This window comes from Pleurodeles waltl, chromosome 10, assembly GCF_031143425.1.
Source record: "Pleurodeles waltl isolate 20211129_DDA chromosome 10, aPleWal1.hap1.20221129, whole genome shotgun sequence".
NCBI classification, from domain to species: Eukaryota; Metazoa; Chordata; class Amphibia; order Caudata; family Salamandridae; genus Pleurodeles; species Pleurodeles waltl.
Genome location: NC_090449.1, coordinates 924306180 through 924594537, shown reverse-complemented (window position 1 = coordinate 924594537; position 288358 = coordinate 924306180). Strand labels below are relative to the sequence as shown.

Genomic DNA, 288358 nt, shown 5'->3' with positions numbered 1-288358 from the left:
TATATTCAGATGTGTGAGGTGGGGCGCACGGCCCACAAGCCCTGGGGACCACCACCTCCCAGGGCATTGCAGAAATTGGGTGTGGGGTGGGTGGGGGCCCCTGCAGCCCTTGAGATCACCACATCCCTGGGACAGTTAACAAATAAAGTGCCGGGGGCCATGCAGCCTCTCGCAGCCCCAGGCACCACCACCTCCCAGGGACAATAGTAGAATATGTAAAGTGGGTCTGTTTCATACCCCCTAGACCCTGGGGACCACCACCTCCCCGGGACTATTCATGTTGGAGGGGGCACTTGGCCTCCCTTCAGGAGCCACTGATGGCCCTGGGGACCACCACTGCCTAAGGCCGGCCCCTGCTATGTCCCGGGGTGCCCACCCCTGGGACATTGCTGTTTGCTGTGGCTTGGCTGCAGCTTCGACAGCTACAGCCAAGTTACAGCAAACACTCCACTTTGTGACAGCAGGACTTGTCAAACAGGTTCCACTGTCACAAAGCAGAGTTTTCATCTCTGTTCCCTGCATGCAGAGAGGAAATCTTTGCTCCAGCAAGCAGGGAGTGGCAAAGTAAAGCAGCTCCCTAGTTGCTGAAGCAAATGCCGGTTCACGAAGGAGCCAGGAGCTGACTGGGACCACACGGGAAGCTTTGAGGACCACAAATTGTTTTTTCAATTAAAGAGGTACCACGGGGAGACCATAATGCTCCCCCCATAATCCATAAAGGGCTACAAATAGACAAAAAATAAAATCAAGATGGACGAGGTGGAGGCCTTGAGGCTCCCTCCCCTGTCCCGGATAACCCGTAAAGGGCCACTAAAAATGTTAATTAATAAATAAATGGGGTGGGACCATGGGGGAGGCCTTGAGGCTACCCGCATGGTCCCAGATAGCCTGTACAGGGCAATGAAAATAAGTATTAAAAAAAATACAAACATAGCCTAACAGTGAAGGTAACAGACCTTCATACTGACAATTCAGGGTTCGACTACAGGTGTATTTTTTTCATCTGCAAATGTTTAAGGGTCATAATGAATCGTGATCTTACTATTGTTAAATGACATACATTCTTCTTTTCAAATTGTGCGGAAATACCTCATTCTAAGTATATTAGATATCAAAGCCTGAAAAACTCTCCATCTCTCCCCCTCACTCTCTTTCAATCTCTTTCTCTCACTCACACACCCACTTAGACCCTTACGCAGCTACTCACAGACCCACACAGACCCTGACACACCCACTCACAGACCCACTCAAACACCCACTCACACACCCAATCAGCCTCTCACACACCCACTCAAAGACCCACTGACACCCTCATCCAACCATTCACAGACCTGTGCAGACACTGACACACCCACTAAGACACAGATGCACACACTCTCAGACCCAGAGACTCTCACAGCTACTCTCATCCTGAGATACCCCATCTCACACCTATTGTCACACAGGCTGCTGTCAACTCCAGCCACTCACAGCCAAAGGGCAACCCCTGCCATGCATTGGCAAAGGCCATGCATGTTGCAACGTTGGGTGCTTTTAGGGGATTGGCCTCAGGGCCTGGCCGAAGGTCAAGCCCTGTTGCGAAATGTTGCAGTGCACTTTAAAAAAATTGAAATTCACTGAAAAAATCAAAGATTAAAGGGACATTATAGTTAGGCTCACATTTTAAATGAACAAAACCACAGAAATTCACCAGTTATGGTTAGAGTTATCTGAAATAACTATAACTCATGCCTTAAGGTAACTATAACTTGCACCCTCTGCATGCACTGCTAATTACCCCACAAATTACAACACTCATGACATATTTGATAACATCATTGTTCAAATCAATGTAATATTTGCAGTAACATTTTTGATGAAAAAACTGTGCATGGCAGGAGTGCAGGTTATAACTACCTTAGGGCACGAGTTACAGTTATAGAGGTGGAAACCCCCGCTGCTCATGGCCGAAGCAACCCAACCTTTCATGGCCACGCTCCCCATGCCAATATCAGCCCTGGAGACCCAATATTACAGGTCCCAGCATAGATATTAAGTTTTTGGGGAAGGGGGCTGCATGCCCCCCCAAGGCCTATCTCAGGACCCGGGATCCGATCCCATCCCATCCCTGGACTAAACATTTCATTTTTGGGGGGGAGAGGGGCCATGTGGCCCTTCTCCCCAGGCTAATGTCACTCTGGGGACTTCATCGCACAGATCCCAGCCGAAACATTTACATTTTTGGGGAAAGAGGGGCTGTGTAGATCCCTTCCCTAGGCCAATCTTGGCCCCGGAGAACCCATCCCCCGGGACCCAGGCCTAAACATTACATTTTTTTTAGAGGAGGGGGGCTGTGTGGCCACCCTCCCCAGGGCTGGTCTCAACTCTGGGGAGCACATCCCCCAGGGCCTGGCCAGGTTCCTTGGGTGCCCCCAGGGGCCGGGGACCATGGAGGGAGCCTGAAGGCTCCCACGGTCCCATCCGGCTCCCCACCTCCTGAGGGAGCCAGCATTGTTGAGAGCAATGTTTCCTTTGTCTTCCTGCCTGCATCTCCGTGGACAGGCAGTTAGAAGAAATCTATGCTCTGATGAAGGGGGAGCTGTTTGACAGTGCTCCCTTCATCAGAGCAGAGTGTTTGGTGCGGCTTGGTGGCAGCTCTCAAAGCTGCCACCATGCCACAGGAAACATCTATGTCCCCGGGGTGGGCCCCTCAGGACATAGCAGGAGCTGGTCCTTGGGGTGGCTGTTCCCATGGTCATCAGTGGCTCTGTGAGGGGAGCCGCATGACCTCCCTCCCATGAAAATAGCCCCATTGATATGGTGGTCCCTGCGGATGCGGTGAGGCTATGTGGATTGCACCTTATTTATGTGAAACCCTGGGCAGATGGTGGTGGCCGGGGCTGGGGGCGGCCGCGCGTCCCCCCCACATTGAATTACAATATAGCCTCGGTTGGTGGCAGTCCCCAGGGCTGTGGGGGCCACGCCCCCACATTGAATTTGACAATAGCCCCAGGGAAGTGGGGGTCCCCAGGGCTGCAGGGGGCCGAGTGACTACCCACATAGAATTTGATGGAAGCCCCAGGAGGTGGTGGTTCTGGGGGCTGCATGGGGCTGCACGCCCCCCCCACATAGAGTTACATTAAAGCTTCCAGGAGGTGGCGGGCACTGGGGCTGCGGGGGGGACAGGTGTCCCCCTTATAATTCATGAAAGTCTTGGAGAAGTGGTGGTCCCAGCACTGTTGGGGGGCCTACCTCATTAAAATGATCAATGCCCCCGGACTTGGCCCTCCTGAGGCTTCAGAATTACAAAGCGCCGGAGCCCGTGCTTCATTTTTTAATTTTTTTTAACACAGATTCAAATTTGTGGTATACATAGAAAAAAAAAATGCTTTTTAGCTCCAGGGGGGGGGGGGTAGGGGTGTCCTCCTGGGACAACCAGCAGAGCTAAGGGGTCAGGGTTTCCTATCCTGGCTGCTTTTATTTTTACCCTTTTTTCTGGGAGTCCGCTTCAGCCGAGTCCCAACATGGCTGCCAACACTTCCTTGTTGAAGTGTTGGCAGCCAATCAGATCTTAGCACAAGGCTCTGCAGACGTGAGACCGCTCTTCTATGCAAAGTATGACTACTGAGCCCCAGCCACCAATTAATCTGTCTGTGGTCGGCACCTGCACTCATTGTAGGATTTTGAGGATAATTTTTCACCAACAGGCCATGACACAAAGTAAGATAGAAAGACAAAATGGAAAAATGAGGAATAGATATAGGAAAACAATGCCAAAGGCAGAAAATAGGCTGTGGCCCTCAGCACAGCCTTTCCACCAGCTTTTCCATGGCAGTTGAACCGCTGTGGAAAGGCTGGTGGAAAGGGGACTTGTGCTCAGCATGGCGACCGTGGCTGACCACAAGTCAGACCACCATCAGCCTGTCAGGAACCATGTTCCTGGTGGGGATGGCGGTCCCCCGGTGGTCTGACTGCTAGGGTCATAATGTGGCAGTCAGACCATCTGGAGTGCAGCAGTCCAACTACCACTGCAAGTCTGGTGGTCCTTGAACTGCCAGACTCGTAATGAGGCTTTAGGTGTAATTGATTATTAGCCAGAATGATAATTTGCTCTCCACTGCAGTCCTTCAACAATGTTTGAGCTTAATGTCCAAATGAAGTTACACATTAGAAATGTTAAGAATAGTAACAAATCAGTTTGTATGTGAGAGGTAGTCTTGATGTTGTGATTGCTCGCATTTGTTTATATTAATATACAGATGTGAAAGGGTAGATCACGTGCAGGTGGTAAATGAACATCCAGCCTGCCCTGTGTTCTTGTAGGACAGACCTTTTTTTATAATTATCAGACATGGATCATTTATATGATGTGCCCTGTCACATTTAATTGATATTTTTACAAAAGCAAGGAACTATATATTTTTGCAATAGAAATAAAAATTAATAATAACTCTACAAAGCAGTTATTGTGAAACAATAATGTCTATTTGATATTAGTGATATAAAAACAGTGTCAATAATGATTTAATTAGGAAAGTCAACTTCAATGAATATAGAATACATAGAAAAATAAAACATATTCCATTATATTTCATATATCATTGATTATAGTTGAACAAATGTAAACAATAATGTACAATTTTCCAAAGAGGATGCTTATAGCTTATATTATATGAACACAATCAATGCAATTGCCACATGAATGGACTTCAGAACAATGAAAATTAGAGATGGCATTTTGATAATTCAAGTGGACACAAGTTTAACTGGGCAGGAAAATCTCACTAGTGTTCATGTCCATGACTTATGTTGCCAGTTTCAAAATTTCAAATCATCTACCTCAGCTGATTCAGTGTGCTCCTCATCTTGTTAAGAGGTTGAAGATTGTAGAGAAGGTATGGTTCTTAATGTTGGCAATACTGAATCGATGAAGGCGAACATGGTGGACACAAGTGTAAGATGCCATTAGTAAGGGTAGGGAAGGCTGTGTGAAAATCCCTGACAAAGGTGTTCTGATTTTGTAAGATGGTGCTCATTGTTGTACTGAAGTAGTCCATCTTGTAAAACAAAGGTCTGCCCTATAGGAACCTCCTTCCCCACTGGCAGGACCCAGAGAGTCCGCCTCCCTTTATCCAATCTCAAGCCACCAAGATCATCTGGAGTGTACCCCAAGGGGCATCCCTCAGCCCAACCCTCTTTAACGTTTACATGACACCGCTCACAAACATCGTCCGATCACACAGCCTCAACATCGCCTCATACACCGATGACACTCAGCTGATCCTCTGCCTCACCAAGCCCCTTCCACCGCCAAAACCAACCTCCATGAAGGAATGAAGAAAATTGCTGAATGGATGAAGAACAGCTGCCTGAAACTGAACTCCATCCCCTCTGCCTCGGACGACTCCTGGTGGCCTGCCACACTGGGAATCGTACCGACACTCACCAACCAAGCACGCAACCTGCGGTTCATCCTGGACTCATCGCTATCAATGACCCAGCAAGTCAACACCGTCTCTTGCTCCTGCTTCAACACCGTCCACATGCTTTGGAAGATCTACAGATGGATCCCCACCGGAATCAGAAGGACGGTCACCCAAGCCCTCGTAAGCAGCAGACCGGACTACGGCAATGCCCTCTACGCAGGAACCACGGCCAAGCTCTAGAAAAGACTGCAATGCATACAGAACGCCTCCGCACGCCTCATCCTGGACATCCACAGCCACATTACAGCCCACCTGAGAGACCTGCACTGGCTCCCCGTCAACAGAAGAATCACGTTCAAGTTCCTCACCCAAGCTCACAAAGCAGTGTGCAACGCTGGATCAGAATACCTCAACAAATGACTCAACTTCTACACCCAGACCCGCCAGCTTTGCTCCGATGACCTTGCCCTCGTTACCGTTCCACACATCCATAGAACGACCACCGGTGTCAGATCGTTTTCCCACCTCGCCACCAAGATGTGGAACACTCTTCCTATCTAATTGCGACAGACACAGGACCTGCTAACCTTCAGGAGACACCTCAAGACCTGGCTGCTCAAGCAGTAGCAGCACCCCCCCACCCCAGCGTCTTGAGACCCTCACGAGTGAGTAGTGCACTTTACAAATGCTATGATTGATTGATTGATCTTGGTCTCCAGATCATGATGGAAGGCCTCGATGAAGGAATTGATGTTCCCTAGCTGAGTGATGAGATCTTGTTGGATTTTGTCTGTGGGTGGTCTTGTTGACTCTTGACCTTCATCACCTCAGATACATCTGCTAGGTAATCATCAATTCTCTGGATCCAAGGATAGATGTCTCAAATGGCACTTATCATGCCCTTGTTAGGGTGGAAATACCTCTGGACTCCTTCAAGAGTGCCTGCCGATTTCTCCATTCCTGACTGCACAGCATCCATCATCATCTGCTCTTGAAGCCCAGAAACCTTACAGCCCAAGTTAACTATTGCTCTACATAAGGTGGAATTTGTGCAGTATGGGTTGAACTCTAGGAGTATTCATCTTGAGACATTGACCTGTCTTCTGCCCTTGCCAAGTCAGGAGGAGAACAATTACGTAGGTAGAGTACTTGATGAAAAGTGTCCTCATCCAAGGAGGATAGGTTGGAATCCATGTCAAGAGGCACATCAATGGCAAGCTGTAGCTCAGGAGAAAATTGTGGTTCATCTGCAAAAATGTATGAATAATCAATTATTAATATGTTAAACTATGGCAAGGGTGTGCTGATTCTGTAGGTTGGTTCTCATTGCTGTACTGAAACGGTCCATCTTGGACTCCACATCATGATGAAAGGCCTGGATTGAGGAACTGATGTTCCATATCTGGCTGATGAGATCTTGTTGGAATGGTGTCTATGGATGTTCTTGTTGACACCTGACCTTCATCAGCACAGATATATCTGCTAGGGAATCATCAATTCCCTGGAGCCAAGAGTATCTGTCTCAAAAGGCACTTGTCATGCCCTTGTTAGGGTCAAGACACATCTGGACTCCTTCAAGAGTGCCCTCCAATTTCTCCATTCCTGGCTTCACAGCATCCATCATCTGCTGTTGAAGCCCAGGCACCTTACAGCCCAAGATGACTTCAGGGTCATCCTGTTGCTCTACATAAGATTGAATGTTTGCAGTATGGGTTGAAGTCTGGGAGAGTTCATCTTGAGACATTGGCCTGTCTTCTGCCCTTGCCAAGTCGGGGGGGATTATTAAGTGTGTAGAGGACTTGATCAAAAGTGTCTTCATCCAAGGAGCACAGGTAGGAGTCCATGTCAAGAGTCACATCAGTGGCGGGCTGCAGCTCAGGAGAAAACTGTGGTTCATATGCCAAATTGTATGAATAAACAACTATTAAGATGTTAAACTATTTCACATATAAGTGATTTGGATGTTGATAATGCAAATAGACATGCAGATGACAGCATTACAAATTTTATTAATGTGGCATTTGAGCATTTAACAATAATATTCCATATAACATATCATCTGTAATATTAACAATGTGCAGTAAAGTATATATTTTCCATACTAATTTTCATCATATGACAACAGAGTATCTTTTATGCAACCTGGTACACAAATGATGATTATTAGTTCTAAAAATTATTTTCAGGGAATGATATCTTAGTTATTGTTAAATGGATGATACAGAAATAATACACCTGCATGTAGATTTTCAAAACATTTGCATCACCTTAGCATCACATAAGGCACCATGGGCCTTCAAACTTTCATTATAAGATTTAAAAATGCATCACAAGGCAAGTTTTTCATATCTTTACATGGCTTCTTATTTATCTCTAACACAACTCTTCTGCTTTTGCTATGCAAGGTAACATTTGCTCTTCTGAAGGTTTCCATGGGTGGACCATTAGCATTCCCATACATTCATCCATGGACTTTATAACATTCACAAAATGTTTTAAAATTTTGTGTGTGCTTTGTGTGGGGGGGTTGGCCCCTTGGGCAAGGGTCACCCCGAAAGGGGGCAATATATTCTATGGCATTTCTGCCCCCTTTGGGGGTAGATTGGCCTATTTTGTTTTTAGGCCCATCTTACCCCAAGCAGAGAACACTAGACACAAGGGAAAATTTAAAATTGGTTGGTGGCGGGGTGTTTGTCAACTGGCGAAGTATTTGCTTTTATGATAATAACAGTTTTTCTCCTTTTTGTTCTAGTTCAAAGCTTTTGCTGACTTTGCTGTGGCTTCTTACAGTTTTGGCAGTAGTTGTCCTGCGGTTTGCGTAGTTGCATGTTTTAGGTAAGTAAATAAATTTACTCCAAGTGAGTATTGTTGCCATGCATGAATTACATGTTTGTAGGTGGTGTACTGAATGCAGGATTGTTTGTGGAATTGTCCTTAGATTTATGCACAATGATTATTGTGTTGTCTTATGTCGAATTTGATTTTTTTGTTTTCTCTTTTTAGTGGGATATCATTGGTGATTGCTGTGGCTGTGCAGAGTAGTTGCTGGTGAGTCAAGCTTTTTCAGGCAAGTGAGCAGTATAGTTTTTGAGTTTATAACTCTTAGTGATAAAGCTACACTTTGTTACTTATCTTACACAGTGCTGGTTGTTGGTGGTGTATTTGTCCAGTTAATTTTTGTAGGAAGGATCATGGCTAGCCGTAGGATGACCGCTCAGCAGGTTGTTAGTGTGCTTTTTGAGTCATCTTCTGACCATGAATATGAGACTGACTCTGCATCTGAGGCAGAGGAGGAAGTGCAGGATTCTGGAAGTGAATTTTCTGTCAGAGATGAATCATCTGATGATGAAGCCACTCTCAGTGCTGATGAAGGGCCTGTTTTATAGGAGGACACTGATGTGCCGATGGTGCAGGAGCCAGCGGCTGAAAGGCTTCCCATTGGAAAACCTGACACGTGGGTTGCACCAAACATGGAGCAGCCACATTTGCCTGTGTTTACTGGTTTTCCAGAGTGTCGAGTTAATACGGAAAACTTTTTGCCCGTCAACTTTTTTGAGTTGTTTATGGACAATATATTTTTGGAAGAGATTGTTGAGCAGACTAATTTGTATGCAGAGCAGTTTTTGAGGGACAACGCTGCCAGACTTAGGCCACACTCTAGAGCTAGCCGGTGGATTCCCACAAATCTGGAAGAGTTGAAAAAGTTCTTGGGTTTAACTTTTTTGATGGGGCTGATAAGGAAGCCATCGCTGTCTTCTTATTTGTCTACTAGTCCCTTGATGGCAACTGCTATATTTCCTGCCATCATGAGTCGTAACCGGTATGAGCTTCTTCTTCGGATGTTGCATTTTGTAGATAATGCTTTAGCCTTGCCACAAGATCATCCTTATTCTGACAGTCTTTTTAAGATTAGACCTGTCTTTGATCATTTGGTAGATCGGTTTTCAGAGGTCTATGTTCCAGGCAAAGAAATATCTGTAGATGAGTCTTTGGTCCTGTTCAAGGGTTGTTTGGTTTTTAGGCAGTACATTCCTAGCAAGAGGGCACGGTATGGAATTAAATTGTATATGCTGTCTGAAAGTAGTACAGGATATGTTTATAATTTCCGGGTCTACACTGGTAGGGATTCCAATATTGACCCCCCTGGTTGTCCACCCACTTTTGGAGTTAGTGAGAAAATTGTGTGGGAACTTGGTAGACAACTGTTTAACAAAGGTCACCATTTATATGTAGATAACTTCTACACTGGAGTTCAGTTGTTCAAGGAGTTGTTCAGAGTGGACACTGTTGCTTGTGGCACAATCCACTCTAATCAGAAAGGCTATCCAAGAGAGCTTGTCTGTAAAAAACTTGAGAAGGGACAGTGCAGTGCTTTGCGGAATGATGAGCTGCTAGCTCTGAAATTTGTAGACAAAAGGAATGTATACATGCTAAGTACTATCCATGATGAGAGTACTTCACCTGTGGCTGTTTGGGGTCAGGTTGCCGAAGTGCACAAACCTGTGTGCATCTTAGACTATAATAAGCACATGGGTGGTATTGATAGAGTAGATCAAAGGTTGGAACCTTACACTGCTGCTCGTAAGTCTTATGTTTGGTGTAAGAAATTAGTGGTTCACTTGTTCTACTTGGCAACTTTTAATGCTTTTGTTGTGTTCAAGGATAGTTCTCCAGAGTCAAGGATGGCATTTGTGAAATTTCAGGAGTCTATCATAGCTAGCCTTGTTGTGCTGGAACAGGCAAGAGTTCCTAGAGAAGCAGTGGTGGTGGATGTGGCTAGATTGAAAGATCGTCACTTTGCTGAGCACATTCCTCAGCGGCCAAAAAACACTTTCCTGCTAAGAGATGTAGAGTCTGTGCTCGAAGAGGTATCAGGAAGGAGACTAGGATGTACTGCCCTGATTGTCCTTCAAAGCCTGGGCTGTGTGTGGGTGGCTGTTTCAGGAGCTACCACACACAGAAGGATTATTGGGAAAATCCGTGAGCGTAAACTGCTGTTTTATATTTTTATATGTTCAGTTTCACGGTTGGCATTAGTCATGTATTCAGTTTCAGCTTTTGTGTTTGTAGTTTTGTACTTATTTATGATTAGTGGTTTCTTTGTTGTTTAAAAACAAAAAAAAAGGGATGGGGTGGCGCTTGGCTGGCGGTGTGTGTGGGGTGGCGCTTGGCTGGCTTTGTGCGTGGGGTGGCGCTTGGTTGGCAGTGTGCGTGGGTGGCACTTGGCTGGCGGTGTGTGTGGGGTGGCGCTTGGCTGGCGGTGTGTGGCTGACGGTGTGTGTGGGGTGGCGCTTGGCTGGCGGTGTGTGGGGAGTAGCGCTTGGCTGGCTGTGCCAGCCAAAAGCCAGTCCACAAACATCAGTTGGTGTGATTGCTGTATCAGGCATGTGGGCGTATGAAAGTGATGGGCCCTTGAGGGGCGCTGTCTGTCGATGCAAGTGTTGTAATGTGCTGGGCCCGTGGCTGGCGGCATGAATGGTCTTGTGCATTTCATGTATGAAAGGTGTGTGAATGGACTGTAAAGCGGTTGGTGCCTTGCCGTGGCTTTACAGCTCATGAGCTGTGAGTCATTGGTTCAGTTTTTTGGCCTTTCAGTTATTAACAGTGCATTTCACTTATGTGAAATCTCTTGTTAATAAAATTTGATCTGCTGAACCATCACTCACCCTCATGCCAAATCCAACCAGTATGTGTTGTTAAAAATGATAAAACCTGCTCCGCTGTAATCAGGAGTCGCAGCACACTTGTGACACGCTAGGTGTCTCAGGTGTGACCCCAATGATGAAGCATGCCACCAACTTAATTGGTGGGTGAGGGGTCTTTTTCACATAACCTAAGTGCGTTTCTTTTCACAATTTTAGTGTTTGGCACATCACAGACTTATGTGGACACATCAAAATGATATATTACAAAACTACCTGTGTTTGGGGGGGAGGGGGCACCTATGTTTTTGGTCCTGGGTACGGCCTTCATCTACGGAAACCTACCAAACTCAGACATTTTTTTAAACTAGACACCCCAAGGAGTCCAGGGAGGTGTGGCTTGTGTGGATCCCCCAACATTTCTTATCCAGACTCCTCTGCAAACCTCAAAATGTGCTTAAAAAAGCATATTTTCCTGACTTTTCTGTGTACGATCACCGCTCCAGCACATAATTCCTACTCCCCAGCGTTCCCCTCAGTCTCCCAAGTAAAATGACACCTCACTTGTGTGGGTCCCCATCGCAGAGTCAGCCTAAAGATGTATAAAAGAAGAATATGTGCTTATCAACTCGCTGTGCTATCCCCTCAATCTCTACAAGGTTTTGGCCTTTTTCTGTTGCAGGCACCTGGTCCACCCACACAAGTGAGGTACTATTTTTATCGGGAGACTTGGAGAAATGCTGGGTGGAAGGAAATTTGTGGCTCCTCTCAGATTCCAGAACTTTCTGTCACCGAAATGACAGGAAAAAGTGTTATTTTGGCCAAATTCTGAGGTTTGCAAAGGATTCTGGGTAACAGAACCTGGTCCGAGCCCCACAAGTCACCCCATCATGGATTCCCCTAGGTGTCTAGTTTTCCCCAGGTGCCGGCTGAGCTAGAGGCCAAAATCCACAGCTAGGCACTTTGTAAAAAAACAGCTCTGTTTTCTTTCTGAAAATGTGGTGTGTCCACGTTGTGTTTTGGGGCATATTCTGTCGCGGGCGCTAGGCCTACCCACGCAAGTGAGGTACCATTTTTATCGGGAAACTTGGGGGAACACAGAACAGCAAAACAAGTGTTATTGTCCCTTGTCTTTCTCTACATTTTTTCCTTCAAAATGTAAGACAGTGTGTAAAAAAGACGTCTATTTGAGAAATGCCCTGTAATTCACATGCTAGTATGGAGACCCCAGAATTCAGAGATGTGCAAATAACCACGGCTTCTCAACACCTTATCTTGTGGCCTTTTTGGAAATACAAAGGTTTTCTTGATACCTATTTTTCACTTTTTATATTTCAGCAAATGAATTGCTGTATACCCGGTATAGAATGAAAACCCATTGCAAGGTGCAGCTCATTTATTGGCTCTGGGTACCTAGGGTTCTTGATTAACCTACAAGCCCTATATATCCCCGCAACCAGAAGAGTCCAGCTGATGTAACGGTATATTGCTTTCAGAGTAATACATGGAGAAAAATGGCTGTTTTTTTCACCTCAATTTCAATATTTTTTTATTTCAGCTGTTGTTTTCTGTAGTAAACCCTTATAGGATCTACACAAATGACCGCTTGTTGAATTCAGAAATGTGTCTACTTTTCAGAAATGTTTAGCTTTCTGGGATCCAGCATTGGTTTCACAACCATTTCTGTCACTAACCGGAAGGAGGATGAAAGCGCATAAAATAGTAAAAATGGGGTATGTCCCAGTAAAATGCCAACATTGTGTTAAAAAATGTGGTTTTCTGATTCAAGTCTGCTTGTTCCTGAAAGTTGGGAAGATAGTGATTTTAGCACCGCAAACCCTTTGTTGATGCCATTTTCAGAGGAAAAACCACAAGCCTTCTTCTGCAGGTCTTTTTTCCCATTTTTTTTTAAAAAACGAATTTTCACTGTATTTTGTCTAATTTCTTGGTCTCCTTCAGGGGAACCCACAAAGTCTGGGTACCTCTAGAATCCCTAGGATGTTGGAAAAATAGGATGCAAATTTGGCGTGGGTAGCTTATGTGGACAAAACGTTATGAGGGCCTAATTGCAAACTGCCCCAAATAGCCAAAAAAAGGCTTGGCACCTGCGGGGGAAAAGGCCTGGCAGCAAAGGGGTTAAACATACATGTAAAATCCCCACTTTCCTTGATGCTGTGTTGGAATTTTATAATATATGCTTCACAAAATAGACTCAAATGTAATGTCATGGATTATAAAAGGTATGATTCATATTTATTCTCCACTCTTCACTAGAAAAGACAGTGTAAGCCCAATCAACACATTTAGGCTCATATTTATACCTTTTTAGCACCGCACTTGCGTCATTTTTTTTTACTAAAAAGCGGTGCAAACTTGCAAAATACAATTGCGCCGCTTTTGCGTCAACAAAATGACACAAATGTGGCGCTAAAAAAGTATAAATATGGACCATAGTCTCCACATGGGACTTCATCATGGCTGCAAAGGAATATGTAACAAGATTTACAATTAAATACATCAAAATCACCTAATAGTCACAAGTCTAATTACGCTGAACAATACATGCCCACCCATGATCAGCAGACCTAGAAATCAGACACATGAGTTGTACTATCCTCAGCACCATGATTGATCATCATTGAAATAATCTTAATGTTTCAAATATTACTTGTATATATCTTGTAAATATATATATATATATATATATATATATATATATATATATATATCAAACTGATAAACATAAGGTTCACAGAGGACCCACAGTAAAATTGTGCTGCATTTACATTTATAATTTCTAAGTTAGTAATAGTACAGTACTCACATCTACTAGAGCATCAAGTCAAGTTTAAAACGTGTAAAAACTCTCTCTCTATATATATATATATATGTATTTATATATATATATATATATACACACACACATATATGTAAATATATATTTCACTATCAATTCATATTCTACTTCTTTCGATCATATCAAATAAATCACAATAATTTCAGTATTTAAATTATTTACATTGTGCCATGTACATTCAGTAGAGATGGCATCTAAAAATCCATTAACAATTTCTGAAATGGTTTCTTGCCAACAAACGAATTTATAGTAAGTGCTGCCCAGTGATATGTTTTTAATACAAAACAATGTTCCGTTGCCAAAATAAAATAATTTCTCACGCACATGCGTATTTATACATTTCTGCAGGCCAACAATACACTTGTACTTGTTTGCAGTCCTATGGGTCACTGCTCTAACATCCTCCTCCCACCACCCACATATGTTTCAAAATACAGATTAGCTCCCATCCATCATTCCACTGACTGAACTATGGGCAACACATAACCATTTCCGCCATCTAAAAATGTGCAAGTGCTCAATGACTGTATTTGGGCATGGCACCATTACTTACATGTATCTATTGCATTCATGAGCTAAATGGTACCACCATTAATTTTATCTTACTAATGAGTTTTCAAACTCCCTGTGGATCACCTTGAATAGAATAACAAACCAGCATCCAACCACGCATCAATACACATCATTTGTAAAGTTCAACGGTTCAGCAACAAAAAAATCCCACAGAGAAGAAATACTTCTCTAACCATTAACCACACTTATATCAACCATTCTTGGTTTCCTATCCACATGAAATCAAGCCATTAGTATACAACAATGCCCAAATATATAAACTGTTTAACTGTTAGAAACAAGAGGTAGACGGGCTGTTCAATAGTGATTTATGCTATCCACTAGTAAACCATGTTATAGGTAGCCACCCTTGAGATGTGTGATTTTGTGTTTCAGGGCAGTCAAAGAATAGTTTGTGGTCCGCAAAGTGGAGACCAAGAACTATGTTTACGGTAGCCAGAAGCCAAATAGATTAGTAGGCTAAGGGTTATAGAGAAGGGACTTTCTATAATGAGTTATGGGAAATCTATAATCTTTTAGACCTCGATGTTAATGTTACATTTCTATTTGGATTACATTTTTATTTTGACCTTACTCATTGTCCATGTGGATGCTCATGTTGATCATTGTGCTGTCTGAAAAAATGTCCTTGTGGAGATCCACCTACAGTAATTGAGGTAAGTTTGAAATAGGACCATAGTTGACTGCTGATATACAATGTACTATAGTTGGTTTAAGTAGCAATTTTTGGTTTGAGAGGTAGTTGTTTTTACAATAAGTTTGTGACATGTTATATGTTGAATAAATTCCTAAAGGATAAAATACTACTTAGGATAAGAATGCCTGGATTGATACTTGCATATAGGCCCTCATTAAGACATTGGTGGTAAATCCCACTTACCGCCACGCTGATGGCTGCCAAATTACTGCCGCTGTGGCGGATATCCGTTTACCATATTATGACACACATACACCAATCCGTCAGTATTCAGCCACAGACACAAATCCGCCAGACCAAAAGTCAGTGATGCCAACAGAACTAAGCTCACCCCATTTTGACCCACAAATCACCACGGTGGACATTCAATGGCGACAAACCATTGGCAGTACACACTGCCTTGCTCACAATGGACACCCACATATAAAACAACACCACATTGGACAATTCAAACAACACACACCTGACACCCATACACACACCACACCCACACACCCACACCACTATAAAACACACATCCACATTTCCCACAACCCTTTACGAATACAAACCATTGCCAGCAGAGAGACAACAAGACCACTCACACACCTACAGCCACACACTACTCACACTTATACACCACTCATGCACTCCACATCACACACCCCAACACATTACCCAACACACCATCACCAACACACATCACTCAACACCCATGGCACCACAAAGACACCCCCATTTCACAGAGGAGGAGCTAAGGGTCATGGTGGAGGAAATTGTCAGGATAGAGCCACAGCTATTTGGAGTACAGGTGCAGCAGATATCTATAGCTAGGAAGATGGAGCTTTTGCGGAGAATCGTAGACAGGTTCAACACCGTGGAACAGCACCCAAGAACTAGGGATGACATCAGGAAGAGGTGGAACGACCTACGAGGAAAGGTATGTTCTATTGCAGCAAGACACCAGATCGCTATACAGAGGACAGGCGGTGGACCCCACCTCCTCCCCCACAAATCACAGCATGGGAGGAGCTAGTCTTGGCTATACTGCATCCTGAGGCCTGGCCGGATTCGGAGGAGGACTGGACTCTGGTAAGTCAACTCTCTACTACTACCACCCCCCTACCTGCATGCCATCAGACACCCTCACAGTCACTCCCATAACTCCACTACTTCCCAAACACCCCATCATCACATCTCACTCATCCCAATGCCAAGCCCTGCATGCTCTACCAATACAAGGACACCAATCACAGCCCTGCATAGGCACTCATCACTAAAGTGTGGACACCATAGAGAAGTAACTATCCCACCATACACTAACATATACAAGTGCAAATCCAACCAAAGAGGGGAAGCCATGGATGTACAATATGTCAGACACAGAAACAATAACACATCATTCACATCCCTACAGGTACCCCAGCCAATGTCAGTGGAGAGGGGGTGCCAGCACTATCCAGTCCCCCAACTGAAGAGGCCCACAGTGATGACAGAAACTCTGGTCTTCAGGATCTGGATGCCCTACCTGGCCTATCAGGGACCACTGGACAGCCAGTTACCCAGGCCCAGTCACACACCACCACAAAGCCTCCCCCATCAGGAAACTCTATCACAGCACCCACCCAGCATACCCATACCTCTGTCTCCAGGTCATGTCAATCAGCGGTGTGTCAACCTCTACAGGAACCCCATGGCACACCTCCCCCCAAGACAATCAGGGACCTGGGGTCAGTGGGCACAGGGTTCATGGGACAGAGGCACAGGCCACCAGGGACACTGGGAGGACTGCTGTGTTCCAGGGGCAGGACAGGCCCAGGGAACCGACTCTCCAGGAGGCACTCTCCTAGATCCTGGGAGCCTATCAACATTCCCAGGACACAATGGGCCAGATCCTGGACAATGTGCAGGAGAACAGGCGGCTGCAAGAGGGACAGTACCAGACGATCAGGGAGGACTTGCAGGCCATTAACAACACCCTGATCTCCATTGCAGGGGTGCTGGCAGACATGGCCAACATTATGAGAGAGGCATTCTCACACCACCGGGCCCCTGCCACTAGCCAGACATCTGAACATCCTCCCACCTCTGCTGCCACTAGTGGCCAGGAGGCCCCGCCACAGGACTCACAGGCCACCAGCACACCTCCCCCTGCAGAAGGTGAACCTCCCTGCAAACGTTCCCTCCAATCCAGACAGAAGCCAGAGACACTTGCCAAGACCCCCATCAGGAAATGAGACTCTCCTGATTGTCACCCTTGTATCCCACTCAGTCACCCTGTCCAACTTGAACTGCCATTGCTTCCCTTCCTATGTCCCCTTGGACAATGCACCTGTGCTACAAACAGACTGGAACAATACCCTGGACTTTCCTCCATCATCACCCCATCCCATTGTACTTGCCCCTCTATATATTAGCACTTCAATAAACCCCTTTGAAAAAAAAACATTTTGGCATATGTAATGTATATCAAATATGTATTCATTGTAACAGGTTCGAACGTTGCAAATCAACTGTACAGAGAATGAGCATAGATGAATGACCTATAGCTGGCTTTAGTGCTCACACCAGGAGTATATGTCAGGTCACCAACATATTCAAAATAAATTGCAAGAGGGAGAAGTAAGTGGGCCTAGAAGTTGAAAATAATAGCATGTTATTGCAACACATTTTAAAACAAAAGTAATTCAAATGAGAAGTAACACTGTCCTACCTGTGTGTCATTGGAAGTATTGTCGGATCACATATGTTCTGTTGTCCGCATCCTTATCCTCTGCCTCCTCATCCTCACTGTCCACAGGGTCTTCTGCTGCCACACAGGCATCTCCAGCCTCCTCCTCCTGCAGGAATGTGACATGGCGTCTTAGGGCCTGGTTATGCAACATGCAGCATGCCACCACTATCTGGCAGACCTTCTTTGGTGAGTAGCACATTGATTCACCTCTTAGATGGAGGCGCCGTAACCTGGCCTGCAGTAGGCCAAAGGTCTTTTCAATGATCCTTCTGGTTCGCCCATTTGCCTCATTAAAATGTTCTTCTTCCCTTGTCCTGGCATTCCTCAAAGGGGTCAGCAGCCATGATAGGTTTGGGTAACCAGAGTCACCTGCAAATATTGAGGGACAACATTTAGCCACACACTATCCTATGTGGCCCACACCATACCCATACACCAATATCTACTGGGTAGGAACCAGGGCTCACCTATTAGCCCCACTCTGTTCCTCTGTAGTTGGCCCATCACATTTGGGATGCTGCTATTCCTTAGAACAAAGGCATTATGCACGTCCCTGGATACTTAGCATTGATGTGGGAGATGTACTGGTCCGTCAAGCACACCATCTGCACATTCATGGAGTGTCAACTCTTACGATTCCTGAACACCTGGTAATTCTGCCGGGTGGGGGAGGGAACAAATGCAATATGCGTCCCATCAATCGCCCAAATTATGTTGGGGATATGTCCCATTGCATAAAACATGGCCTTCACTGTGGCCAAATGTTCAACCTGTGGGATAACAATGTAGCTTCACATGTGTTTTATCAGGGCATACAACACTCTTGTCAGCACTATTGAGAACATTGGCTGTGACATTCCTGCTGCCAAGCCCACTGTCACTTGGAAAGAACCAGTTGCCAGGAAATGGAGTACAGATAGCACTTGCACAAGAGGTGGGATCCTAGTGGGGTGACGGATAGAATATATCAGGTCAGGCTCCAACTGGACACACAGTTCTGTGAATGTGGCCCTGTCAAGTCTATAGGTGAGGATAATGTGCCTGTCCTCCAGTGTTGCCAAGTCCACCAGGGGTCCGTACACAAGGGTATGTCTCCATCTCCTATTCATTCACAGCGGTAGGAATCTAAGGGACATAGAGTGAGGAGACGGTCACAAACTGCACAATGGATCTACAACAGTACTTTGCATCCTGTAAACATGTAATGGGTCATTGTGATTTGTCCAGTATGTGCTAATATCTCCTGTAACACAGCATTATTCCAGGGCCTGACCCCCCCCTGAAATGGCGTCCGCCTGTCCTGTGTGGAAGGACAGGTGGAAGCAAGGTAATTCCGCTGACGGTGTACACCGTTGCGAGAGGTGGTCGGGAACCGCTGTGCAACTCCTCATTGGCTAACATTGGGCCCTATGGGGTACAGTTGCCAATGGTCATCTACGCCGGTGGTGACGGTATGCACCACTGCGGACATGACCGCCATTTTCTATCTGATTCCTCACTTGCTACCTGACCTTCCATAGGAGAAGACCTACACTGCATGTGCTGCTGTGACCTGTGTCTGGAACCGTGTGACCAGGGAAAGGGCCCCAGACTTCACTTCGGAGGAGTTGGAAAGACTGGTGGATGGGGTCCTACCCCAGTAAAGGCTGCTGTATGGGCCTCCAGACCAACAGGTGAGTACACTGTGAGCACGATGCATGTGGCATTAATGCATGGAATTGTGTGCGTGAAGGCATCGTATAAGGGGGGTGGGTGGATGTCCTCTTGGTGGCATGCAGGTTTTGTGCTGAGCCATGTGTGTGTAAATGGTGATGGGAAGGGGTATGGTGGGCCACAAGTGTAACAGGCAGGACTGTTTTCTAATTCTATTTTCCGGTGTGCATTGCCTCTGCAGGTCAGCACCTGTCAAAAGAAGGGTATTTGGTGTGCCATCGCCAAGGATGTGCGGACCCTGGGGGTCTAAGGCAGGCAGGGCACCCACTGTCGCAAACGGTGGGAGGACCTGAGATGATGGGAACGGAAGATGGCAGAGGACCAGCTGGGATGGCCTCTCATCGAGGAAGTGGTGCCCGTCGAAACCTGGCCCCACCGATGGCTCGCATACTGGTGGTGGCCTATCCAGAGCTGGATGGGCGCTTGAGGGCATCACAGCAGCCACAACGGGGTGAGCACAGTGCCCATCATTACAACTTACTCAAGGTAAGGTGGTATCTGTGTGGGGGATGTGTGTCACTGGGTGCCCATAGGCCAGGCCTGACATTGCAGCCGAGGTACCCTGGTGGCTAGGGTTCTGAACGGATAATCGTGCTATCTAGCTCGTAGGAATCCACTACTCATCAGGGCTGTGTTTTTCCCGGGTGTGCTGCATTTGGCAGTGTGTGCCCCTCCCCATGCCTTGGAAGGCAAGCTATTTCTCTGGTAGTGCAATGCATATTGTGTAGGCCTGTTCCCTGTTTGTGAAGGTGCTGTGTACACCAATGGTGGTGTTGTTGCAGCCATTGACCCAGTGTATCCTTTGTCTCTTCCCACCCCTTTTTTTGTCATCATGTCCTTATGTGCATTAGCATCATCTGGCGGAGGAGCAGATGCACCAATGACCAAGGAAGCTGCATCCCACAGGACCCAGGAGGCAGAGTCCCCCGATGGTGAGGGCATCAGTGGGACAGAGGGTGAGGGGAGCACCATGGCGGAGTTCATACACAGATATCTCCTCCGATGGAAGCTCCCTGGTGGTGGTGGACACTTCTGTGACCACCCCAGTTACTGGTACAGCCGCCACCCCCATACCAGCACTGCCCTCCCAGCAGCCCCTCATTGAGTTGCACGTGCCCGCTCACCTAGGAGGGTGGGCATCTCCTTCACCCCAGGCACCTCAGGCCCTGCCCCAGTTAGCCCTGCTGCCCTGAGTGTAGAGGCTATTGACCTCCTGAGATCCATCTCTGTAGGGCAGTCAGCCATTGTGAACGCCATCAAGGGGCTGGCAGCCCAGATGCAACAATCTATTGCATTCCTGGAGGGCATTCATACTGATTGGCGCCCCAACAAAGAAAGATTCAGGGTCTGGCCTCCTCTCTGATGGCAGCCATTGTCCCTGTTTTTACCTTCCCCCCTCCAACTTCCGCTGCCCAGTCCCATTCCCCCAACCCCAACCTATCCCAGGCACACATACAGACGAGCATGCACACAAGACAACACCCAAGAGTGTCACAGGCAAACACAAGCACCACACATCATCCCACAGGCACTCACACAAACACCATCCAGCTGCAGACACTACAACATCCACTATTTCTACTGTCCCCCCTCCACCACCTCCCTCCCAGCCACGTCTACACTCACACCTGCATGCACTATATCATCATCCACTACCAGCATCATCACCACACCGAGCACAACACACACTTCACTGGCAGACACCTCCACAACATCCATGCACATGTCCCCTGTGTCCTCTCCCACTGTGTCTGTCCCCCTTCCTAAAGTACACAAATGCAAGCCCTCAGGCACCCAACAGCCATCCACCTCACAACAGCATACAGCCCATGCACCTGCGCCCAAAAGCAGCAGAAAGATATCTCCCACAACCACTCCCTCATCCTCCACTCCCATTCCTTCTCCCTTTCCCGCCCCTATGTCCCTAAAACACTTGCTATCCACCATTGACCTCTTCCCTACACCTTTCTCCATCCTGCACATATGGCCAGGGTATCACAAACCCAGCCAAGCACCTCAACCATACAGTCCATGGGTCCAGTCCTAACCGCACCCACTCGTGGTAGAAAGGGATCCGGGCCACATGTTGTACTGAAGGAGAAGGGGCCTTCCCCAGCCAACCTAAAGGGGAAGGAGCCTGCCCCAGCATGTAAGTAGGGCAAGGAGCCTGCACTTGCCCCCCAAATGCAAAGGATCCTGCACTTGCCAGCCAAAAGGCCAAGGAGCCTGCACCAGCAGGTAGGAAGAGCAAGGAGCCTGCACCAGCCGGCAGGAAGAGCAAGGAGCCTGCACCAGCAGGCAGAAAGAGGAAGTGGTCTGCACCAGCAGGCAGGAAGAGCAAGGAGCCTGCACCAGCAGGCAGGAAGGGCAAGGACCCAGGACTAGGAACTGTGACGGAGCCCCCACAACCAACCATGGTTGTGCATCCGTCTGAGGGTGCAGGGGATGTGCAGGAGCCTCACCCCTCCAGCAGCATGATCACTGTGCAGCTGTCCAAGGGTGCAGGGGATGTGCAGGAGCCTCCCCCCACCAGCAACACCACCACTGTGCAGCCATCTCTGCCGGTGGACGCTATGTAATCCTGCCTCCATGGGCTTCTGTACTGCCTACCCCCTCCAGAACCAGTGGGTAAGACACCCACATGAGAGACTGTGGCCTTGCATTCCCCAGGATCAAGTACAGGGCATGTTGCCCCATCCAGAACCAGTGGACAAGACACCCCCATGAGAGACTGTGGCCTTGCACTTCACAGGATCAAGCACAGGACATGTTATCCCATCCAGAACCAGTGGGCAAGACATCCACATGAGAGACTGTGGCCCATCACTTCCCAGGATCAGGCACAGGGCATGTTGCTCCCTCTAGAACCAGTGTGTCAGAGTCACTAGATCCTCGGGGTCTGTGCACGTTCCCAACACGTCCACCACTAAACAGCTCCAAGACTCTGATAGATAAATCACAGAGACTGAGAGAGTTCAAGAGGGGAAGAGGGGATTAGGAAGGGAACAGCTGGGAAGGAGACCTGTAGTAAGAAAAAGGTTAGAACACACAATATGAAAATTATATCTCCTGAAATCAATACTAGACTATGATTCTAAGCCTAGTCACTCTGAAAACATGAACAATCTAAGAGTTAAGTTTAAAATGACTAAGTTTCAAGATGGCCGGATACCTGGAAGGGAATCAAGATGAATTAAATGAAAACTTTCTTATTCAAGTACTTTCCTTTACATGAGAATCAGAAAAAACATTCTGACTAAATTTTAAACCAGTCATATAAATCCTGTTTTGAGAATGTATACTAGGACCATACAATATTGCATCTAGAAACTCTAGCCTTCTGTGTACTCCTAAAATGTTTCAACACAAATTGCGCATATTGCAGATATATATATATATATATTTTTTTTTTTATATATATATAGTAAGCACCATAAAAGGATTGTGCACCATGAATAACACAATATGGATTCAGGAAACAAATCACATAACTTGTCAACTCGAATATTACATAATAAATATCTTAGAATAGTGGCATACAATAAACGACATGAAATAAACTCGAGGAGAGAATCATGCATCTTGCCGATTCGAGTGTCACCATGTAAAATACCAAGAAATGGTAGCACGCAATGAATATCAAAGTCAAAACATCATTAATCGATTTGTAAAACACGATGTAAATGTCAAGAAATAACACACAATAAATAACAAGATCAAAGTACAATGAAACGAATCGCGCTTCTTTTGCCGATTCTTAAGCCACCATGTAAATGTCAAGAAATGGTAGCGCGCAATGAACAACAAAGTTAAATCCTCATGAAACGAGTTGCGCGTCTTGCCAATTCATAAAACATCATGTAAATGTCAAGAAATATTAGCGCGCAATGGACAACAATGTTTAAACACCATAAAACGAATCGTGCGTCTTGCTGATTCTTAAGCCACCATGCCAATGTCAAGAAATGGTAGCACGCAATGAATAACAAAGTCAAACCTTTATGAAACAAATCGCACATCTTGCCTATTTGTAAACTACCATATAAATGTCAAGAAATGGTAGAGCGCAAGTAATCTGTTACTCATTTAAGAATTAAACCAAGAATATGAAAATTCTCAATAACGGTGTCGGAACAGTCCAACCACTGTCTTACCGCCTGGAACAATGATCACCAATGAAGGATGAAGGGCAGAAGACTGAAAGATCCAAATAGGCCGCCGGGACAGGAGCTCAGTAAGAAGCTGCTGCTCTGCACCAGGACCTCTTAATAGTGAGCACTGGGAGTTGGGCTGGCTCTCTTTTATAGAGTCTTGGCCCAGCCCAGAACCACGCCCAGGCATGTTGCAGGGAAAGTCTCTGGAAGGCCCTGGAAAGGGGCCACACCCTAACACACTCTGAAAACCTGCAGCAATACATTGCAAAGGAACAGTATTTGTAAGCATATTAAAAATAAGTTTTCAGGATTGAACACTGCAATGCAAAAGGTTAAACCACAACATATCAGCACAATGCATAAATTACGTTGTTTTGAGAGTGCTGGTTTTTTTTGCATTTTTGTCGCCAATAGAGCGCGTACTGCTCTGGTGTTGACACAGTGGTCTTGTTTCAACTCCCGGCTGAGGGCCCCCCCGTCCCCGTCCCCCTGAGGTGCCTGCCTATTTACCAACTGATGCCCCTGCAGTGTACTCTCTGTTTTGCAGCAGGTGACAAGTGTGGCCTTGGACTTTGGCCTATGGTTATGTGGCCCACGCAAATTGAGGACTGGGCTGTATCCCTTTTTCTGTAAATATGTATATAACTATTATCTTGCCTAACTTATTATTTCATCCTGCACCCATTCATCCCACACGCACCTCTCATATAGTCACTCATTCAATCATACATGTAGTCATTGACTCATTCACCAATACATGCACTCATGCACTCACATACCTTATTAATACATTCACTCATTAAATCTCCCATGCACACAGTTATACACTCAGTAACTCACTTGTGCATACACTCAATCAATTACTGATACATGTACTCATGCAGTTGCTGACGCACTCACATGTGCACTTATACACTCGCACTTCCAGCAATCAGATGCTCACTCATTCAATTATACACACACTCATGAACTCACTCATTCAGCAATATTTTCACTCATGTGCTCAGCCTATCACTTATACAAATACTCATACACTCAGTCACTCACTCATACATCAACTCATACACTCACTCACTCAATCATTCTTACACTCATACATTCACTCACCTACACACACAGCACTAAGAGACTCACCTATTCAATCATTCATACACTCATGAAGTCACTCATTCAGCAATACATGCACTCATGCACTTACTAAGTCATAGATGCTCTCACTCAATCAGCCATACAGAACCCATACATTCAATCATCAACTCATGCATGCATAGATATTCTCACTCATTCACAAATGTACCAGTTACACACATGACGCAATCATGCACTCAGTGACTTACCTTTACATACAGTGATATACTTACTGAATCACTTATACTCACACTGATACAATCAGTCACCCACACATGTATGTACTCATGTACTCACTCAGTCACACAAACATCCACTCAAACACTCTCTCATTCTCCCATACATGCACTTAGACAATCATTCATACACATACTCATACACTCACTCACTCAGTCATGTGTGCAGTCAATCATTTGGTAATACATGCGGTCATGCCATTACTAACACAGTCATGTACACACTTATACAGTCACTGAGTCACACAAGCATCATTCACACATCTAGGAATTAAGTCATACATGCAATTATGCAATCACTCACTCACCCATACTCAATGTTACACTGCACACATACCATTTTTTGTCTGTTTTCAACTGTGAATGACAGTTCTTAAAAGTACCATTTTTTAAATGTGTTTTTAACTTTTTTTAGTTTTCTAAAATGTTGTGATTTTTTTGGTATTTATTAAAAAGAAATGGCAACAAGGAAAAAATCATTGCAACCAGCAATGTAAAAATACACCTTCAAAAAACTTTAAAAATGAAAACAAAAATAACACTTATGGTGAACTACAGCTTGAATAATATTTTCCAAATCTTGTTCATCTGCTGTGAGACAGGTATAGCAATCTAGGCAGTAAGTGCCAATGTATATGAATTGGGGAATTAAATCAGGACAATGCTTCTCCAAGTCTGATGTTTTTTTTCACCAGGGACAGATGATGTTACTAACAATGTTGAATGCATGTCACTTTCTCTCCTTGCTCTTTGCAAGATTGTTCCCATGGTAGATTTTATGATAATAAAGCTTAGAAGTGGTACCACAATTGTACTTTTTGTTGGTACCTCTTGACAAGTTCTTCTCACCCAAGTTGCATTTAATAAAAAGAGCAACAGTTATGTATTCTCCAGACAGAATAGATAAAAAAGGCATGCAATATTTTTTTCTGCACTGGCTGCTCATGAACTTCAAGGCCTTCATCCACTTCATCATCATCTTCTGCATTATGAGCTTCTCTCTCCTCTTCATGCTCACGGCCACGTCACAGGCCAGGCTCTGAGGCCAATCACTGCCACACATGGGAGATGAACATGTGCGGTAGTGGTTGGATTAATGTGTAATAATGTAATTTACTAGACATTTAAAAAAAACATACAAAATCAGTGAAAAAAACAAAGGTTACAGGGATGTTATAGTTAGGTCAACACTTCAAACCTACAAAATCATTCAGCAGTTATAGTTACCTGATCAAACTATAACTTGCTCCCCCGTAATGCACTGCTTATGATCTCACATATTACATCACTCATGACATGGTCACTAACATCACTGATTGCATCACTGATGACATCTAAAGTTTCAAGAGTGATGGCATCACTGATGACATCATCCACACAAACACTCACACACATACAAACTCTTGTAAATCTGCACACACTTACTCACTTACTTATTTACAGATAAATAAAACTGGTGACATACATACAATCATTATCTGAAACAGCCACTAATACAAACACTCGCTCACCCATACAGAACTAACTGACATATTCACAGGCTCATACATCTAGTTACACACCCACTCATACAACCATATATCCACTGACACACCCACTCATATACTGTTTAGTGTACAAGAAGATGTATGAGTGAGTGACTGCATGCACGGGACATTCATAGGTCAGCTAATAGTAATGTGATTTCTCATTTAATATAATGTTAGCATTAGTAAGTAAACTGACCTTACCTGAAAATCTGTTCAATTACTCTTAAAGCTTTAATTGGAAATATTTTAAAATAATAACAAAATGAAATAACTGAGATAACTCTAAACTACACCATACCGCTTTCATGCATATAGTCATTCAGCCATGCATAAACGGTTATGCCACTGTTTTTGTAAGATAGTAATTACATTATTCAGTAAAACAAACTTACCTGATACTGTGCTATATTGATTAAATTTAGAAAATTATAACATAGTAATGTTAGGTTATAGTAATATTATGTATACATGCAAAAACTTTCTCAACAATATGTATTAGCTACATAAATGTGCTTTGAAAACTATTTTCAAACATCAACTTTGTTGAAGTGCAGCAACTAGTGGGAAAAAATAGAAATTAAAACTATGTTAGAATTTAATATTGACGGATACAAAAACATAATAATACTCATTTTATTACTATACCACATTATTACAATTTAGTAACTATAAAAATATGTTTTCACTGTTTTCAGCTTCCATACTTTATCACTGTATAACAATGGTTTGTATAATGCTTCATCTTTAAACAGTCAGATTAAAAAAACAATCAATGCATTAAAAAAAAAGAAATTGTACAGTGCATCACTGCAAATAAGTGATACTATACATTGCACTCACTGCATTTCTTAGATTAGTGGATTTGTCTACAGTTAGTTGAACAATCAAAATAAACACTTTTTATATTTGCTGTGAAATTATTATATCTCGCGCAATACCACAAATAAATGTAGAATGCCTTTAAACTTTAAAGATCTTTGTAGAAAATATCATCCTTGGGAGGTAAAATGACGTCTAATGTGAACATAATCGAGGTTGACAAAATTTAAATATATAGGGGGTCATTACAACCCTGGCGGTCGGTGTTAAAGCAGCGGTAAAACCGCCAACAGGCCGGCGGTAAACAATTTGGAATTATGACCGTGGCAGAAACCGCCAACAAAGACAGCCACTTTAACACTCCGACTGCAACGGCGGTACAGACAAACAGCGCGGCGGTCACCGCCAACAGACAGGCGGAGGACAATGTACCGCCCACAGTATCACAACAGGCCAATCTGCCACCTTTTCCGGGGCGGATTCACCGCGGATAAAAACACGGCAGAAACAGCCATTTCAAAGGGAAAACGCTCACCTCTACACACCCCATGAGGAATGACGACACCATGGAGCCGGAACTCCATATTCTCCCTGCGATAGTCTTCCTGCTCCTATACAAGGATCAACAACGCCGGCGGTGAAGCCCACGGTGAGTACTGCACCTACGACATAGGGGAGGGGGAGGAAAAACACAGGGACACACACAACCAACATCACAACCCCCACCCTGACCCTCACCCACTACAACACACACACCAATGCATATCCAAACATTACAGTAACAACCCCCACACCCCCCGCCCCCCGGAAGAATGCAAAGACAAAAGGAAATGAGTTGAACCATTCTAATATATCAAAATACAGTAACCAAATACATACATATATATATCCACATTAAACAAAATATACACCACAATTAGTAGTGCAGGTAATGCACCATTCATTGTCCGTGGACCACTGGGCCCAAAATGCGTGGGCGAGGCCCACACTAGATACCTGATCAAAACGGAGAGAACACTGCAGGGGCATCAGATAGAAATACAACAGGCACCTCAGGGGGAAGGGAAGGGGGGGCACCTCAGCACCACGCCAGATCCACAAGGGGGCTCCAGGCCCATTGATGTATCATGGGGAGTGCAAAGCCACAGTTTCTCAAGTCTCTACAGTGGGTGGTTTGCCCACTGTACCATCCTGGGGAGTGCAAAGCCACAGTCTCTCAAGTCTCTACAGTGGGTGGGTTGCCCACTGTACCATCCTGGCGAGTGCAAAGCCACAGTCTCTCAAGTCTCTACAGTGGGTGCGTTGCCCACTGTACCATCCAGGGGAGTGCAAAGCCACAGTCTCTCAAGTGTCTACAGTGGGTGGTTTGCTCTCTGTACCATCCTGGGGAGTGCAAAGCCACAGTCTCTCAAGTCCATACAGTGGGTGGGTTGCCCACTGTACCATCCTGGGGAGTGCAAAGCCACAGTCTCTTAAGTCTCTACAGTGGGTGGGTTGCCCACTGTTCAATCCTGGGGAGTGCAAAGAAGCCACAGTCTCACAAGTCTCTACAGTGAGTGGGTTGCCCACTGTTCAATCCTGGGGAGTGCAAAGCCACAGTCTCTCAAGTCTCTACAGTGGGTGGGTTGCCCACTGTACCATCCTGGGAGTGCAAAGCCACAGTCTCTCAAGTGGATAACAGTCTCCACTGGTTCTGGAGGGGGACTGGTGCCCAGAGTGCTTCATCCTGTGCAGGACAGACGGAGTGGATGCATGTCTCCACTGGTTCTGGAGGGGGACTGGTGCCCAGAGTGCTTCATCCTGTGCAGGACAGACGGAGTGGATGCATGTCTCCACTGGTTCTGGAGGGGGACTGGTGCCCAGAGTGCAGCACTCACCCTGTGACGGTCCCAGTTGCGTCACTGCCCCTGCTGCTAATGGGCTAGCGGTGCTCGCCTTGGCGGTCTTTGCCCTGTTCGGCGGTGCTTGAGTTGTCAGTTTCTGACCTGTTCAGCGGTGCTTGCCCTGTTCAGCGGTGCATTCCATGGCAGTCTTTGCCCTGTTCAGCGGTGCTTGAGTTGGCAGTTTCCAACCTGTTCAGCGGTGCTTGCCCTGTTCAGCGGTGCATTCCATGGCAGTCTTTGCCCTGTTCAGCGGTGCTTGCCCTGTTCAGCGGTGCTTGCCATGGCGGTCTTTGCCTTGTTCAGCAGTTCTTGCCCTGTTCAGCGGTGCTTGCCATGGTGGACTTTGCCTTGTTCACCGGTCCCTGGCCTGTTCAGCGGTGCTTGCCAAGGCGGTCCTTCATTGCCCAGCAGGCCTGTGGCTGGCGGTCCTTCATGCGTCATCTGGGCTGTGGCTTGCGGGGCCCTCCTGGCCAGTGACGATTGGGCTGGCCTCCTGGGCAGTGACACTGGCGGTGGCCTCCTGGCCAGTGACGATTGGGCTGGCCTCCTGGGCAGTGACTCTGGTTGTGGCCTCCTGGCCAGTGACGATTGGGCTGGCCTCCTGTGCAGTGACTCCAGCGGCGGCCTCCTGGCCAGTGACGATTGGGCTGGCGGTGGCATCCTGGGCAGCGGGGATGATGCCGTGCTGCTCCTCCCAGACTTTGGAGATTTCTTCTGCCTTTCCACACCTTGGGAGGAGTCACAGCTGAGTCAACACTACCCACAGGACCCTTGTGAGCGGCTTTGCTGGCTGGAGTCTTCCCCCTCTCCCGCCGGGCACTGTCCAACTTCTGGTGCTTCACAGGGGGGGACTGGCTGTGCTGTGGCTCCGTGCCACACTGGCTGGCCTGGTGGCCGGTGCACTCCACATACCTGTAACAGGCACCACTGGTCCCGGCGATTTTTTGGCTGAGGTGCTAGTACGGGACCTATGAGTTGGAGGGGGGGTGGGAAAGAGGTCATGGTTGGCCAGGAAAAGTTTCTTAGGAACACTGGGACGGGTAGCTGGAGGGGGTTTGGGAGTGGAGGAAGAGGTAGTGGTTGTAGGAGGTGTACGTTTAGTGACTTTGGGTGAAGGTGCATGCGCTGGAGGCTGTCGTGAGGTGGATGGCTGTTGGGTGGGTGTGTGCCTGCGTTTGTGTATCTTCGGAGGGGATGTCACAGACACACTGGGAGAGGACACAGGGGACGTGGAAATGGGAGTGGGGGTGGTGACTGCACGTGAGCGGGGTGTGGTGGTGGGTGCGCTGGTGCGGGACGTAGTGCCTGTAGTGGTAGTGCATGCAGGTGAGAGTGTAGACGAGACTGGGAGGGAGGAGGGAGACGACAAGGAGGGGGACACAGTGGAGGCAGTGGATGTTGGTGTGTCTGTATGTGTGTGATGCTTGCGTGAGTGCCTGTGGGATGTGTGGTGCTTATGTTTGCCTGAGCTTCCCTTGTGTGGTGAGGTGTGTGCAGGCTGGTCTGAAGGTGTGCTTGGGATAGGCTGGGGTACAGGGGATTGGGTCTGGGTGGAGGAAGTTGGAGGGGTTAGGCTAGACACAGGGACAATGGCTGCTATCAGTGCTGTGGCCAGAGTTTGCAGGGTTCGATGAAGGGCAGCCTGACCAGAATGAATGCCCTCCAGGAATGCATTTGTGTGTTGCAATTCCCTTTCTACACCATGGATGGCATTCAAAATGGTAGACTGCCCAACAGTGAGGGACCTGAGGAGGTCAATGGCCTCCTCACTGAGGGCAGCAGAGGTGACAGGGGCAGGGACTGAGGTGCCTGGGGCGAAGGTGATGCCCACCCTCCTGGATGAGCGGGCACGGGGCAAAGGCTGAGGGGCTGCTGGGAGGGCGGTGCTGGTAGGGGGGTGGCGGCTGTACCTTTAGAAGTGGGGGGCACAGATTTTGCTGCCACCACAAGGTGGCTCCCATCGGAGGACGAGTCCGTGTCGCTGGTTGCTGATCCGGTCCCCGCTGTGAAGCTCCCCTCGCCCTCCGTCCCACTGGTGTATTCCGAGTCCGTGGTGTGGCCCACCATGGCCATGTGGGATGCAGCTCCCTCATGCTCCGGTGCCACTGTACCTCCGCCTGATGATGCTGATGCACACAAGAACAGGGAGACCACAAAAAGGGGGGGGACGACAGAAGAGAGAGAGGTTGAGTGCATGGCATACCGCTACCGTTGGCGGACAATACAGACACAGCAGCCCCCTGCACTACGTCGCTCTGTTGGGCTCTACAGATGCAATTCCTGGGATATGTCCTACATGGCTATGGTTGACATCTGCACACATAGATGACACAGGGGCATGTATACCTGTACTTGGCACTCTACAGAAGTAGGGTGGGGTGCCACATGGCCTGCATTACGGAGGGGCCTAGCCTACGGAACTCGCCCTGGCCTAGGGAAACCCACAGCCCTCCTCCCCACCCAGACACCTTCACTGCACACAAAGTCCTCTGAATGATGTTGTACTCACCCCCTTGTGTCTGCTGTGATGCCCTCAAGCGCCCATCCAACTCAGGGTAGGCCACTGTCAGGATCCGGACCATCAGGGGGGTCATGGTTCAACGGGCACCCCTCCCACGTTGGGAGGCCATCCCCAGCTGAGCCTCCGCCGTCTTCTTGCTCCAGTGGCGAATGACCTCCCATCTTGTCCGGCAGTGGGTGCTCCATCTGTGGTGGACCCCCAGGGTCCGGACGTCCTTGGTGATGGCACGCCAAATATCCTTCTTCTGGTGGTCGCTGACCTACATGACATGTACAGGGGAAGAAGAGAAGTCATTACCAACTGCACCGTCGAAGTGAGTGGCCCACATCCCTACCCTTGCCATGTGGCACATGCATTCACAGTCCTTCATGCACGCAGAACTGTGCCCCCTTCATTCTTACAACCGGCCCTCTTCACACAGTCATAGCCCATACAACGTGCTCCCTGTGTACTTACCTGTTGGTCTGGAGGACCGTAGAGTAGCGTGTACTGGGGGAGGACCCCGTCCACGAGCTTCTCCAACTCCTCTGCAGTGAAGGCAGGGGCCCTTTCCCCAGACACACGAGCCATTGTCTCTTCCAGACCGAGCTCACAGCAGCACTTGCAGTGTAGGTCCTCTCCTGTCGAAGATCAGGTATCGAGTGATTGAACAGATAGAAAATGGCGGTCACGTCCGCGGCGGTGTGTACCATCACCGCCGGCGTACATCGTCATTGAATCCTGGGACCCATAAGGTCCAATGTTAACCAATGCAGCATTGCGCTGCGGTCTTCCACCGCCTACCGCGACGGTGTACAACGCCAGCGTAGTTACCTCACATCCCATTGTCCCGCTTTAGAGGTCAGGCAGCCGCCATTTCAGGGGCCCACATGGCCTCATTACCAACTGCGTCACACAGACCTAGGCCTTGTCACGCAACACAAATACAGGCCAGATTTTGTGTATGAATGGTGTTCTGTGTAGACTGTGGATACATACTTCTGAGTTGTTTGACTCTGTAGTCGCTGTTGTCATTCCTAGGCACCGTCCGCTGGGACATGTGAGGAGATGGCGGAATCCTCCGGTGTACCGACCGCTGGTGGACCTGTCGACAATGGGGGAAAGACATTTGATCATCACCTACAGGTTTGACCGTGCCACAATCCAGGAACTGTGTGCCCAGTTGGAGCCAGACCTGATGTCAGCAATCCGCCATCCCACAGGGATCCCCCCTCAAGTGCAGGTGCTATCAGTGCTCCATTTCCTTGCAAGTGGGTCATTTCAAACAACAGTGGCCATGGCATCAGGGATGTCCCAGCCTATGTTTTCCAACGTGTTGTCCAGAGTGTTGTCTGTCCTGCTGAAACACATGCGGAGCTACATCGTTTTCCCTCAGGTGGAGGATTTGCCTACAGTTAAAGGTGACTTCTATGCCCTTGGACATATCCTCAACATCATAGGTGCCATTGATGGGACCCATGTAGCTCTGGTCCCCCCCCACCGGAGTGAACAGGTGTACAGGAACCGGACGAGTTATCATTCGATGAATGTACAGATGGTATGTTTGGCAGACCAGTACATCTCCCAGGTAAATGCTATGTTCCCAGGCTCTGTGCATGACGCCTACATCCTGCGGAATAGCAGCATCCCTTATGTGATGGGTCAACTCCAGAGGCACCGGGTGTGGCTATTAGGGGACTCTGGTTACCCCAACCTGTCATGGATACTGACCCCAGTGAGGAATCCCAGGACCAGGGCAGAGGAACGCTACAATGAGGCCCATGGGCGGACTAGGAGGGTGATCGAACGCACCTTCGGCCTCCTGAAGGCCAGGTTCAGGTGCCTCCATATGACAGTTGTTCCCTATTCTACTCACCAAGGAAGGTGTGCCAGATCATCGTGGCGTGCTGTATGCTTCACAACTTGGCTTTGCGACGACAGGTGCCTTTTCTGCAGGAGGATGGGCCAGATGACGGTGTTGTGGCAGCTGTGGAGCCTCTGGACAGTGATGAGGAGGAAGCAGAGGAAGAAGACATTGACAACAGGGACTCAGTTATCCAGCAATATTTCCAGTGACACACAGGTGTGAACACATTCCTGCCTACTACAAGTACTTTCACACTTCTACCTCTATCCTGTCTGTCGATTTCACCCTGTATATGGTAACTGAGTTGTACATTTCCCTTACAGTTTCATAGGTGTGGTTTACAACGTGTGTCATCTGCTTAGATTCCTCATGGACTTGAGATGTGTGACATAGGTATGTTGACATTACATTTGAAAACGCATTTTGTCACTGTCATTGCTAATACACATTTTCAAAATCACAGACTGACTCCAGATTGTTTTGTGGTTCAAGCGTGTTTATTGAAGTGCTCAATATTGGAGGGGGGTTGTAAAGTGGTGAGGGGGGATGGTGGAGGAATGTCCATGGCAGAGTCCAGTCTATTAGTCTCACAGGTGAATTGCCCATATGGGCATAGGAATTGGAGCTGGGGCTGTTCCAATATGGACAGGGTTACAAAGTGGGACAGTAGGATGACAATCAGGGTGGTCTTATTTCTTGGCGGGGGTCTTGGCATCGTGCTCTGTCTTGCTCCTGGATCTCAGGGACTGTTTTCGGGGTGGTTCTCCATCTGCAGGGGTGGGGTGCTGGTGTGGTGGTCCTGTGGCGGGGCGTCCTGTCCAGTAGCGCCAGCGGAGGTGGTGGGCAGTTCATCGTCCATGCTAGTGTCAGGGGCCCCTTGCAGTGCAACAGTGTCCCTCCTGGTGTTAAGTGTCTCCTTCAGCACCCCCACGATGGTGCCCAGGGCGGAGCTGATGGTTCTGAGTTCCTTCCTGAACCCCAAATACTGTTCCTCCTGCAGCTGCTGGGTCTCCTGAAACTATGCCAGTACCGTTGCCATCATCTCCCATGATGGAGGAGAGGGCCTCGTGGAGAGTGGGTTCCCTAGGCCTGTCCGACCCCGGTCGCACAGCAGCCCTCCCAGTTCCCCTGTGTTCCTGTGCCTCCGTCCCCTGGACCGTGTGCCCACTACCACTGCCCCCAGGTCCCTGTTGTTGTTGGGGTGCTGGGTTATCCTGGGTTCCCTGTAGTGGTGGACACATGGCTGATTGACGTGTCCTGGGTACGGAGGTATGGGCCCGCTGGGAGGGTGCTGTGCTGGTGTTACCAGAGGGTGGAAGGTCTGTGGTGGCCTGTGACTGGGTGTGGGGAACCGACTGTCCCGAGGCCCACGATGGTCCGGGCTGGTCATCTGGATCCAGTTGGACAGAGCTGCTGTCATTACTGTGGGCCTCTTCTGTGGGTGAGGTGGAGATGTCTGGACCCTCCTGTCTGGTGACGTTGGGTAGTGGTCCTGCAGGGGTATAAAAGCATGATTATTGCATCTGTGTGTGTCATGGTGGGCAATGGGTGGGTGAGCGTGTACCCCAGTGCTAGCATTCCTGTGTGGGGGCTTGTGTGATGATGGTTGAGGGGGGTGTTATGGGTATGTGCAGTGGGCATGCTTTAGTGATGGGTGTCCATGCTTTGTTGTGTCATGCAGGGCTTGGTGTTGGGATGGGTGGTTTGTGTTATTAGTACATTTGTGAGGAGTTGGAGTGATAAGGGAGGGGGCGAGGGTGGGGGTCTGTGATAGCATGCAGGTAGGGTGGGGATATGATAGTTAATATTTGACTTACCAGAGTCCATTCCTCCACCGACTCCTGCGAGGCCCTCAGGATGCAGAATAGTCAAGACCTGCTCCTCCCATGTTGTTAGTTGTGGGGGAGGAGGTGGGGCTGTGCCACCAGTCCGCTGTACCGCGAAGTTGTGTCTTGAGACCACGGAACGCACCTTCCCCCGTAGGTCGTTCCACCTCTTCCTGATGTCATCCCGATTTCTTGGGTGCTGTCCCACTGCGTTGACCCTGTCGACAATTCTTCGCCATAGCTCCATCTTCCTAGCTATGGAGGTATGCTGCACCAGTGGTCTAAATAGCTGTGGCTCTACCCGTACGGTTTCCTCCACCATGACCCTGAGCTCCTCCTCAGAGAACCTGGGGTGTCTTTGCCGTGCCATGGGGTGGTGTAGGTGATGTGTGGGGTGGTGTATGTGGTGATAAGTGTGGTGACATGTAGTGGTGTGTGGTGTTTTGTGCGTGGAAGTAGTGTGGGTGATGGTGTTGTGTGCCTGGGCTGCTAGTTTGTGGATGGTGGTGTCTCTCTTTGGCCTTCTTTCTGAATTTTTGGTTGTAGGGGTTTGTGGGTGATGTGGGTGTGTGTTTTACATTGTATTGGGTGTGTGGGAGTGGTGTGTGAATGTGTATCAGGTGTGTGTATTTTGAATTGTCCAATGTGGCTGTGTTTTGTAAGAGTGTGTGTATTTTGAGCGCGGCGGTGTGTACCGCCAATGGAATACCGCGGTTGAAAGACCGCCGCGTGGATTCGTGGGTTATGATAGCGTGGGTGTATTTCTGTTGGTGTGATGGTGGAGGATTTGTTTTCGCCAGTTTATCACTGACCTTTGGTGTGGCGGATTTGTGTGGGTGTCTGAAATTTGTCGGATTTCGGGATGTGGGTCGTAATAGCTGTGGCAGAATTCTGCAGCCGCGGCGGTGTGTTGGCGGTCTTCTGCACGGCGGTAAGTGGCTTTTACCGCCAATGTTGTAATGACCCCCATTGTGTTTTTCAAGACATTACCATTAAAAGGCCGAATAATATTTCAAATACATGTGAAGCATTTAAACAATACATAGTACATTATATTTTAGACCATTTTTTTCAATTAGAACTTTGGTTGCAGAAATAGAAGATATGAGTTTGGTAGTTTAAATGGAAGCTTTTTCTTGAATTTGAAACGAATTTCATTGCATTCTGTCCATCCTCTTTTACTTTTGAGGTATACAGTGTACTGTTCAAAGGTTGTACTAACTCCTTCATGGAATATGATAGATAAAGTATTGAAAACTCTTCCAGAAAGTGATATTTGTCCAGGTTTAAAATTTGTAATTTGAGTTTACTAATTTGTTCAATCTGCCCTGCAGTGTTGTAACATGACTATAAGATACTTACCTATTCTTTGTAGAAATAGTGTACAGAGAGGTTCAGATCTGCAGTTTGGGTAAGTCATATGTTGATTAGCTCTTCTGTAAAGTTTCTCAAAATGTACAGTTCTGCAATCCGGTTAATATAGGTACAGAAATATCTGAGACTGGCTATTAGTATAGGATGTAAAAGACCAGTTTTAAAAGTCATGATTCCATTTGTAACTGAGTCCATAAATGTCATCAATATTTGCTTGTTCTCCTTCTAAAACTCCAAGTAATACCATAATTAATTCTTGTGCATCTTGTTGAACGTTGAGAATGGATATAACTGATCCGTTGCATACATATAAAATATCTCAGATTCCTGAAGCAGAATAAACTACACTTCTGTCAGTTTTTATACGTTGCAATAAATTATAGAGTGCAGAACACATACTCTTATCTGACTTCTGCTCAATTTCATTTACTACATAGGGTAGATGATAAAATACATTCAGAATGACATTGGCATAGCAGTTGACACCTGAACTATTTTCCAATTGATAACCTGCAATTTCATTATAATTACAATTTTTTCTCTTCTTTGGACTTTCCATTTTATCTTTGCATCCTTTCTTTAGTTCAACATTTGTCAATTCTTTAGTGATCTTCCGCTTTGGGCAAAGTACTCTTGTCTCATATATTGGATATTGGCCTAAATGGGGAGCATATAGAAATCTTAACCAATTGTATTCTGCTAAACAGCTCACATCAGCACTAACTTTACTTTCATTAAAATCAATCAAAAACAATCCAGACAAATTTCTAATTCATGATAGAGCTACATCTGACATTCCCTCTTTGAATACAGAGCTTCCAGCATTAACTAAACCTAGACTTAACCCTACTGCATATGCTAGCAATAGTGGAAATTGTTGCCTCCTAATGTATAAATCTCTTACAAGTAAAAACCATGCAACACACTGACCAATTTTCTTTACTTCTGATAGTTGATCAAATTTTATACCTAAGAAATCTATTTCATTACTGTTTGGAAAATTAATGTATTCAACAACTTTACCCACTGCACCATTCACTAAGCCTTGTTCAACATTCAAATTGTGTCATAAAAGAACTCAACTGTTTTGACAGAAACACTTTTCTAATCCTGCTGTTTTTGACACTGATGTCTCTACAGATCCAATTTTGTTTGAGGCTTATCTGTAGGTAGTATTGCAGTTCCTTGCTGTTCCATTTTATCTATAGCTTTAAATTCCAAAATATCTTCTCTCTCTAGTTGTAGTAATTTCTCATTGAATTTAGCACACTGTTGGTAATAAGCGAACAATAGATTTGCTTTGTTTGATAAAATTCAACATTATGGTGGTCATTATGAACATTGGCAGTCTGGACCGCCATGCCGGCGGCGGCGGAAATTACCTCCACCGGCATGGTGGTCAGGATCGCCATATAATGTTCATGCCGTGGCCGCCAGAGGCAGAAGTCGGCCATTGCCAGGCTACCGCCGCCAGGCAGCCTGACGATGGTGGAGTTCCTTATCTGACAGGGCAGCGCCAGATAAAGAACCTGTGTCCCCCAGCCTTTCCCTGAGGTTGTCCCCTGTCAGGAAAAGGCTGGCGTAAAGGGGTCCTAGGGCCCCCCCGGGGGACTCTGCACTGCCCATGCACTTGGCATGGCTAGTGGAGGGGCCCAGGGGCCCCCGTGCAAAGCCCTGTCGCGCATGTCACTGCCCGATTTACGCGCGCCGGGTGCTGCTGCACCCGCTGCACTGCAACATTGACGGCGGCTCCATGTGGAGCTGTTGCCAATGTCCAGGCCCAGCATTCTGCCGAGCCAGCTGGCGGAAACACTGTTTCCACCCGGCGGAATGTTCTTTATTGGACCGGCTGGGTCCTCAACAGGCTGGCAGTCTGTGTTTAGACCACCAGCATGAACACAGTGGGAAATTCCGCCATGTTCAAATTGAGGGCCAATGTCTTCTGCAGTTGTGCCACATGGAAATAGAGTTTTGATTAGACCATTTTCTGAAGAACGTTTACCCGCTTTTGTTAGAGCCCTTATTCTAATTACTTTTAGTGTGTCTCCAAATTACATATCAGAGGCTTGTTGCATGTTTTTACTTAATTCTTTAAATTGAAAGTTTAGCCACATGTTTACGTTGCCAATATTTCCTAGGCTGTTCCTTGTTTCATTATGTAAAAGTATTTTTAAAATTGGTTTACCTTTGACAGGTGTACGTTGTACTAAGTCGCCAAACACAACTACATGTTTCCCTCCAAAAAGAACATCATAGTTTTTCCTGCATATTTGCTGTATCCTTAAATGGTTAAAAGCAAACATTATGGGGGTCATTCCGACCCTGGCGGTAAAATCCGCCAGGGCCGTGAATGACGGAAAGCACCGCCAACAGGCTGGCCATGCTTTCCTGCCCATTCTGACCGCAGCGGTCACTGGCATGGGCAGTGCAGGGGCCCCCTAACAGGGCCCCAGCATGAAATCGCGACGGGTGCAACTGCACCCGTCGCACCCCTGCAACACCGCCGGCTCCATTCGGAGCCGGCTTCTATGTTGCAGGGCCTTTCCCGCTGGGCCGGCGGGCACTCCTTTGGTGGGCGCCCGCCGGCCCAGCGGGAAAGCCAGAATGGCCTCCGCGGTCTTTTGACCGCGGAGCGGCCAAATGGCGGTTTCTGCTTGGCGGGCAGCGCCCGCCAATATCGGAATGACCCCCTATGTTTGATACCGTGCTCATTTCATCAATAATGCAAAGACACATCTTTTTTAACCCTCTTGATACTTAGTGGCAGGAGTCTCCAGACAATTTCTGATATTCAAGTTTATTATCGTGTTCAACAGGTAGCATAAGTAGTTGATGTAATGTAACTCCATTAATGTTATCAGCAGCTAAACCTGTTGGTGCTGTTACCACACACAACAATTTTGAATCAGTACTTTTTTGTAGAAAAATTTTCAGAACTTTAATTAGGGAACTTTTCCCAGTTCCGGCTTGTCCACTGATGTACAATCATATTGGTTTGCATGTAGGACAGGTGCATAATGTTTGGAATACCGTGTTCTACTTTACTTTTAATTTCATTGTAAATGTCTCTCTGTATATTGTTGAGTTGGTCTACTAAGTTCTCTAAGTCCTCAGTTTCATCTATACCTGCTGCATGGCAATCTTCACTTCATGCATTGCTATAGCTGCTTCATTTTCAATTACTGGTTCTTGACTTTCTGGTGCAGAGCTTTGGCTAGTTTGGGAGCTTTCCTTGGCTATTTCAGCAGCAATAGCTTCTTCTTGTGCAACCTCATTGTTCAACATCTGCAATTATGTAGGGAATACAGAACACTAAATGGTATCTTTTACAGCATTGAAGGAATCTTTGGAACAGTCATACTCTCTGAGTAATTCTGTTTCATTTCACCACAGTTAAAGAAGGGACAGTAGAAAAAAAAAAAATTATCTGAATTTTGGCCATTACATTTTCTGTGATTGACTAGATTCCCTTTGTTGAGTTTTACCTAACGCCCATTACATCTGGTAACTTCAAATCCTTCTTCTTCAATATTTTCAATAACATTACTTCTATATGTGTAAAGTTGTGGTATTTCATACAGAAACATGTTTTCACGATGAACACTTCTTCTAGGGTAATATGTGTCTAACATGTTAGTCTTTACAATGTCTGTACTCTCAGGAACAACTCCTGCAAGATATTGGGGGCATATTTATACTTTTTGATGCAAAACTGCTGGGCGCCATATTTATGGAATATATAAATTCCATATGGAAAGGCGCAAGCCGGTGCATAGGGTGGGCTAGCATTAAAAAGAATGACGTTAGCCGGGTGAGGGTGACGGTTTGGGAGAAAAGGGGTTTTGCACAAAAAAATGATGTTCGGCTGGTTAGAGGCAAAGAAAAATGACTCTAACCAGCCTAGTGTCCTTTTCTGATGCAAAACCATCCATACCACATGACTCCTGTCCCAGAATAGACAGGAGTCATATCCCCCACCCCAATGGCCAGCACAGGGGACCAGTGTCCTCTGGGCATGGCCATTGCACCCTGTGCCATATAGGGGGCCCCAAGTTGAGCCCCCAATGGCACTTTAATAAAAAAAAAAAATACTTACCTCTACTGACCCTACTTACCTGGGATGGGGTCCCCCATCCTCTGATGTCCCTCTGGTGTGGGAGGGAGTATTCCTGGGGCTTGAGGAGGGCTCCTGTGGACCCATTTCATGGTGTTTAACCATGGAAATGGGTCCACAGGTCTCCTAATGCCTGGTATGACCCAGGCATTAAATAATGGGGCAAAGCAAGCTTTGCACCATTATTTATGCCCTCCTCCCACCCATGCGTCATTTTAGCATAGTGGGATAAATATGGGGCTATGGGGTTAGCACCATTTTTTAGATGGGAACGCCTACCTTTCAGCTAATTGACGCAAGGTAGGTTCACGCACCTAATAAATGGTGCAAACTATAATATTTTTATGTTAGACATGTCTAATGTCAAAATATAAATATGGAGTTAGTTTTGCTCTGAATTTGCGTAAAATAATGATGCGAATTTTGCGCAAATGGATCAAAATATGCCTCTGTATATCTGAAAAAGTCCTTAAAACAGTATTATGACTATTTGCAAGGCCTAAATATACCCACACGATTCCTCTGGACTTGGAAAACAAACTTGAAGCGCTTAACCTGTCTGCACATTCACATGATCCAATTTCTTGATGTGAAAACTTCTTTAAGCTAAAAATGTACAGTTTTTTGTGAGGGTCTTCTCTGCTGATATCTCTTACCACACTTCTTTCATTTCACTTTTTTCTGCCTTAGTGATGTAAGAAATAACTTAAGTACCAGAATAGAATTATCTGCAACAAATTGGATATCCATATTTGTATTCCACGTCTTTAGGATAACAGGGTTGTAGTCATTGATATACTTTGATGTTTCTGTTCTTTTGTGTGTATTTTTTGATGATTTCCGTGCAAGGTGTGTCTCTCTTCAGACAAGCTGTTTACTCTTCCTTCTGAAATCGCAGGACATGACAATCCAAAACGACATTGTATATAAAACTTGGATTTTGATTTGTATTTCCTATGACAGTATTTTCCACACCTTTGAGTTTGAAATCTGAGAACTTGCTCTCTCAATCCTTTGTCAGCACTTTCCTTTGGTATAGTATATGTCACATACTGTTCTATAAAAGATAAAAACAGACTCATCACTGTCTGTTCCAAACTTTGGAGCAGCTTTTACCCACAACAGCATTTGGAGATGTGGAGCACCTCTTACTTGGTATTCTTTCCGCCAAAAGAAATCTGTAACTTCACCCAGAGGTGGATTCATTTTGTTGGAGATTAAACTTATCATTGCTTAAATTGCTTGAAATCTGTGATTAAAATATCTGTAAACATTCACAGGGTACAGTGAACACAGTTCCCCTGGTGTTTTTAGGTTGATCTCTTTCATTTTACAGTTTACTTCTCGTAAGAATTCAAGTAGATCATCCCATGCTTGCTCTGCACAACTGAGTATTACAAACCCAGTAGGTGCCCCAAGATTTCTCAACATGCATTTCAGGTCTCCATGGCAACAATACCAATATGTGTTTGTTCCACTTTGTCATGCCATTAAATTAATTAAGTTGTATTCAAGCTGTTCGTCTTTTCCATAAACTTTATCAACAAATTCCCTTTCAGTAAGATTCTGGAAGTAACCTCACATTTTTTTAATGATTTACTGAGTAAAATAATCCAGTCAAATCACTCTTAAAGAGTAGACAAAATATATAAGGAATACACCATTGACGTCTTGGGTCCTCAGAATATAGCCTAGTTAACCTGTACTCAGATGCCGGTATTTGTACAGGGCGGTCATCATATCTTCTTCCTCCTGTAGGAAAGAGGTGTGGGAAACAACGAGCTTCTGAACTCTTCTCCCTGACACTTAATGGGGCTCCTTGTGCTTTTTTCATTTGAAATAGTTCAATAGCTTCTCCTGTAATCTCTTTAGAGTGTAGAAGATGAATACTGACGTGCTTGTAAATTTCTTCTATGTTTCTGTTATCAACCTTTTCAATTTGACCTGTTTAGTTTTGTGTATCATCGTCTATGTATGAAATGTCTTGAAGAGTATCTATATTTTGATAGTAAATGTTATTTTGTACCAGATATAATATTGCTTTCTTTACTTTGGATACATCTACTAACTCTCGCCATATCATTTTGCTTGGTAGGTGCACCATTTACTAGAATTACTAGTCCTTCAGGGAAATCTCCTTCTGCACCAACAGTTTTTATATTCTGTTTAAAATCTAAAGTCAAGTAAACAACTTTACCTTTTAAACCCTTGTAGAGCTCAGTTGGCAGTATTTTTCCATGCTCCATATGAAACATTGCTTGAAATGGATGTATGCATTGTATGAGTACAGATCCATAAACATTCAAATTCTGTGGTTCATGAGGAATACAAGCTAATTCTAATTTGTTATACACTGCTCTAACTGGCATTTTGTTGTCTTTTAATTTGATATAACAATACTTACATATTACTTGCCCTGTAAAACAATCAAACCGTTCCTCTAGAAACAAATAAGCTAAAATTCTAGCCATTTACCTGTATTGTCTTCCTCAGTTTTTGAAGACACATTAACATAACGTGTCTGGCTCTTTTGTGAGTGTGTCTACAGCATATAAAAATACAGTCTGGTTTCTTAGAACAGACTGTTTTCAATTTTCTAATTTTGTCCTGAAAAATATCTACATTAATACCTAATTCCTCTTCTATTACAGTTACAGATTCATACTCTTCATTTTCTCTGCTGTCTTCCTCAGGTCCAAGAAAATGGAACTTCACATCATCAGAAACTATTTGTAAATCTTCAACTTTCCCATGCAAAATAGCTCTATTCATTTCCCTTAAACAAAGTGCAGAACTCTTTACATGGTAAAGTCTTCTAACTAAAGTAGGATGCATGAATAATGAACAGCCGACCTTCTAAAGTGATGAAAGGTGCTTTGGCGCACTTTCCTAGATAAACATGCTAATGAATGCCCCTCTACGTTTGGATACTTTCTTACTTTGCACAGGTCTAGTCTTTGCAAAAGTACAATTGTTTTGTTGAATACTTTTGCTTGAAAACATACGTAGAAACATTTTTAGTTTTTCAATTGATTCTTGATGAACACTACAAATACTGCTACAATTCCACTTATAATCAAGGGCCTGACTGCATCTTCCTTCAACCTCTTCAGCTATGATTTCTTCAGACCTTTACCTCCTTCTAAATAGGTCAACCATTTTTCATTTCATAACTACTCCCACATTCATCAACTGCATGTACTAGACTGTTCTCTTTCAAGTAGCTTTCTTCATTAAAGAAAGGCTCAGTACTAGAAGTATGTTTCCATTCTCCACTAAAAACTTTCCAAAAGTTACTTCTGTTGATTAGTCTTTTGTTTTGTACTTTCTCCTCATACATAACACTATTTTACCTAGAGTTTTCATTCTGTTTAAAATCAATCTAAACCGCTTCCTCTTCAGAGCAAAGGACTTTTCAACTATACGATCAACACATTCCTTTTGTCGTACAACTTCCCTCCTTCTCTTATATTCCCTTATGTCCTTTAAAAAAAACACACACAACGCTACTACAAAAAATTCCAAGTCTTATTTCTTTAAACTGATGTTGTCTTCTAGATACATTTAGTTTTTCTCTACATGATTTTTTAGTAGTGATATCATCTGATTTTACTCATTTATTAGTTGATGTCACATTATGTTTCTTATTCAGTTCATTTTGCTGTTTGTCAAGTTGCTCAAAAACATTCTTAAGAAATGCCTTTATTCTCTTACCAGCAGCTCCTTGTTCTTTCACACTTTTTCCACCATCCTGGCCCTTTTGTTTCTCAGTTGTATTTAGCTAATAGTTTTGAAGTTCATTCTTTCTCTGTCGTCTTCTTTATCGGCATTGTAAGTCTATGTATTTACGTAAGAATTATCCACCTGAATGCTAATAAAACATTCTTTATATATTATCAAAACAATTACTTATCTCTTACAAATTTTCCATACTCAACTACAATGCCAAAAATGACATGTGTACATTTTTTAAGATAAATATACATCATACAATTCTGCTCACCAATGAAATAGTGTTATAGGCCAAATTCAATCACTACTAAGATAGCATACAAACACATTCTGCAGTAGTAGGCCTAAAGCTTCTAAAATAGAGTTTAGTTTCTATCAGTCCTCTCCTATATTTCTATTTCAGAAAGGCTGTCTTGCTGTAATACTGCCACAAGATACTTTAGTATAGGTATTGCTATGTTAATGCTTCTTTCAGTAATTCTGTAACTCTGACAATGTCTAAGTGGGTGAACATATATACATATCAGTTTCTTTTTTAGAGAATAGTGGGGTATGCCACTATAACTCCAATTACCTTCATTGGTACTGCATATATAGCTGTTTTCTGCATATCTGAAGGATTGAACTAAGTTTCCTTGTTTTGTCAATGAGTGACATGCACTATTCATACTCTGGGTACATAATTGTTTGTTGCATATTGAGTGTTCTACTGTAAGTATCAGCACCTTGCACAATCTCATAAGTTATGAGTACATTTCTGTAACTGAAGAGTATGGTTCCTAGTCACTTAGGCACATTGCAGCATACTTCTTGGTATCCGTATAATAGAGAAAATAAGTGAACATTTTGCACTAAATTGTAAGTTTATGATTTCACAGATCAGTTTTATAGACCAATTTAAGTGGCCACTGATGGAGCACAGAGAGAGTGTGCACTAGTAGGCTTACACATCTAAAAAGCAGTACTTGTATTAATACATAAAAAGATGGTGTACGTTTTTGCCTATATGTTTAAGTGAATATAGGTCTCTAGCTTTATTTCCTCCAGGACATACCTTAATACAGTTACTCGTATATGATTTGTATTTTTAGAATCTATGACCCTCATTATGAGCATGGCGGTAATGACTGACACGCTGGTGGTAGCGGTCATTACCGCAAAAGGCATGGCGGTTCACACTGCCATATTCTGAACACAGTAGTGAACTGCCTGCAAAACAGCCAGTTCACTACTACCCACCACAAGGCCAGGCGTTGGGATAATGATCCCATTTCCACCAGGGATTTTCTGGCGGGATACCAGACAGATAATCCCTGGCAGAAAGCATACGGGAGAAAGGAAATCTCATTCCTGTCACCTATATGGGACAAGCCAGCCCCCCCCCTTGCCACCACCCACCCCTTAACCCAAAGAACTGCCCCCACCCCACAAACTCTGAAAACCGATCCCCATCCCTACTCCATGCAATCTCCCTGTAGGCCTCCAAAAGCCCCCCACCAACCCACACCCACCCCCCTCTATACAGGTCACCCCACATCAACATGCACCCATATTCCTACATGCACACACACATTCATACACTCAGACACACATCCCTCCTTCACAATCACACACCCCCATGCACTCACACACTCACACAACCCTCCCCCCTTCCCTCTCAAACATCACTTACCTGTTCCATGGTGCTGTTCCGGGAGGAAACGGGCTCCTTGGATGCTGCTCCACCAGCATCGCTGTGCCTCCATACACCGCCACCCCTATGACTGCTTCATTATAGGTATGGCGGTGTCTGGAATGACATGGCGGTGAGGGTGGGGCAGCATCCACCCCTGCCACTGACTGCCACCATGACGCATAGCGGGCCTCACCACCATTAATGGTGGTGAGGCTCCATGTGTCAGAATATGGCCGGATGCCTGCCTCCGTCACTGGCGGTCTTCCATCAGCCATCAGCACGGTCGGCGGTGGGCTATCCGGCCATGTTTATAATGAGGGCCTATGTGACTCTAAATCTGAATAAAAGTGTCTGAGCTTTGCACATTACAGCATGGTTCATGGTGTACCTATAGCATATTACAGAGGTTAAATGGTTGCAGTTAAAAGGTGAAGTTAGCACTTGACATATCTCTATTACACGTAAATAGGTGGTCACTGGTAGAGCACACAGAAGGTGTGTACTAGTAGCCTAACCCATTTAAACAGCAGTGTTTGTGTACAATGTTTTAGGCTATTTCAGTCACAGATATGTGAGTGACAGTTTTAAAATGTACATAAATGTAAATCTCTGTATAACTAGCTGAGCATTGGACATTGGAGCACGGTTCATATTGTAGCTCCAGAACATGACAGACATGACCCATTGGCACTAAAAGGTGAGATTAACACTTTACAAATTAGTTTTTAATTAAATTTTAGTGGCAAGTGATGGAATACACCTAGAGTTTGCTCTATTAGACCTCACTTCTCAATAAAGAACCATTTGTCTACCTTGATGAACAGTTTTTTTTTTTTCACTTCTTGCCTATATACCTTATTCCCTCTTTTAGGTTTGCTGGGGTATATGATTATAATTTCAACTGCCTTTCTTACTGCTTCATATATAACTGTTTCCTGCTCAGGACAGTGAATGTAGAGGTGTCTCTCTCTGGCATAAGCTTGAATACAACATCTATACTCTGGAAACATGAATGTCTCTTCCATGTTCCATGCTGCACTTCAAATACTGTTTCCCTTGGAGGGTACAATAAGTTATTAGAAATGTTCTCAAACTGAGAACTACGGGCCAGATGTAGCAAAAATAAAAATTGCGACTCGCATTTTGCGAGTTGATGCGACTCGCAAAATGCGAGTCGCAAATTGGAATGTCAGAAAAAAAAGCGATCCGATTTTGCGACTCGCAGCCGGACTCGCAACGCTGTGTGCGAGTCCGCAGTTTGCGAGGTCGCTGTTTGCGAGTGTGCAAAAAACGAACTCGCAATTAGCGAGTGGGTGTCGCAAATTGCGATTACCTTCAAAATTGCTTGCAGGTGCAGCAGAACACTCCAGAAAGCATACCAGAACACTCTGGAAACACTTCCTGGCACATGATGATGACATCACAGCCAGGAAGTTAACAAATACACCTGGGAGGAGGCAGGAGATCATAGATAACAGCCAGGACAGATTAATGTGGCACATGGCGTTAATGTGCCACATGACTGGTTGGCATTTTCCTGCCCATGGACAATTTCAAGTTGTATATAGTTTCTTCATGACATTAATAAAACAGTTATTTTTGTTCCACTTAACAAATGGTTAATAGGTGAGTATGGTGGGAGTTGACACGTGCCGTCCAAAATATTGCGTTGCAATGTGGTCCCGTCTCAGTCTGCCTTGATTAGCTAGACTCCTATCCCCATGATGGCGATGTGGTTGTTCTTGCTCTTCATCATCAGGATCTGGGTCTGCAGGGGTGAGAGGTAGCCCACGTCGGGTGGCTATGTTGTGGAGGATGGCGCATGCGACCACAATTTTGAAAGCGGGAATGGGGGTGTATTGGAGGGCGCCTCCACTGCGGTGGAGGCATCTGAATCTTGCCTCAGCAGTCCGAAGGTGCGCTCGATCAGGTTCCTGGTCCTCTTATGCGCACTGTTGTATTGCCTCTCTGATTCAGTTCTGGGTGTTAAAAACGGAGTCATGATGTCAAAGCCCAGCTCACCTGAGTTCTTGTTCAGTTCTGATGGAGGTTGAAGACAATCCGACCCCAACCTGAAACTGCTTGTTCCAGCACACTAGTTTTTAAAACAGTGCACTAAGAACAGAAGCTCAAGGGAAGGGGGGAAGTGGATAAAATAAAAAAAAGAGACAACACCGTTCTTGCGTTTCCACTGTTGAAGTGCTGCACAAATCTGCAGCCCTTTCTGACTTCTGTAGAAACTGGTGCCTAATGAAACATAAACAAAGAACAGATAAGTGCAACCTATTCCTAAATGGGTTCCTGACTATCCCTTTATTTATTAGAAATTCTCTTCTAAAAGTACCTCTTGTATCCTGGTCTCTAGTTTCCAGGTTTGGAATGTGTTACTGCTCTGGGATGTGTTTTCTATTACTGTAAAGCTTCTAAAACATTAAACAAATACCGTTATCAGAATTACCAATATCAAACATTCATCATAATATAACTAAAGCCTAAATTCCCAATAGCAGACTCACTTTTCCCATATTTCCAGAATCTTTTATAAAACAAATACTGTACTTTTACATCAAAATACAGCATGTAATTTGTGCAAGTCCTTGATTTACTGTTTGCCTTGCTGTTAATGGTTTCCACTGTTCGATTCTTAAAAGTTCCATGAGAAAAAACAATGTTTGCTTCACAAAGTTCTGCAAAATAGTCTTGTAACAAAGAGTTTGAATCACAATGTTCGTGGAAGGTATTTCGTTTCAAATTGTCTATACAGGAATCCAGAAATTGCTGTCAAAGTTCTTTCAGGTAATAAAAGGTTTTGCACTTACTTGTTGCTGGCAAGAGATACTGATCAGTCTAACCTTGTCTTCTTTCTCTTTTGCAGGTTACTCATAGGAGAGAGGCTGAAGCAAGGAGGAACCGGAAACCGGAAGAAGGAAGAGCCAGAAGCTGTGCCCATTGAAGTCAATGAAAGAGCAGGAGTGCCAGCGCCGAGGGATCTGTTCTCAGGTAAGCGGGAGGTAGACGAGCACAAGCACTGGGTGAGGCTCGGGGGATGCCTTTTATAGACAGGGCTGGGTGTGGTTTGAAGGGCTGGGTGTGGTCCTCACATGCTGCACATGTTCTTGGAAGGTGTGCAGAGCTGGGTGTGGTTTGAAGAGCTGGGTGTGGTCCTCACATGCTGCACATGTTCTTGAAAGGTGTGCAGAGTTTCAGTTATTATGCAAATGAGTTGGATTAACACATGGCCTAGGGAGGAGTATTTTAAAGAAGCCTTGGTAAAAGCAAGGCCCAATGTGTAAACAAAACAGCACATTAAACAACATACACAGAAGCCTAGGGGGGGGAAGGTGAGATAACAAGAAAGGCTTTCAATAGTAAGTTTAAAAGGGAGCTATTACAGAACCCACTAGTGCAGTGAGAGGGGACATGCTCTTTGCTGTGTACAAACCCTAACAGTTGCCCCCCTCAAAGGCCCTCCTACAGGACGGGGTTTTCCTGGATTTTTTAAATAAAACCGTCTAATCAGCTGTGGGGCATGTACATATGATGCTGGTTCCCATGAATTCTCAGATTCATCATATCCTTTCCATTCTACTAAATAAAACAGACGTCCACTAATTCTTTTTGAGTCTTTTATGCTTTTCACTTCATATTCCAGATTTCCCTTAATTGGTATGGGTGGAGGTGGTGGTTCAGGTCGGGTTTTTGAGTTGTACGGCTTAAGCAAGGACACATGGAATGTAGTATGTACTGGATATTCTTTTGGTAAATCTAATTTTACTGTTACCGGGTTTACTATGGCAGTTATACTAAAGGGTCCAATGAAACGTGGTTGCAGCTTTCGGGATCCCTCTATGTTTAGGTTCTTTGTGGAGAGCCATACCTTGTCACCAATTTTATACATTGGGGCCTCAGACCTGTGTTTGTCTACTTGTCTTTTCATGCTTTCCTTGTACTTTAATAAATGTTTCCTGGCTTTGTCTTGTATGTCACCTAACCTCGTTAGTCTATCCGTTACTGTAGGTAACAGGGAATCTTCTAACAAAATGGGTATAGCTCTTGGATGATACCCCTGCAAGAAATAGAATGGTGAGCAAAGTAGAGCTGAATGCTCAGTATTATTATAAACAAACTCTGCTACAGGGAGAGCTTCCAACCATTCACTAGAATAATCAGCCAATAAACAACGTAGCGTTTGAAGTAAGGTTTGGTTCAGTCGTTCAGTCTGTCCATCTGTCTCTGGGTGGAAAGCAGTGGATAAGGCCACATCTATTTTCAGTTTTTCACATAATTTTTTCCAAAATCTGGAGTTGAACTGGCTCCCTCGGTCTGACACCACTTTGCTTGGTAAACCATGTAAACGCACAATTTCCCTTATAAAAATATCGGCAAATTTTGCCGCCGTGGGTAATTTCCGTAATGGTACAAAATGTGCCATTTTAGATAAAAAATCCACTATAACCAACACTGTTGTGAAGGATTTTACAGGTGGTAAACCTACAATAAAGTCTACGCTCACAGTGTGCCAAGGTTGTTTGGGTGTTGGCATTGGTATTAACAAGCCGTCAGGAGCCTTATGAGAAGATTTATGTCTTGCACAAATTGGACAGGTAGTGACAAATTGCTTAATGTCCTTTCTTATGGTGTCCCACCAAAAGTGTTTTTGCACATTTTCCAGGGTTTTTACCCAACCAGGATGACCTGCCAACGGTGAGGCGTGATGCCAAATTATCACCTGTGTTTGTAATTCAGAGGTGGGCACTAACAGCATGTTGTCGTGATACAATAAACCTCGTTGTATTGTGTTATGGGAATCCTTTAACCAATCCTGAGGTGCTATTTGCATGTGTGCATTATATAGATCTGTGATGAAATCCTTCTGTTGTACTGGTGCCAACAACTTTTGGGGAGGAATAATGGGTTCTCCTATTTTATCTTGTTTCATGTCTGAGGTATGTCCGTATCTAGATAACACATCAGATTGAATTTGTTGTGCACCTGGTCTATAGGTTATAACAAAGTCAAATGTGCTAAAAAAAATTAACCAGCGCATCTGACGTGGTGTTAGTGCTTTAAGTGATCCAAAAAACTGTAGGTTCTTATGGTCAGAAAAGATTGTAACTGGGTACTTGGCTCCCATTAAATGGTGCCTCCATTCTGAAAAGGCTACTTTGATAGCTAGTAGTTCCCCTTCAGCCACAGTGTAATTTTGTTCAGCTGGCAATAACTTTTTGGAATAGAAGGCTATAGGATGTAACTGGCCATCTACTGCATCTCGTTGAGAGAGAACTCCTCCTAAAGCTACTTGTGAAGCATCCGCTTCAACAAAAAAGGGCAAGTCAGGATCAGGATGTTTCAGAATTGGGGCTGAAGTGAACTTTTGTTTTAGGAGTTGAAAGGCGTGTGCCGCCTCATCAGTCCAAAGAAATCGTTGCCATTTCCGCAACAAGGTAGTTATTGGGGCCGCAATGTCTGCAAAATGTGCAATAAACCTCCTATAAAAATTGGCGAAACCCAGAAATTTCTGAATATCTTTTACAGAGGATGGTTCTGGCCAATCAGCAATAGCACTGATTTTCTTTACATCCATAGTTATTCCTTGAGGTGACAGGCAGTATCCTAAAAAGTCCACCTTGTTGACATTAAAAGTACACTTTTCTAACTTAGCAAAAAGATGATTTTCTTTTAACTTTGATAATACTGCACGAACATGTTGGGTATGTTCTTCTGAGTTCTTAGAGTAAATGAGGATGTCGTCTATGTATACTATGACACAAACGTCCAGGAATTCGTGTAGGACCTCATTTATAAAGAACTGAAAGGCCGCAGGGGCATTACATAACCCAAAGGGCATTACTGTGTACTCAAATAAACCAAACTTTGTCTTGAAAGCTGTCTTCCACTCATCCCCCTCTTTTACTCGGACCAGGTGGTAAGCTCCCCGCAGATCTAGTTTAGTGTATACAGTAGAATGTCTTAATTGATCCAACAACACAGGTATTAGAGGAAGAGGATATTTATTCTTTATTGTAGCCTTATTTAGTCCTCTATAATCGATACACGCGCGCAGGGATTTATCCGGCTTCGGGATAAAAAAGAGTGGAGATGACACCGGAGATGTGGAATGACGGATGAACCCTGACTGTAGTAGGTCATCTACGTAGGTTCTTAAGTATTTTGTTTCTTCGTCAGTCAAAGCATATACTCTGTTATTAGGTAAAGGGGCCCCTGGGATAAGATCTATACGGCAATCATAAGACCGATGTGGGGGCAGCACACTAGCCTTTACTGGATCAAAGACGTCTTTAAAGTCAGAATATTCAGGAGGGAGACTTGATTCATCTTGTGTAACACTAGCCCAGTGTAATACTGTGCTCTGTTCTGTACCTGCTTCTTGATAGCAATTGGTTCTACAGAAAGAGGAATCCAAAGTAACAGTTCTATTCACCCAATCAATTTTTGGGTTATGAGTTGTTAACCAGGGTACCCCGAGAATCAAACCAAAATTAGGAGTATCTATCAGCTCAAAGCTAATCACCTCTGTGTGCCCGTTCTGACACACCATAACAAGTGGACTTGTTTGTTTTGTGATTAATCCAGAGGTCAATTCTGACCCATCCACTGCACATACTGCTTCTGGACAAGGCTTTAGGCACATAGGAAGTCCTAAGATTTCAGCTAACTTATTATCTACAAAATTTCCTGTCGCGCCTGAGTCCAGTAGGACATGGAGAGAATGCCTTACTTGGGTAGTAACAATTAAAACGACCTGAATTATGAAATGTCTAGGTATGTGCGGTACCCTGAAGGCTGCAGCATTAGAGGTTTGATTAAGATGTTTTCTCGAACAAGTAACCTCTCCCCTTGTCGAGCTTAATCGTTTCCCGATTCAGTTGAGGAGGTGGAGGAAACAGCACCCTTTCGAGTTTTAGGCTTTACTGGACATCCTCTGGCAAAGTGACCTGCCCTGCCACAATATAAACATAATTGAAATTTTCTCCTTCTTTCTTTTTCCTCTGATGTGAGTGGATCTCTGAGTGTCCCTATTTGCATAGGCTCTGGTTCAGGGAGTTTATTATCTGTGTCTTTCTTCTTGTGTCTAATAAAAGTTAACCGTGATTCCAGTTTGTATTTATCTCCCCTTCTTTCTCCTAGTCTATGTTCTAATTTCACAACCAAATCTACAAAGTCCGAATAGTCTTTTGGCAAATCAACGATATGAGCCAGCGCGTCTTTTAACTCGTCTCTCAAACCTTTATAAAAAAGGGAGACACGCTTTTCTTCTGGCCACTGTGTCTCGGTGAGTAAACGATTAAAACTAGTGAGATAGGTCAATAAATCCTTGTTACCTTGTTTAAGATTTAAAAGCTCATTATCACTTGCCTGCATGAAAGTGTGTTTTGCAAAAAGGCTGGTCATGGTACGTTTAAATTGATTCCAATTATGGAGGATGGGATCATCTCTATCCACGAAAGGAATTGACCAATTGGCTGCTGTGCCACCCAAATAAGACAAGACGAATGCCACTTTCGTATCATCAGTAGGGAACTGTTGTGGCTTACAAATGAAGTGTAATTGACATTGATTGATAAAAACATGGAATTTGTTACTATCTCCATGAAAACGTTCGGGTGCTGCTAAGGGCACAACATTAGGAACATTAACAGTAACCTCAACTGGGGAAGGCAAAGTTGTATGTTTTGATGGCGCCCCTGTCTCTGAGGGGGTTTTAAACAAAGGCGTAGAAGCTGTGTTCCACTGAGATCCCCTAAATTTATACCTGCTTAAATCCTGTTTTAAAGAGGTATTCTCCATCTCTAATCTCTCTATTTCCTCTTGCATATGTTGCAAGATGCCAGACACTGATTCATTATGAGCCAAGTCCTCATTTAGGGCCTGCGCCATATCCGTGACGTCAATGCCCTCTATTTCTTCCCCGGTATTCATCGTCCACCAGAACAGAAATTTTTTAAGGCTTGTGCTTCTGTCAAAGCCCAGCTCACCTGAGTTCTTGTTCAGTTCTGATGGAGGTTGAAGACAATCCGACCCCAACCTGAAACTGCTTGTTCCAGCACACTAGTTTTTAAAACAGTGCACTAAGAACAGAAGCTCAAGGGAAGGGGGGAAGTGGATAAAATAAAAAAAAGAGACAACACCGTTCTTGCGTTTCCACTGTTGAAGTGCTGCACAAATCTGCGGCCCTTTCTGACTTCTGTAGAAACTGGTGCCTAATGAAACATAAACAAAGAACAGATAAGTGCTACCTATTCCTAAATGGGTTCCTGACTATCCCTTTATTTATTAGAAATTCTCTTCTAAAAGTACCTCTTGTATCCTGGTCTCTAGTTTCCAGGTTTGGAATGTGTTACTGCTCTGGGATGTGTTTTCTATTACTGTAAAGCTTCTAAAACATTAAACAAATACCGTTATCAGAATTACCAATATCAAACATTCATCATAATATAACTAAAGCCTAAATTCCCAATAGCAGACTCACTTTTCCCATATTTCCAGAATCTTTTATAAAACAAATACTGTACTTTTACATCAAAATACAGCATGTAATTTGTGCAAGTCCTTGATTTACTGTTTGCCTTGCTGTTAATGGTTTCCACTGTTCGATTCTTAAAAGTTCCATGAGAAAAAACAATGTTTGCTTCACAAAGTTCTGCAAAATAGTCTTGTAACAAAGAGTTTGAATCACAATGTTCGTGGAAGGTATTTCGTTTCAAATTGTCTATACAGGAATCCAGAAATTGTTGTCAAAGTTCTTTCAGGTAATAAAAGGTTTTGCACTTACTTGTTGCTGGCAAGAGATACTGATCAGTCTAACCTTGTCTTCTTTCTCTTTTGCAGGTTACTCATAGGAGAGAGGCTGAAGCAAGGAGGAACCGGAAACCGGAAGAAGGAAGAGCCAGAAGCTGTGCCCATTGAAGTCAATGAAAGAGCAGGAGTGCCAGCGCCGAGGGATCTGTTCTCAGGTAAGCGGGAGGTAGACGAGCACAAGCACTGGGTGAGGCTCGGGGGATGCCTTTTATAGACAGGGCTGGGTGTGGTTTGAAGGGCTGGGTGTGGTCCTCACATGCTGCACATGTTCTTGGAAGGTGTGCAGAGCTGGGTGTGGTTTGAAGAGCTGGGTGTGGTCCTCACATGCTGCACATGTTCTTGAAAGGTGTGCAGAGTTTCAGTTATTATGCAAATGAGTTGGATTAACACATGGCCTAGGGAGGAGTATTTTAAAGAAGCCTTGGTAAAAGCAAGGCCCAATGTGTAAACAAAACAGCACATTAAACAACATACACAGAAGCCTAGGGGGGGGAAGGTGAGATAACAAGAAAGGCTTTCAACAGTAAGTTTAAAAGGGAGCTATTACAGAACCCACTAGTGCAGTGAGAGGGAACATGCTCTTTGCTGTGTACAAACCCTAACAGTTGCCCCCCTCAAAGGCCCTCCTACAGGACGGGGTTTTCCTGGATTTTTTAAATAAAACCGTCTAATCAGCTGTGGGGCATGTACATATGATGCTGGTTCCCATGAATTCTCAGATTCATCATATCCTTTCCATTCTACTAAATAAAACAGACGTCCACTAATTCTTTTTGAGTCTTTTATGCTTTTCACTTCATATTCCAGATTTCCCTTAATTGGTATGGGTGGAGGTGGTGGTTCAGGTCGGGTTTTTGAGTTGTACGGCTTAAGCAAGGACACATGGAATGTAGTATGTACTGGATATTCTTTTGGTAAATCTAATTTTACTGTTACCGGGTTTACTATGGCAGTTATACTAAAGGGTCCAATGAAACGTGGTTGCAGCTTTCGGGATCCCTCTATGTTTAGGTTCTTTGTGGAGAGCCATACATTGTCACCAATTTTATACATTGGGGCCTCAGACCTGTGTTTGTCTACTTGTCTTTTCATGCTTTCCTTGTACTTTAATAAATGTTTCCTGGCTTTGTCTTGTATGTCACCTAACCTCGTTAGTCTATCCGTTACTGTAGGCAACAGGGAATCTTCTAACAAAATGGGTATAGCTCTTGGATGATACCCCTGCAAGAAATAGAATGGTGAGCAAAGTAGAGCTGAATGCTCAGTATTATTATAAACAAACTCTGCTACAGGGAGAGCTTCCAACCATTCACTAGAATAATCAGCCAATAAACAACGTAGCGTTTGAAGTAAGGTTTGGTTCAGTCGTTCAGTCTGTCCATCTGTCTCTGGGTGGAAAGCAGTGGATAAGGCCACATCTATTTTCAGTTTTTCACATAATTTTTTCCAAAATCTGGAGTTGAACTGGCTCCCTCGGTCTGACACCACTTTGCTTGGCAAACCATGTAAACGCACAATTTCCCTTATAAAAATATCGGCAAATTCTGCCGCAGTGGGTAATTTCCGTAATGGTACAAAATGTGCCATTTTAGATAAAAAATCCACTATAACCAACACTGTTGTGAAGGATTTTACAGGTGGTAAACCTACAATAAAGTCTACGCTCACAGTGTGCCAAGGTTGTTTGGGTGTTGGCATTGGTATTAACAAGCCGTCAGGAGCCTTATGAGAAGATTTATGTCTTGCACAAATTGGACAGGTAGTGACAAATTGCTTAATGTCCTTTCTTATGGTGTCCCACCAAAAGTGTTTTTGCACATTTTCCAGGGTTTTTACCCAACCAGGATGACCTGCCAACGGTGAGGCGTGATGCCAAATTATCACCTGTGTTTGTAATTCAGAGGTGGGCACTAACAGCATGTTGTCGTGATACAATAAACCTCGTTGTATTGTGTTATGAGAATCCTTTAACCAATCCTGAGGTGCTATTTGCATGTGTGCATTATATAGATCTGTGATGAAATCCTTCTGTTGTACTGGTGCCAACAACTTTTGGGGAGGAATAATGGGTTCTCCTATTTTATCTTGTTTCATGTCTGAGGTATGTCCGTATCTAGATAACACATCAGATTGAATTTGTTGTGCACCTGGTCTATAGGTTATAACAAAGTCAAATGTGCTAAAAAAAATTAACCAGCGCATCTGACGCTTTAAGTGATCCAAAAAACTGTAGGTTCTTATGGTCAGAAAAGATTGTAACTGGGTACTTGGCTCCCATTAAATGGTGCCTCCATTCTGAAAAGGCTACTTTGATAGCTAGTAGTTCCCCTTCAGCCACAGTGTAATTTTGTTCAGCTGGCAATAACTTTTTGGAATAGAAGGCTATAGGATGTAACTGGCCATCTACTGCATCTCGTTGAGAGAGAACTCCTCCTAAAGCTACTTGTGAAGCATCCGCTTCAACAAAAAAGGGCAAGTCAGGATCAGGATGTTTCAGAATTGGGGCTGAAGTGAACTTTTGTTTTAGGAGTTGAAAGGCGTGTGCCGCCTCATCAGTCCAAAGAAATCGTTGCCCTTTCCGCAACAAGGTAGTTATTGGGGCCGCAATGTCTGCAAAATGTGCAATAAACCTCCTATGAAAATTGGCGAAACCCAGAAATTTCTGAATATCTTTTACAGAGGATGGTTCTGGCCAATCAGCAATAGCACTGATTTTCTTTACATCCATAGTTATTCCTTGAGGTGACAGGCAGTATCCTAAAAAGTCCACCTTGTTGACATTAAAAGTACACTTTTCTAACTTAGCAAAAAGATGATTTTCTTTTAACTTTGATAATACTGCACGAACATGTTGGGTATGTTCTTCTGAGTTCTTAGAGTAAATGAGGATGTCGTCTATGTATACTATGACACAAACGTCCAGGAATTCGTGTAGGACCTCATTTATAAAGAACTGAAAGGCCGCAGGGGCATTACATAACCCAAAGGGCATTACTGTGTACTCAAATAAACCAAACTTTGTCTTGAAAGCTGTCTTCCACTCATCCCCCTCTTTTACTCGGACCAGGTGGTAAGCTCCCCGCAGATCTAGTTTAGTGTATACAGTAGAATGTCTTAATTGATCCAACAACACAGGTATTAGAGGAAGAGGATATTTATTCTTTATTGTAGCCTTATTTAGTCCTCTATAATCGATACACGCGCGCAGGGATTTATCCGGCTTTGGGATAAAAAAGAGTGGAGATGACACCGGAGATGTGGAATGACGGATGAACCCAGACTGTAGTAGGTCATCTACGTAGGTTCTTAAGTATTTTGTTTCTTCGTCAGTCAAAGCCTATACTCTGTTATTAGGTAAAGGGGCCCCTGGGATAAGATCTATACGGCAATCATAAGACCGATGTGGGGGCAGCACACTAGCCTTTACTGGATCAAAGACGTCTTTAAAGTCAGAATATTCAGGAGGGAGACTTGATTCATCTTGTGTAACACTAGCACAGTGTAATACTGTGCTCTGTTCTGTACCTGCTTCTTGATAGCAATTGGTTCTACAGAAAGAGGAATCCAAAGTAACAGTTCTATTCACCCAATCAATTTTTGGGTTATGAGTTGTTAACCAGGGTACCCCGAGAATCAAACCAAAATTAGGAGTATCTATCAGATCAAAGCTAATCACCTCTGTGTGCCCGTTCTGACAGACCATAACAAGTGGACTTGTTTGTTTTGTGATTAATCCAGAGGTCAATTCTGACCCATCCACTGCACATACTGCTTCTGGACAAGGCTTTAGGCACATAGGAAGTCCTAAGATTTCAGCTAACTTATTATCTACAAAATTTCCTGTCGCGCCTGAGTCCAGTAGGACAGGGAGAGAATGCCTTACTTGGGTAGTAACAATTAAAACGACCTGAATTATGAAATGTCTAGGTATGTGCGGTACCCTGAAGGCTGCAGCATTAGAGGTTTGATTAAGATGTTTTCTCGAACAAGTAACCTCTCCCCTTGTCGAGCTTAATCGTTTCCCGATTCAGTTGAGGAGGTGGAGGAAACAGCACCCTTTCGTGGAGTTTTAGGCTTTACTGGACATCCTCTGGCAAAGTGACCTGCCCTGCCACAATATAAACATAATTGAAATTTTCTCCTTCTTTCTTTTTCCTCTGATGTGAGTGGATCTCTGAGTGTCCCTATTTGCATAGGCTCTGGTTCAGGGAGTTTATTATCTGTGTCTTTCTTCTTGTGTCTAATAAAAGTTAACCGTGATTCCAGTTTGTATTTATCTCCCCTTCTTTCTCCTAGTCTATGTTCTAATTTCACAACCAAATCTACAAAGTCCGAATAGTCTTTTGGCAAATCAACGATATGAGCCAGCGCGTCTTTTAACTCGTCTCTCAAACCTTTATAAAAAAGGGAGACACGCTTTTCTTCTGGCCACTGTGTCTCGGTGAGTAAACGATTAAAACTAGTGAGATAGGTCAATAAATCCTTGTTACCTTGTTTAAGATTTAAAAGCTCATTATCACTGGCCTGCATGAAAGTGTGTTTTGCAAAAAGGCTGGTCATGGTACGTTTAAATTGATTCCAATTATGGAGGATGGGATCATCTCTATCCACAAAAGGAATTGACCAATTGGCTGCTGTGCCACCCAAATAAGACAAGACGAATGCCACTTTCGTATCATCAGTAGGGAACTGTTGTGGCTTACAAATGAAGTGTAATTGACATTGATTGATAAAAACATGGAATTTGTTACTATCTCCATGAAAACGTTCGGGTGCTGCTAAGGGCACAACATTAGGAACATTAACAGTAACCTCAACTGGGGAAGGCAAAGTTGTATCTTTTGATGGCGCCCCTGTCTCTGAGGAGGTTTCAAACAAAGGCGTAGAAGCTGTGTTCCACTGAGATCCCCTAAATTTATACCTGCTTAAATCCTGTTTTAAAGAGGTATTCTCCATCTTTAATCTCTCTATTTCCTCTTGCATATGTTGCAAGATGCCAGACACTGATTCATTATGAGCCAAGTCCTCATTTAGGGCCTGCACCATATCCGTGACGTCAATGCCCTCTATTTCTTCCCCGGTATTCATCGTCCACCAGAACTGAAATTTTTTAAGGCTTGTGCTTCTGTCAAAGCCCAGCTCACCTGAGTTCTTGTTCAGTTCTGATGGAGGTTGAAGACAATCCGACCCCACCCTGAAACTGCTTGTTCCAGCACACTAGTTTTTAAAACAGTGCACTAAGAACAGAAGCTCAAGGGAAGGGGGGAAGTGGATAAAATAAAAAAAAGAGACAACACCGTTCTTGCGTTTCCACTGTTGAAGTGCTGCACAAATCTGCGGCCCTTTCTGACTTCTGTAGAAACTGGTGCCTAATGAAACATAAACAAAGAACAGATAAGTGCTACCTATTCCTAAATGGGTTCCTGACTATCCCTTTATTTATTAGAAATTCTCTTCTAAAAGTACCTCTTGTATCCTGGTCTCTAGTTTCCAGGTTTGGAATGTGTTACTGCTCTGGGATGTGTTTTCTATTACTGTAAAGCTTCTAAAACATTAAACAAATACCGTTATCAGAATTACCAATATCAAACATTCATCATAATATAACTAAAGCCTAAATTCCCAATAGCAGACTCACTTTTCCCATATTTCCAGAATCTTTTATAAAACAAATACTGTACTTTTACATCAAAATACAGCATGTAATTTGTGCAAGTCCTTGATTTACTGTTTGCCTTGCTGTTAATGGTTTCCACTGTTCGATTCTTAAAAGTTCCATGAGAAAAAACGTTTGCTTCACAAAGTTCTGCAAAATAGTCTTGTAACAAAGAGTTTGAATCACAATGTTCGTGGAAGGTATTTCGTTTCAAATTGTCTATACAGGAATCCAGAAATTGTTGTCAAAGTTCTTTCAGGTAATAAAAGGTTTTGCACTTACTTGTTGCTGGCAAGAGATACTGATCAGTCTAACCTTGTCTTCTTTCTCTTTTGCAGGTTACTCATAGGAGAGAGGCTGAAGCAAGGAGGAACCGGAAACCGGAAGAAGGAAGAGCCAGAAGCTGTGCCCATTGAAGTCAATGAAAGAGCAGGAGTGCCAGCGCCGAGGGATCTGTTCTCAGGTAAGCGGGAGGTAGACGAGCACAAGCACTGGGTGAGGCTCGGGGGATGCCTTTTATAGACAGGGCTGGGTGTGGTTTGAAGGGCTGGGTGTGGTCCTCACATGCTGCACATGTTCTTGGAAGGTGTGCAGAGCTGGGTGTGGTTTGAAGAGCTGGGTGTGGTCCTCACATGCTGCACATGTTCTTGAAAGGTGTGCAGAGTTTCAGTTATTATGCAAATGAGTTGGATTAACACATGGCCTAGGGAGGAGTATTTTAAAGAAGCCTTGGTAAAAGCAAGGCCCAATGTGTAAACAAAACAGCACATTAAACAACATACACAGAAGCCTAGGGGGGGGAAGGTGAGATAACAAGAAAGGCTTTCAATAGTAAGTTTAAAAGGGAGCTATTACAGAACCCACTAGTGCAGTGAGAGGGGACATGCTCTTTGCTGTGTACAAACCCTAACACATGATCCAAGGCCTGAGAGCATATGCACTGTCACCTGTTGGGCACAAAAGTACACGGTTAGGAAGTCCAGATTGTCGTGCACAGTGACCTGTGTGTATGTCTGCAAGTGTCTGTGGCTCTACCTAGGAGGTAACCGTCTCCAAATTCCCCACGTTCCAGGCGTTGATGTTTCCCACTATGCCTAAAAATGTATGAGTCATGGGTACTGCCAGGAAACTTAGCTACGATGTCCGTGATGACATAATGGGCATCCCAAACAACCTGTATGTTGAGTGAGTGGGTACACTTCCTGTTGCGGAAAATGTGTTCCAGATTAGCAGGGGGGCATATTTGAATGTGTGTCCCATCTACACACCCTATGACATGAGGAAAGTGGGCAATGCGGTAAAAGTCCAGCTTGGTGCTGTTAATTTCTGCCTCATTCCTTGGTAAGTATATGAAGTGAGACATGTGCGTGACTAAGGCATCTAGGAATGCCCTGAGGAACCTTGACACTGCACTTTGGGATACCCCACCTGCCACGGCAATGACCCCCTGATAGCTCCCTGAGGCCAAGAGGTGCTGTGCGCATAGTACTTGCACATGCGTAGGGATGGCGCAGCCACGCAGAGTCTTGTGTTCTAGCTGTGGTTTCAGTAAATCTATTAATTCTAGAATGGCTGCGCTGCTAAGGCGGTATTTGTCATAGATCTCCTCTTCAGTTTGCTGAAAAAGAGTCTGCCTGGTTCTATATATCTTCTCCTGTCTGTGGCCCCTCCTCCTCCTCTGCTGGGCTGCGTAGACTCTCCTCCTCACTGCTATCAGGTATATCTCCGCCATCTTGAGTAACCCAGATGCCTTCTGGGTCCCCTTTTATTCTTTGGTAATGTTTACCACCTGCTCTGAGTTAGTGGTAAATGGGACATGCAAACTGGGCTTTTTGCGACTAGTCGCAATTTGCGAGTTGCAATTGCATATGGGTTGCGACTCACAAATTGCGACTTGCAATTTGCGGGTCGCAAAATGGGGTCGCACCGGATGCGACTCGCAAACGGGTCCCATCGCTTTTTGCGAGTCGGAAATGGGCTTTTTGCATCCCATTTCTGATTTTGCACTGTCGCAAATTGCGATTCGGCCCGTTTGCGAGTCGCAATCGTTTGCTACATCTGGCCCTACATTTCTTAATTAGTTAAGAACATAGCAGCATGAATGACTGTATGTGGTAGTGAGTGCATGTGTGTCTACACATGATGGTATGTGAGTCCTGATTAATAACCTGTATGACTGTATATCTGTGTTTAAGTGTCTGAACATATACCTCATTGCCTATTTTAAATTACACAACATTTATGTGTGTGTAACTGCAATTGCCTTTCTTACTGCTGCATATATATATATGTGTGTATATATATATATATATATATATATATATATATATATATATATATATATATACGTGTGTGTGGTGTCTACATAAGTCTCTAAGTGGGTTTGATGATGGATGTATAGCCATCTGAATCAGTCTGTAAGTGGGTCCAAGAGGTTCTAAGTTGATGTAGAAGTGACTCTGCGTAAGTGTCTGACGGGTTGTTTAAGTGGGTCTATAAGTATCTAAATCAGTTTCTGAATCACTCCAAGAGGGTCTGAATGACTGTGAGAGTGAGTGCATAAGTGTCTAACTGTGTCACTGACTGCGTGTGTAAGGATCTGAATCAGTCTGTCACTGACTGAAGAAGGTCTGTCTGGATGCCATAGTGAGTGCATTACACTTCCTGGTATATGAGTCCTGATTAATAACCTGTATGACTCTCAATATCTGTGTTTAAGTGACTTAACATACACAACATTTTTCATTTTAGATTATAGGGCAGTATATAACTATGACTTCCATTGTCTTTGTTACTGCTGCATATATAATAGTTTCCTGCTTATGTTACTGAAAGGTATCTCTCTTTCTCTACAACTAACTTGAACACTACATCCATAGTCAGTCAACATGGGCGTCGGTTCCATGTTCCATGCTGTACTCCAAGTACTGCTTCCCTAGGAGGATCTAATAAATTAACAGTAACTTTCTCAAATTGAGAACTACATTTCCCAATCAGTCAAGCACACTGCAGCATAAATGACATGATAGCTACAGCATACCATAAAAGTAAGACATTAGCACTTAAAGTTGACTTTATGAATTTATATATCAGTTTTTGAAGCTATTTCAGTGACTGATATCTAACTAACAGTTTTAAAACACACATGATTATAAATCTGTAAGTAACTGGCTGAACATTCCATATTGGAGCACACTACATATCACACATCCAGCATATCACAGACGTAACCCATAGACACAAAAAAATGAGTTTAACACCTTACAAATCAGTTTTTGATGCCAATTGTAGTTGCAAGTGAAAGACTACACATAGAGTTGAACTAGCACGTCTCACTTTACAGTAAACTTATTTGTCTAGATAGATGGACAATTTTTGTCCCTTTGTGCCTATGGGGGTCATTACAACATTGGCGGTAAAAGACGCTTACCGTTGTGCAGAAGACCGCCAATACACCGCCGCGACCGTGGAATCCCGCCACAGCTATTATGACCCACATCTCGGAATCCGCTTAAATTCAGTCCGCCACAACAAAGGTCAGTGTTAAACTGGCGAAAACAAAACCTCCACGCCAACAGAAACACGCCCATGCTATCACGACCCACAAATCCACGCGGCGGTCTTTCAGCCGCGGTATTCCATTGGCGGTACACACCGCTGCGCTCAAAATACACACACATCTCCAAAACACCGCCACATTGGACAATTCCAAATACACACACCTGATACACATACAAACAACACTCCCACACACCCAACACAATATAAAACACACACCCATATCACCCACAAACCCCTATGACAAAAAAATAGAGACGAAGGCCAGAGAGAGAGCACAGAATAGACAACCCCACCACACAGAGGCACACAACACCATCACCCACACAACATCCACCCCCAAAATACCACACACCACTACACATCACCACACTCATCACCACATACACCACCCCACACATCACCTACACCACCCCATGTCACGCCAAAGACACCCCCCGTTTTCCGAGGAGGAGCTCAGGGTCATGGTGGAGGAAATCCTACGGGTAGAGCCACAGCTATTTGGCTCACAGGTGCAGCACACATCCATAGCCAGGAAGATGGAGCTATGGCACAGAATAGTCGACAGGGTCAACGCTGTGGGACAGCATCCAAGAAATCGGGACGACATCAGGAAGAGGTGGAACGATCTGCGGGGGAAGGTGCGTTCAGCGGTCTCCAGGTACAACATCGCGGTTCAGTGGACTGGCGGCGGACCCCCACCTCCTCCCCCACAACTAACAACATGGGAGGAGCAAGTCTTGACCATCATGCATCCAGAGGGCCTCAGAGGAGTCGGTGGAGGAATGGACACTGGTAAGTCAAATCTTAACTATCATATCCCCCACCCTACCTGCATGCTATCACACACCCCCACCCTCACACCTTCCCCTATCACTCCAACTCCTCACTAATGTACTAACAACAGAAACCACACATCCCAACACCAAGCCCTCAATGACACAACTAAGCATGATCACCCCTCACCAAAGCATGCTCACTGCACATACCCAGAACACCCCCCCAACCATCATCACACAAGCACCCCCAAAGGAATGCTTGCACTGGTGTACACGGTGAGCCACCCATTGCACACCATGACACACACACATGCATTAATCATGCACTTATGCCCCTGCAAGATCGCGAAGGACCGTCACCACACCGGAGGGTCCAGACAACTCCACTCCACCCACAGAAGAGGCCCACAGTGACGATAGCAGCTCTGCCCTACTGGATCCTGATGACCAGCCCGGACCATTGTGGGCCTCAGTACAGTCGGTTCCCCTTGCACAGGCACAGCCCAACACTGACCTTCCACCCTCTGGTAACACCAACACAGCACCCACCCAGCGGGCTCATCCCTCCCTACCCAGGACACGTCAATCAGCAGTGTGTCCACCACTACAGGCAACCCAGGATAACCCACCACCCCAACAACAACAGGGACCTGGGGGCAGTGGTAGTGGGCACACGGTCCAGGGGACGGAGGCCCAGGAACACAGGGGAACTGGGAGGGCTGCCGTGCGACAGGGGGCGGACAGGCCAAGGGAACCCACTCTCCACGAGGCCCTCTCCTCCATCATGGGAGCATACCACCACTCCCAGGAGACGATGGCTACGGTCCTGGATAAGTTTCAGGAGACCCAGCGCCTGCAGGAGGAACAGTATTTGGGCTTCAGGGAGGGAACTCAGAACCATCAGCTCCGCCCTGGGCACCATCATAGGGGTGCTGAAGGACATACAGAACACCATGAGGGACACCGTGGCACACCAAGGGGCCCCTGACACTAGCATGGACGATGAACTGCACACCACCTCTGCCGGCGCTAGTGGACAGGACGCCCCGCCACATGACCACCACACCAGCACCCCACCCCCTGCAGACGGACAACCACCACGCAAGCGGTCCCTGAGATCCAGGAACAGGACAGAGCAAGATGGCAAGACCCCCGCCAGGAAATGAGACCACCCTGATTGCCCTCCCACTGTCCCACTTTGTTACCCTGTCCATGCTTTAACTGCCCCTGCTCCACTTCCGTTGCCCATATGGCCAGTGCATCTGTGTGACCAATGGACTGGACTCTGCCATGGACATTCCTCCACCGTCCCCCATCACCATAGTACAACCCCCCTCCATTTTTGAGCACTTCAATAAACACCCTTGAACCAGAAAAAAATCTGGAGTCAGTCTGTGATTTGGTAAAATGTATTACCAATGACAATGTCAAAATGCGTTTCTAGTTGTAAAGCCAACATACCTATGTCACACATCACAAGTCCTTGAAGGATGCAAGCAGATAACACACGTTGGTAACCACACCTGTGAAACCATAATGGAAAGGTACAACTCAGTTACCAAATAATGCTATGAAATTACACACAGGATAGAGGAAGACGTGTGACAGTGAATGTAATGGTAAAAATGAAAATGTTCTCACCTGTGTGTCACTGGAAATATTGCTGTATGACTGACTCCCTGTTGTCGTTGTCTTCTTCCTCAGCTTCCTCCTCATCACTGTCCACAGGCTCCACAGGCTCCACAGGCTCCACAGCTGCCACAACACCGTCATCTGGACCATCCTCCTGCAGAAAAGGCACCTGGCGTCACAAAGCAAGATTGTGAAGCATTGGGCAGGCGATGATGATCTGGCACACCTTCCTTGGTGAGTAGAATAGGGATCCACCTGTCATATGGAGGCACCTGAACCTGGCCTTCAGGAGGCCGAAGGTGCGTTCGATTGCCCTCCTAGTCCGCCCATGTGCCTCATTGTAGCGTTCCTCTGCCCTAGTCCTGGGATTCCTCACTGGGGTCAATAGCCAGGAAAGGTTGGGGTAACCAGAGTCCCCTAATAGCCACACACGGTGCCTCTGGAGTTGACCCATCATATAAGGGACGCTGCTATTCTGCAGGATGTAGGCGTCATGCACTGAGCCAGGGAACATAGCATTTACCTGGGAGATGTACTGGTCTGATCTGTACATTCATGGAATGATAACTCTTCCGGTTCCTGTGCACCTGTTCACTCCTGTGGGGGGGGAACAGAGCTACATGGGTCCCATCAATGGCACCTATGATGGTGGGGATATGTCCAAGGGCATAGAAGTCACCTTTCACTGTAGCCAAATCCTCCACCTCAGGGAAAATGATGTATCTCCTGACGTGTTTCAGCAGGGCAGCCAACACTCTGGACAACACGTTGGAAAACATAGGCTGGGACATCCCAGATGCCATGGCCACTGTCGTCTGAAAAGACCCACTTGCAAGGAAATGGAGCACAGACAGCACCTGCACATCAGGGGGGATTCCAGTGGGATGGCGGGTTGGTGACATCAGGTCTGGCTCCAACTGGGTACATAGTTCCTGGATAGTGGCACGGTCAAACCTGTAGGTGACGAGTAAATGTCGCTCCTCCATTGTCAACAGGTCCACCAGCGGTCGGTACACTGGAGGATTCCGCCATCTTCTCAATTGTCCCAGCTGACGGTGCCTTGGAAGGACAACAGCGACCACAGAGTCAACAAAGTTCCAGGTATGTACCCACAGATACACAGAACACGACACCAAACACAAAACCCTTCCTGTATGTGTGTTGAGTGTAGGCCTAGCTATGTGTGACGCAGTAGTAAAAGAAGCCATGTGGGCCCCTGAAATGGCGGATGCCTGACCTCTAAAGTGGGACAATGGGATTGTGAGGTAACTGCGCTGGCGTTGCACACCGTTGCGGTAGGCGGTCGTAGACCGCGGCGCAATGCTGCATTGGTTAACATTGGACCCTATGGGTCCCAGGAGCCAATGAACAGGTGCGCCAGTGGTGATGATACGCACCGCCGCGGACGTCACCGCCGCGGACGTCACCGCCATTTTCTAGCTGTTCAATCACTCGATACCTGACCTTCGACAGGAGAGGACCTACACTGCAAGTGCTGCTGTGACCTCGGTCTGGAAGCGACGATGGCTGCTGCGTCTGGGGAAAGGGCCCCTTCCTTCACTGCTCAGGAGTTGGAGAAACTAGTAGACGGGGTCCTCCCCCAGTACACGCTACTCTACGGTCCGCCAGACCAACAGGTAAGTACACAGGGAGCACGTTGTATGGGCTAGGCCTGGGTGGAGAGGGCTGGTTGTAAGAGGGAAGGGGACTGAGTTCAGGGAACATGAATGCATGTGAATGCATGTGCCACATGGCAAGGGTAGGGAGGGGGGACACTTACATCGACGGTGCAGTTGGTAATGACTTCTCTTCTTCCCTTGTGCATGTCATGTAGGTCAGCGCCCAACAGAAGAAGGACATTTGGCGTGCCATCGCCAAGGAAGTCCGGACCCTGGGGTCCCACCAGAGACGGGGCACCCACTGCCGGAAGAGATGGGAGGACATTCGCCTCTGTAGCAAGAAGACGGCGGAGGCTCAGCTGGGGATGGCCTCCCAACGTGGGAGGGGTGCCCGTCGCACCATGACCCCCCTGATGTTCCGGATCCTGGCGGTGGCCTACCCTGAGTTGGATGGGCGCTTGAGGGCATCACAGCAGACACAAGGGGGTGAGTACACTATCATTCTATGGACTTTGCGCACAGTTGAGGGGTCTAGGTGTGGGAGGAGGGCTGTGGGTTTCCCTAGGCCATGGCGACTTCCATAGGCTAGGCCCCTCCGTAATGCAGGCCATGTGGCACTCCACCCCACTGCAGTAGAGTGCCAAGTACAGGTATAGATGCCCCTGTGGCATCCATGTGTGCAGATGTCCACCATAGCCATGTAGGCCAGATCCCAGAAATTGCATCTGTAGAGGCCAGGAGCACAGCGTAGTGCAGGGGGCTGCTGTGTCTGTATTGTCCGCCAACGGTAGCGGTATGCCATGCACTCAACCTGTCTTTCTTCTGTCGTCCCCCCCCCCTTTTTGTGCTCTCCCTGTTCTTTTGTGCATAAGCATCATCAGGCGGAGGTACAGTGGCACCGGAGCACGAGGGAGCTGCATCCCACATGGCCATGGAGGGCCACACCACGGACTCAGAAAGCACCAGTGGGACGGAGGGCGAGGGGAGCTTCATGTCGGCCACCGGATCACCAATCAGCGACACAGACTCGTCTGCCGATGGGAGCTCCCTTGTGGTGGCGGCACCATCTGTGCCCCCCACTTCTACAGGTACAGCCGCCACCTCCCCTACCAGCACCGCCCTCCCAGCAGCCCCTCAGCGTTCGCCCCGTGCCCGCTCACCCAGGAGGGTGGGCATCACCTTCTCCCCAGGCACCTCAGGCCCTGCCCCAGTCACCCCTGCTGCCCTCAGTGATTAGGCCATTGACCTCCTCAGGTCACTCACTGTTGGGCAGTCTACCATTGTGAATGCCATCCAGGGTGTAGAAAGGGAGTTGCAACACGTTAATGCATTCCTGGAGGGCATTCATTCTGGTCAGACTGCCCTTCAGCGAACCCTGCAATCTCTGGCCTCAGCACTGATGGCAGCCATTGTCCCTGTGTCTAGCCTCCCCCCCCAACTTCCTCCACCCAGACCCAATCCCCTGTACCCCAGCCCATCCCAAGCACACCATCAGACCAGCATGCACACACCTCAACACACAAAAGTAGCTCAGGCAAACATAGGCACCACACATCCCACAGGCACTCAAACAAGCATCACACACATACAGACACAGCAACATCCACTGCCTCCACTGTGTCCCCCTTCTCATCGTCTCCTTCCTCCCTCCCAGTGTCGTCTACACTCTCACCTGCATGCACTACATCTACAGGCACTAGGACTTGCACCAGAACACCCAGCACCACACCCCGCTCACCTGCACTCACCACCCCCACTACCATTTACACGTCCCCTGTGTCCTCTCCCAGTATGTCTGTGACGCCCCCTCCCAAAGTACACAAACGCGGTCACCCACACACCCAACATCCATCCACCTCACGACAGCCTCCAGTACCTGCACCTGCACCCAAAACACCTAAAGTGACACCTCCACCAACCAACTCCCCTTCCTCCACTCCCAGACCCCCTCCAGCTACCCATCCCAGTGTTCGTCAGAAACTGTCCCTCTGCAAAGTTGACCTTTTTGCCCCCACCCCCACCCCTCCAATTCATCAGTCCTGTCGTAGCGCCTCAGCCAAAAAGCCTCCAGTACCAGTGGTGCGTGTTCAAGGTGTGTGGAGTGCACCGGCCACCAGGGCAGGCAGTGTGACACGGAGCCAAGGGACTGCCAGTCCACCCCCTGTAAAGGCTCTGAAGTTGGAAAGTGGCCGACGGGACCGGGTGAAGACTCCTGGAGGCAAAACAACTCACAGGGGTCCCAGGGGGATTGCAGAGTCAGCTGTGACTCCTCCAAAGGTGGGGAAGGGCCAGAAGAAGTCTGCACAGCCTGGTGTGAGCATCACAGCGGAGAAGGGCGGCATCCTTCCTGGCGGCCGGGACGCCACCGCCAGCACCGTCGTCACTGATCATGAGACCATCCCCATAGGCATTGCCCAGGAGGGCCCAACTATCGTCACTGGTCATGAGACCACCGCCAGAGTCATTGCCCAGGAGGGCACAAGTATCGTCACCGGTCATGAGACCACCGCCATAGGCATTGCCCAGGAGGGCCCAAGTATCGTCACTGGTCATGAGACCACCGCCATAGGCATTGCCCAGGAGGGCCCAAGTATCGTCACCGGTCATGAGACCACCGCCAGAGTCATTGCCCAGGAGGGCACAAGTATCGTCACTGGTCATGAGACCACCGCCATAGGCATTGCCCAGGAGGGCCCAAGTATCGTCACCGGTCATGAGACCACCGCCAGAGTCATTGCCCAGGAGGGCCCAAGTATCGTCACTGGTCATGAAACCACCGCCATAGGCATTGCCCAGGAGGGCACAAGTATCGTCACCGTTCATGAGACCACCGCCAGAGTCATTGCCCAGGAGGGCACAAGTATTGTCACTGGTCATGAGACCACCGCCATAGGCATTGCCCAGGAAGGCACAAGTATCGTCACCGGTCATGAGACCACCGCCATAGGCATTGCCCAGGAGGGTACAAGTATCATCACTGGTCATGAGACCACCGCCAGAGTCATTGCCCAGGAGGGCACCAGTATTGTCACCGGTCATGAGACCACCGCCATAGGCATTGCCCAGGAGGGCACAAGTATCGTCACTGGTCATGAGACCACCGCCAGAGTCATTGCCCAGGAGGGCACAAGTATCGTCACTCGTCATGAGACCACCGCCAGAGTCATTGCCCAGGAGGGCCCAAGTATCGTCACTGGTCATGAGACCACCGCCATAGGCATTGCCCAGGAGGGCACAAGTATCGTCACTGGTCATGATACTACCGCCAGAGTCATTGCCCAGGAGGGCACAAGTATCGTCACTGGTCATGAGACCACCGCCATAGGCATTGCCCAGTAGGGCCCCGGCAGCCACAGCCCCGCTGGGCAATGAGGGACCATCATGCCACACACCAATGCCCAGCCCAGAGACCGCCATGGCAAAGCTCCGCTGAACAGTCCAGAGACTGCCATGGCAAAGCACCGCTGAACAGTCCAGAGACCGCCATGGCAAAGCACCGCTGAACAGTCCAGAGACCGCCGTGGCAAAGCACCGCTGAACAGGGCATGCACCGCTGAACAGGGCAAGCACTGCTGAACAGTCCAGAGACCGCCATGGCAAAGCACCGCTGAACAGGGCATGCACCGCTGAACAGGGCAAGCACCACTGAACAGTCCAGAGACCGCCATGGCAAAGCACCGCTGAACAGTCCAGAGACAGCCATGGTGAATCACCACTGAACAGGGCATGCACCGCTGAACAGGGCAAGCACCGCTGAACAGTTCAGAGACCGCCATGGCAAAGCACCGCTGAACAGTCCAGAGACCGCCATGGCGAATCACCGCTGAACAGGGCAAGCACCGCTGAACAGTCCAGAGACCGCCATGGCAAAGCACTGCTGAACAGGGCAAGCACCGCTGAACAGCCCAGAGACCGCCATGGCAAAGCACCGCTGAACAGGGCAAGCACCGCTGAACAGTCCAGAGACCGCCATGGCGAATCACCGCTGAACAGGGCATGCACCGCTGAACAGGGCAAGCACCGCTGAACAGCCCAGAGACAGTCATGCAAAGCACCGCTGAACAGTCCAGAGACCGCCATGGCGAATCACCGCTGAACAGGGCAAGCACCGCTGAACAGGTTATGCACCGCAGAAGAAGGAAAAGACCGCCACATCAAGCATCATTATCCCATGTGCAGCTGGGACTGTGATGGGACAGGAACTGTCACGGGAGACTAATCCAGTCTGGGCACCATTCCCCCTCCAGAACCAGTGGAGACATGCATCCACTCCGTCTGTCCTTCACAGGATGAAACACTCTGGGCACCAGTCCCCTCCCAGAACCAGTGGAGGCTGTTATGTACTTGTGAGACTGTGGCTTTGCACTCCCCAGGATAAAGCAGTGGGCAAACCACCCACTGGAGAGACTTGAGAGACTGTGGCTTTGCACTCCCCAGGATAAAGCAGTGGGCAAACCACCCACTGTATAGACTTGAGAGACTGTGGCTTTGCACTCCCCAGGATAAAGCAGTGGGCAAACCACCCACTGGAAAGACTTGAGAGACTGTGGCTTTGCACTCCCCAGGAAAAAGCAGTGGGCAAACCACCCACTGTAGAGACTTGAGAGACTGTGGCTTTGCACTCCCCAGGATGGTACAGTGGGCAAACCACCCACTGGAGAGACTTGTGAGACTGTGGCTTTGCACTCCCCAGGATACATCAATGGGCATGGAGCCCCGTCGTGGATGTGGCGTGGTGCTGTAATCCGGCTGAGGTGCCCCCCTCTTCCCTTCCCCCTGAGGTGCCTGTTGTTTTTCTCTCTGATGCCCCGGCAGTGTTCTCTCCGTTTGTAGACAGGTATCTTGTGTGGGCCTCACCCATGCATTTTTGGCCTAGTGGTGCACGGACATTGAGATGTGCATATCTGCACTACTTCTCGTACTGTATATACCTTTGTATGAGTTTATATATATTTCTATATAATTGACACATGTATATTGATACATTACAATGTTTGAACAGATTTCGTTTGTCTTTGCATTCTTCCGGGGGGGGTTGGGGGTTGTTACGGTGATGTTTGTAAATGCATTGGTGTGTGTGTTGTAATATGCGAGGGTGTGGGTGGGGGTGTTGCGTGTGTGTGTCCCTGACTTTTGCCTCCCCCCTCCCCTATGTCGTAGGTGCAGTACTCACCGTTGTCTTCGCCGCCGCCGGCGCTGGTCTTCGTAGATGAGTAGGAACAGAAGGGCAGGTAGGATTTGTAATTCCGGCTCCATGGTGTCCTCCTTCCTCGTGGGATGTGTTAAGGTGAGCGTTTTCCCATTGCAGAAACTGTTTCCACCGTGTTTTTATCCACGGTGAATTCGTCCTGGAAAAGGTGGCGGATTGGCGGGTTGTGATACTATGGGCGGTACATTGTCTTCCGCCTGTCTGTTGGCGGTGAACGCTGCGCTGCTTGTCTGGACCACCGTGGCTGGCGGAGTGTTAAAGTGGCTGTCTTTGTTGGCGGTTTCTGCCACGGTCATAATTCCCTTTTTTTGTCCGCCGGCCTGTTTGCGATATTACCGCACCTTTAACACCATCCGCCAGGGTTGTAATGACCCCCTATATACCATATTCTTTAACTTAGGTTTGACCAGGGTGTGTGACTGTAACTGCAACTCCCATCATTTTTACTGGTGCACACATAACTTTTCTCTGACTATGTCACTGAGTGTAGAACTGTCTCTCATTCTCTTAGACTAGGTGAAACACATTTTTTATATTGTATACTCCAGATGTAGTCTTGTATCCATAAATGTCTGAGTGGGTTTGTAGATGGGTGTATAACCTACTGAATCAGTGTATGAGTGGGTTCAAGAGGGTCTACGTGGATGTGGTAGTCAGTGCATGAGTGTCTGGGTGGGCCTCTGGGTAGCTGTGTAAGCATCTGAATCAGTCTGTGAGTGGACCCAAGAGGGTCTGAGTGGATGTAGGAGTGAGTGCGTATGTTTTTGACTGGATTTTTGGGTGGGTGTATAAGCATCTGAATCAGTTTGTGAGTTACTCTAAGAGGGCTTGAGTGGATGTGGGAGTGACTGCATGAGTGTATCAGTAGGTTAGTGGGTGTGTGTATAAGCACTTGAATGAGTCAGTCACTGGGTCAAAGAGGGGCTCACTGGATGTTGTACTGAGCGCATGAGTTTCTACACTTGCTAGCATATCAGTCTTGATTAATAACCTAAATGAGTCTGTATATCTGTTTATGTCATTGAACATATACCTCATTGCCTATTTTAGATTACACAGCACTATGTGACTGTAACTGCAGCTATTTCAATGAATGTAGAATTGAGTCTCTTTCTCTGACACTAGCTGAAACACAGCATCCATACTCTGCAAACATCAACATGTGTTCCATGTTCCATGCTGTACTCCAAGTAGTGGCTTCCTTGGAGGATCTGATAAGTTAAGAGTAACTTTCTCAAACTGTGAACCACCTTTGGCAATCAGTTAATTAGATTTCAGTATGACTCACAGGATACCTATAGCATATCACAAAAGTGAGATAATAGCAGTAAAAGGTTACTTTAAGACTTCACAAATAAGTGTTTTAGACCAGTTTTAGTGGCAAGTAGCAGAGCATACAAAAGGTCAACATAACTACTCATCACCCTTCAGTAAAGCACAATTTCTCTGCATAAATGAACACATTCCTTCAAGTATTTCCTATCTATCTCACTGAATGCAGTACTCTAGGTGTATTATTGCCACTACATCTACAGTATTTGTACACTTGCTGCTTTGTGACTGCTTCCTTTAAAACCTGTATGACTCTGTAAATATCTATGTTAGTGTTTGAACATATATATCATTGCATCTTTACGTAACACAGCAGTATATGACTATAACTGCAATTGCCATTATTATCACTCCCTACATAATTGTTTCAATTCTATCTAATGAATAGAGAAGTGACACACTTCAACAGCAGGTGAAACACAGCACATATTCTCTGGAAATATGAACGTCTGTTTCTAAATCAACTAAAAACATGAAAGCATAATTCATATTATTCTCAAAGCATATTACAAAGCTAAAATAATAACACCAAATGAACTCTTTTATACTTCAGAAAGAGGTTTTATAGGCTAACTAGTAGCACCACTAACATAGCACATACTAAATCAACAGTGCTAGTCCCAGCCCATCAAAGAAGCTTCAGTTCTGTCCATAGATCAACTGCCATATAGATTATAACAGATGCAATAACATACCAGCATGTTCGCTACAATGTGTTAATCAGTTAACTATATTGCAGCATGATTTATAGAATACCTATACCATATCAAACATTTAACAAACACTTAACAAATACTTCATATGTAACTTATTACATTAACAACTAATATTTATATATAACTTCATACAAAGTAGCTGACCATAGTGCTTGTAATCTAATGGTAGTGAATACTTTACAATTATATTTTTATTAATGTTACCATATTTTGTTTTACATTTTTTACTAACATATAAACAAAAATTACATATCTGAAAAGAAAATGTTGGTTATTTATTTATTTTTGTGTTGCAGATGATAGTTTGAATACTCTCATCAACTGGGAAAAACAAGTATAAGAATGCATCAGCACTTATACTCTTAGAAACCACGAATGGCAACTTTTTCCACTTTGCATTGTGTGATATTAGACATGGTAGCAAATAAAACTATACCTTTCATTTTCTACTTTTGCAAACTATGTTTGAATGGCTACTACCTATTAACCCTTTCATGTACTTTTCTAAGCAAATCCAGTGTGTTAGGCTTATTTACTATAATCACGATGACATCGTGATCATCGTGATGAATTCACGAAAAAATGGGTGTCTTCAAACATATTTTCCAATCCAATTTTATGACTTCAATAGTATAACTCATATTATCACTATAATTTTATTAGTAAAATAAATCTTTGCCAGACATTTCTCAATAAGAATATTTAAATTTTTACAAAGACACAACTGTCTCTTTAAGACCCTTCCTCCAATATTGTTTTATCTCACTCAACCTAGCAACCCACTAAACCCAGTAGGTGAGAAGTTCCCTGTACTTTCCAGAAGGGGCACACTTGTTACAAAATGGGCTCCAGTGCATAATGAAAACCATATCAAACGTTCCAGTACATATTTTAATTTTACCTGAGCCAATAGATGATTAACTTACTTTTTCATTTGAACACCCTACTTACTTTCACTCATGTGCATATTTACTGTACCCAATCAGATTTTTTTTAAATCAGGAGTACACCTGCATTTTGACTGCATCTCACTTGGAAAAATTTCTTACTCTGTTCCAGCCTTCTCCTGACTGCTACTACAGCGTCACTTCACAATGGTTAGAGTGTGGAATGATGGGCACAGGAATGTGTTTTGGGCTAGGCAGGCTGATAGAAAAAGTGGCATTGACAAGGACCTGGGTTTGGCTAATTTGGAAATGAATTGGTTTGGTCACATAGGATTGAAGTGGAATGAGTTTGCTGCCTTTGGTTAAAAGCATTACAGATTATCAACTCCCTGTCATCATGATTGTCACTGTGAAGGTAATGACCTGGGCACATTCACTGGAGTAGGATTGGAAATCCTAGTGGGGGATATCTTTGCACAATTGATAAGACTTTTCCCTCATACTGTCTTTGTCTACTCCAACATCTGTCAAAGACAAAAAAATTGAAAAGGTCAAATCATTTCTGTCCTCAAATTGACAATGCCAGGAAACATGATAAGAAAACTGTTTCAGCATTTCTCAGAGACTCTAACATTGGCTGCATATATAACAACAATCTACGCGTTAACATGAGTGGTATTTATAGAAGTGATGGTGTCCATTTCACTGATGAAGGTAACAAAGTTTTTCTTTCCAACTTAAAACTCTGTATTAGCAGTTACATATAAGTTAAAATTTCTTGGAATGAACACAAGTGCTCTTGTCAGAGCCACCCTATTTCCTATAAGTCTAGGATTTTTTCTTAAGTTATTCCTATTTTTTATGTTAAAAAATATTTGCATCAACGTCGTGATATTCGTGATTATATAATGTAAATACAAAACAAAAGCAAGCTTTCAATGCACACCAGCCCATTGAAAAATTATAACAAAATACAGTATGAATGTTTTACAAATATTTAATGTATATTGTCAGTACCTATAAAGGCATCTCAATGAGTGTTTGAGTGAGTCCAAGACTGTGTGTTAGTGACTGCATGAGTGTCTCACTGGGTCTCTCAGTGGGTATATGAGATTTTAAATCAGTCTGTGAGTGGGTGCAAGAGGGTATGAATGGATGTCGCAGTGAGTGCTTAAGTGTCTGACTGGGTCAATCAGTGGGTGTAAAACCATCTGAATCAGTCTGTGAGTGGGTCCAAGAGGGTCTGAGTGGATGTGACAGTGAATGTATGAGAAATATTCTGTATATATCAGTGGAAAACTGACAAACAGTTTAACTAAATAATTTCAAATATGAGTAGTTCACAGATTTATTTTGTTGTCGTCATTATTCGCGGAGTCACTGTGGCGATACAGTTTCCGTGTTGTGCTTCATGGTGTATTAGTGAATATCTCGTGATGGGGAAAAAATATATTTAGGGTCTGAGGGAGTGAGTGCATGTATGTCCGAGTGGGTCTATCAGTGGGTGTATAAGCATGTGAATCAGTCTGTGAGTGGGTCCAAGAGGGTCTGAGTGAATCTGTGAGTGTAATAGCGTTTTCACTGGGTCTGTAGATGGGTGTATAAGTGCTTCAATCAGTCTGTGAGTGGGTCTAAGAGGGTTTGACTGGCTGTAGAAGTGTGTAAGTGTGAGTGGGTCTCTGTGTAGGTGTATAAGCATGTGAATTCCTTTGCGCGTTGGTCCAAGAGTGTCAGAAGGCATTTGGGAGTAAGTGTATACGTGTCTGAGTGGGTCTGTGGGTCAGTGTATAACCTAGTGAATCAGTCTGTGAGTGGGCGCAAGATGGTCTGACTGGATGTTGCAGTGAGGTCATGAGTGTCTGACTGGGTCAATCAATGGGCATAAAAGCATATAAATCAGTCTGTGAGTGGGTCCAATAGGATCTGAGTGATGACGGAGTGAGTTCATGAGTGTCTGAGTGAGTATTGGTGGGTAAATAAGCATGTGAATCAATCTATGAGTGGATCCAAGAGGATCTGGGTGAATCTGACAGTGAATGTATGAGAAATATTGTGCATATATCAGTGGAAGCCTGACAAACACTTTAACTAAAGAGTGTCAAATATGATTAGCTCTCAGATTTGTTTTATTGTTGTCGTTATTCGTGGAGTCACTGTTGCTATACAGTGCCGCACTGTGCTTCTTGATGTATTTGCGAATATCTCGTAATGGGGCAAAAAAATATTATAAGGGTCTTACCTTTTACTAAACACGCCAGTATATTCATATACTAGACTCATCATGACTCCACTCTCACCCCTTACATCTTTTTTCACATGCTATTTCCGCCCCAGAGACTGTGTCCCGCTCAATAAAATGGTGAGCACACTGGGATCCACGACGTATTTGCGAATATCACACAATGAAAAAAGAACAATTTTAGGGTCTTTCCTTTTACAACACACACCTGTATATTCATGTACTGGATTCTGAATAACTCCACTCTCACCCCTTATTTCTTCTTTCACATGCTATTTCAGGCCCGGGAACCAGGTCCCTGTATATAAAATGGTGGCTGCAACTTTCTGATGAGGTTGCAACCAGCCAATTGCAAACCTCCTTCTGTTGCTTTCATTCTTGAGAAAACGCCACGAGATCTCCATGGTGACTCTACGGCCAGAGATATATAAATGTATTTGTATTTCAATTTCTCCAAATTTACCAAACAGATTTACACCGATTAACAGAAAGCACAATCTGCATACCGGCAGCTACCTTTCTGCCAAATTTGGTGTAATTCCATCCAGGGCTCGGGGTGTAGACGTGTTGACAGATCCTATGGGAATTAATATAGGACAAGCAATGTTTTTTTATCCCTCTTGTTCCCAGCTCCCACTTGATGGATCAACCCCAACAGTTTCCATGCACGCCAAGAATCATCGGGACTCTTTCTTTGGAAACTTTTGTGAAGATTCGTCAAACGGTGCCAAAGATATAGGCAAGTCAAAAACGCTTTGTCTATCGAAATATGGTCCTAACTATGACTACCTAGCGGAAACCGCCACTAGGTTATATGTATATAAATACCCAAAGTGTGATTTGAAACCAATGATTCTTTCAAAAAGGCGGTGAGTTTCGATCCTGTTGTTTTTGCATGACACCTGTCCTCTAACAAAACATTTTCATAAATGTCCATGTAGTTCTCCATTGGTGTTCATCCCGAACGGGATATTTGTCCTTAATTTAATTATATATTTAGATTCCTATTGATGGTGTTTCAAAATTCTATTCCCCCCTCTTTCTTGCTGAGGGACATGGGCTACTCCAAAGTATCACATAGGTTTCCAGTCGTTTTCATGATATAGTATTTGAAGTCTTATTATTGCATAGCTTTGAGCTTTATTGTTCATTGCTCATATTTCAATTTGCAAATCGTGCTGCCCACATATTTCATGCCACATTCGCATTTTCATAGATATACTACATGGGTTGTCTCACATGTTATTTTCTGATTGATTTAAAAAATGTGTCCTAAAGTGTTCCTTATTTCTTTTCTATTTTTACCAAACCGGCATGCCTTGCATTTTAACACTTGGTAAATCCAGCATTTCATTCTTTTAACCAAGGTATATCTTCAGTGAAATAACTTTTCACCAATTGATCATTGATGGTTGAAGCCCTTCTATAAGTAATTTTAGGTCTTATTCCTATCATGGAACCTATATCAGAATCACTTTTCAACAGGCTCCAATGTTTTTCAAACTATTGAATATTTCCTTATGTTCTTTATTGTATGTCATTATCATCGTTATTTCTTGATTCTCTTTTGTATGTCTTTTCCCTTTCTGTATTAGAGTTTGATTTCTAGGTATTTTTCCTGCTTTAGCCATCCCTTGACCAATATATTGTTTTGGATAACCTCTTCTTTTAAATCTTCCCTTGACATTCTCAAATTGTTTTGACATCTCTAAATCATTTGAACAATTGCATCTTGCCCTCAGGAATTCACCGTAAGGGATACTTTTCAACAATGTTTGTGGATGAAAACTGCTATTTGTTGTGGTGGGTTTGCGATACATTGTGGTTTCCAGAGTCTTAATGTCCAAAAATTCTATTTCTGTATTCATAAATATGAATCATGCCTTCTTATAGGTCTTGACATTTGAGTCTACTTTTTGAAGTATACATTACAATGCACCAAAAAGCATCATGGACAGTAGAAATTGCACTTACTTTAATGTGCAAATAGGTGAATTACAGACTCTAATTGTCTCTGAGTACTTACTCTTTTTTAGATTGATTTATGTGTGCCTAGGTGGGATGTATGACAGTTCAAACTTAGGATTTAAGTATCAAATTCAATACGAAATTGTAACATAAACTAGTGTGCAGGAATGTTTTCATTTCTGCCAAAGGAGTGGTGTTTTGACAACTGCCAGTGATGGAAACACATGTGTGTCTAAACACATAACTCCAGAAACCACCTCCGTGGATATTAGTGATGCCACCTACCCCTCCATAGAATTCAAATCCTCATGCTATTCTGATCCTGTTCATGTTGATATTGCAGCCTTCGAATCCCTAGCCAGTTTTTCTTCAGTCCGTTGTTTCAAATAATGCATTTTTTCTTTGTGTCTACTACAGTCCTTTTTGTTGGTGCAAATGAGTTTAATTTGTCAATTACTGAATACCATAAAAATCCTTTTTGGATCATGGTATTTTTGAATTGTCAAATAAAGACTTCTCCTTATTAGTCACCACTGAAATTGGCATTTTCTTCTCTTCTTCGGTGAAGATGATCTTCCTGTTGTGAGCCCCTTCAGTGCCAGCATGTCCTTGCCTAAAAACATCCTCCTGCGTAGAAGTATTATCTATTTTTTCAATGTGTCTTTTGAATCAAACTGACAAATGGAATTGTGTCACTTTTGAAGGAGAACATGCTGAATTGGAGTACTGCATGACACAATGCAGATTTGTGTCAGAAATATCACATAACATGACACAAATTGTGAAATGCAAGACAGTGTTGGTAAGTTAACAATGCACAAAAACAACTTTGCATCATGCTGCATTGCTGAAGCATCACACTTGCACCATGACGTACCGTATAGTAAATAGAGTACTCACATGGGGCAAGAAAGCAATGCAAAGCAACATATCAAATTCTGATGCAGCAAAATGCTGCATCATTTTTAGTAAATGTCCCCAAAGGATTTTTAGCTCTGATTTGCTGACCATATTTAAAGACTCCTCTTCTTCGAAGAAATCCTGTCTACGGTAGTGGAACTTCTTTTATCCTTGGGATTTCTCGTGCTTCATCCAAGGCTAAACAGTCTTTGACAACCATTCTGTTAAGAAGGGCTTCCTGCTGGGTCCAGAGCATGTGCCACAGTAAGAGTGATCAAACCCTTATCACATTTTTGAGGAAGGGAAGGACCAGCTCTTTGTGGTAAACAGAGGTTGAACAGCTAGATGGAAATGCAAGGAGGCTCCTTAAGCAGACGCTTTTAGCTATCTGCCAGTTCCTGAGGTTGACATAACCCCAGATACCTGCCCCAGAAGTGGCAATTGATATGATTTGGCCCAATAGATCAATACATTTCATGAATATATTGACTTGGAAAACAGGAGGGCTGAGCAAACCTAAGAAGAAAAGACTTATCTTGGCATACCATGAGCTCCCCAAAGTTGAGAAAGCTATGCTAAAAGAGACCCACATGGACCCTGGTAAGCCTAATAATTTTGCAGAAACAATAATAACACTAAAATTATTTTGCTTTCTGCAGGTCCTATTCTCGAGAAATGATCCACAAGACACTTTGGCCCTCATTATGACTTTGGCGGTCAAAACAGTTGACCGCTGAAGTCACGCCCGCCAGGAGACCACCAGTGATGGCGGTCTTGAGACTGCCATATTATGACTCCTGGCATAAATTGGGCTGAGAGCGGCCAGAAGCCAAACTGGCGGCCGGCGGTCTAGTGGAGGTTGCTCCGTTGGCACCGCCACGTCATCACAACACCACCCGCCGTATTACAACTTTGTAATCGGCGTGGTGGTGTTGTGGTTACGGGGCGCTGCCGGTGGAGCAGTCCCCATGGACCCTGTTTTCTCCCAGATGACCATTGCGAGCAGATAAAGTGATCGTCCGACAGGGGAGGGTGTAGGGGGTGTTGAGTGTTGTATGTGTGAATGGGGGTGTGAGTGTGTGTGAATGGAGGGGAGGGTGTTTGTGTGTGTGTGTGTGCATGTATCTGTGTGAATGTGTGAATGCATGTCAGGGGGGGTGGAGGATGTCGTGGACAGGTGCATGTGTGTGAATGTGTGTGCGTGGATGTGCGAGTGTGTGTGTGTGTGGTGTGTGCATGCATGGATGGGGGTATGTATAGGGTTCGGGCGGGGAGGGTGGTGTCTATGGGGTTTGAGGGGTGGGAGAGTGGCCGTAGCTATTTTAGGGGTGGGGGAGTCACATACTGGTGACAGGAATGTTAATTTCTTTTGCCAGTATTGTAAGGAAATGCCTCCTTGGCATGGTTACCCCCTGACATTTTGCCTTTGCTGATGCTATGTTTTGAATTGAAAGTGTGCTGAGGTCTGCTAACCAGGCCCCAGCACCAGTGTTCTTTCCCTAACCTGTACTTTTGATTCCACAATTGGCACCCCCTGGCATCCAGGTAAGTCCATTGTAACAGGTACCCCTGGTACCAAGGGCCCTGATGCCAGGGAAGGTCTCTAAGGGCTGCAGCATATCTTATGCCACCCTGGGGACCCCTCACTCAGCACAGACACACTGCTTGCCAGCTTGTGTGTGCTGGTGAGAACAAAACGAGTACGTCGACATGGCACTCCCCTCAGGGTGCCATGCCAACCTCACACTGCCTATGCAGTATAGATAAGTCACCCCTCTATTAGGCCTTACAGCCCTAAGGCAGGGTGCACTATACCATAGGTGAGGGCACCAGTGCATGAGTACTGTGCCCCTACAGTGTCTAAGCCAAACCTTAGACATTGTAAGTGCAGGGTAGCCATAAGAGTATATGGTCTGGGAGTCTGTCAAACACGGACTCCACAGCACCATAATGGCTACACTGAAAACTGGGAAGTTTGGTATCAAACTTCTCAGCACAATAAATGCACACTGATGCCAGTGTACATTTTATTGTGAAATACACCCCAGAGGGCACCTTAGAGGTGCCCCCTGAAACCTTAACCGACTATCTGTGTAGGCTGACTGGTTCCAGCAGCCTGCCACAACCGAGATATGTTGCTGGCCCCATGGGGAGAGTGCCTTTGTCACTCTGAGGCCAGTAACAAAGCCTGCACTGGGTGGAGATGCTAACACCTCCCCCAGGCAGGAGCTGTAACACCTGGCGGTGAGCCTCAAAGGCTTACCCCCTTTGTTCCAGCACCGCAGGGCACTCCAGCTAGTGGAGTTGCCCGCCCCCTCCGGCCACGGCCCCACTTTTGGCGGCAAGGCCGGAGGAAATAATGAGAATAACAAGGAGGAGTCACTGGTCAGTCAGGACAGCCCCTAAGGTGTCCTGAGCTGAAGTGACTCTAACTTTTAGAAATCCTCCATCTTGCAGATGGAGGATTCCCCAATAGGATTAGGGATGTGACCCCCTCCCCTTGGGAGGAGGCACAAAGAGGGTGTACCCACCCTCAGGGCTAGTAGCCATTGGCTACTAACCCCCCAGACCTAAACACGCCCTTAAATTTAGTATTTAAGGGCTTCCCTGAACCTAAAACTTTAGATTCCTGAAACTACAAGAAGAAGAAGACTGCCGAGCTGAAAAACCCCTGCAGAGGAAGAACAGAAGACACCAAATGCTTTGGCCCCAGTCCTACCGGCCTGTCTCCTGCCTTCCAAAGAAACCTGCTCCAGCGACGCTTTCCAAGGGACCAGCGACCTCTGAATCCTCCGAGGACTGCCCTGCTTCAAGAAAGACAAGAAACTCCAGAGGACAGCGGCACTGCTCCAAAAGAACTGCAACTTTGTTTCAAGGAGCAGATTTAAAGACCCCTGCAACTCCCTGCAAGAAGCGTGAGACTTGCAACACTGCACCCGGCGACCCCGACTCGACTGGTGGAGAACCAACACCTCAGGGAGGACCCTCCAGCGACTCCGAGACTGTGAGTAACCAAAGTTGTCCCCCCTGAGCCCCCACAGCGACGCCTGCAGAGGGAATCCCGAGGCTCCCCCTGACCGCGACTGCCTGAACTCCATTTCCCGACGGCTGGAAAAGACCCTGCACCCGCAGCCCCCAGCACCTAAAGGAACGGAACTCCTGTGCAGGAGTGACCCCCAGGAGGCCCTCTCCCTTGCCCAGGTGGTGGCTACCCCGAGGAGCCCCCCCCCTTGCCTGCCTGCACCGCTGAAGAGATCCCTTGGTCTCTCATTGAAAACCATTGAAAACCCGACGCGTGTTTGCACACGGCACCCGGCCGCCCCTGCGCTGCTGAGGGTGTACTTTTTGTGCTGACTTGTGTGTCCCCCGGTGCCCTACAAAACCCCCCTGGTCTGCCCTCCGAAGACACAGGTACTTACCTGCTGGCAGACCGGAACCGGGGCACCCCCTTCTCTCCATTGAAGCCTATGTGTTTTGGGCACCTCTTTGACCTCTGCACCTGACCGGTCCTGAGCTGCTGGTGTGGTAACTTTGGGGTTGCTCTGAACCCCCAACGGTGGGCTACCTTGGACCAAAAACTGAAACCTGTAAGTGACTTACTTACCGGTGAAACCTAACAATACTTTACCTCCCCCAGGAACTGTGAAAATTGCACTGTGTCCACTTTTAAAACAGCTTATTGTGTTTTATGTAAAAAGTATACATGCTAATGTAATGATTTAAAGTTCCTGAAGTACTTACCTGCAATACCTTTCAAATGAGATATTACATGTAGAATTTGAACCTGTGGTTCTTAAAATAAACTAAGAAAATATATTTTTCTATAACAAAACCTATTGGCCTGGATTTGTCTCTGAGTGTGTGTTCCTCATTTATTGCCTGTGTGTATGTACAACAAATGCTTAACACTACTCCTTTGATAAGCCTACTGCTCGACCACACTACCACAAAATAGAGCATTAGTATTATCTCTTTTTGCCACTATCTTACCTCTAAGGGGAACCCTTGGACTCTGTGCATACTATTCCTTACTTTGAAATAGTGCATACAGAGCCAACTTCCTACAAGTATCCTTTCCACCAGGGATTTCCTGGCAGGGTTGCGGCCAGGAAATCCATGGTGAAAAGGAGACTCATAATACCATCAGCGGTATAAAGTGGACCACTGGGCCGAAGGTGGTACACCTTTGGCTCGGTGGTCCCAACGCCCTGGCAGTACAGGTGGTGAAATGGCCGTGGTCATAATTTGGTGGTCCTGCTCCGCCACACTGTCGATGGTGTAACCACCACCACCGGTGTGGCAGAACAGAACCGCAAAACTCATAATGACAACCTATGCTTTAAACCTACCTTTCCGCACATTGGTCCTGTGGTGAGATTTATGTAGATAAGTGGTTTACCACAAGACAGAGAAATCACATTTACAAAGTGTATGCGCTGAGCACAGACTCTCCACAGTTTATTGATACTATTATGTAGAAGTGCAACTTGCTTAGCAATGGCAATATACTCTGGAGGGTAAAATTAAACTCCACAATGGATAACCTTCACAGGACTGGTAATTTTAGCAAGGTCAAGATGATTCAGCAAATCATTGAGAATAATGGATTGTCTAATCTGTGGTGGGAGTTGAGGAATAGGCTGTAGTCCACTCCTTCTCTCCTATGTTCATTATTTATATTCCTGCACTGACCTCTGGCTAGTGCCCACAGAGACTGTGTTTAGATACAATTGATTCAATATCTGCCTTGTACTCCTTCAGATTCGACCTAAGTGAATTAGTATCAAGCTGTCTAGCCTGTCCTTGTGCCGGGGGCCATGGTGTTCCCCACCTGGGCTACTCAGGTACTCGATTTTCCCCACTAATATTGCTGCCACAACACTGAATACTTTGGACTAAATAAAGGATCAGTCTTGGGCTTTTCTATTCTGTGGGAGGTCTTTAGGTTCTATATCAGAGGTAGTGCAATTGGGATGGAGGCTAGGGTTCTCAAATCACTCAGCACACAACTGACAAACTTGTGAGGCACATGATGACCACTGACCATTAAGGCTGAGTACCAAGCTGGACATGCCTCATCTCTGCCTGAAAAGCTCAGAGATTTGAATTCACAGTTTCATGAGGCTGCAGATCAAGAAATTGCTTATCTGAGCATGTATGCAAGCACATGAGTTTATTGTGAAAGGTAAAACCCTATTCTGGATATTTAAAAACACTTGGTCCCGTACTGTTGTACTCACTAAGACTTCCATTGGCTGAAACAATAACTGCCAATGAACACCTCTAAAATGACACCTGCTGGTGCCCATTTTGAGGAATTCCTGAATGAGATTGCATTTGCTTGGTTGGAGGGGGCATGCAGAAAACATTCTTGAGCCGATATCCATATCTGAGATCACATACATGATTGGTATTTTTGAGGGAGGTCGATTTCCAGGCTCCGATGGATTAACTGCCAAGTTTTTAAAGCATTTAAGAAGATCTTGGTGCCAAGGCTCCTGGTGCTTTATCAGGAGGCCTTTGAAGGGGGTACTCCCCACCGTACCCACAGTGAGGCTTTAACTACAGCTATTTTAAATCCTGGCAATGATGTCAAGGAGAGTGGATCTTATAGACTCTTCTCCTTGTTAATCATGGATAACAAAATACTAGTATGTGCCCTTGCCAAGAGATTGAATTTATTGCTAGGGAGGGTAATCCTTCTGGATCAACTGGGCTTTGTCCCCAGTTGGGCTACCTTTAAAAAAAAACTACCTATGTTGTTTGCAATGCTGCATGGGATCCACTGGGAGGTCTACATGGTTTTGGTTTTTCTAGATGTTGAAATGGAATTTTACTCCCCCTAATTGCCTTTTTGGCTACCAGTGATCTACAAGCTAGGCCTGGGCAGATATTTTTTACAAGTTGTCAGTATATTAAACTACTCACCTGCCAGAATACAGATCAAGAGGGAAATTTCTCCCCCCTTTTGAGACTGGCAGGAACATGAAACAAGGCTGCCCTCTGTCACCTTTGCTCTTTGCTGTGTGAGGAAAAAATACCAAGTGGTATTACATTTCCCAAGCTTTGATTCCTGTTGTTGCTATATGCTGATGATATCTATTGTTTGTAAAAATACAAGAACCAGAACCAGAACCTAGACTGGATAATACTCAATATAGTGCAGCTCTGGGATTTCTCGGATAAACGGATTAACTGAAACAAGTCTTAGAATTTCCCCCTTACCAACAGTACCACTAAGTAATTTCTAGAATATCTTTTGAACTAGAAAGAATACACATATATATAGCTATACATATAAACAGAGACCGAGAATTGATCCTTAGAAATAACTATGGGCGGACAATGGAAAAACTCACCATGCAAATAGAGAGTTGTATCAAATTGCCTCTTTCTATGGCAGTCGGAATTGTACCAGCCAAAATGATAGTCTTGCCTAAGTTTTGATATCTCTTTCTACTATCCCTATACCCCTAGGTAAACATGTTTTTACTAAACTCCAGATGCTGTTGACTAAATTATCATGGGGATGCAAAAGAAAATCACAACTCAATTGCACAAGACAGACCCAGCCGTACAATGAGGCAGGACTTGTGTTGCCTGATCTTGAAAAATACTACTTTGCTGCCCAATCACATCTTCTTTGTGCTGGATTAGCCCTTAGTGCAGCACCCTAGACCTACCTATAGAAATATATAAATGAGGGTGGTACACTCCATATGGCATTAGCATCCAAGCTACATAAGTTACACAGAATTATTTAAATGCAGTCCCGGGCAATATGCACAGTTGCTAACAATGTGGGGAAAGGGAATGTTTATTCTTCCTAAATGCCCATAATCAACAACACTGCTCTACCACAACACACTTGCAAAGTCTTAGTTTACTAAATTTGTACAAAATGAGGCAATACTTTCCTGATGGTAAATTTCTTACCCTTGAGCAGTTCCACAAAGCTGGAGCAGCTAATGCATTAGAACTTTTACATTTTTTTGACTAAGAGAGGTAACCATGGCCTATTGGGATACATTGCCCTGGAAGCCTCGTGACTTGAACCAATTGTCGCAAATGTTTATTTTGTCAAACATCAGGGGCTGGATTGCCAATCTATATAAACTTTATATTGATATGCTGATCCTAAGACCAGCTAAAACTCAATGGGAAACTCACCTCAGTGAAGAGCTCTCTCTTACCACAGGGCACTATTGATGCAAACAGATCCACTTGATATCCATTAACTATAATGATAAGCTTATTCACTTCAATCTCTTGCATAAGCTATATTAAACGCTTCTCTTCCTTCACAAGGTCATTCATTCCAGACCCTCCCACTGCCCTAGACCAGATGCTCAGTAGACCATCTAAATAGCATTTGTAACTGCTCAAAAACCTTCCATGTGAGATCAATAACTGATCCACTCCAGCACTACTTTTTTCCAACTTTCTACATTCATACTCCTTAATACATTTAACCACACATATTTTGGGTGAATTATCTAAATGTGGATAAAAATTTCAATTTTTCAAATTTTGAACAACACTCCTGCTGATTGATAAAACATGTTTGATTTCTTCAATGCTCTCATATCCGAAACCCTTCTAAAAAGTATTAAACACAGCAAGGTTTCTAACTTTCAGGATAATTTTCTTACACCCCCATACTTATTAGTAGGCCACAGGAACGTGTGTCCACAGAATTATTCTGCTGTTCTCAAGCAAGAGCGAACTAGCGACTGCAGTTGGGACAAGGCAGCAATGCAAGGCAGATGGGCAGCTTGAAATCATTGGGCCATCTTTCAACGCAGAGGAGGCAGCCACCAGCAGTTTTGTTAGAACAAGACATGAAATGCCTGCGTGGTCTCGGGAACTCCGGTGCCCTCCTACAATGGAGCACCCTCAATGGGTGCATTAACTGTGTGGCACTTTATATGTGGTGCACTACAAGTATGCCTTCTGACAGACCTTCTGCTCCCACACCCAAGTCTGTAATGTGGCCCTTTGGATCACAATGGCAAAAAATAAACTCCCAAAACATCTTCTGTGGCCTCTATGTTAATGGAAAATTGATCTGGGGTGCAAACAATGTGCGGGCAATGTTATTGCATACAATGCGGTATTATACAACCTATGTGTTATAGGAATCAGTGAACTGTAGAATGTATGTTATATTCAGTTTCCTTGTCATAACAATAGCCCCAAACAATACTGCAGAGCTTCAGCACAGGGAGTGCAATTAAAGTGATGCAGCAACAGAGAACCAAGTTATGGAAATTGTGGGGTAAGTTCTCTGACAAAATTACTTTGATTCAATTTAGCAAGAAGCAATATTTTGCTGAAATCTGAAAATTATGCAGTAAATTATGTGTCAAGTGCAGTATGACCATAATTATGCAGCAGACACCATAGGTTCAGATAATTCCACTGGCCATTCTATTGTCCTTTTTTAGTGATAATCTACTCATGAAAGATAAACAAAACCTAAATTATCTCATTCCAATCAGTGACCATTGTTAAATGCATCTTGAAGAGAACAATTCCAGCATTCTGTCTCTTGTACATATAGAATGGTGTGTATAGAAACCTAAAAGTGTTTTTTTGAATTTCCACATTCTTAACTACATAATTAAGAGCAGTTCTCTTATTTTTTACTGCCAGCAAATAAACAGTACAGTATAGTATTTCAATTACTATTCAAAAAACATTTTCCTGTTTGTACAAATCACCTTTCATAAACATGTGATCCCAAAATAAACCAACAACAATGTAAAATATGGTCCAATATGCCATGAAAAGGTTCACATGATATTTTCCACAACTTGGTCCACAAAGCCCTTATGGTAATATTGAACCAGGAAATTCTCTCTCTTTCTCTCGTTCTCTCTCTATATATATATATCTCTGTCGCTCTTTTTTATTTCTCATTAGCCCTAAAACATCTAAAATGGGAATAAAATGGGAAGTGTCAGGATATACATTTATTGAAGAACAACTAGAGCATATTGAATAAAATGTGCAATTTTTGCACCTTTACTTGCAGGGAGGTGGATATTGTGTGATCGATTCACAAAAACATTTTTGAGTATGGGAAGTAGTACTCCTGTAGTGATACTCCACTTAATATTAAAAGCATTTGGTAATCAAACCACCCCCCATGTCTGTGTGAAAACGCAATGAGGAGGTTTAATCTGACAATCATTTCCAGAAAAGTGAAGATCCAACTGGAGGCTATAAATCTTGTACCAATATAAAACAATACAGAAGTATATGTGTATAGCTGTCACAACTCAGGTTTATTATGTAGCCTCACTCTTTATCCGTAGACTTTGCAAACTTTTTCTCCTGGAGTTTTAAGGGACCCTCTAAGTCTGAATTAGGTCAATTCACGGAGTTTTACATTTGTATGCATAAGTATCAATCCACACAGACAGCCTTTTCGAAAATTGCATACTACAGAATCATAGCTTATAGTGTCTATATTGAAACTCCAAAATTACCTAATTCTTCTCTAAAAGTCCTTACTTGTTGTTGATTTTCTGGAAGTGGTGTATGGAGAATCACTGATGTCTGGTCTGAAATTAAAGTATGTCAAAGTTCTACATATGTAACACCTGAAAATAAGGACATTGCATGCAAGTGAATATAAACTATATCACCTTTCACTTACATTTCAGATTCTCTACACATCTTCTATTTTCAAATTAAATGCCAATGTTTTAAGTTTTGTTTATCATACCTTTGTGGTTGCACCGTTGTACCAAGTTTGAAAAATCTGAAGATGAAAAATATCTAAGTAGGCTTACTAAATTTAAGGTTGACGTCAATAATATGAATAATAAAATGGAGGATACAATGAGGTGTAGGAAGCAAAACATTTGGGAGGAAGATGAAAGTAAGTTCTTAGCTAATAGACTGAAGCATAACAAATTAATCACATAAGTCTGTGTCAATTACTAATATAGTCTTCAACCAACCTGATGGTTTCATGTTTGGTCTTTAACAATATGGTAAAGGACAATTGCAGGAACTTGGACAATATAGTAACCAGTAGCTTTGGAATCCAAAGGAACATCAATTGCCACAGTACCTGCTGCATTCTGCAGTACACATAGAAGGAGGGAAAGTCCTCAAAGGATTGTTATTGTTCAAGAAGTTGTCCAGTGCTTAACCACTCGTGTGCCCCGGACGAGGTGATCTCGTCCAAGGCGCCGGGGGGAAATTATTTCTCGGCCATTTATGCCCCCCCTGGTGGCAGATTGGTCTAATATTATTAAGCCGATCTGCCCCCGGGGAGGCAGAAATACACTAGGCACCAGGGATAAAAAAAAATATTGCTTTTTTAATTTTTTTATGTTTGGGGAGCGACCCCTTGGGCAAGGGTCGCTCCAGGGGGGGCAAATCATTATTAGGCCATTTCTGCACCCTCTGGGGCAGATCGGCCTTGCGATCAGCCCACAAGGGGGGCAGAAACCACTGGACACCAGGGAATATTTTTTTTCTGGGCTATTTCAAGTAAGGGGAGCAGCCCCTTGGGCAAGGGCCACTCCTCGGGGGGCAAATTATTTCTAGGCCATTTCTGCCCCCCCTGGGGGCAGATTGGCCTAATATTATTAGGCCGCTCTTCCCCCGGGGGGGGCAGAAAACCACTAGACACCAGGGATAAAAAAATGTTTGTTTACTTTAATTTTTTATGATTGGGGAGCGACCCCTTAGGCAAGGGTCGCTCCTGGGGGGTTGGGGGGGCAAATTATTATTAGGCCATGGGGGCAGATCGGCCTAATATAATTACACCGATCTGCCCCCAGGGGGGCAGAAACCACAAGACACCAGGGAATTTTTATTTGGATTTTTTTCATACTAACGCATAAGGGGAGTGGCCCCTTTGGCAAGGGCCACTCCCCGGGGGGGGGGCAAAATATTTTTAGGCCTTTTCTGCTAACATAATTAGGGAATAAAACATCTTATCCCATGGTAAGCAAGAGGACATTTGATTATTTTTTGTTTTTGTTTTACATTTGGGCCATGAGAGCTTGGTAACTCTTAAAATCGTCCCACTTGGAATGGTGAGGGTTGCACTTTTTTTTACTTTGGGACGCTGCCATGTAGAAAAATCCACAAGACCTAGACATATCTGAAAACGAAACATCTAGTTGATTCCACGGTGGTGTGCTTCACATGCACCCTGCACCATTTCCTTACCCACAATGCCCTGCAAAACTGCAACTTTGCTGGAAAGCACACATTTTTCCCACATTTTTGTGATGGAACCTTCCGGAATCTGCAGTAATCCACAAAATTCCTACCACCCAGCATTGTCTCATCTATACCGATAAAATTTCTGCTGCACTTGTCAGCCTAAAAATGTTTTTTTTTCAAACTGCCCTTTTGGACCCACTTTGGTTCCCCCTCAATTTCTACGTGTTTTTGGCTCTTCCCTGTCACAAACACTTGGCCCACCTACACAAGTGAGGTATCATTTTTACCGGGAGACTGAGGGGAACGTTGGGTGGTAGGAAATTTGTCCGGGTGCAGTGATCCCACATGGAAATGTGGGAAAAATTTGATTTTTTTAGCTAGATTTGCAGTTTGCTGAGGATTCTGAGTAAGAAAATATTGGGGGATCGATGCAAGTCACACCTCCCTTGACTCCCTCAGGTGTCTATTTTTCAGAAATGTCTGGGTTTGGTAGGTTTCCCTAGATGGCTGCTGAGCCCAGGACCAAAAACGCAGGCCCCCCCCGCAAAAACAGGTAGTTTTCTATTTGATAATTTTTATGTGTCCAGATAGTGTTTTGGGGCACTTCCTGTTGCGAGCACAAGGCCTTCCCACACAAGTGAGGTACCATTTTTATCGGGAGACTTGGGGGAACGCTGGGTGGAAAGAAATTTGTGGCTCCTCTCGCATTCCAGAACTTTCTGTCACCGAAATGTGAGGGAAAAGTGTTTTTTTAGCCACATTTTGAGGTTTGCAAAGAATTCTGGGTAACAGAACCTGGTGAGAGCTCAACAAGTCGCCCCATGTTGGATTCCCCTAAGTCTCTAGTTTTCAAAAATGCACAGGTTTGGTAGGTATCCCTGGGTGGTGGCTGAGTTAGAGGCCAAAATCCACAGGTAGGCACTTTGCAAAAATCACCTCTGTTTTCTTTGAGAAAATGTGATGTGTCCACTTTGTGTTTTGGGGCATTTCTTGTCGCAGGCACTAGGCCTACCCACACAAGTGAGGTACCATTTTTATCGGGAGACTTGGGGGAACGCTGGGTGGAAGGAAATTTGTGGCTCCTCTCAGATTCCAGAACTTTCTGTCACCGAATTGTGAGGAAAAAGTGTTTTTTTAGCCACATTTTGAGGTTTGCAATGGATTCTGATAACAGAACCTGGTGAGAGCTCGACAAGTCACTGCATCTTGGATTCCCCTAGGTCTCTAGTTTTAAAAAATGCACAGGTTTGGTAGGTTTCCCTAGGTGGTGGCTGAGCTAGAGGCCAAAATCCACAGGTAGGCACTTTGCAAAAAACACCTCTGTTTTCTGTGGAAAAATGTGATGTGTCCACGTTGTGTTTTTGGGCATTTCCTGTCGCAGGCACTAGGCCTACCCACACAAGTGAGGTACCATTTTTATTGGGTGACTTGGAGGAACATAGAATAGCAAAACAAGTGTAATTGCCCCTTGTCGTTCTCTAAATTTTTTCCTTCCAAATATAAGACAGTGTGTAAAAAAGACATCTATTTGAGAAATGCCCTGTAATTCACATGCTAGTATGGGCACCCCAGAATTCAGAGATGTGCAAATAACCACTGCTCCTCAACACCTTATCTTTTGCCCATTTTGGAAATACAAAGGTTTTCTTGATACCTATTTTTGACTCTTTATATTTCAGCAAATTAATTGCTGTACACCCGGTGTAGAATGAAAAAGGTGCAGCTCATTTATTGGCTCTGGGTGCCTAGGGTTCTTGATGAACCTACAAGCCCTATATATCCCCACAACCAGAAGAGTCCAGCGGACGTAACAGTATATTGCTTTTAAGAATCTGACATTGCAGGAAAAAGTTACAGAGTAAAACGTAGATAAAAATGGCAGTTTTTTTGCCTCAATTTCAATATTTTTTTATTTCAGTTGTTATTTTCTGCAGGAAACCCTTGTAGGATCTACACAAATTACCCATTGCTGAATTCAGAATTTTGTCTACTTTTCAGAAATGTTTAGGTTTCTGGGATCCAGCATTGGTTTCATACCCATTTCTGTCACTGACTGGAAGGAGGCTGAAAGCACAAAAATTCTTTCAAATGGGGTATGTCCCAGTAAAATGCCAAAATTGTGTTGAAAAATTGGGTTTTCTGATTCAAGTCTGCCTGTTCCTGAAAGCTGGGAAGCTGGTGATTTTAGCACCGTAAACCCTTTGTTGATGCCATTTTCAGGAAAAAAAACACAAGCCTTCTTCTGCAGCCCTTTTTCCCATTTTTTTTTTTTTAAACGAAATTTTCACTGTATTCTGGCTAATTTCTTGGCCTCTTTCAGGGGAACCCACAAAGTCTGGGTACCTCTAGAATCCCTAGGATGTTGGAAAAAAAGGACGCAAATTTGGCGTGGGGAGCTTATGTGGAGTAAAAGTTATGAGGGCCTAAGTGAGAACTATTCCAAATAGGCAAAAAAAGGCCTGGCACAGGAGGGGGGAAAAGGCCTGGCAGCGAAGGGGTTAATTTGTAAAAAGAAATTAAATGCCAGGGTCCTCGTCAGGAGGCCACTGCAGCTTCCATAACCCATTGCCCTTGCCAGCACTGACAATGACAATACATACACACAGTTGGGACGACTGATCCTGGTGGTGCTGGTGGACTGTCTGCGGCACCACCAGGTTTCTAATGAGGGCCAATGTGTGTTTACCTCAGGCAGGTGGATTCAAGTGAGTGTGTGCAGCACTCTCTGATACATTCTCACAGTTTACAGTGCTTGTGAGCACTGGCTTTCACATCTTGGCAACCTTCAGCTCGGCATGGCCAACACATCCTTCTGTTAATAGCGGGTCTGACATATGGAAGGGTCACCAGATGAGCAATTGCTAATAAATCATTCTGAAGACCGTTCAAATCGGACAAGTGCCCGGAGACTGCTCCCACCCCCCCAAAACTGCTGCTTCAAAGGCTGGTGAACCCCCAGCGTCACACACGTGTTAAATGCAAAATCAAGGTTAACTGGCATATGGAAAAGGAAGATCTGAAGGATTTGGCAGAATATCTTGTCAGGAATGATCCTTTATTTAAAAAAATAACTAGACCTTCCCTTCCCGTGAAACAGACGGTACAATTTTTCTGGTACAGATTGACGATTTTTCTTACCAAAAAGTGTCCACAAAGAAGCCGTGCGCCATGGTATCAATAAAATCCACCTGATACCGCGGGTCATTCGTCTATGCATCACTAGTAACTAGTGGGACTGTTAAACTGAGATATAAACTAAATGGGATGAGAGGATGTTGCATAGTGATGCACAGATTAAAAGCGTGCATGCTGAGTAGAAGAATCGCGGAAAGAAGACAAGCAGTAGAAGGGAGTAAAGCGCAACGTTCACACATGCTCCAATAAAATACTCCTCATTTCCATTTGTTAGTGCGAATTCTTAGCGGCGTTTTTTACTGGAACTACTTTAGTGCCTATCACTTTTTTTACCAATATTGATGTTTTACTCTTGCCATTTTAAAATCTTCCATCTTTCTATCCGTCCGTCCCTCTGTCCACCACTCGATCCCCCTACGCATTGATACACCCATCAGTCTGTACGGCTAGCCCTCTCTCTGTCTACCCTAAATCCCCGCTTAGCCTTCTCTTGATTGACGTTCCTCAAGATCTGTTGTTTAATTGCCCGCCTGCCGGCCTGCCGTCTGCCTTCACTGCGTCCACACTTTCTGATGCTGTTTTGGGTGTTTTATAGTCGTTGTGCTCTCGCCATATGAAGCCCAAGCTTTTATTAGAGCTGGAAAACACAAGATGCAGATGAGATGTTGCACTGGGGGTATGTTATAAGCATTGCAAGTTATTGATAGCGTTTGATTTACTCGTGTGAGTAAGGGTAGCGGTTGGTATCTCGGAAAATTGGCTTTTTGCAGGAGGTCGTTGTCTTGAGCAGCTCAGAATGTCACACTGATAACATAAACACGTGTGTTTTATGAGGAGGAATCCACTCGTGTCAGTGATTTATGCAGCGCTTTGATCAGGCGACAGTGGCTGTGGCTTGTCAAATTAAAAGATAGTTTGAGTGAGCCGCCCTCCAACCAGCACACAACTCCACACTCAAACCGCACCAGATCCGCACACTCAAAAAAGCACAGCTCCAGAGCCCTAACAAATAAAGATTCACTTTAACCCTTTTGCTGCTAGGCATTCCACCCACCTCAACACTCCTAACCCCACAGTGGGGTAGTTTGAGCTTAGGCCCCCTTAACTTTTTGTCCACATAAATTTGCGACCTTTTTGTTACAACATCCTGGGGATTCTAAAGGTACCCAGGGTATGTAAAATCCCCTAAGGGGGACAGAGAAATTAGACAAACTACAGCAAAATTTTGGGTCTTCTGGGAAACAATGGGAAAAAAGTACTGCAGAAGAAAGTATCTGTTTTTTGCCTGCAAATGGCATCAATGAAGGACTTGCGGTGCTAATATCATGTACCCACCTTTCAGAAATAGGGAAACATGAATGAGAAGGCCAAACTTTTTAAGACAATTTTGGCATTTTACTCGGAAATAGCCCTTTTTTCATTTTTTCTTTTTTTTTCTTTGTGCTTTCAACCTCCTTCCAGTTAGTGGTAGAAATATGCAACCAATGGTGAATCCCAGAAAGCTATACATTTCTGAAAAGGAGACAACATTTTGAATCTTGCAAGGGGTCATTTGTGTAGATCCTTCAAAGTTTTTCTCACCCCTCTATTTTTTTAAATTCATTGCTTTCTTGCCATTAGGAAGAGATGTTTTAGTTTGGGGGGAGGAGGAAGAAAGACTATTACCCCCTTCAGTTGGGATGGGGGCATAACAATACCCATGGTGGTGGGCAGTCCCCACCCCTCTATTTCTTTTTAATTCCCTAGCATCTAGTGGGCTGCCTGCCCCTCCAGGGGATGGATCAGAGGCAATTACCTCATTGGGGGAGAAAGACATTGCCCCCCTTTATTTGGTGTGGGGGCGCAGCCATGCCCCACCCCTTTTTTTAAACAAACAATTCTTCTCTGGTGTCTAATGGGCTTTTTGCCCCCTCCCGGGATGCAGATCGGGGGAAATAATCCCCACCTGCACCCCTCGGGGGCAGAAAAACGGTGGCCGTTTTTGGGCTGCAGCATTACCATGCCCATTCTTGGAAGCCCTCACACCTACACTAACAAAAATATTAGTCCCTGATGTCTAGTGGGCTTTCTGCACCCCCCCACCTGGAGTAACAACCTTCACCTGCCTCCCCGGGGGACAGAAAGCCTGTGTCTATTTGTTTTTGGTGGGGGCATTGGCATGGCCATTTTGGTCATCCCCTTAGCCCTACATATCCTGGTGCCTAGTGGGCTTTCTGCACCAGAGGGGGCAGAAATACTTTGGTTCCCATTTATATATATGGTAGGGACATGGCCTTGCCCATTGCTGGCAACCCCCACCACTCTTTGATAAATAAAAAAAAAATCCTGGTGGCTAGTGAGCTCTCTGCCCCCTCTGGGGGACAGATCATAGGAAATAACCCTCATCTAGCTCCAGTGGGTGTTGGGGGACAGAAAGACTGTTCCTATTTATTTTTTGGGGTCTGTGAGCATTGGGTTTCCAATTTTTGGTAGCCCCTACCCCTATATATTAACAAAAAAGGATGCCTGGTGCATAGTGGGCTTTATGTCCCCGGAGGTGGCAGATTGGGGGCTATTGTCCCCATCTTCCCTTCAGGGGGGCAGAAAGACTGAATTGGCCCAAAAATATAGGAGGGGAGCTAATGTCTTTGCCCAAGGGGCCATTCCCACCGCCCTGGTGTCTAGTGGCTGGATCCCTACTTGAGAATCCCTTGTGCAGTGATCCCCAAGCAGGAATCCACTAAGGAAGAGTACCATAGGAGAGGGGAGTTACTCCACCGTCTGCCTCTGTACTCAGGGGTCTGAGATAGCCCCCTGAGCCCAGAGGTAGTGAAAGTGAAATGAGCAGATCCGCTCATTTCACTTTTGTTTTCAGTGAAATTACGTCAGCATGCCTTGCGCACAGATCATCATTTCAATGAATATTCAAAACAGCCTTGGAACCTGGGGATCCTTTTTCCCAGCTCCCAAGCCAGTTTTGGTAGAAAAGAAATCCTTCTGGTGCTCACACCAGAGGGATTTCCTGTGCTGTGTGTGGATGGCTGAGAGCCATCCTACGCACACAAGCACTGTGGTGCCGGACTGCTCCCAGCCATCCAGCGCATGCAAGGGGATAAGAGCTGCACCATATCCCCTCAAATACCTCTACACGGATAACATATAGAACCACACACAGGAAGGCACACAGATATACACACAAAACCTTACACAGATACATATTATGACACACACAGACCAACACACAGATTCACATTAAGATCCAAATGCAGAGAGGCTCAGAGACATGAACGCAGGTCCTCACCAAAAATACCGAGAGATCCACACCCTGAAATGCATGAATATTTCACATTCAAATCCATGAACAGATCCATACAGAAATAGACACACAAAGATCCCAGACCCACCCAGAGATCCACATGCAGAGAGTCACACCTATCCAAATTCAGAATGGACACAGATCCAGAGTCAGACCCACTTGCATAGTCACACTCAATCCCACACACAGAGCCAAATACAGAATACACACAGATCCACACTCAAACTCACACCCAGATCCACACAAAGACAAGCTCACAGTACTACAGTTGAAACAAACACAAATCCACAATGAGACACATATTTAGATCCACGAACAGATAGGTACATAGATCCAAATATACCATATGAACAAAACAGACCTGCTCACATATCTGCACACAAAAATACATTTAGATCCATGCTCAGACCAACACACAGATCCACTGTTGCATCTGTATTAATATATGCACACACACACGCCTCTCTGTATGCCAAATCATAGTAGATAAAGGTTGATTTTGATTGACTTTGAAGTTTACTTGGTTGCACATTGTTTAAATTCCTTCTGTACTTTGAAAATCACGAACACATAAACCTAAGAATATACCTATTATTTGACTCTCAACACAAAATTTGGCGATGTTTAAAAGTAGACCCAGAAGAAATGGTCTCTCGAAAGAAAAATGTTGTCTTTAATGTAGCTATAACTGAAAGGTTCCCGTGTAACAGGTGTTTATTAGGTGTTTATTATGGCCATTCTTGTGAAAGTGCAAACACTGCTCAGATCAGTGGGTGCAGCTTCACTCCTAGTATTATTTCTTTCCTTTGTTACACCATGGTTCCCAGACCCTGTCTGAATTAAAGACCCAATTTCTGGACTCTTTACAAATGCCACTAAAAGCCATTAGAACAAAGCCCTTGTTTCGTAGCCAGATATCCGCTAGATGCTCCACTGCAGAAAGCTGGTGGTCTCTGATTCAGAAACATGAACTACAGATTTCAAACCTCTTTTTGCTGACCTTAAATGACATACATCTCTCACTGAAACCCTTGACACCTCTACTGTTGGCATCCCTTTTTTATCTTTCTGAAGCACCCTTCCACTTGACCCCATATGGTTCTCTGCTCCTTTTTTATAATTAAATTAACTCTTTGACTCCGTGATACAGTCTCCCCATCTTTCTGACCTGCCTTTTCCCATTATTTTTCCTCTGTCACCTGAATTCACTGCCTCTATTAAGGTCCCCCCTGACCTTCCATCCTCTAGTTTTTCCCCTGTCAAATGATCATCTCTCTTACATTAATCACTCTTACCCAACAAGCAATTTAAGAAAAATACTAGGAAAGCCTTTACCAAGAAAATTAACATCATAATGACTGAAAGCCAGTATAGGCAACTGGAGTTACGAAAGCACCAATCAAACGTTACTGGGCAAGGTTGCAGGCTGTATCTGGCAAAGCCATTCCAAAGTCCGACAGCCATTTGACAAAGTCCCACTGAAATCGTTGGATTTGGCAGGGAAAGCTTGAGCTGTAAAATTCAAATTTCGCAGCTGCCAATGTCCTATTGGTGGAGGTATACTTTATGCACCTACATCAGTTCAAGAGTTCTACCTTCAGACTTTGTCTCTTTTGTGGAGCTCAAAATCTTTAGTGGGGTAAAACTGAAGCTCTATCTGACAAAGTCTTCTCAAAATTGACTTGTTTGCTTCAAAGCCCTGCTGATGCTGAGGAGCTCTTAGATGTCCAGCAATTTTCTAAGCCTATATTTTCATACTTTCTGAAGCAGTTACTCTTGGTCTATTTTAAGGCTCTTAGGGTCTCAGGGAGGATAGCAATCAGGGGTGGCATGGTGAGCAAAATAATTGATGGCTTAAACCCAGATCTGTGACTGTGGGTGAATGTTTGATTGGTTCTGCATTTCGTCCATCATTTGTGTTTGTTTGCTTTTGTCGTCCTAAGTTGCCGGGCATGCCCACATGTGGGTCCCGGGCTCACTATGGCACTGGATTCAAGCTAGCCTAGCTGATGAAGGGTGATACCCTGAAACTGGTCCCTGGATGCTTGTTTTTGGTCCAGGGAGAACCAGGCCTGGCAGTTCGGCTGGACTGTTCCCATGGGGAACAGGATCAAGACTGATTTGCATATGGCTGGGTCCAAACTAGGGTGGCATGGTGAGCAAACGCATTGATGGAATAAACCCAGATCTGTGACTGGGGGTGAATTTTTTATTGGTTCTGCATTCCATTCATCATTCATGTTTGTTTGTTTGTTTTGTTTGTTTGCTTTTGTTTGCTTTAATCAGGGTCCAGGACTCACTGTAGCAGAGGCCACAAGTAGGGTTCAGTCCAGTTTCAGTAGCTACTGGTTAGCTGGACATTCTAAAAGAAAGGTGCCTTGCAGCTTCTTGTGTCCCTGTTGCTATAGAGGAAGTTAGCCATCTGACCTCTGGAGTCCACTACTCAGTCCTGGGTACATATGGCAGCAGGTCCAGACCCTCAGGTCCTCAAACAGGTCATGTATAGCAGGTCTAATCTTCTGTTCTTCTTAAGGTCCATATGTGTTTTGATAAGCTGTTGGAGAGGTGTCACGTTTGTAGGATTCACTAGCAAGTGTGTGGGGCTGACTCCTGGTCAGTCCTTAGCTGAGACAAACATTCCTAGGGGTGACCCTTCACACTTTTGCAGCACATTCCGTTTGTCTTACTGCAAACTATCTCAAAGTGCACTCTTCGGAGTAAAATCTAACATGGCAGCCCCCTTCTGACCTTGGTAGTTTTTGATGTTCCAATCATGGATGTTTTAAAGGAAATAAGTCCCCTTCTCCTCAAGGCCACCAACGTGTTCTAGGACCAAATCCCCATTCTACTGGAGTGATACTAAACTGCCTAAAATTGACAGAGGAAACAAAGGGTTCTCTTCCAAGGGCTCTCTTTATACTTAACTGTAAATGGGCAGACCTTACCATGGTCACTTTTAAGTAAATGAAAGAATGGAGAATGGGGAGTTCTCTCCTTTCCTGGTCCCTTTCAAGCTAATGAAGTTCTTGAACCGTCCCCAGCTGCCCTTCCTGATCCGGGAAGAGTCTCATAGCTCACACCCTGCTATTCATGTCAAAAGGCCCAAGCCTTTGTTTCTGCTCTGGAACACACACCGCATTAATAGAAGGCCCTGCCATGGGCTTGCAGGCTAAGGTTAATTAGCAGACTGGAGGTTCAGGCATATCAAGTCTAATATTGTAAAAGTTACTTTTCATACACATTTATCAAAAATCCAATGCCATCAGTGAATTTGATTTTAATACGTATTTAAAAATTGGTTCACTTATTCCTGCAGGTTATCCCAAACCCATGTTAGCAGAAATAGTACTTTATTCTAAACTTTAATTTTTCTCTCCAAGGCAACTAGAGACTATTAGAGAGAGAAAATAGCTTTTGGTAGCTAGTCAATGTAGGAACATACCAACATTAAAATATTGCTTGTGATACTGTTAAATTCTACACCCCCTACCATGTGCGCAGAAAATCCTACTTAGGTGGCGTTAAATATTTAAAAGTCTGGCTCTTTCCTGTCTGAAAGAGACTATTTTGACAGGTTTGCCTGCACATTTACAATAAGCTGAAACAGTCAGGATATACAGGTACGCCTGAACCAAGTTTTCTTTGTCAGCCTAGTGGGTGGTACAGGCTATGCTGCGGTCCGGAGTAAACACTTAACTTATCATGACATTAGCATATTTTCCAATGGCATATACTGTGTATATACTGAAAGGTTCAATATTCCAATTGGGGATTAGCCAAATTTACCATATTATAGGGATCAGAGAACATTCAATGGGGAATGGTCAGCAGTACCCCAGTGTGAAGAGTTTATAAAACAGAAGTACTATCCTGCATAAAATGGAAGTAATCATGCAAAAGAGGGATTGTCTTACACTTCTTTCCTGACACATATGTCTTCTACTGCCAACTGTCCCTTTCATAACTGTAAGTCTGCAATTTATAAATATGCCAAAATCTCAACTATTGTTCTAGATTATGATCTTGATGTCTGCTTTCTGAGACTTGGCTTAACCACTCCTGTGACCTACCTAGTGACATTCTTGCCCATCATATTACCTATTATGTCAATATAACAGAGCATCAACTGTCAAAAACCAGGGATGAGATTTGTATCATCTACAAAAGTAATGTAAACTGTCTGCTAATTCCTGCCCTTTCTTTTACTCCTTTGAACTTCTTCAAATTGATCTGTTACATAGTAACTAGAGCAGACTATAAAAGGTCACAGTCACTTTCGTGGAAACAACTTCACTTTATTCAGTGAGGGTATTGAACTCATCAACTTCAACCTCCTTCACACTTTTCACACTGTCCTTCTGGGAGATTTTAATATAGACAAAATAAATCCTTTTACCTGGCCACTTCTGAACGGTAATCTTTTCTCAGCTAATAGCCTCCTTTCCTTATACTAAAACTGCCCATGGCACAGATCTTCTACTCAATCTCATCATATCCAAAGAAGATTGTGTCCTACCTTTTAGACTCCATCATCTTGGACTGGTCTGTGTATTTCATGCTCCTCTTCTTATCACCCCCGCTGAAGCAGATGTCTTAATTAGAAATTATTAATGAAATGTTTACGTATTTTGAAAAATGACTTATGTAGAAAAATGAATAACGTAGAAAAATAATGTGCACGTTTGAAATTGTGACCTCGAAGAATGGCCACCAGTGTTCACGAAATGTACTAAATAATTATTAATCCACATGAAATATTGAAAATATATTAGATTAATGTAGTAATATGTCATATTAAGGGTTATGAATTATGTTCTACTTCATTAATTGTAGGCCTTAAATTAACGAGTGTCTTGGCCTAGTTTTGCCAGGCCTCATGCAGAAGCTGTATTTCTTAGCTTTTAATGAAAAATGCTGATAGTGTGAACTAACTGTGAAATGCTCATTGTTTTAATAAAATGCTTAGCAGAAACTTTCTATGGGAACCGACGGACAGGAGATGAGGTCTCTAGTAATGTATCCAAATGTGTGTAATGTGCATGAGATGTACTTTCCCAGGATGCGAACAATGAAGACACTGACTGGAGACGAAGATCAATACTTGACGATCTGGATGATGAGAACATCGTGAAGCAGACCAATCAACGACATGGGAACTGTGAAATATTAGAATTCATAGATTTAGTATATGGACACTATTGGGCAGAGTAATAATGTAAGATTAATTGACCAATTGAAAATTAGGGGATAGTTTGGGTGACCTTGATATAACAATATGACTGAGGAAGATTATTCAGATTTTTAGGCAGACTGCTGTAGAGAAGAAGAGACTTGGAAGAGATTTGAGATTCTGTCATTGGGCCCATGCTCTCTGACTGAGAGCCTGATGTTGCTGATCGACTGATGACCTGCGGACGAAGACTGATTCTGCTTGCTGACCCATACCGTAGATAGGTAGATATGACAATGACTGAATTTCATTTTTATGCCTTTTCTTTCTAGGTACCAACTGCACTCTTTTAATACTTTCCTTAGGTAGATGCTTTCCAAATCTGTGTTCTAAATTGTTTTGCATGAAGCCCCACATGCTGATGCTAATCTGGGTTAGTTGAGGTTATTCACATGACGACTGACGACATGCAGATACGAATGGTTGACAGACTATTTTGCTGAACTTTATGGACATCATAGCTGTGATGAAATAGGTTTTACTGATGGTTTGGGTTGATGCATTGGAATGTCTTTTGATTAAAGCTTTGATTAGATCATGTTTTCTGCGTCTTGTTGATTAACAAGCATTATTAAAATAGTTTGATTTGAGTTGATGATTAAGATTCATGACTTAGTATTGTTAATATAAGGGAATAAAATGTATTAAACTTATAATTAAGGTGTGGTTATTCATGGCTGAAGAGCCATGGTGTGTGAAATTTATTGACTATTTATTGATTATTGTGCAATGATTATTGTCTCTGTACTGAAGCTATGGTAAGAACACCTTAACCAAATCAAAAGGTTCATCGACCTCTACGCGTCCCCTTGTAAATTTAGTTATTAAGGACCAACGCGCTAATACCCCTCACATCTGCTGCTCGGGATCCAGATAAAATTTGAGTATAGAAGGGGCTGTGACTATCAGAGGCTAAAAAGCGGCAACCTCAGCATTTTGATCTGTTCAAGCTTTATTGACCCACCTACATCCTATAACACAACACTCCTCTTTAAAAATGCAACTTTTCTATCAAGGTCAACATTGGTGATCTCAACCCTTTATCCAGGAAACTTTACACAATACCAAGGGGTTGCAGGTCGAATGTCATCAGCCAAACTATTATTTTGTGAAATACCATCCAATTCAGTGTATGTCTTCTGTTATTAACTTTAACTGGACATTTTCTTTGGAAATAATATTTAGGGCACAATATTTCTGTCAAGTGGAATTTTGCTTACAGTATCCTGGTGCCATACCCACCAAGACCTCAATGTAGTTCTCTTACAGCTTCAGTCTTGCAAGGCCCTCTGTAAGAGGAGTTAAACGTTTGTGGAAGCCTATCAAAACTCATCTGGAGGGTACCCAGCTCACACTTAAAATTACACCCTGCAAGACTTCCATTCTCTCAGCAAAAGATATCTACCGGAATTCTCAAATAAATCTCTTTTAGAGCATATATATGAAACCATTACAAATGTATGTGATGAAATAAAAAAATTAAACAGATACTTGTTCTCTGTCTTTATATTTCATCCTATCCAGTAAAGCAACATTCTTGCCATGTTTCAATCTGATTTTCTTACAGTTCACAATACTGAATCTAAGACATTAATAGTGCTAGGCAATATCCTTCGTAATTTGTTGAAGGCTGTCCCTGACATCTCATCTTAATCGATTTAGCTACAATGTTCTAAATTGAAAACTACCAGGCTCTTCTGGAAACTCTAAAAAAAAAGTAGAATGCCACATCTTGCCGGTCCAGCCAGGCACCCTGTATCTTCGGAGGGCAGGTTGTTGTTGACAGAGTGATAGTAGAGTTAGTGCACTCAACTTCCTTGAAACTGAATCTCTCTTTCTGATACGGGCACGGGAGCGGTAGAAGAACACTGGGATGCTCCCACACTTTTTTTGGATAAAAATAACTGTTGGCACAATTACTAACACTGCATTACCAAAAAACCCAAACTGAGTACTATAACAATTAGTACTGCAACACTAGGGCTAGCTTCACAGAGATTCACTGCTGCACGCTACAATTAGAACTGTGGTTGCACTTATCATGTATAAGAAAAACAAAGGCGTTAAATATATCACATATAACTTTCCTGCATGCATAGGTCAAACTAAAAGGAACAAAAATAATCCAAGAAATACAAATGTCCACTCTGGGTTCAAACAGTTAGGGTGGCACAGCTTGCTTTAGTTTGGTTTCACTGTGTGTGTGAAAAACACTTCAAAAAGCAAATTCCTCAAACCTGAAACACAGGCATGAATGACACAATTTAAATCCAAGAGTTATGCTATTAGAGAAAGAAAAGTCACGTAAATGCTCTTTTAAAATTGCTCTGTCACTTTTTGTCGTACTTGAGCTCAAGCAGATTTTCTGAAGCACATTTAGGCAACTAACTACAATAATAATGTAAAATGTTCAGAAATGCATTTTTCTCTTCAAGATAAGCACTCTGCCAAAAATACGAGGTCTGAAATACACCAACTGTTCAAGGAAAGCGTGGCGCTCAAAGAACAAACTCCCAGGAGAACGCTAGTCACTTAGCTGTAGTCTTTTCCAGAGTGCTGGAGGAAAGCTTGGTGCCAGCTGGTACAGGAACAAAGAAAAGAATTGCCTCAAAAGGCCTGAATATGAGGATGACAGCAGGGGCTGGACTGCCAAGTCAGACGCTGAGATCAGGAAGCAAAAGGAAGCCAAGCAGGGAGGCATGCTTCACTCTGCTATTTATAGCCAATTAGGAAAGCAGTTGAGTTTCCACATGTGGATGAGTCACCACACCCAATTAGAAGCACATGTGTACACCTGCTCACATTAGCAAACAAGCATTGGTAAAACAAGCATTGATAAAACCAATTGTGTAACACAGCGCATTATGTTCACTTAGAAACATGAAGGTTTAACCAAGAACAGAGATATGATTTAACCCTAATCCCTGGGGATGCTGACAGATAACGCAGGAAGCACCTTGGGGATTCCTGACAGTCCTTCCCAACAAGGACCCTCTCAAAGGTGCAGGAGATGGAGTTTTTTTGTAAGACTTGGAGCATGAACTGTGGACGTGGGTTCCCAGAAATTGTCCTCAGGCCATAGCCTTTCCAAGCCAATAAGTAGTGTAGAACACCACGGACACACCTGGAGTCAAGAATTTTGGCCACTTCAAATTCCCATTGACTGTGTACTTTTACCGGGGGAGGAGGTGGGGCATCGCAGGTATCAGGGGAATAGGGACAGAGTAACGACACATGAAACACAGGGTGTACCTTGAAATCATCTTGCAATGTCAGTTCTACTACCACAGGATTGATGATTTTGGCAATAGGAAAGGGGCCTAGAACCAGGGGGTTAATTTTCTGGATCCTGCAAGATGGAGATTTTTTTATGAGAGCCACACCTGATATCCTATCTGATAAGAGGGAGCAGGTCTCCTTCTTTTGTCTGCTTGTTTTTTTTACTTGAGCTTGGTAGAGTTTTAAATGGTGTTGTACTTGTTTTTGAATCTCCTGTAACTCTTTATGGTGTTTATGTACTGATGGGACTCTTGTGGATGTTTGGGACCAAGTTATAGGTAGCATTCTTAGGTGCAGACCAAACAAACAGTAAAATGGGGATACTCCTGTAGTCATGTGGACACTGTTGTTATATAGAAATTCAACAAGAGGTAAAGCCTTATCCCACTCAGTAGACCATGTGTCAATGTAACATCTCAGGATTTGCTCCAGCAATTGGTTGGCAAGTTCCATCTGCCCATCTGCTTGTGGATGAAATGCAGAGGATAAGCGGATGTCCATACCGACAGAGGAACAGAAGCTACGCCAAAACCGTGATATAAATTTGGGGTCTCGAATGGAAACTATTGTGATGGGCAACCCATGAAGCCGTAAACAAATCAGAGAGCTTGGAAGCCGTAGGGAGGCATTTTAATGGAACAGAATGAGCCATTTTATTTAGGTAATCTACAACCACCCATATGTCAGTGTGTCCATTGGAAGCTGGGAGATCAGGAATAAAATCCATACTTATGGTATGCTATGGGGCCACCGGAATTGGGATGGGAAGTAAAAATCCTGTGGCTGGAGTATGTGGGGTTTTAGCCCGAACACAGGTGAAACAAGTCTGGACGTAACTTCTGACATCCTGCACAAGTGTAGGCCACCAAAACCATCTTTGACAGAGATCTAACATCTTTTTCTCACCCGGGTGACCTGCGAGGACAGAATCATGTCCCCAATTTAACACTATATCCTGTAATTCTTTGGTAGGGACGTACAACTGATCAGCATGGTATAGAAAACCCTCTTTTTCATACACATCAGTTGAACAGGGAACCTTGTGTTGGGCTACCCATATTTCCTCAAGGAACTCTTTGGAGGTGCACACAGACACACTTTTTTCTGGGGGTATAATGCTTAAGCACAACATCAGAGGAGAAACCCATCCTAGACAACGTGTCTGGCTTTTGTTGTGTAGTACCGGTCCGACAGGTGATTAGGAAGTCAAACTTGTTAAAAAATAGAAGCCAGCATAATTGAGGAGGTGGCAGGGTCTTGGTCGCTTGAAAAAAACTATAAATTACAGTGATCTGTGTAAATAGTTACGGTGTGTCTAGCTCCTAATAGGTGATGACATTCCTAGAAGGCAAGCTTGATGGCCAGAAGTTCCTGCTCCGCCACCGTGCAATTTTGCTCTGCGGGTAGCAATTTCTTTGAGAAGCAAGCTACTGGATGGAAATGCCCAGACTCAGGATCTCGTTGGGACATGACACTACCCACTGCCATTTGGGAAGCATCTGCTTCCACAAAAAATGGCTGAGCCGGGTCGGATGATGGAGAATGGGTGCTTCAGTGAATGATTTTTTTAAGATGTTGGAAGGCTTTCTCAGCTTCTGCATCCCAGAGGAACTTAACCACCTTTTGTAGGAGACGAGTTATGGGAGATACCACAGTAGAAAAGTGGGGTATAAATCTCTGATAAAAATTTGCAAAGCCCAAAAACTGTTGCACTTCCTTGATGGATCTTGGGGCTACCCAATCCAGGATGGCCTGTACCTTAGACCTATCCATGGAAATTCCATAAGGAGTGATCACATATCCCAGGAATTCTACAGTTGTAGTGTGAAAAACAAATTTTTCCAGCTTGGCAAAGAGATGATGCTCACGGAGCCATTATAAAACCGCTTTTACATGCCCTATATGTTCCTCAGTGGAAGACGAATAGATCAAAATGTCATCTATGTATACCACTACACAGGTATCCAAAAACTCCTGCAGCACTTCATTGATGAAAAATTGAAACGCTGCAGGAGCGTTACACAACCCGAAGGGCATCACTGTGTACTCGAAGAGTCTGAATTTAGTTCGGAATGCCATCTTCCACTCATCCCCCTTCATCACTCGGATCAAGTGGTAGGCGCCCCAGAGGACGAGTTTAGTATAAATGATCAACAACAAAGAAAAGTGGCTATGTACAATGTTCGCACCTCCTACACATAAGTACAATGTAATTCAGAAAATGCAGTCAATATGTTACACTCAAGTAGCTTGATGGGTGACCAACTGGTGATCATCCAGCCACCAGAATGCAGATCGCATCATATGAAGAACATATGATGTTAGAAAATTCATAAGTATATACCAGGGCACATCATGTACATCCAGTTTATTTCCATATGTATCAATGAAGCCTCCAGTTCGAAATTGCTGTGTAGTTGTATTTTTTGTTCATCCAAAAATATTCCATGTAATAATGTCCATCATAAATCAAGAGAAATAACAGCCAACACGTGTTTCGTCAACAAGACTTCCTCAAGGCTGCAAAGTGTATATACGAAAAGAGAAGAGAAAAGCAAACTGAATTTTTTCTATCACTTTGGACAAATATATGTAATTTTATATACAGTGCTACCACAGACACAAAAGAATAAAAGGTGAAACAGGAAAGAGAAATTATATAAGGCGTAAAACCGGTGATGCTGAAAGAAAACTGTGTGAACCCAGATTGAACCATTACTGCAGAATATAGAAAAATATAATAGAAAATAGAGTAGAAATCTGTAGCAGTGTGGACATAAAAGCAACTTCCATATGGTGATACTAAAGACTCCCCAGAAAGCCCATATCTGTGAGGCAAAAGAAATATAGTATTACAAAGGAAAAAAAGGAAAAAGGAGAACCTACCCAATGGAAAATGAATTTCCAACTAATAAATGTTTGAAGAGGTAAATTCGATTGCACAAAGACGTCCTATTGGTGCACTGTATTGAAACCGTTAGGTAGGAGTCAAGTAGAAATTGAATGGAACAGACATGACCATGCTAAGCCTATAGGAGAATAAAAAGAACCATGGAGAGAAGTATAGAGAGCAAATAGTCCTATAACTGGCAATAATAAACTAGTGAAAAAAGAGATTTTATAATATTTGTTTGATTTTAATTTTTTAAAAGTTAGTTAAGGACTTTGAGTATTTGTCACAGACAGCCAAGGACCCTAGTATAAATGGTCAACTGACGTACCTGATCTAAAAGTACAGGGATCAACGGAAGTGGATACCGATTTTTTATGGTCACTTTGTTCACTGTGCAATAATCTATACAGGCGTGTAGCTCGCAATTCTTCTTGGGTACGAAGAACAAAGACGACAATACTAGTGACATTGAATGACAAATGAAACCCTCAGCCAATAGATCATCCAGGTAGTCTCGCAGGTATCGATTCTCAGGCTCAGAAAGAGCATACACCCTACTACATGGTAGAGTTGCCCCTGGAATCAAGTCTATACAACAATCGCATGACCTATGTGGCAGCAGCTGGGTGATCTTCTGTTCACTAAAGACATCATGGAAGTCTTATACGGTGCAGGAATGGCCAGTGTGCCGTCCAGCTTGATAGCCGTCCTATGTGTGGACCCACAATGCAAGGGTGTCACTAGTAATGGTTTGTCTTGGTAACAGGAGTGCCAGCAATGTTTAGAGTCTAATGTCACTGTTATTGCTGCGCAGTCAATTTTGGGATTGTGTAACTGAAGCCAGGGTATCCCCAAAATGGCTCCAAATACTAGGGTATCTATGAGGTCAAACTGAATTTGTTCTGCATGGTTGTTTGCACAAAGCATGGACAAGGGTGTTGTTTGATAAACGATAAGCCCGGAGGACAATTCTGAGCCATCCAGGGCTCTGACTGGTTCAGGGACATCTTTTCTGACAGTCGTAATATTTAGGGTTTTAGCCAAACCCAAGTCTAAAAGGTTTTCGGTAGCCCCAGAGTCAGGCAATATGAGAATGACCTTACGAACCTGAGGGGACAACACTAACGTCACAATAAGAGTTAGATGTCGAGGTACTGGACTGGTGGTATTAGCCAGAAGATGTGATACCATATTGAAAGAAGTGCTCAATAAAATGGTCTCAGAGGTGATGAGCCGGTTAGTTTTCCGCCTGGTCAGGAAGAGAGAATTCAGGCCCTGTTACCGCTCCGATGGCTTTCTTTGGAGCAGTAGGTTGTTAGGACATTCCCGAGCAAAATGCCCTGCCATACCGCAGTATAAACACAGTTTCAATTCTTTCCTACATTCTTTCACTTCCTTAGATAGTGGGCCCCGCACACTGCCAGTTTGCATGGGCTCAGGTGTATCATGAGTGGGAATGGTGGACTCCCTTTTCTCAGTTTTGAGCACCACTAAGTGTGTGTCACCCCAGAATTTTTCACCTTTACGTTCACTAAAGCCTTGATCCAATCGTACCACCAGGTCAATGAACTCGAAACACTCCATAGGGGGTTCCACAATTTGGGCTAGAACATCCTTGAGATCGTCCCAAAGGCCACAATAGAAGAGGGAGGTTCTCTTCTCCTCGGGCCACTCAGTCTCTGCCACCAACCGATTGAAAGAGGTGATATAGGACAGTAGATCCTTGCATCCCTGATGCAAATTCAGCAACTCATTGTCACTGGCTTGCACGAAGAGGTGCAAGGCCTCCTTGACCCGGTTGAAATCATACAGTACAGGGTCACTGTGCTCCACCAGTGGAATAGACCAATTAGCTGCATTGCCTCCCAAATAGGAGATAATAAAAGCTACTTTTGCAGCATTGTTGGGGAATGCAGCTGCCCAACACAAAAACTGTAGCTGGCACTGGTTATGAAAAATGTTGAACTGAGCACAATCTCCCAAAAAAACTTTCTGGAGGAGCTAAGGGCACAGGGGTTGGTGTTGTGACCATTATCTGCATGGGTTGTGTGATGGAATTCGTTGGGCCTGAATCGGGTCTAGGAACATGATTAGACGGGCCAAACCGAGGGGCCTGTAGAACTAGAGATCTTTGTTTTAGTTTGATTTATTCCCAGGGGGTGTCTTGTGGTTTATTCCGCTGTAGTTCAATGTGCAACTCCAGGTTCTCTTGCTTTAAGGAAAGAACCTCCTTCTGTAATCCCACTAGGGCCCTATTTAAATCTAATAAAGATGGAGCATCCTGATCAGCTGGTAAACCCTATGCTAAACCTTTGAAAGTACTCATTGAGGAATCCATCGCCCAGGCAGCCCCTTATGTTGTGGCTTGGCTTTATGTTGATACGGGGCCACTCACCTGAAAAGCAGGATCTCTGCAGGGGCAATGGTATGCCCCCGACCTCCTGGAACACCTCTCAGCACTTCCTGGTGGACACAGAAACCCCGGCAGGTGTCCCAAAAGGAAAGGGGTAGTGGAAGAGAAAGAGACAAAACACTGCCACGTCTTGCCGGTCCAGCCAGGCACCTTGTATCTTCAGGGGGCAGGTCGTTGTTGACAGAGGTATAGTAGAGTTAGTGCACTCAACTTCCTTGAAACTGAATCTCTCTTTCTGATATGGGCACGGGAGCGGTAGAAGAACACCGGGATGCTCCAGCACTTTTCTTGGATAACAATAACTGTTGGCACAATTACTAACATTGCATTACCAAAAATCCAAACTGAGTACTATAACAATAAGTACTGCGACACTAGGGCTGGCTTCACAGAGATTCACTGTTGCACACTACAATTAGAACTGTGGTTGCACTTACCATGCACAAGAAAAAAAAAATAAGGGCATTAGATACATCACATATAACTTTCCTAGAAATACAAATGTCCACTCTGGGTTCAAACAGTTAGGGTGGCACAGCTTTGTTTGGTTTGGTGTCACTGTGTGTGTGAAAAAGACTTCAAAAAACAAATTCCTCAAACCTGAAACACAGGCAAGAATGACACAATTTAAATTCAAGAGTTATGCTATTGGAGAAAGAAAAATCACATAAATGCTCTTTTAAAATTGCACTGTCACTTTTTGTAGTACTTGAGCTCAAGCAGATTTCCTGAAGCACATTTAGGCAACTAACTACAATAATAATGTAAAATGTTCAGAAATGCATTTTTCTCTTCAAGATAACCACTCTGCCAAAAATATGAGGTCTGAAATACACCAGCTGTTCTAGGAAAGCACGGCGCTTAAAGAACAAACTCCCTGGAGAATACTAGTCACTTAGCTGCAGTCTTTTCCGGAGTGCTGGAGGAAAGCCTGGTGTCAGCTGGTACAGGAACGAAGAAAAGAATTGCCTCAAAAGGCCTGAATATGAGGATGACAGCAGGGGCTGGACTGCCAAGTCAGATGCTGAGATCAGGAAGCAAAAGAAAGCCAAGCAGGGAGGCATGGCTCACTCTGCTATTTATAGCCAAGCAGCACAGCACATTATGTTTACTTAGAAACATGAAGGTTTAACCAAGAACTGAAATATGATTTAACTCTAATCCCTGGGGATGCTGACAGATAACGCAGGAGGCACCTTGGGGATTCCTGATAGTGTCTGGGAGCAACTGCCTTATAATGGTTTCAGGCTTAAATATCAAACTGTTGTCAAGCAGAAAAAATAATACTTCTTCCAATTCCTGCCCAGCATTTATTGGTTTATCTTTCAATGTTTAATCTTAGCAGACATCATATTCATTCTCAGTCCTTATGTTGACCCTTTGGGTGAACTAAAGGATTTTGGTTTCAGGAAAATGCAAATAAAAGCTAACTTTATCTCAAAATCCCCTACATCCATCTCTAATATAAAGCTTTTACTGGTTACCACTCACATTTCGATGGAGCAAAAACATCCACAATGCAATGTTTTGAAGACAGAATTTCTTCTCTCTACCCTGAATTGTGACCCAATATTATTGGCTTGAATCCTTAAAGTCAGCAGATATCATTTGTCTAGTGGACAAATGTATAATTATTCCTATAATGATATCAGCAGTTATCATTCCTACTGTGGTCTTACTGAAAAGCTGAATATTCCAATTGGGGATTAGCCACATTTACCATGTTATTGGGGTCAGAGCACATACACTGGGGATTGGTCAGAAGGCTACCACTACTAAATTATTGGATTTCTTTCTCACCTCAAACCACAATCTCACAATACATGTACAACGTATGACTATGCCCCCCTGACTCCATCTTTACTGAAGAGGTTAAAATAAATGCTTTCTCTTTAGGATTTCAGGTAATTAATTGTATATTAAAGTCAAATTGATTATGGCTCTGCTCACTTTACTTGCTTACTGAAATACACATTTGGTCTTCTTATATATGCTTGTCATGCTGCAGCATGATTGCTCACAACCATTAAGAACCATGACCCTTCCTTTTTTAATTTAGCCTCTATATATTAGAGGATATGACATTCAAGTCCTCCTTATTATCTCTGGAATGCAGAGGATGTGAAGGTCTTTTCCTTTGCATACTAAGATAACATCTTCCTAGTTCTTACACTAGAAGTATTTCCTTTGTAAAAATTATTTCAAATTGCATGTAAGCTCTTCCGTGGCATCCTGAAATCAGTCTTTTTGTCACTGTGACCCTCAGGATGCATAGCTTGCTGACATCACAGCAACAAAATTGAAAGCATGGGGCACCATTAAACTTAGTCAGCTTTTACTTTCTTCAGTGCCAAACAGCATAACCTTGCCTCCAAGCAGTGATCAGCATGAGAGAGTTATAGCTAGAAAGTGGACAACGATCCTTTTCCAACCGTACCTCTACCTAGTAAATCCATGCTTAGTGATCTCCTCAGCCAGTGATCATCTAGCGTAACCAACTAGACACCTGGAAATATCTCTGTGGGGGAGGAGCACCCTGGTCATGGACAAGTGGCCCCCGCCTAACACAATAGTCTTTCCACCCATGGTGGGAAATAAGGGGTGTTTATCCCAAAGTTGCACCCCATGGAGACAGAAAGCCTACTTAACATACGAAATGGGTAGTTTTCATGACAAGTATTTCATATCACCACTTTGGTGTTTGTGGGTGTCTGGCCCAGCCAAACACATGTGTACTGTGTCAATCAGGAGAAAGATGGGAATACAGGGTGGCAGGAACTGGAATTAAAAATCACAGTACAGGAAAGAACACGTTTGCAAAATGTCCTCTGAATCACATGAAATTATGATTAACCCCAAATTCAGAGCTGTACAGCTAATTCTAAACTTAGTTTCTTTGACACATTACAAAAATGCATACTTTTCATTCATACCCATAAATTGGTTGTTCAGGAACTACTGAAAACAAAAATACATATTTTCTCACCATTATAATCACAATTAGACAAACCACAGCATGTGAAAGCAAAGCACTCCAAAAAGTCATTAAATGGCTTGGAGCTAAATTATTTTCAACGAGTCTTAATATGGTTACACATGAGTTATGGAGCAGCTCAGAGATTTTTGAAGATTTTCTTTACTAATTAATCAATGCTCTCATTATATTGTGAGCCAGTGAAAATACATGTGGCCACCTAACATGTTTTTAGAACAGGATTCTCCAACAAGTAGCTTGTGAAGTATTGGTGGCTCTTCAGCTACCTGTAAGTAGCTTCACTGTGTGCAGTCAAGTTTGCTAAATGTAAAGCTTTTGCTAGGCTAAATTAATATATGTATCCGAAACCAAAAAGTGTGCATCTGAGAGGAAAACGTGTGCATTGTCAAACCTCATCAGCTTATCTTTGGAGAAAAATTGTTGGTTTTCCCGAATATATTTTACGCCAGTATTTAAGTAATGAATCATGTGATAATGGGAGAGACTTATTACTAATATTATTATGTTGAGGCCATGGGCATTGCAGATGGGGCTGCTATGTATTACCCATACAAAGACATTCTAAACTTGCAAAGCCTTTTTTACGTTGCATCTAGCAACCCTGTCTCATGTACTAAAGTGATTACTGCTGGCAACCCTGAACTGCGGTGACCTCTGTTGTTAATCTTGCATAGGGTGCTCACCAATGTAATCATGTCTGATGTGGTCATTATTACAACACTAATAATATCACTAGCTCAGGATGATTTTCACTGAGCATAAGTAGCTTTTACAACAGAAACGGTTGGAGACCCTTGATTTAGAGCAACTATACTAATAAACTTGTATGCATACATTTAATACACCCGTGCAAAGGTTAAATTCAAGTTTATAACAGTACAGCTGAGAAAAGCACTACTTACTTTTTGCACAGGTTGCATGGGACAATTACATTAGCGAGAAACTGCTCTCCTAATTGTCATATAGCATGTTCAATATGATTTTTCCTTAAAAGAAATGTACCTCCTTCCATCCTGATTTTGGTTAACTACTTGTTTAAAAAAGAAAAAGAAATACATGTGACAAGATGCTATGGCATAAGTCATATATGTTTATGTGCAGCTCAAAATAAGCTATTTAAAGCCCCTGTTCAGAGAAGGGAGGGGCATAATGAGTGAGACTCCAGGTCTCACTTCTCCTGAGTCAAGACCTTTTTCCGTGTTCAACAATGGTAAAAAAAGAAAAATAGCACGTCGTTCTAAATGTCTGCATACGTGATATACATCTGTTTAACATTTTGGCACATGAAAAAAACATCATGGCATAAATTCCACTTGGAGATGTGCAAAGTGTAATAGGCTATTGATTACAATTAGGGAGGGTAGGGGGCATTATGACCCACTTAAAGCTTTGTCTCCCATCAGTCATTGCCCAATTACATTCTGTACGCATGGGTGTGTGTACACCGATCCCCGTACTGTGTTTAGGTAGTTTTGAAAGAGAGCATCAGAAAACTAAAAGTGTATTTATATTGGCTTTGGTCTGCTTCTTAATCTTCCCTACTATCAAAGCACGTGTGAAGTTATAAGAGGAAATGCACACTTCATTACGGTCAATGGCAGGGTGTGTGTGTTAGTTATATCCTTTTTCCATGGATTATGACAAATATTTTATGATTCTGAAAGATGGGGTGCATCATCACAATGACACCCAAAACACTCAGCAGAGCTTTAATACTGCCAAGGCAACTAGGATTTTGCAGCAACGTTATCCAAATTATGTGGCAATATTATCTAAATTATGGAATAAAATTGAAATTATACAGCATATTCTCTGGCAGTGGAATTTTCATCTTGGACAGCTAGAGAGCTTTTTTGTGAAATTTGCAAAGTGAAAAAAGTTGTACCCAGAAACAGGGGATTTCTTCCCAGTGTTTTGGTATTGGAGAGAAGAAACTCTGACTTGTCCATTTAGCTTCCCCAACCTGTCTGAGAGCGTTCCCTCTCTGTGCTTGTGCTGTGAGGATTGACAGCGGCTGCACAGAGACAGAGAAAAGGCTGTGAACTCGGCTGGTCTTAAACTTGAATGACCATGTGCTCTCCTGTCCCTGTAGGGGACCGTCTTGGCATTGTCTCTCTCTTTTGCGTTGTGAGGACTAATATCATCTTTGTGCAGTGCAATACTCTTCCTAAATAATTTATACTCTTGTCAGGCATTTGTGTCCGCCAAAAGAACCATGCTGTGAGCTCTTCTGGCAGTCTGTGGTGTGTGCACACAGAGAGTTGCACTCCACTTCTTCCAGAGGTATATAAAGTAACCTCTCTGTCAAGTGGTCTCTGACAGATGTGATGGTAGAGCCAGTATTGTTTGCACTTACAGTAGATCCTTACACAACACTCTTCTGTCTGCCTTTCATGTCTGTTCTAAAGCCCTGGAGAATAGCCCTGCACCCAAAGTATTGCTTAACACTCCTCTACATAGACCCTAGCAGTGCCATCTTCAGAAAGCCAGTATGTTCTGCTCCCATACTTTAATTATCACTCTCCTGTTAGTGAGTGGCATCTGCTGGACACTTCACTGTGAGTGAGTAACTTCTACACCAACAGCCCTGTCTGGCAATCTCCTACCAGGGAGCCAATTGTGTGCCTCCCAGAGCCCTGTCTGGTACTTTCCTGTCAGTGCGTGGTATGTTCAACCACTACCCTGCCCAGCACTCTCCGGCTATAGTGTGGTGTCTGTGCCCAGAGGCCTGTGCAAAAATTCTCTTTCATCCTGTGGTGTCCATACCCAGACCCTGTCTGGGGCTCTTATGTGTGTGGATGGTAGCTGCATGTCAGTCATGCCTGTCACTATCCTGATAGTGAGGAGTGTCAGTGCCATGAGCCTTTTACAGCACGCTGGGTCTGTTGGTGTTGTCTGTACCAAATGTCCTCCCTATGCTACTGTGTCGGTGAGGAGTGACTGCACCTAGAGTCCTGACCCATACTCCTCTATCAATAAGTGGTGTCTGTACACTAAGCAGCTCCTAGAACTCATCAGTGAGTGAATGGCATCTGCCAGTGAGAGGCTTCTGCACTCATACCCTTGACTTGTGCCTGCACCCTGAGTACTGCCTAGAACTCCTCAGTGAGCAAAAGAATCTGCCAGTGAGAGGTGTCTGCACCCACACCCCTGACAGGTGCCTACTCACGGAGCACTGCTTAGAACTCCTCCGTGACTGAATGGCATCTGCCACTGAGGGGTGTCTGCTCCCACATCCTGACTGTTGCCTGCACTCTGAGCACTAACTAGAACTCCTTTTTGAGAGAATGGCATCCACCAGCGAGAAGCATACACACCCACAGCCCAAATCGGTTTCTGCACTAGGAGCACTGCCTAGAACTCCTCAGTGAGTGAATGGTGTCTGCTAGTGAGCGGTGTCTGCTCTCACCTTCCTGGTCAGTGCTTGCACTGGGAATACTTTCAAGAACTCCTCAGTAAGTGAATGGTGTCTGCCACTGAGAGGTGTCTGAATCCACATCCCTGACCGGCACCTGCACTAGGAGCATGGCCTTGAACTCCACCGTGAGTAAATGTCATCTGCCAGTGAAAGGTGTGCACACCCACAACCCTGACTGGTCGTGTAGAACCCACATCCCTAACCGGTACCTGCACTGGGAGCACTGCCTAGAGGACGTCAGAGCCCCACAGGAGCAAGAAGACTGCTGTCATTCTTGAGCCAGGAAGAAAAGGACTTACTGCATGTCGCTGAAGCCAGAGTAACTACAATCGTCAGGATGCTGGTAAGTGCAGCATTCAGTCCATCATCTGTTATTTTTGCTTTCTTCGCCCTAATGCCCAGATATGGGTCCCGTGCTCACTGCGTCACTAGATTTAGGCTAGACTTGCTGATGAGGGGTGATACCCTGAAACCGGTCCCAGAATGCTTGTTTCTGGACCAGGGAGGACCTGGCCTGGCATTTCAGCCTGGACTGTTCCCCTTGGGGAGCAGGGTCAGGACTGATTTGCATATGGCTGGGTCCAGACTGGAGTGGCGTGGTGTGAAACAAATTGATGGGATAAATCCAGATCTTTGTGACTAGGTTTAAACGTTTGCATTGTTCAGCATTCCATTCATCATCTGTTCTTTTTGCTAGAATCCTTCCCTGGCATTCCTATGAGTGAATGCTGTCTCACACAGAGCCCTGTCTGGCACTCTCCTGTCAGTGCTTAAAATTCTTCCCTGAATGAGTGAATCACATACATCCACACCACCCAGCTCACCTGGACAGACCACTCTGCTGTACATTTCAACATCACCACTTCACATCCCCCTCCGACCAGTAAGGTTTAGCAACCTGTCCACAACTTGAGCAATGTCAAGGGGTCAGACTGGATCAATGCACTCATATCTAACCAGCTTGAACCCATCAACAGCCTTGCACCAGTCAAGCACACCAAACACAGAAGAACAAACAAGCAAGCAAGATGATATATTGAAGACCTTGGGAACTCCAAATGCCACTGCAAACAACTTGAGAGGAGATGGAGCACCTGCAAAGACACCACCAATAGGACGTGCACAGATCAACATTCAACCACTATCAGCACCAGCTATGGGAAACAATGAAAAAGTCCCTTGCAGCAGGAATCTAACCAACACCCCAGCAACAAAAAGGGACTTTTTTTGATTGTCAAGGAATTGTTCAACCCCTCAGATACAGCAAATAACATCATCCCTTCACAAGAACTCCCCTCTGATTTCTTCCACAACAAGGTAACCAAGATCTACAGAAAGTTTAAGCCTCATCCCAAGCCATCCGACTTACTCATCCACCCCACCAACACCACCAGCATGGGAGACACCCATCTGACCAGATAGAGCTAACTCATCCACCAGGTCAACTTCCTCCATCATGAAAACAGTTCACTCAGGGGCCCCCACCAACCCCTGCCCCTACCACATCTTTAACCTCGGAAGACCCATGATCATTCTCAAACTCACAAACATCATTAATGCCTCAATCTCCACCACCACCTTCCCAGATGACTGGAAACACACAGAGGTAAATGTCCTCCCTAAAAAACCTTTAGCTGCTCCTAGGGACCACTAAAACTACTGACTCATCTCACTACTATCTTTCCCAGCCAAAGTCATTGAGAAATCAATCAACCAGCAACTCGCCAAACACCTAGAACACCACCTTCTCGTGAACTTCACACAAAATAGGTTTTGCAGCAATCACAGCACAGAAACAGCCCTCATCGAAGCAATGGGCAACATCCATGCCATGCTCGATTGAGGCAAGACAACTGTACTCATCTTCTTCAAACTCTCTGCAGCATTCAACACCATCTCACACCACACAGTCATCTCCTGACTCCACCACACCGGAAACCAGGAAACAGCACTCAAGTGGATCACCTCCTTTGTTCAGAAACAACCCAATAAGTACACCTCCCTCCTTTCACCTCCGCACCCAAGGAAATCTTCTGCAGAGTCCCACAGAGATCATCTCTCAGCACTAACCTATTTAACACCTATGTGACTCCATAAGCCCACATCATCAGATCTCATGGACTCAACATCATCTCCTATGCAATGACACGCAACTCATCCTCTCCCTCTCTGAAAATCCCACCCACACCAGGCACAACTTCAACAACTGGATTTAGGGTCACAGACTGGATGAAGAATAACTGCCTGATGCTCCGCACCAACAAGATGGAGGTGCTGCTCTTCAGAAGCAAGAACTCCCCATGGTACTCCTCATGGTGGCCATCAGAACCCAACCCCACACTGACCCTGGTTAAGCATGCCAGAACCCTCAGATTCATCATTAACAGCTAACTATCCATGGTATCAAAAATCAATGCCGCCACATCCTTCTGCTCTTCATTCTGCACATGATAAGCAAGATCTTCAAGTGGCTTCCACAGGACTCGAGGCGCGTCATTGCCAAGGCCCTCATCACAAACAGACTGGGTTATCAATCAATTAATTTGTAAAGCGCGCTATACCCGTGAGGGTTTCAAGGCGCTGGGGGGGGGGGTGCTGCTACTGCTCGAAGAGCCAAGTCTTGAGTAGTTTTCTGAAAGAAAGAAGGTCCTGGGTCTGTCGTAGATCCGGCAAGAGGGTGTTCCAGGTCTTGGCGGTGAGGTAAGAGTATGATCTGCCGCCGGAAGATTTGCGTCGGATGCGGGGGACGGAGGCGAAGGTGAGGTTCGCGGAGCGGAGATGCCGGGTGGCGGTGTACAAGCTGAGTCTGTTGTTCAGGTATGATGGTCCGGTGTTGTGGAGTGCATTGTGTGCGTGGGTGAGGAGCTTGAAGGTGATCCTCTTGTTGACAGGGAGCCAGTAAAGGTTTCTTAGGTGGGGGGTGATGTGGCAGTGGCTAGGGATGTTGAGGATGAGTCGGGCGGAGGCGTTTTTGATGTGTTGGAGGCGTTGGAGGAGTTTGGATGAGATACCGGTGTGGAGGGCGTTGCCGTAGTCGAGTCTGTTGCTGACGAGGGCCTGGGTTACTGTTTTTCTAGTTTCTTTTGGGATCCATTTGTAAATTCTGCGAAGCATGCGGAGGGTGTTGTAGCAGGAGGAGGAGATGGCGCTGACCTGCTTTGACATGGAGAGTGAGGAGTCGAGGGTGAAGCCGAGGTTTTGTGCGCTGTCGGTGGGCATCGGTGGGAGACCCAGCGTGGACAGCCACCATGAGTTGTCCCAGGCGGAGGGGGTGCGCCCAAGGACGAGGACCTCTGTTTTGTCCAAGTTCAGTTTTAGCCGGCTGTCTCTCATCCAGTCGGCGATGGCTTTTAGTCCCTCGTGGAGGTTAGTTTTGGCGGTGTGCGGGTCCTTGGTGAGGGAGAGGATGAGTTGGGTGTCGTCGGCGTAGGAGATGATGTTGAGGTTGTGCTGACAGGCCACTTGTGCGAGGGGGGCCATGTAGATGTTGAACAGCGTCGGGCTGAGGGATGAGCCCTGGGGTAAGCCGCAGATGATGTTGAAGGCTTTGGATTGGTACGGGGGACACTGACTCTTTGGGTTCTGCTGACGAGGAAGGATGCGGTCCATTCGAGGGCCTGGTCCTGGATTCCTGCTGCGTGGAGGCGGGATTTTAGGGTGTGGTGACATACGGTGTCAAAGGCGGCTGATAGGTCTAGGAGGATGAGGGCTGATGTTTCTCCATTGCCGAGGTGGCTTCTGATGTCGTCTGTGGCGGCAAGGAGGGCGGTTTTGGTGCTGTGGTTGCATCTGAAGCCGGACTGGGAGGGGTCGAGGATGTTGTTGTCTTTGAGGTACCGAGTGAGCTGAGTGTTGATGATTTTCTCGATGACCTTCGCCGGGAACGGGAGCAGAGAGTTGGGCCGGAAGTTTTTCAGGTCCTTGGGGTCCGCCTTTGGTTTTTTGAGAAGGGCGTTGATTTCGGCGTGTTTCCAGCTGTCCGGGAATCTTGCGGTTTCGAAGTAGATGTTGATGGCTTTCCGTAGGTGTGGTGCGATGGCCGTGTCTGCTTTGTTGAAGATGTGGTGTGGGCAAGGGTCTGATGGTCATCCGGAGTGGATGGAGTTCATGATCTTGCGGGTTTCGTCGTCGCTGATGTTGCTCCAGGAGGTCAGTCGGCTGGAGCGGGTGGAGTTCCTGGTGGGTGGGGTAGGAGCGTCTGGAGTGTGAGGGGAGTTGAAGCTGTTGTGGATGTCCGTGATTTTTCGGTGGAAGGCGGTTGCTAGGGCATCGCAAAGTTCTTGGGAGGGGATTATGTCAATGCAGTCTATGTAGGAATACCAGCCTACCTCCTCCAAAGACTCCAGACAATCCAGAACACTGCCACCAGACTCATCCTTGACCTCCCTTGTCACACCGACATCCCCCAAACCTCAGGCAGCTGCACTTGCTCCCGGTCCAGAAACAATGCCAGTTCAAGCTCCTCACATCCACATTCAAGGCACTGCACAACACCGAACCATCCTTCCTCAACCAGGGCCTCAACTTTCACCAACCCTGTCTTTCATTTGCCCACACACTGGCCCATGCAGAAGCAGAGTTGGAGGTCAACACTTCTCCCACCTCTCAGTAAGTCCTAGAATGACCTCCACATCAGGACCCTCATGTCACTGCTGAAATTCCAAAAGAAGTTAAAGATCTGTCTCTTCTACTTATAGGTGCCTGCGCATACACGCATGTCAGTGAGTGGTGTCTGCGCACATACTCCTGTCAGTGGGTGGTGCCTGAACACACAATGGTGCTTGCTCACACACTCCTGTAAGTCAGTGGTACCTGCGCACACACTCCTGTCATTGAGTGTACACACACACACTGCTATCAGTCCGTCGATACATCTTCACTTCTCGGGCCTTTTCATGAGGACATTCCTGCTTCGCCGTATCGCTGCTGCACTCAACCGAGAGAAATCGATTGACCTTAGCCCCCAAAGAGCCCCCACCTTACACAATACCAGAGGATCGAACGATTAGAGAGTGGCTGGTACCGGAGGAGAACACTGGGGGTAGGGTGGAAGGGTTACCCTGACAGTCGGCGCCCACAGTAGACATCTCGGCCCGAAGGAGTACCTATGTCAACTAAAAACTCGACTTGGAGGAGGGGGGCTCAGCTGACCCCCACCCCGGTGCTGGTGGCGCGGCCTCCACTTGCACATCTCTTCACGTAACCTGAAACATTCACAAAAAGCAGCGTCTGTTTTAAAATCATGCTCCTCCAGGTACCTGATTAAGTTCAGGTCAATGAAACTCTTCACCGGGAGAGTGCCTTTCTTTGCTCCCAGTGGTCGAATGATGAGTGTCCCCCTCCGCATCACCCTTCCCTCTGAGGACAGTCACTGCATCTGCAGCAGAACCCCCCCCCCCATCCCCCTTCAATTCAATAGAACCACCACACACTCGCGCGCGCTCCATTACACCGTATTCCCGGCCAAGTACATATCCCTCTGCAATACTCCCCACCTCCGCAAGGAGTGCTTCTGGAGCACCACCTCCTACCGGTGGAATATATCCTTCCTTAGCACTCCTCGAAAGTGGTCAGTGATACTCTCACGCCTCAAAGCCGTCAGGAGCAGTACACTCTCTGAGGAGATGGTGTCTCCCTCGTAGCTCTCGCAAGGGCCTCGGCCTCCTGGGATAGCCTCTCCCTCTATCGCACGCGCTTTCTCTCACACCTATTCACCCCTATATTGCAGCACCACCTCTTCCCGGGATGTTTAATTATTTGTATGTATTTTTTGCTGTGTTATAAAGCTCTAACCTGCCCCGAGGGTACTGGAGGGCTTTACATTAGGGCCAGAAGATGTTTCACCTTTTTTGGCACGTGGACCTAAAGTGATTTGACTAGAATTACAGGATGCTGAGCCAGGGTTGTGTTTTGAACCTGGTTCCACAGTTGCGAGCCACAAGGACACATTGTCTCTCTCTCTCTCTCCCTTTTGCTCTCTGCGGTAACCTGCTTTTTTTTTTCCTCTCTCTCTCCCTCTCTCCCTCTCTCTCTCTCTCTCATAAACTCAATCTCTCTTGATAGCCTGTGTGTCTCTGTGTTATGTGCCTGTGCGCACTCGCGCGTGTGGTTTAATGTACTGTAACTACCACTACTATATGTGTATGTTCCCGTGCGTGCGTTTTTCTGCTACAGGATTTTTTCCATCCTGTGTTAGTTAGTACATTGTAAGCTGCGGTCCGTGTATATTTATTCATTATTGCAGTCGTGTGAGCCTATTTATGTGTGCACGTGTGCTCTTTATCACAAACAGCAGACAACGGAAAGGATGTGTGTGGATATAACAGTTATGGTAATTTCGACATGGCATTTTCTATCAAACGTAAATGTTTCAGTTGTGTTGCTAAGAATGGTTTTCAACTATATTTTTCGACTAAATGACAGTCTTTGTTTATCGCCCTCTGTGTATAAAAGCGTTGCTCTTTAGCCTGAAAGGGGGAGGGGTGGCTCTGTGCTGCAGTGATTTTAACCTGCTGTACCTCTAAGTGACCTGCCAAATGCTCCTTTTCGTTTTATAGACATCTGGGAATTCCAAACGTGCCTCAAACTCCAATTACACACCTTCTTCAAAGGGCCCGCGCTTTGATTCGGAGGGGCATTAAATGCGCCCAAACCAGGGGAAGGCTTTGCCTCAGTTAATGGGAAATGCATCCGGTCAAAAAAATGTTTACTAGCGGAGAAATTGGAAGGCAATAAAAAGAGTGAAGGCCATATTTAATAACGAAGGGGCAAATGCCATGCACTGCTCTCAACAAAAGCTCTACTGAGAGAGCGGCCCCCGAAGAAACAACCATAAAACCAGGAAAGGTTCAGGGAGAGGCCTTCAGTTTCAACTTGTTAACTCCAGGTCGGGTCAGGTGCTCGCGAGCCTCCAGAGCGGGATAAAGGCACTTGCTGGAGGTGCTGTGTTTCCCGCTGCAAATCAGTGCACTGTCGGAAAATCCCGTCGACCAATTGTAAATGGTTTTGCGGAAACCTACCGAAAGCCGCAGGAATACAGTTTGCGTCTTTGACCTCGAGTATATTCGTTTCAGTCGTTATTTTTGTACGAAGTGAGGAATGGTTTGCCTAATTGTTATTTTTTTACACACTGTACAGCTGTTTGCTTTTCTTCTGTTGTGCACTCATGCATTCTCATATTTTCAAAACACCGTATGTTGCAACAGGGCCCATTCGATTACATGTGCAACTTGTCAAGTGGAATATTAACCAGCGATGCTTTTCGGTGCTTCGTAGCAGTGCTGCGATTGTGCATCACACTTAATACTGTTTATTGGTTTTACAATTTTCGTTCCGATTGTGTTTTTACTTTAGTTTGGGTGCAACTCATATATGTCTCATCACCGCAGGGGGGAACCACTTTCCTATCTTCATATCTTCCCAGCGCTTTAGAACCGTGATTACAAAAGTTCGATATTGCGCCCCCCCCAAAAAAAAACAAAACACCGGCCAATTAGTGTAAACTGCTTTGCACATGCGCAACAAACACATTTTTAATCACTTACGTCCCTTATGTACTAGGTATAGGGCGTGATTTGTTTAATCCTACCGGAGGCTTTTACACTAGATCATAAATAGAGTAAATAAAATGCTAGAACTTTACACAAAAAAAAAAAAAATCGCAAGATGAAACTAGTTCTTAGAAATGATTTTACGTGTTTAATCGAATTAATAGCAAACGTGTCCTGGTCCTTGTATTACCTTTGTAGACAAAAGGAACAAACTCTCACTAGATTTTTACCTGTCTAATTACAAAGTGTGCAGTCGGGTTTTGATGTTATCCCATGTTTTAAGATTGAGGAATTGAAAAAAACAATTTTAATTAGCGAGGTACAAATCCCAAAGTATGCCCCACATGCGTCACTTTTTTACATTGAAATAAATGAAAAACAAGAAATACCTTGCTCTCTCCACAGTGCAATTTGATCTCTGTTTATGTTCCCATCATTCACAAACATGCAGGCATCAAAAATCGTGAAACAGGGAGCTTGAGCCATATTTTATGTTATACCGGATCTGATACAAAATATCGGCAGATGCGTTACATTTTACGCACGGTCTGGAACGTGCCCCGCCCCCTCACCTCTAAACCTATCGGTGCCTCAGATGTGTGTTTTGCTAGATGGCCCTTGTATTAAAATACAAGTAGATCATTTGTAGCTGTCACATTTTACCTCATTCATCGTGATTGTTAACACCATCAAATATTTTAAAAACACAGACCCTGGCAGTTTAAAGTAATTGCCAATGACGTTATCTGAATTCAATATCCAATCACATCCGGTCACAAAAACAAGTGAATCACAAGTCTCCAGGGACATACTCGAATTCCTTACTATCCAATCGCAGTAACACAGACAGAAAAAAAAATCTCCAGTACCAATCCATTCCATAGACCTTAACCAGAAATACCTTAAATCTTGTCGTGCCACCAACTAGCAGTGTAAGATACTCGGAGACTACTACAGACTTAAGAACATCCGACGATTTCTCGGGAGGGGCGTGGTAGAGATGGGGGCTGAAGTCCAGCACTGGGAACTTAGAGGAGGGGTTACATTAACTGAATACTTCAAAATCATAGGCTACAAACAAACAAACAAACAGAAAAATGACACCAGTAGAGTGTGAGCGAAGATGCACACCGTGATAGCTGGTTTGTGGGTCCTGCTGGTTCACGGTCTACTAGTCTCCCACCATGGGGTGACTACTCAAACGCTTCTTTCCGGGATTGCAACTAAAAGGGAGGTACCTTCAACCCTACCCACAGGTGCACCCTTTCCCCAGTCTCTGGGCCAGGTCAGATTCTCCGTAATATTTTACCCCTGCGGCTGCTTCAGGATGTAATAAGCGCTAGAATCAGCAGGATGTGGAGAAACAACGTGGAGAAACAAGGGTCTGGATACCACAGGACGCGGCGAAAAAGGGAGTTGAAAACAACACGCTGCGGGCAAACAAGGGGCTGGAAAAGGCCCACGTGAAGAAGCAAGGGGCCTGAAACAGCCCCATAAGGAGCAACAAGGGGCTGCACATACCAGGATGCAGAGAAACAGGTGCCTGGAAACATGCATGATCCCGAGAAACAAGGGACGATATTGAGCCCAGAGAAAGAACTGGTGGGCGCACTGCAGCAGGCTTTGTGTACCTGGAAGCCAGCGTGTCGCGAGCCTTAGATGAAAGTACAGAAATTTAACTCCCTACCCTCTCCTTTTGAATTTCAAAATACAGCAGTAAACAAGGTACTGCACCAATGGAAGCCCACCCCATCAGCAGGACCTTTCCATGCACATTGCCCAGCTTTGCTTACTAACTGCAAACCTCTGGTTTTGTGCAGGACAAAGACCATCGTAACCCTTTGGGCGAGGGCATTCCGTATTTAATAAATGGCAGTCCACACGTGTGAAACATGTTTGTGCACTAAAAAACACAATATTTTCCGCCAGACCGCTGTTTCCGGAAGGACATGGGATAGCCCCATACCTCGCCGCTCAGATGTTTTGATTTCCAAACAATGTTAACATTCCCACTGCTGCAGCAATTTTGAAACGCCAGCATGTAATTTTTGTATTTTTATTTCAGGAGGGGCAGGCCGAGTTCTCGCTATTTGGCTCCAGGGCCCCGTTCCTAAAACCTAAACATTGACAGAGCAGAGGCCTGCAAGCTTCACACTAGTGTGACAAGCCAGGGTTTGCTTCCGCTGCCGCTTTCAAGAGTTGTGAGGTGGGAAACAGGACCACTGTCGCGGGGAGACGAGAAGCGGTCCGGAGCGGTGTTTGTAAACACGCGGGTGTTTGTCTTTCATTTATTTCTAATACCATCGCACAGCCACCTGGGAAACCTGGCTTTGCACTGCAGCTGAACGTTTGATCCGGGCACGCGCTGCATTATTGAAAATGCGCTACGGCTTCATTGCATACTTTTCTTAACTCATTAGTGGTTTCTCAAAATAGCACAGGATTCATTTCAAACATTAAGTAAACCAAAAATCGTGCAAAAGAGACATCGAACTGACGATTCATCACAAAGTGGCCCAGTTGAACCACTGCATGAAGCCTTCTGCTTTTGTATATCTCTTTTTGATATTGAAACTTTTAAACATCGGCCATGCTGAAGACATTTGTTGCAATTGTGGATCTTCTAAAGGAAATCTCTGAGCTGAAGACGGCGTGGTTTTTAGAACTGAGCCTATGTAAGTATATTGTTATGGATCTCAGATGAATATAAAGTGGACATTAATGCTGATTTAGTTAACAATATATTTAATTGGGACAATGTATGTTGATATGTGTATCTGCATCCCGTATCTTCTTGGATCCCACGTATATGCAAACATGTGAAAAGTGGCACTAACTCAAATAAACGCAATGCAAACATGTGAAAAGTGGCACTTACTCAAATAAACGCAACTATACGTCAATAAAAACTTCTTATGTGCATCTGAAAAAAAGCGGATTATTTTTCCCTACAGATGTTCAATGGACGACCCAAATACATCGTTACTGCATGGACCCCTTTTCTGTTCGAAATAACTACTCTGACAATCGAATACGACATGTTTTACATGAAATACAACTTCAGGCTCAAAATGCGTAGTGTTTGTTTTTCGACTGGTGTGTTTCTTTTGCAGTGTATCATTTAATTTCAAACTCCCTCTCTTAAGTGCTGAAAAAGTTGACAGTTGCCACTTTTAGGGCTAAAAAGTTAAGCGACGTCGACGGGGACGGTGTACCATCAACCCTCATTATCATGTAAGCAGAGTTAAGTGCCCGTGCGGCTGCCAAGCAGAGCTTCAGCGGCCACACTGATGGAATAACCCTAAATATTACACGCGGAGTTAATGGTAATCCTCGGTTAATTTGAGAAGTGGACCCAAGACAAATAATGCCCCAGCCCTCGCCACTTCTTTCGTTTGACGGCGAATCGCCCAGGACCCAAATCCAATTTTCACCCGCTGCATAATCCTGAAATATAAACAGGCCCCATAGGACCTCGGTAAACACCAGCAGTGAGCGAGGGGCACGGAAAGCAGGGTCCGCGATCTACTGCAGCAATAGAATTAGAATGCATACATTTAGGGCCTGCTAGAAAAGCGCGAATAGATAGATATATAGATTGATAGATAGACGAGCAATGTGTATATAAAAATGCTTACACCAGTCGGTGTAGCCAAACTCAGCATATTATGTACACAATGCCATATAATTGTAGTATTAGGGACACCAAAGGTTACGTTCAAAACCTTTCACATTGTGCATTAAAAAGCATTGCATCCAGTCACATTTATTGGCCCAAAAAATAACAGAGACCTTCTGCGTCTCACAGAGGCTGCCTTGCTTCTATTGTATCCCAAATCTGGCACTATGGCTGCTTTGTATTGGTTCCCTCCACGTATCCAAAGGTGGTCTGCAAAGAGTACCCCAAAAACCAATCTTCCCCTCACATTCCACAGTGGCCGAGCTCTTTGGGTGAAGGAATGCGGCCAAACAGGTCTGGTCAAACAAACTAGAAATGAGGGGTGGGGTTTAAGGGGGTGGAGGGGAGGTGTTTACGAAAAGCAAAAGGCACATAACATATTACTGGGAACTATAGAGTGCAAATAAGGGGCAATCTCCCTAAACTGGTGACTTTGAAACTGCCAGGCAGAGACTCAGCTGACACACTGGGCTAAACTGTGTGATTTTGGGCCGCCGCCCCCCACTCCGTTCCCTTGTGAGTGAAAAGTGGGGACATAAACATATACAGGTTCTGCTATCCAGCTCCTTATTAAATTGTTTATAAGTCTCTTCGTGGATGCTGATTTCGGTTATATGGAGCTTTCTGCCTGTTGTAGCACTTTCTAGAAAGGGAGAGCAAAACACACACAGGTGACATTTTGAACGCCAGCTGTGATTCACTTCAGCTCGATTTACTTCAGCTTCGGGCCTGCCCTGCTTTATCTGAGGCCAGCTGTAAACCCTCACAAGAGCTCCAGCTAGAGTGTTAAGTTTGTCACTGGGCCTTTCGCACGTTTACAAGGCAAATGTTTCCCCTGGTGCAGAGTGCAGACTTGACTTGTGCAAAAAAAAACAAAAAAACACCAATGAACCAGTCACATACTCTTGAACACTGAGAATAGTTTGGTAGGGTGGGTGAAGTCTAGGGGTCTTTGGGCAGAAGAGCTATCTCCAGAAAAAAGCGAGGTAGGAAATCAGGCAATAAATCTATCTCTGTAAATACATGTCTGTCAGTAGCTGGTTTATTTGAGTCTTTTTTTCTGCCTCGTGTTTATATTATCCACCCTCTCACGGGGCCTCTGCGACTAAACAAGCCGGTATTTATTTTATTTACTTCTGCCCAGAGCCTGGTAGGTTGGAAAAATAAAACCGCGGGCTCTTTAAGTTTCAAACATATTTATTTATGGCAGAAAAATAATATGCAAAGATATTTACAAAACAATCATAAAAAATATTGACTGCATTTAGACACCGGATCTATTTGCATTTTTTTTTACACACGGGTCATCAATAAATAAATAAAACGATTTCACTATGTATTTGTTTCTCTCCAGAGGGAACATAAGCAAAATAAAAGATTGTATCACCGGAAAATGTTCCTAAATAACAAGACAAGGAAAGACATGTTTAGTCTGTAGAGGTTTTCGGTTCCCTATCCAGAAACAGCAAGTCATCGGTACCTCCGTTTGTTTTTTGGTTTCTCCGTCTCGAGTGGCTTTTTGGTAGGCACGGCTGTGTGGAATGCTTGCATGCAAAGGTACATTTTTTGTTATTAAAAAATATGTAGACAGTTCCGACATTCTTGGTCATTAAGGATGTTTCCGGCACAGAGTGCTGGGACAGTTCAGCTGTGCGTGAGGCTCAAAGCCTGGCCCCTTTGCTCAGAGGTACAGGTCGGCAGGAGGTGAGAGGCCCAGTCCGGCCCCTCTTCTCGGGGTGCAGTTCGGCTCTCAATGCGAGGCCTCAGTACGGCCTGTCTCCTTGGGGTGCAGTTCGGCGCTCGGTGAGAGGCCCCAGTCCGGCCCCTCTCCTTGGGGGTGCAGTTCGGCGCTCGTTGAGAGGCCACAGTCCGGCCTCTGCTCGGAGGTACAGTGCGGCGCACCGCGGGGGTCACAGTCCACCCCCTCCGATCACCCACGTTCTTCACTAAGTGCTCCCAAAACAGCCCCCTCGGTCACCCGGCGTGTCCCGGTGCCCCGGAGAGTCCTGGCCTGTGTCCAGCGAGCCCCGGTCCAGCTGCACATTGTCCGACGCCGGCTGCGCTGGGATCGATGCAATCTACAGGGGGAAAAACACAGAAAACATGTTTATTTCACTTGTTTTCAAAACAGCCCTCTAGCTCTAATCTATGAAACGCTTCAACTTTCGATAGCAAACAAAGGCCTTTCAAAAAGGACCCTCGAGTGAGGCTGAAAAGACAGATTTTATCTATGGATCTGGGTCTGGTGGTTGCGTGGGAGGAGTACATCGTATTCCGTCGAAGTAACGGTTTAGTGACACTAGAAAAAAAAAAAAAAAAACAGAAGAAAGACGCGAGCACACTGAGTGTCAGCGCGAAGCCCCGGATGGCATAGCTATTTAAAAGTCTGCATTTTTAAATGTGAATTAAGACACACCCATTTAAAGGTTTGCATTATACATGTAAATTAACAAGGTGTCCCTTTAACAGACTTATTGCATGTGTTAGTGGGCGCATGTTTCTTATGGGTGGGATGAACCTTTGAACTCAACAGTCAGGACACCGCACACAATTCTCCTGCCACGCAAATAACCACGTTCGACATAAATAAAATTCGTCACTTTTAAAACCAAATCATGATTCGCTATTCAAAGCCGTCTAGGGGTGTTTTCGTCGAATACCAACGGGCACATAGATTTCTCATGGCTTCGGCGCCCCTTGTTAGCCCTGACTGCAGTCGCAGGTTCGCAGATCCACATGGTTCCTACTGGATCCAGAGGTAACGGGTGACTTTTTCAGCCGTTAGTAGGCTTGGTGGACCCCGAATTTAACCCATCTGAGTTTGGGTAAATTGAATGTCAAATTCCCGCTGCCTCTCTTTATTTAGGTCGCCATTGGGCCGGTTTAAAGGGTCTGACTACGATTTCCTGATAGTCATTCACTGCCATGTGCGGTGTGTGATGTGTAGGAGGTATAGGGTGCGTGAGTGACTGTGTGCAGTGCAGGAGCGTGTATTGGAAGAAGTGTGTGTATGCGTACGCTGGTGAAGTGTGCGTGTGTGTACGCGGGTTACTGGAAGCGGACTGCACAGCTCTGCCGGCCTCCACGACAGTTTGTTCTAGCTCGCTGCTGTGTCGTTTGTGTTTCTAATACAACATTACAAACACGCATCATGTCGCTAGCCAAGCGTTCTAGGGCATACACAGAAATCTCTGGTTAGGGAGAGGTTTTTTTTATTGTAAATCTAAAGTGGAGTGACATCTTCACTAGAAAAAAGTGTTCCGGGAATCGTCGAAGTGTCCGCGGCCTAGTTGAAAATATTATGCCTTATACATTATTGTATCCATGTCTCTTGCATTCAGCGGGATCTCGGCGCCTTCGCAGGTTCTCTCACAAGTGTCAGATCTTGGGCCGGCCAGCACTGAGGTGTGAGGGTCGTACATAAGGCCACATTACACTACTCGGTTGGCATTTGCTTGTCTGCCTGATGTGAAATTTGTATGGCATCTGAGTGCCGCGTGTGTTGTAACGGTTGTACATTTGGCCACACCACACTACACGGTGAAGAGTGTTAGATATTGGGCCAATTGTACTCAGGTGTGAGGGTTGTATGTAAGGCCGCACCACACTACCCGGTGAAAAGCGTCAGATCTTGGGTCGGCTGGCACCTGTGTACAGTGTGTGACGTGAGGCTTGTTCGTAAAGTCACACGACAGAAGAGTGTCAGCTGTTGAGCCTGCCAGCAGTGATGTGTGAGGGTTGTACATAAGGCCACACCACAATACCCGTTCGGCATCTGCGTGCTTGTGTGATGTAAAGTTTTTATGGCATCTGAGTCCACGGTGTGATGTGAGGGTTCTAGATGAGGCCACACCACACCACACGGTGAAAAGCGTCAGATCTTGGATCGGCTGGCACCTGTGCACAGTGTGTGGGGTGAGGGTTGTTCGTAAGGTCACACCACATTACTTGGTGAAAAGCGTCAGATCTTGGGTCGGCTGGCACCTGTGCACAGTGTGTGGGGTGAGGGTTGTTCGTAAGGTCACACCACATTACTTGGTGAAGAGCGTCAGATCTTGAGCCGGCCAGCAGTGAGGTGTGAGGGTTCCGTACATCAGGCCCACCACACTACCCGTTCGGCATCTGCGTGGTTGTGTGCTGTGAAGTTTGAATGGCACTTGAGTGCCGTGTGTGGTGTGCGGTTGCACGTAAGGCCCCACCACACTAAGGTGTCAGATCTTGGGCTGCACTCAGGTGTGATGGTTGTACATAAGGCCACGCGCGACTTAGTGTGAAGAGACTTGCCACCTATTCTCCCCGCTTGCTCATTCTTAAAAGTCTCTCTGGTAGGCCAACCTAGGCCTGTGGGGGGTTGCGAGTTTCTGCTCAGAACCAAGTGGCCCCCAATTGTGTCTGACAAGGGGCGCAGATGCCGGGAAAGAACTTCTACGAATTCCTGGTAATGAAAAATAATGCGATATGTTTGTCTCGAGGGTCCGTGATAGGCGAGCAAGGACCTCGGCCTGTAACGACCTCACAGTCTCTCTAGTCAGTTTTGGGCCGTGAACTGAAGGGAGAGAACAGCCCAGAAGAGGCGGGAATGGATCAGTTTCTGTGTGCGCAAAGCTGGCTGAATGTATCGAGATTTCAGATATGCAGGGCGCGGGGCTGACCTGCCCCCAGCGCTATTCGACCTCCAGGCCCTGTTGGAGGATGCAGGGAGGGGGCAAGGTGCTGGGCTATTAATGGTAAAAGAGGATAGTAGCTCACTGAGTGGAACTCTACACAATCCTCTAATAATGGGGCGCCAGATGAGAGATGGGTTTGACAGTAGAAGTAAAGGATTCTGGAGCATTTGTGAAAACATTTGCAGCACGGCGGGGAAGTGTACGTCTGTGTTGTGAGGCCCAACCAGACCCTCCTGTTCTGTGCTCCGGAGTTATGCGAAATGAAAACCATTTCATTACTTAACAGTAACACATTTCATTTACAGCGTTCAGAATAAACAGAAGTGCGGCGCGAAGCGCTACATAAAACACGTTTGGTGTGAGACAGTAGTGGAAATGGGTCTCGACAGAATTGTCAGACTATGGATAGGATAGTAGCTGGGGCTCCTAGAATCTAGCACCGGGTTCCTCCGCGTTAACTACCCCAATACACAGGCAAGAGTGCAAGTGGGGGCGAGTTCGTCCAATGGTTGGCGTTGAGTAAGTCACAAAGTAAACATCGTCAGTTCGAGCACATTTTAAGACTGCGAGCTCCTAAATTATGATTCGCGCGGTATCTATTTTAACATACCCACGACATGATTGCATTTTGCTGCTAATGCCAATTCAACGCCAGTCTGTATGCGTCAACCTGTAAGGAAATGTCTGTGAGACCCAGAAACACTGTCCGCTCCCTGAGGGACATTATTGGGAGGAGGGTACATTAAACAGCAGCGCGAGTATGGTATGTACCAGAGGCTGCCGCCTGCAACCACCAGAAGAAGGGTTCAAGTTAATTGTGCATGCGTGTGTGTGTGGAGGAGGGGGGTCACTTTTATTTTGACTTGCCCAAGGGTTAGGAAAGTAGCGAGCACCCACCCTTGAAATGCATGTTCCTATGGCAGGCTGCCCTAAACTGGGGTCTAGCATTCATCTGCGTTCTCCTTTGACGGACCCCGGACTTTTGATAGCAGAACCAGGCTCTATAGTGCCTAGAAGCGACAGTGAAGAGCTTCCGGTCGCCCTCCACTCTCTAGTGAACGTGTGCTCGTGGGCTTTATTTCTCATTGGGATACAAGTTGGTCATTAAACGACCATACTGAAATTTATCTCGAGGCACAACGACAACTTCTGGCCTGTAGTGGAGTGGGCCTCTTTTCTACCTAGACATAGGCCAGTTGTCCTGTGGGGAGTGTAAAGTGGGGTGTGCCCTGGGAAGCGCACTCAATCTGCATGTCATGTCATCCCGACTCTCGCCTCAGCCTCCGAGCCCGAAATGACGCAGTCACCCGCCCTAGCGCCTTAGATAATAACGCTGTCACCGGCAGAGCACACAGTGTACACCATGACTTGCAGTGACCAGACCTCCGTCCTAATGCATGGTCGTAAGTAGGGCACACGAACCGCCCATCGTGTACTGAATGTGTGTGTGTAAGCTGGGGGCCCAGGCCGTACACACCAGTTTGCATACGGTGTGACTCCTGACGCCCACCTTTAGTTTTTGGGCTCTGAATGATGCAAGCCGAGCCTCAAACGGACAGTCCCACCCCAGTAGTCCTGTAGTGGCTGTAACTGTTCCTGAATATGGGATGGGTTGGGCCTCAGTGGACAGTTTACACTGTGAACTGACGCTTGATTCTCGCCTGCGGCCTCCCGACCTCACTCCCATTGCGTGGTGGACCAGGAACCCTGACCTGAGTCACGTGATGAATGTGTCTTGTGGTTTTGAGTGGAATGCAATAGGCGCCCTACATCCTGGAGAGTCTGTGCATGTGCATCACATGTATGTGAGAGAGGGGGTACTCGTCTCTTGTGCTTAGAGGCGGAAAGATGCCAATAACCCTCTATTCTGTAATAAAAAAAATGTGTTTGTGGGAGTGAGGGGCAGGATATGTGCACACAGACTACTTTGTGTGACCCTCACCTCAGGCTCCGGAGTGAGGGGCCCTCACGCCTAACTCTTAGACTTGGGAGGCAAAGAACCTCATATCTTGTAGTAAAAACTGTAAGCGGCGTGAAGGGCATGATACGCACACACTTCTCAAGATGTGACCCTCACCTGCAGGCTCCGGAGTGAGGGGGCCCTCGCCCCTAGTGCGTGGACGTGGAGAGGGACCAGGCTCCCTCCATCCTCCAGACGGAGAAGGCGTAGCTGAGGCGCTCGTGGGCCACATAGCTGCAACTGGCCATCTTGGAGTCGAGCTCGTCGCTCTGCAGGACCTGGTAGAGGAAGTCGATGTAGCGCGCGGCCAGTTTGAGGGTCTGGATCTTGCTGAGCTTGTCGGAGGGGAGCGTGGGGATGATCTTGCGCAGTGCCGAGAAGGCCTCGTTCAGGGACTGTGTGCGCTGGCGCTCGCGCACGTTGGCCATGACTCGCTGCGTCTGCAGCTCCTCGTAGGACTGCGGGCTGGAGCCGGTGCTGCCGCCACCACCGGCAGCCGCCCTCCGCGCCTTCTTGGCGCCCTCGGGGTCCTCGCTCCTGCGGCCCGACGCTCTGCGCTTGCGGCCCAAGGCGCTAGGCTGCTGCTGTGGCTGCTGCTGGCCCTCCTCCTCGCTGCTGCTAACGCTGTCCGCTGGGGAGATTGGGGAGCTCGACTCTTCCTGCATCATTGTCCACCAGCGCCGCGGAGGAGGCAGGGGGCGGGGGCCCGTCCCGGCCGCACTTGGGGCGCGCTCTCTGCCACCTGGGCTGCGAGAGGTCCGGGGCCCGCCACCGTCCCGGGATGTTGCGCTCAAACTGCTGGGGACGCACGTACTGGAGCAGGGCAGGGTCTGAGGTCCGAGAGGCACCCGGGCATCTTATACCGCTGGCCGACAGACAGCCCGCAGCCCCGCGGCTCATTGGCCAGTCGCGTGTGACGTCACAGGGCCGGCTCCAAACTTTGGGGAAAGTTTGAAGTGTGAGCAATGAGCATCTAGAGCGGCCCCGGCACAGGGAGGAGCAGCTTTTCTCGGGCAGGACATCGTAAACCCGAATTCTACCCAGGCTCAGCTCCTCTGGTCCCGTCACTGACCCCTGTCCTCTCTCCCTAGCATGAGGCGCTACTGGCATCCTCCTGCAGGACATCCTAACACTTCCATCTACCAGGGTCAGCTCCCCTGACTCTCTTTCTGTTCACTATTCGAACCCACGTAACTACCCCCGTTCATCTCCTCTGGTCCTCTCCCTGCATCCCGTCCTAACTGTACCTACCCTGGTTCAGTATCCGCGGTCCACTCCCTACTTACTCAGCATCCTCCTAACCCATGTAGCTACCGTGGTTAGGCTCCCCTGTCTTCTTGAAAAACACTTACATCTACCTCGGTTCAAGTCGTGCCAGCGCCTTTGGCTCTCTCTACTACGAGAAGAGGTGCTGTCGCCCCCATGCAGGATATCCAAACCCCTGCACCTAACCCGGGTCAGAGCTCTTGCTCCTTTCCCGACCTCTTGAGTTGCGCCCTCAATTGGAGAACAGGGCATGTCACCTCCTCAGATACACCCCTTCAGCTTGTGCAGCTTCTGTGGTCCAGTCTCCATTTTAAGAGGAGCTGCTGCCATCCTAACCCCTGCACCAACCCAGGTCAGACCCTCAGGTCCTCTCACCGCTCCTTAATGAGCACCGCTCACCCTAGGAGCGTATGGCATGCACTCCCTACAACTACTTCCGCTCAGCTTGTGCCAACTCCGCTCCATACTCCTGGAGGATATGTTGTCTTGTTCAGGCATGGCACCGAAACCCCTGTACATAACCTAGTCATAGCAGCAACTCGGCTGCGCTCTGTACCATGTGAGGCGCTGCCCCCTTCTTGCAGCAGGACGTCCATCGACTGTAGTGCTGGCCAGATCCTGGGGTGTTGACACCACCCAGGGAGCAGCCGCCCCATCTCCCGCTCAGAGGGTACTGTCCGCAGGGCCCGTTCTTCCTCCTTTCTTGTATTTCGGACAAGCCCGCCTGCCCCAATACTCATCGGCCTCCTGCTCTTCGGATTACAAAAAGCGACAAAAAAGTTACTTTTCTGACATTTCTATTAATCGGATACAATACTTTTCTGTTATTTTATGGCAGATGGTGGCTCATTACAGCGGAATTATGTGGTAAACGATGGTGCTAATTATTCTGTACTATATTCGCCACTTCGTCTCTTTCTGTCGTCTGTCAAGGAATGTATGACGTGTGACTTTCTTGTCAGAAGCCGTCGCATTGTATCTTAATATCATAAAGATGAGAACTGTGGTCCTGCTCTGCCAAGTGATGATGGCACCGAGTGTCCGGCCTGTCTGCAATAATAGAGCCTACCGTGGCATTGTGAGACCTGTCCCCTTCTGCACCTTTCCAGGTGCCACATTTGGGGGCCACGCAACCAGGGGACAAAGGGATTGTCTTGCCTTCAGTAAATATGGAGTCACCTGGGGCATGCAGCCAATGGGTCACAAAAACGTACCTGGCCTTATGGGACCAGGTGCCCCCAGTGCCACGGAGCCAGACACCACAGAGACTGTGATAGCCTTATGAGACCAGGAGCCACCAGGGCCACAGAGTCAGAAACCACGGAGACTGCGACAGCCTTATGAGACCAGCAACCACCAGGGCCACGGAGACTGCGATTGCCTTGTGAGAACAGGAGCCCCCAGGGCCACAGAGCCGGACACCACGGAGACTGCGAGTGCCTTATGAGAACAGGAGCACCAAGGGCCACAGAGCCGGACACCACGGAGACTGCGGTTGCCTTATGAGAACAGGAGCCCCCAGGGCCACAGAGCCGGACACCACGGAGACTGCGGTTGCCTTATGAGAACAGGAGCACCAAGGGCCACAGAGCCGGACACCACGGAGACTGCGAGTGCCTTATGAGAACAGGAGCACCAAGGGCCACAGAGCCGGACACCACAGAGACTGGGTAAGCCTGATGAGACCAGATGCCACCAGGGCCATAGAGCCAGACACCACAGAGACTGCGTAAGCCGTATGGGATCAGACAGGAGCTGTCCAAGGGCACGCAGCCAGGGGTCACAGATATTTAGTGTGTTTGTGAGAGCAGTGCCACACAGTCATACACCACAGAGACTGCGATGGCATTGTGAGTGGATCAGCTGTCAGTTGGCCCGCACCTAGGGCCCAAATATACTTCCCATGGCTTGGTTAAATTAGTATCACATAGCCAGGCACCACGGAGACATATTGCCTCGTGAGAGAAGGAGTTGTCGGAGGGTGGGGGGCACGCTGATGCTTGTCGCGGCTACTTCTATGGCCTTGAGAGACCAGGGTCACATAGCTAGACACCACAGACTGCCATGTCGTGAAACCAGGAACAACAGGGTCACACAGCCAGACACCATAGAGACTCCGATGGCCTTGTGAGAACAGGAGTTGCCCGAGTGCAAGCAGTAAGGTGCCACAGATACCTCTATGCCCTTTCGAGAGAAGGGCCACAGAGCCTGAAACCACAGAGACTGCGATGACCTTGTGAGAGCATGAGTCTTATGAGACCAGGTGCCACCTGAGAGAACTCAGTCAGGGGACACGGAGGTTGGAATGGCTTTCTGGGGTCACGATCTATGTGGCGCACACAGAATAGTGGCATGTACTCTCCCTGTGCCGGCAGGGCCTGAGGTAACCTTGTAGTCTAGGAGCCACCTAAGGGCACAGATGCAATGCGTTTACAAAGTCTGACATCAAATGCCGCTCGCAACCCGCATTATGGAGATTTACAGCTATAATACTGTTCTTTCGTGGCACTGTATGAAGATCTTGCTATGGTATTTTCCGCAACAGGCATTGTAGCACTTTTATCTCAGAAGACAATTTGGTACTTTGGCCCCTGAAATGTGCCTCCTCATCATGCGCTGTGGCGCGCACAATTACCACTGTCTCCCCGCGGCCATCAAGCTCGTGCGTCACGTCGTTTCCGCTGAGTGAACACTTACGACGTTTTCCTGTAAGTTTTATAATAAACGAGGCCCTAGGACAGTGGGCGCGGAGCTTGGACTGACTTTTGGCCCGTCTGTCCACGGGTCTCGCTAGGACTTTGTGTATTGCGCTGTGGTGCTGCCTGTAGGGGTGCGCTGGAAAGAGGAGCCGGGGGAGGGAGGGCTGCTGAGATCGGAAACCTGTCCTGTAACGGGATCGGTGTGGTGGGCTAGGTACGCGTAGGGCCACTCGAATTACGTGTTTCTGCGGGCGCGGCAATTTTCGCGTAATTATGAATTTGCCCGCAACTGCCTCACAATCCATTCTCTGCCGCATAATCTGCAGTTTTTAACAAAAAATGTTTTTAGCACAAACGAATTAAAAGTTACAAAAATATGGCCACTAGAGTCCTTGCACGCTGGAAGGATTTTTCGCAAAGGTTAACCGGTCATCTTTGAGTTGCTAATTGCTGGATTCGTGTGTTAAAGTGGTGCTAATTAAGGTGTTTTCTTTTCTCGCACAATGTTATCATGTGTAAAAATAACAAAATAATGAGGTAAAACTGTGACAACTTGTGCTGCATTATGCCTCATAATTTGCCTCTTCTTGCCTCATAATTCAGTCAGCCCTGCTGCATAACTTAATAATGAGAGAAGAGGGGACACGTGTTATCTCATTCCTGCAATTCACTGACGAGGCCTACTAGGGGATACCTGTCTGAAGTTGTCGCCCCTAAAGGTGGCCTATCCCAGCAGTTAGACATGATTTGCATTAGAATGGTCCCTGCCTGGAGTGGCACAGTGGCCAACAGTGACACAGCGATAATGTGGTGCGACCTTTGCACGAATTCAATCCATGGCCTTTGTGCTTCAGCATTTGGGTGCTGCCACCTGTCCTGGGGGCAGCAGCGAGTGCACTGTGGGACTGAATGCTCCAAGAACAAGACGTGTTGACATGGGAGAGGAGAGAACGGGCGCATAGAAGACGGTGGAACGCCGTTGGCACTGTCGCTGCACCCAGAGGCTGCAGCATTAGCGACGTCCTCTTGGTAGTAGTGTGACCTTACAGGGCTGAACTGTAGCTATAGAATGGGGTGCTGCCGTGGCACGGTGAAGTGAGGGAGTGGGCATGGGTGTTGGGGCTCTCCCGAGGCCTGCTGGATGAGAGGGCAGGGTCGGAGCGCTGAGAACCCTGGTCTCTTGTTGCACACACGCTGGTACTGTTGCCCCCACAAGGAGTGGTCGCGGTGAGGGCTCTGTTGCCGACCTCGTATTTTGCAACGGATGCCTACATCTTTTTATATCGGCATCAGCTGATTGGAAGGAAACCGGTAAGGTATGAGGATAGAGCGGCCGAGGCCCGCCGACCAGTCCTTTGGGTGAATATTAATGCGCCCAGACCTGTTGTGATGTAGTTTAGGGTGGAAGGTGGGGGTTTGCTGGGCTCCAACACCTGATCCCACACACACACACACTACCAACCAGGGTAAGGTGGGATCTCCACCCCCCACCCACATACCACTAACCTCCGGTTCTAGGTGTGGAGCTGTCATTTTTGCAACCACTGGATTGTGCTGAGCTACAGGGATAGGTTTCCCTGAGACATACATGCAGATCTCATGTGTGTATTTTACGTCAGGAATGGCGCTGCGCTCGTGCTCAGCTGAGAAGAAAACGGCCTGGGTAACATCTCCCAGGTAAGACTCATGATTCATTGGGTACCAACCGTAAATCGTCCTGGTCTTTCTGTGGATCTAGCTGTTTACTGTCCGTCCTGATCTCTACACGGGGATCTCATATTTCCTCAGAACTTGTAAACAACAGTGACAGAGAACACTTGCTGCACGGGGAGTAGGAACAGGGAGACAGCGGGGCAGGCAGACCCCCCACCCCCCCCCCCCCCATTTCTGCAGCACCTCCTTAGCGTCCGACTGACCTACAGGACAATCGGGCAGTGCCCGATGGGTTGTCTGACAGGCCAGTGTCCCTTTATGTATGTTTTTGGGCCTCTTTTATTTCTTGTTGGGCGGGTTTTACTGCTGATCTGATCTCCCAAATGCTACTAAACAAATATCCCGCAGAAAGCTCAAATGCACGCAGTCTCCCATAACTTGCAAAACACCTCTACAGGTGTCTGTACACAGTCAACATTGTGCTATTTACGCATGTGGGCCACTATCTACCTGCCTGATTCTGTAATGGGGCTAGTTTAATTTCGATGGTTGTGCCTGTTTTCTGCTCCAGTACGACCCTTGCTAACAGAGGGGGCGGAAGATACAGTCCTGGCGCCTTTTTTTTTGCCACCCAAGTGCTTTTCACGAATTTGTGCGTTACATGCTCCGGATATAGCGGAATATAAACCCGATTTATGTTTTAGAAATATATAACTGTCTAGAGGAGCAGTCGTTCCATCTGGCTTGCCATCTTCTTGTTCTGGCGTTTTGCTGCTTCTCGCTCTCTTCCCTACATTTCTAGGAGATTTCTCGTGCCACGCATAACAGGTACAAGTGTCTGCACACGCCCGGCTCACCTGTGCCGGGGCACCGCCCACGCCCCTGTCCTCACACGCGCTTCAGACGTGTGCCCTGACCCCCGTGGCCTTTACACGCTCACACTTCCCTGGCCCCGTTCACAAGGAGGCGAAAAAGAGTCAATCACTGCACTGAGACCAGAGGCAGAGGGTGCACCCGGCAATCAACACAGCAAACACCCAACGGAGGGGACGGGGAGCTGCAGGAAGGAGTCACTGGACTGTCGTGTAGCAATTAACTTCCTCTGTGTATTTATATATTTCAAACGAAAATAGTGAGAGATATAAATCTCAAACAAAAACAAGGCACCTGCTTTCTTACTAGGTTGCAGGTATTTGATGATACAGTGAGAGCAGTGCTCTGGTGCCCCTCTACGGCAATGCTTAATTTGTTTCAGTGGTTGCAGGTGGCGGACACCAGCACTCATTTTTGGGGACCTACTTTTCGTTATCAGACTTTCAACCTGATCTTGAGAGAGAAAGTCAGCAAAGGGAGAAATGAGAGAATAATAAGAAAGCTAAAAACCTGAGATAAAAAGAACCATCAAGAGTGAGATAAGAAGACAGGGGTGTAGGGTGGTGGGAGAAAGAGGCCGAGCTGTCTAGTGGGGTACACTCCTCCGGAAATGTGCAGAGCACTTCAGGGTCTATGGATGGGTGTGTGCCTCGATCTGCCGGGTTTACTGCATTACAAAAGGGGCATTAAATGGGCATGTTTTTTTCTAGATGGGTTGAGGTGATGTGTGTATGTGTGTGTGTGTGTTTTATTTTTTTTGTGGGGGTTGTGAAGTGGAATTGAAGTACTATCATGCAGCCTGGTATGAAGTCGATGTCGAGGTGCGGAAGATGTGGGGTTTTAATGGCTGCTTTTTGGAGATGACATCATCTGTCAGGTTTTGTGCAGATTCCATTGGAGGTAACATGGGGATGAGAGGTGGGCAATGGGGAGAGACGGAGGCGGGTGTTGATCTTCTGGGGTGGAGGTGAGGAGCTCCTCCCTGGAGAGGACCCAGTGTCTGAAGCATCTATAAATCAGTCAGCGCTGCACTTGTCTAGTTTTGACCTTTTAACGCCCGCCTGCATTCGTTTATTGGTACCTATTCGCCGCACCCCAGGCAGTAACAGTAAACATGACCACGAATCAACAACGAAGCACACTGGATATTTTGAAGCATCACATAAACAAACAGTGACACTGGGTGTCATAGGGTTAAACGTAATAATGAATGTAACGTTGAGGAATGGAGCTCGAATCGTGGCCAAGCGTCAGAAACGTGTGTTTTATTCCTGCCTTCAACAATTCACTAAACCACCCTGTGCCCCTCGCCAATTCATCGTATCTTCACATGCCACAGCTTGTAAACGTGTAGTATAGACGTGCAGAAATAGATGAACAATAAGTGTCCGGTGCTGTCCTATCACACATTGTCCAATCCACCAATCACTGGTCTGAGTAAAGACTAAGGAACGTTTTGTGTAGTTTATCTGCAAAGGGAGTGATGTCAGATGTCCTGAAATGAATAGGAGGAATACAAGCGAGGCTGGCATCTGCATCTGTGTGGTGTGGTTGTCGCCTCCCTGTAAGTCTGGGGACTGCTTTCGTGCTGTTTGTCGTCCTTTTGTGTTTTGAGACAACTGATTTCTGCGATGTGCACATCATGGGAAGCAACGAAGCGCTGAAAGCGAGCGATTTTATCATAAAGACGTCTTCTTAGCGCTTCCGAGCGCCACTGCTATTTCCAAGCGCATTTGTGATGGAGGACTAGACCGCTCTTACTAGGCTCGAACTACCGACTTTCAGATCACCGCATTTGTCAGCGGCGAAGGTTGAATGCACTGAACTCGCTCGCATGCTTAAACTTGCAAACGATTTATCTAAACTTTAAACACAGATGTGAAGTTGCTTTCAATTTTGCCAACGGAGGATAAGCACGTAGCCCAATCATGCAGAAACCCCTTCTCTAGTGTGAGAGCCATTAGAAAGTTGCCTCTTTGAGTCAAACGTTCCTTTCTGACATCTGCCGCGGTGTGTTAGTCACGTGACCGAATCAGCCAAGAAGAACTCCGTCTTTATGAACTCCGTAAACTGAGTGTTATTCCACTGCCTTTCCAACGCTTAGAAGGGACAGAAGCGCTACTCGCACGATGCTATGGGTTTGTAGACTGTGGCATTATTTGTACTTGGCCCGGTGTGAGGTGGGTTGTGGTGTTCACTATCACTACTTTCTGACCCATAAGGAAGCCCTTATCTGCCGCCTGTGCACGCGGGCACGAAAGTCCTGGGTTTTTTAATTACTCATTTGTGACTGTACGTCGGGGCCTTGTAGTGTGGACTCTTGATATGAACAGCGCAAAGGATGCTGGGAAGTGCCCGTCAGCCCGGCCCCTGGGCAGCAGCAGGAGGGACGCTGAGTGGCAGCAGAGGGCAGGCAGGGGGTGAGACGGGGCACAATGGATACAAACAGTACCTGGGGCTGCTGAGAGGCTTGGAAGACAGAGGCAGCAGTCAGGAGGGCGCTGGGGGCGAGAATGAGAGCGGGTCCGCACAGGGGCACTTTTTACCCCAAGTGAATGACAGTTTGTTGTGGAGGGCTCGATGCTTCCCTCTGCCAATCTAGACAGACAAGTGGGCGACACGGGGCTGAATTACTGCCACATGAAGAAAGCAGCCAGGGGGCGGGATTATAAGGGGATATGGCACGGACACTTTGGTGGTACCCTCTGTGAATGCCACTTTATTGTGTGGGGCTGGATGCTGCCCTCCAGCCCCTCCACGCAGTGGAGGCAGACAAAAAGGCAGAGGCATACAGACATGGAGATGAATGGGGGGGCGGTAATGAAAGCGGGTGCACACAACACACATTGTCAGTGCCCTCTGTGAGTACCAGCTTGTTGTCTGGGGCGGAATGCCACTCTCCTTTCGCTCCCGGTCTAGGCAGATAAGAGGATGATACGGGGGCAGTGGGGATAAGGCATGGAGGAAGTAGCGAGGACCCAGGAGGGCGCTGGGGGAGAGAATGAGAGAGGGTCTAGCCAGGGACACGATGACAGGTTCCTGAGTGAATGCCAGCGTGCGACTGGGAGGGCAGATAAGGGGGCAGAGACAGACGGAGCAGAGGACAGTGCCGGGCTCACACTATCTAGCAGAGGGCAGAGCGAGCAGAGCCCTTGGCTTGCGGTCTGGACTCCATCTCCCGCCAATCACCAAAGCCCAGACCACGAACTTTGAGTTGCACTAACACCAATGCCAGTAAACCCCGCACACATGGTCCGTGCCTGGTCTGTGCCCGACTGAGCGCTGCGAGCTCTGATGCCCCAGGAGCTAGGCGGGGTATCCGTGTAGCGCGAATGTGAACATTAAAAAAAAAATAATAATATATATATATATATATATATATATATATATATAAATATATATATATATATATTTTAAACGTATACGCACTGTTCTAAGTGTTTCTTAGGAGCCTGGGGCTTACGAGTCCAAAGTTGCTGAATAGCAAGGCTGCCTCATCTTGAATCAACCTTCCCTTTTTTCTTCCACCAGCCTTCAATGCTGATGTCTTTACTTCCCTCCCGCCATTCTTTCCTATCCATTTTCTTTAGCTGTTTTATTTTTTTTATCGCGTCTTTTCTTCCTCTAGTCTTTTCTCTCCTACTCTAGGTCGAAGAAAATCTGAGGATGAGAATGAATTGCCTTTTCTTAAAATGAGTGCCGGTACCCAAATTAGACAAGCCCCGGCACAAATTAAGCACTATTAGAGGAAGGCCCCTCCCTTGAGAGGATCACAAGACTCCAGCTCTCACAGTGGTGGGAGAGAACATTGGTCCTGAGGTATGCAGCCTCAGCTGCCTTAACTACTTTTATAAAACACCTCCTCTTCTGCCATGATTTGTATATTTTAGGCCACCTCCTTTCATCTTACGGTTGTCACTCCTTTCATGCAGCACCCACCTAAACTAACAGATTAAACACATTAGGTCCGGTCCTCCGACAGCCTCAGCGAATTCCCGGGTGGATGCCGAGCACACATGCACTGCGCGGATAAATCAACACAAGCCGGCTGCTTCTAACCACAGACTACTGACTACAGTCATTTAACCACCTGAACTCCTCCGACTCCTCCGATCCGTGTCTCTGGCACCCGCCAGCTTCTGTCAGTCTGTCCGTCTCTCCCTGTGTACTCCTTGTGCGGGGAGAGGGCAGCAGCACCGACTGCTGACGTGTTTGTGTATTACCGGGGGGAGGACGTTTATTACCAGCAACACACTGGCACAACGGCGCGCGGGGGACAAACACCACCAGCCAGGGACCACATATTAGCTTTCAGACCCACAGAACGTGGCGAGGTACACGTAAAACAATTAAACTCATAAGAAAGGCGATAGTGACGATGCTACTATCACGAAATGACAAGGTAATAAGGAAACCCACAATAAGAGCTCTTTCAAATTATCTGCGACAGTAAGTTGTCACACAAAGAAGCGAATAAGAAGCTTTTAGGGCTCAGAAAAAGCTCGCTGCCGACATCTGTTGTGACCAGCAGGTGACGAACTCCAGACCACTTCTTCCGGCGTCTCAGCCATTAATTCTTCCGACGTCGATGCAATGAGGACTATTACACTCGGTAACAGTAACATCTTACTTAGAGCGCTTAGAAACAGCGGATCTTCGGCACTAAAAAACTATATAAAAAAAACGTTTGCTATATTCACATATTTTATATGTTTTTCTCGGTGCAATAATAGTTAACGCAATTTTTTTTTTTTAACAAAAAAGTGTTCGAAAAACATTTTTGTGTATTCCTTATTTTGGTATCTATCTAATATTTTTTGCATATTTAAACACAATTGTTTTCCCTGATATCACCAGATATATTACCCCCAGCAGCTCTGGGAGCTCTCTTCTGAAATTGTTCGTCTTCCAAGACACATTCTGGAAGGCGTCTCGGGACCGATCTGGACTATTTCTTTTATTTTGTCTTTTCGTTTTCGAAATACGAGCAGTTCTCTTGGGATCACCGGCGCTCGCGCTTAAAACTCAGCCTCTCTCACGTGCAGAAACACAGGAGGCGGGAATAACTGAAAAGTACACCCAACCTTTCACAAAGCACTTATTTTCGAACAACCAATGCCTGATTAGCAGGTGACGCCAATGACAGCTCAACATTTTTTCTTCACCATGTGGTGATTTTCGTTCCCGCCAATCACCCCCGTTAAGCCACTACCTGCAGGTACAATGCGTTGGAGGGAGTGCTCCGGACGTGACCGAAGAGCACGCTTGGCGCCTTGAGCGGTGCTGGTTCGGCCGCGGGGTCACCGCTGCCTTTACAGGTGACGTTCTTGCTTCCTGGCACGATGAGGACACGTTTTCTGGGACCCAGCAGGAAATCCGAACCTCATCATTTTCAGTAGTTTCTTGCTGCTTTCTCGTCTTGTGATCGCGTTTTTGTTTTTTTATTTTGGCGGTTTTTATATATCGCGACCTCGACCCGAAGGTATTGGAGCACTTTATAAAAGCACAAGTTACGTTACACAAGGACACCTTCATTTTGGGTGGGCACGAGTGACTTGCCCAGAATCACAGGATGTTTAACCGGCGTCGAGTTGAACCTGGGTGCTCAGCTCCAAAGTCGGCAACTGGGGCCGTGCCGCCCTCCCCCCCCCCCCCGCCCTCTTTGCATAGCATCTTGCTTAACATTGGCATTTCGCGGTTTTGTCGACATTTTTTTCCATCTTTTCTTTTTATTTGAGTTTTCTTTCGTTTTTGGTCCAACCTCAGCCCCTGCACCAATACCAGAGTGAAAGCACTTTTCGGGCGCTTGCCTGCACGTGTGTGTTCCCGCCCTTATAGAGTTCAAGACTCTTCTCATGGGGATGGTTTTCCAATCTTTGCACGTGCCACCCACCCTCAAATACTCACAGTGCCAGAGCACCGGGCAAACGCTGCCCTTCTTAGAGTACAATTGATTTTGATGTGCTGTTGGTGCCCAGGCTTCCTTTTATTAACAGAGAAGCCCAAACCTCACAGGGCATCCTCACTATAAATTGGGGAAGAGAACGTTGGACCAGCCATAAAAATAACTGTTCACAAGACAAAAGGTACCTCAAGGCGCTAGAGTTTGGTTACAGCTGCCTGTTTTAGAGTTTATTATCCAAAACCAGCAGCAACACAGGGGAAGGGATCGCACTACTCGAGACGTTTCACTGTTGGTTTCCCAATGTGCACTTTTAGCGATAGAGACATCGGGGCTCTGAACATGCTGACTTGAATAAAGTACCCCGAAACCAGGTTATGATCACAGATGTATGACTCTCTGACTATTGATAGACTTAAAATGGTCAAGACAAAGGTTGCAAGAATTTTAAGCGCATAGTAAAATATATCTCTTAGAACAACATATCACTGCTTCCAAGGGCTGTCATTGTCAGGTGTTAAACTGTGTTCCGAAGGACATTCTAACTTGTCTTATGACCTGAAAGATACCGCAGCGACGATAGTTTAACTCGCTGAGACACATTGCCGACTAAAGCAACTTCTGGCCAGCCAGCACAATTCACGAGAAACTGAAGAAGCACAGTTATTCACCTACAGAACTTTTAGGGGAGCTGGGGAACCAGGATCGAGTCTCGGCGTCAGCTCAGCATCCGGTGATTCTGGGCAAATCACTTCATCTCTTCATGCCTAGCAAAAACAAACGTGTCCTTGTGCAACTTAACTGTTGCTCATTTAAAGCCCTCCAATAACTTCATGTCGAGTTCGCGCTATATAAAACTTAAAAAAAAAAAAAACGCTCTTCTCTAGCGTCCGCCTTAAAAAAAATGCATGCTGGCTCCCTTCTTGCAAGGCCGCCCCGCGGTGGCTTAACCGGCAGTAGGCCCTGTGTTCAGGAGGCAGAGGCAGACCCAGGCCAGCAGGTGGGGCTACTGCACCTGCGTGTCACGAGGAGGAGGGGCTCCCAGCCTCCACTCGTGTCTGGAGCCAAGAATCCAACGGGTGGTCTCATACAAGGCACCCAGTATCCCCGCAGACCCCCTCTTGTACTAATCATAGCACTGACCTTCGACGTGACCTTTGCCTGCAGATCACACGTGCTACGGCTATACCGAGTGTATTCGAGGACAAGGGCTGACTGGCCTCTGCTTGGGTCAGGCGGCTGGAAAAGGGGGCGCCGAGGATTTGAACCGTCGATAGCGGGAGTATTTCAGAAAGTGGACGAGAGGCGCCGGTAATTCATCCTCTGCCATACATGGGTGCACCCGCTTAGTGGCATCATTCATCTATTGGGACGCACATATACGTCACATATCCTTAAAGGATGCTGCAAAATGTCTGTAGGGATGCCTCTATCTCCATGAAGGCTTGAGTGATATCTTTGCCGGGATGGCCAAATGCCCACGAATGCCAGAGTAATATCTGTTCCGGAATGCCATATGCTCAAGAAGGCTGGAGTAATAACTCTGCCAGGATATTCATGTGCCCTATGAAGGCTGGAGTAATATCTGTTCCGGTGTGTCACAAGTTGGAGTATTCTTGTATATTGTTATTTTTATATACATTTAAACACCACTTTATACGTTTTTTATCCAACACAATATCAGCATAAAAGAAAAAGATGTAAAATACAAGCTCTAGAAAAATAGAAATGATAATATAACAAAATACAGTAAATATTAAAACGCCCTCCATTCGTTTTAAAGTGCTCACCACACTCCATCAATTTTTTTTCCCACAAAGGCAAAGTGCTTGCTTCTGGAAAACAATAAAGCGCATCGAGTCCTTCCTGTCCTCAAGGCTGGCCCATACGTTCTCCAAAGCTGAAGTGAGCGATGGGCTCCCACACTGACTTTCCCTCTCCTTACGGACACCACAACAGCCCAAGATAAAGAGTAGCACGGTGCAAGACTATGGTGGTCGGGGGTGGGGAGGGGCGGGGAGTGGTCATGTAGAGACTGACGGATGCAGGACATCCACCAAAAACAGCAGATTACACTTTTGACAGCCTCGCAGTTCCCTTGCTCTAAGTAGAGTGGAGACCATGGAGCCTCTGTTGGCTTTAGCGATAGAAACCTTTGACCAATGGCCATCCTCCATGGATCTGTCAATCAACTTATGTTAGAAAGTCTTTTGTATTAGGATCACCATTCTGACCTACATTTTGTTCTGTTCACAGGACTACCAGGTAAAGACTAGGGGTGGGCGTAATTCTCTCTAGCCTACTTACTCGTAATTACTCTTAATTATGCATAATTACATGACAAGTGTAGTCCTGCATTTCATGCTATTTTCTTTGTGCAAAATGCACCCCCGCATTCAATATGGACATGGGATTCATTTTGTGCTAAGAAAATAGCACTAAATGCTACAGGTCACAATCGCCAGCAGCCACTGGCTCTGTCTTAGTTCGTTGTTCATGGGCTCCTGTAGTAGGATTTTTGCCTCAAGTTGCTCTTAATTACTCAAGTTGGTGTAATCATGTAAATTCAGCAATTTCGCGTCACAAGAGTAATGCGTAATTAGTGAAAAAACTCTGATTACTCCGATGTAATTAAAACTTCACCCATGCCTAGTAAAGATTGGCAAATCCGAACAAAAAATATATAAACGACCCCCATACGCTCTTTGAAAACTGAGGGTGTCAGGGGCTACTGTTTTTAGGTTTCATCTGCACAGTAATTTCGCTACGCTTAGACAATCTTTTGTATTCAATATACATTTCATTAGGTTTTTGTTGTGGCTGCTTAAGTATGTTGGGCACAGTCTAGAATCTCTGCCATACAGATTCTTGGTGAGATGACTCGAGCTCGGAATCTGAGGAGAGATACTGGACGGTTAAAGGGATGGGAGCAGACGCTGCTGTCGGGTTGGCGGTTTCTCAATAAAGCTCTTATTACAACATTACTGTGTTTGAGCTTAACACTGGCAACGAGGTGACCACGAACCCAGAACCCACAGACTTTCTTACTCTGCTCTCCCTTTATTTCACCATCTCCTGTGGAAGTTGCTGCTCTTTTCCTACCTGTTCACCTGTTCAAGTGAAGGTACCAGCTATCCTGGTTACAGGTGTAGACTTCTCTGCATCGACGGCAGCGTGGGCATCTTCAGCGGCCTCCACTGAGTGGAAGTGAGGTATTTGATGTCCCCAAGCACACAGTTCAGGAACCATTTCCTTTCCGTTCTGGGACTTTTTTATTAGTTTTCTTTTTTTCTCTTTTCTTCCGATTTTGAGCCAGCTGCAGTTTTTAATACCGGCGCGTGGTGCTAGGCCCCCAACGGATCCTGCACGTTGAAGGCTGCACGCGCGTTTGAACGTAGCGTCGCTACAGGAGCCTAGCAACGCGGCCCTGGCAACAAGAAAGCTGCGTGGTGCGAGGCTCTCAACGTGAAGGCTGCACACACGTTTAAGTGTGGCATCACTACAGGAGCCTAGCAACGCGGCCCTGGCAACGGAGAAGCACTAAAGCGTACAAGAGGCCTAATAACGCGGCTCCAACAACGCAAGCCTGTGTTTGTGTGCGCAGCCATAGCAACGCTGCCTAGCAACGCGCTCGCGTTTCTTCAATCGTCCAAGCCAGATATTGTTGAGCACCAATTTAATTGGTCAATCATTGCGGACTCCGTACATTGCACAGTGATATCTATTTCTAATGAGACTTCCTTCTACATTGAAGTCTAACAAGACTTACAATTACAAGTTTTACTATTCTAGTTCTTCAACAAATCTTCATTACCTTATAGTATACACGTTATGGCTACCCCTACAATGTCTCCTCCTCCTCCCTTTCTATCAGATAAAGGTGACCCGATTCTTCCGTGGAAACGCTGGAAGAATATTTTTGATTCCTATCTAATAGCGATAGGGGGAGACAAGTTCTCTCCTGCCAGAAAGCAAGCAGTCTTGTTGCACAATTTAGGAATTGAAGGCAGGAATATCTACGATAGTCTTGAGACCTTGTCTATTGGCAGGGCAGAAGGCGAACCCAGAGACTGCTATGAAATGTCTGTGGCCATTTTAGGAGCCCACTTCGAATCCAAACTCAATGTTGTTCTCGAGAGACACAAGTTTTTTGCACGTTCACAAGGGAAGTCTGAAAGTGTGGGTAATTACGTTGCTGTTTTGCGCACGGTAGCACGCACTTGTGATTTTGGTGACATCACAGACTCCCTGATCCGCGACCAACTTGTCTGTTGTACTAACAACAAGAGAGTTCAGGAAAAATTACTAACGAAAAACCTTGACTTAAGAGAGGCCATTGCAATTGTTGAAGGGATGGAGAGCACCAACAGTTGGTTTATGGAGATGAATGACCATGGAGAGAACAATTTGTGCATGGTTCAAGCACCGCATCTTCAGAAGGATGTCTTGAGGGTTAGCAGTGACAGTAAAATCCCAGGAATTACCCAAGAGAAGAAGAAGGAGCCTAGACTTCAACGTTGTTTTCGCTGTGGCAATGCGGGGCACACTGCGAACAGTCCTAATTATTTCACACGAAATTCTCAGTGCAGGAGGTGTGGGAAAAAAGGGCACTATGCTAGAGTCTGCAATAGTGACAAGAGCAATATAGATGCTGTCACTGAGAATGTTAACAAGATGATCCTATGTATTGATTCAGATACCAATAACATTGAGAATGATGCTAGAATGGTAGATGTGGGACCTGTAGCCATGCCTGAGTGTGCTATTAAGCTTGATGGAAAAATTGTGACAGTGTTGGCTGTCTCAGGTTCTCCTTATACCATGGTGGGGGACAAGAATAACCGGGCAATTTTTGGGGAGGATTTCCATTCGTTAACAGAACCTGATATCAACCCTGTCAGTTATGGGGGATCCAAAATAGAAGTGATTGGGAATAAGACCATGCTCATTCAATTCCAAAGTAAGGCCACTGTGGGAAAGGTTTATGTAGCAAAACGAGGGAACTATCTACTAGGTTGGCGCCACCAACGTGAAATGGGGATTAAATTGGACCCTAATGCCAAGAGTCAGGTTATGGTAGTGAATGATAGTAACATGGATCTCAAAGTTCTGAAGGAGTTCCCTACTGTGTTCAGAGAAGAACTAGGGTGTCTGTCCAATTTTGAACACAGGATTATTCTGAAGAAGAATGCCGTTCCTTCTGTGCATAAAGTGAGGAGAGTTCCAAAATTAATTTTAGAACCCCTCAAGGTGGAGCTTAACAAGCTTTTGGATGCTGGTGTGATTGAGGAGATAGAGTCCTCTGAATGGTTGGCTCCCATTGTTCTAGCACCAAAGGACAATGGGAGACGAATTCGCATGTGTGTGGACCTCAGAGACCTTAATAAGCATATTTGGGTTGATCGACAACCCCTGCCCAATATTTCTGAGGAATTGTCAGGGCTGGGTGGTTCAAAAGTATTTAGTGTACTAGATTTGTCGTCAGCATACCATCAAGTTGTTTTACACCCAGATTCCAGACACCTCACGTCATTTGTGACACCGCTAGGGGCCTATCAATTTCTTAGAATGCCTTTCGGGTTGGCCTCCGCTGCCGACTGTTTCCAACGCATTATGAGGAAAGTTTTGGAAGGGGTCCTGGGAGTCCTATTCTTTCAAGACAACATTTTGGTTCATGGCAAAACTTTAGAGGAGCATGACAGAATCCTTAGAGAAGTATTGTGTAGGTTGGCTGGTTCTGGCCTCACTGTAAAGAAAGAAAAATGCAAGTTTAGAGTTTCTTCTGTAACTTATCTTGGTCATACTATTTCCAGCGAAGGGATTAAACCCAAGTTTGAGTTGGTTGATTCCATTGTCAACGTGCCTGAACCCAAAGACAAAGAGGGTGTGAGATCCTTTTAAGGGCTGGCAGAGTATTATTCTAAATTTGTTGCCAACTTTTCAACCGTGACCCAACCCTTGAGATCCCTCTTAAAGAAGGGAAACAAATTTGCCTGGACTAGTGACTGTGCAGCTGCTTTCACCTTTGTGAAGGACTGTATTGGGAGGATGCCCACCTTAGGCCATTTTGACACACACGCTAAAAACCTTTTTGTACACTGATGCCAGTGTAAAAGGACTGGGGGCGGTGCTAATCCAAAGAGTGAGTCAAGAAGAGAAAGTCATTGCCTTGGCTTCCCGTTCCCTGAAGGGGTTTGAATAACAGTATTCCGTTATTGAGAGGGAGGCTCTTGCGTGCTCATGGGCAGTCAAGCATTTCAGGTTCTATCTGTGGGGATTACCCTTTGTTGTGAGAACTGACCACAGACCCCTCGTCCAAATTTTCTCTTCAAAGAAAAGTGAAGGATTGACCCCCAGGATAAAGAGTTGGGTTGAAGGATTAATGGAGTATAATTTTTCTGTCGAGTATGTACCTGGGCCGAAGAATACAGTAGCAGATTTCTTGTCTAGGAGTTCAATTGATGGTTATGACGAGAGCGAGGATGAGAGTGTCATTAGCTGGGTGAAAGAGATGGCTATAAATGAAGACGAGTGGAAGTCTGCTGCTGATCAAGATTCCGACAGACATGAGCTTGCTGGTTTTATTGTAAGAGGGTGTCCGGAGTATAAGGACATTTCTGAATCTTTGAGGAGTTACTGGAATATTAGGGATGAACTGTCGTTAAGTGGGTGTGAAGTATTAAGGGGTACTAAATGTATACCTCCTGTTAGTTTGAGAAGTAAGATCATCAATTTGGCTCATGAGGGTCATTTGGGCAGGAACCTGACCAAATCAAGGTTGAGATTGATATCTCGGTGGCCAGGGTTGGATCGCAAAGTTGAAGCGGTGGTTAAATATTGTGTGACATGTGCACGTAATGACAAGAGTAAAGTAGTATCGAAACCTCCACTTTCCCCAGTTGCTGTGCCTGAGAGGCCCTGGGTGAAGATAGGTCTAGATTTTATGGGCCCTTTCCATCTTCTCCCTGCTAATGAACGGTACGTCGTACTCATGGTGGACTATGCTTCAAAGTGGGTAGTGACCAAGTGTGTTAACTCCATAGATAACAGGACGTTGATTGAGTTTTTGATGGAAGAATTCTCACAAGAGGGTGTACCCAGCCATCTGGTTACAGATAACGCGGTGCAGTTGACATCTGTGGAGATGAAGTCCTTCTTGGACTCTTTAGCTATTGTGCATTTGAGAACTGCCTTGTACTTACCCCAGGCCAATGGTCTTGCAGAGCGTATGAACAGGATGGTGAAGTACTGTGTTTAGGAAGCAGTTAAGACTCAGGTTTCTCTTCGGAATCTCCTGAGAGACCAATGGTGGGCATATCGTAGTACTCACAATAGTATTACAGGGATCGCCCCTTTTGAGTACATGAGGGGAAGGTTGGGCTGCACCAAGATGTTCCCAGCGTGGTTCAGAGATAAATTGGGATCATGTGTTCTGGTGCGGGAGAAACTTGACCAGGAGAAACTTGGTAAAGCATCCATGCGTAGGAGCATTTATCAACAAAGTACAAACTGCAGTATGATTCCAAATCTTGTGTGTCCGATGTTGCATGGAAGGTTGATGACTTGGTGTTGCTGAAAGACCCTAGTTACAAAACTGAAGGGAAGTCAAGTTTCAAAGGTCCTTTCCGTATTAAAGAGGTGAGAAAAAATGTGGTTGTACTGGACAATGGTGATGTGTGGAGTATGTCTAGAATTGTAAAATGGAACAACCCCAGGTTTGATTCCGATTACCTGGTTAACCGTGGAGCGAATCACATCACATGGGATGAGTCCAAGATAACACCATACAAGAAAACTCCTTTCAGACTCCGTTCTAAACCTTTGTGATGGAAGGACTATGTTTCTTGAAGTCTGATGCTTCCTTTTCTACATACTTCTGTGCAATATTATTTTCTGTTATGACTATGTTAATTTCTGTCATGTAGCGTATTGTCATATTGTTGCTTATTTGTCTTTTTAGCCACACACATATATATATATATATATATATATATATATATATATATATATATATATATATATATATATATATATATATATATATATATATTTTCTCTTTGTTGGGGGGGGGGGGGGTTCTCCTGTCCTCCTTATGTATTCCTTCTTTAGTGTAATAATGTGGAATAATGTGGCTGTGGCTGCTTAAGAATGTTGGGCACAGTCTAGAATCTCTGCCATACAGATTCTTGGTGAGATGACTCGAGTTCGGAATCTGAGGAGAGATACTGGACGGTTGAAGGGATGGGAGCAGACGTTGCTGTCGGGTTGGTGGTTTCTCAATAAAGCTCTTATTACAACATTACTGTGTTTGAGCTTAACAGTTTTGCCTGCACAGGGCTTACACTGTGCTCGGGAATCTTTTGTATTCAATATAAATCTTAAAAGGGGCTTACATCCCACCCTTGCTTTTCATTGGTTCCTGTGCTTGCCACTTACTTTTCCTCCGTTTTTATTGACTGTAGCATATTTCCTGCATTTACCAATATTTTTTTCCCTTATGTGCCTCTCTTACCAATATCCCGTAGTCCAAGTACTCATTCTAATCCACTTTTGTTTGAGGGGGGGAGGGAGGTGGCACTTTTTATTACGTTAAGGTTGCACAGTGTTTGTTTACCTTTATTTATTTTCCCTTTGCTGCACGCATTTAGTGTGTCCATTTACAGCATCTGGCTGCACGCATTTCAAGCATGCTCGTGGGCTGCATTTTTTAATCTGATCGGTCATAATTCTTGATAAAGGAGCCTGTCATGAACTGGAAGGTCAGCGCTGACCTCCCAATTCTGCCCACGCCCAGCATGACCACTTTGTATTCTCGCATGGCTTAGGGCAGCGCACTCCTTCGCTCCCCTTCCGTTGCCTGGTTGCTGAAGACTGTCGTTATCTAACAGCCTGGGCAGGCTCAGGTCATTCGCCACATTTCAGTGGGGAGAGGAAGGGCTCTTCTTGTTTACATTATTTATGCTGTTCGTCTGGACTGGGTCTCAGTGTACGTCACTTGTTGCCCCCTTGTATCAGTTCCCTTTTACTATGCCCTACATGCCCATTCATGTTGCCGGTGAGTTGAAACAATTTACTGACCCTTCTGGGGTACAAAGGGTTGTGTTGCTTGCAGTTTTGACCTGAACTGGGATATTGTGAATGCACATACTGCCTGTGTCAGTGGGTGTGGTAGAAGGCACTGGGGTGAACATTGGCCAGTGAGCCTGAAATCCTATGCCCCAATTAAAATATTTCTCCAGCTGCTGGCAGCCGGAGCAGAGCATTTTCGAGACTTCATATTTAAAATGCTGAGCTCAATTCTGATTTCTATGTGTGCATTCAGACTCCTAAGTAAGTGATAGCAGGTGAATGGAGCCTTTTTAAAAGTTGAATTATTTTAAACATTCTTGAATGTGTTCTTTGATGGGGTCCTCTTGCCACCTTTCTGGCTAAAATATGTTCTTGTCTTTAAATAAATACCATTTTATGATCTCTCTTGTTAAGGAAAATGTCCCAGTTTAATCTATTTCTGTCTTGTTGCACACTCAACGCAGGAGAACCCATTTGCTACTCCACGGAGGGAGGTTGGTTGCTTTCTGTTTCTTTTTTTCCCACTAACCCCACCCCTCTCATGTGGGTCATACCCCATTCATTTAAAAAGGTCTTCAGTTTGAGTAACTCAGCCAAGGCACATCCATTTTCATTGTATTGTGGTGCTAGCGGTCTTAATTTTAGGATAAGAAATGCAGAACCTGAACATTGTTATAAAACCTGCATCTGAGTTCAGTCACTTAAGTTGCCCCATGCATGGTGCGAGCTGCCCATCTATTCCCGTTTGAATCTCTCTGGAAAGCGAGTCGATTTCTATAGTATAAAAAGCAAAACTGCAAGTCCCAGAATATAACACACATAAACTGCTATACTACTCACACCATACATGGGGCTTCTTGGCACCTCTGGCAATGTAATTTCGATTGTATAAAGGAACAGCAGAGTATCCAGGAGCTTGCAAAGGAAATAACTTTTAAAACAGCTTAACTAAAACACTCTTCAGAGACCGGCTATATATTTCTATTTTGCACTTATCTGTAGAACCATATACTCTTGGGTACACAGACGATGTAATTAGTGGCACTGCAGCTCCATGATTGTTTCCCTTTCGGGATTTGAGATTTACATAGTTAAAAGCAGTTTTTTCCCAAGGGTTCAGTTAAAAGTTTCCAGCATAACTGTCACCCCTCTTCAAAACAAATTGTGAATCCTGTTGGATTTATGTATTTTTGCATTTTGGTGGTCGGGCCTCTGTATTATGATAGTTGCAAAACATCGTAATTTACTTACTACCCACTACAAAATGGAATTGTCTACGAGCACACATTGTACGTCACTTCACTCTGACACTCCACTCTATGACACTGTACACTACTCTACACCACTCTACTCCACTCTACTTTACTCGATCTACGCCACACTATAACACTAAACTCTATGACAAAACTTACTCTGCAACACTCCACTCTGACACTCTATGCCACTCCACTCTACAGCAGTCTAAACCACAGCATTCTACTTTACTCCATTCCATGCCACTCACTCTTCTCTATGGCGCTAACATTTAGCCATGGTGAACAGCAGCCATAGCCAAGATCTGTTGGCTTTGCCACTGCTTGTATTTCTTTTACAGCAACAATCCAACACTTTAGAGTATTATATATGGAAAACAAAATAAAAATTCCAGCTATCCGCCATGCATTGCAGGTGGCAACATTTTAGTTTTTCAGAAAGGTCTTCCACCATTTTAGTAGTAGTCCTTTCCTCAAAAAACCTCCCTGCCTTATTCGAAGAGCTATCTAAGTAGGATGATATTCTGCCAGAGGGGGACAGAGAAGTCAGCCTCTTCCAACCTTGCAGTTTGGCATCCTGTATACCACATTTAAAATTGACCCTTACATGTTGCACAGATTCCCTCCAAATGAACACAGATGGCACAGCAGCTCCACCTTCCAAATACTCAGGGCCACTGGAATTACGTACTAATACACATTAGTACAGCATTCAAAAGATGTCAAAATAAATCATGAGCATTCCACATTAATTCCCTCGCTAACCACAAACTAACATTAACATGTAGGGCTTCATGTGAAAAGAATTTAGTAACACAAATTTAGAAAAACTCTTTATCTCAGATTAAAAATAAATAATCTCACTATGCATCATTCAGATTATAAATTGCAGCTGGTACCTGAAAAGCAAACGTGACACAAATAACATTTACAGTGACATACGTTACCAGTATCAATAGCAGTAGCAACAAGCAGTTTACTTCAGCTAGGGGACACCATAAGTTCTGTCTTCAGAAGATTTGTGCCTAACCACAGCTAAACCCACACTGCAACTGGAACACTGAAGTCTCTCTGCTCTCTGGTAATTTGCTCATCGTCTGCTTCATCTCTCGCTGACCCTAACTCCTAATCCAACCTCCTAGAGAATCCTACCTAGGTTGTTATACTAAATCCTAAAATGCTTATGATTGGTCAGTCTATGGTGTGGTTACGCTTCAGCCAGTCAACAACTAAATTGATAACCTAAAATACGACAATTCTACATTAACTAGAACATTTTCTTCGACAATATTTTTTCCTCTCCCGTCTCGTCTGTAGCTCCATTGTTTCATCGCCTCCCAAAACGCCTCTTCTCAGGAATAACATTTACTGTATTCACTTCACTTCCATCCTTGAGGAAATAAGAAGTATTAGTAACATTCTCAAACAATAGGACATTCAACTTATGCAATGCTCGATTAAGACATGACCTTGTAAGACATAATGCAGCAACCAACTAGGGGTAGCTGTGGACACATCTACTCAGGCTTCGAAAATACTTTTATATAAGCAAGAATTATGGAAATTAACCACAACATTTAGTTAGAGTTTTGCTCAGTTAGGAACAGAAAACAAACTGTGGCAACCAAGTTCAAAAGTCACGCGTTTTACACATTAATTCATTGCACATTTTAGTTGCACAAAGTCATTAATAAACATATTAGAAACTTCACACTCTGACAAAGAAAAGGAGCTTTCAGAATATAAGAACAGTTCATGAACAGGGAATTTCTAGAATAGCATTATGTGAACTTATGTTTTGTGTTTGTTTTCTTATAGCAGACAGGTACACGTCTGACAAGCTGCATGTGTTGGACCTGGACCTCTCTGCAGGGTCACCTCCAAACATTTTGCTGTCACACCTCCTGTTTAGATGGATTCATTTTTAATGGCATTAAGACTCTCTGCAGTTACCACTGCTAACCAGTGCTAAAGTGCTTGTGCTCTCTTCCTAAAAGATGGTAAAATTGGCCTACACATGATTGGTATATTTAACTTACTTGTAAGCCCCTAGTAAGTGGAACTACATGTACCCAGGACATGTAAATTAAATGCTACTAGTGGGCCTACAGCATCTATTTCACCACACACTAAAGTAGCCCTTTAAAACATGTCTCGTGCATGCCTTTTCAGCCTGTAGTGCAGTTGCTTCCCATGCCACTGGATTCAAGCTAGCCTGGCTGATGAGGGGTGAAACCCCGAAACCGGTCCCAGGATGCTTGTTTCCAGTCCAGGGAAGACCTGGCCTAGCAGTTCGGGCTGGACTGTTCCCATGGGGAACAGGGTCAAGACTGATTTGCATATGGCTGGGTCCAAACTGGAATGGCATGGGCAGCAAAAAAACGATGGATTTAGGCCCAGATCACTGTTCTGGGGGTGAATGTTTGACAATGTTCAGCATTCCGTCCATCACTTGTTGTTTTTGCTTTGTCGCCCTAAGTGGGAAGGGTATGCCCAGACGTGGGTCCCGTGCTTCCCATGCCACTGGATTCAAGCTAGCCTGGCTGATGAGGGGTGAAACCCCGAAACCGGTCCCAGGATGCTTGTTTCCAGTCCAGGGAAGACCTGGCCTAGCAGTTCGGGCTGGACTGTTCCAATTGGGAACAGGGTCAAGACTGATTTGCATATTGCTGGGTCCAAACTGGAATGGCATGGGCAGCAAAAAAACGATGGATTTAGGCCCAGATCACTGTACTGGGGGTGAATGTTTGACAATGTTCAGCATTCCGTCCATCACTTGTTGTTTTTGCTTTGTCGCCCTAAATGGGAAGGGTATGCACAGACGTGGGTCCCGTGCTTCCCATGCCACTGGATTCAAGCTAGCCTGGCTGATGAGGGGTGAAACCCCGAAACCGGTCCCAGGATGCTTGTTTCCAGTCCAGGGAAGACCTGGCCTAGCAGTTCGGGCTGGACTGTTCCCATGGGGAACAGGGTCAAGACCTGATTTGCATATGGCTGGGTCCAAACTGGAATGGCATGGGCAGCAAAAAAACGATGGATTTAGGCCCAGATCACTGTACTGGGGGTGAATGTTTGACAATGTTCAGCATTCCGTCCATCACTTGTTGTTTTTGCTTTGTCGCCCTAAGTGGGAAGGGTATGCCCAGACGTGGGTCCCGTGCTTCCCATGCCACTGGATTCAAGCTAGCCTGGCTGATGAGGGGTGAAACCCCGAAACCGGTCCCAGGATGCTTGTTTCCAGTCCAGGGAAGACCTGGCCTAGCAGTTCGGGCTGGACTGTTCCCATGGGGAACAGGGTCAAGACTGATTTGCATATGGCTGGGTCCAAACTGGAATGGCATGGGCAGCAAAAAAACGATGGATTTAGGCTCAGATCACTGTACTGGGGGTGAATGTTTGACAATGTTCAGCATTCCGTCCATCACTTGTTGTTTTTGCTTTGTCGCCCTAAGTGGGAAGGGTATGCCCAGACGTGGGTCCTGTGCTTCCCATGCCACTGGATTCAAGCTAGCCTGGCTGATGAGGGGTGAAACCCCGAAACCGGTCCCAGGATGCTTGTTTCCAGTCCAGGGAAGACCTGGCCTAGCAGTTCGGGCTGGACTGTTCCCATGGGGAACAGGGTCAAGACTGATTTGCATATGGCTGAGTCCAAACTGGAATGGCATGGGCAGCAAAAAAACGATGGATTTAGGCCCAGATCACTGTACTGGGGGTGAATGTTTGACAATGTTCAGCATTCCGTCCATCACTTGTTGTTTTTGCTGTGCAGTTTTAAACTGACATATCAACAAGGCCAAATAAACCTTTTAGTGAAAAAACAATGATATCGCACACATTATCCTGTACAGGTAATCTGATTCAAACAAAAAATGCTTGATAAAGGTGCTGCATTGGATGGGATCCTGCCCAGATCCCACAAACAATTCTCAAAACAAGCTAGAGCCAAATAATTGTGCACTGGTCCCAACGCACACTCTGAAAGCCTGAAAGGCTCAATTTGTACACCAATTTAACAATTATTTGGAAAGAGTCCTATTTTGTTCAATTTATTATTTTCATTAAATCTAAAGTCCATCCTTCAAAATGAACATTCCTTCATGGTGTGATATCAAACTTGATTATAAATTGAACAAATGAGAACTCTTTCCAAAGCTAGTTTTAAATTAGATCAGATTATGCTGTTGAGGATAGTGTGCGTGATATCATTGTTTTTTCACAAATTGTCCAGCTGCCTCCATTTTTATTGCAGCACCTAGGTATAATCATGTCTTTTGAAGAAATTTCTCAGATTACGGAAAACAGAGCCGAAAATGAAGTCTATTCAGCAGAGGAAGCTACAAACATTTATGCTCTCATACAGGAAACCAGGGCTCAAGGATCTTCTACCACAAGATCCCACACACAACAATTATGACAATTAGAGTATTTGATAAAAAAGGTCTTAAATCAGAGGTTACACGCCACTACTCTCATTCAATATCACAGGGTACAGTGGATTCCCAGCGGTTTACGCATTTCCATTAAACCCATGTTGTTTAAATTCAACAAGCAATTAATGTCATAGTGGTATGTAATTTTTGCAAAAGCTATTTAGATTTGATTTTGTTGATCATAGAAGAACTTTCCCAGGTGATTAAGGAATTAGAAACAGAAATTCAAGAACTACAAGGGTCTTTAAAATGTTCGTTAGAAGAAGATTTTTAGCAAAAATCATTAGAATAAATTAACAAAAAATTGATAAGGAATGGAAAATTTGCAAGTTTAAGTGAGATACCATTGATTATAAATTGGACGCGGTGTATACTTGGGCAGAAATATATGCAGAAAAAAGAGCCAGAAAATCACAACCATCCTCAGAACTTTGAGAGTTTGTTTGGCATTTCACTTCACTGGTCAATCCTATTGCACTCAGTTTGTTCTTAAGCAGGGTTATAGGGTAGGACACCACAGATATTTCCGTTTGTGTGCACTTATTCGGAACGGTTAGTATGCTCACCATGGAAGCTTGCTTAATTTAAATTTTTCGTTTGAGTCATCCCATAAGGCTTCTTTAGGGGAGTTTTCCTATGTTACAAGCGCAAACACATTAACTTTAGACTGGTGATGTGTGTAAAGCAATTACAATTATGCAAATTGAATTTGTGCCACAACCTTGTTTGTAGAGTCATGCTTTTACGTACTACCCATGTTGTTTTTGCATGAACCCATGTATATATATTCACAGCATGTGATTTAACAGTATTTTGGTTTTTATTGTTCATAATGTTAAATGATACTTGCATTCTGATTTGTTTGTATGACACAATTCCTTACAGTTCCCCTGATGAAGGGTATTCACCCAAAATGCTTTGGGTTTCAACAAATTTGTTTGAAAAAGCCATCAAGTTTGATTTCACACCATGAAGGAATATTCATTTTGATGGATGGACTTTCGATTTAATGAAAATAATAAAGTTAACAAATGAGAACTCTTTCCAAAGAATTGTTAAATTGGTTTACAAATTGAGCCTTTCAGGCCTTCGGGTTGCTCGTTGAGACTAGTGCACAATTATTTGGCTCTAGCTAGTTTTGAAAATAAACTGTTAGTTTGCTATAGGTAGCACCAGTCAATCACCGTATTCTGTCTTAGGGTGATTGTTTATTCATCTCATCCTCCATTGACTTTAGATCCTAGTAGTCTGTCCCCTCCCTGTACCTCCATATGGTTTGTTTTTCATACTGGAGGATGACTGCAAAATATAATAAAATATGAATTGTTGACAAAATTTCCACATGTTTGAAGATTGTTTAACATTGTTTACTAGGAAGACAAGGGTTTTACTTACCCTGTAGGACCTTTGTTTAGTTGCTTAACTATTGATTGGGAGGAGGTAGAAAAATACTTCATGGTCATTTTTGACATATAATTTAAAATCCTATTTAAGGTAAAGCTGGATTTCAAGTTACAATTGCAAGAAACAATGGCAAAGCCAATAGGTCCCATTTATGTGAGAGCTATTGGCTTTGCCCATGTCTTTTATGTTGTAAAGTAGGGTGGCTGCTTTTCAGCATGGCTAAAAGTTGGTGGAGTGGCGTAGAGTAGCAAGGCTTAGAGGAGAGTGGTGCAGAGGCGAGTGGCTTAAAGCAAAGTGCAAGAAGTGGCATTTAATGGCATTGAGTGTAGTGGCATAGAGCAGTGTATAGTGGAAAGGCGTAGAGTGGCAGTGTATAGGAAAGACTAGATGGTGAAGAATGGAGTGTTGTAGAGTAGAGTGGCACAGAGGAGTAGAGTGGCGTAGAGGTGATTGTCATAGAGTGTAGTGTTGTAGAGTTCTGTGGTGTAGAGTAGAGCGGCATAGAGTAATGCAAAGTGGAATGGGGTGGCGTACAGTGTAGTGGCATACAGGGGAGTGGTGTAGAGTAGAGTGGCACAGAATGGAGTGGCATAGAGTGCCATAAAGGGTTATTGTGGGAAGTGGAGTGGGGTAGTGTGGAGTGGCTTAGAGTGGAGTGGCATAGATAGAGTAGTATAGACTGGAGTGGAGTGGAACATCATAGAATGAAGTGGCATACAGTAGATTGGCATAGAGTAGTGTGGCATAGAGTAGAGTGATGAAAAGTAGAGTGGAATAGAGTAAAGTGGCATAGAATGAAGTAGAGTGGCATAGAGTTGAGCATCATAGAGTGGAGTGGCATAGAGTAGGGTGATGCAAAGTGCAATGGTGTGGTATAGAGTGGAGTGGCATACAGTAGAGTGGTGTAGAGTACAGTGGCGTGGAGTGGCAGAGTGAAATAGAGTAGCATTGTGTGCAGTGGAGTGGGGTAGCATGGATTAGCATAGAGTGTAGTGGTGTGGAGTGGGACAGATAGATTGACATGGGCTGGAGTGGAACAGCATGGAGTGCAGTGGCATAGAGTAGATTGGCATAGAGTAGAGTGGCATAGAGTAGGGTAATGAGTGGAGCTGCTTAGAGGAGTGGCGTGGAGTACAGTGACTTTGAGTAAAGTGGCATAGAGTACAGTGGTGTAAAGTGATGCAAAGTGGAATGGCACGGCATAGAGTGGAGTGGCGTAGAATGGAGTATGGTACAGTGGCATAGAGTAGAGTGGCACAGAGAGGAGATGCATAGAGAAGAGTATCAGAAAGTTGGATGGAGTGGAGTAGAGTGGTGTGGAGTAGAGTGTAGTAGCATAGAGTGGCGTAGAGTAAAGTGGGATTGATTGAAGCGGCCTTTATTGGATTGCTTTAGAGTGGAGTGTTGTTTGAGTAGAATGGCATCACGTGGCAAAGAGTAGAGTGGCAGAATGTAGGGTGGAGTGGAGTAGAGTGACTTGGAGTAGAGTGGTGTGGAGTAGAGTGCAGTGGCATAGCATAGAATGGAATGGCCTAGAGTGGAATGGCTTACAGTGGAGTGGCTTAGAGTGGAGTGGCATAGAGTAGAGTCACGTAGAGTAGAATGGTGCAGAGTGTAGAGGTGTGGAGTGCCAAAAGCATTGTGGAGTGGGGTGGCATGGAGAAAAAAGTGGTGTAGAATAGAGTGGAGTGGTGTAGAGTCGTGTAGAATGCCATGGAGTGGCATGGAGTGGGGCAGAGTGGTGTGGCATGATGTGGCAAACAGTAGAGTGGCATAGAGTGGTGTGAAGTGGCATAGAATAGAGTGGAGTGGGCGTAGAGTAGTGTGTCATAGAATAGAGTGGTACTGAGTGGAGTAGAGTGGAGTAAAGTGGGCTAGAGTAGAGTGCTGTACAGTAAAAGTGGTGTAGAGTAGAGTGGAGCAGACGTAGAGTGGCATAAAGTGGCGTAGAATGGCATAGAGTGAAGTAAAGTGGTATGGAGTAGAGTTGCATAGAGCAGGGTGGTGTAGAGTAGAGTGGCATACATCACAGTGGCATAGATTAGACTAAGGTGGGTTGTAGCTATTATTTTTAAACAATCCTATAAGTGCACCTCTTTCAAACTACCAGATCTCCAGGGGGCAGATTCGCGAGGTTTCTGCTTTATTCAATTTGCTAAAAAAATAATTGGAGGGAGTTCTAGTCTATCACCTACCCGGCTATGCTGGGGAATTTTTGTCATCTTTGGATACCTCTTACAATGCTCTAACCTCACTATCTTGGAGGATTTGAACCTCCATGTGGACAATAAGGCTGACCAACGTACATATCTTCTTGTTGACAAAATGACTGCCTGGAATTTGAAGCAACTCCTTGATCAACCCACCCATTCCACTGGTCAAATTCTTGACCCAATCTTTGCTAATGGTACTGTTGACATGTCTGATGTCATAAGAAATAATTGGTCAGATCATGCAACGTTCTACTTCACTTGGAAGTTAGAGCAGGGTCCTTTAGGTTGAAAGACCACTCCTTCTCTACCGTATCGAAAGTGGCCTGAAACTTCTACCTTGTAGATCACTTTATATTACACCATCAATGAGTGGAGACATTGAGGCTGACTCTCAGGCAGTCAGTGCTTGGTTGCAGCAAATGGCTGATAGTATTGCTCCTATAAAGGAGAGGTCTGACCCTTCAAAACATAGATGCCAGTTTGCTTCTTGATTCGACAAGGAGCTCAGGAAACTGCAGCAGCAGTGTAAAAAAACTAGAAAGGGCTTGGAGAAAGCACTTTCTGACCTTTGACAAGGATCTCTATAGAAAAGAGCTGAACATTTATTGTCGATGAATTAAGAGTGCTCTAGTGGATTACTTTGCCTACCAGATCACTGAATCTTACAACAAATCTAGATTGATTTCCAAGATTGTAAAAAAATTCTCTTATCCGAATGCTTTGTTAGAGCCACTCAAGGACACTCCTAAACTATGTTCACAGCTTTCCCACTTTTTTGATAATAAAATTATGACATTGTGGATGCTCTTAATCTTTCTGTGCCTGGAAATATCCTAAACAACGTCTTATGAACAACGCAGACATTTACCACGCAAATGTAACCACGCTTGCTGAAACAACAACTGCCTTTTTCTGTGCCTTACCCATGCATGTGCCAAACTACGCATATGCGTGGTTAAGGCACAGAAAAAGTCAGAACGGATCAGGGGAGGGTGAGGTGAGGTAAGTGGTGCTGTGGCTGGGGTAGGTTTGGGGCTAGTTTTTAGGAGTGGGGTGGATTAAAGGCTTGGGGTGGGAGGGGGTGTCATGCAAATATTCTTTTTTTAGGGACAGGGTTGGATGTTTGGGTATTTTTGTCTTTTTAGGGCTTAGGGTGAAGTTGTCAGGCTATTGTTTTTTTTAGGGGTGGGGTGTGGGTATTTTTTTAGTGCTTACGGTGGAGGCGGGGTAGTTTATTTATTTGGGGTGGGGTAAAGTTTAGGAGGGGTGGGAAGAGGGAGGAGAGAACTTCAATAACCAGGTCCTGTTTCTTAGCTGAATTCACTCCAATTTCACTTAAAGGATCACAAAGACATAAAAACTTGTAAATCAGGCCCATCTGATGACCTGTGTCCCCCTTCATAATTTGACTGCTAACCCTACTGCCATCAATCAATTCTCAACCATCTTTTAAATAATTACATTCTCCTGGCTACAGTCCTGAGGTGTTGTAAGCAAGCCAAATTAATCCCCCTCTTGAAAAAGCTCTTGGCTGATAAAGCTATTTAGGCTAATTATAGGCCAATCTCCTAGCTGCCTGTGTTCTCCAAGATTATGTAGAAATCAATTAACTGCCAACTATCTTAGTATGTAGAGACTCACCAGCTTTTGCATCCATGCTAGTTGGACTGCCACCTTGGTTACAGCACAGAATCTACTCTAGTGGAAGTTTCAGACACTATCAAACTGGTAGTTGACCAGGGGAAGCAAATTGTTCTTGTGCTTTTACATCTATTAGTGGCATTTGATATAGTCTCTCAACCTATTCTTCTTCAGTGATTGGAAAAGATAGGGATAGGTTTAGCTGCTTTAGATGGATCCAGTCTTTTTTATCCAACAGAAGCCAGGCGTGTTGGATGCCACCCTATGCATCGGACCCTAAGTCTTTAAAGTTTGGTGTCCCTCAGGGTTCCACCCTGAGTCCAACACTATTTAATATCTATATGACTTCTTTGGCAGATTTGGCTGAATCTCTTGGCATGCAGATGGTGTCCTACTTAAATGACACATAAATTCTTCGAACATGGGACAGCAATATCCCTAATACCCAGAGTAGATTTAAGGCTTGCCTGTAGGCTGTTTTTAGTGGCTGCGTCACATCAATTTGCAATGTAACACAAGCAAAATGGAAATACTAGTATTTCGCACACCATCTCCCACTTGGGATGGAGAATACTGGCCTAGTTCTGCTCTGCTCCCACCAACCCCTGACACCTTGGAGTAAAAGTTGAAAGCAGGTCGTCTTTTGGCCCCCAGTTGGACAGTGTTGTATGTGTGTGTTTTGGTCTACTGAGATCTCTAAATAAGTTTTTGTTTCTGCTACCCCTGTGTTGCCAGAAGTTGGTAATACATGCCCTGAACACTTCTTGCCTGGACTATGCCAATTCCCTGTATTGGTGTTTACCAGCTACCAACCTAAAATGATCCAGCTGGTGCAGAATGCTGCTGGGCCGCTCCTATTAAATCTTCAGAGAAGTCACTATATCTGAAGTTACCTTAAAGAGTTCCATTGGTTGCCAGTCATTGAGAGAGTCTGGTTCATGGGGCTCATGCTGGTTCACAAAGACTTCTATCAGACCTGGCCACGGTCTCTTACTAAAAGGCTTACACCCTATTTTCCTGCAAGAACCATGCAATATTCAGATGCCTTGTTAATGGCTATCTGAAAACCAAAAGTAAAAATTTGGGTGGCTCATCCTTCTCATTTCTTGACAGCCTCTGCCGCTCTCCTCTTTCATTTTTTCATTTACAGGCTATGAAGAATAAAGGCTTTTTCAAACACACTCTGAAAACTCGGCTGTTTGGTTTGGCATATCAGTATTTTCTTGCTTGATTGGTCAATTAGCTTTAGCACCGGGATGCTTGCTGAATAGCTGTGCACATAATATAGATATGATTGGTTGATTGAAACTGGTATAGAGTGGAGGGGCAAATAGTAGAATGACATAGAGTAGGATAGAGCAAAGTCGCATAAAATGGGTTGGCGTGGCAGTACAGTGGCATGGAGTAGAGTGGAATGGAGTAGAGTGGCATCGAGTAGAGCATTTTGGAGCAGAGTGAAGTGGTGGAGATTGGCATAGAGTAGAGTGGTGTAGAGAGGAGTGGTATAGAGTAGAGTGCAATAGATTAGAGTGGCATAGAGTGGAGTAGAGTGGTGTGGAGTAGAGTGAAGTGGAGAAGAGTGGAGTGACATAGAGTGGGGTGGTGTAGAGTAGAGCAGCATAGTATGGAATGGCATATAGTGGAGTGGTGTAGAGTGGCATAGAGTAGAGTGGAGTGTCATACAATGGCATAGAGTGGCATGGAGTGGTGTAGAATAGAGTGTAGCGTAGTAGAGTAGAGTAGACTGGCTAGAGAAGAGTCATATAGAGTGGCACAGAGTAGAATGGCATAGAGTGACATAGAGTGACAGTCCATGGAGTGGAGTTGCATGGAGCAACAGAGTAGAGTGGCATAGAATAGATTGAAGCAGCGTAGAATTTTGTAGATTTGAGTATCATAGAGTGGAATCAAGTGATCTAGAGTAGAGTGCTGTAGAGAAGAGTGACATAGAGTAGGTTGGAGTGAAGTACAGTGGCATGGAGTAGAGCAGGGTAGACTTGAGTGGCATAGATAAGCGCTTCAGCACTCCACATAGGGGTAGTAAATGCTATAAAAATGTTACAATACAATAGAGTAGAATAGCATAGAGTAGAGTGGTGTAAAGTGGTGTAGAGTGGAGTAGCATATAGTGGAGTGGCTTAGAGTGGAGTGGCATAAAGTGCAGTAGTGAAGAGTAAAGTGGTGTAGAGTAGAGTGGCATAGAGAGGAGTGGCGTAGAATGTCACAAGGTTTGGTGGAGTGGCATAGAGTGGAGTGTTGTAGAGTGGCATAGTTGAAATTGAGTGGTGTAGAGTGGAGTAGCATAGAGTAGAGTAGTACAGTTGTGGGTGTAAATAACTAAAGCCTCAATAGAAAGACGGTAGATAGGGTGAAAGTAACATAAATAAGAAGCTGTATGCATGTAGTAAAAGTAGACATGGACCTTGATATGCAAAAATGGACATTAAAAGGCTTATAAAATAACAAAAAGTGCATTATAAAAAAACGGAAAGGAAGAACAAAGATGAAAAAGAAAACATGTACCTGGACCATGCCCTAGGGAGGAGCTAAGACAAGAAAGGAAGGAAAGACTATAGAAGTTAAGCATTCCACAGATTACACATGAGAGTGACAATGAAAACAACTAATGATATGCTGAGGGCAGGTTTAAAGCCTACTGAATTGTAAGTAATACATCTGGCAGCACAGCACATGCGCTGTGTAGGCAAGACCTAAAAATGCTACTTTTAGAAAGTTTACATTTTTGTGTCCAAATTCTCTGTGTTTTTCTGCCAGTAGCAGGGATCACATGAGTTTGATGAAGGGGTTTGTGTTTTACTTTCAGACAGTGTGACTAAGAGAAGTAGGTGGGAATAAGCTGGGTCAGCCTGCCAGTATGGCTGTAGATGGCCCAACTTGCACTTCAAAGGGCTTTGCCTCTGCACACATAAAGAAACGTTACACCAAGCCTACTCTTTCTTTTGTCACCCCAGATATTTTGGATCCAAACCCAGGAATGGCAGGTTAATGGGCCAGGTGTTCCCCCACACAAAGCACAAAGACTGCCACTTAAAGGTGGCACTCTCAGGCTCCAAATCAGATCACTTCTGTATCTGTGGAAGTCTCAAAAGGAGGGCTGCTTTTCAGCCCTGTGGCTAGAAGGAATGCTCTGCTTCCCTTATTCCAGAGGAAGGAGGACTGGACCTGCTCCTGGAACCCGGAGCCACCAGAGTAACTCCAAGGAATAGCTGGCTAGCCTCCTGCGTGAGCTACAGGGACACAGCAAGCTCCAGGGACATTGCAGTTTACCTGCCTGGTGCTGCCGATCCCTTATGGGGTAAGTCCTAGCCCCCGAGTGATGCCCTAGGTTCTGGACCCTTGGTATGGTGCTAAAGTGACCTCCTCCTACCAAAATCTAAAACCTAGCACCTAAAAAAAAATCATTAAAAAAACTGCCCTGAGAACAAACAGGAGCATTGGCCCTACCTGCAAGTCAGTCTGACAAAGATGCATCAACTGTGGGATTGACTTCGCCTCAACCCCGCTTTGTTTTTCTCCGCAGTAGCAAATTGCTTTCATGGGTACCTGGTGATGGTATCCAGCCTCGTGAAGCCCCCTTTGCCTACAGTCTGCAGCCTCGTCCAGCTCAAGTATTTTTAGCTCCGGAAAAACATATTAGTCTGAAGGTAACAATGTTCCCTGGGCTCAAGGACTATCAGCATCCTATCAATGACAAAGACCTACTCAGCCTGAAAATTCATCTTTTCCGAATTGGAGCTTTTCGTGCCATTGTCAACGGCATCACCAACACTTTGTCCAGTGGCTCCCTTTCATCGATGAGACTTTTTCATATGCAGCCCGTTGCCTGGCCCTGCTGAGACACTAAGGGGGTCATTATGACCCAGGCTGGCGGTCTTTTTTCATCCGCCGGTTCTCCGTTCCGCCCGCCGGGCTGGAGACCAGGGTCTCCAGCCCGGCGGCCGCCACTATTCCGCCGGCGGTATTTTGACTCGGCTGACCGCCATGGATTTCATGCGGTTTGAAACCGCCATAAGCACTATTAGTGCCAGGGGGGCTGCTCTGCCGACACCACACCGCCATCAGAACACCGCCACCCCGAATCACAGGACGTGAGTCGCTGGGCGGTGTTCTGTTGGTGTGGTGGTGGAGGTGGAGCAACCTCCACTTCCCCGCCACCCGCCAGTATGGCTGTTGGCGGCTCTCCGTCCGTAAAAGGATGAAGAGCTGCCAACGGTCATAATAGGCCGAGCGGCAAACCGCCACCACTGGCGGTCTTCCGCACGGTGGTCCCTCGGCGGTCTTGGAAAAAGACCGCCGAGGTCAAAATGACCCCCTAAGTTCTTAAGAACATTTTCTGAAACTATGAAGTAGGAAGGTAAGCCGAGGCTAAACCCAATCCACCCCTTGAATCTGACCTATGCTCCATTGCAATCAGTCTTAGCTTTTGACTTTGACCTGGTCTCATGCGACCAGATAACCGAGGTTGACGCTGAGTTCTTTTTGGAGCTAGATTTCACTAAAAACTTTTACAAATTCATAACTCCAGTTCTAATGGGAGTTTTGTTCATTTTGGTGTAATTGTATTTTTAAAATATAATGTATCTTTCTAAATTTAGTTAGGATTTTCCTTTTGTTGTGTTTTCACTTTATAACTGTTGGAGGGCTGCATACATACTTTACATGTTGCCTTTAAGTTAAGTCTAACTGCTTTTGTGCCAAGCTACCAGCTGGTTAAGCACAGGTTAATTTAGTGACTTTTTGTGGCTCACCCTTATAAATGGGTATATTATTTGAACAGGGCTTCCACCCCTCTCAACTAGTATCCCATTTTTTTTACACTGTGTGAAACATAAAAAAAACTCAGAGTAAGAGCCCTACCAAAGTATCTACGGAGAAACAAGGATTCTACAAACACAGAGACTTTCAAAATGTATGTCTGAGTGTCAAATATACAACTTCACAAAGCTGTAAAGCAATAGCATGTGTTCACCTTTATGTCAAACATGGTTACTGAAATGTATATGTATTTAAGCTAGCACAGCTATAGGTTGACAGTTCCTTCCTTTTGGGCTTTGCATATCACATAATTGTCTTATAAGTACAAAATGTTTTCCTGCCACTCCCCTTGTTCCATCACCTACAGTTCAATGCATAAGTTTATTTCTTCATCCTCAGAAGAATATGAAGGAGACAGACAATGAGCAGAGGAGGATTCAAAAATGGAAGTAATCTTCATTAAGGCCTTTAATACTTAATACAGGCAATTATTGAAAAAGGGAATAGAAAAGAATGACAGGACCAAGTTTCAATAACTTAATTCCCCAACTACCAACAACACTTTCAACCCTGTTAACAAAGCTTCCACTAAGGATTATCATCAACAATATGCAGTTATTTTACTTGACTATGAATGTTTGCAACTGGCTCTTTTATTGAGAGGCTAATCCCATATGAATAGAACAGTCTCTGAAATCTTCCTTTTGGACCTGGCTTTCTCTTGAAATCTGGTGGAAGGAGACAAGGGGTGAGGGGTAAGAGAGTGTATTGCTTGGCCATAGAAGTATGGTCAGTTCTAGTACTTCCAAGAGTAATAGGAGTCAAGCTTCTTTCACACTCTGTGATAAAATGGACATGCAGATGTAAGTCAGTGCATTGTTCTTTTCAATCACAGGGAAACAAAGTTAGTAGTACCTAGGAACAAAGCTGCCACAAAGTCACATTTAAATGCTGTGTTTAATGGTTGATGACTGGGAGGAATATATTATCACACTAATCATGTAGAGGGCAGCAAAAAGCATCTTGTTGCATGCACCTGGCCAACAAACTACCTTTCAAATCACTGCTACATGATAAAACATCTAATCATCTTTTCTGAAAAAAGTTCTGACCTCACCTACCAAGGAGTAAAATGGGCAGGATGTTCCCTGCTCTATGGGAGTGGAGATTGTAGTTATGGGTGACTCTGCTGAATGAACTGTGAACTTCCTGCTCCTTGCCCCATCCCCCACTTAGGCTGCATGCTTCATTTGAAGTACAAAGTGTGGATCCAGAAGGGCAGTCCATAGCATTTTGTGGCTGTGTTGGTGAGGAGCAACACTCAATCAATTAGAGTGTCAGGGACTGTATTGAAGACACTGCAAGGCCATCCTAATGTGAGATGGTTCTATGGTGAGGCTCAAAGAAGAGGAAAGTTGTGAGAAATCTGGGTGAACCGGCCCCAAAGCAGAAATAATACATAGGGCTCCCATTTCAACAAGTGGGGTCTTCCATCTCTTGTACTGCAGACACCCAAAGTGGGTACAAAGTATCCCTTTTTTGCACTTTGCTCTTAGGACAGGTAGGCAGAGCAGTACAAGGCTGACTCAGCAAAGGTACAGTGGGCTTGAGACTCGGAGCTCAGCAATGTAGCAACACCTAATAAATCAATATCCAGTTAATGTATTTTCTCATACAAAGGATAAGTACTTTATTGCACACAAAACTAAATATTCCACAAACACATTATCAAACATTTACAAAACGGCATGTGGAATTACCTATGGTAACCTGAAGGGGGTGCACCACAAAGAAGGGTCATACAGGAGAAGAAACCCTTTAAATTAACCCTGGGCTCACTGTGCTGGATATGCTTGTAATGATCTGTATACCAGTAAACCCTAAAAGCTTAAACTAACTGTTGGAAATGGCCTCTCTGCAGGGTCACCCCCAAACATTTTGCCTACCTCCTTCTCTTTTTCTGACCTCGTTTTTGCTGGTTTTAAGACTCTGAGCACTTTACCACTGCCAACCAGTGCTAAAGTGCAACTTTAATTCACTTATGAGTCCCTAGTAAAGTGCACTGCATGTACCCAGGGTCTGTAAATGAAATGCTACTAGTCGGCCTGCAGCACTGATTGTGCCACCCACATAAGTAGCCCCTTAACCATGTCCCAGGCCTGCCATTGCAAGGCCTGTGTGTGCAGGCTCACTGCCACTTAGACTTGGCATTTAAAAGTACTTGCCAAGCCTTAAACCCCTCTTTTTCTACATATAAGTGACCCTTAATGTAGGCCCTAGGTAACCCCTAGGCCAGGGTGCTGTGTAGACAAAGGGCAGGATATACAGTATACCTATGTGTTTTATATGTCATAGTAGTGGAAAACTCCTAAATGTGTTTTCCACTGCTGTGAGGCCTGCTCCTTTCATAGGCTAACATTAGGGTTACCCTCATATATTGTTTGAGTGTTAGATTCTGATCAGAAAGAATTAGACAGGTCATATTTAGTATGGCCAGATGGTAATACAAAATCCTGCTGACTGGTGAGGTTAGATTTGATATTACTATTTTAGAAAGGCCACTTTTAGAAATTGAGCATTTCTCTGCACTTAAAATCCTTCCGTGCCTTACAGCCTGTCTGCAATCCACATCTAGGATGGGCTGGTTGACAACTCCCTTGTGTATTTCACCCAGACAAACACAGGATGATGAGTCACACTTGCACACATCTGCATACTGAATGGGTCTTCCTTGGCTGGAAGGGAGGAGGGCCTCACACTTACATTTCAAAGGACAGTGGGCTGCCCTCACGCAAGGGACTGCCAAACCCCCTACTGGGACCCTGGCAGCCAGGGTTGTACTGAAAGGCGACCTTGTGCACTTCAACCCACTCTTTGAAGTCTCCCCCACTTTAAAGGCACTTTTGGGTATATAAACTGGGTCCCTGACCCTACCAACTCAGACACCTCTTGGGACAGACACTCTGCACCAGAACCTGCAGCCTACAAGAGAAGCTGCCTGGCTGCCCAAAGGACTCACCTGGACTGCTTTGCTGTAAAGGACCGCTGCCTTTTTGTTGCCCTGTTGCCTTGCTGGCCTCTGGCTCTGCTGAGAAGTGCTCTCTAAGGGCTTGGATTGAGCTTGCCTCCTGTTTGCTGAAGTCTCAGGGCCCCCAAGACTTCTTCTCTGCAAGGAAACTCCTTGTGCAGTGAAAATCGATGCACAGCCTGCCTAGTGGTCCAAGAATTACCGCACCGCCGAAACGGAATGATGCAGCCCGTCTCCCCCAGTGGAAATCGGCACAGCGCCAGCGTTGCGACTGGAACTTCAATGCACAGCCCACCGGATCGATGCATCACCGAGCTGGAACAACACAGTCTGACTTCCTGCGAGAGGTATCGACGCAGTGCCTGCATTGTGGTAGAAATCCGACGCATCACCCACTGGATCGACACTGCACCTGTGACTTTGTCCTGCATGCCCAGGATTTCCATGCATCGTCCCTGGGCATCAAAAGACCCCACATCGTAAAGAGGATTCAAGACTGCGTGCTGGAAATTCGACGCAAAGTCCTTGCCATGTGTGAAAAGAATCGACGCATCATGTGTGTGTGCCCGGAAATCCGACGCACACCCTTTCTTTTCCATGCATTTACTCCTCTGCGGTCCCCGTGCGTTTAATTTTGACGCATACCAAGTACTTTGTTCTGCAAGAGACACTTGTTACTGTTTAAGAATTTAAAAACTCATTTTATCATTGCAAAAGTGATATTTCAACTTGTACTTATCAGATCTTGATTGTTTTGACCTTAATTTCTTCAGATAAATATTCTGTAATTTTCTAAACTATGTGGTGTTTTTTTGTGGTGTTCTCACTGTGCTATTGCTTGATTTATTACACAAATACTTTACACATTGCATTCAAAGTTAAGCCTGACTGCTCAGTGCCTAGCTACCAGAGGGTGGGCACAGGATAATTTGGATTGTGTGTGACTCACCCTGACTAGAGTGAGGGTCCTTGCCTGGGTGGGGGTAACTTGACTGCCAACCAAAGACCCCTCCTGTGTGCCTAACACAACTTGAGGGTGCACTAATAGACAGTCAAATCAATTGACTTTCTCAAGGTGTTGCCTTCTTGACCAAAGTTTAAAATAAGCCGTTTAAACTTAAAAACATTTCAACGCTGAACCAATTTAAAAGGTGTAAAATTACACTCTTTTGTATCCTTAATTGACACTGGATAGAAGTAGTGATTTTAACTTTCAAGATGCATATATTCTTAAAGCATTGAAAATGTAATCATTTTAGCGTTACAGGTTGCATGTGCCCATTTACCAAGGTTGGAGAGCAACCACAGGACATAGTGACAGAAGGCCATGTACATCGAGACCTCTGCATTAAATCCTCAGCTCTAGGTTAAAGCCCTACTCCGGAAGTGCTTGATTTTTAAAGAAACCTCTCCAGGGATGATTGATTCCCTGTCCTGAGAGAACTTTGGTGACTCCTGATGTTGTGACATCAAGGGATCATTAGGTGTCAACAACTGTTCCTGGATGCTTAGAGGTGCCTATCACTCCTGGGATCCCAAGTAAAACTATGCAAAGGAAGGCAGGCTCAGGGAGTTTCAGGGATCGGGTGAGAAGTGCCTCACCACACATGGCCTTTCTTTTGAAGTGGCGAACGCCATGAAAGATTTACTTCCCTGTTTTTGGTTTTCACAAAAATGCACCCTCAGTGCATGCAATTTGCTTAGTTGTGGGCACCCCTGAACGTCCAGTGGGGTACTAGAAATAGCCTACATGGCCCTGGTAGGATCCTCATCAGCCTAACCTTCTTCTATGTTTGCTGGCAGGTGAGACAGCTTTCTTTTCCCTGCCTCTCTCACATGGCATGCTCCACACTGGGTGTGCAGCCATGTTCAGGAGAAGCAAGAGCAGACTGCTTCATCTTTTCCTGCCCTCCTCCTCTTGGGTAGCAGTGCGCAATGAGGAACATTGCGCCTGGCATCTAACAGCTTTCCCTATTGATAGGGGCCCTCAGTATGGTCTGGCAGTTCCCTCGATAGCTATTAATTTTGGCTCCTAACTCCACATGAAAGAGCGACAGCACTTTGGCAGTGTTTGTCCCCCAGGGCAATGGCCCTCTCTGGGGGTAATTTCAAAATGATGGGCATGGTGTGCTTATTATGCAGGCTGGTTTCCTTGGAACACTAGAACTCTCTGGGAAATATTATGAAATGTCCAGAGTGTGACACATCTTTTCTCATCCCAGTGGGCTTGGGAATCCACTAACAACCCTACCACATCCTGGGCAGCATACATGTGTTTTCCCCCAGCCTTTTTTGGGCCAATTTAAATTAGGTTTTCATTACTTTGCTCCTGGTGGTGTACTCAACCTATCTGGATTGTTTGTTTGGGGACTCTAGACCATTAACAGTTCTAGACAGTTTTCCACTATTTTAATGACTCTCCCCCCATTGAGGCAGATTCCCAAAGACCTGCTCTTCTGCCCCCAGCTCATGACAGCTCCTAACCCCAGGGTCTTCCAGCAGCAGTACCCCCGGCGCCCAAGAATGACTATAATGTCTGGCTGAATTTCCCATGTCCCATGGCCTCCTGGCCACTTAAATAGCACGTGTATCTTTCAGCAGTCTGAGAAACCCCCTCCTACTGCGCTTTCTGTCAGTCCTGGTTCATGGATGATCAATGGAACCCTCTCCATCAGGGCCCACTGGAATGTTTTTTCCTGGTCCATGTGCTTAAAAGTGGTAATGGAATGTTCCAGAAGATAGGCGTCTCTGCATAATTCAGAGTTGCCAACCACCCTCACCCAATGACACACACATTTCGCAATTGCCCAAGATGGTGAAACTAAATTGTGGTTTACTTTAGTTCTCCATGGGTCTCAGCTCCACACAAACCTACATTACAAAACTGATTCCTTTCCTCCAGCACTTTAAAGGAGGCCAAGTAGCACTGGTGCAAGGGGGCCCTGTTTCCCCTTTTCCCCTAAGAGAAGGGCAAGACCAGGCTTGTAAGTGGAGTATCAGGTAGTCATCCTGTAGTGATTTCTTATTCACCTGCTTCCTTACCAAATGACGGCCAATTCCTTCAAAATGGTTTTATTGTGTGGCCAACTCCAAGCTGGACAGGTGAGTAATACACCTGGACCTGTAAGGCAGTTCAAAACCAAGATCTAATTAAGCACTAACTCAGACATATCAACACCGCTAAAGTGCACAATGCAGTGAAAGATGTCCAAACTGATATTTCATTTGTGCTCAGACTTTACTACACAAAGAGAAATCGATGTTAATCATTTCATTAGGTTGACCAAATCCAAAATTAATCTAAATTAATAATTTTGCACTGTTTTTCACATACAGTGTGAATACAGTAAAGTACCACAAATGTACAGTGAAGAACAATATGCTCTCATTCTAGTAAAAAAGAAATTACATTTGTTTGCCTGCCCAATTACATTATAAGGCTTGCACATGCCATAACACATTTATTTAAGGTCTCATCAACGATAGGCTGCTTTTGCACAGATAGCAAGCTGAGTTAAACACTAGTGCTACTCAACCCACTTACATATGTACACATGTGTGCACGTGCATGCTTGTAACCAATTCATCCCCTCTTGTCCTAGCCATGCAGCAGCAGCCTTTATTTAAAAAATATAAAAGCTAAGTACTAGAGGTTACCACACAAACTGTTTTACTTGAATTTGATAGTGATGACACTAAGGCCGTCATTATGAGTCTGGTGGTCACTAGACCACCAGTCTCGCAGATGGCAGTGTGACCGCAGCCAATGTGGTGGTCCAAGCACCATATTTCAACCCTGGAGGTTGAGCCACGAGGGGACCACCAGCTCTGACGGTAGGTGGCGGTCCTAATCCACCAGGGCAATGCTGCAAGCAGGGCTGCCCTGGCGATTACGACCTTGTTCTCTGCCAGCCATTTCATGGTGGTAACACTGCCATGAAAAGGCTGGTGGAGAACGGGAGCAGAGGGCCCCCTGGCCAGTACCCTCACATTGTTCACTGTCTGCTTTGCAGACAATGAACATTGTGAGGGTGCTGGTGCACCCTGCGCTCTTCAACCTAGCCACCTGCTCGATTATTGTACTGTATTGTAATAGTATTTATATAGCGCTTACTACCCCTGACGAGGCGTCGAAGTGCATTTCAGCGAGTAGCACGCTACTTAGGAACCCAAAAAGAATTAGTGTTGGATTAGTATAGGGAAATATGAGTACAGTTTTAGTATTATTAGAATTTAATTTGAGCCGTGGATATGTGAGTTTGATAGTTGGATTGACTGGGGTAATGGAGGGGTGGCAGAGGGGAGAACCAAGAAGTGTTAATTGGGAGTTATTAGTAATAGGATTTAGGCCTGGGATTAGTAAAGGGGTATGTCTTGTTTTGATATGGCTTTTGTAACACTTTATTGTTGTGGGAGGTACTAGGCCTTCACCACTGTAACAAACACTGGCAAAAAGAAAAAAGATTTTGGTCTCAAAAAGCACACATTGCCACCAGTGGAGTAACAAAGGCCCCAAATTTCTTGCAGGGGGGCCCCCTCCAGTTTTGTTATGCCACTGATTGCCACAGTAGTTCCTGGCACTGAACAGAACTATTTTGTATGCCAATATGCTCCCTTGTAGAAGAGTGAATGCAATCACTCACAGTAAAGCCAGATGATAGAGAAATAGAAGTTTAATAAAAACAAAATGTCTTTGTTAACGCTAAACCTAATCAGGGATCCTATTCTTAAAGAAAGTCAAAAAAGTGCACCCATGGTACAGGTTTTTGAATTGGTGGCTTTCATGAATCCACAAGAACTTACAGAAGTAGACCAGGAAATTGGACTCCTAGAAAATATCTGTGATCTCTAGTTTAGCAACAGCAAATATCCATGTGTAGATTTACTCATGTGAAAATCTATTGAGTGCTTACAAGTTCACTTTCCCTCCAACCACTTTTTTTCCCAAGCCTGAAAGACGTTCTATGTCTGGCATTGTCAGGAGTAAATTTCCAACCTTTCTCATTATGCGAAAAGGTTAGATAAGAGAAGGTGAAAATCCTTAAAACATGTAAGCTAGTAGGTTTGCAGGCTTAAAGGCATTCCAGCCCTGAAACTATTGCTTAATGCTTCCTCCAGCCCAGTATGTAGGTCTGCGGGAAGGTGACACAATAAGAATATTACTATAGTAGGGATTGAAATTACAAGTATTCAGGCCCTACTATAATAGTAACTCCCTGGCATAATCAGAGAGACTATTATCAGAGCTCTTACATGTCCCATGGACAAGTAGATATTTTATAAATGTCCACACCCCTGAAAGGACTACCAAGATTAGTACAGTGCCTTGAGGGTTTGTTCCTAGAGTGGACATTGACATAGAATTGGGTGGTCAAAGGGAAAGAGGCGGCAGATCCAACAATAATAACCCCATGGTTATGGGGTTTTGCTGAGAAATACTTCTCAGAGGTCCTGTGTCTCATAGCAAGAGCCACCTAACCAGAGAAGGAGCCAAAAAGCTGTTTAGGGGAAGGGGATGCTAACCACATTGGATCAACCCCAACACCCGACCTCTGACTCTGAACAGTACCAACAATCTCTGAAATGGTAGCATGGTGCCCATGACTAAACAATCAGATCGTATCAACTTGAGTCGTTCCTCTCATTGAAGGAGGGAAGATGTGGGTGCAGTGCTTCACAAAGGAAGAAGAAATGTGTTCTGTAAATGGGGTGAGACTCCTGATGAAAAGACATGACCCAATTGCAAGGTCAATGAGGGAATAAAGCTTAAAGGAATTAATGGACTAAGGTCATCGCTTTATGACCTGAGACCTCCATACCATCTGCTTGGGGACAATGGATGACTGAACCGCTTTTGTCTGGTGCACCTTCCACTGCACTATTACAGTTCCTTGTGAAGAGAGTCAGTAGACAGCCATTACAAGTGATCATCCAGGCCGTTTCCATTTAAAAAAAAAAAGCTGAAGCAGAATATGAGGAAAGACTCCCTACAGCCCACAGGCAAAACCCATTCAAATTCAGAAGAGTGTCACAACACAGACAGCTGCGCTATAGAAAGCATATCTCAAGATTGAAAAACCTCATTTTTCAGAAAATATCTGCACAACACTAACACTGAAATAAGATGGGTGGCATTTGAAGTACTTTTGGAGTACCCTTGTGTTAAACATGGGGGGGGACTGGAGAAAAACAACTAGCACAGAGACAGACTTCAGGATTAGTGAGAAAACGATTGTGTTGCAGAATCCATTATTAGGAGGGAGAGTAAGGCTGAAGTCGTAGAGAACAAGAGCTGGCTGGCTAACACAGAGCCCTAGGAACAGGGCAGATGGGAGATAATGACTGAAATCAGAAACTAAGACCTTTATGAAGAACCAGGTTCTCCGTGAAGTAGACAACATGCCCGTTCATATGAAAAAAAGCAATGAGGCTGAAGTCCCACAAAAAAAGATCTAGGTACTGTGCTGGTTACTTTGCAGAAGACACCTGTAAGGATAAATATCTCAGAAACTCTTTAACCAAAAAGAAAACATCTTTTGACAATGACTGGTTTTCTCATAATTGCTTGAGGGGAGAATGAGCAGCATATGAATTCTGAAGGGGATTTGGGTCTCAGTCTAGCTTAAAACTGAGAGCAATATGGTTGTCAAAGTCATTTTTATGAAAGTTTCAGCATCAGTGTTTAGTGGTTGCTCTAAACATGACAGTTTAAATAGGTATTGTGGAGCATTTATTTCACTAGGGAAAGTGAGGGTGATCCCTGCATGGACCTCTTGCCAATGGTTTGTGAGGATGCTTAAGGGAATTGACTTTTCTTTGTTCACCAGGAAGAGCCCTTTTTTCAAAAAAGGTTGATGTAAGATGTTTTAAATTACGCAGCTACTTTTGTCCATTGTGTGTTTCAGACCACACTTCCAACTCCCCTTCTTTATAATATTTGGAGATTTCTTAGTTGCGAATATATTTATCAAATGGGGTAGTTATATAAGCTATGTTACTTTTGTTATCATTACAGCAAACGTGTTTGTCCATTATAAGTTACAGTGTTTGCCAAGTATATTATATATAACATTCAAATGAACATGCGCAAGGTCATCTAAACACTTGTCAGATTGAACGAGTAGTCAGTTTAAGTCAAACTAAGAACCATTGAGGATCATAAAATAGCTCAGGAGTCGCATCCTTTTGTGGGCAAATAGATTTGTAAGTTGTAACCGAAGATTTAGCTGTGCTTAAAGTTTGGATGCAACTAAGAAGACATATTATATATCTATTGCCTTTAATACAATGGCAACCTAGTAAATGAGAGGCAAAAGGTCTGTCTGAGAAAGCCAAAGAGGCCAATCAACTTAGACATTCTGATGGAGCAAATTAATGTATCAAGAAAATGTCACATCAAGAGCAATAAGTAGATTACAGGACATGCAGGAATTGCTCAGGGTTGGGGGAAGGAGAATGGGAAGAGTTTGAGAATGGATATGTTTATTCTTGGGGTTGCAACAATGCAGAGCCACAATGGTAGGAGCTGTGGAGGGCCACTAGATATCTTTTCTTTGGTGTTCAAAGATCCTACTGAAGTGCCTTTCCCAATGGTGATCAGCAAATCACAAGACCAGGGCATAAAGAGGAGTGTGATTCACACAGCAGCAGCTACAACGTCAAAGAGACGGAAACAGGACTAGGAAATGAAAAAAGAGGAAACACGGACACTGTCTAAAAAAATCTACTTAAGTTAGCTTCTAAATGGGAGTTCGGGACTCACGTAATAGCGCACTGAACTTAAACCGGAGGAACCCCCAGATCAAGCTAAACTGATACCACAAGAATAGGCACATTTTAGCTCCAAGAGTAGTGTGAAAAATAAACAAAAATATATGTTAAGAACTAAAACAAGCAAATCCATTAGAACAAAATTTAAATGGATCTGGGGATAAAGGACCAGGCACATTTATGTTACTGCAAGCAGTGTCTTCCCCAACCAATCACTCACCTAGAATAGAAGACAGATTTGTAGCTCCTTCAATTTTAAAGAAACTGTCTGGCCATTCCAACTAACCACCAACAGGTGGCCCCAACATTTAAGATCTGTAAAAACTACTTTTAAATGCATTAAGATAAAAAAGCAGGTTTTGCCTTTGCAAAGATTCACTGCTTAGGCAAGCTGATCAATGTTGATGTCAACCACTGCAACTAACATGCCCTGCTGTCTATACTCTACGTGGTTTATAAACTTGCAGTCAAGAAAGCCAGGAAACATATAAGCCTACAAGTTGCTTTTTGAGACGGGCCACTCACCTGTAAAGCAGGATGTCTGCAGGGGCGATGGTATGCCCCCGACCTTCTGGAACACCTCTCTGCACTTCCTGGTGGACACAGAAACCCCGGCAGGTGTCCCAAAAGGAAAGGGGATGTGGAAGAGAAAGAGACAAAACGCTGCCACGTCTTGCCGGGCCAGCCAGGCACCCTGTATCTTCAGGAGGGGGCAGGTCATTGTTGACAGAGTGATAGTAGAGTTAGTGCACTCAGCTTCCTTGAAACTGAATCTCTCTTTCTGATATGGGCACGGGAGCGGTACAAGAACACCGGGATGCTCCAGCACTTTTGTTGGATAATAATAACTGTTGCCACAATTACAAACACTGCATTACCAACATCCCAAACTGAGTACCATAACAATAACTACTGCAACACTAGGGCTGGCTTCACAGAGATTCACTGTTGCATACTACAATTAGAACTGTGGTTGCACTTATCATGCACAAGAAAGACAAACAAGGGCATTAATTATATCACGTATAAATTTCCTGCATGCATAGGGTTAAATTAAAAGGAACAAAAACAATCCAAGAAATATAAATGTCCACTCGGGGTTTAAATAGTTAGGGTGGCACAGTTTGGTTTAGTTTCACTGTGTGTGTGAAAAACCCTTCAAAAGCAAATTCCTCAAACCTGAAACACAGGCATGAATTCCACAGCTTAAATCCAAGAGTTATGCTATTAGAGAAAGAAAAGTCATGTAAAAGTTATTTTAAAATTGCACTGTCACTTTTTGTAGTACTTAAGCCCAAGCAGATTTTCTGAAGCACACTTAGGCAAGTAACTACAATAATAATATAGAATGTTCAGAAATGCATTTGTCTCTTTAAGATAAGCACGCTGCCAAAATATGAGCTCTGAAATAACCAGCTGTTCTAGGAATGCCTGGTGTCAGCTGGTACAGGAACAAAGAAAAGAATTGCCTCAAAAGTCCTGAATACGAGGATGACAGCAGGGGCTGCCAAATCAGATGCTGAGATCAGGAAGCAAAACAAAGTCAAGCAGGGAGGCATGCTTGACTCTGCTATTTATAACCAATCAGGAAGGCAGTTGAGTTTCCACATGTGGATGAGTCACCACACCCAATTAGAAGCACATGTCTACACCACACCCAATTAGAAGCACATGTCTACACCTGCTTGCATTAGCAAACAAGCATTGGCAAAACAAGCATTGCTAAAACCAATTGTGTAACACAGCACATTATGTTTACTTAGAAACATGAAGGTTTAACCAAGAACAGAGATTTGATTTAAACCTAATCCCTGGGGATGCTGACAATAACGCAGGAGGCGCCTAGGGGATTACTGCCATTGCTTATCACATTTGCAGGTACAATGCCACTGCAGATGCATTGAAATCAGGGTAGGCAGATGACGAATAGCTATTTTCAGGAACACCTTCTCCACCAATGGCTAACCTGGAAAATTAAAGACTTACACACCAAGTGAAGGATTTGTTGCATCTTGTGAGCTTTCAATTAATCAGCCCCCAACAGAGAACACCAGAGGACATGGGGCTCACAGCAGCTCCATGACCAGAACCCAATACCATCTAACTACCCCCCAGACCAAAAAGGTCCAGAATATATGATGAGGAAACTCCTGCAGTACCACACTGCTAACCAAAGCCCCAGTTTTTCACAAGTAAATTCAAAGAAAATTTGTTCATCAGGCACAAATGTTAACTCATAAGGTGAAATACTTAGATTATTTCCAGTAAACTCATTGGGTTAGAACATTTGCCAGGTTACAAAAACACTCAACTTTTATGTACAGATATAGCCTACATGTTTTACTCTAAAACAAACTTTGTTACAGGTTAAATGGCCAAAAACTAAACAAATAAATTTTAAGAAAGGTATTACTGCTTGAAACACTCTCCCTATTGAATAATATAAATCAGAAATCATTTCCTATCAACTAATTACAAGTCAGTATCAAGATAAAAGTTGTGGAAAATGGATTTCTTAACTTGGCGTGAGGGCTCCATTTTGTCTCACATTTCAGTTCCATTTGTTCTGTGCTATGAGTTAAATGTATGCCTTCATTAGTCCTGTTTAAATTTCATTTCTTGCAAATGTGCTGGTTTCTTAGAGTTGCTTTCGAAACTTGTAGATGGGCTAATCAACCCATGTTCTAGAAATGTTATCTCTGTATTTGAACATCCTGTGCTTATGGTTTAAAGGTGCTACAGGAAATGTTTGCTTGATAGTGTGGTAAAGTGGTTTTTTTTTTAAATAAAAGACATCAAAGGCTGAGGAAATGGTCAGTTGCATTGGCCAAAGAGTTTCATTTTGATACTCTTTGGAGGTGATCCGCTGCAGCGAATAAAATGCTATCTTGAAGCATACTCCGAATCCTTGTATTCTTTTTTTTATTTTTTATTTTTTTTATTGGAAAGGAATCATACAGCAAATGTACTCATACATCACTTTATACCAAATAAAAGGAATTCAGACCAAAGAAAAAACATTAGAAGAAAAATACAACCTAAATAATGCGAAGCTCAGAAGCCCAACTAATCCAGACGGGGGGAGACTTCCAGATGTTTAAGTTAAATTGGGGGAGGATAGTCTGGGTTTAGTTTGAACATTAATCATTATGAGCCAGGATCCAGTCCTGGAATGGCCCCCATATTGCCTTCCCTTTCTTCCTAGCGCATCTCCCCTTGCGGTCGTACAGTGCCATCTTCAAATTATATACAGACAACAATCTAGCCAGCCATTGCTGCCAAGACGGAGGTCGTACATTCAACCACGCAGATGATATACATATTCGATACACTGCCATGGCCACAAAGATAAATGTTCTATGCGGACAACCTACTTCTCCAGCGACCCCTAGCACCATGATCTCGGGGGTAAGAGCCAAATCATATCCCACAACCCCTTTCAAGACAGATTGAATACCCTCTCTCAAAGCCGTTAGTTCCCCACATGTAGCCATCATGTGTACAATGTCCTTTCCATGCATCCCACATCTTGGACAGTTTATTCCTGATAAGCTCCCCCATTTGACGAGATGAGCTGGGGTATGATACAGGTCAAACATGGTCTTATAATGTTGTGCTTGCAGTGAAGAGGTGAGTAAGATAGTTTGTCCCAACTCTAGTGACCTTATAAAGTCATTGCTCCCATCCACTAGCTTCTCTCTCCACCTCTCACTATACTTCTCTAAGTTGTCGGGCTGTTCTGCCAACAATAATGGATAAATCGACCTGATTGCTATGTTGGGGTTGACCAAGATGTCATTCAGCAGTTGATTTCTTCTAAATCCCTCAACACCCCCCTGTTTTTCTTGCCAGGAAATCTTGTATCTGTAAATATTTAAAGAAGTCCCTTCACTCTAAGCCATACTGCTCCTGTAGATCCCCAAACGCCTTAACCCCAAAATTGTCGAAGAAGTTCCCTAACCTCTCTATGCCTAAGGAAGCCCAATTTGCCATATACCTATCCTTAAATATTTCGGGGAGCAATGGATTATTCTCAATTATGGTATAGTAATTATATCTGCCAAGTCCTTTTTTTTATGCCACGATCGCCAACATTTATAGGCCGCCTCCAGTACCTTATATCGAGTTTTCTTATAATATCCAGGTTCATGAAATGTTACCAAGCACCCGTTGGCTTCTGTTCCTATCTGCAATTCGTATATATTAGGGCAGTCCTCTTCTGCAATCCCTTCTTTCTTAAAACCCCATAATGGGCGCATATACTGAAAAGCTGCTGCCATTTGGTATAATTTTATATTCAGTAAGGACCACCCCCCCCTTTCTCGAGGAAGAGACATACATTTACTTGCTCTTCTACACTTGCCATATGCCCAGATAAATCTCATAATCACTCTATTTCCTTAAATCTAAGATCTATAAAGCTCAGTGGTACAGCAAGAAACAGATACAACAGTTTAGGGAGGAAGATCATTTTCACCATATTACACCTCCCCATAATAGTCAGATGTAGATTATTCCATCTGTACATATCTTTTCTGGCTTTCGCGAGTATGGGATCCAAATTCAGATTAACAATTTCTCCTATTTGGTGTAATATTTATACCCAGATATACTGCGTGATCCACCCTCCGAGTGTCCTGGGTGCTTATATATTGATTAGCCAGTAACTGCGTTTTAGCTCTGTTTAACAGGTATCCGGAAAATCTTCCAAATTTCCTCTTCACCTCTTCAACCTCTCTCAACGCCGGATCAGGGGAGGGGGTTAATATAGCTATGTCTTCTGCGTATGCTAGGACTTTTGTATCCCATCCCTGCCGATATATCGGTGGAATCCTGCTATTTTCTTCCAACTGTCTAAGCAAGGGATCTATATATAAAGCAAACAGGAGCGGAGAGCATTGGCATCCCTGCCTAGTACCTCTCCTGACCTGGATACACTTGGATTGTCCTCCCATTAGTTGTATTTTTACTGCTGGTGGTCTATTTAGAGCCCTTACTGCTGCAATGAGTTTGTTCCCTAACCCATAATACTCCATTACATACCACAGAAATTCCAGTTCACCCAGTCAAACGCCTTCTCTGCATTTAATAATGCGACTGTCATAGGTTCCTCTGCTACTTCCGTGGCATCAAAGAGCGCAAGAACTCTTTGAATATGATCGGTAGTATCCCTACCCGGGACAAACCCATGTTGCCTAGGGGTAACTAACTTCTTAATCACCAGAGATAATCGAGCGGCCAATATTTTTGAATGTATTTTAACATCACTGTTGATTAATGTGATCGGCCGATATGAAGCCGGGTTTAGTGGGGCTTTCCCTTTCTTCAGGAACATTACTATGTTGGCCATATCCCCTGAGGGGGGGGGTTTCCCCTCCATTCTGTACCTGAATGAATAGCTCTATCATCACCAGGAGTAGTAGAATTTTAAAAGTTTATAAAACTCTAAGGGTATCGAGTCAGGGCCTGTGGCTTTTCCGGTAGCAAATTCACTCATTGCCTTATCAATTTCCGAGATATCTATCTGATCTCCCATGTATAGACGATCACTCTGGGAAAGCCTATCAACCTCAATGGGGTATAAAAATTCCAGCATTTCTTCATCCGAATGTACAGATGTATCATTATATAGTTCCGTGTAGTATCTATGAAACACCTTCCTAATTCCATCCACGTCTGACACTATCTGTCCTTGCCAATCTCTAATCTCCCTAATGACCCCGGATGCTGTTTTCTGACTTGCCCTTAATGCTAGCAAGCGCCTGGATTTTTCTCCATACTCATACCCTTGTGAGCACTGTGCTAAGTACTTCTCCGCTATTCTTTGAGCCATAACCTTGTTAATTGCTGCTTTAGCTATAGCGACTTCCTCCCGAGCCCTCTTTATATCCACCCCAGTTTCTATAGCTATAATCAGTTGTCTTTCTGCTGCATCCAGCTTCATATGCAAGTCTTTTATTCTGCTTTGAGAGTTTTTCTGCCTTTTACAACTGAAACTCAACGTTTCACCTCGGATTCCTGCTTTTAGGGCGTCACAGACTATCTCTGCTGGAGCTGATCCCTGGTTAAACCTCAAGAATTCAACTATCCACTTTCTCATATACTCACAGTATTCCGGGTCCTTAAGGAGCCCTCTTTCAAATGTCCATCTCCTAACCTTCGGCTCAAGCCCATCCAATTCCAGATCTAATACTAAGGGGTTATGATCTGATATAGCCCGTGGATATAATTCCATCCTTCCTTGCTTTAATAATACAGGAGATATCAAAAATTAATCGAGTCGTGCTAGTTTCGTATGGGGGGCCGAATAATAAGTATATCCGGGGTCTGGCTTCCATAATTTCGCCCAAGCGTCCACCAGTCCTAATTCTTTCTGAATAGTGACCATTGCCTTATATACATGAGGTTTACGCCCCTGGTACTTCTTAGTTGTGGATGCTAATATATACTGTAGCTCCTCCCAAGAGCCATTGAAATTGAAATCACCAGATAGAATAAAGGGAGGGGCCCATCCTGTTAACTCAATAGCGAGGGTATCCAATACTACTGGGTCGTCCGTGACTACCCCATATAAAGAGCTTAATGTAAAGCTACCATGCCCATAGCTGCACTCTACAATCACCCATCTCCCGCCCCTGTCCGCCTTCTGCCTGATGAAATTTAATTTATTAGTCCGATCTAATATTGCCACCCCTTTAGTTCTAACCTCTTGTTCTGACCGAGCAATCACTCTCATACCGAGCGAACCAAGAATTCCAAGGTTTTTATACTCCACATGTGTCTCCTGTAGGCAATAGACGTCTGCCTTAAAGGTTTTTAACTCTTCAACCACTCTCCTTCTTTTACGAGGGTCATTTAATCCGCATATATTAATTGAGGAAATTCAAAGTCTAGCCATTTGCTATTTTTTTATTCTTTTCTTTTTTCTTTCTCCCCCCAGATCTTCCTATCTAACTGCACAATCTCTTGAATTCTCTTCTCTCTTTGCTCCCTTTTTTCCATTTCTCTTGCTTCCCTTGATCCTTTCCTTTCCATTTTGTTTCCCCCACTTTTCTGTCCCCTCCCCCCATATCCTACCCTTCTCCCCATCCCTCTCCCCCCTCCTCCTCACCTTCCCCTCCCCTTCCTCCACCCCAGACCAGTCCCCTCCAACCCCCTCCCAAACTTCCTTCCTCCCCGGGACTGGCCCCCCATCCTGTTGAGCAATCAGACCACTGATGGCCTGAATGTTGGTGTCGTGCGTGTGTGGGCCCACCCGCCCACCCATCCCCTGAGCACCTTTGCCTTCTATGTGTCTCTGTGCTCTACTACTTAACCCCCATCAGGTATTCTTTTGTTTTAATTTCTGAAGTGAATACTTTTACTTTCCCATTCATTACTGTTTTAAGTCGAGCAGGGGCCAACAGATAGGCCTCCCCTCCTTTGTCTGAAAATGGTTTAATGAGCTGTCGCAGCCGCCATCTCCGCTCAACGGTGGCATGACAGAAATCAGGGCGAGTGAAGAAGGTTACCCCATCCACAGTATGTGGGGTATTAGGGCGAGCTTTATCAAATATCTCCTGTCGTAGTAAGTAGTTTCCAAAGTAAACTAAAATAGCTCTGGGGTATTTAGAATCTGCCCGTTGGCCCCCCTCCCGCCGGGTTGCCGGAAACCTGTGGACCCACTGCAGTTCGTTCTCCCAATCCCAATTCCCCAGTTCCGGGAAGGCCCTGCGCAGGAGCTTGACCATGTAAGTCCGTATATCACTTCCTTCTAGCCCTTCCGGTATACCCAGAAATCGAAGATTATTCCTTCTCTGTCTATTCTCAAAGTCTTCCAATTTCCACATTACATCTGTCAATTGGTCATCTCTCGTAGCGCTCTGCTCTTTAAGGCTATCGACATCCTCCTCGACTGCCACTATCCTTTCTTCCATTGAGCATAACTTAGCTTCGATTTTTGTGCATGATTCTGCAACCTTACGAACCGTTCCCTGCAGTCGCTTTGTAGCGATCCTTGCACGCCAGCTTTCGATCCTGGTCTCTGTTTGCAGCTCTTTAATTGAAATATATATTGACTGCAGCATCCCCGCCTCGGTGCCCATCGCAGACGGATTACTTGCAGGGGCTCCTGTGCCTGCTTCCATATTACCATTAACCGACCCCTGGTTACTTGTGGTAGGAGTATCTGCTAGTCCAATACCAGAATAATCCCACTTTAGAGTCCAACCACCCGTAGATGTCGAGCTTTCAAAATCCTCCTGAGAACAGGGCCGTGATTTTACGGATTTCCGCTGTCGGCGCAGGTGCTGCACTGTAGGTTCATTACTTGATGATTTATTTCCAGCCTCAGATGTGTCGCTGCCATCAGACTCACCGAAGCTATGATCGCCGCTGCTGAGATCAGACTCTTCTTTCAGAGAGCAGAATTTATCACTACTATCTTTGCCCCAGTCCACAAATTTGGGGTCTTTTCCAGTTGCTTTACTCCACCCTTTAGGGCTTCCTAAAATCTTATGTAGGTCCTCACTATCAGCTGCAGGTCCTGATGCACTCGCAGTTCCTTCCCTAATCTGACGCTCTGGTTGCTCTGATTGATCTGATTGTTGTGCTTGAAGCTGCTTGTTCCCAGCGGGGGGGCCGAGCTCCTTCTCTCTTGTCTCCCTATTACTATCTTTGATCCCTAACGAGTCCTCGGTGCCTTGTGTGGCTTTAATAAGGGGTTCATTATTTTCAATACACATCTTCTTCCTACTGGTACCCGGGAGAGTAGGTTCTTTCCCTGATGCGTTGATTTCAGAGGGGGGGTTATGTGTGCAGAGAAGCTATCTTGCGCCCCACCTGCAAGAAAAGTCATAATAGTAGATTGACTTTTGCCTTTCCCCTTGACTTCCAGCGGGGGGGGGGTAGTGCTATCGCTCATCTTGGCATCTTTCCCCAACCCCGGCATATTTTTCCCAGCTGATTTGCCTATTATTGACGTCAGGCGTTTGTTTACCCCCACTAGCTCCCCTTTATCTTTTCCGACGCATGTCATCTTAACTCCTTCGGTCTTGTCTCCAAGATTCCGAGTAGTTTTGGGTGCCATACTTGTTTTCAGAACGTGAGATAACAGTCTTAAAAATCCCTTTATTCTGGCCGCTGCCGCTAACGCATCGGATATTGCTCATTTAATCACACTCCTCAGGGGCCATAAGGGAGTATATGGGTGCCTAGATAAATCGACTTGTGCATCCAACAGCATTAGGGCCCGAGTCATTTGGTTCTCTTTTTATACTTTTAGATGTTACTAATCGCCCCTCTCTTTTGTTTCCCCCCTCTTTTTCCCAGCAGCAAAAAGAGCAGTACCAGGTAGTATCAGACTGTATAAAGCTGTATCAGACTGTTGAAGTTCTCTACCATCTATACCAATGTTGAGTAATTTTTTGTTATTTTTAACAAATATTCTCCGCCCGCTTTATACTTTTGAATAGAGAGCGAGTTGCTTGCAGTGCATACATCCGTAAACTTTCATTTTGCCCTCCTCCCAGTACCTGGTTGCTGCATGTTTCCTCCAGTAATCAGTTGAGAGTCAGTGGCATAGCCCAGTCTCCTTACACCCTCTTCTCCTCTGGGTGTGAGTAAGCGCCTCTAAAGCACAGCCCCCTCGCTGCTTCACGCTGCCTATCTCCTTCTACTCAGGTTTCCAGACACAGCCTCAAGCCTTGGGCTACATGGAGCTCCAGCGCACGTTTGTGGGCTCCAGGGCGACTCTCTGGATTTTATGCGGCGCTCTGTGTCTTCTATCCGAGCGCAGCTGCCGCTGCCTTGTCTCCCTCTGCGAGGTGGAGGTGACCGGGGGGCTCCTACCCCCTCGTTTCCCTAGTTGGTGTGCAGTCCTTGCCGTTCAGCCGCGAACGCGGCGGCGACTGTGCACTCCGGTTCCTGGTGGGCGGGGCTTGCGAGCCTCGCAGTTACATGGGTGCCATGTTGCTCAGGATTGCGAATCCTTGTATTCTATCTTGTAGAAATTCAGCCTCTTACAAGAAGAGACTCGTAAGTTTATTTCACAAACTTGGTGACCCGTACTGGGACTCATGGAGAGAAATTTGACAGGCTAAAAGGCTGTGACAGAGGAAGGAGACCGCGGATCGTGGGGGCCCCTGCTAAAAGACAAGTTTCTTGCAGCTACCATCTGACGTCCCCAACTTCCATCCCCTGTAAAGAATTTCTCCCACTGAGACCCAGTAGGAGGCCGAGGATACATTTGACCTCAAGAATACGAGGATCTGGACCCAACATATTTGGTGAAGCTGTTCTATGTCACTTGTAACTTGTAAACTTGTATCCTGGTATTGAAGACATATTCATCTTGGTATTTGATCTTGGTACTTGTTTGTGACCTTTTTCATAGGTAAAGTCCGCATTTAGGACAACCCTGAGTAAGTTCAAGAAATGCATTTCTAAATGTTGTTCTTGTTTCTGGACTCTTCGTCTGGACGAGTCTATACCCGTGCCAGCCGAAGGTAGTCCAGCCTGGATAATAAATGAAAAAATATGGTGCAAACCCGACCCTCTGTGGCCCAATTTGGCACAAGTATACGAAGAAAGGGGGAGATAGGCAGTGGCCATTAAATGGATCCTTTGACGATGACAAATTACATTTTTTACAACAGACATTATTTAAGAAAAATGTTAGACAGACAATGTGGGACAGTTATTAGACCTTGGAAAAAGAAGCTAGAAAAAGGGCCATGAGAGAGGCCAGGAATATGAACAAATAAAAAAAAAATATTAAAATAAAACAGTCAGCCTTGAAACTGAAAGAATATTGGGATGTTAAAAGAGGGAGACAGGGAATTTGGAATGACTACAAATACATGTATCAGTCAGAAAATGACATACGACAAGGGACTGCATAGGACAAATTGTTGGAGAGAATTTTGGACAGTATTCTGCCTTATGTTCCCGTCCAGCCCAATGCTCCAGGGCAAAATGTTAACGTTAATATCCCTAATCCCTTTCCTCATGTTACTATTCCTCCTCCCCTTGGATCTGCCCCTAATGTCCCCAATGTTGCCCATTAGGTTCTTAGTCCTCAAATATTTAATCCGGCCCAGACTATAAATATTCCTCCCAACCCAGTCCCTATATAAGCTAGACAAAATACTGCTATACTAAACACTACAATGGGAGGAATACCTTAATTGAATAGTACTCAAAATATAAATCCACAGATTCATTCTAACATGTAACAAGGAACTATTTCTTATACTTCATAACAGTCACCATACATCAGGAACAATGTTAAGTATAAGAAATACAAGAAGGGACACAGGCCCTCTTCAGTGGGACACACTTCAGACACCACTCCATGTAGTGCTCGGACGACCCCACAGTGACGTTTTCTCAAATTAATTTACAAGATGGTCTCCTGTCTGAAGGAGAAAGAATAAGTAGATCCAGAATAAATGGAATGACCTTGCAGGTCACTGTAAACAGGTGAATGACGGATGCTCCATATACAAATTCAGCAATCATTTTACATGAATCTAAAAAGTGTAATGATTTTCAGCAACATTGTCTTTTGGACTTGATGTCTAAATGAATCAAGGGGGAATGTTTAACATGGCCCCTATTGACAGAATAAAGGCAGTCGAGGAGCAGACTGCCCAACAAATGTTTGCAGATAAATTTATTAATAACATGCTAAAGGACCACTGTGATTATTTAAAATACTGAAAATACAAGGCCAACTAAGAGCCCGTCAGAATTCCTAGTTATAGACACATATTATGAAAATGTGTTAAAAAACAAGACAGAGGTTTATGATAAAAAAAGAACGGATTTGAAGACAAAAGTGTTAATGCCACAGGCTTCCCTAATCAGGCCCAAGGTACAGGACAGATGAAGAGGGCAAGAGGACGTGAACGGTGGGTTAGCAGAGGACAAACAAATACTCCTGCGCAACAGGGAATTAGAGCCGTAGGATATAATACCCCTGCATATTGTAAACAAGAAGGGCATTGGAAAGACACTTGTCCAGAATTACACAATTCTGGCCAAGGAATGCAGAGAGGAATGGGAAATAGGAGGAAACAGAGAGGAATAGGTGGACCATCGAGACAGGATTTTGCTGCACATTCTCAACAACAGATGCGCTCTAATTACTTTAATACATCACTTGGACAGATCATATGTAGTAGATAACCAAATAGACAATATGGACTAGGGATGCCCAGGAGAGGGAGGAGGGAGATTGGCAATTCCAATAGATCAGCGGGGACCGTATGGAGACATGCAGATGTGTGGTGAAGAGCAGCCTTTTTGTTAGACACTGGAGTTACCCACATCTCCGCCATCCACAGCCATCTTCCTGGGGCTCCCCTCTCTGGGTCTATTAATACTTCACTTGGGTTTACTGGAATGCCCGTATGAAGCCTTTAGATGTTACTATTGGACCTTACAGTTTTCCCCATTCATTCATCCTCACTGAAGACTGTGATGAAAATTTGTTGGGGCTGGATTTGTTAAAGAAAATGCATGCTCATGTTTATTGTTCCCCTGATGGAGTATATGTGACAATTGCTAATCCTTCCATTTCAAAACGTTACCCTGTTCTTTCCACATCTAATATACCCCAGGATTTGTCACATATAGATCCGTCTCTTTGGGCTACAGGTAAAAACAATGTGGGTTTCATAAACATGGAACCAGTCAGGATACGTGTTAAAGAAGGCACATCCTTACCCCTCATACCACAATACACATTATTCCCTGAAGCTGAGGAAGGACATTTTTCCGTAGTACAGGACTTGATAAGTGTATTGTGAAGGAGAGTTATTGTAGTCTCTGTAATAGTCCCATACTTCCTGTCATCAAGAAAAGTCCTACTGGACAACAGACAGAACATAGATTGGTTATTGACCTGCAAGTTATTCACAAGATAGTAGTACCACAATACCCAGTTGTACACCAGATGCCACTACACTGTTCACATGATTTCAACCAATACCAAATGTTTCTCTGTAAACAATTTAAAGAATGCTTTCTTTAGTATATCCATTGCGCTCTAAAAGTCAATTGGACACTTTAAAATCACCATATGGCAATGTTCTTTTACAATAAATTGATGAACTTCTCACTGTACCTGACATACTTGAACAATGTGAACAGGCCACATCAGAATTGCTCTCACATTTAGCCACACATGAAAAAAGGTCTCCCTATCCAAATTGCAATATTGTCAACAGGAGGTGTTCTATTTGAGGCACCACCTGTCAAAGGGGGGTAGAAGACTAGACTCATAAAGAATATCAATAATTAGCAATTTACAATGCCCACAAACACAGAAAGATGTTTGAGGTTTTTTAGGTATATTCCCATATGGCAGTCAATGGATACCTAATTATTTCCCAATAGCGAAACCTTTGGTTGACCTCACTCTCAAAGATGTACATGTACCAACCGCTTGGAATGATGAATATGAAAGAGCCTTCTGTGAATTGAAAAAAGCTTTGTGTAATGCATCTGTGTTAGCCACCCCAGATTATCAGACCCCATTTACCCTAACTGTACATGAAAATGAAGGTTGCAGTCTTGCATTATTGACACAATCACACAGAGACAAAAACAAACCATGTGCTTATTTTTCATCCAGTTTTGACCGAGTAGCATGACCATTGCCACGTTGTCTCAGGTCTGTTGCAGTAATGGTGACAGGAGTAAAACAGAGTGAAGTATATGTAGTTGGACATCCATTAATAGTGATGGTACCCCATTCTGTATATGTCCTAGTGAATAAAACACAGACACAACATTTTACAAATGCTAGGTTGACAGGCTATGAACTCACTTTGTTTTCTCCACATATCTCAATATGGAGATGTAATGTTTTGAACCGGCAACTATGTTACTTTTACTTAATGAAGTGTTACCAGAAAAAAAACATGACTGTATTATCAGAACAGAACAAGAGACCAAAGGTAGAGTGGATCTCACTGACAGGCCGTTAGAAGAGTGGGATGGCGAATTGTATGTTGATGGTTCCTGCTCACAATTATCTGATGGGACCACAATTGCAGCCTATGCTGTTACTACATGAAGATACTTTACAACTCTGCGCAGGCCCCAGAAAAGATTATGAGACAAATACAGTGCTGTAGGCAGTTTCCTGCTAGGCCAGTGGGCGAAAACTCAGGTTTCCGCCTGCTGACCTAGTGGGAAACTCTTACTGGGCCCGTCGGAGAGAATGCCAGTATGGCGACAACCTCCCCGTCGGAAGTTCGGTTGAAGGTTGTAAACTGTCTGCCGAACTCATAATAATGCCCTAAGTTTTAAAATGTGAGCTTATTACTATGAATAAGGTACAACAAAAAATATTTAAGAACAAGAACATATGATTTATATGTAGCATTGACTGATTATATACATAGAATAAGTAATGAAATATACAGAGTAAAGTACATTAAATTAGTGAGGCTTACCCACAGCATAGGTCAAAACGAAAGAGTTCCATAATGAGAAATTCTAGGGAGTTTAAGCAGGTCAGAAATCCCTTCGTCAATGAATAATTTGTCTGGGTAGTAAAGTCCTTCTCTTTCTGGATAACACCCAAGTAACTCTGATAAAAGACCTACCCGACAGGGTCTGAAAAACGTTATTAATTGTAGGACCTGGGCAATTGTTCAGTATCCTGTCAGGTAATGAGCGATTGTATGGGAGAACGTCTCAGTCCTTATGAAGGCATCAGTTTTGTTCTGAGTAGGTCTCAGATCCAGTAGGTTTACAGAAGAGGAAAATTGATTTGCTCTTTGCAAGCGGAGAATGTCTGCAGTGCAAACAAAAAAATGTGTTTGTTATTAATTTGATGGCCTATGATTTGCTGCTTTCTGAGCTGAGGTGTACTGGACTGCTGCTAACTGTTGACATGGATGAATGCTCCATTCTGAAGGAGATGTATGTGGGTGTTATTTGTCATGGCCAACTGAGTCAACACTCACATGTTGCCCCCTATCGGATATGTGATACCAGGTGCTTTAATTGTGTTTATTTAAGGAGCCTTCTTGCAGTTACTTTTACACTCTGTGTGCATTAGTGTGAGGAAATAGGCTTTTTTGCAATGTTTGCCCCCACTTTTTTCCCCCATTTAGACTACCAGATTCTGTTTTTTTAACTCTGAGAATCCACCAAGACCTGCTAACCAGACCTCGGTGCCAGTGTTCTAACCCATTGCATAATGAATGATGAATTGCCTCCAATTGGCATAAGCTTACATACTTATAAATCCATAGTATATGGTACCAAGTGTACCCAGGGCATGTAAGACAGATGTACTCCCAGGGGTGCAGCACTAGTTGTGCCACCATCTGGGTGTCAAAGTACACATTTGCTCCCAGCCTGCCACTGCAGCCTGGAAGAGCAGTTTTTAACTACTACTGTGACTTTGCAGTTTAAACCAATGGCATAGCCCCCACTTTCCTCCCCTAAGAAAGGCCCATGGAGCCCTAAGGCAAAGAGCTATATATTTTTAAGTGGGACATATGCTTTTAAAATGTCCCAACGGCAAAACTTAGTGCCTGATTTAGATCCTGAAGGATGGAGTACTCTGTCACAATGGTGACGGGTATCCTGTTCACTGAAACTATATCCTATGGAAGATAATAGGATTTAGATTTCAGTGGATGGGATATCAATCACCATTGTGGCAAACTAACCCCTCTGCAAATATCTAAATCACGCCCTTTGTTTTTGATGTTTATAAGTTAGTAGTCCCATTGGCTAACAGAGTTACGGGCTGACCTCTCAGTCATGCTAACTTCTGAATGGGTCTACTAAAGTAGATACTTCAAGGTTTCAAATTAATCATGGCATTAAACCCGACTTTGTGCAAAGGTTGAATGTAATGTCACTTTTAAGGAAAGCAACCTTTTAAAAAGTTTGCCCAGAGGCCTTGTACAGTTTCTGTCCACCAGCTAGCATTCTGCCCTTCTGGGGAGTAGTGTGAATGACTCCCAGGCCCAGGAACAATAGAAGCCTGCTCCAGGGAGATGTGTTACCTCCCACTTGGCAGAAGCCACTCAGGCTGTTGACCTTAAAGGTGAGCTTCAAAGTAGAAGCCACCTTTGGTGGGCAAATGGCAATCAAACTCCTGAAGGGTTGTTCCTATGTTCAAGTAGATAGGCTGGCAGCAGGAACAGAAATGGAAAACCAGTGGCCAGATGTGTATCCTGTGCAGGTATAGCTCAAAGGTATCCACTCCTCTAGGATGGGCTGTTGGTCTTCTAACATCTAAGGAAGAGTTCAGACATCTTGGGAGTGGTCAGAATAGTGCACTCTGGAATTGCTAGATGACACACATAGCCAGAAGTAATCAGGGATCCTGGTAGCCCATTGGCTACTGACCACATCGTCCCCTCAGGGCACTTTCTGGGCATAAATATGGCACCTCTGGCACCTTGAACCTAAGATCATGTTGGAACTGGAGAAATTATTGAAGAAGGACTTCCCTGCTGACCCCTGGTTCTGGCAATGGAGTCTGCACCATCTGCTGAACTGCATCTGCTGCAGCTTGAGCTAGCAAATGTGTGTTCCCCTGGCTCATGTAAAAGTTGCTTCTGAGCCCCAGACCAAAGAAGTGACTACAGCTTCCCCATTGAGAGGCATCTCCCTGAAAACACAACAGCCTCCACACGGTACCTGCCCTGAAACATAATAGAAGAGATCTTTCCCATCTATTAAGTTCCAGATCAAGATAAGATGCTGGTTCTGGCAATGCAATGGTTGGAATATAATCCTTCACCTAGCATTTATTATATTCCTGGTCCAATCATTGATTCACGCAGACGTCCTTGAACTTGCCTTTAATCATTAATTTGTCTGATGTGACTGCGGTATGGAGTGTGGAAAATAGGTCAGACAAACCTATTTCATTGAGAGTCCTATTTGTACAGTGTAACCAAGGGATACACAGGCCCCTGTGAAGCTTAAACCAGTCTAAAATTACATCCCTGTTAAAACAAGCCTCTGTGTTGGTCCATACACTGACCTATAACAATAACGTGGTCAACCTAATCCTTTCAGAAACATAAGGTAGGTTCAGCTCTGAATGAAGAATGTAATGGGATCTGGACAGAGGGAGATTAGGAAGATACCTACAGATGCGATTTCTCTCGGTCTGCAGGACAGAAAAACTTTGATACCTCCAAATCCTCAATCTATTAAGAGCTGCTGAAACACACTGCTGGTTAAAGATAAATGGGAGAAACTGAGCCCCTAAAGCTGGGCTTTAAGAGGTGCAGGATGGCCTCAGCTGCCCTACTGAGCAAAAGTTGTTTACACAACTCCGAGACTGACCCCAAACTGTCATAGACGCCATGCTTGTCTTTCCTAGTCCACACACCATAATATGAGACTTCCTAGAGTTAATTGTTAAATCAATGGTGCCCATAAAAGAAACAAAATTATTTTACTAAACTAGGTAAAGCTCTGGGAGTTCTAGCCAACAAAACGGCATTGCCGGTATAGAGTAACGCCGGTACCAGGGAATTAGAAATTTCAGGAACATCATCAGAAACTGCATCCAGGTGGAGACATAAATTGTTGATGTATTGAGTAAACAGAAGAGGCACCAAAATATACCCATGGCACACTCCTCAAGCCAATGGAAAAATATTAGAGGTTTCCCCTGCTGAGCCATATCTTACTTTGGCAGTTAAGTTCTCATGTAAGACATATAGAAAATTTACAAGGGTACACTCAATGCCCATATCCAACAGCTTGAGCCAAAGCTTGGTCCTTTTAATGGAATCAAAAGCTGTGGACAGGTCCATAGATGCCAAGTAAAAGGGACAGTTCTTAGCAGTCGAGTATTTACCCAACATCAACTGCAAATTCAAACATTACTCCATTGTATCCAGTCTGTGACAGAAATAGTGTTGAAAAGGAGATAGGGTATTATTTTGATGTGTAAAGACCCTGATCGGCTGGAAGATTATCCCTGCCTATGACCTTTACAGTGCAATCGATGAGGGTGGTCGGGCAATAGCATTTAGGAAGATTCTTATCCTTTTTTTTTAAAATAAGGAGGATAATCAAAAGCACCCATGACTTTGGAATCTTCTTGCAAAAGGAGTTGTTAAATACATTTCCAAACAAGGGCCCCCAAAGGGTCGAGTTTGCATTTAAAAAGGTCCATTTAAACCTCATCCGGCCCTGGAGCTTTCCCACACGAGCTTTGTTTGATCACATCGTCCAGTTCGGGCAGTGTGATTTGCAGGGGTGGTATGTCACCCAACCTAGCTCTCCGTAAACTCACTGGGGACGTTTCTTCTGCTACGTGGTAGATGGAAATAAAGTGTGCAACCCACGCTGGACAAGTTATAATACAGATCAAAAGGGGGTTGATCGAGGTGTCTCTCAATCAGATGTTATTGACTGTTTCCCAGAACACATTGCTACTGTTACTGGAGGCTGACATCTAGAGATGTTCCCAGTCCTTGTTAAATAGGGAGATCTTCCCATGCCTAACAGTGAGTTTATAGAAATTCCTTGCCTCATGTACTTCTTCTGGATCCCTAGGGTTCGAGGCAAGAGCCCATTTCAGGTGGCAGTTTGCTGCTGATCAAGAAACATCAAGCCACTTTGGGAATTCTGGGGTCGGTGTAATTGCTTTCATCAAGTGATTCTTAATACTGGCACATAAGAAACTATAATGATCTAAGAGAAATTCTCTACTCTCCTCAGCTAGACAGCCCAAAAGGCAGAGAGTAACCCTAGGTTCCTTGAAAAACCACACCAGTCTTAAATCATTGTTGGAATGCTGAGAGATCTCAGTAGAAGCTACCAGGGGATTAGCCTTACTTACCGGAAAATGTCCTATAGCCAGAAGAGCATTGTAATCCCCCCCCCCCATTGGGTCTCTCCTGAAAGAAAATTTCTGGTTACAAAAATGTAATCTATGGTTGAGGCCCGCCCATTCCCTCTGAAAGTAAGTACAGTTGAGTCGCCTCCATTCAAGAAATAGACCAAGTGCACCAAGTCGTGGCCTGCTAAATAGAGACTCCACTCTGCCACCCTACCCTTGTTAACTCTATCTAAACTAATGGGTCACTTAACACTCAGGTCCTTAGAGTTGGCAGTAAATTTGATATTAAAATCTACACAAATAATGTATTTAGGCTGTGCTATGGACGCTGATTGCAGTTTATTTAAAACAGATAGTGCCGCCCGCCAAGATCTGACCGCCATGCGGCCGCCAGTGCAGCCGCACATCCGCCGCGGCCATTTCGAGATCCCCACTGGGCCGGCGGGCAGAAACCTGGTTTCCGCCCGCCAGCCCAGCGGGGATCGCAGCCATAACATAGGAGCCTGCTCCAAATGGAGCCGGCTGTGTTGCCGCCGTGCGACGGGTGCAGTTGCACCAATCGCGCTTTTCACTGTCTGCAAAGCAGACAGTGAAAAGCTGCATGTGGCCCTGTCAGGGGGCCCCTGCACTGCCCATGCCAGTGGCATGGGCAGTGCAGGGGCCCCCAGGGTCCCCACGACTCCCCGTTCCGCCAGCCTTTTGCTGGCGGTGCAAACCACCAGAAAAAGGCTGGCGGTCGGGGACTCGTAATCCCCTGGGCAGCGCTGCAAGCAGCGCTGCCCAGGCGGATTATCATCGCCGGGGCAAAAGTGGCGGAATACCGCCGGCCCCGGCGGTGCGACCGTGGCACTTCCGCCGCGGTCGTAATACACCTGGAAGCACCGCCAGCCTGTTGGAGGTGCTTCCGTCGTTTTAGCCCTGGTGGTCCCGTACCACCAGGGTCAAAATGACCCCCAAAATATTTTACTAAAATACACACAAGTAGCTTTAGTAAAATTATTATTATTCAAATTAATCAGATAGAAGTGAGAAGGGTTCAAAATATCGTTAATACACAAGACTTGGAAAGACAAACAACCTGAGTCGATTATAGTCACATTTACATTAAGGTTTAAATGAAACCAGACCAAAAGACCTCACCTGGCTCTTCCTCGGGTAACTGGGACAGCAAGGTTAGAATAACAAGCAAAACCAGAGCAGGACAGTGGTGAGGTGGCCCAAGTCTCCGGAAAAGCAATGATATCATAGGCAACTATAAAGTGAAGCCAGTCGGGTCTGTTGTCTTCCCCTAGAGTCCTTCTGCATTCCAGCTCAGAAGAGAAAGGGTCTCCTAGCCGTATAAGTCACCAGGGAGCCAGACAAGAATGGGGCAGCGTACCCCTTATTCAGCTCTGATGGAGGAAGGAAGCTGTTTAGCTGATGGTCAGTCAATATCAGAAAGGTCCTCAAACTGGTTGGCAACTGGAATTAAAATAGTTCCCTTGATGCTCTAGAAAAGTACTAGGTGGTCCCAAATGTGCAACAAAGTCATCAGGAGGGTGGTTTCATAGAAAGCTAGGGCCTTCTTCGCTGGGCTTAACTTCTTGTTTGGTTTAGATTCCAAAGCTAAAACTTGGCGAGACTTGTAGAAATAGCCAAAGGATACCGGGGAAATAGCACTCCTTACATCACTGTAGTTAAGTTTCCAAACAAAAGCTTTTGGACTTGTGGAGATCTGAAATTGATAATAACGCAGTCGCCGTCAGTTGCAATACGCCCCTGGCCAATCCACCCAACCCTCCTTGTTAGCAAAATTTTCTTCACCAGGTAAAATGGGAAGCCTCTGTGGCGGCTAGCCCATCTAAAACCTTATTTGCCAACTGTGCTTGGGACCCCCACTGACTGCCACATAAAGGAGGTACTCCAGTAAGACCAGCTACTTAAGGGCAGGCTGCAGGAAGGGGGTTGATTTGTGCTAAATTTGAGGTGCAGTTAGTTCCAATTCCTCCTGAGCTGGCTTGAACTTGCTTACCCTGTTGTAGACCCTGTTGTTCCTGCTGTTCCCGTATACACATACAAACACACCCTCAGCATGGGAAGGCCTACAGAACTGTGGGTTACCAGGGGTGCCTGCAGAAATAAAACCTGACCCCTGAGTTGCCAAAATCAACCGGAAGCTGGTCTCAGAAGCACCCCTTTTCCCTCCTGATTGGATTGTACCGATCGTGGGTGGCATGAAATCCAATGATGAATGAGCATCCATGAAAACCCCAACTTCCTTGCTCTCAGGGCAGGATCCCCCATCCTCAAAAGAGTAAGCGAAGATTTAATAGCTTCTAAGAAACATGTGAACGGAGATAGCTTAATCCGCATCAACTCTTTAAGTTTAGAACTATCACCTTCCATAAGGCACTCACCATCAGAATAACAGGTTTCAGTTATTGCCCATCATTGGATTTACCCAAGTGCCCTGCCTTAACTATCTAGTTTTGACTACCATCTTGAGGTCATGCTGAGGTGCCACACTTTGAGCCTGTGAAGTATCCATCTCCAAAAGATTCCTGGAAGAACGGGGGGTGACACTGCCAGGGGTGAAGATGCTAAAACAACAGCTGGAGCTGAACCTTTTGCAGAACCCGAGTTCAATGGGAGTCTTCTATCTGTGAGGGCTATTGCCATGCTGATAGCCTGACAGCCCGTTCTCACATCCTCTCCATGGATGTATACTTGGTTGGGAGAACAGGAGGACCACCAGTAATTTCCTTTTTCCCTATCCTGGGTGGCTACTACCAGCAAAATGCAAATAATACAGTCACAACCAAGCATCTCAACTTGTTCAATGATGCAATATATAAGGCTGGCAAAAAAGACCCAGTGTTAGTTGGGCTCTGTTGCTGAGGAAGCATCCCAGCTAAGCTGCTCCTACCCCTTCCTGCACATGGAATGAGTGAAGCACATCATTCTTTTCCAATTTACGTAATTAATAAAACAACAAATGTGAACCTGGGCAAATTTGCAAGCAGTTCTGAAGCATGGCGTGTGGGCAGCTAAATGAGTACACTGGTTGCTGTTATGCTCTTTACTTTTTCAAATTAGAGACTGATCATACAGGGGGTACATAACCATTGGCCACCAGCAACATAAAAAACACGCACAGTGTTCTCAGAGTGCAACTGAAATGACTGCTAAACTATCAGGAACATGGCCTGCCACCATGGGATGGGGCAGCAGTTAGCAGTGAGTTTAGAGACACCTCGACCCAGCCAGACAAAGTAATAAAGAGTAAACACCAACAACGCATGAGAGGCAACCCCCACCCATCCTTACCCCAAAGCCTGCCTTCATCTATAATCCATTGCCCCCACTAATTCCACCCCCAAAATATGGATGCAAGACTTGCCCCATTCAGAGGACTTGCAGTGCATTGTCCTAAAGACACTAACCTGTCCCTGGTTCATCTCTGGGGTGGTAGGTAGACAGTGGTTGGTGCTTCCTTGGCCAGGAAGGAATCCCGTGACTCCACAACCCTGCCCCACCTCCTGTGCCAGAAAACCCAGCTTGCTGATTGGCTGAATGCCGCAAGTGCAGCCAACTGGTGCTTTTAAATGTGCCTCAATGCTCGGCTTGCTTGTTTGGTGACACAGCTGAAGCAGGTACGCTGAGGATGAGAGATCCATTCCAGATGGAGTTTCGCATACACATAAGTGAAGATGGTTTGTTAAATTTTTTTGTGTGTAACATAATGCTTTCTGCCTTGTCAGACTCTGTTTTGGTCCAGACACTCATTTTTACGGGTGGTTGTGCCGGTGAACTCTGCCACGCAGTGGGTGGTGGAGTGTTTGGCAAACTCCACACACCAAGTTAAGCGCAGAGTGGCAAAGCCCTGCAAACTCTGCTGGTAGAGCAGAGTTCACGGCCCACCCCTAGTTTTTTGCACACTCCATGAATTTTAGCTCATAACAGGAGGATGTATGTGCATAACAACCATCTGAATAGTTAATTTGAGCTATCTGTTGTCTCTGTGGGTATTTCTCTTAGCTCTTCATTAGACCTTAATTCATTATACTTTGCTACAGTTTTCAGATCAATACCTCAAAATAGCGCCTTTGTCTGTAATGTTCAATGTTAAAAACTACAACCTGAGTTTTAATTAGATTGATCAATACATGGTTCTTCATTGCCTATGTTTCCAAGTTATTCAGTGATATTTCAAATCAAATAGTGTTGTTATCTAGGATTATTAGGTCTTCAACATAATACAGTGCTCTTACACTAATATTGCCCAGAAGTGGTGAAATATGTTTTTATTTTTAGGAAGAGTATCCAGGTAATTCAAGAGGACATTAAATAGAAAAGGGACCAGAACAAACACTGGCAGACCTCTGAACCAATAAGCAACCCAGAATTGGGTGAAATTGTGTCCAATTTTCACCCTCCAAGGGAGTCAGACATGGAAACTAATGGTGGTGGAAGTCCAAAATCTAAGAATTTCTGCCACGAAAGTGGATCATTAATGGCATGAAACAACTTGGAGAAGTCCACAAATATAAAATACAGCAATTACTTATCCTTGAGCAGAACCCTTTTTGCCAGTTGCATCATATTATGCATTGGGAACATACCCTTACAGAGTTCAATTGCGTTGTATGAGTAATCCCCCAAGTATCACACCACAGATTAAGATCTTCAAGACAATATTAGCTAAAATTCTAGAAAGAGGCACAAGATTGCAAGCATGGAACGGTTCCTTGGATTTGTTTGGTCTCCCATTTTGAAAATGGCACCAAATGGACTCCTCCTAAGTAGCAGGTATAGTCGTAGTTCAAAATAAAGTATTGAGAATGTCAACAAATATCATTGTCCACCATGTAGGAGTAGCCTTCAGTGTTGTGGCAAACTACCTGTGCCCCTTTGTAAAGAGGCCTTTGGGCCTAATGTAGAGCGTGACAGACGGGTTACTCCATCCATTACGATTTCCATAGGATAAGATGGGATTGTAATACAGCAGAGGGGATATCCATCACATTTGTGACAGAGTAACCCCAAACGCCAAACCCTAAATCTGGCCCTTTGTGATAACTATACAAACATAGTCCTGATTAAGTGGTGTAGCAAAACAACTGCTTGGTCGGCATTAGGTCTAATGATTTCTGGCACGTAGATATGTAAACATAGGTATGAAAAATTGGGTTGATGGTTGACTGGGGTGTAGGCCCTGGTCAAGCAGCAACCACAATTCTTGTCAGGGTAAGGCTCAAGCAAATTAATCAGTGGTCATCCTCTGGTAGCTTGGCACAGAGTAATCAGGCTTAACTTTAGGGCAATGTGTAAAGTACTTGTACACATATAGTAACACAGTGAAAACTCCACACAAAAAAGATACCACACCAGGTTAGAAAAGCAGAACTTAGGGCCAGATGTAGCAAAGGGCTTTACCCATTTTGTGTCTATGGGAAAATGTGTTCGTACATATGGCCCTTAATGTATTAAATAAAACAAGACCAAAAAGACAAACATTCAATCAGTAGAACTTGAGTTATGATTGTTTAAAGAAAATACTGTAAAATAGTGTCTAGAAGCAAGAAGTGCCAACTCGGGACATCTGGTCGTGCTGGATCAGGACAAAGTCAAAAGTTCAGGCTGACCACAATGGAGTGCGGGCCAGCTACAGTGACCCAGTTGGGTTGGCTGAACCAACGTACCTTAAGTCCGTGCTGCAGACCATTGCGTAGGTTCCGAACCACACAGTATAAGCAATGTGTCGGTTCTGCTCCACACAGTAGTGTTGATGTGTCAGTTCTGCGATGCAGCAAGAGTTTCTGCATCGTCATTGAGGCTGCCATTGATGGGGTATGAGGGCCTTGCATCGGGAAAAGCATCACAGTGGCATTTCCGAAGTCCACAAGATATAAAGTGCAGCAGCAATGTGAGTTTGGTAGTGTTTGTTCTGACCCATGCAGTAGAGGGGATGCAGTGGTTCTGTTCCTCGCAATAGTGGTGATGCACTGATTCAGCTCCCGTAGTTGGTTGCACTCGAGCAACACTTTAGGCAACTTCCAAGGGTCCATGATTGGTGTGGCACTACTTGGCATGGCAGCCTCACAGATTGCAGAGTCCAGATGCAGGAACACAGTAACTGGAAGTCTTTTATGTCCCTGAGACCCCAGATCAAGAGGCCAGCCTGCTAGCCCTTGAAGTCAGTCTGGTTTCTGAGATGGGGAGAGATGCAGGTCTAGTCCTTCTCACTCCCAGGAATGAGGGCAGCAGGCACAGGTCAGAGCAGCAAAGCAGGAGTCCAGCAAACAAAAACAGTCTAGTAGAGTTACAGACCTTCAGCAGTACAACAGTCCTTCTTCCTGGCAGAGTATCCACAGGTTCCAAAGTTTACTGACTTGGTGGTATCTGAGGTCCAGTACTTATACCCAGTTCGGCCTTTGAAGTGGAGGAGACTTCAAAGACATGCCCTTGAAGTGCATAGTGTTGCTGCCCTTCCTGCCCTGGCTTCAGGCTCACTAAAGGGGATTATGCAGCCCTTTGTGTGTGGACAGGATGGAGCCTATTCAGTTGTAAGTGAGTACGTGTCCAGCTGCTTCCTCCCATTCTGCCCAGGATGGCCATTTAAATCACCCAAAGCTTCAATTGTGTGTCTATGCCTAGGAGGAATAGCCACAGCCCAACTGCCAACTACACCCAGTCATGTGGCCAGAGACAAACTACAGGCACCAAATGCCTAAAGCAAGAAAATGACAACTTTTTAAAAGTTACATTTTCTGAATTGCAATTTAAAATCTGACTTCACCATAAGTTAGGATTTTAAATTGCATTTCCGGAGACTCCAAGCTTGAATTGGATATTTCTTCCCATTTGGAAATTACTCTATCCTATGGGAAAGATAGGCCTTGCTGTACAGAAAAACACACTTTCACTGCTAGGACATGTGAAACTTAGAAGAACATGTCCAACCTTTTAAATACACTGCACTCTGCCCTTAGGGATGTCTGGGGCCTACCTTAGGGGTGACTGATATGTATAAAAAGGAAGGTTTGGGCCTTTCAGAAGGTTGACTTTGCAAGGTCGACATGACAGTTTAAAACTGCACACAGAGGTTCTGCTGTGGCAGGCCTGAGACATGTTAAAAAGGCTACTTAAGTGGGTGGCACAATCAGAGCTGCAGGCCCACTAGTAGCCTTTAATTTACTGGCCCTGGGCACATGTAATGCACTCTAATATAGACTTATAAGTAAATTAACTATGCCATTTGAGGATAAGCCAATGTTACTATGTTTTAGGGAAAAAGCACAAGCATTTTAGCACGTTAGCAGTGGTAAAGTGCACAGAATCCTAAGACCAGCATAAGGAAGTCGGCAAAAACAGGAGATCTGAAGGCATAAAGTTAAGGCCAACCACGTCAAGAATGCCAGGTCTAACAATAGATTTATAAAATAGGTGTAATAAAGATGTCATAAGAAATATGTTTAACACAGTGCCTAGGCCTTTACTACTAAATTTGGTTAAATAAGGCCATGTGAACTAAGTGTTTTTTAAGCACTTGGGGCCAGATGTAGGTAGGTAATAAATTGCAACTCGGAAATAGCGACTCCATGCAAATCGCTATTTCCGACTCGCAAAACCAAATGCCAGAAAGACTCGCAATTCCAAATTGCGAGTCGCAGAGGTGTTGCACCGCAATTTGCGACCTCTGTTTTTAGCGAGGTCGCAATTTGTGACCACGCTAAAAGTGAGGTCGCAAATTCCGCGAAGGGTGTGGTCCGGTGTCGCAAATTGCGACTAACCCGCAAATTGCCTGCAGGTTGAACAAAACAGTTTGAATACCTACTTCCTGGGTCTCGGTGATGACATCAGAACCAGGAAGTCACCAAATAGAACTGGGAGGAGCACACCCAGCCCAAACTGCAGAGCCACACCCAGGTGAGAGGAGCTGCAGAAACAATGGAGTCACCCAAAGCTGGCAGAAAGAGAAAAATAAAGTTCTCTGACAAGGAGTTAGAGGTACTTACTGAGGAGTGCTGCCTGCACCATGACCAACTCTTTGGCAAAGCAGCAATGAGTGTCCCTGACACTCAAAAAAAATATGGAAAGACATCCAGGACAAAATGAATGCCATTGGGGTAAGCCACCACACCCTGGATGAAATTAGGAAAAGGTGGTATGACCTTCGCTCCAGGACCAAGGAGAGGGTTGTGGAGGAGGCCCATCCACTGTTCCACCACCTACAGTCCTGGAACCATGGTGGAGACAACACTGGAGCTGGAGGCTGTCCTGGGCATACCAGATGTGGACAGTTCGGCGCCTGGAACATCAAAAAGTGAGTACCATGATATATGCTTTGACACCCACAAATGCACTATACACACAATCCCAGTCCACAGCAGCAGGGACCTCCAGACTAGCTCCTGTCCAGTCTAGCAACCTCTAGAATAGTGCATTATGGGCAATGTAGTACAGTGGTCCAAATATAGGCAAATGTTTATTATGAGGCAAAAACAGATGTTCGAGACTGACAGTGTATCCCCCATGTCCCACAGGTCTCCTCAAGGTCCCCCCATCAGCGAAAACGTGCAGGGAGAGAAACATGGGCCAGACCCACAGGAGGAGGCTGCCACTGTCACAGCAGGGTACAGCAGGACACCACCACCCATGAAATGCCACCGGAGTTCATGGAAGATCCTGAGCTGGATATGGAGGCAGCAATGGTAGCACCAGGGCCATGGCCTACGGAGAGGCACACACAGCCAGCAGCAGGTGCAGTGCACAGACGTCGCCGCAGAGTGCAGTCTGTGCGCAGTGAGGATGTCGCAGATGTTGAGTTTGCAGGACTTGAGGCATCCTTAATACAGGGTCAGCGCCTGCAAAACAGACAGTTGAGGTCAATTAACAGGAACCTAACAAGACTGCAGACCACTGTGACCCATGGGCTGGCTAATGTGGACACTCAGTTCCAAACAATGAACACACATCTGGGGAACCTGACACAATCCATTGACTTATTGGTCAGGGAACTGGTGGCTGACAGGGCACAGGCACGGCGCAGGGAGTGCAACACTGCAGCCCGGTTAGACAGACTTGCAGCATCCATTGGGTGCCTGGCTACAAACACAACCTGCCTGTCAAGGCCCACAGTCAGCTTGCAGATCGAACTAGGTCATTTTGCTGGTGATGTGGCACAGGGACTTGCCCACATCAGCCATGCGGTTGATATAATGGAGACTAGACAGGCTGCAAGGGGCACAGGAGATACCCCGCAGGGCAGCGAGGAGGGCCCTACCATCAGCAGTGTGTCTGCCTCTGATGCACGTGTGCTGCGGAGTAGCAGTGCACAGCAGGGCTCAGGGGACCCACCATGGAGTGAGCCATGGAGGCTGTGAGCCACTGACATGTACTAATACTGAGGCAGATGAAAGTAATGTGTCTGATTTGACTGTTTCCAATACCAGACTGTTGCATACTGCACATTTCTAATAACATTATAGGTTAGCAATAAAAAGGTTTTGTTTGTTTGACTACACAACTGGGCTATGTGTGTCTGACATTAGTGAGTGTGGTCACGGTTGCCACGTACCTGCCACAGTATTGGGCTGTGTTAGACCTGACAGCCTTAGGGTGGTCACCCCTAATTCTTTGCCTGCCTCCCTCCACTTTTTGGACTCTGTTTTTGCTGGCTTTTAGACTCTGCGCACTTTACCACTGCTAACCAGTGCTAAAGTGCATATGCTCTCTCCCTTTAAACATGGTAACCTTGGGCCATCCCCAATTGGACTATTTAATTTACTTATAAGTCCCTAGTAATGTGCACTGTATGTGCCTAGGGCCTGTAGATTAAATGCTACTAGTGGGCCTGCAGCACTGGTTGTGCCACCCACTCAAGTAGCCCCTTTTACCTTGTCTCAGGCCTGCCATTGCAAGGCCTGTGTGTGCAGTTTCACTGTCACTTCGACTTGGCATTTGAAAAGTACTTGCCAAGCCTAAAAATACCCTTTCTCTACATATAAGTCACCCCTAATGTGTGCCCTAGATAACCCCTAGGGCAGGGTGCTGTGTGGTTAAAAGTCAGGACATGTACCTGTGTAGTTTACATGTCCTGGTAGTGTAAAACTCCTAAATTTGTTTTTACACTACTGTGATGCCTGCTCCCTTCATAGGCTAACATTGAGGCTGCCCTCATACAGTGTTGAAGTTGTGGCTGCTGATCTGAAGGGGGTAGGAAGGTCATATTTAGTATGGCCAGAATGGTAATACAAAATCCTGCTGACTGGTGAAGTTGGATTTAATATTACTATTTTAGAAATGCCACTTTTAGAAAGTGAGCATTTCTCTGCACTTAAATCTTTCTGTGCCTTACAATCCACGTCTGGCTAGGTTTAGTTGACAGCTCCTTGTGCATTCACTCAGACACACCCCAAACACAGGGTACTCAGCCTCACTTGCATACGTCTGCATTTTGAATGGGTCTTCCTGGGCTGGGAGGGTGGAGGGCCTGCTCTGACACAAAGGACTGCCACACCCCCTACTGGGACCCTGGCAGACAGGATTGAACTGAAAGGGGACCTGGTGCACTTCTAAGCCACACTTTGAAGTCTCCCTCACTTCAAAGGCACATTTGGGTATAAAACAGGGCCTCTGCCCTACCACCTCAGACACTTGCTGGAGAAGAAACCAGAACCTGCATCCTGCCAAGAAGAACTGCCTGGCTGCTCAAAGGACTCACCTGACTGCTTTCTACAGAGGACTGCTGCCTTGTTGCTGCCCTGCTGCCTTGCTGAACTCTTGCCTTGCTGCAGAAGTGCTCTCCAAGGGCTTGGATAGAGCTTGCCTCCTGTTCCCTGAAGTCTCAGGACCAAAAAGACTTCTATCTTTCAACTGGACTCCTTGTGCACCGAAAAATTTGACGCACAGCTTGCTCCGCGGTGAAAAATTCACTGCATGCTGATCCGGAAAGATGCTGCTTGACCCCGCAAGGAAAAGATAGATGCCACGCCTGCGGTGCAACCGGAACTTCGACGCACGGCCCGCCGGGACAATGCTGCCTGACTTCCAGAGAGGAAATCAACGCAGCGCCTGCCGTGAGGAAGAAAATTCCACGCAGAGCCCACCAGAATGACGTGCAGCCGGACAACAAGCCCAGGAATCCAGGCACAGATCCCAGGGCGTCTGAAAACTCCGTGACCCACAGAGGAGACCTGTCCGTGTGCCGGAAATCGACGCACCTCTTCCCTGTGTGAAAAATAACAACGCAAGTCTGTGTGTGAAGGGGCGAAACCGACGCACACACCATTTTTCCACGCATCTCCTCCTCTGCACTCCAAACCAGGTACTTTGTGCTTGAAAGAGACTTTGGGGGTGATTCTAACCCTGGCGGTCGGTGTTAAAGCGGCGGCCAACCCGCCAACAGGCTGGCGGTAAAAAATATGGAATTCTGACCCTGGCGGGAACCGCCAACACAGACAGCCACTTTAACACTCCGCCCGCCACGGCGGTACAAACAAACAGCGCGGCGGTCATCGCCAACAGCCAGGCGGCAGACAATGTACCGCCCACCCTATCACAACTCACCAATCCGCCACCTTTTCCGGGGCGGGAGCACCGCCGATAAAAACACGGCGGAAACAGACTACGAACGGGAAAACGCTCACCACTACGCACTCCAGGAGGAAGGAGGACAGCATGGAACCCGAATTAAACATCCTACCTGCTCTCGTCTACCTTCTCATCTACCACGAGTACGAAGTCCGGCGCAGACGACAACGGTGAGTACTGCACCTACGACACACGGGAGGGGGGAGGACGAAAGGTTACGGGCACACACATATGCGACCCCCCCCCCCAACTATGTACACACCAATGCAGAGCAACAAGTCACAGTGACACCACCCAAACACCCCAGAAAAATGCTAGGACATAATCAAATTTGGAATAAATATTTATGTACCAAAAAGGTCCTGAAAAATATCGTACAACCATGAAAGATATTCACAAGAAAACAAATGACATACACATCAGTGTATAACTGAAGTAACAAGTCCTGCACATCCTACGAATTCATCATGTCCGTGGGCCAAAGTTTTGAGAAACAAGGGCAAAGCCCACACAGGAGACCTGAGTCCTTTGGAGAGAACACTGCAGGGGCATCAGATGTAAAAACTACAGGCACCTCAGGGGGAAGGGAAGGGGGGGGCACCACAGCCACATGAGTCCACGACGCCAGATCCACGAGGAGCCACCATGCCCACTGTACCATCCTGGGGAGTGCAAAGCCACAGTCTCTCAATGTCTCTACAGTGGGTGGGCTGCCCACTGGACCATCCTGGGGAGTGCAAAGCCACAGTCTCTCAATGTCTCTACAGTGGGTGGGCTGCCCACTGGACCATCCTGGGGAGTGCAAAGCCACAGTCCATCAGGTGGATGACAGTCTCCACTGGTCAAGGAGGAGGCATGGTGGGCACAGTGAACCATAAACAGTGATTGAGACGGTGGGGCCCAGCGGAGCGGTGCTTGAGATGAAGGGCCCAGCGGAGCGGTGCTTGAGAAGAAGGGCCCAGCGGAGCGGTGCTTGAGAGGAAGGGCCCAGCGGAGCGGTGCTTGAGAAGAAGGGCCCAGCGGAGCGGTGCTTGAGACGGCGGTGCCCAGCGGAGCGGTGCTTGAGAGGAAGGGCCCAGCGGAGCGGTCCTTGAGACGGCGGTGCCCAGCGGAGCGGTGCTTGAGAAGAAGGGCCCAGCGGAGCGGTGCTTGAGAGGAAGGGCCCAGCGGAGCGGTGCTTGAGAAGAAGGGCCCAGCGGAGCAGTGCTTGAGAAGAAGGGCCCAGCGGAGCGGTGCTTGAGAAGAAGGGCCCAGCGGAGCGGTGCTTGAGACGGCGGTGCCCAGCGGAGCGGTGCTTGAGAGGAAGGGCCCAGCGGAGCGGTCCTTGAGACGGCGGTGCCCAGCGGAGCAGTGCTTGAGAAGAAGGGCCCAGCGGAGCGGTGCTTGAGACGGCGGTGCCCAGCGGAGCGGTGCTTGAGACGAAGGGCCCAGCGGAGCGGTGCTTGAGAAGAAGGGCCCAGCGGAGCGGTGCTTGAGACGGTGGTGCCCAGTGGAGCGGTGCTTGAGAGGAAGGGCCCAGCGGAGCGGTCCTTGAGACGGCGGTGCCCAGCGGAGCGGTGCTTGAGAAGAAGGGCCCAGCGGAGCGGTGCTTGAGAGGAAGGGCCCAGCGGAGCGGTGCTTGAGAAGAAGGGCCCAGCGGAGCGGTGCTTGAGAAGAAGGGCCCAGCGGAGCGGTGCTTGAGACGGCGGTGCCCAGCGGAGCGGTGCTTGAGAAGAAGGGCCCAGCGGAGCGGAGCTTGAGAAGAAGGGCCCTGTTCAGTGGTGCTCTTCTCCACGGCGGGCCCTGTTCAGCGGTGCTCTTCTTCACCGCGGGCCCTGTTCAGCGGTGCTCTTCTCCACAGCGGGCCCTGTTCAGCGGTGCTCTTCTCCACGGCGGGCCCTGTTCAGCGGTGCTCTTCTTCACCGCGGGCCCTGTTCAGCGGTGCTCTTCTCCACGGCGGGCCCTGTTCAGCGGTGCTCTTCTCCACGGCGGGCCCTGTTCAGCGGTGCTCTTCTTCACCGCGGGCCCTGTTCAGCGGTGCTCTTCTCCACGGCGGGCCCTGTTCAGCGGTGCTCTTCTCCACGGCGGGACCTGTTCAGCGGTGCTCTTCTCCACGGCGGGCCCTGTTCAGCGGTGCTCTTCTTCACCGCGGGCCCTGTTCAGCGGTGCTCTTCTCCACGGCGGGCCCTGTTCAGCGGTGCTCTTCTTCACGGCGGGCCCTGTTCAGCGGTGCTCTTCTCCACGGCGGGCCCTGTTCAGCGGTGCTCTTCTTCACGGCGGGCCCTGTTCAGCGGTGCTCTTCTCCACGGAGGGCCCTGTTCAGCGGTGCTCTTCTCCACGGCGGGCCCTGTTCAGCGGTGCTCTTCTCCACGGCGGGCCCTGTTCAGCGGTGCTCTTCTCCACGGCGGGCCCTGTTCAGCGGTGCTCTTCTCCACGGCGGGCCCTGTTCAGCGGTGCTCTTCTCCACGGCGGGCCCTGTTCAGCGGTGCTCTTCTTCAACGCGGGCCCTGTTCAGCGGTGCTCTTCTTCACCGCGGGCCCTGTTCAGCGGTGCTCTTCTCCACGGCGGGCCCTGTTCAGCGGTGCTCATCCAGCAGGTCAAGGGAGCCAGACCTGGCCTGGACTCCCTGCTCAGTCGCCCTCGGACCGTGACGTTTCTGGACCCTTCGGGGACGGACTCCTGGCCTCCTTAGTGTCCTCCTTCCCAGCTGGGATGTGGCATGTGGGGTCCACCTTCTCCGCGCTCCTGCTGCCCTTCCGCTCCTTTGATGGGGCTCTCGGGCCCTTGCCTCCCCTAGATGGTGTGGGTGGTGAAGTGGTCGCACATTGCTCCTTGGGGGCAGCCCTGTCGGTCCTCGCACGGCGGCCCTTGTTTTTGCGGGTCCTCTTGCCGGGGGGGGGGCTGGACGTGTCCTTGCTGCTGATCGATGTGTCACTGCTGGCAAAGGGTGGGCTCCAGAACCGATGCACAACAGTGACACCCGAAGCTGGGCTGGTGGTGGCTGCGGTGCTCTTGGGACTCTTTGAAGATGGATGGGGGAGCTCATCGGGGGGAAAGAGGTCAAGGTTAGCCATGAAAAGTTTCTTAGGGCCAAGGTAAAGGGTAGGAGAAGTGGAGATGGAAGTGGAGGTAGAGGAGGTGGTTGTAGGAGAGTCAGGTGTGCTGTCATTGGGTGAAGGTGCTGGTGCTGTAGGCTGTCGTGAGGTGGATGGCTGTTGGGTGGGTGGCTGCCTGCGTTTGTGTGTCTTGGAAGAGGGGGTGACAGACACAGTGGGAGAGGACACAGGGGACGTGTAAATGGCAGTGGGGTTGGTGACTGCACGAGTGTGGACTGGTGATGGAAGCACTGGCTGATGTTGGGGTGCATGCAGGTGTGAGTGTAGACGTCACAGGGAGGGAGGAGGGAGACGAGGAGGAGGGGGACACAGGGGTGGCAGTGGCTGTTGGCATGTCTGCATCTGGGTGTTGCTTGGGTGAGTGTTTGTGGGATCTGTGGTGCTTGTGTTTGGATGAGCTGCTCTTGGGTGTTGAGGTGTGTGCAGGCTGGTCTGATGGTGTGGATGGGATAGGCTGAGGGACAGGAGACAGAGAAAGGCTGGAGGCAGTAAGAAGAGGGAGGCTGGAAACAGGGACAATGGCTGCCGTCAGTGCTGAGGCCAGAGCAGTGAACGCTCGTTGATGGGCAGCCTGACCCGAATGAATGCCCTCCAGGTACGCATTGCTCTGTTGCACCTCCCTTTGCACACCCTGGATGGCATTCAAAAGGGTCGTCTGCCCAACAATGAGCGTCCTTACCAGGTCAATGAGCTCCGCACTGAGGGCAGCAGGGGCAACAGGGGCAGGGGCTGAGGTGCCTGGGGCGAAGGAGACGCGCGCCTTCCTGGGCGAACGGGCACGGAGCGAAGACTGAGGGGCTGCTGGGAGGGCGGGGCTGGTGCGCTGGGTGTCGGCTGTACCTGTAGAGGCGGGGGGCACGGATGTTGCCGCCACCCCTAGGGAGCTCCCATCCGAGGACGTGTCGCTTTCGCTGCTCTCACCAGCGGTCCCCGTCGTGGTGCTCACCTCGCCCTCCGGATCACTGGTGCCCTCGGTGTCTGTTCCTGGGCCCACCGGGGCCTTGTGTCCTGCAGCTCCCTCGTGCTCCGATGCCAAATCTCCTCCGCCTGATGATGCTAATGCACACATGCACAAGAAGATGAAGAGAAAGGGTGGGGGGAGAAAAAAGAAGACCAGGTTGAGTGCATGCAATGTCAACACCGTTGGCGGAGAGGACAGACACAGGTGCCTAATGCACTAAGCCGCGCATTCGGGGTACACTACTCAGTACTACTGACTAAGACAACAGGCCAAGAGACGTCAAACGCGCACATGGGAGATGCTGGACCTTCAATGGCTGTACTTGTCACCCTACCGAGGTGGGGGCCGGGGGCACAGGGCCATGCCTAAGGGAGAGGACTACACTACAGAAAGTGCCCTGGCCTAATGTCACCCACAGCCCTCCTCCCCCACCCATACGCCTCCACTGCGCAGAAAGATAGGAGAATGTGCTGATACTCACCCCCTTGTGTCTGCTGTGATGTCTTAAAGCGCCCATCCAATTCAGGGTAGGCCACCGCCAGGATCCGGGACATCAGGGGGTCATGCTGCGACTGGCACCCCTCCTAGGTTGGGAGGCCATCCCCAGCAGTGTTTCTGCGGTCTTCCTTGTTCCGCGGCGGATGTCCTCCCACCTCTTGCGGCAGTGGGTGCCCCGTCTGTTGTGGACCCCCAAGTTCCGGACTTCCTTGGCGATGGCACGCCAAATCTCGATCTTCTGATGGGCGCTGACCTATTTGACATGTACAGGGTGGAAAGGAGGAAATCATCAATGACCTGCATGTTAGATGTGATTGGCCCCCCCCTCCAACTTTGCCATATGGCACATGCTCTCATCTGTCGGGCGTTGCACTCCTCATTCGCCCCCCACCCCACCAACTTACATCCACCCCAATCCACACAGGCATAGCCCATTCCATGTGCACCCGGTGTACTCACTTGTTGGTCTGGAGGACCGTAGAGTAGCGCATACTGGGGGAGGACCCCATCCACGAGCTTCTCCAACTCTTCAGACGTGAAGGCAGGGGCCCTTTCCCCAGTCGCAGTAGCCATTGTATCTTCCAGACCGAGGTCACAGCAGCACTTGCAGTATAGGTCCTCTCCTGTGGATGATCAGGTCTCGAGTGATTAAGCAGATAGAAAATGGCGGTCACGCCCGCGGCAGTGCGTACCGCGGCGGTGCGTACCGCGACCGCCGGCGCACTTCGTCATTGGCTCCTGAAACCCATAGGCTTCAATGTTAACCAATGCGGCTTTGCGCCGCGGTCTTCGACCGCCTACCGCCACGGTGTGCCCCGCCAGCGCATTGACCTCACATCCCATTGTCCCACTTCACAGGTCAGGCAGCCGCCATTTCAAGGGCCTACATGGCTTAATTTTGACTGCGACACACAGGCCTAGGCCTTGCATTGCCACACATACACGCCTTTCAACCCATTGCCATTCTTTAACTGTGCAAGCTGTCTGTACGTACCTGTGGTTTGGCTGACTCTGTGCTCCATGTTGTTCTTCCTAGGCACCGTCCGCTGGGACTTGGGATGAGAAGGAGGAATCCTCGCGTGTACCGACCGCTGGTGGACCTGTCGACAATGGAAGAACGCCATATAATACTTCGATACAGACTTGACCGTGCCACTATCCATGAACTGTGTGCCCAGCTGGAGCCAGACCTGATGTCCCCCATCCGCCAACCCACAGGGATTCCCCCTCTGGTGCAGGTTTTGTCAGTCCTCCATTTTTTGGCAAGTGGGTCATTCCAGACCACAGTGGCCATGTCATCTGGAATGTCTCAGCCTATGTTTTCTAAGATTTTGAGCAGAGTGTTGTCTGCCCTGATGAAACTCATGCGGAGCTACATCATTTTCCCAGAGGAGGGTGACTTGCCTACAGTGAAGGGTGATTTCTATGCCCTTGGACATATCCCCAACATCATTGGTGCCATTGATGGGACCCATGTGGCTTTGGTACCCCCAAAAGACGATGAGCAGGTGTACCGAAACAGAAAAAGTTATCATTCGATTAATGTCCAGGTGGTCTGTTTGGCTGACCAGTACATCTCCCATGTAAATGCCAAGTTCCCAGGGTCAGTGCATGACGCGTATGTGATGCGAAATAGCAGCATCCCCTATGTGATGGAGCAGCTACAGAGACAACGTGTGTGGCTAATAGGTGACTCTGGTTACCCCAACCTGCCGTGGCTACTGACCCCAGTGAGGAATCCCCGGACAAGGGCAGAGGAACGCTACAATGAGGCCCATGGGCGTACTAGGAGGGTGATTGAGTGAACCTTTGGCCTCCTGAAGGCCAGGTTTAGGTGCCTGCATATGACCGGTGGATCCCTAATGTACTCACCAAAGAAGGTGTGCCATATCATCGTGACGTGCTGTATGCTTCACAACCTGGCTTTGCGACGCCAGGTGCCTTTCCTGCAGGAAGATGGTCCAGATGGTGGTGTTGTAGAAGCCGTGGAGCCTGTGGAGAGTGAAGAGGAGGAAGACTCAGAGGACGACACAGACAATAGGGACAGAGTGATACAACAGTATTTCCAGTAACACCCAGGTAAGAATCACCCACGCCATTTCACAATTGCTTATAGCCTCCTGCATCTGTACTTTCTGTAGTTCCCACCAGATCTTTTTGGGTAATTTTTGTTTTTCCCTTCCCTTCTCAGTGCTGTATGACTCAGTGCCTGACTTCTGCTTGGTTTGCCCATGAACTACAGCGTATTGACATTGGTATGTTGTCATCACTAATTGACAGAACAGATATTGAACAGTAATATGTAATACATTTGCTAATAATACAGCATGACTCCAAACTGATTTGTGTGCAATATGTGATTTATTTACAGTGCTAGATATTGGTACATGTGATTATAAGGGTGATGGGTGGGGGTGGAGTAATGTCCATGGCAGAGTCCAGTTCTCAGTCTCACAGGTGCATTGTCCTTTTGCCTGTGGAAGGATGGAGCAGAGGCAGTTCATGGTTGGACAGGGTAGCAATGTGGGACAGTGGGAAGAGTTCAGGGGGTATGTCCTGCTGGCGGGGGTCTTGACATCCTACTCTGTCTTTTTTTTGGATCTCAGGCTCCTCTTACGGGGTGGTTGTTCTTCAGCAGGAGGTGGGGTTCTGGTGGCCTGTCGTGGTGTTGGGGCCTCCTGTCCACTTGCGCCGGCGGAGGTGGTAGGCTGTTCCTGGTCCGGGCTAGTGACAGGGGCCCTGTGTGGTGCCACATGGTCCCGCAACGCGTCTTCTATCCTGTTGAGGGCCAGGACGATGGTCCCCATTGCGGTCCCGATGATTCTCAGCTCCTCCCTGAACCCCATGTAGCGTTCCTCCTGCTGTGCCTGGATCTCCGTGAACCTGGCCAGTACCGTCGCCATCGTCTCTTGGGAGTGGTGGTAGGCCCCCATGATGGTGGTGAGGGCCTCTTGGAGAGTGGGTTCCCTAGGGCCTCTCCTCCCCCCCCCGTCGCACAGCAGCCCTCCGAGCTGCCCGGTTTCCCCCGGCCTCTGTCTCCTGGACGGTGTGCCCGCTCCCACTGCCCCCAGGTCCCTGTTGTTGTTGGGGTGTTGGGTTAGCCTGGGTGCCCTGTAGTGGCAGACACACCACTGATTGACGTGTCCTAGAGACAGAGGCATGGGCCCGCTGGGTGGGAGCTGTGCTGGTGTTGGCAGAGGGGGTCGGGTCTGGTGTGGCCTGTGGCTGCCTGAGGGGAACCGACTGCCCAGAGGTCCCCGATGGTCCGGGCTGGTCATCAGGTTCAGTGTCGACAGAGCTGCTGTCCTCACTGTGGGCCTGTTCCGGGGGTGGGATGGACATTTCTGGACCCTCCTGGCTGGTGTGTTGGCGTTCGGGTCCTGCATGGGGTAAGAGAGTTTGGTTATTGTTTCTGTGTGTGCAATGGCGTGCGTGTTATGGGTGCCCTCGTCCCCCAGTGCAGGCATTCCCTTGAGGGAGGTGTTGTGAGGGTAGTTAGTGGGGGGGGGGTAAGTGCAGTGGTCATGCTTGGGTGATGGGTGTCCATGGATTGTGTTGGCATGCAGGAGTTGGTGTTGGGATGGGTGGGTTGTGCTGGTGAGACATTGTCAGGGTGGATGTGTGCTGGGGGTTTGGGGGTGGGGGTGTGGGTTGGCATGCTGGTGGGGTGGGGGGGATATAGTAGTTGAGATTGGACTTACCAGAGTCCATTCCTCCGGCTACTCCTGCGAGGCCCTGAGGATGCAGGATGTTGAAGACCTCTTGCTCCCATGATGTAAATTCGGGAGGGGTGGGTGGGGGTCCGCCGCCAGTCTTCTGGACCGCGATGTTGTGCCTGGAGACCATCGATCGGACCTTCCCCCGTAGGTCGTTCCATCGTTTGCGGATGTCCTCCCTATTCCTGGGATGCTGTCCCACCGCGTTGACCCTGTCCACGATCCGCTGCCATAGCTCCGCCTTCCTAGCTATACTGGTGTGCTGCACCTGTGAGCCGAAGAGCTGGGGTTCCACTCTTAGGATTTCCTCCACCATCACCCGGAGTTCTTGGTCCGAAAAGCGTGGGTGCCTTTGGGGTGCCATGGGGTGGTGTGGGTGAGGCGTGGGGTGGTGTATGTGATGATGAGTATGTTGGTGTGTGGTGCTTTGTGCTACTATGTGGTGTGTGTGATGGTGTAGTGTGCCTCAGTGTGTATTGCTATGGATTGTCTGCTGTGTCTCTCTCTCCTTCTCTCAGTAATTGTGGTCGTAGGGGTTTGTGGGTGATGTGGGGGTGTGTTTTATAGTTGATTGATTGTGTGGGAGTTGGTTGTGTATGTGTATCAGGTGTGTGTATTTGTAATTGTCCAATGTGCCTGTGTTTTGGTGCTGTGTGTGTATTTTGACCGCGGCGGTGTGTACCGCCAATGGAATACTGCGTTGGAAAGCCCGCCGCGTTGATTCGTGGGTCGAAATGGCATGGGCGTATTTCTGTTGGTGTGACGGTGGAGGTTTGGTCATCTCCAGTTTATCGCTGCCCGCTGATGTGGCGGCCTGCAGTGGAGGTCGGATTTTTGGAGGTTTGGCCGTTGTGGGTCAGAATGACCGTGGCGGCTTTCCGCGGCCGCGGCGGTGTTATGGCGGTCTTCTGACCGGCGGTAAGCGCCTTTTACCGCCGAGGTCAGAATGACCCCCTATGTTTGCTTTTTAAAGACTTAAGATACTTCATATCACTTTTCATTGATATCTCTACAATTTCTTATTGCATCTTTTATCGTTTTGACCTGCAAATACCCAGCTAAATATTATATACTTTTCTAAACACTGTGTGGTGTATTTTTGTGGTGCTATATTGTGTTATTGTATGATTTATTGCACAAATACTTTACAGATTGCCTTCTAAGTTAAGCCTGACTGCTCAGTGCCAAGCTACCAGAGGGTGGGCACAGGATAATTTGGATTGTGTGTGACTAACCCTGACTAGAGTGAGGGTCCTTGCTTGGACAGGGGGTAACCTGACTGCCAACCAAAGACCCAATTTCTAACAGGCTGCAATGTGGTTCCGTCTCTGTCTTCCCTCATTTGCGATGCTTCCATCCCCTGGCTGTTGGTGTGGTAGCTCTTGCTCCTCATCCTCTGTGTCTGTGTCTTCAGATGTAGCCCACGTCTGGTGGCAATGTTGTGTAGGGTGGCACAGACGGCAACTATCTAGCATGCTGTTTTTTGGGGCATACTGGAGTGCTCCTCCACTTTTGTGGAGGCATCAGAATCTTGGCTTTAACAAGCCAAAGGTCCTCTCAACTACAGTTCTCGACCACCGATGTGCAATGTTATATCGCCTCTCGTTCTGATTACCAGGCGTTAGGTATGGGGTGAGTATCCATGGTCTCAGGGCATATGCACTGTCACCTGTTTGACAAAAGAGGCGAATTTAGCAGGGCATCACACGGTTACACAGTGACCTGTATGTAAGGCTTCAGGGTGTAGTCACCAATACCTAATAGATATCCTTCTCCAAACTCCCCACGTTCCAGGCGTTGGTTTATCCCACTGTTCCTGAATATGTATGAGTCATGTGTACTCCCTGGATATTTAGCTACAATGTCAGTAATTACATTACGGGTGTCACATACCACCTGGATGTTCAGTGAGTGGGTACATTTCCTATTGCGGAAGACATATTCCAGATTTGCAGGTGGGCAAATTTGTATATGTGTTCCGTCCACACACCCTAATACATGGGGGAAGTTGGCAATTCTGTAGAAGTCCAACTTGGTGCTGTTAATTTCTGCCTCATTCCTGGGAAGGTATATATATCTGGACATGTGTGAGAGTATGGCAGCTAGGAAACGTCTGAAGAATTGTGAGAGTGCACTTTGGGATACCCCACCTGCCACTGCAATCACCCCCTGATAGCTACCTGAGGCCAAGAGGTGCAGTGAGCATAGCACTTGCACATGTGTGGGAATGGCGCTGCCGCGCATTGCCTGTCATTCAAGCTGAGGTTTTCAGCAGTTCAATAATCTCTATGATAACAGCACTGCTCAGTCTATATTTGTCATAAATCTCCTCCTCAGTTTGTTGAAATAGTGTCTGCCTGGTTCGGTATATCCTCTCCTATCTCTGCCTCCTCCTCCTCTTCTGGGCAGCCTGGACTCTCCTCCTCCATGCAATCACGTACAGTTCAGCCATTTTGGGTAGCCCAGATGCCTTCTGGGTCTCCTTTTATACTTAGGTTCTGGTTACCACCTGCTCTGAATCAGTGGTAATCTGGGTGTGCAAAATGGGCTTTTTGCGACCAGTCGCAACTTGCGACTGGCTTTTGCATATGGTTTGCGACTCGCAATTTGCGACTTTCTGATTGCGGGTTGCAAAATCAGGTCGCAATTTTTGCGAGTCGCGCTGGGTCGCATTGCTATTTGGTAATCAGAAATGGGATTTTTGCATCCCATTTCGGATTTTGCGGGCCATTTACGACTCGCAAAACTTTGCTACATCTGGCCCTTGGTTTGAAAAAGTAATGTGATACAAACTCTAATGAGTACAAAAGGTGCACACATTCTTATTGTTACATGATTCCACAATTCAGTGTGCAAATTATGGTGTTCTATGTCCTCTATGCCCTTACAGTAAATATAATCTCAATTTATAGAGCTGTCTTCGAGTTATTCATTGTGTGACATTTCCCAGGCCGATGGGGATATTGTGTGAAGGCCTGCAGTGAGTAAAAATTCTGGTAGGCAAGTGGATAGGTAGCCATACAGGATATGAATGCGTTCTAGACCGCATCAAATTTGGCTTGCTTATCATGTATAATGGAAGATAGTTTTACCATAGCATATATATTTCAAACCTAAACTCCACCATGGGTGCATGGAAAGTGCAGTATGTGGCTTTCATACTTGTCCTAGGGCCATTCCAGCTGCACTTCATAGATGAGATATTAACTTGCCCACAGAGGTTGTTAGAGGGAAGACTGTATTTTCACTGGAATTTTCCCAGAAGTATCACCAGAAAATCCAGGGGCAGGTTGATGCCGGTTATGTGACAAATGTGAGATAGAATCTACCTCAGTATGTATGAATGCGAATGCATGACCACCATATTTGAAAGAAAGTTCCTCTCTCTCTACAGCCATTCCAACAGACCTCTGAGCTCCAAGCAATAGCTTGGTGTCGAGTGGGAGATAGGTACCAGCATGTTAGTAGTTTATAGGCATTTTCCTTATAAGATTTTATCCCACATCTCTTCCTAGATTTCAGCCCCCAAAACGAGTTCCTATTGAATGATATACATTTGTGTTTGGATTTTGTGTATAGGTCCAGGAAACCTTGTTGGAGCCGGGTCATGCTGGTCCAATCCATCTAGGCTCCACCCCTCTACAAGTTCCTCTCTCACGACAATTGTCCCATCCATTTATAACACCCCTAGTGTATCGGAATTATCTCTCTCCTGTGTTTTTAATCATGGTCCTGGAGCCCTGGCTGAAAGTCTGGGTTGTGCGTGATGCAGGACATTGGGGACGGTAATGTTGTTTACCCTTCTCTACATACAATCTGTTGCCAGTGATCTAAAAGGATTACCATAAAAAGGAGGGGGTGGGACTGATCTTCACACCTTGGGGGAGAGAAATATATTAGAAACTTAAGAGGGGTTTCAGAGAAGATCTGTTCAATATGTACCCATCCGTTAGGGGCATTATTGTGGTACAATTCCAACACAGGGTGGATATGGGCCACTTGGACTTAGGTTTTTATGTTAGGAAACCTAGGCCTCCTTTGGTGGTGTTTTAAGGATTGTGGCTCTTGGGACGCTAGGGGAACGGATCTTCCATACAAACGAAAGCATTTTTCTTGTATGCAGTCCACTGTGTAGTTGTGTACTCTAATTGGAAGGGATTGTAAGATATAGAGGAATTGAGGTGAGAAGTTCAATTTGATGCTGGTAATTCACCCTAACCAGGATTTTTTAAACTTCCCCCACCTTCTAAGATACTTGCATAGTGTTTGGAGAACTGGAAGGATATTAGATTTTTGGGGTAAATAAATGCCTCAGTATTTAAGAGGTTAATGTGGCCAGGTGAAACCATAATGTCCTAGTGCTTTGTTGGCCTCTTGATATTGTATCGCCAAGCCTATTCCTTTAGATTTGGTTACATTTATCTTGAAGCCAGATGTGAAGGAAAATTAAGTAAGTTCCTCCTTGAGTACTGGTAGGAACGTTTTGGAAACTGAAAGGAAACAGATAATATCATCTGCATAAAGTGCCAATTTAAAATTTTGATTCCTTATCTTTATGCCTCTTATAACTCTGTTATACTTATTTTTCTGTAGGAGGTCTCCCATTGACAGAGCGTACATTGGAGGAGACAATGTGCATCCCTGGTCCGTGCCCCATGTGAGCGGGAGTTTGGGTGACAGTTCCCCATTCACCTTTATCCTAGCCTCTGGGGTTGTGTAACTAGCCAGTATCCATTTGGTCATTTTCGGGCCTAACATAGTTTTCTGGAAGATCTTGGACATGAAGGACTGCTATTAGCCTGAGCATGTTGGACCTTTATGAACCCACTCAGTTGCAGTGAGATGAGTGTATGCCAAATCAAGTGCAATCTGTTAACTATAATCGATTTGAAGATTTTTACATCAGTGTCCTGTAAAGCAATCGGTCTATATGGGGAGCAGAGGAAGGGATCTTTGTCAGGTTTCAAGATGGAAGTTAGTTGAGACTCTAACATTGACTTTGTCACTTTATGTGTGATGTGGATATGGTTGAATACCACAGCCAATGGTGCAGCGATAAGCCCTGAATACATTTTTAAAAAGGAGGTAGTGAAGCCATCAGGTCCCAGCCCTTTCCTTCCTGGGAATCCAAAACCTCCTCTTTTGAGATGTCATCTTCCTGCTTGAGGCAGTCCAATCTCAAAAGGGGACACATAAATCCCTCCAGATACTCTTCTTGGATATCTTTGCAGAGGCCAGGCTCAGAGAAGGAGGAATTTTAATACTCTGTGAATACAAAGACTATGTCCTGCATTTTGTTGTGGTTCTTCCCCTCATCTTTTATTGCTGTCATCTGGTTCAGAGTGTGAAGTTATTTACGTTTATAGGCCAAGAGCCTATTGGCTTTGTTGCCTTTCTCATAATATGCCTACTTGATATACAGATGTTTCTCAAGAGCCTCGTACATCACCAGTTGCTGAATCGTGCCTCCTGCTTTTCTGAGCTCCCTATATTTTTTCAGTGAGATATTAGCTTTAGTCTGTTTCTAGCCAATTTATTGTTGTTTCCAGGTCCTCCTTTTTCTGTATCCCCACATGTTCAAAAGTTGCATTGTGGACGATCAACTCCCACTGCATCATTACCTTTGCCTCTTCCCAGATTGTGTCTCAGATAACCTTAGGCATGGCATTTTCGTAAAAATAGAGTATTAAGGCCTTTATGATGTTTCCCACAACACTATGGGCTTGATTTAGAAGTTGGGAGAGGGGAATACTCCATTACAAATGTGAACAGATATCACATCCGCCGTACTGTGATCCCAGTCTATCCGATGGAGGTCATAATATGGTGGAAGGGATACCCATTACATTTGTGATGGAGTATTCCCTCTGCCGACATCTAAATCAGGGTCTGTGTCTATAAGGGCTATTTCTCTAACCTGCCATTGCCAAAGGGGGTGGAGGGTTAGCGATTGAGCGTCATCCATGGTCAGAACCAATTTATTAGTGGTAAGATCTGACAGGATCTTTAGTTCTATGTCTAGTGAGATGCAACAGTGTAGCAGGTCTCATGATAACAAGAAATAGTCTATGCATCCATATGACCTATGGACATGTGAGGATAATGTGTAATCTTTCTTGCCTAGGTGTTAGTAATGGCTGATATCTATCAAGCTGATGTCTGTGATATCCTGAAGTAAGAATATGTGTGGGATGGGGCAAAAGTGATGGATAGAGGTTCTATTCCCTGCCACATTCAGGATAGAGTTCAAGTCATCCCCTGTAAGTAGGTGAACTCTAGCAAACTATACTATCTTGGTCATTAGTTGCGTGCAAATATTTTCCTTTTCTTCGTTATGTGCGTAAAGGAGAATGAGTGTAATCAGCATGTTCTCCAGCCATAGTCTACCCTCTTTGTCTTGGTACTTTGCCTCCAATTCACATCATAGTCCTCTATTGGCCAGAATAATTACCCCTCTTTGTTATGTTTTATAGGTGGCATGAAACTGGAAAGGGAGCTGATAGTATCTAAGTCACTGTGTCTCCCTTTGTTAGAGGTGGGTCTTCTGTAAGATTACAACATCTATTGCCTTACGTTTTAGCCATTGAAACAGAACACTTCTTTTAATTGAGGAATTAAGGCCTTGTGCATTCAGACTGATCACTCTTAGTATGTGCATTCTACCAGAATGTATGATGTTAATTTCCTCTCCATGATTTGTTTTGTTGTGCTGCTGTGGGGAGTTGTGAGGACTGTGGATGGCAGAAGGTCTTGCTTCTGCCTACTGGGTATTGTTGCATAGAATGAATGGATGAAAACATAGGTTGTCATTATGAGTCTGGCGGTGTCTGACTGCCCCGCCGGCAGTGGCCGTATTATGAGTGCAGCAGTGTACTGTGAGCAATACAGCCACTTCACCGCCTGTACCGCCAGTGCGCTACGACCGCCGCGGACGGTGGTGGCCCACTTCAGGCCAGCACAAAGGCCCATCCCACCCACCATATAATGAATCACCACACCACCACAATTTCCAGGGCAGTACCACCGCCACACAAAGCCTGGCGGAAAGAGGCTGCATAAAAGGAAGCACTCAACGTAGGGACACAGCCAAGGCCACCGACGACATGGAGCATGAACTCTCGATCTTCCCAGTGGTAATCCTTGCCATTCATCTCCAGGACCTTGACCGACGACAGCGGTGAGTACAGGCGTCTAGCACACAAGGGAAGGAAGGGGACAATTACACACCCACACGAATCCCCCACACCGACTATCACACCCTCATACATGTACACCAACACCCATACACATACACCCTCTCCACCAACACCCCAATGCACACACACAGGCCAAGCAAGGTAGACATTCCGCATAGAAATATACTTTACTGGCACATGCAGAGAAATAAATTAATGAATGCACATAACTGTGTACACGCCCCTCTCATATTAAAATTCAGGACAATGGAATATCATTGCACCAACATGCCTGTTGGCCAGATATATTAAATATTTATGCAAACTAAAAATAAACTATGTACAAACAAGGCCATGGGCCAGTCCATGTGAAATGTCCGAATGTGCCAACAAGGCACATACTTGACTCCTTCCACGACCATGGCCTCCACAGGGCAGGGACATCAATGAGGCAGGCAGGCACCTCAGGGGGAGAGGGTGGTAGGGGCGGGGACTCAGGTTTGGAAGGGGGGAACTTGGGCTTTGGAGTCAGAGAGGGTGAGTATTTGGGCTTGCCCTTGGAAGGAGTGGGAGTGCTCTTGGACTGGGAGATAGGAGAGGGATCAGGCCTCTTACAAATTTATTTACGAACTGGGGAAGGGGCAGGGGACCGGGCAGGGAGGATGGGGGTGGAGCTTGAAGCGGAAGGACTAGATTTGGGGAGGCCATGGGAACATTTGGTGATAAGACAGGGTGGGCCTTTGGGTTCAAAAAGGTTAACATGGGAAAGGAATACCTTTTTAGGTGCAAGTGGAGGGCCTTAGGAGACAGTTTTGGGAGTGGTTGTAGGCAGTGTAGGTTTGCTGTGAGTGGATGCAGGTGCATGCTGAGTCTCCTCATGTCTGGTGGATGTATGTTTAGTGGATGATTGTGAACGTTTGTGTGGTTTGGGAGGAGGGGGTAGAAAGAGTGGGAGAAGGCAGGCAGCTAGTGTAGATGGATGTTGTGGTGTTGTCTGTTGGTGTGGTGAGTGTGCTGCAAGTGTCTGTGAAGGTAGTTGTGGTGAGTGCGGGTGTGGTGTCTGTGGAGCATGTGTGGATGACTGCTGTTGACGTGACTGTGCTAATGGGGGCAGGAGCAGTGACTGAGGGTACAGTGCATGTGGGTGTGCATGGTGAGGTGACAGACGGGGAGGAGTTGGTGGGGACACAGTGGTGGAAGTGGATGTTGTTGTGTTTGCAGTTGTATGTGGAGTTCGTGCATGCTTGTTGTGGGACCTGTGGTGCATGCGTTTCTCATTGGGTTCGTTGTGTGTTGTTTTGGGTGCATTCTTGTCTGCATGTGTGCTTGGGATGGGTGAGGGGAGAGGGGTGTTGGAAGGGGCAGAGGTGGTGGGAGGGGGGACGGAAAGACCTGGGACACTGGCTGCCATCAAGGAGGAGGACAGAGCCTGAAAAGGTCTCTGTAGGCCAGACATGGCACCGTGAATTCCTTCCAGGTAGGCATTGCATTACTGCATCTGGGATGCCAGCCCCTGGATGGCATTCACAATGTTGTCTGCCCTACAGAGATGGATTTCAGGAGGTCCATAGCCTCCTCAGTGAGGGCAGCAGGGCTGACTGGGGCAGGGGCAGAGGTGCCTGCAGGAAAGGAGACGCCCAGCCCCCTGGGTGAGTGGGCACGGGCAACTTGGGGAGGAGCTACTGGGAGGGCGGTGCTGGTATGGGGGTGGTGGAAGATGAGGAGGATTGGGTGGTCCCAGAAAGGTCCGCCATCACCAGGGAGCTGCCATCAGAGGAGGTATCAGAGTCACTACCAGCAGTGGTAGTCGCCTCCCCCCTGGTGCTCCCCTCGCCCTCCAACCCACTGGTCCTGTTGGCGTTGTGGCCTCTGCCTCCTGGATCCTGTGGGCTGCAGCATCCACACTCACCGGTGCCCCTTCTCCTAATAATGTTAATGTACATAAGGAGACAATATGACAGAGAGGGTGGGTTGGAAAAGAAAGGGATGCAGGCTGTCAAGAACTGTACATATATAATGTAGGCACAAATGCAGTTATTCACATCCCATAACCTATCCCTCACCAATTTCAATTCCATGCAGGTAAGTACCTATGATAGGAAAACCAGCTCCCATACTACACTGACATACTGACGCTATACTGGCCAACCACATCACCATCCAGTCCCCACATCCCCATCCAGCCAGACTATGGCAAACTGGGAGTGATCCAGTTCCACTACAATGTGACAAATCGAAGAGGTGGTTCTTAAGATCCACCGGTCTACCCATAGGACCCGTTACATGGCCACATTCCCACCCATACCCAGATTACTGAACAATCCCAGTGATTTAGGGAGCCATCTGCATGTCCACACCTGTATATGAACTGGAAGCTACCTGCTTCCCATCCTACTGCACCCAGCTACACTGTACAAAGAGCAATCGGAACAGTGGTGGTACTCATCCCCTAGTGGCTGCTGTGCTGCCTTCTAGCTCCCATCCAACTCCGGGCTGGCCACCGCCAGAATGCAGGTCATTAGGGGGGTCATGGTCCGACATGCACCCCTTCCTCGTTGAGAGGCCATCCCCAGCTGGGCCTCTGTGGTCTTCTGGACCCAGCGTCTCAGGTCCTCCCACCGCCTCCTTCAGTGTGTGCTCCGCCGGCTGTAGACCTCCAGGGTCCGCACTTCTTTGGAGATGGCTCACCACATCCCCTTCTTCTGATGGGTGCAAACCTGCAAGGGAGACTAATACAAGAAAATTACTGTAGGCATAGCTGCTTCATTAACACTTGGGATACAACAGGACTTGTATCTGTAGATGTAACAATGACTCCCAATCATGCCCCTTCACACATATGGCCTTTCACACTATACCTGTCCAGTGGGACATCCAACAGTCACACTCACATGCATCCTCTGCATTGGCACACACTCCTAGGATGCTAAAATGCCACTCACCTGGTCCTCTGGCCGCCCATTCAGCTTGGCATACAGGGGTAGGACCCTGTCCACAAGCTTCTCCAACTCCTCCGAGGTGAAGGCTGGGTCCGTTCCCCTGTAGCACGTGCTGTTACTTCAACCAGAGGCAAGACACAACAGCACACGCAGTGGAGTAGGGGCTGTGTCGAGGTGCAGGAGTCAAGTGGCAAGGGCTACACAAAATGGCGGTGAGGACGACGGCGGTGTGCACCGGCACCACCGGCGGTGATCATGATTGGCCCCTGTTCACCATAGACACCAATGTTAACCAATGAGCAGTTGCACTGTGGATCTGACCACCTACCGCCATGATGACTAATGCCAACGGAATGATGTCACTTCCAACTATCCTCCACATCTAGGACAGGTAGCTGTCATTTTAAGAGGTTAACTTGTGGATATAGAGTACATGGACAGTGTTAATGGCGGCATAGTAAAACCTATGAGTGTCCAAATTGTGAAATTACCCATGCCATGACCAAAATAATGGTAGCACGTATGCCTACAGGTGTATATGTCCCTGGCACACCAATCTCTGTCTGATAAGTCTGATTTTTATGCTATAGCTAACATCCCTCATGTGATTGGTGCCGTTGATGCACACATATTTCCCTTATACCCCCCAGAGCCATTGAGCAAGTGTATCAGAATCGCAAAAACTTCCATTCCCCAAACGTGCAGGCGGTGTGTTTTGCAGATAAGTACATTTCACATGTGGCAGCAAAATTACTTGGATCAGTCCATGACGCCTACATTTTGAGGAACAGCAGTGTCCCACAGCTCATGGCACAGCTACTGGGAGAGAAAGCCTGGCTAGTAGGTGAGTGTGCATGTGAGAGATTTGCAGTGCTACCTGACATTCTCATGACAGATATCCCGTTCGCTGTATTATATTATAATTACATTATGTTCTACAGTTTTTAACTGTTCTTTTAGTGTTAAATACTTTACACCTTTTCCTAAATTAAGCCTTTCTTCTTTCTGCTGTAGCTACCATGTCTGAGCTGAAGGAGGAATTATAGAAACTGTGTTTTACCCTGTCAAGTTTCTCGCGTTGTTCCTTGTAGTGAACTCACATTTAGCTCAATCATTAACCCACTCTCTGAGAACAGTCATATGCATGGTTGGACCTGGTCCTCTGCAGGGTCACCCCGACAAATTTTGCCTTTACCCCTCCTATTTTGCTGAATTCGTTTTTGTTGTTACTCCAAGAAGTGCTCGCTGTGTCATTAGAATGAAGCTACATCTGTCTGGTGTCCCAAGAAGGGAGAAACCGATGTTGGGTTGCTTGTTTTCTGGTTCAGGGAGGTGCTGATCTGCCAGTTTAGAGTGCACTGTTCCTATTGGAGCCGGATCGAGACTGATTTGCATATGGCTGGGCCATAACTGAGGAATGGTGGGCAAAAGAACAGGGAAGGACAGTGGTTGGAGTGTGAGCCTAGCTGCAGAGGAGAAATGTCAAACTTGGGTTCTTCTTCTTCATAGTTGACACCATGTGTGTCCTAGGAATGGCGTTTTCCAAGAAGGTGATCCCTCCAGTGATAACTGCCCGATGTTTTCAATTCAGGATGGAGGTAAGTATGTTTCCAGTGTGTCAGTTTCTTCTTGGATTATTTATAGAGAAGTATTAACAAGTAATGGTGGTGTCGCAGCATACTTATTTTTTCATCATGATAGTCACCTACTTGGTACTTGTTTTCTCCTTTATATTTGCTTCTGTGTATCCAGATTGGCTTTGGATTGCCTTCTGGATGTCTATTTTGGCTTATCACCCTGACCTGATGTTTAGGAAGGTTTGGTGCCCTACGAGCAAGTTCATCTATACTACAGTCTCTGCATATAAGTAATCCTTATGTCTTTAACCAGATATCAATAATGTTCTAAATTTCTCATTAGCTTGCCTCTTAAATCCCCTACTAAAGAAAGGGACATAACCAGTGGGAAATGATTCATATTTTCGAAATTGGATCAGCTTTCAAAAGATACCAATGGTTTTTAATGATTATCACAAGCTTAGAACTTTCCCTGCAACACAATGTAATGACAGAATGTAGTTTTCTCAAAATGAGCATCCAAGTGAGAATCTTTGGATATGATCATTTCTGATCTATTCATAACATGTGCTTTATTTGTAGCTTGTAATAGCATTTTATGACCGTATCTCGTCTTTAAATCTAAATATCTTTCATGAGTTACTTCCTGATACATTTGGGCTTCATTACATGTCCTTTTGTCTCTTATGTATTCCTCAGCGGGGACTGCTTTTATGGTGTTGTGCTCATAGCAAAAGTTTGCAGGAAGTATCATGATAGATGCTGACTTTTGTTTACCGGAAATTAATATGGACAGACTGGACAGATTAATGATCGAAATGTGCAAATCAAGAAATCAATATTATAACTTTCATTTTTTTCTGGTAAACTGGAGCCTCCAAGGAGTTTGATTAGGGGTGTGTGAAATTAGCTTTTGTGAGTTGCACAAAAATTCATAAAAATTATGCGAATTTATGCATGCTAACTGCAAAACTGGCATTTTGCACTGTATTTTGGATCAAAATGCTTAATTGTGTCCACTTTGGCCAGGAGAATGCATGTGGGCTAAACAAATAGCGCAAATAAAATAAACCACTTCTAACTAAAGCTGCTCACTTTCTGGTGTCCCCATTCGTTCGCTGTAAACGTTTTCAGCGAATGCTGCATTCGTGTAAATGTTTGCCAAGAATGGAGCATAATTACAGGACATGGCACACATTTATCGAAATTATACTAGATTAGGTCATTATAACGAAAATTCCACCCAGGTCTAACCTTGATTCAGGGTACCGATGTTTTTTTATAAGCAGGTCCTTCAACCCACTAAAACAATCCATAAATCAGTCATATATCGAATTCACATTTGAACCTAGTCCTAGTATTCCTGTAGATTCCGACCCCAAATGTATTTGTCAAAAGAAATCTGTTATCAGGTTTTATTCAAATAACATTGATTGACACAGAGAAAATAACGATCCTCTTACATACATTTGACAGTCTATCAACATTTCAGAAAGTGATAATGTCCCTTGTATCTTTTATAAAAGAAGCCAGTACTGTAACACAGGAAATCAGAAACTTATCAAGATATTTAGTGATGTTCTCTGTTGGACTACCTATTCTATTCACACAAGTCTGCCCAAAAGGTGATTAGAATGTTGTGTATGTTTTGTAGAAGAGGTATTGGGACACCTGGCTGTTGACATCATTAGAATTACCTTCAACTCCACCAACAGAACAGCTCAGTCTACCAGACAATAGTCAATCAAAGTTTTCATTTTGTTCTGTAAACATATTGTAGGGCCTCTGTTCAAATTAATTTAACAACACTTGGAATTAAGCTGTCTGAATGCTTCCTCCCAACAAAGTTATTCAGAGAGGACGACACACTCCTACTTGTATCAGATAGTTTTACAACATTTGGGTCACCCATTTGGAGTGTACATAGTGGTGTAATGTCACTCTGTGTTAAATTTGAGCAGTGTTTCATTATTTACACTTAACTCAATAAGCGTCTGTAAACATGTCATTGCAGTCTGGCCACACCCTCTGTTCAGCTGCTGACATAAGACTGTCTTCCTCCTGACGGCAGAACATGTCCTGTGATTTGAAACCACTATCTGCATATGCATGATCTACGAACCGTTCACCTCAGAGACCAGGAGACCTGCTAGAGGTAAATGTTTAGGGGCATACCAGAGCAAGGGTCAGTTATCAATTAAACCGTGTGTAGAATTATTGTTCCTTAGGAACATATTGTTGGGATATTTCTTCTTCATGTCCATTTCTGGCTTCGTGTATCGTACTTAGCTGCTTGTAGAATACAGCACTTTTAATTTTGAAGTTGGTGCACCGGGTGGACATTATCATATTATTTATTATTGCATTGTGCCGAGTTCTGAATCTCAAGACCACACCAACTCCATGAATGAGACTATTCTGCATCACTAACTTGAGGTTCAAGTGCTAAAGGTGTGTACGTGCTGCTCATTATTCTTTTAGAATTCTATGGTGGCATAGGACACAAGTGGTAAAATGCTTAGATTGGCACAATTGTAGTTAAGTATTCCCTGATTTTCTAGGAAGCTCCCCTGAACCAGGTCCCATATTGTGCTTCACTAGCAGGTTTCTGACTACCAAATTCCTCATCTTTCATTGGAAGTATCATAATACAATGAAAATCATGGAATTCTAAACGCTTGGAATCCACCTATGCGGCAATCTTCATGGACTGTGTGGAACATGATACCCTAGTTAATGTGTCTGCGAATTGCAGCGGTGGCCTGATAAAATGTGAGAAAATGGTGCTCGGGATATCACAAGAAGTAGGATTTCTACTTGTTCAGCAGTTCCCATGGCACAAACGTGCAGTGCAATAGGAACCTTTATTATCGGTGGAATTGTAGTCTAGGCAGGGATGCATGCACCATTCTCACCATGTGTACACCAGAGGTTTTAGGAGTTGATGCGCATGCCAAAGACGTTTGTGTTGAATATCTGGTCTTTCCTTTATTCCAGTAGCTTCAATTTAGTGGTCATGCTCTCGCAATCTCTCCTTCTTTTATTACTGTGTCTCATTCGTCTACACTCTTCATCTTTGTCATGTACATCCCACTCTGTAGTCCACTAGTAAAAGTAGTGCTAGGAGGGAGTGTGCCTTTGCTTCCATGTTAAAATGTACCAGGAGAACTTGGACAATGTTTTTTTATGACCTATGGTTGTGTCTGTCCATGCACGAGGAGGCAACTGAATTGGTGCTCCTAATCGCAAATCCCTTCATTTACCATATTGTGCGGTAAATATTTACTGCGCTACTTTCACCACATTAGCGGTGCAAAGGGCCATCTCACTATTGTGTACCCTGAAGTTGCATCCCACCGTATGTGCACCCTCCAACTTTTGGGCACCGCTTTTTACATTCATTGTTTACATTAGCTCTACTTTCTCATGGGACCACTGCTCCCTAAATACAATTGTCTGTATTACTGGTACTCTTATACACACCATGTCAGCGTGTTTACTAATATCCCGATGCCTTAAGTCCTTTCCAAATAAAGAGATTTACTTGAAACCCTCCTGAGTCAAAGCTAAAAAAAAAAAAAAAAAGATTTTAAATAGAACAAATATGACCTTGCTCTTTGGCCACCGGGAAGAATCTTGCATGCACTCCAGTTTCTGCACTTAGCTTGATAGATTTTGTTTTGTCTGATTCTGGACCAAGCTGACCGACAGGTCCATAAGAAACTACTGCAAAATATATATATATATTTTTATTTGACAATCCCCACGCTAACAGAAATGTTTGATCAAAAATGGAAAGAAAAATAATGGCTTTAGACATTGCATGATGGTATAAAAGGAAAACAAATCACGTGTCAGCCTTTGCAGTGACAGTTTCTGTTTTTAAAACAGTATCAAGTTTCCTTCTATTTGAAAATTCGTTTTTAAAGTGCTTCGTGTTTAATTTCTTTAAGAAACGTTTAGGATTGTCAACATTCCGGGATAATTTCATTTTGACCCATCTGTTGGTTTACACGTATGAATGCTAACAGTAACATGAAACTTGAAGGGAGCTCCTGCTGTTAAACAAAAACCCATTTCCACCCATTTAAAAAAATAAAAAATAAACTGGTCTGTGACCAGCATCTAAATGACGTTTTATTAAAACAATCTAACGTTGGGCAACTTTCGTCCAATATGCTATGTGTGCTGGAAAGCAATACATTTAAGAATGTTTTAATGGCGCCACAATTATGTTAGCGCTGTGTCACCATTACTATATGTCTGAGCTTTTGACTCTAATGACTATTGTAAAGGGAAACACACTGAAGCTACTTTACACATGGCAAATTGCCACCTGTCGGGCTTGGTAGAAAAGTGTGATTTAAATTTATTTAAAAGGATTAAGAATGAATACGAATAAAAATAAATGGCTGCCATTGTAGCAGCCGTTTCACCAAATTTTTGTCATGCCTACAGGTATTTTGCGAATTCAAACGGTAATACTTTGTGCATGCATGTACATGTGATTAACAAAGGTACATTGTTGTAATGTATGTTTGGAAATGTGAACATGCCATAATATACAGCTAGAGGTCCGAAGGCATTTGTTTGTCTAATAGCAGCATAAACATGCAAACAGCTTTATTTATGAGTGCAGACTCTCGCTTGCATGTCACAAAAGCTGAATTTGTTCTTGTAAATTGATTTACTTCAATTAACATTAACCCAGTATAGTACCCTGACATGGGAGTAAATTCGCCCCGATGGATAGGTAGAGAGCATTACAATTAAAAGCTATTCATACTCACTCTGTTAAAGTTATTCACGCATTTCTCTAGGCTCATTTTTACTCTGGACTCTGGCAAGGACTGAAACGTAAATGAAGTGTGTAGTAGTTTAGGATATTGTACCTGTGTATTATTTGTTCCTCGAAGCAATATTGGTAAAGATTCTTCTAGAGTGGTCAGAATTTTATCAACATTTTTATTTCAATTTCAGTACTGAACACATTGCTGGGAGATTCACTTGTAGCCCTGAATTCTTAACTTTCATCTTAGGTTCTAACTGTATTGTATATATATATTAACTCTAGTCTACAATTTTTCAAAATCGTCCCAGTGGGGATTCATCAAAGACCTAACGCAGAAGCGGTTGTGACATTTTAAGGATGTTTTTACAGAAATGTTTCTGTTTTTTCTATTACCATGGCTAACAGTGTTCCAGTTACTTCATGCATGATGACTGATTTTTTTCAAAGGCGGCATAGTACACTAATATATTCCTCTGTCTTCACTTAATAGTACTAGTCTTGAAGAATGAATAGAATGTGTAGGTGCCGCCTGCACAGTGCTTGCGCTGTGTTTCCGAAATCTTTTATATTAAAAAAAAGACATCTTAAAAGAGGTTCCCCGCTTACTTAACTATAGCTACCATTGGCTGGCTCCCACATGGCTCCTACATCACTATACTTACTATTGGCTGGCTCCCAGGTGGCACACTCCTGACTTTACTTACCATTGGCTGGCTCGCACCAAGGCTCCCACTAAGGCTTCCACCTCACTCTCGTTTACTTTGATGGTCAGTGCCTCCGCCGTCCAGCCCTGGAGTCCTGACCAAGTACTGTTTCCAGTGTCCACGCGCCTGCAAATGTACTTTTTTTCTTTCTTTTGAAGTGTAATACTCCATCAGAGTGCATCATTCACAGGCTGTTTCCATGCCTGCTCTTGTGGGTGTGCTTGCATGTGTGACACCCATCTACATGCATTTGTGTTGAGGTGTACAGCAAGAGAAAAATATCGGGCCATATTTATACTTTTTGACGCAAAACTGCGCTAACGCAGTTTTGCGCCAAAAAAATTAGCGCCGGCTAACGCCATTCTGAAGCGCCATGCGGGCGCTGTATTTATTGAATGGCGTTAGCCGGCGTTAGCCGACCCGCTCTGCCAGGTGTGCGTGAAAAAAAACGACGTACACCAGGCAGCGCCGGCGTAGGGAAAAATGGCGTTTGGGCGTCCCAAAATGGGGCAAGTCAGGCTGAGGCAAAAAAATCGTCTTAACCCGATTTGCGCCATTTTTTTTGGGCGCCAAGACGCCATTAACATGACTCCTGTCTTAGCAAAGACAGGAGTCATGCCCCCTTGCCCAATGGCCATGCCCAGGTGACTTCTGTCCCCTGGGCATGGTCATTGGGCATAGTGGCATGTAGGGGGGCACAAATCAGGCCCCCCATGCCACAAAAAAAATAAAAAAAATGCTTACCACAACTTACCTTTTCTTCCCTGGGATGGGTCCCTCCATCCTTGGGTGTCCTCCTGGGGTGGGCAAGGGTGGCAGGGGGTGTCCCTGGGGGCAGGGGAGGGCACCTCTGGGCTCATTCTGAGCCCACAGGTCCCTTAACGCCTGCCCTGACCCAGGCGTTAAAAAGAGGCGCAAATGCGGGGTTTTTTGCCCCGCCCACTCCCGGGCGTCATTTTTGCCCGGGAGTATAAATACCACGCACATGCCTGGGAGTCATTTTTTAAGACGGGAACGCCTACCTTGCATCTCATTAACGCAAGGAAGGTGTTCACGCCAAAAAATGACGCTGACTCCATGAACTTTGGCGCTAGACCCATCTAACGCCAAAGTATAAATATGGAGTTAGTTTTGCATCGAATTTGCGTTAAAAAAACAACGCAAATTCGGCGCAAACAGAGTATAAATATGCCCCATCGTGTCTTGACTTCAGTCGCCACTTGGCTCATAGGTTGATTCCTTTAGGGAATGTAGGAACATATGACTGCAGGCCATTTTGTTGCAGGCTGGAGGCTGCGCGTGCAGCGCTCCCACCTGCCCATCGAGGCTCCACTGAGCGGGCACACTGCAGCTTGAAAGGACAGTCTTTTTATTTCCCTAGAGATGCTATATTTTGTAGAGACAGACATGTAAAAACAGATAACTATTCTGTTTGACAGATTGGCAAAGGGCCTTTGATCTCAATCTACTCTGTGTATTCCTGCAGAGTCTAAGAGAGCAGGAACTTTAAGCGGCCGTGCGTTTGTTTTCAGAGCTGAAAAAGGTTACACTCTTAAACAAACATTTTTAATTCATGATTAGGCTAACTTCAACTGCTTTTAAATCAAGGCAGGTTTTTGAGCACAACAGAAGATCACGTTTCATAAACCTGTAAGATCCATAATACATATGACTAGTATGTGTTGTGACTCTACTTTAGTAATGTCACATAATGAAAATGACGCCTCAGACCTTGTTTTCCATTTTGTGGAAGATTCACACACTTCTTTGTGTTAGTACATAAAACAATGTCTCACTTTGTGCTGAGACTCTATTGTTTTGGAAAGCACCGTCCATCCACAAGATTCCACCCTGTGTCTCCTCCCCTTCTTTTTCCTATCCTGGACTTAACCTCACGTACCAGAACTTGTCAAGATGTCACGTCTATCATTAACAGACGTGAATGACGCCTGGTGGTTTCATTTGTCTTTTCCTTAAAGAAGTATGTAAATATGTTCTAAGAAAAAAACTCTCGATTTTTATTGAGATGTTTTAGGGAATGGGGTATTTTTTCCTCGTTATTTTTTAAGACCCCTGATGTAATCTCCATGCTCGGTTGACCCTCCTGCTACCCCAATGCCCTTTTACTTTGAAGTTTAGTGCTCCATCAGAGTCCATCTTTTGCAGACTGTCTCTGTGCCCCCATTCGTTGATGCTTGCCCTGGATCCCCAACCACCTCCCTCTCTTTACTGCTGGCCAACTCTCACCTCCCGTTGCATTCCTCATCTACAGATTTCCCCCCTCCCACACACCCATCACTGCTTTTCGCTTCGTTGTTTATCTGCCATGGCAATAAAGCATTTGTTTACTTTGGCTGTATGAATCACAAGGACGTGTGTCAGACCAATAAACTGATTAGGAGTTTGGCGGTCCCGTGAATGCCATGCTGGCGGTGGCGGACTGACTACCAACGGTCTGGCGGAGCAGGCCACCATATTACGAGTTTGGCAGTTGCAGGGACAGAAGACCGCCAGCAGTCCGCAAGCAGTGCCAGCCAGCACAGACTACCACAGTCACCTGGATGCACAAACAGGCCGGTGGAGCTGTGTTTCTTCCAGACTCATTACAAGGTTGCACACCACCAATGTGACCATGGCTGTCCTCCCACCACGGAGAAGCTGGCAGAAACAGTCAGTATAAAGGGAGACACTCACCTGCAGACAGTTTCACACATCTGGAGACGCCATGGAGCCCTTTGCAAATGTCATGCCACTGCTCATGCTCAACGAAAGGCAATTAAATCAATGTCGCTGTTTGTGTGCTTTGGGTAGGTAGGGTAAGGGGGGATTTGGATTGAGTGGAGGGAGTTGGAGGGTGGACAGAAGATGGGGGGTGACTGGCGGCTGTCAGTGTAGAGGCCAAAGCCTGAAAAGATCTCTGTAGGGAAGTCATTGCACCATGAATGCCTCCAGGAATGCATTGGTCTGTTGGGGTTGACCTGCCAATCCCTGGATTGTAGTCACGATGGTGGAATGACCCACAGAGATACTTCTCAGGAGGTCAATATCCTCCTCACTGAGGGCAGCAGGGCTAACAGGGGCTGGGGCAGAGATACCTGCAGCAAAGGAGATGCCCACCCTCTTGGGTGAGTGAGCACGGCCAACTGGATGGGGAGCAACAGGGAGGGCAGTGATAGAATGGGGGGTGGCAGACAAGGGTGGTATGGGGGGTCACCGATGGCTCCACCACAACTAGGGAGTGGCCACTGGAGGAGGAATCCAACGATGAGGATGCACCACAGTGTTTAAAGCTAAGTTAAGCACAACATGAAGTCAGTGGTCAAGATGGAGCACTGGTTAAATACAGATATCATTATTCTCCACCCTTTGACCAATGACTCTCATAACATACAAGTCTAAAATCAACTTTTTGGGGTCTAAACTTTGCAAGCAAATTGGGTATACATTGTACACAGCAACACAACGTTATAACTATAAAAAGTACCACAAGTATCCCACCCAAGAGATTATGTAATTGTCAGAAATCGGGCAACCACTGGAATAACCAATCCCACCACCCCTTAGCCACATCTTGTTTAACTCCTTTCACCAGTTCATGTAAAGTATCAATATGGGACTGGATGGATTTGGAGCGGTCTGACAGATTTAAGAAACACGTCTTCAAATTCAGAACACCCGTGATCATGCTTTAACAAGAAGTAATAAATAGCAGCTCTTTTTTGCAATGCTGCTTTTCTAGTACCACGTATATCTAGTGAAAATTCAGCAATCAGGTAACCCGAATAGATGTCCACTACTGTGCAAGCGTATTGACCCCACGATTAATTGGTGGTGTCCCAATGTAATCAATTTGCCATATCTGTCCTGGTAACTTCCCTCTCCCCAATTGACCTTTGACAGTTTGCCGGACAGAACTCTGTTGTGTGTGTTGACAAATAGGACATTGTAAAATCACAGTTTTTATCAAATCTAGGTGAATGTGCATCTCTATAATCTCTGCCCACGTGCAAGTCTCTCTCTCTCTCTCCCAGGTGTCCACAATTTTGGTCGCCCATTTAGCCGTCCCCACTAAGTCAGAATCCTGTACTGCCATTTCTGCCTCTGAGATTTTGGCTTTGTCGTCAGCAAGGGAATTGAACCAGCTTTCTAGTGATTCAATGGGAAAGTGAGCATTTACCTGATACACAGTAAGGTCACTTTGCTCCAGCATTTCCCAAATTTCTTGCTACAATTCTTTACCCCACACTTCCTTGGAATTAATTTGCCAGTTATGTGCATACCATGTGGGAAGCCAGGTGGCCAACCCATTGGCAGTGAACCAAGAATCAGTGTAAATATGGCTAGTTCCAGGCAACTCCTGTTTCAACACCCGATACACAGCATACAACTATGCATAATGACTACTCTTGCCTTCTCCTGTAGTGGTCAACAGCTTTTGGGTGACTGGGTTAAATGAAACTGCTTTCCAATGTGTCTTAGCTCCAACATATTTGGCTGAACCATGGTGAACCATACATGCTTCCTGTCCTCAGGGGACAAGGATTCAAATGGCTAACCCCATCTCACTGGTAACTGTCTTATCTGTGGTACCTCCTACACCCTCTCCTCATCCTGTACTGGGGCTTGCGATACCTGTTCATGTAGAGCGGCTGAGCCTGCTGGTCCCGCTCGAGCCCTGTCCTGTATGTACCGCTTCCATTGTATGATACTAGCTCCCTGTGCATGTCTTATGCAGTGTGTTTTAGGTGAACTCATTACCCACTGATTTATTGGAATCTCAGGTCTCAAAACCACATTATGACTTAGGGTCATTTGCTTAGTGTCCACTAAAGCCCAGTAACATTCAAGCAAGTGTTTCTCAAAGGGAGTGTATCGCTCCCCAGCCTCATGTAATTTGTAGTCCAGAACCCCAGGGGCACCCTTGTTCTTCCCTTTTTTTCCACATACTCCAATTTGCATATTGCCCCTGAAGGTTACATGCAACTCAATGCCTCCTTTCTGCACTGGCCACAAGTGTAAAGCCTGTTGAATTGCCTCCTTTGCCAAATCAAATGCACACTGCTACTGTCCACCCCATTCAAACTCATGTTTCTTTCTTGTCACTTTGTACAAAGGGGCCAAGATCTGACTCAAAATAGGGATATACTGTCTCCAAAAACCAAACAATCCAATGAATTGCTGTGTCTCCTGCTTAGTGTGAGGAGTGGCAAAGTCTAAAATCTTTTGTTCGCTTGCAGCAACACCTCTCTGTGTCCCTGATTCCACTGAATCCCTAGAAACCACACATTTTGAGAGGGTTCCTGTGTCTTGTCTGAATTAATCATCCACCCTTTACTCTGCAAGAGTTTCACAACCTGTTCCAACTGAGTCAGCACTCTCTCTGGTTTATTCCAGTCTCCTACCTCTCCTAATTTGCGAACTGCCTCTAGCAGACTTTCAAAGACTGTCCTGTCTGATTAATTAGGAGAGTCATGATTACATACTTATAGACTGGAGGAGCGAGGCAAATTCTTTTTTTTCATACTGACATAGAGTGTGGTCCGTCTAACAGACAGAGAGCATTACTCAAGATAATGGTTGTTTTCATTCCCTCCTCTTTGATTGTCTGCATTGCATCCCTTAGAGTGCACCAGGCTTTATCATTTGATGGCCAATCTGATTCCGTAGGACACTTATGGTTACACCCCTCAACTGCTAACTGCAGTAGGGGAATCTGGTGCTGACCCTGATAACTCCTAAATTGTTCCTGTATTGTGGTGTCAGTTCTAACGGTACACAATTTGGTTGCGTCTCCTATATCTAACATTACTCCAGAGGCTCTGGAGTCAAATAATCGCACCATCCAGGTAAGTAATGTTTCCCCAGCTCTTTCTATGAACCTATCTATAATATCATTAACTTCTTGCTGGGTATAAACTTCTAGAAAGTGCATTTCAATCCCTGCCAGATTCTGTGGGTTGCTCTGTACTTTTCATCTTAATATTGGCTGTACGTAAACCACGTTCTGTTCATTAGGCTCACACTGGCCCCCAACTTTCAAATGACTAAGTCAACTGTGCAAACATTTAAACATATATTTCAGTAGTTGTGAAAGCCTTTTTAAAATATTTATGTGAGATGAAAAAATATTTTAATAGGATGAAAACAAATCAGAATACTTCACATGTTGGTGTGCAAAGAATATGTTTTCTGTAACCCAATTTTCTCAGACAGTTAATACACTATATAATTTTATCAGTAAAGCTGCAAGTTAGTGGAGAGGTTTTTGGAAATATTTTGGAAATTACTGTGTGTAGATGACAATATTTTACCACATCATGGTTTAGTAATATATTTATTAAAATTGAGTGTTTAAACAAACTGAGAAACACTCCTGCCCTGATGGCAATGTTGTTAATAAATTAAAAGACGTCCTAGGTTATGTGGGCTAGACGTCTTGAGTATGTGGGCTAGATTCTTTTGATGCATGCAGCAAACTTTAGTCTAGTTAATCAAACAAAAGAGGTTTTTTTTTGTATTGACGAAATGCTTAGCTCACATATTGGAAGGTGCAATCATGTGAGAATTAAGAAAAAGGTGACTCTGTAAACTATTTGCCTAGAATCACACAATTTGAGACCCATTTACGGGTCAAGTACATTGCAGTTAGGTCGAGTAGATTATTTAAGTTACTCGACCTGCAGGTCTAGTTAAATTTTTATGATTTTTTGAGTCCTGCTCCCATATTGTAAGCTGTTGTTCAAACGTTGGCTGTACCAGTATGTGTTGAAAGAGCACGTTAGAGATTTGGCCACATCCCAAGGTGCGCTCACAAGACTGAGTTGTTCCCTACAGTACCATAAACATTCTTCTGGTACATCCTTATCTTACCCTCAGTCCTCCATGTTATATCACTGCCCTTGGTGAGAAAGAACACGAAGTGTGAAAACATGAGCGAAAAACATGTTGCATAAGTTGTACATGGACAGATACCTGCACCATGGTGTTTACAGCTAAGTTAAGCAAAAAATTGAGTCAGTGGTCAAGATGCAGCAGTGGTTAAATACAGATTTCATTACAGATGCCTAATGATCCATTTGTGTGCTTTGGATAGATAGGGGAAAAGGGGGATTTGGACTAGGAAGCGGGATTTGGAGGGGGGGCGGAAGGTGGGGGGTGACGGGCTTCTGTCAGTGTGGAGGCCAGAGCCTGAAAAGATCTCTGTAGGGAAGCCATTGCACCATGAATACCTTCCAGTAATGCATTGGTCTGTTGGAGTTGACCTGCCAATCCCTGGATGGTATTCACAATGGTGGACTGACCCACAGAGATACTTCTCAGGATGTCAGTAGCCTCCTCACTGAGTGGAGCAACGCTAACAGTGGCTGGGGCAGAGGTACCTGCAGCAAAGGAGATGCTCACCCTCTTGTGCAAGTGGGCACGGCCAACTGGGTGGGGAGAAACAGGGAGGGCTTTGATAGAATTGGGGTGGCAGACAAGGGTGGTACAGGGTCGTCACCGATGGCTCCACCACCACTCCGGAGTAGCCACTGGAGGAGGAATCCAAAGGTGAGGATGTGGATCCTATCTCCCCGTGGCACTCCCCTTGCCCTCCAGGCCACTGGGTCCCTCTCTGTCAGTGGTATCATGACTAGAGGTCCCGTGGCCACATCCTTTTACACTCAGCTGTGCCCCGTCTCCTTCGCTTGCCAGTGCTAATGCTGCAAAAAGAAAGAGAAATAGGGCCACAACATGTACCTGTACACTTCAATAACAACTCTGCATAACAAACAACACCATCAGACCATGTAGGCCCCAGCAAAAACCTACACCTAAGTGGCACATACATGTGCCATAACATATGCTTGTATGCCATCTGTATTTCCCAATGTAACCTACAAGAAAATCAGGATGTCAGACTGCTACAATAGGATGGATCAAGTCTGGCAAATCCCACAATCATACTACAACCAGGTGACCTCTCCATCCCCAATGCTGTGCCACATGCAGCAGATTCCAGTTAACATGTAGCCAATAAAAGTATCCCATGGTAAGGTAAACACCCATATTATCACACACAAGTTTATGCACACATCCATTTTGCACTTATATGATGTACCAACAATTTGGGATGAATTCAATGACATCCAACTAATTCTGATACAAAAGTGCAATATCTTAGAGTGTTGGAAAGAGAGATACCCATGTAATTATGGACACATGTCAACAATGTACAGATCTACAAGTGACACCTGTCACAATAGAGTCAAGGAGGTACTGTTAGTGCTTTACATGTATCATTGAAAGGAACACCATTGATGTCAGCTTCAGTAAGTCATGGAGTAATGTCTCAAGCATGCACACAACAAAGGATCAGTAAGCCCTAGTTTAGTCATCACTAATGCCTGACACTCACGGCAATGACAACATCTGTGTGTTTCAGTAGCACACATCTGTCTTTGAATGTTGTAGAGACACAGCACTCACAATCACAAATAGAAGGACTCCAACCTGTTGTCCAATGAGAAGCAACAGCATTACCCACATGTTGGACATGCCAAACATGGTAGCTATCTGTGGATGAATGCATGTACCCAAACATATGTGATGTCAACATCAATGCAAAACACTTCATGATGCATGTCAGGAAACAATCCTCAATCAATACATATGTGCAGTAAACTCTTCAACATGATGCCACATTAAGGGAATAGATAAACACAGATTGGTCCCACAATCTTGGGACACTGGTCATATCCTTCGTTACTACAGCAATTATATGTGCCAAATGACATATTATGATGCACAAAAGTATATATCAGACAATACACAATGCCAACACACTCCTGTTTGTGACAAAACATGTAGTGTACCACTATTGCAAATGTACCATTCCACTAGCAGTTATCCAAGCACATATATGTGAGGTGATACAGACATCATGCCATCAACATGGCTAGGACATGCCTTTAATTTCAGAAAATAATTGTTTCCTAAAGGGAAAATGACACATGCTGACATGTAGGCACAATGAATGTTGGCAACAATCATGGGACATGATTCATGTCAATTGACATTCCCCACCTACAAAGGGAAAGTGGTTTGCAACATCTGCAAACAATTATCTAGGTGTAGGAGGTGGGGTTATAGCGATCGGTAGGGGTCAAGAAAATAAATTGCTCTGAGCCGAAGTTACGGTGCTACAACATGGTTATTTTATTTTCTTTACGTAATTTAGTCCCTTTTTCCCCTCCCTGGGTGTGAGACTCTTTTATTGTCTCTTTTATTTCTGTCCTTTGGATGTTCTGTAGGTTTTCTTATTTCCTGTCTGTTATTCTTCTCCATAATTATGACTTGTTATTCTCTCCTTCCTTTAGGGGTCTTCCATCCAGTGACATTTGTCCCCGCAGTTCGAGTAGGCCCAGAGAAGACAGCAGTTTTGGACGTTGGGAAGAGCAGGAAAATAAAGGAAAAGAGAAGGTAAGTGTGGGTTCTGGGACCTGTGGGTTAGGATTATTGAGGTGGTACAGCATGGTGGGTGAGGATACAGGGGTTCCCTTTTATTAACTCCCAAGTGATCACCAGCTCATGTAATGGGTTCTAGGTTCTTCCTTAAGAGAACCTTCTGGGTTTGCTCTGTAGGGCTGTTAACTTCACAGTCCATCTCTGTGAGGTTAGTGTGATGATCGGCGGTTCACGCATAAGTGGTGTAAAGACAAAAAAATAAAGAACAACTCTCTTGAGTCTTCCTGAAAGTGCAGTTATGTCAGAGGCCTTTCACCAATGTTCCAAGGTGGCTCGTTCCCCACTGGTCCCACTCCCACGCCTCTAACAAGTGGAGTATTGCAGTGGACATAAAGGCAGGATCGAGCCTGCACAACCACATCCCTCCAGGGACGTGGCAGGAAAGTGTATCCGTCTGTTGCGGCAGGCTCCGCGCTGTCTGGGTTTGGGCTCTGACGTCTTTGGTTCCTTCTTCCGGTGTTTGGCGTCTCTCTCTCGTCTCTCCTTTGGCTTCTACAGTTTCTTCCGTGTTCCGCCCGGCGTGTGTCCGAAACTCCCCTTTTGAGGATTTTAACTCCTGGATATCTGGGATCAAGTTGTTTTCCTGTGGGATGCTGCTCTCACCAGTGCCCCCGGAGCACTGGCAGCCAGGGCTGGGGTGAGCCTCTGTAACTGGGGAACTCATAACCCGGTTACACACCCCTCCCCTAGAAGGGGACTGTTCCAAGTCCCGGCTGGTGGGATACTGTGACAGATAATCGGCATTACACAGCAGGTCTCCGGGGAGGTGGTGTACCTGAAAGGTAAAGGGTTGCAGTTCCATAAACCAACGGAGAATGCGCAAATTGGTATTTTTATGCCTGGACAACCACATAAGGGGAGCATGATCGGTATACAGTTGAAACGAATGGCCCAGAAGATAATACTGAAGACTTTCAACTGCCCAGTTGATCGCCAGACATTCCCTTTTCAATTATGGGGTAACCTTGTTCGCAAGGCAAGAGTTTGCGAATGATAAACACAATGGGGTGGTTGTTATCAGCCTCGTCCTTTTGGAACAATACAGTGCCTTTGTCTACGTCAGAAGCATCTATCTGGAGATGGAATGGTTTATGGAAGTCGGGACAATGCAATACTGGTTCAGTAGTGAGACTAATTTGGACGATGGAATAACTGTTTTGTTGGGATGGGGTCATGCTTGTTATCCTCATGGGATGCCCTTTTCTAGAAAGATCTGTTAAAGGGGCTGCTACGGTGGAGTAGTGGGGAATAAACCTTCTGTAGTAACCCACTAACCTTAGAAAGGAGCGTAATTATTTTTTTGTGGATGGGGTGGTATTCGTAGGATAGCTTCTACTTTGTTCATTTGTGGTTTAATCCGACCCTCTCCTATATAATAGCCCAGGTATGCAATTTCATTGCATGCTATGCAACATTTTGAGGGATTTGCTGTAAGTCCTGCTTGTTGTAATAAGATGAAAACGTTGTCTAGATGAGTCAGGTGTTCAGACCATGTTTCGCTTTTCATCAAGATATACGGCAGCATAAGTGTTATGATGCCATAATAAGGTGTCTATGAGTCTTTGGAAGGTCGCTGGTGCCCCGTGTAACCCGAAAGGGAGTACAGTAAAATGATAGAGATCTGGGAGTATGGAGAAAGCCGTCTTCTCTTTGTCCCTGGGTGACAAAGGGATCTGCCAGTATCCCTTAGTGAGATCTAGGGTGAACATATTATGCGCCTTTCAAAGTCGTTCTATGAGTTCATCTACTCGTGGGATAGGGTAAGTATCAAATTGTGATATGGCATTTAACTGTCTGAAGTCTATACAAAAGCAGGTGGACCCATCCGGCTTGGGTACAAGAACGACTGGGGAACACCCTGGACTAACTGAGGGTTCTGTGACACCCATTTGTAAAATTTTCTCTATTTCCTGCTCTACAACTTGTTTTCCAGCTTCGGAAATCTGATAAGGTCAAAGCCGAATGACCTTCCCGGTTTGGATTTTGATATGGTGCTGAGTCAGGGTAGTCCTCGCAGGTCTGGAGGAAAATAATGTTTTATGTTTGGAAAGAAGGAGATTTATTTGCTTCTGTTAATCCGTTAGGAGGGAAGTATTTATGTAAGGTGCTTTGGGTTTCGTCTCTTGATCTGTTTGACACAACCCAATGTCTAGTTCTTTTACCATATTTATGAGAAACCCTGTTGCCAAAATCGGGGGGCCCTTGTCAGGTTCTTCCCATTTCTTTAGCAGATTAATATGATACATTTGTTTCTTTGGGGGATTTTCTGATAATTCAATCGTATAGGTCACAGGAGTTACCAATCCTAGCACTCTATACGGTCCTTGCCACTTCGCTAACAATTTATTATCTGAACTAGGAAGCAAGATAAGGACCTTATCTCCAGGTTGTAGTTGTCTGAGCTGGGTATCCCTGTCGTAGTATTGTTTTTGTTTATCCTGTGCTTTCTCTTGGTGTAGCCTCACGTCTTCCCAAATGGTTTGGATCTGGGATTTGAGTTGCTGGGTGTATTCTAATAGTGCTTTTTCCCCACCTTCTTCTTCCTCCCACAGCTCTGTGCCATATCTAGCAGGGTTCGTGGCTGTCGACTGAACACTAACTCGAAGGGACTATGGCCTGGGTGAGTTCTTATTGCATAAAGGACTAGGGGTAGCTTCTTATCCCAATCTTTGCCTGATTCTGAGATAGTTTTTTTCAAAAGAGTTTTTAGTGTGTGGTTATACCTTTCCACAAGGCCATCTGTTTTAGGGTGGTATACAGTGGTCCTTATGTGTTTGACCCCTATGATCTGACATATTTGAGTCATGAGATTTGACATAAAAGGGGTTCCCTGGTCTGTTAGAATTTCCTTGGGAAACCTTACTCGCGAGAAAAACCCAACCTTGGCATGGGCTATACTCTTGGTGTTCATGCTAGAGAGTGCTATAGCCTCTGGGTATCGTGTTGTATAATCTACAAGTACGAGGATATAGGTATACCCGTTTGAGAAAGAAATAAGGGGGCCTATCAGGTCCATGCCTATTCGTGAGAAGGGAATTTCGATGATGGGTAGTGGATGTAGGTGTGCCCTCTTTCTAGGACCTGGGTCTACTAACTGGCATTTAGGACATTGCTGGCAAAAGCGGCGGATGTGGGAGAATACCCAGGCCAATAAAATAGACGAAACAGGTATTCTTCTGTTTTTTTCTCTTTCAAAGTGTCCCCTGCCCATGTGGCTATGTGCTAAGTGTAAAGCTTGTATGCAATAGTGTTCTGGGACTACAAGTTGTTTCTTTTCCTGGTTGTTATTGTTTGTAATGCTATAAAGGAGGTATCTGTGTACTAGAAAATAGGGAGCTGCTTCCCCCGTTATCTCGGACTTAGCTGCTCTCCAGGCATGTTGAAGGGTAGGGTCTTCTCTTTGGCTACCGAAGGGGGTAATGGTAGTAACCGCAACTTTTCTTACATTTACCCTTTTCTGGTTTCCTTCCTTAGCTTGGTATAATTTTCTTCCCTCTCTTTTCTCCGTCTTACTGGGTTTGTAACGTGTTTTCCCCGGGCTGATCTGTTCTTTAGCGAAAGATGCCTCCTTCCACCACGGATCCGTCTAACTGGTACATTGTATGCTTTTCAAAAGGTCAGCGAAACGTACGTAATCAGTGCCCACAATGACTTCTTCCACCAAGTGCTCAATGATCCCCATCTTTATGATATCTTGCCTTTCTTCCCATTCAAGGGAGACAGGAGCCAAAGGATAGTCCCTCATATCCCCGTGAATGCAACACATGGATACAGTAACACCTGGGTTAAAGGTTTGGCAGTTCACCAGGATGGCCCGGATGACAGACTGGCTACAGCCTGAATCAACTAGTACAGTAGTCCGACGTTCATTAACCACCATGTCCTTTAAATATTTCATATTATCCTTCCCCATAAAGGTAACCCTTCCATGGGTAACACCAATTTCCATAGTCTCCGGTTTCTCTTCCTTGTGGGGACACATACGAGCAATGTGCCACCATTCTCCACAACTGTAGCATTGGGGTTGTTGGCTCGGGTATTTGTCTGCAATTCTGGGGCTTACACTTTCTTTGGTGTTTTTCCTGGGTATAGGACAGAAAAGTGAGGTGCTAGGTCGACTGGCCGAGGTGGTTCCTTTGGTGGGTCCCGGTCTGAAATCAGCAGATCGATGATAGGCACAGGCCAGATCAATTGTAGTTGTACTGTCTACATTGGGGTACTGTTTGATCCAATTGTGGGTGACTGCTGGTAATGCCTCCAAGTATTGTTCTTGGAGAATGGTTCGTATAATATCTTCCCTGTCTGTACCTATAGGACCCAACCACTTCAGTCCCAAGTCCTTCATTCGATAGTATAATGCCCGGGGGTTTTCTGATGGGCCCCACTTGGTTTTGCTAAATTTAAGCTGATAATATTCTGTAACGAAACTGACACGTTCCAATATGCTTTTCTTTATTTCAGAGTAAGGGGTAGTTCCCTCAGGGTTAACCGCCTGATAGGCCGCTTGTAGAGTACCTGTCAACAAGGGAGCCACATACTGTCCCCATCGCTCCTCGGGCCAAGTGGTGGAGGTTGCCACCCTCTCAAAGCTGGTGAAGAACGCATCCAGATCTTCACCTTCTTGATACTTTTGGAGGACAGAACTCGGTACATTAAGATGAACTCTCGTTGCAGCTATGGTGTCCATTAGTTTTTGCAAGGTGGTTTCGTGGAGCAGCTGGTTATATGCCATAATGGTCGCCTGGCTCTTTAGCGGGATTTGGAGTGTTTCCCGGTCTGTCTTCGCCTCCCTTTGGTGTACCTCCCACACTACTTGGAGGTGGCGCTGCCCCTCCGCCAGTTGCTCTATCATGTCTTCAATTGTGGGTTTCACCTCCATTTTATGAGCACCGTCTTTTCTTCTTGTGTCACTATCCCACTCCTGACACCACTGTAGGAGGTGGGGTTATAGTGCTTGGTAGGGTTCAAGAAAATAAATTGCTCCGAGATGAAGTTACCGTGCTTCAACGTGGTTATTTTCTTTTCTTTACGTGATTTAGTCCCTTTTTCCCAACCCTGAGTGTGAGTCTCTTTTATTGTCTCTTTTATTTCTGTCCTTTGGATGTTTTGTAGGTTTTCTTATTTCCTGACTGTTATTCTTCTCTATAATTATGACTTGTTATTCTCTCCTTCCTTTAGGGGTCTTCCATCCGGTGACATTTGTCCCCGCAGTTCGAGTAGACCCAGAGGAGACAGCGGTTTAGGATGTTGGGAAGTGCAGGAAAAGAAAGGAAAAGAGAAGGTAAGTATGGGTTCTGGGGCCTGTGGGTTAGGATTCGTAAGGGGGCACAGCGTGGTGGGTGAGGATACAGGGGTTCCCTTTTATTAACTCCCAAGCGATCACCAGCTCGTGTAATGGGTTCCAGGTTCTTCCTTAAGAGAACCTTATTGGTGTGCTCTGTAGGGCTGTTAACTTCACAGTCCCTATCTGTTAGGTTAGTGTGATGATCAGCGGTTCATGCATAAGTGAGGTAAAGACAAACAAATAAACAACAACTCTCTTGAGTCTTCCTGAAAGTGCCCGTTATGTCAGAGGCCTTTCACCAATGTTCCCAAGTGCTCCGTTCCCCACCAACCCCACACCCACACCTCTACCGAGTAGAATATTGCAGTGGACATGAAGGCGGGAACGTACCTGCGACAGCCACATCCCTCCAGGGACGTGGTGGGAAAGTGCGTCTGTCTGTTGCGTCAGGATCTGCGTTGCTGGGGTTTGGGCTATGACGTCTTCGGTTCCTTCTTCCGCTGTTTGGCGTCTCTCACTCGTCTCTCCTTCGGCTTCTACAGTTTCTACTGTGTTCCACCTGGTGCGTGTCCAAAAGTCCCCTTTTGAGGAGTTTAACTCCCGGATATCTGGGATCGAGTTGTTTTCCTGTGGGATGCTGCTCTCACCAGTGCCCCCGGGGCACTGGCAGATAGGGCTGGGTCAGCCTCTTTAACCGGGGAACTCATAACCTGGTTACACCAAGTAAGCCATGTCACTTACGTGATGGGCACCAACACAGCACAGACTGCAATGAGGCACCAGTAATCATCATAATTTGAGGATAACTTGCTTGTGGGTGTCAGATGTCTGCATACACATATGCACAGACACATGGCAGAGGACAGTGATCCATAATACAATTACCTTTTTGTCTGTGACATTACAGGGAAGTGATTTTTGGCTCGAAAATAACACCCACTACAACAACAAATAGTACATGAATGAGCAGTGGCTACATCTATTTTTGGACCCTGCAGAGTAAGGGGCATATTTATACTCTGTTTGCGCCGGAATTGCGTTGTTTTTTTTAACGCAAATCCGACGCAAAACTAACTCCATATTTATACTTTGGCGTTAGACCCGTCTAGCGCCAAAGATCTTGGAGTTTGCGGCATTTTTTAGCGTGGACACCTACCTTGCGTTAATGATATGCAAGGTAGGCGTACCCGTCTAAAAAATGACTCCGAGGCATGTGCGCCGTATTTACACTCCCGGGCAAAAATGACGCCCGGGAGTGGGCGGGTCAAAAAAAATGACGTCCAGCCGTTTTAGCGTCATTTTTTAACGCCTGGTCAGGGCAGGCGTTAAGGGACCTGTGGGCTCGGAAGGAGCCCAGAGGTGCCCTCCCATGCCCCCAGGGACACCCCCTGCCACCCCTGCCCACCCCAGGAGGACACCCAAGGATGGAGGGACCCATCCCAGGGAACTTAAGGTAAGTTCAGGTAAGTATTTTTATTATTTTTTTTTTGTGGCATAGGGGGGCCTGATTTGTGCCCCCCTACATGCCACTATGCCCAATGACCATGCCCAGGGGTGGGCATTGCCATTGGGCAAGGGGGCATGACTCCTGTCTTTGCTAAGACAGGAGTCATTTCAATGGGGGTTGGGAGTAAAAAAAAATGGCGCTAATCGGGTTGAGGCGAAACTTTTGCCTCAGCCTGACTTGCCCCATTTTTTGGCGCCCAAGCTCCATTTTCCCCTACGCCGGCGCTGCCTGGTGTAAGTCATTTTTTTGTTACGCACACCAGGCAGCTCCGCCGGCTAACGTCATTCCATAAATAAGGCGCCTGCATGGCGCTTTGGAATGGCGTTAGCCGGCCTTACATTTTTTGACGCACAACTGCGTTGGCGCAGTTGTGCGCCAAAAAGTATAAATACGGCCCAAAGTGTTTTGTGAATTTCCCCATGGTCCCAGGTTCAGAAGGCAAGGTACACCAGTAAGATACACATGACATGTCGACACAAATAATCTCCCAAATACTGTGTGACAGATGGCTCATCTCTAATTGTCAGAGGGAGCAGTCAGTACCTCACACAATCACCTGGAAATGGGAGAAGCAGGAATTATCTGTGTACTCACCCACTTGTGGCTGCTGTGCTGCCCTCAAATGCCCATCCATCCCTGTGTAGGCCACTGCCAGAATGCAGGCTATTGGGGAGGTCATAGTCCAACGGGCACCCCACCCATGTTGGGAGGACAGCCCCAGCTGGGTTTCCGCAATCTTCCAGGCCCAGCGTCTCAGGTCCTCCCACTTCTTTCTGCAGAGTGGGCGCTCTGCAGGCTGTGGACACTCAGGGTCCACACCTTCTTGGTGATGGCTCTCCAAATCATTGTGGATGAACAAACATACGACAGGAAATTATATATCCAGATCACATACAAAATAGCAGAATCATATATATGTCAGTACACATTGCAATGAACAATCTGTTTTGCCCAAAATGCCCAAGTGGGGCACATACAGTCACTGAGTACATGGACAAGACTACAAACATTTCCCACTCTGAAGACCAAACCACCACCCTGCTCAAGCCCTCCACTAACTATGCTGATATTTTGTGGGATATGCCCTGGCATTAAACATCGATTTCAAAGACTATGGGACTGAACACAACTCTGTGGCTCCCAGTGCCACAGCAACTGCAGCTCCATGGCTTTTACTACATATTTTGGCACACATGGGCACAATCTAGCCTGTGAGGAGGGAATATATAGTGAAGTACAGGGACAAAAGTGGATATGATGCACCTACCTGCTCCTCTGGTGCACCATAGAGTTGTCCAAACAGGGGTAGGACCTCCTCCTCCAGCTTCTCCAGCTCCTCTACGGAGAAAGCAGGGGCCCTATCACCTGTTGGACATGGCATGACTGTTCCCAGAGGTGGTACACAGCAACTCATATAATGGAGGTCCTGCTGGTAGCACTGTCAGGAGTCAAGTGAGGGATTTTTCAGAACACAGCGGTCAGGTCCGCCACGTATATGGCCCTTACCACCAGCGGACACAGCCATTGGCCCAAGACCACCACTGGCAAGAACGTTAGCCTATGGCTGTGTTCATCATGGTTGCAACGGCCTATCGCCATGACGACTTGTGCCGTCAGACATGGGTGGTTCCTAGTATCCAGTGAAGTAGGTCAGGCAGCCACCATTTCAAAAGCATTTTATGTTGTACTTGGCTAATAAAAAATGCGTAAGAACCCAAAAAATGGTCTAAACAACTGATAAGTGCTGATCTTGTCCTGTCATGTATGTCCTTCTACTTTGACAGTATTTTTCTACATTGCCAGGCACATATGGCAAGTTTATTGTTTTCACAGACACCCCCTCCCAGTCATTTTAAATCAGGGAAGCATGTTTCATCTAAAAAATTGTTGCTGTCCAGATAGAGGATGTGTACACATTTGTGGTAAAGCAATGGGAAAAATGTTTCTTCTGTGGAATTGACAGTGGTAACATGTACTGAGTATCAAGTCATCAAATCATCTCATGCCTTGTCACAGTATGTCAATAACATGCATTATGTATGTTGCAAGAAATAAATTGGATGATGACTATACTAATTTCTTGTCTTACATAGGTACCCAGGATGGGGAAGGATCAGACACCCTCCAGTCTACCATCCACTCCCAGACCTTCATGACATGGAAGACAGACACATTATACAGATGTACTATCTAAATAAGCAAACAATTGTGGCTTTTTTGTTGCCAGAGCTACAGTCTGCCATTTCTCATCCAAATAGCATACCACCTATTGTACAAGTTCTGGTAGTGTTGCACTTCCGGGCCACAGGGTCCTTCTAAAATACCGTGGCCCTTTCTGCTGGGATATTCCAGCCTATGTTCAGTCTTGTATTGAAGGATGTACTCTCAGCAATGTTGAAACACCTGGACAGCTATATCTGGTGTTCTCAAAGTGAGGATTTTGACCATGAGAAGGCTGACTTCTATGGTTTAGCACACATCTGAAATGTAGTGGGAGCCATTGTTGGTCCACATGTTGTCTTGGTTCCACTGCATGGCAATGAACAAGTCTATCGGAACAGGTAGAACTTACATTCCGTCAATGTCCAAGTTGTTTGTTTGGCGGACCACTACATTTCACAGGTCTATGCCCGTTATCCAGGTGAGTCCATGATGCATTCATCATGCGGAACAGTCCAATTTCACAGCTGATGTCACAACTGTACCCAGAGAGGGCCTGGCTGGTTGGTAAATCACATATGTCATGTGTGTTTGTATCAAATATGTGCTGCAGAAGGGATTCTGCATACCCAAATCGTCTATGGTTGTTGACAACAGTTAGGAACCCAACTACGCCAGGGAAAGTCCACTTTAGGATGCCCATGGAAGAACATGGCATGTCGTAGAGTAGGCTTTTCTGCTCCTGAAAGCAAGATTTAGGAGCATAGTCATACTGGTGGAGGCCTCCTCTACTCACCGAAAAAAGAATGTATGATCATTGTGGACTGCTGCATGCTCCACAAATTTGCTCTAAGGAGGAGCTTCCCATATATACAAGATGAGGGGGAGCTAGCCGGGCCATAGGGTGAGAATCCTGAAATGTCAAGTGAGGATGACAGTGATGAGGAGGAAGGTGAAGACTTGTGGGCAGAGCTCATCAATCAATACTTAATTTGAGTGTAAGTGTGGGATAATTTGTGAATTTTCTGATTGTATGGGAAACTGTAGTTTCACAAAGGAGAGGGGATCTCACTCCATGCAATGTACAGCCAAGGTGTGATTGCAAATCCAAACAGAAAAAAACTAATACCTTCATTATCTTCTTTGTTTGTGTTGGTCTAATGGAAATGTGAAAGGATCTACTGATGTCTTATATGTGGTTATGGCCATATGTATGTATTTTTCCAGCCTAAACTCCTTGCATTGTGTTTAATTCAGGGCTCTTCACCATGCCATCCTTGTGGGCATTTCCAGAGTTGTTATATTGGCATATAGCTGTTGTTGTCCTGACATATGAAGTGGCATGGATTGATCCAAATAATGTTGGTCACAGATTTGGATTGGATAAGTCCTTTGCCAAAAGCAGCTATGACAGTGGGTGGGAGGAATACTGAAGTGCACAATACACTTTTGATGCTGTGTGTTGATCCAATTGCCTCATGTGTGTGATTATATGGCCTTGATACATGTTGTATCCAGTGCAATCCATCTATTCTCCCTTCGCATTATGTTGACAATGATCCTGTATGACCTGTATGTAGCTTTTGAAATGTTTCCTCATTGCAGGCTACAGCACATGTGCCACAACACAGGCATAGGTTTGTATCATACCACCAGATGCTTGCTCATTATTATAGGATGGACCTATGATTAGGGACTATTGTACTGCCCTCTGTCTGTGTCATGGCGTTAGACCTGGTTTTGGTATGTGAGAAGGCTCAAGCTGGTGACAACATCCACTAATTTGTTAGCCTATTCTATGGAACAAAGTCTGACATAGCCCTTTCTTCTGTGGTCTGGGGGACAGTGTCTTGAGATATCTATTGTGACTCAACATAGTTCTGCCATTCTTGGCTATGAGAGTCCAGACATTTTGGCAGCCTATGTGGTGTACAGTGCAATACAATTTTTGGTGTGACTAGTCAATTGTGTCATTGTGTTGGTAGTAATCTTCTGCATACCACTACCTCTGACAGATCCCTCCTTCCATTACCATCTTATTTATTCATCATTTGCATCACATGGATTTAACATTCAACATCTCAAATTGATTAAAATTGCTAGTAGGCTTTGTTTTAGTGCTAGATGTGTTTATTTACATGTGCACAGGAAAGAAAGGTTAAACGAAAGAAAATTAATTGACAGTGAAGGAACCAGTCATGGTGGATGTAATCATTATAGTAGATGCCACAACATTTGGAGTCCAAAGTCCAGTGTACTCCTAGCATGGGAAATTGAAAGTGGTTGGAGAACAGTCAACAGAGTGAATCAGTGGCACACAAAGGAGTTTCATCAGGAAGGGCTCACTTCCTGGCAGTGGTTTGTGTTTAAGGGGCTGGAATTGACTGGCTAATGGAAGGGGTCTAGTGTTGTTGACAATCCCTACCTAGGGTGGTATTGAAATCTCTCAGCACCCCTTTTTGGGAGGCCATGATGTTATTGTGGGTATTCCACTGTTCACAAATTTCCCAATGGAAGTCCCTCTGTAGCTCCTTGATCTCTCTGAGTTCGGCAAGTACCTGACCCATCACACCTTAGGCGTGCTCCCAAGACTTGGGTGATGATGTCCTGGTCAGAACCATCTCCTGCAGCCTCATGCCGCTGGGGCACACAATCCCTCCCATGCACCCTACCCCCACGTGCCTGTGCCCTTGGTGCAGCTTGCCCCTACTACTGGTTCCAGGACCGCCATTGTCGGAGGTGTTTTGCTGTGACTCAGGGGTTGGCTGGTTGCCTGAGATATTGACACAACAAGGCTGGGGGGAGTCAATGTAGTCACAGTGAGGCTGCCAGATGTCGTCTGACCAGGTTGACCGGATGGGCCAGGATCATCCTCAATGTCCACACGTCCAGGAGTGTTGTCCTCACTGAGGGCTTCATCCATGAGCGTAGTGGCAAACTCTTGAGTGGTCTTTGTATTCTGAGTTGCAGGTAGACCTGTTGATGTGAGGGTCATAATGTTGCAGGTTGTATATTAACATCTACCTCCTATAGTTAACAGTGACATTTGACTAAGGCCATGTATAAATTGGATTTGCCGATTTTCCTTATGTGACAGGCATACATGCTATCAACTCTGTCGACCTGACATTTAGATAACATACTAGTTCCATTTCAGTCAACTAGCTTCAGCATATCTGAGTTTATTAGCACTTTGAGGATGGTCATTGGCATACCTTGCCAGCAGTGCGGTGAAAACAGTGTCTGGGCAGGATGTGGTTTAGGTCATCTTAAGACCTAGTTGACTGTCATGCAGGCAGATCCAGAATCTTGTTGTATATGTGATAGTTGTCATCATGTGGTCAGTGCTTTGGGAATATGTCTGCTTTAATCCCTGTACTACACCCATACTACAGAGATGTAGTTCCCCCAGGTGAGTCTACTTCACATGTTGGAGGCCAGACAGGGGTCATATGGACAGGTGGACTCTGGACTGTTGAGTGGGGGGACAGTGAAGGTGGCAAAAGGTGAGCAGTGAGCATGCATGCCAATACACTTTGGTGCCATATTTATTGTTATGACTTACCTGAATCTACTCCCCCAGGTATTCCTGTCAAGCCCTCAGGATGCAGGATGACCAAGACCTTATCTTCCCATGATGTGAGCTGTAAGGGAGGAGGTGGGGGACCATCGCCAGTCTTCTGGATCTGCAGCTGGTGCCTGGATGCCATAGAACGGACCTTCCCCCTGAGGTTGTTCCACCTCTTCCTGATGTCATCCCTTGTGCGTGGGGTGGGGCCTGCAGAATTCACTCTGTTGACTATACTTTGCCACATTTCCATTTCCTAGCAATAATAGTGTGCTGGACTTGGGCTCCGAATAGATGTGGCTCTACTCTAATGATTTCATCCGCCATGACTCATCTTCAGTGAAAAGGGGATTCTTCTGGGGTGAGATGGTGCTGAAATGAAATAATCCATAATAAAGATAGGTGCTGGGAAAATAGAAGGTGATGGGGAGTAAATGGAGTGGATGGGTGCAAATGGGTGTGATGTGGGTGTGTTGAGGGTGTGAGATATTTGCTCAGTGCGAGATGGAGGGGTGGCAGTTAAATTGGAGTTTTTATTTTTTGGGGTGCCCTGGATGGTGCATTTTGTGTGGGAGTTGTAAAGGATTGTGGTTTGTGAAGGGGTGTGTTTTATAATGTAGTTTGTAGGTGTGTGGAGGGTGTGAATGTGTGTCAGCTGTGTTATTTTTAAATTCATTCAATGTGGTGGTGTGTATTACTGTGGTGGCCGTGAACTGCTGCAATTCAGGCCACCATTGGAGGACCGCCCCGGCGTGACCACCATTGCAATATTGAACTTGTAATAGGTTTGGTGCTTGGTTGACGGGTTGTCAGTGCTGGTAGTCAGGCCACCTATTTCCCACCCTCCAATATTCTGACAGGGTTCTTTTTTTGGCTGGCTTTTGGCAGTCCTGGCTTGGTAACTCATAATACCGAGCTCTGTATGACCACCAACATGGCTTTTTTTGAAGGCCGCTACCATGGCGATCTGGTGGTCTGACCACCAAACTCGTATTGAGGCCCCAAGTGTTTCTTAATTACTATTTTACTATTTTTAGCAGTAAATTGAAAAAAAAAAACAAGATGATGCAGTCAATACTGGCATCATGGCACTTTAAAAAAAAAAATTTTTAAACCCATGTCGCACAACAGCTCAACTGCAGTACAACATGTACAAAACGTTGAAAAAGACAATCGGTTTCTCATAGGGAAAAAACTATTGGGTTTGCCAATGCTTGTTGTTGAAGGAATCCAAATGCAAGTTGCTAAACATGCATATGTTAAAAGCTGTTTTACAAGATAAATGGTGGATGTAACACGATATTCCAATTTCATCTTTTGAAATGTTTAAGAAACATAATTTATTGGGTTTTTATTTGTTTCTTTCACATGCTTTGCACCATGATGTGTCCCCGTGCTTGTTTTTCTCATGTGTCTTACTTGTCCTTGAGTTCTTTCCCTGTGTTTCATATCTTGGCTGTTTATTCCCTTATGCTGTTTTTTTTACCTTGGAATTAGTGAGTTTTCAGAGCATGTTAAGAGCATTTGCAGAACTCAATGTCAAGGTTTTCAGGACGTGTGCTGGGGGTTTCCTAGGCAATTTTACAACCAATTTTGCTTTAGGTTTTGCACACTTCCAAAGTATGTAATAAAGAGGTTGAAATACCAAGACATAAAGAATTCCCATAATCAAGATGTGATGCAATATGTACTTGAATCAATAACTTGGAAATGAAGGCAGGAGATAGCTAAAGATTTTCCTCAGCATCCCTAAAAGTCCAAAATATGAGGCAACTTGGATGACTTGTTGAACCATAGATAGATCATGATCAATTTGAAACCCATGATTTCTAGCATAGATGAGAAGTACAGGAGCTGGGCCTAAATTAGGCAGCTATGAGGGCAAAGTCCATGAATGAGAGAGTTTGCTGAACATAAGTATCTTGGTTTTGACTGATTTGAGTTTTACAAAATTGTCTCTCATCTGAGTTGCCACTGTGGATATGGACACACACAACTTGGAGTGTCCAGATAATTATTTTATATTGGCACAGTAATCTGTGTATCATTCCCCTCAGATACTCTTTCAAAAACAAAAGAGTATCCTAATTGCACAAAGGTATCAAATAAATGTTAAAACAGTAGGACAAAGAGCGATTTCAGAAGCAGATGAATGGTAAGCTGAGTGAAAACAGTTAATTACACCCACTGAACTCTCCTGGTCAGAAAAGAACAGAGACTGTTTAATGCCTGCATTGGGGCAGAAAAGTAATCTGCATGGTAAAGACGTGTACCCCTTCCCTGAACGCTAAACAGTACTTTTCTGTCATAGGCAAACAAGGCTCTTGTGTGTGCGCCATGATATAGGCTTGTCTCATGGATTTTGGCATGGTTATACCAGGAGAAGCACCCACACTGCTAGCCTCATAGTGGTGAAAGACTACTGTCTTCACCAGGAGTTAAGTAACAAAAGCATGGTGGTGGCAGTATACTGTGAAGTGATCAGTAGTAGTGAACAGGACCTCTTTACCTCATGTCACTGAGTGAGGCCTAAAGTCCCACTCACCTTTTTGAAAGTTCTTCTGTTGTGTCCTTAAGACACCCTTGTCCCTCCATCACATAGATGTGTGATATTGCATAGCACAGGAGTAGTTACTTTGTGCTAGCTGTATATGTGCCAGGGAAGTTAACTGTACAGGGAAAGAGCAGTACTGTGTAGTACATGTGGGATAAGGGCATGTGCTCAGCGTATGTATGCCTGTGAGGTATAGACAAGGCTTCAGTGCTGAACAGCGAGTGCATACTGAGTGTATGTACCTAATGCACGTGGACATGTAATGGTACAACATATGGAGGTACTAGTCCTGGACGGTCAGCGTTCTGTGAATGTACAATAAGGGCCTCATTATGAGTTTGGTGGTCTGACGTTAAGACTGCCGCAGTGGCACCCACCAAAAGGCCTTGGTGGTCATACGGACCACCGTCTAACAAGTCACACAGCCAATCCCGCCGAAATCCAGCCAGAGTCCAGACACTGCCAGGACACTGAGGGGCGGGAAAGAGGCAGTCACACCATCAATTCTGTAGGCAACTATCAACCCACAAGTGAGGACATCAGGAAGAGATGGAATAACTTCAAGGGGAAGGTGCGTTTCATGGCTGCCAGGCACCAGTGCTGCCAGGCACCAGCTGGTGGTCAGCAAGACTGGTGGTGGCCTCCCACCTCCTCTCCCACAGTTCACATCATGGCAGGAGAAGGTCTTGGACATCCTGCATCCTGAGGGCATTACAGGGATACCTGGGGGAGTAGAGTCTGGTAAGTCACAAAACACATGATGTCACCCTAAACGTTTGTCTTGCATGATCACTGATCATCTTTTCACATCATAACTGTCAAACCACTTGCCACCTCTGTGTCCAACTGTCCAAATACCCCTCTCTGCCATCCCACATGTCAACTAAACTCACCTGGGGCCCCAGTGTCTGTGTATGGCATGGGTACTACAGGGACAGATAGCACTACAGCTACCACCAGGCACTGTTCCACCATAAAGAAAACCGGAACAGTGTATTACTAATAAAATTGCCTTACCTGTTTGTTAGAAATGAGGTCTTTGGTTGTCAGTCAGGTTACCCCCTGTCCAAGCAAGAACCCTCACTCTAGTTAAGGTAAAAGAGAATCACCCTCAGCTAACCTCCGCTCACCCCCTTGGTAGCTTAGCATGAGCAGGCAGGCTTAACTTCAGAGTGCTAGGTGTAAAGTGTTTGTACAAACACACAGTGTAACATGTGACACAACACAGGTTTAGAAAAATAGGAAATATTTATCTAAGCAAAACAAGACCAAAACAGCACAAGTCAAGTTAATAATTAAAAAGCAAAAAAAGTCTTAAAATCTTTGGTAAACAGATAAAACACTGTTAGCATTGAAAAGTACCTGGGTCGCGTTAGAATAACACGCACGGGTGAGTGTGTGTCGAAAAAGGTAAGCGGTGTGTTGATTTCTCACCCGCAAGCGAGCTTGTGTGTCGTTTCTCCTTCTCTGGTTGGACCGCGTTGCATTATTTTTCCTCCCCACAGGGGAGTGATTCTTCGATCCGGGCAGCACTCCTGTCTGGGCAGTCGTTGCGTTGTTTTTCCACACCCAGCAAGGTTTGCATCTGAAATCCTGCTGCACGGTGATAACAAAACTGCGCTGTGCAGTCTACGACATTACCAGCCTCTGTCAGCGATGCAGCGTGTCGTTTCTCCAGCCATGTGCGTCAGTTTCCCAGCCGCGCTGCAAGCGCTGAATCGATTTCAGCCGCAGCGACAGTGGCGCGTCATTTCTCCAGACGCTCTCTGATGTTGCGTTAGTAATTTCCCCGCACGGCAGTCTGTGCGTGGATTTTCAGGCTTGGTCTGCCAGCTTCACATGTCAAGGCCCCAGGAACTGGATAGGGCACCACTTGGCAAAGCAGTAGTCTCAGCAGAGAGTCCAGGTGCTGGCAGGAGAAGTCTTTGATGGCCCTGAGACTTCAACAACAGGAGGCAAGCTCTGGACAAGCCCTTGGAGATTTCTTTACAAGCAGGAATGCACAACAAAGTCCAATCTTTGTCACCTTTCACCAGGCAGAAGCAGTAACTGCAGGATAGCTCCACAAAGCACAGTCACAGGCAGAGCAGCACTTCTCCTCAGCTCTTCTCCAGGCAGAGGTTCCTGTTGATTTCCAGAAGTGATCTAAAGTCTGTGGTTTTGGGTGACCTTCTTATACCCATTTTGCCCTTTGAAGTAGGCTTACTTCAAAGAAAAGTCTCTCTTGTTTGTGAAATCCTGCCTTGCCCAGGCCAGGCACCAGACACACACCAGTGGGTTGGAGACTGCATTGTGTGAGGGCAGGCACAGCCCATTCAGGTGTGAGTGACCACTCCTACCCTCCCTCCTAGCACAGATGGCTCATCAGGATATGCAAGCTGCACCCCAGCTCCCTTTGTGTCACTGTCTAGAGAGAGGTGCAAACAGCCCAACTGTCAAACTGACCCAGACAGGGAATCCACAAACAGGCAGAGTCACAGAATGGTTAAAGCAAGAAAATGCTCACTTTCTAAAAGTGGTGTTTTCTAACACACAGTCTTAAAATCAACTTTACTGAAAGATGTATTTTTAAATTGGGAGGTCAGAGACCCCAAACTCCAAATGTCTATCTGCTCCCAAAGGGAATCTACGCTTTAATCATATTTAAAGACAACCCCCATGTTAACCTATGAGACGGATAGGCCTTGCAACAGTGAAAAACAAATTTAGCAGTATTTCACTGTTAGGACATATAAAACACATTAGTATATGTCCTACCTTAAACATACACTGCACCCTGCCCATGGGGCTACGTAGGACCTACCTTAGGGGTTTCTTACATGTAAGAAAAGGGAAGGTTGAGGCCTGGCAAGTGGGTACACTTGCCAAGTCGAATTGGCAGTTTAAAACTGCACACACAGACATTTCAGGGGCAGGTCTGACCCATGCTTACAGAGCTACTATTGTGGGTGGCACAACCAGTGCTTCAGGCCCACTAGTAGCATTTGATTTACAGGCCCTGGGCACCTCTAGTGCACTGTACTAGGGACTTACCAGTAAATCAAATATGCTAATCATGGATGAACCAATTACATACACATTGTGTATAGGAGCACTAGCACTTTAGCACTGGATAGCAGTAGTAAATTGCCTAGAGTAACAAAAACAGCAAAAACAGAGTCCAGCACACATCAGCAACCTGGGAAACAAGGCAAATAGTTAGGAGAGACAACACCAAGAATGCTAAGTCTAACACTGTTAAACTACCAAACAATTAAACACACCTGAATGCTCCACAATTGTACAGCCCATGCTCTGAGCATCTGCCAGTACTATACCATCCAACACACATATACAGCTGTGTTCCCTGCTAAACTGGCCTTTAATTCTCCATTCAAACAGTGTAAGTACTCACCTGGGGGGCACACATACAGGAAGCTGGATGTACTTGGAGTACACTTGTACAGAAGCCCAGGTATAATGGTAATTCCTAAACTGTTGGCCAGCTCTGTTTCCAATGTACATTGATGCCATACACCAAACTCAGAGATAACTTTAAAATGAAACTTTATTTAGGAGACAAGATATGAGTCTTTGAACAGATATCCAACCACCGAGGTATTCCAATATCTTGTAGAAAGGTTTATGATACAGGAAAACTCTGTTTCCAACATAGGTCTAACCCAGATTTGGAAGCAGGTGTCAATGTCATATAAGGTGATCAAGTAAAGGCTTTGTGTGCATGTCACATAGCATGTCTACTGGTCAAAGTTTGATGTCACTTGTTGCATAATTCCCAGTAACTGTGTGTTCCACTTCTCCTACAGGTACTTGCCCAATGTGACAATGGAAAGGACACCAGAGACAGCCACTTCCCCTCTGGATGAAGCCCTCAGTGAGGAAATCACCCTTGGGTGTGTGGACACCAAGGACGACTCTGTCCCATCTGGGATACCTGGTCAGTCAACAACTGTCAGCTTCACCCTGCCTACATTGACTCCTCCCAGCCCTGTTGCTACAACATCTCAGGCAACCATTCACCCCCAATCCTGTGTTCAAAGTACAGTGTCAACCATCATGTGCCTCCCAGTACAGTTACCTGAGTCACCAGTCATAGACATAGACAATGATGGACCTGACACAAGTAGACGTGGGCAAACAGTACCAGGGGTACGGGCACGTGGGGGTAGGTTGCGTAGGAGGGATAGTGTTGGCCCAAAGATGGAGGTTCCTAGGTATACAACTGGCCAGGATTCCATCTCCCAAGTCTTGGAAGCTTGCCAGCAATCCCAAATACATACCATGATGGGGGAGATCAAGCAGCTGCAGAGGGACAACCAGCAGGAAGTGGTGCAGCAGTGGGAGCATCAAACTGCCCATTTGGCTGCCATTACAAGGGTGCTTAAAGACATGAATACCATCCTGAGTAGGTTATGTCCATAATACCTGGCTCCTTCCGCTAGCAACCTGACATCTTCCCCTTCAACATCTGTGGCAGCCAATAGAATGGAGGCTCTGCAGGGGAAGGACATGCCCCAGTAACTCCTGCCTCTGTAGCTGATGAACCCCCCCAAACTTGGACATCCTCCTAAACATCAAGGAGGAGCAGGTGCCAAGACTTCAACCACTGCCAAGAAGTGGACCTTTACTGATTGGTCCCCCTTGTTTGTTACTGGTGGACCCTGTTGACTGTCTTATAACCAATCTCCATTTTCCAGTGGTACAAGAGCACTGGACTCCAAATGTTGTTGCAGCTACCCTAATGATTTCATCAACCATGGCTGAACCCTTCACCGTATAAAAGCATTTTATTTGATCCAATTCCCGCATATGAATGTGCACTTCTCATTGAACACTATTAAACCATAGATCATGTGTAAGTATCATTTTTCAGCCATATGTAACTGTTAACTAAATATATCGCTTGCACATAAAAGATATACACAAAAGTACTGTTTAAACAGGATACATGTTGCCTTTGATGATTCTAATGGACAAACTTATAATCACTTTCATTGCACTTTCCTACATCTAGGTTGGGAAAATGCAAATGACCACACAGTAAGGTACGGCTGCTCACTTTAATGACTCAGCATAGGTGTGAATAACTAGCCCCCCACAGAAGCAAGAGCCATGTCAGTCTTTCACTATCCTAATGGGCAAACAGATTGGTACACTGTATCATTTGCTACCGTATTATCAAGTACTCATACCATACCTCCCCAATTACGGCACTCCATAATACAGACAGAGGTCTGTACAAATACCCACCATCATGGAACCTTCCACTTACCATGGGCAGGTATTTGGAAGCATGCTACTCATCTATGTCAGTGTAGTTACACATGCACAATGGCCTGAAATGATGAAATGCAGTGTCAGCTACATACAAATAATATAAACAAACAACACTAGGACACAGGTATACACATTCTAATTTGTATAGGGACATATTATTCACCTATGTAGTCCTCTCTGTACAAAAGCATATGATGATGCACATGTGACAATGCCATCTGTGTACCACAATACTGCTTTTCATACCATAGTGGTTGTTCATTTCCAACTACAGATCAATAATCCCAATATCATGATGGTAAGTTGTCCAGGTCCTTGCTGTAGGTTCATTTGTAGTGGGTACCTAAGGTACTTATACCTTATACCAGGTCCAGTTATCCCTTATTAGTGAAATGTAGTCAGTGTCTAGAAGCCAGGCTGTCTAGAGGTCACTGTAGGCAGAGCAGCCAAGGCTGAACTAGGAGACATGCAAAGCTCTTGCAATACCACTGTAGTCACACAGTACTCACACAAATAAAAGACAATACTCAGTGTTAGCAAAAAATTAAAGGTACTTTATTTTAGTGACACAATGCCAAAAATACTTTGGAGACTTTACTCCCTTAGGAGGTAAGTAAATTACGCAATACATACACTAGTAACTAAAAACAGGTAAGTAAATAGTCAGAAAATAGTGCAAACAGTGGAAATCACAATAGGTTGCAAAGGGTCTGGGGGAACACAAACCATTTACTAAAATAGTGGAATGTGAAAATCGGTTTCCCATCTAGGCAAGTGTAGTGTGTAGAGGGGCACTGGGAGTGTAAGAAAACACCAAAGGTAAGTAAAATACCCCACCCCAGAGCCCAGAAAAGCAGGAGTAAAACATATCAAGTTTCCTAAAACACACTGGAAGTCGTGATAGAAGATAATGCAAGAACCAAAAGAGACTGTAAGACACCAACAATTGATTCCTGGACCTGAACACCTGTGGAAGAAGGAGACCAAGTCCAAGAAGCATTGAAGAGTCCAGGTAGAACAGGAGCACCTGCTAAACTGGATGAAGGTGCATAAGAAGAACCACCGGTGAGAAGACAAAGTCAGTATTGCACCAAAGAAGACAGATGCTGGTTCCTGGTTGGTGCAGAAGATGTCCCACTCTGGATGGATGTATGCAGTCTGGTTTGTGTCACTGGATTCTGCCAACAAGCTTTGGCTCATGCAAAACACACAGTTGGTGGAAATTGGTACTGCTGGGACCAGGAGGGACCTGGTGGCCTCTACCTAGGAGGAGGGGACAGAGGGAGCTCTCAGCAACTCAGAGAGCCCTCAGACGTCCAGACAGAGTACACAGGAGTGTCACAGCATGTGGACAAAGGAGGTGCAAATAGAGGCCCATGCAGCACAACACAAAGGATTCCCACGTCGCTGAAGAACCACTCAGGAAGCTGTGTGTCGCAGGATGGAGTGTTGGGGGGTCTAAGCTGTGCACGAAGAACTTCTTGGAAGGACACACACAAGCCTTGGCAACTGCAAGTCACGCGGTGCATGGGGGTACTCTCTTGTGTGGGGAGGCAAGCTCCTACTTCCACCAAATTTGGACATCTGGACGTTGAGACTGTCAGAGTCACTTTAGTCCACCACCTGTGTGGCTGGATCCATGCTTGTCATCTGGAGAGGGGCCCAAGCCACCGATCATCGCTGCAGAGAGGTGCATGCTGAAGCAGGAAAGTGATTACGTCACTCCACAGGAGATTCCTTTGGTTCTTCTGGTGCAGGCCGAAAACAGGCAGTCCTCGGAGTATTCAAAACCTGGAAACTGTTGCAGTTGCTGGCAGGAGCTGAAGATACAATGATGCAGAAGTGATCTTTGCCTCTTTGTTGCAGTTTTGTAAAGTTCCTGGAGCGGTCAGCGGTTGATCTGTTGGTAGAAGATGAAGTAGAGGAAGCAGAGGATTCCTGCTGGAGTGTTGCAATCCAAATCTGAAGAAACATCCAGAGGAGAGACCCCAAATAGCCCTGAGAAGGGGTTGGTCACCTAACCAGGTAAGCACCTATCAGGAGGGGTCTTTGACGTTACCTGCTGGCACTGGCCACTCAGATGCTCCAAGAATGCCCCTCCATCTTGAACCCAAGATGGCAAAACCCAGTGACACTCTGGAGGAATTATGGGCACCACCCCTGGGGTGGTGGTGATTGACAGGCGAGTGGTCACTCCCCTTTCCTTTGTCCAGTTTCATGCCAGAGCAGGGATTGGGGATCCCTGAACCATCTGTGCCCTTCAAAGCGTTTCCAGAGGCTCTAGGAGGATAACCCTCCCATGCCTGTAACACCTATTTCCAAAGGGAGAGGGTGTAACACCCCTCTCCTAAAGGAAATGCATTGTGCTGCCTTCCTGGGATTGAGCTGCTCAAGCGCCAGGAGGGCAGAAGCCTGTCTGCGAGGTGGCAGCAGCTGGGGCTGCCTGGAAAACTTCAGAAGGCTGGTATGGTACTCGGGGTCCACCGTGGAGCCCCCAGAGTGCATGGGATTAGGCAACCAATGCTGGGTCTGAAGGCCTGACATATAGGTGACTTATAAGTGACCTGGTGTAGTGAAAATGGCTGTGAAAGGGTGCATGCACCATTTTACACCGGCTGTAATGGCAGTCCTGTAAAAGCCTTTGCATGGGCTCCCTATGGCTGGCAAAAGTAATGCTGCAGCCCATAAGGATTGCCTTATAAGGGACTTATAAGGGGGCCCAGTATGCCAGTTTGGAGTGAAATATTGGTTTACCAGTATGTAAGGACAAATTTGGACCCAGAGAGAGCATAAGCACTGGGGTCCTGGTTAGCAGGATACCAGTGACATAGTAAAGCATACTTACGGAAATAGTGAAACATACTTATAAGTAGGCCACAGACCATAAGCACTGGGGTCCTGACTAGCAGGATCCCAGTGACACAGTCAAAGACACACTGGCAAACAGGCCAAAAATGGGAGTAACCATGCTAGAAAAAGGCTACCTTATCACACTTGCTCTCTGTCCATTGCAACGTTCCTTGATCTATGTCTATGTGCAACATTGAGTCAGACAATTCAAAGTCATTCATTCTTTTCAAAAGGTTACAGATGAGTGACAGCATCATGTGAGGCTGTGATGTCCATCTGACATTTCACATGACATACTTACTTCACTTATTCAGACCTGTTACAAGGTGAACCCCCTTGGTAAGAGAGGGATGTACACAGACCTTTGTAATGTCTCTTCTAAGTGGACAACCTACATTTTAGGAACCATGGAGATATTTCTAGACTCCTATTGGATCACATACATTGGTGTCAGGACAATGAATGTTAGTGCCATGTTCTTGTTCAGTAGGCAGTAAAGGCCAGATGTAGCAAAGGGTTTTACCCATTCTGTGGCTATGGGAAAATGTGTTCGTACATATGGCCCTAAGTGTCTACCACCATACTGTAGTAGGCATGATAAAGAGTCATAGTAGTCTTATTCCCAGTTTAAATCTTATCATTTTTTGCCAACATCATGTGTGAATTGAAAGGTTCTGTCATGATTCCACATTGTAAAGAGCTATATATAGACTTTCAGTTGCTAAATAGGTTATGTAGCTATTGTAAGCACTGACACCAATGTGGTGCATGTGTGGTAGTTCACACAAACATGTGAGTAGCATGGTATGTGCATTCAGACATTTGGCTTGCAACACAGTGGGTGTTCCTGTCATGGTAGCATCAAATGTGGTTTGTCTCAAACATTTTTCACAGACAGCTGGAAGGATAGTCATTTCTGATGTGTGGATAATGATGTTGTTACCCAGACAGTAACTGGACTATTGATCAACTGATTGCATTATTAGGTAAATCTGAATGTCACCTTCATACACATGACAGTGTCCATTCACTAGGGACATAAGATGTACTAGCTGGTGTTATGTGTGGTTAAATGCTCTGAGAATATTAGGCCCTTATATGACTGATATACTTTGTTTTCAGGAGGACAATGACTCAGATTCCTTGTTCCACAGTGTATTTGCAGTCATTTCAATCATCCATACTGGTACATGTGTAGGTGATATGTGTATAGACTCTATTATCAAAAAAAGATTAAGAGTATGGCAATTAGAGGAGTTGCATGATTGAATATATCCATTGTGCATTTTGTTAACTATGTGACATGAAGTGCTTATGGCTGGTGTACACCAGGCTGTCCAGTGAATACTATGTAATATGTTTCATTGCCTGGTACATGACATAAGGCTTATTTGTCAGTATGTGTTGAGTTTGTGTATTGAAATTGTGGAACTCAATGGCACATTTCTGAACTATTGCTTGATTGTTGCTTGACTATGTTACTGTGGATAGCAACCATGTAGCATGTGGCAGACATAACTTGCCATGGAATGGTCACTGTGACAGGTCTACTGATATCATGATATTGTAGGTGTGAGATTGTTAGCTTAGTCTGTGTGTAAATATGTTTTTATGGAGGAACATACATTGTATCTTGTTGTGACATGATGTTGGCACTTAACTGGTACTACCTGTGGTGTTGGTCAACTGGATGTAATGTTGCTGATTTGTAAAGTATGATAGAAGTGGTATGTAGAGAATGTGATGACCATACCTCACTTTTTGTTTTTGCAGCATCAGCATTGGCTGGCGAAGGAGATGGGGCACAGTCGAGTGGGGAAGCTGCTGGCAACAGGACCTCCAATCATGAGAACACTGACACCAAGGGACCCAGTGGCCAGTAGGGTGATGGGAGTGCCACACGGGAGAATGGATCCTGTACATCATCCTTGAAACCGTCCTCCACTGGCTACTCCCTGGTGGTGGCGGACCCATCTGGGACCATCCCAGAAGCATCTCTGTCCGCCACCCCCCTTTCTATCACCTCCCTGTTTGTAGCTCCCCATTCAGTTTGCAATGCCCACCCATCTATGAGGGTGGGCATCTCCTTCTCCACAGGCACCTCTGCCCCAGCCTGTTAGCCTTGCTGCCCTCATTGAGGAGGCTACTGACCTCCTGAGGTCAATCTCTGTGCGTCAGTCGACCATCGTGAATGTCATCCAGGGACAGGCAACTCAGATACAACAGAGTAATACATTCCTGGAGGTCATTCACTTTGCACTTGCTGGCCTACAGAAATCTCATCAGACTCTGGCCTCCACACTGATGGCAGCCAGTCATTCTTTGTCTACCATCCTCCCTGCACCCTCCTCTTCCCCATCCAAATCTCTCCTTCCCCAACCCAGCCAAAGCACGCAAACAGACAGGAATGCATTCACCTCAATAACCAAGGGTAGCGCAGACAAACCAAAGGATCACAAGACATACCACTGGCATTAACACAAGCAACTTACACCTGCATACACAGCACCAGCCACTACTTGCCCTGACACCCGCACCATCCCAGCATCACACACACAACACCTGACACACCTGCAGACACCACACCAACATTCAGTGACACAGCCACCACATTTATCTTATCCGCAGGCACCACCCCAGCAGACCTCAGACATCCACCCAGCTCACCAAACCCACAGACACCACAACCATAGACACACCTACATGCAGAACATCCACCATACCTGCAGCCACTACCCCAAGACAGCCCACCTACCCACCGCAGCATCCCCCAGAACCTCCACCCCTCCTCAGCCCAAGACATACAGTATAAACACCATCACTCACCCACCCAACATGCACCCACCACCCACAAGCATACCTCCCACAAACATGCACCCAAGACATCCACACCAACACCTCTTACAACCACTCCCTCTACCTCCACACCCAAACCCTTGTTATGACCGTCCTTGTGTATCTAAGAAACTTTCCTCTATGAGTTTAACCGTTCTCCCCGTGACACCCCTGAGAGATCGATTTCCCTCCCAAAGGAAATCCCTTCTACCTCCAAAACCTCAACTGCCCCCCCTGCCAGTACCCATGCCCCTTCCCTGCCAAGAAGTCAACCCCTCCCAAGAAGACCCAATGCTCCCCAAGTCAAAACCAAAACCCCCCTCCTAAGCCTAAGCCCAACCCCCACCCCAGCCTAAGCCCAATCCCCCGCTTCTCCACCACCTCCAAATGTCCCTGAGGGGCCTGTCTGCCCCCTTGATGCCCCTTTCGGTAGAGGTTATATGGCAGTCAGGAGTCAAGCTGGGTCACCAATTTGTGCCTTTGGTGCAATGGACATATGTTTATAATGGACTGGCCAATGGCTTTGTACTTTTCTATGTCTTAAAATTCTAAGTTTCAATTGTTGTGTGATTGTGATTGTGTATGTTCATTCCCAGTCAGTTGTACACAATGTTGTATGTGTCATGAGTCCCTGGCCAGAGTTGGTTGTGATTGTTTGGCAATTTGCTTATGATTGTGCAGTTGTGGTGTAGCTGTGATGTGTTGGAATGTTGTGTGGGATTGTGTGAGACTTGGCCGGTGCTGTGTTTGCCATGTGTAACTGTGTTCTTGATGTGTACTGTGTGTGTGTGCTGGCTGCAGTAGGCGTGCTGTGTATGTGTGGGTGTATTTGTTGCTGTATGTGAGTGTGCGTGTCACTGTACAGTTACTTGCACCCCCATGGTATGTTATGTGTCTATGCAAAATTTGCCAATATACAAAGGTAACAGGTGAGTGTGTGTACTTACGGTTGTTGTTGTCCTCGTCAGCGATGATTCTGTTGTCTTTTGGTGAGCAGGAACAATGGGATGACGTCTAGTTGTGGTTCCATGGCTGCTCCGGATGAGTATGGCTTTCTGGAGGTGAGTGCCTCCTCTTATCCAGTTCATTTTCGTCTGGGTTTCCCTGGAAACTTGGTCTCTGCCGGCCTGTTGGTGACTCCAAACGTCCGCAGCGGGCTGACTGCACTGGCAGTGCTGGCAGTGGTTTGTCTGTATTCTGTTGGCATCATCACCAAACTCATAATTTGCCGGTCTTGTCCACCATCCTGATGGTGGTCCGACTGCCACAGCCAACATGGCGGTCCTCGGACCGCCAAACTCGCAATGATGCCCTAAGTGTGCCTGCAATGGTTGCTGTAGTGTAATTATGTGAAATTACAGCAAAATGATGCAAGAAAACAGAGAATTACATGAGGTGAGCAACCCCACAATTAGCACCATTTTCATAGTGCAAAATATACCCTTACACCTAAAACAGACCCTGCAGGTGCATTTTGCCCTAAGAAAATAGCACCAAAAGCAACAAAATACAAAGGGTAGCAGACTTTCATGCTCTGTTCCTGTACAACTGCGGTAAGCATTTTTGCCCAAATTATACAGAATGACAAGAGCCAGTATCATTGCATATTTTTTGGTAATTTTGTGTAACACAAGTAACTCGAAATTACAAAAAATACTACTAGGAACAAACATCTATTACAATGAAATAAGGGTAACAAAATGTTGAAAATGGGAATCATCAAGTTAGCAGGTTAGACTGTTGGAGTATCTCGACTTAGGCCTCAGGAAGCAGAAGGCCTGTTGTTGCTTTATGGCTTGGGCTCTGTAAAGAAGTGCTAGTTGTTATGCAGAATCTGTAATAGCTTTCTAACAATGTGCCATTTGAATAGACCAGGACAACCAAAGTCCTATTTTTAAGTTGAATACGAAAAACAAGTGGAACACATTACAACAGTGGAACAGTGGGTGCCATCTTCAAAGAAGGGTATCCTGGAAAAAGATAGTCTGTAATATATGAGGAGCCAACATCAAAAGAAAAATGTGTTAAATAGCTGTGACAGATCATGAGCTTCATAAAAGAGGGGAAACTTTGGTGCCAGGAAATGAAAAAAGTGTCATTTTACAAGAAAATACACAAAAAGTGTGTAGCACATTCCATAACCCTTTATGTGAGGTGAACAAACCGTTCACGTTCACCACATTTCCTTCACAGTGCACAAGAAGGATTTTCTTTATGTAAAATAAATTATTTTTACACTGGGGTGATAACTGTGCACAGCACGGTAGTGTCACAGGGAGAAACCAAATGCAGTCAGCGCCTTTAGGAAAAGTTGCAACAAATTCATGCTTGTGTCTGAAAATAACAGAAAATAACATTTGTTTCTAAGCACCTGATTGTGAGCTTGTCAAACGGTTACTCCATCACAAAAATGATGGATATCCCATCCACCTTATTACTGCATTACAATACAGTGTACTTATAATAAGGACAACGGAATAATCATCACATTTTTTACAAAGTACGCATTCACCAAACTCTAAATCAGGACCTAAGTTTTACCCATGAGCCAAAATATCTGGACACTCATTAAACACAGGAGTTACATTCTAAATGCTAAAAGTGATTTTAAAGAGATGTACTCTGACAAAACTATATATTCACATCAAAGATTTCAAATTTTTAAAGAAATGGCAACCAAAAATGGAATCAATTTCAACATTAGGAATAAGTAAAGTGTCTCGCCCAAAGGTACTCACTGCTGTGTGTATTGCATACCATACAACAATATGATCTAAGGTTACGTTGTTTTTCATAATTACAGAGGAAAGCAAATTAAGTTAGCACTTTACACCACTTCTGACACAAATAATGGTATCTATTAGCTGAAGTGTCCATATGGACTCATTTATAAAGGCAAAACAGAAAGAAAATTTTAAATCAGATTGTGGGAACATGAAAGCAATATATTCAACTAAATTCAAAATACACTTTGAAGAATGTAGACATAATGTAAGTCAACTTAAGTTTAAAATTCTTGAGACTGTATGCCCTGGCATGGAAAAGGACTTGTGGAAAACATGTCTACAAAAAGAAATCACATCCAGAAACTGGATAGTATCCAACCAAAAGGACTTAACAAAAGGGTAGAAATGTATTTGTAATACATGTATGTGAATGTTTTGTTATATATTCAACAAATTCTTAGTAGGTAATTGATTCATATGCTATATTTATGTTCAAAATGTTCTACATTGTCACACTGAGCAATGATCACCTTTTGGATTTTCAGATTCTGATCAATGTTTAGTTTTTGGCTCTGATGTTTTACACATTACCAGATCATCAGTACTCTGCATACATGGTCCTCTTATATTCATTCTGTTGTACTTTTTTTTATATCTAACATTGTGTCCTTAGTTCCACTGGTTGTTTCCAGTGTTAGATATACAAGAGGCTCTTCACTCCCGAAAGGCAATGATGTGTCAAGGAATGTTTGCTATTTCCATCTAAGATAGTTCTATATCCTATTATGACAATTCTCAGCTTTGACTCTACTTCCTTGTCTAGTTCTAATATTCTACCTGTGCACTTTACAGGTGATTATAGTTCTTCCAAAATGGCATAACATATTGTGTTGCACCTATTCTATCAGGGGAATGTATTCAAGTTTTTTCCTGTTTGTTTTTCACATACCACTGATACTGAATCTATTCCTCACATGATACTTGTACTGATTCGCAAGCCACCCTCTTTCATGAGACCCGCAATCTGTTGCAGTTGCTTTTTTTTCTCCTTTTGTACCATAGCCTTATGTTCCATGGACTCTTTACTTCTAATATCCCCCTATTTATGTATTTCACCTTTTGTTATGTAATACACTCCGCTCATTTTCCATATTCAACATAGGACTCAAGTTGTCCTTGTTTATTCAAAATGGTGAATGTTCACAGTGCTATTGCAGAGACTATGAAACAATAAGCTAATACACTCTTTTGCATCTGTAAGTGCTAACCTGCTAACTTGCTAATTCCAGCTTTGAACATGTTTTACTCTTATTGCAGGTTATAGCTTGTTGTTACCACTTCTGATTTTGTTGCCCCTTTTTTCATTTTCAGCATCCCTTGCTTACCTCTGTTTCATGCTGCAAACAGGTAAACTAGATTTTGCCATGCTGCATACTAGTTTACCTCTACCATTGCACATTTCCATCTACCTTTAACATAGGTTGCTGATTTTCAACAGCACTTGTTATCTTTATCCAGCAATAACTTTACAACACGTTTCACAACCAATTGCATTTTATATAGTAGTGAGCATAATGATTATTTGCTAACAATGCAACCATCTGTTTAACACACATATGGTCAGATACTAACATTCCACATTGTTCACATGATTTCACCTTGTATGTTGAGCTCATATGCTGGTTACTTGTACTTCATTCACTCCATGTGAACTCTTTGATTCCAAGATGGTGAGCTCATCTGACACTGCTGCATTACTATGATTTCATTATATGCTCTGCACTCCAAATTGATTTCAATGGCGATGACCTTGCTATTTCCATAAATTGTTTATATACGATAATTCTAATTTAGCAATTTTGCTTATTGTGTTTATGTTTTAAGATCTAGCAATTAATCATTTACTATAATTTATCCTGTTATTTGTAAATAGTTGTTTTTGTTGTAGAGAATGGTCATGTTGAAATAAACTCCCCCTGATGAAGGCCATTTGCAGGTTGTGCATGCCCAAAATGCAATGGGGTGTATTTGTAAGGATCACAAACATACAATATAATAATTATTATATGGCAATTACAGACTGGGTAAATATGTAAACTCATTTAATTAGCGCTTCAATATAATTTCCTGAATAAAATAAGTAATAGTCCAGTGTCCTCTGATTTTCTTAGTCTACACATTGATTTTTGCAAACATTGTAGAAGAGTGAAGAATAAGTTGTTGTCTCCACCAATCCATGCACAAGGGATCCCACTTAAGGGGTGTATCTTCAAAAGGTCATTTTTCAGAGTATTAAGAGTTAAAATATTTAACCACTCCATAAATTGGCTAAAAAGGTACAGATCATCGGTGTGTACATTTTTGTGCTCATCACTGAAATATTTATTAGATTTACCCTGTGAATTGATGGATGTTCGATTCACAGTGAGAAATTGTTAGAAACTGCAGCTCTATTTACGGCTCTCAGTATTGCATGTTTCTAGACATCTGACAAACATTAACAGGGCTATTCACAAAGGTAACTTACACTTGTGAGTGATTTATATCACGTTTACTCTTACACTTCCAAGTAACTTTAATACTTTGGCTATTCACAAAATCTGAGTGTAAAGTTATTCAAAATTGTAGTTCTAAATGTCTCCACCTCTTAAAATGAAAGTGGGGCCAATATTGCGAGTATAACAGTCAAAAGAAATACTAGTAAGACCAGCACCACACATGGCCAACCAGCGATTCTGCAATACCCTCCCTAACAAAATAATGGAGACACAGGGCCTCATTACGAGGCTGATGGGCAGACCGTCAACCTACCAGCCCTGTGGAGAGGAGACTGCTGTGGAGTGCGCAGTCTCTCCACTAGACCCATTATGAGGTTTCAACTGGGCTGGCCAGCGGAAACCTCTGAAATCGAGGTCAATATTGTTGCACAGAGGGTGCCCCCAGCATCCTCGGAATACGCACTGTCTGCTGTAGAAGACAGTGTGCATTTCGAGGTTGCTGGGCAAGGGGGGCCCTGCACTACCCATGGCATAGATGTGGGCAGCACAGGGGCCCCCTGTGAACACCCATCACTGGGTTTCTGCCAGCTTTTTCATGGTGGGGTCTCCACCATGAAAAGGCTGGTAAAACTGGACTTGTGTTCAGTGCAGTGGCCCTGAACTCAGCGCCGCTGTGGCTGACCACACCTTTGACCACCGTCAGCCCGTTGGGAACCATGTTCCTGGCAGGGACTATGGTCCCATGGAGGGCCGACCGCTGGGTCCTAATGTGGTGGTCGGACCGCCTAGAGTCCGGTGGTCGGACTGCATGGAGTGCAGCAGTCCGACCGCCACTACAGCATTGGCGGTCCTCAGACGACCAATGTCATAATGAGGCCCACAGACTTAAAATAAAGCCCTATAGGAAACTATCTTAAATTAAATTACTTTATTCAAAATAGCTAAATACACAAATTAATATAATTTAATTTAAAATATATTTAAAAAAAACATATTTATGATCTAATGATAAAATATTTTAACCAGCTTTTGAATTTAATAAATAATGTAATCCTATGCTTTAATAAAGTTAAACTTATAATTCATTATTTACATAACTTTTGATATTTATTAATACTTAATATTTGTTTACATTTAGGTGGAAATCTTTTTTCTAATTTACACCTCCAAAAGTAAGATTTACTTAATTGAATATATTTAAAATAATTAAGGATTGACTTTAAAAGGAAGTTAATAGTGCTACATAGTATGCTTTCATTTGTTTTACATTTAAAATACATATATAATAAATGTACATGATTATTTAACATAAAAGCATTTTTACAATCTATTTCCAAGTTTAATCAACTCTTCTAGTTTTTCCTATACTTTATCATACAGGGAGCTCCACTCTTGACTACAGAGTCTTCCTATCGTAAAGTGTAGGTAAATGTAAAACATTTTATTTAACTAAAACAAAGTACAAATATTTTCTGTTACATATTATAGTAAATGAATGTTATAAACTTACGTTAATTGTGGAGCAAAATAACAAATGCTACACCACTACTGTCTTTATTTTGATTTGAATCTTTAATTAAACATACTAAAAGAATTAAAAATATATATTTTGTATTGTACATCAATAAATATTAAAAGTAATGACTAGAATTATGAAAAGTAATAAAATGTAATTAGAATTACTTTATTAAAATGCAATCTTGCATTAACTACTAAATTAAAAAAAAGTTGGTTAAATATTTAAAATGAAAGTAACAATATGTTTTAGTTTCATCTTTATTTGACAATAAATTATTTTTATATCTATTTGTAATTATTTTAAATAAGTTAATGCAATAATATTTTCTATGTGGCTTTAATTTAAGTTCCTACCTCCATTATTTCCTATAGAGGTTTTTGCAGTACCAGTGATAGTCCATATTTGGTGCTGAATTTAATTTAACTTGGAGCTGGAGTAATTCACTTTGTTTTGAGTCCCTTTTTGACTGTAGTAACTTTAGAATTGCAGTTTGTGAATATTTTGAGTTTTATGGATGGGTGTATGTCCCTCCCTAAGCTCTTTCCTTACCCTGCCTAAACTGCTCCATAGAATATAATCTGCTCCCCTATAGTCATAGGTATTTGCCATTGTCCAGTCGTTCCCCTCCGTTCCTCCCATATTAATTACTAAAAAGTATACTTACGTCTGTGTAGACCCCACAGTTGGGGCTAGAGTTTTGTAATATTGTTAATGAGCCTTTAGTTTTTTAATAGGCCCCTAAATATCCTTATGACCACAATAGTCTAACAGATATAACAGTATTTGACTTTTGCAAATCAGCTATAAAAGCAAAAGATTACAGATGGAAACTTAGGATCCTGTTTAAATATATTTTCCTACTTCATTTTATTTCAATCATTGGTGTATTTAGGACATCCATGAGAAATCTACACATTTAGCACCTTGCTGAATTTCTAATCTTGTCTACTTTTCAGAAATTGATAGCTTTCTTTTTCCTCCATGGGTTTCTCACCTTTTTGCACCTTTTGGGACTGAGATAGAAACCCACAAAACCCTGAGACTGACAACCTCTTAGAAATTTGCAAAACCTGCAGTAAAAAATATATTTTTTACAACTCTTTCTGTTCTTGAAAGCAGGGAAATGGTGATCTTAGCACTGCAAACCTTTAGTTCATGTCTCTTTTTTTTTTTTTAGAAAAAAAGACTACACACTATCTTGAAAAGCATGTTTTTATCATTTTTTCTAAATAAAAAATATTCTACAACATAGCTGGTTTCTGAATTCCCTCCAAGTAAATTCGCAAACCCTGGGTACCTTTAGAACTCCCAGAATGGGGGGAAAAAGGAGACACATTTTACCCTTATATCTTCTGTGGAAATAAGTTATGAAGGTTTAAAAGGAAACTGCCCCAAATATAAAAAAAGGGTTCAGCTCTGGGGATAAAAGCCTCAGCACTTACGGTGTGGAATTTGCAAAAGACTGAGGGGGTCATTATTGCCATGTTGGCAGTGGCGGTTGTACCGCCAACAAGGTGGAGGAGAAGACTGCCAAAATATGACCATGGCCATCTTCCTAACAGAATACAGGCAATCCACTGCCAGCACCGCCAGTGTGGTGAGGCCGCCACGGACTATGGTAGGCACCTGCAGGCCGGCAGAGACTATGTTCCCACTGGACAGATTATGAGGCTGTGCACCACCAAGGTTTCCACCGCAGTCACACCACCACAGAAACCCTGGCAGAAACCAAATATATAAAAGGAGACACTCACCTTCAGGATCATGTACCCATCTGGAGCCTGAACTACATATCTTCCCGCTGCTCCTGCTCGCCCAACAACTCTGGAACCAGCGACGACGACAGCAACCGTGAGTGCGCACACTTACCTGTCAGTGTTGCACAATGCCAATGTATCTACGCACACACCATATACACATCCTGTACGGGTGGCGATGGTGACACACACAAGTACTCTCACACTGACACACACACCTACACACAACCACATACACACACACACATACATAATAAACACACTACGGCCAACACACACACTTCTAAAACACACACCAACCCCCAGATGCACAGGCACAGTCGAACACTACAACACACACCACAACCAAATGACACAACAACACCACAACTGCAACACCTCGAAAGCACCGTCATTCATCCACAATACACACCTCCACTTGACAAATCATACATATACCACAACGCAACAGCACCAGAGAACCAACACACACAATCACACATACATACAACAAGGCATACGTCACACCCAACAAACACACATGACAACAGATCTGACATACCAATCACCTCACATACACAGTACAACCATACAAACGCAGAAAACACTCCAAATAACACGTCAACACAATCACTACACACAATATCAATATAACTCCATGTCCCAAACTCATACATGCCCATCACACAATGTACAGCCATCACAGTGGGACAAATGCAATGCATGCACCCACACATGCTGGCCAGAAACATCTGGTAGCACAGCCACCACATACACAAAACGTACTTGCACACAAACTAAAACAGCCAAGACCAAAACAGCCATAAGGGATGAAAGGCAGGACAAAAATGTAACCTCGGAACCAACATCTGGTTGGTCCACATGTATGGCATTAACTGAAGAAATATATATACAGAACTATTTACATAATAAGAAGACCATAGGCCAGTCCAAACACATTTATGGATCATGTACATGTGGCACATTCAAGTGCCCCTACTTGACTCCTGACTGCCATACAACCTCCAGAGGTAGGGGCATCAAGAGGGCAGGCAGGAAATAGAGGGGGACGAGGGGTGATTTGGGTTTCAGTTTGGGAGGTGGATCTTTAGGTTTGGGCTTTGGAGGGGGAGGCTTAGGTCGAGGCTTAGGGGAGGGCTGGGAACTTTTGGAAGGGGTCGACTTCTTGGCAGGGGAGAGGCAAGGCTACATGCAGTGGGGCCAGGAGAGGACTCGGAGGTGGAAGGGCTGTACTTGGGGAGGGACACAGATCTCTTGGGGGTCACACGGGTTGGGAGAGGAGTAGGAAAAAGGGAAAAAGGGAAATCTAAGAGAGGAAACATTTCTTCTACACACGGGGACAGTCATGACAAAAGGGTTTGGGAGAGGAGGGAGAGGGAGTGGGTGTCAGAGGTGTTTTGGTTGATGTCTTGGGTGCATGTGTGTGTGAGCTATACTTGTGAGTGCTGGGTGTGTTTTTGGTGGGTGAGTGTGGGCATTTATGTGTCTTGGGAGGGGGGTGGAGGGGCTGGGAGATGCCATGGTGGATGGGTGACTGTCTGTTGGGGTGGTGACTGCAGGTATGGTGGTTGTACTGCATGTAGTCGTGTCTGTGGTTGTGGTGTCTGTGGATGTGGTGACTGGGGTGGATGTTTGCAGGTCTGCTATTGTGGTGGCTGTGGGTAGGATAGGGGTTGCAGCACTATCAGTGCATGTTGTTGTGCTGTCTGCAGCTGAGTCCAGTGTAGTTTCTGTGAAGGTGGGGGAATCAGTGCAGGTAGTGAGTGTTGGAGTGTCTGCAGGTGGGTACTGTTTGTGCATGCAGGTTGTGGGTCTTGTGATGCTTGTGTCTGTCAGCAGTAATCTTTGATGTTGAGGTGGATGCATGCTTGTCAGTCTGTGTGCTTTGGCTGGGACAGGGAAGAGGGGTTTGGGATTGGAAAGGAAGTTGGGGGGGCAGAAGGCAAAGGGTGACTGGCTGCCGTCAGTGTGGAGGCCAGAACCTGAAAGGATCTCTGTAGGCCAGCCAGTGCACCGTGAATGCCCTGCAGGAACACATTACTCTGTTGGACTTGAATTGCATGTCCCTGGATGGCATTCACAATGATAGACTGACCCACAGAGATCGACCTCAGGAGGTCAATAGCCTCCTCACTGAGGGCATTAGGACTGACAGGGGCCGTGATGCCTGCAGCGAAGGAGACATCCAGCCCATTGGGTGAGCGGGCACGGACAACTGGGTGGGGAGCTACAGGGAGGGCGGTGGTAGTAAGGGGGGTAGTGAACAAAGATGCTGCTGGGGTTGTCCCAGAAGAGTCCGCCACCACCAGGGAGTGTCCACTGGAGGAGGATTCTGAAGATGATGATGTGGATCCTGTGCACCCTGTGGCACTCCCCTCTCCCCTGGGCCACTGGGTCCCTCACTGTCAGTGGTCTCAGCACTTGGTCCGGTGGCCAGCAGCATCCCCACTTGCCTGTGTCCCATCTTCACCTGCTGATGCTGATGCACACAAATAGAGAGAGAGGGATGGAGAGATAGAAAGGGAGAGAGAGAGGGTCATCACACTGTTCACATACACACATTACAACATGGACAACTGTAGGTATACATCTCCTGGCTAGCCCATCTCATATAGTAACTCACATTACCTACATCATGTCACAACATGTTACTCCTCTCCACCACTTTATGTCATCCCTCTCACCCACATCATAATCCAATTAAGGTAGCACGACTGGAGCATTCCAAGAATTCACCTGTAAAGCCATGTCAGCATGCTCATCATGTCCTGGCTGAAGCTGAAAATCTGTCCTAATCCGGATCATACCTCTCCATATTCCTATCACCTTTAGGAAAAGCAGTTGACTGATCACAACATAACATGCATGTTCTGATTCTACACCTGACACGTCATGTCCATAAGTAATGCCCCATGATAGTTAAGAAAACTAATTTCACAGACCACACAGCACCTGCATTCTTATCACATGCCTGCCTGAACCCTCTGTACATATGTGCCATAATAGATACAATCACTGATGTAGCCACA

At 45.3% G+C, this 288358-nt stretch overlaps 1 protein-coding gene and 1 long non-coding RNA gene across 2 annotated transcripts; one reads left to right on the top strand and one right to left on the bottom strand.

Annotated features, from left to right (window-relative positions):
- Positions 1 to 132011: 132011 nt before the first annotated feature.
- Positions 132012 to 138303, bottom strand: TWIST1 (twist family bHLH transcription factor 1). Its single transcript, XM_069211692.1, has 2 exons — positions 137577 to 138303; positions 132012 to 132910 (listed from the first exon to the last, which is right to left on the bottom strand). Exon 1 carries the CDS (start codon positions 138125 to 138127, stop codon positions 137609 to 137611), a length of 519 nt encoding a protein of 172 aa, XP_069067793.1. The 5' UTR covers positions 138128 to 138303; the 3' UTR covers positions 132012 to 132910; positions 137577 to 137608.
- Positions 138304 to 142973: 4670 nt separating this feature from the next.
- On the top strand, positions 142974 to 261264 carry LOC138260840 (uncharacterized). Its single transcript, XR_011199021.1, has 4 exons — positions 142974 to 143101; positions 250647 to 250749; positions 255973 to 256075; positions 259679 to 261264. It is a non-coding gene; the product is annotated as an uncharacterized lncRNA (long non-coding RNA).
- Positions 261265 to 288358: the final 27094 nt, after the last annotated feature.

What these genes read in the sequence shown, in the direction of transcription:
- TWIST1 (XM_069211692.1), bottom strand. Translation starts at nt 138,127, where the DNA reads ATGATGCAGGAAGAGTCGAGCTCCCCAATCTCCCCAGCGGACAGCGTT.